Raw genomic sequence first — 288358 nt, 5'->3', positions numbered from 1 at the left:
GAATGAAATCACTGACTTTGCAAGCTCCTGTCCTCACACACTTTAAAACAATGTTTTAACGGCAGAAAGCTCAGTAGCAGCTGAGCTTTCCTGATCAAATTCCTACTGAACCCCGGGTTTAAAAATGTCTGTTAAAAGAGCAGCACCCCATACTGTTATAAAATATCAGCTCTGTATGGGTTTCACATGAAAAAGTTATTCGCTATATTTTTTTTTTTATATATATTATAAACCCAAAGCAGGAATGTAAAGTAAAGCTTTATCTGATCAGGTTAGTTTATCACTATTCTTTGATGTTCTACTGTTGTATTTCAAATTTCTGGATCTCTTGAAGGTTTATTACTTTTGTCCATGACATGCAATTGTACCACAGATTGTGCTGAACAACTGTGTCACTGGAAGTATTTCTCTAAGTGGTTTTACTGATATTTGAATTTGTTTGAAGGGAGCAACCCAAATATGATGATCCGTCATGTAGGCTTTAGTCTAGACCTACAGGGTTCCAGAATGCAAAAGGAAACATGAAGCAACTGCAAAGTAGTCGAGGCTGAATGAGATAATCCCTGCTTTCATGTGTTATTCATTTTACATATGAAACAATGGATATAGGGCATGATGATCTATTTTTTTGATGTTATTGATCACTTTAATTTTGTATTTAGAGCAGTGACAGGAATAAATGCTACTGACATACTTGTTCATAAAGCATTAGCTGGCTATAATGTGTTGTCATGCCCTAATTCTGTGTGAATATGGTCCAGACACTTAAATTGATTGTCTTTACTGTCTGACAAACAACACTTACCAAAAGTAAGCAGTGCAGCCTTGTCGGTTTAATTACATAAAATGTGTAGTATTGGTGTAAATGGAATAGCATTGTTTGTATTGTTCTGTTTGTTCAAGAGGAGGTCTATAGTGAGGTGGAATGTTATTATTATTATTATTATTATTATTATTATTATTATTATTATTATTATTATTATTTAAAGTGACTGAAGGTGAAAAGCAACATGTATCAACTTCAAAGAATGGGTGCAAAATGGTCTGCCCTTTGGTCAAGGCTTTGCATTAATAACATTGCTGCACCAGCTCTTTCTAACTAGAACAGTTATCTTGAGATGACTGTCTGTGGGTCTGCTGCATTATCAGAACAGTAAATGAGTAATTTCCCCTGTGAAGATAAAGGGAGTGCCTGTGCTGGAATGTTTTTTAAATCACCTTGTTTAGATGTTTTTAAAGCTGTAGTTAGTGTAAGGCACAGCTTTCCCCGATGATAACCCTTTAGATCCTATTACCGCATTCCTTGTTCTTCATTATTTTTTAACTACTTTTATTACTGATTACATTTTAAACAGAACTTTTTGAATTAGCTGAAGAACAGTATACTGTACAACCTTCTATACAAAACTTGACAGTGACTGTTGTATCTTGTACCCAAGAATCCCCTGTAAATGAAAGTGAATACTTAAAATATAATGGAATACAAGAATAGCCTCACATTTTATAATCTTTATGGCCTTTTGTTTTCACTCTGCATCACTGGACCAGGGCCAGTGATGAGCGCACCATACTAGCAGACAAACACATGGTACAAGTTAGAACAATTACTCCAGCTTTGGAAACATGTGTTATTCCTACTGTGACAAAAACACAGTTCATATTTTAGTGCACAGTGGAGTAATGAGGGGCTACCTGTAATTAAACCCAGCTGCAGTCTATTTTTTTTTTTTTTTTTGACAAGCCCTAATTGGTGATAATGATTTTGAAGTGCTATAAAATTCACACACTGCAGAGGATTTCAATGAAGGGGGGGGGGGGGGGTTCTCACAGCTTTCCCTATATAGAAAATATTGTTCATCTTTGCTGCTGACTTATCAAATCCTCCAGTCATCTGTTTGCCATTATTTTTATGAGCTGATAAGAGATTTATTAGAGCCATAATGTGCAGGTGGAGGTGTAACGGTTTCACTTGGTGGAATATAAATTCTTGCTAATGCTTTTATGTGGGAAAGTGGGACCAGGGAGTGCTTTAGCAACAGGGGACAGATCCAATAAAGATACATTTGTAATTAAAAGGTAGCTTGTTTTGTAATTAAATAAATCACTGTGCTTTCTGTTCTGCCATAATAAATGACTTTCGTTTAGCTGAGGGTAAATTAAATTATTTGCAGAAAGCAGAATATAATTATAAACAAATAAAAGTGTTAAATACAAGGCCAGAGAGAGGGTGAGTTGGCAAACTGATATAAAGCCTTTGTTTCTCTGCTTCAATTACAGCCTGATATTGGCAATTAAAAGTCTTTTCTATTTGTTGTTTGTAAGAGCAGAGGTTCTCGGCCTTTTATGAATCACAAACCCCCACCCCTGCCCCCTGGCCACAATAGCAAGAATTATAAATTACATATTAGAAATGAACCAATCGCAGTGAAGAATTTGCCAAAATTCCGATACATTCTGTCCTGTGTGCAGATGTCATCCCGTGCATAGAGCACCACGCCTAATTCCTATGTTCAAAAATCTAAAAGAAATGAAAAAGCCCCCATACCTGGTACCTTGTGTAAAATGGATCCTCCTGTTAACTGCACTAATTCTTTAAGTTTTGATGAACTTGATGCTAGTTTTGCCAAAGAAAATATTACTGAAATTGCTAAGAACTTTTAATAACACTGTAATTTTGTTTTTAATAAAGAGCCTGTCATTAGCCAATACATCACCACAGACGACACACTGAGAAAAAGGGTCATCTGCAGCGCCAACAAAGGTAAAAGTAACTTTCTTCATATTTCTGACCTTTTCGTTTTTTAGACGATGATGCATCTGCACAATCGCTGTTTTTTGTTTTTTTTCACACCACACAAACCAATCCATTTTATGTAATGAGCAAGGGTACAATGTGGCAGGATCAGAACTGTCCCTGATTCTTAAACTCAAAATCTCCTGTGATTGGGTCTCTGCTTTATTAAGCATGGTTTTCCAGTCTAAATAAATACAAGTATCATAGGTAAAATAAAAACATGACAAAACCACAAACAAACAAAAAAAAAAACATTTGCATGTTTCTAAAATTCACACCCCTAGAAAGTTTGGCATGTAACCGCTTCTTTCTTTAACCTTTTTTCATACTACAGGCTTTTTCACAGTCATATGTCAACCCATCACAATTCACTAATACATAGCTGTCCATACTGTCTAAGGTTTTGATATACAGTATATAGAGATATGGCCAAAAGTTTTGCATCACCCTTAGAATGAACTAATTGTGCTTCATAAAGTTGAATGAAACCTGCTGAATAATGTCATGTTAACAGATTGAATTACACACCCCTTTATAGTTTTTCATATACTTAACGAAAAACTGACAAAAATTAAGGCATGACTAGACATCTCCAAAGGAACTTTCCGTCAGGAACCTTTGAACTCTCCTACCTGTGGGAACCATTAAGAATACAATTCTGTTATCTTATCTTAGCTGTCTTGTATCACAGAAGTTGGGTATTTACTGCCTCCACTTCAATGGAGCAGTAAACTTTATTTAGTGATTGTTTGTTTATAACACTGTGATTGCAGAGTTACCCAATACTGTATGTGTTACTATTGACTACACTGTCATATCTGGATCATAGTATAATTGATTTCATGTCTTACAAAACTATGCTATATATTCCTTTTTTAACATCAGCTCTTGACAAAAAAATGCAGTTCCTACAATAGCTAATGAATAGCTCCAGATTAGAAGAACCTACACTTTTGCACACTACACATGTGGATGTTCCAAGGCATATTTATTTGAGCAGCAATGACTTCAACTAAGCGTTTCCTGTAACTGTTGGTCAGTCTCTCACATCGGTTTTGAGGAATTTTAGCCCATTCCTCCTTACAGAACTGCTTCAACTTGGTTACATTTGAGGGCTTCCTTGCATGGACAGGTTATAGCAAAGTAATCTGTTCCTTTGTAAATGGTTAGGATACAACCTAAAAGGAGACCCTGTGTATAAACCGTGTTATGCTTTGTTAGTTTGTCTAGTTAACTGTCTATTTGTCTGTTTTCTTAAGACTACTAACACCTATCCAGAGCTGTCGCCGCAGGCCAACATTAAACCCGAACACCAACACTTCCCTTTCACGAAGACAGCCGGCTTTGCTCCACGACCACTAAAATCACTCACTGTAGGAACTGTGTTTGTGTTGTGTTATGTGTCGATGTAAAACGGGACTTTTGGTTACGGGTCAAACCCAGGGATTACAAACAAAGTGATACACACTGCTTTATCACTTTATAACATTTACTATTTACAGTTGTTTGCAATAAGGCTCTGGACATTGTTCAACAATAAACACCCTTGCACCTGTAAATCGTTATTTGTCTGTTCTTTGTATCCTGCCGCATTGCCTTCACCTGCATTACCCACTTACCCACTTGTCCACAGGGCACAAGACAATATGAGCCACAAGCTGTACACTATCATAAACAATAAAATAATTGAACACATAAAAAGCTGGAGACCTGACACAGCAGTTGATTGGTGGTTTTAGCTAAGCATAAGGAAGAAGTCCTTAAAGATCTGATCAGGCCCAGGGAAAGTCATCAACTTTATCCAGCAGCAAAAGCAGGTGTAGGACAAACTCCAATAACCAACACCCTAGCAAAGAATGTGAAAAATATACAGCTACATAATGTCATCCTTGGAGGAGAGGATCATGCTAAAGATCTACCTGCATTGTGGACCTCAGGATTTAAGGCCAAACATACCTTTTAACTATACTTTTTTTTACATATACTCTTTAAATTGCACACTTCTCTGTACTAAGTTGCAGACCTGTCCAAGATTGTCAGCTTTCCCCTATAAACAAGGCAGGTTAAATTGAACTAAGGTATTAAACAATGAGGTAAAATCATTTTTATTATACGAACCAGACTAGATCCTGGAGTTATACTGTACAAGAACAAAAAAAAAAGGGTAAAGCATAAACTATGAAATGAAATACAACAGATGAACCTTTAGAGGAGAAACAAAGAAAAATCACTTTAAAGACATGTAGGAACACAAATCATTATCGTTAGTGTTTCAGAAAAACAAAGGGGTAAACTTTGTACTGGAGCAAAAGCTTAAGAAATGTGTATTGATATTTCGTTTAAAACAAAATGACACTCCAATGAAAGTTAAAACCCCTAACGCATGATAAAAGTGATGGCAGTGCAAGTAGGGGGGCATATGCTAATGAGCAGGTGGCAGGAAAACAAAGGTTAAGCCCATTTATGTGGGTGTCCATGAAATCACCTGCTGTTTGGGCAGATGTTTTCTCTAGGGACCATTTCCAATTGTTGCTGTCCAATATGTAGCGACTAACAAAATGGTGTAGTGGCAATACACAGGTTCTTGTGAATTTGCATCTAAAACAGCGTGACCATTCATTTTATAATAAGAGTTTTGGGACAGGAAGGTTAGGCGTATGCTCTTACAATTAAAATGACGTAAACCACAGCATACTTAGCATAGATTTGAAAGCAAGTAAGTACACAGCTGCAAACACATAGCAGGTGCAGAAAAGATGTGCTTTAATGCACAGTTACTAAGCTGTTGTAGTTTAGGTGTTGACAAATAAACTGCTTGATTAATCACAAAAGCCATAGGTCAAGCTTTTTTTTTCATTGAAGTCTAACTACAGTAAATTTTCCAAACTTGCTAAAATTTAGTTACAAGATGTAAAAATAATCACTAACCAACCACAATCTTAATGTCACTCAATGGAAATCACCTATATCGGAACAACACTTCCTGTATTCCAGTATACTAGGTGCTGCACCTGCAATTAAATAAGAAGAAATCAGTTGAGAAATCTCAACTTGTCTGCCGTCTATTTTGCCCACTCTGTTCCATTCATTAACATTTTTACCGAGTCAGACAGCTTTGGGTTTGTTAGTTTCAGTCCAATACGCAAAAGCCCCAGATGCTTCACCGAGCAACGCGGACCCAGAAAAGTGACCTCGCTTTTCTAACCACATCCAAGCAGTGAGGTCACAAGGGACTTTTGGATTGTTTTTGTTCCACGCCCACGCTACTGCTTACTCTTTCAGAGAAACCGAGCCACCTGCTTTCATTGTGCAAGGCAGCTTTTGCTCTCAGCAGGAGATTGATAAGACAGAGCAGGCAACGTGTATTGGCAAGTTTGTTTGAAAACTAGAAACCAGCCAGAGCAGCATTCAGGGAGGAAGAAACAAAACTGAGCTGACAAACAGATACCCACACAGCACGGCTCAGTTGATTGGCCACTTTGTTTTTTTCATTACAGTAAGAGTTACTGTAATTATAAATTTGCTTTACCACATGGTTGGATGTTTTTGTTTATTAATTGTTAATAACCTACTAACTCTGTGTGTGTGTGTGTGTGTGTGTGTGTGTGTGTGTGTGTGTGTGTGTGTGTGTGTGTGTGTGTGTGTGTGTGTGTGTGTGTGTGTGTGTGTGTGTGTGTGTGTGTGTGTGTGTGTGTGTGTGTGTGTGTGTGTGGGTGTGTGTGTGTGTGTGTGTGTGTGTGTGTGTGTGTGTGTGTGTGTGTGTGTGTGTGTGTGTGTGTGTGTGTGTGTGTGTGTGTGTGTGTGTGTGTGTGTGTGTGTGTGTGTGTGTGTGTGTGTGTGTGTGTGTGTGTGTGTGTGTGTGGTGTGTGTGTGTGTGTGTGTGTGTGTGTGTGTGTGTGTGTGTGTGTGTGTGTGTGTGTGTGTGGGTGTGTGTGTGTGTGTGTGGGGTTAAAGAAACAGGCTTGTAACTAGCAGGTCCCCAGTTCACACCCCAGCTCAGTCACTGACTCATTGTGTGACCCTGAACAAGTCACTTAACCTCCTTGTGCTCTGTCTTTTGGGTGAGAAGTTCTTGTAAGTGACTGCAGCGGATGCATATATCACACATTCTAGTCTCAAAATTGTAAAGCACTTTATGATGGTAGTCCACTATGAAAGGCACTATATAAAGATTATTTTTATTAACTAACAATGTTAGTTAGCTAGTTGTTTTAAAAAAGAAAATAAACCACACACTCAAAAAGCAAACCCTTTAAAATAAAATCATTTTGTTTTACTAACCAACGTTTCGGTACAAAGTACCTTCACCTGTTATTTCAATAAAAAAGTGCGACCTTGGGTTAACTTGTGTCACATAGCCCTGCTGAAAATGTCACCAATTTCTGGGAATTGTGACACATTTTTGGTGTTGGTTTCTTGACTGGTAACCCAGCTGGTCTATAAAACCCAGTACAGGTTTAAAGCAATCGTGTCTATAAATGGACACAAATAAGTTTACCCCTGTATTTTAGCTGTAGATGTGCTATTTTTTTTAATTCAAGTAACCCACTTTTAAACCAGTATTACAGTCTTTTATATGCTTAGCTGAGAAATAGCAAAACAAGCTCTGGTCCGTTTAAAACCTTTGATGACCAGAGCAAATTCCACTTTTTAATTCTAAATAATTTTTTCTACTTGAATAACCCATTCACTACAATCTAGCATCGCCATTTAATGTTTTTTTAAGGTGCCCAATAACTTAAATACATCTGCACAGCCACAGGAAAGTTACACTGATAACAAAAGGACAGGTCCAGCTTATGTGGACTATGCTGTACAGAACAGATACAGTGACTCTCCAAAACAAGGTGCAACAGAGGGGCATACTACTGGTCAGTGCCATTCGCAGTACACTCTCAATGAGAAACAATCTGCACAGCTATTGGCCAAAAATCTTTTCCCACAGGGTCATAGTGACACCCATACATAGATCACACACAACTGTGCAATGAACCACTGACTGTTTAATCAGCTGTAAGGAATCAGAGATCTAAAAATAAAGTTCACATAAATAAAAGCAAGAAACAGCTTAATATTACAAATCAATTTAACACCTTTTAAATATTTAGACTAAAAGGGGAACAAGGAAAAGAGAGCATTGTCATTTTGTGTTCTTCTGCCACTTGTGTTTTGGTGAAGCAGATGAAGCAGAGGGTACTGTCATAGCTAAAAGAGAATGTGTGAGTAAGTTGTTAAGGGGAAAACACCTGGGTGGGAGAGCTGCAAGACCGACCTCAAAAAGACAACACAGCAGCATTCAGCACAGCTATCAAGTAGGACGAAACTCTTCCGGAAGCGTGGTTTCAACAGCTATTTCTGGCTCGGCTAGTTTCCTGGGCTTTCTTTTCTCAGTTTTTATTTTTTGTTGTCCTATTTTGTTGTTTATCAGCTTTAAACTATGAAACCTAATCAGGTAACTTTATTATACAGTGATGTGGACAGGGATAATTAAATGTCATTACTAATGAGTTCAGTGGCGTAGTGTCAATAGTGCACAGAACAACTTTAAAAAATGTGTGCCGTTGAGTACAAATATATTCAAGTTAGGTTTGGGTTTTTCAATATAATAATATATATATGTCTATATATATGCCAGCTTGTCAGATATTTGCTGAGCATTTTATGTCAAAGCTGCCAATAGGCCCCTCCGTGGAGTGACGCCCTCGGTCGCGCCTCCCGAAACTGGTGTTTCAGGGAACTGGGGTTATGTCTGTAACCTATTGTTCCCTTTCAATTCAGAGATGACCACCAAACCATACTTTTGGGAAAGTATACCAGAGCCTGTGCGAGGGAGAATAAGTGGACAATACATGAGGGACATCTTTCTACCACCATCTAGTGTTGGTGGTGTGAGTGTGCAACCTCAATGACCCTGGTCCCTATTGAAGGCATAGAGGTATCTACGACATTAAGTCGGTATGTAAGGATATGGGTATGTAAAGGAGGTAGGCCGGCATTAGTATATGCAGTTGAAACCATGTCCACTAATGGGACATTCGCTGCTTAGAAAATGACAGACGAACAGCTGGTCAGAATGACGCAGCGCTCTCGTTCTATCCACATAACAGCTCAATGCCCGAACTGGACAGAGGGAATTGAATCTCCTATCCAACTCCTCCACAAAGGGAGGGGGATGGCAAGCCTCTAGTTCCACTGACTGATCCAAGTAAAAAGCTGTAATCACCGTGGGGAGGAAAGCAGCATTCATACACAACGACACCCTGTTTCCATTGTCCCAAATACGCATACAGGAACTGTGTACTGACAGTGCCTGTAGCTCACTGAACCATTTAGCAGAGGTGATAGCTAATAGAAAGGCTGTCTTCATACAGAGATACTTCAGCTCTATGGAATATATGGGTTCAAACGAGAGCCTCCAGTACCACGTCTAGACTCCATTCAGGGAGGACATCCTTTATAGCAGGACGTAACCGCCGAGCACCCTTTAGAAAAAGGGTCACCAAAATATTAGCGTCCGGGGATATTGAGTCGATGGGAACATGGCAAGCAAATATGACTGGTAGGTACACTTTCAATGTAGTGGGGATTTACCTGCCTCTAGTAGATCTTGCACAAACTGTAAAATAACTGATATAGGGCAATACACGGGATCATGGCCTCTGGCCATGCACCAATTTATTTTAATGTTTCCACTTGTAGGCGTACAATGCTCTTGTGGAAGAAGCCCTAGCATTCTGCAGTGTACTGACGATTGCGTCTGAGAGCCCTAAGGTGAACAGATGGTCCCGTTCAGGGGCCAGACACAGAGCTGGAGTCCGCCCAGTTCTGGGAACCAGAGGGTGCTTTTCACCTGGCTGAGGAGATCCATGCGGACCGCAGCCCTCCCTGGTGATTCATGTACGCAACTACTGATGTTGTCCTTGCGAACAAGGACATGTTTGTTGCAGAGCACAGGGAGGAAATGTTGCAGCGCGAGGTGAACCGCTTTCAGCTCCAGCGTGTTTATGTGCAGGGATGTCCACTGGCCCGACCAGGATCCGCTGACTCTTCTGCCTGCCTAGACCGCCCCCCAACCGGAGTTGGATGCATCTGTCGTCACCTATTGATGGTTGTAAATCAGTCCCATCCTTACGCCTTCACTCAGGTGAGGGGCCTGTCTCCACCAACGTAGTGCTTTCCAGCATAGGCGAGACACGGTCAGCCGACGGTGTCCGTCGCACTTGGGGTGCAGCCGAAAGGAATTGAGCCACGCTTGAAGCAGACGCATGTGAAGTAACCCCAGTTGGATGGCTGACAAGTTGCGGCTATCAGACGCAGTAATTTTTGGCACAACACCAAACAGGTCCAGACAGTTGCGAACGGCAGCTACTCTGCCATCTCACAGGTTGGCTCCCATTATAAGCGAATCCAGCCGGAGACCCAAGTAGACCATACTTTGCACCGGTATTAATTGGCAGCACAGAAAACTCAAAGCGAAGATATTTCCTGTGTGCTGGACAGATAGGAACGTGGAAATACGTGTCCTTTCGGTCTACTCTGATAAACCATTTGCCCGGCCAGACAGACTGATGAGTATGGCAGATGTCAGCATCTCATTCTCTCCTGTACCAGAGTACAGATGGGAGAAAAATGGCAGACGAGAGAGAGGGAGACTTTTTTTTTTATAATTCTGGGTGTGTGGTTTGTATGTGCGTCGGGTCTGCTCAACAGTAGGACCAGGCCTAATGGTGGTAGCACGTAGTTGTTTTGTTTTTGTTTTGTTTTTTTTTAAACTGCAAGGCAGTAGCATCCACAGACACTCAACAGCAAGTTGGAGTGTAAGAATCTTTTCGTTTTTTTCTTTTTTTTACTGTAAGCAGTAATGAAAAACAATAGCAACAAACAACCGGTAGGGGCACTGGCCGCGCACAGCGAGTGGGTGTGACTAGGTCTCCCAGAGTCCTCGAGTCGACAGCGGCGTGCAGCAAAGTTGGGTCTCGCTGGAGGATCACGTTCTCCCTTCTCTTTATTTTACTTTCAAAACAGCTGCAAAATGAAGAAGAAAAGATAGAAACACATGCAGTAAGCTGCAAGGTTAGTGAAAGCAGACTACAATAGGAAGGCCATTTTTTTAATTTTTTTTTTTTTTTAACGAAACGCAGTTGCATAGCGTTAAGCTCAGTCTTCAGCTGCCGAGTTTCTAATTCTGGGGAAGTGGCAAGCCTACTTCCAGCAATAAATTACAAGTGAACTCCAGAAAACTTGATAGAAAGAGCTCTAAAAGTCAATCACATAACTGGAAGAGGTTAACATCATACTCACCTTACCTACCTGTTTGTGAAAGGCTAAAGAGAGTGAGGTCTCCGTAGTGACAATTTATTACCTCGGAAGGTGGGACCGAGGACGTCACTCCATGGACGGGCCTATCGGCAGCTTTGATATAAAATGCTCAGTAATTACCTGACAAGCAGGCATATCCCAAAAGTATGGTTTGGCGGTCATCTTTGAATTGAAAGGGAACTGAGCTATGCGTAAATATGCAAAGCATAATATTCATACACACACATATATGGTTATAATATATAATATATATATATATATATATATATATATATATATATTAAACTGCAACACTACACTACGCTACACTACAGCACAGTTCTGTCGAATGTGCAATTACAAAGCAGTTTTGCCAAATCTAAGTTTGTTGCACTATCAATATCTGTACAGTTTGTAACATAGAGATACGTTTGTATAGATCCATATCTTATCAGTAAAAGCTGGGAGCCACTACTTTAGCAGTTTAGCAAGGTCTGGGAAAAGCTCACATTTTCAAAGGTTGCAAAGTCATTCCTGTGCAAGTTTATAAACAAAGCTAGTGAACCATAAAACATAAACATGCTGTAAAGAGCCTAATTTTCAAAGAGCAGTATTTGACTCCAACCTTCACGGTTAGTTGCAATTAGGCACACCAGCAACCCAGCACAGGTATGCTCCTGCCAATTCACTAGAACGCACCCTAAGCACTGCATTTAACACTTTATTAAACATTATTCTTACTTATTCAGAAGCTGCCTCCAGGGTTCACTTATTTAATATGTGTTGTTTATGAGTGCATCGTACATATAGATCACTGGTCTGTTTTGAGAGTTCTAAAGCAGGGTGCCTAGAATGTTTAGATGGAATGATTCCTGGTTATAAAAGTCATACAAAAATACCGTATGTATTTGTATTTTTCGAAAAATGTCTTTGTGACTTTATCACATTTTACTGTGATCCCATTCACAATATATGTAGATTTCATTAATCTTTTATCAACCTTTTTTTGTCATTTTACCCTAGATTCTCTGTTGAGCGTCAAAGAGATATTGCTTTCTTGAAGCTCACCAGGAAAAATGCAATACATTCTTTCAAAGAAAAAAGAAATCAAAGTTGGACACGGATAGTCAAAAAAAACCTTGCCAATTGTAAACACTAATTATGTTAATGGAAAATGAGTGATGATGTAGTTTGTAACACATGTAACATATTTCAATATGCAATATTTCATCATTCTGTACCAGTAAAGCTTTATTACCAGAACTCTTCAGAATCTTCTGTGCAATCCCATCTCTAACAGAATAATACAAAATAAAAAATTCCTCCATACTTAATATAGGTCATGTTTTGCTTCAGCTGATCCTCTGGTATTTGTTGGATTAATTAGTTTGCAATAAAATGAAGGGGACTCAGTTTATTAGAAGTCTTCCTGTATAATACAAGGAACCTTTATTTTTTTCTCTCATTAACTGAATTCCGTCAGCACATATCATGAATACTGTGGCATTTATTAAAACAAAACATTATAGCCTTGACTGCTAAAACACCCACACGAGCAGCTGAGGCACGGCAGCAGTAATTAATCATTAATATTGAGAAAGTCAGATCTTCAAAACTCCACCAGAGTAGCATCCTTATTAAAATGCATCACAGTAAATCAGCATGGTAGTGCAGCAGTTTACAATGCTTTCCCATGCGTCACCACACTGCCCTGTAGTTCACCGGGCTTGTGCTTCACTACAGTACAATGGAACTTTTCAAAGAGAAATCCCGTCATGTGTTCTTCTACATATAAGAACATAAGAACATAAGAAAGTTTACAAACGAGAGGAGGCCATTCGGCCCATCTTGCTCGTTTGGTTGTTAGTAGCTTATTGATCCCAAAATCTCATCAAGCAGCTTCTTGAAGGATCCCAGGGTGTCAGCTTCAACAACATTACTGGGGAGTTGATTCCAGACCCTCACAATTCTCTGTGTAAAAAAGTGTCTCCTATTTTCTGTTCTGAATGCCCCTTTTTCTAAACTCCATTTGTGACCCCTGGTCCTTGTTTCTTTTTTCAGGCTGAAAAAGTCCCTTGCGTCCACACTGTCAATACCTTTTAGAATTTTGAATGCTTGAATTAGGTCGCCACGTAGTCTTCTTGTTCAAGACTGAACAGATTCAATTCTTTTAGCCTGTCTGCATATGACATGCCTTAAGCCCGGAATAATTCTGGTCGCTCTTCTTTGCACTCTTTCTAGAGCAGCAATATCTTTTTTATAGCGAGGTGACCAGAACTGCACACAATATTCAAGATGAGGTCTTTACTAAGTGCATTGTACAGTTTTAACATTACTTCCCTTGATTTAAATTCAACACTTTTCACAATGTATCCGAGTATCTTGTTAGCCTTTTTTATAGCTTCCCCACATTGCCTAGATGAAGACATTTCTGAGTCAACAAAAACTCCTAGGTCTTTTTCATAGATTCCTTCTCCAATTTCAATATCTCCCATATGATATTTATAATGTACATTTTTATTTCCTGCGTGCAGTACCTTACACTTTTCTCTATTAAATGTCATTTGCCATGTGTCTGCCCAGTTCTGAATCTTGTCTAGATCATTTTGAATGACCTTTGCTGCTGCAACAGTGTTTGCCACTCCTCCTACTTTTGTGTCGTCTGCAAATTTAACAAGTTTGCTTACTATACCAGAATCTAAATCATTAATGTAGATTAGGAATAGCAGAGGACCTAATACTGATCCCTGTGGTACACCGCTGGTTACCACACTCCATTCTGAGGTTTTTCCTCTAATCAGTACTTTCTGTTTTCTACATGTTAACCACTCCCTAATCCATGTACATGCGTTTCCTTGAATCCCAACTGCGTTCAGTTTGAGAATTAATCTTTTGTGCGGGACTTTGTCAAAAGCTTTCTGGAAATCTAAATAAACCATATCATATGCTTTGCAATTATCCATTATCGATGTTGCATCCTCAAAAAAATCAAGCAAGTTAGTTAGGCACGATCTCCCTTTCCTAAAACCATGTTGACTGTCTCCCAGTACCCTGTTACCATATAGGTAATTTTCCATTTTGGCTCTTATTATAGTTTCCATAAGTTTGCATATAATAGAAGTATAGACTGCTTTGAAATTTTAAAATTAGATGATCCCTCATCGTTGCAGTGTAATCGGATACTTTATACCATTCAAATGTTCAGATTTATTCCCTGTTATATAACATGCACTGTATTACTTCAATTTGGCGCGTACTCGAATTAAAGACGCCCTCGTATTGACGCCGCAGTCATATATCAGTTTTATAATAGAGGCCGCTCTCGAATAAACGCCGCTATGAATAAAGAAACAGTAAGGTATTTTGTCTCCCCCTACTAATAACGCACACACACACACACAGTAAACAAATAAACGCACAAAACTAATGCACACACACACACACACATTTACAGAAATCAAGCTGATATTCTGAGGTAATTTTTGGTGCAGAAAAACATCTATGTCACAACAGCCACACCGGCATTGTCCCGCCCCTTAACAACAAATACACACTCCTGATTGGCTAGTAAAGTACTACCCTGACCTTCCAACTCGCCGACAATTCTAGCAGTCCGGGTGTGGCCGTAAATACAGCCTTCGGGACTCCCGTTGGGTTTATGTGTCATGGACACTTAAGTTGATCTTTTCATATGCACTTTGAACTGGCGAAGTTGAGGTGCCAGACAATGAACCAATAGTTCGTTGGCAACCCTGCTTCATCAAAAGCAGTGTGAAATTGCGTAGCCCGACCCGCAAACCTGGGTATGGTCTGACCCGGGTAGAGCATGCTAGTGTGAAAGGGGCTTAAGTGAAATTTATATTGTGTTGTCATCGTATTATTATAATCATCGAAAAAACAACCCAGCATAAATAAAGCTATTGTCCTATTTCTGGATTAATATTGTTGCCCCTGTTTTATAGTGTTATATTTACACAGAATTATAAGAAAAACTGTTTGAACCAACTGCTAAACCACAATGGAGTCAATTTATTACTCACTGTAATGCATTTCAAATTATACTGTATATATTTATTACTCACTGTAATGCATTTCAAATTCTATTGTATATATTCTTATCAGTTTCCTTTAAAAGGGTATCCTTTACTGATGTTTTTCATTGCCGTTAAAAAAAAGTATTCTCTTTTATTAATAACTTTAAATTGTCCAAAATAAAACAAAGCCTTCATTGGGTAAGTTGTATTCTCCTTAAATGTACAGTCAGCACTCGGATATCCTTTACCCAGATACATGTCAGTCACGTTTAACTGCCCTGGTGTTAAGAATAAAAATCAAACCCATTATATATATAATATATATATATATATATATATATATATATATATATATATATACATTGAACAAAAATATAAACGCAACATGCAACAATTTCAAAGATTTTACTGGGTTACAGTTCATATAAGGAAATCTGTCAATTGAAATAAATTCATTAGGCCCTAATCTATGGATTTCACATGACTGGGAATACAGATATGCATCTGTTGGTCACAGATACCTTAAAAAAATTTAAAAAGGTAGGGGCGTGGATCAGAAAACCAGTCAGTATCTGGTGTGACCACCATTTGCCTCATGCAGCGCGACACATCTCCTTCGCATAGAGTTGATCAGGCTGTTGATTGTGGCCTGTGGAATGCTGTCCCGCTCCTCTTCAATGGCTGTGCGAAGTTGCTGGATATTGGCAGGAACTGGAACACGCTGTCGTACACGTCGATCCAGAGCATCCCAAACATGCTCAATGGGTGACATGTCTGGTGAGTATGCAGGCCATGGAAGAACTGGGACATTTTCAGCTTCCAGGAATTGTGTACAGATCCTTGCGACATGGGGCCGTGCATTATCATGCTGAAACATGAGGTGATGGCGGCGGATGAATGGCACGACAATGGGCCTCAGGATCTCGTCACGGTATCTCTGTGCATTCAAATTGTCATCGATAAAATGCAATTGTGTTTGTTGTCTGTAGCTTATGCCTGCCCATACCATAACCCCACAGCCACCATGGGGCACTCTGTTCACAAAGTTGACATCAGCAAACCATTTGCCCACACGACACCATACATGCTGTCTGCCATCTGCCCGGTACAGTTGAAACCGAGATTCATCCATGAAGATCACACTTCTCCAGCGTGCCAGTGGCCATCGAAGGTGAACATTTGCCCACTGAAGTCAGTTACGACGCCGAACTGCAGGCAGGTCAAGACTCAGGTGAGGACGACGAGCACGCCGATGAGCTTCCCTAAGACAGTTTCTGACAGTTTGTGCAGAAATTCTTCAGTTGTGTAAACTCACAGTTTCATCATCTGTCCAGGTGGCTGGTCTCAGACGATCCCGCAGGTGAAGAAACCAGATGTGGAGGTCCTGGGCAGGTGTGGTTACACTTTTTCTCAAATGCTAAATCAGTCTGTCTTTATCATGCAGCTACAAAGCACTTCCTCCATTGCCATAAATGCAGCACAAACAAAGTAAACAAAACAAACTACGGTAATGTAAAAGTTAATCATTACACAGTTTTAAATACTTTGATGCATACTTTTTGTACATTTTTGTTTGCAAATTAACTGTGACATTAGGGCCTTATCGAGCACTATGGGTCTTATTTACCAAAGGGCGCTAAACTTTATGGTGCACAATATTTGCCATTACTGTGCATGTAAATGATTTTACTATTGTAATTTTAGTCATTATCGAATGAAATAGTGGACTGTGACAGAAATATAATATAACAGAATTCTGGTTGTAAATCTCCCTCCCGACCTGTGAGGGCGCTAAGTAGCGAAAGGGGAAGTCTTTGGACGGGCTGGCCTGACAGTTCTTTTCCTGGGTCGGGAAGTCGGTCAGCCTGGAAGGCGGCGAGACTCCGTTGCAGGAACGTATTGACCCCGAAGGTAAACGAGTTAGCAGCTGCAGACAATAGAGACATTTGCAATCGTTTGCCAAGGGGTCATGCATGATAGCATAAAGGGGCCGGAGAATCGTAAATCTTTTCCTTCGCTTGGTTATGTTATAAACTGGAAGGACTGTGCAAGTCGCAGAAAAAAGCTAAATATTCGTGAGTGTTTTGTTTGTTTGTTCGTGTCTGTTTAAGTAACTGGCTGTGTTTGTTAAATCACCAGACGGCTAAACACGAATCAGGAGCTGTCGCAACGGGCCAGCACAAAACCGGATCAACACTGCACTACAGTCACGGTTAACATTGTTATCACCACTTGTTCACAAAAATAGCACGTATTATATTTTACTTCACCACAAGCACTGAGAGCACTCACTTTGGACTTGTGATTGTGTGTTTAGTACTGTGCTTATTGTTTATGGGACATTGTTGTGTACTACCAGCTCATTATTATTTGTTCGTTTGTCATCAGACCATTGGATTAATAACCATTAAACAAACCATTTCACCCATACTTTGTTGTCTGTTTGTTCTTAGGATTACTGCACCAGCACTGCACCTGCTACTAATTGCCACTTTGCCTCATGGACATATATCATGGTGCACACTGGTTACATTGTGCCATATTATGGTAATCAGAATGATTTCTATGGTAATGGCTAATAATGTATTTAAATGAGGCACCATGCTCTAAATAATGAGATGGGCTTCATTCACACCGTATTTACTAAAGGGAGATAATTGTATTGTGCACATTAAACTTTAACCACGATAGGCGCGTGTGACAAAGTGCACGCCCCTGTGTGTATTTTCTGTTATATGTTGCGTGTTGTGTGTTTAGTGTTGGTGTATAGTAATTGGTACACAGGATATAAATGGGTCTGTGTAACACGAGTGTTTAAAATGTATATTTGTGTTTAGGTACGAGGATTGCACAGCACTTCACGTGCAAGTAAAATGTAATATGTGAGCACGGGGAATTGCACTTTATTAATTCACGTGCAGTTGTACCACGACTCCAATTGAATGATTGACTAGCAGTCGAGTCTCGGCATAGCTGCATGTTTTCACATACTCGGGGTTGTGTGTTCGGTGAGTGGAGAACGGGATTGGAGACAGAGGTAAAGATAATAAGAATAGTTAAAAAGTATTAGTAGTAAAATATCTGCTCACCGTGTTTTGTTTAGTCCGTTTTGTTTGTCTGGTTTTTCTGGCGAATGTGCCGTGTCCTGTTTTTGTATTGTTACAACCATTTATTTTCTGTCTGTTTGTTTATTTATTAAATGCTGAGCAAAAGCATTCACTCAGCTCCACCAAACTCCACCTCTCTGTTGTTTATTTCCTGGCTCTAGTCTGACTCCACCCACTCCGGCCGTCTTTGTGACAGAGCGTTATTTAAACTTATTTTTCTGGCCTGAAAACTAGTGGTGTGCAGTTTGACTCTTTTTATTGACTTGATTCATATCATTCATTCATTGTCATGTATCAGTCCAATCCCAAAGGGCGTGGCAGGTGCAGCTGTTCCTCAGCTCCATGTTGTTGTCGTGTATCAGTCCAATCCGGCAAACAAGTCCCATCCTTTCAGCAAAAGCAAAGCTCAGAGATAAACAAAGTTCCGGTATAAAACAAGCAATGCAAAGACAGATCCAGCGCTTGGATCGGGTCAAGATAAGGCGAATTAGTAAATAGTACCGCTTTTGAAATGTACCTTTCTATGACTTCTGTCAGGACACTTGATAACAATGTTCATTTCATGTTCTAATTCCACAACTTATCCACATAATGCCTGTTGATGCAGAATCCAGTGTAAGAAAATAGTTATTTCTTTCTTGAATTTTTTCCAGCACTCTGCTGCAGTGCTAGCCAATCCACTCTTTGCTCAGTCACGATGCACCCTCTGTTGTAATCCCATGAGTAGTTTCTTCCAAGGTAATTCTGCACTTTCCAAGTCATTTCCTTTTGTTGAGACTCGATAGCTTCTTAACTTTCCAGTAAACTCAAAATATGTTGCTTTGTGCAGCGTAACATGGTGACGTTATATGGTACAATCTTTCATAACTGCAACCATTTTACTGACATTTTCAGACTATTGCCTTGCCTTCAAAATTATTCAGTGAAAAAATAATCTGGCTAGCGATTTTGGAATCTTCTGTGTCCCACTTCCACCTTTCGCTTCCGTGACATCTCCAATTACTTTTTCCCTACTGATTTAAAATTTTACACAAGGTCAAATAAATAGTTTATACAAGCCTTCGCTTCGCTACCCTAATCAAAATTATGTGAGCATGAGAAAATGGATCCTGTCTGCTATTTTATTAGCTATTTTACTACCTGTATGAAGGGAATGTCACTCATGCAATGCAGACCGCACATGTTGAATATACATGTTATATAAAAGAGACGGGTTGTTTTAAAGAAGAATTCCAAAACAATACAATAGTCAGTACATCACTGCAATATTGGCCCATGGGCCGTATGCTTTACACCCCTGCTTTAGAGTATTAACTATTCATTTAAAACTGGTTCATTCAGCTTTAACTGCAACCTATTTAATCAACTGCAATTTACACAAAAACAGCCCTGCTAAAGTGCACATGGAATTATATAAAATTTCCCACACAGAGGACAGTCGGCACTTCATCGGCATTGATCTGCAGTGTCAATGCCGACAAGGAAGAAAATTGAGGATACCTTTCAAAAAACAATATTTCTCAAGTAAGCAAAACGAAAAGAAAAATATGGCATTGTACAGCATTACTTTTATTGCACATGTATTAAAGGAGAAAGAAAAAGGGCTTTTTGTTTAGTTTTATTTTACATCAGATAAGGAATACATGTTAAAATTAAAAGGTAAGCAGTGCAGTTTCACTTTACGTTGCCTCTGCCTGTCCCCTGTTGAGTGCTGTGTCTGCTGATCACTCATTTTCAGTCAATGTAAGCCACCTCCACCTTTACTATAAGTTACTGACCAAAAGATATGCCTGGACTTCGTGGCTTTTGATATCACGGTGGTCAAGGGTAAGTCTCTGACATTATCGTGCACATTAAATTATAGCTCACAATACATGTAGTGTGAATGGTATGGTATGTAAATTAGCCAGATATTGTGCACGTAAATGAAAGTGTTCTCTGTTAGTGAATGAGGCAGTAAATTTAGATTTATCATGCACATTAGGCTCACTACGTGCACGCTAACGTTAAATTTAGTGCCCTATCGTAAACGAGGCCCTATAATCTGCAATTTTGAATAATGACTTTGGATAGTGTTTTGATTCTGGAAATTGGTGTTGTTGTTTTTTAAATCTTTTGCTAAATTGCATTGCCTTTTACATTTTAAGCAGTTCTGTGCATGGGTACCATTTTGATTTAATTGCTGTTGGGTCGTTACTGGGGAATTTTACATACTGCTACAATACATACCAGATTTAAAAGGTGTGTATTACAGTCCACGTGTCCACAGTCGTCTCTTTTGGCAAGTGATATTTTCAGAATCATTGTGAATTAAACATGTGCTGTCCTGACTGTCTATTGTCATCTGACAAACTATTTAATCTATTTTTGCAATGCTATAGCATGAGCTTTCTTTTTGTAAGACACATTGCAAATTCTTAAGTCAACATGTATTATGTCTATGCTCAGGTCAGGTCTAACAGGTACCATACTGTCTCTGCAGATAACTGAGAAAGCTTCACTTTGCACACTTTGCATGAGATGCAGAAAAGATAACTCAGCAGTCTACACAAGGTTCACCTATTCGCACGCTACCAGCCACCTGTTACCAATCATGCAAAACAGAGCTGTTTTAAGAGAACAATAGAGACACACTGCATAGCAGAAAGCAGTCAGCTGACTGCATATTTGTGGGGTGCTTGGCAGGTTTTCTAACTGCCACTTGCTGTATTTATAGATGCTGTCAATGATTCTGTCAGCAGAATTATGATGAGGTAAACTGTCATCATTGCCATGAATATGTAAACAAACGAAATTCCACAATAAAAAATAAAAAAAATGTTGCCGAAATGTAGACATTGAACACCCTTATTATAAACTGGCAGAAATGTAACTTTCGATCATGTCGAGAAGATCTCTACTTCATAATAGCGACTAAAGTTGTACGACGCAAAAGAAAACATGCTTAGTGTGTTCAATGGTGTTGTAGCGGAAGCTATAAGATGTTCATTGCACTGATTAGGCACTAGCCAAACTCTTTTCTTCTTGGCTTTTATTTTTACTTCAGAATTTAAGAGCATGTGTTTAAAGTTATTAAGTAAGACAAGTATAAAAAAATATAGATAACTGGAAACACAGGTGGATAATTGTAGGTACCTAACAGCCTAGGATAATATTAAGTTAAAGATAAGAAAGTATCTAAGATGTGTCTAAGAAAAAAAAGAATATTATATAAATTGTTTGCTTTTTGTTTTCATTGTTGAATTACTCAGTATAATTATTTTGTTCTGTAAATATTTAATGAAGAAAAATCAAAAATTATGAGAAATCAAATCCAAAAAGGCATAGAATGTTATACAATTATGCTTTGTTAATTAATATTATGTAACTACAAGAGACAGTTTGTATGATTCTGGGGACTCTAATGATTCCAAGCACAACATCCATATTTTTGGTAACTAAATGCAAACAGACTGCAAAATCTTTACTTCTCCATACAAAGCCTACAGCGAACAGAGTTGAAGTCGTTTGTCTAAATGTGCTGAGCCAGCGCCTCTAAGAATGGTTATGTTTTCATGTGCATACTGACTCATCATACCGGTGATTGCCTCTAGTCTCAGATCGCTTTCCTTTGAGGAACCCATGCTGGCGGGGAGGCCAGTGGGGAAATCAACTCTGACACAGGAGCTGCAGCAAGCGGGACAGGTGGCACACAAACAAGATACAGAAAACCTGGAACACCTGCTCAGCCCATCCTTCACCTAACACACCTCTCCTGGGGGACTGGAATGCGGTCAAGGTCAAAATTTAAAACCAAAGCGTCGACCAGCCGCCTGCTGTAGCCGTCTAAGACGCAAACACTAACGGTCAGGAGGAGACGATGCAAGTTGACACCTTTCACCAGGTATACTCAAGAAGCCATGTAAGATCAGATTTAGAGGGCAAAGGAGAATGTATAATGAAGGAGAGAAGGATAGGAGAAGGTGGGGCATAGCAGAAGAAATGTCCAGAAAATCTTCTTGTGTATTTACTTGCTCTGTTTATACAAGCACATGATATTTCTTTGCAAATGTTTTTTTTTTTTTTTTTTTTAAAAGCTAACAGATACTAGGATTATACCATTTCATCCATTCTATTATGTCCCCGTTATTACCTAATGACATAAATAACACATTCTAAATGATACATAAAAATGGTCTGCCACAGAGAGCTACAGTGGCTTCTATTTGGGTGGGATGTATTTCAGCACTCCTCATTTTTTTTTTTTTTTTTTTTTTACTAACAAGTAATATGACTCAGAAAGGGAGTCTTGAAAATGTTGAAAATATGACAGCAAATACTTTTTCACTGTACTGTGTATATATATATATATATATATATATATATATATATATATATATATATATATATATATATATATATATTGAATGGAATGGGATGAATGTAGTAATTGTTTTAATTAAATATGCGATTAAAACCAAGATTAACTAAGATTACAATTTTTTTTATCCTTTGACCGCCCTAATATTTATATATAGAGGTAAAGTAGAGGTTGCTTTGCCTCATTCGGGACCTTTCACACTGGACCATAGATAGGTTTAAAAAACAGTACGGTGCCTGTATATTTATTCATTGAACAAAATACAAAAGTCTAGCACCACCAAGGAGCTTTTCCTAGTCATAGCTAAGATCAGATGGCTAAGCCGTTTCCCGGTAAACAAATGTATTTAATATAAGTACCACCATTCTGTTTTCCCTGGCTGTCCCCACAGGCTTCCTCGAGGCCTCACACAGAGGCAAACAGACTACCAACATTTTGAGACCTGGTTTTATACATGCCTGCTTTATCACAGGAACCAGGTGCGCCTCATTATTGTTTCAATCTCGTAGTATTCTGGGGGATGCAGTCCCATTACCCACTTGGACTAAATTTCCTATACATTTTCCTATATATTTTAGCTCACCAATTCTCTCATATTACTGAATCACTGAAATGGTACATTGATATTTTTTTTTTAAAACACTTAAACTCAAAATCAATTATTGTAAGGTTTTATTGACAGATTTGCTCCAGGGTGTTCAGGTTGGTTGGACGACGCTTGTGGACCACAATTTTCAAATAGTGCCACAGATTCTCAGTGGGATTGAGATCAGGACTTTGACTGGGCCACTGTAGGACATTTACCTTTTTGTTCTTGAGCCACTCCAATGTTGCTTTGGTCTTGTGCTTGGGTTTTGTTCTTGAGCCACTCCAATGTTGCTTTGGTCTTGTGTCCTGCTGAAAGGTGAATTTCCTCCCAAGCTTCAGTTTTTTAGTGGACTGAAGCAGATTCTCTTGCAGTATTTTCCTGTATTTTGCTCCATCCATTCTTCCTTCAATTGTAACAAGATGCCCAGTCACTGCTGATGAGAAGCATCCCCACAGCATGATGCTGCCACCACCATACTTCACTGTAGGGATGGTGTGTCTTGAGGCATGGGCAGTGTTAGGATTGCGCCACACATAGAGCTTTTTGGTCAAAACTCAAAGCGCTATCTTGGTCTCATTTGACCACAAAACCTTTACCCACGTCGCAGCTGGGTCACTCTCATGCTTTCTGGCAAACTCCAGGCGTGCTTTCAGATGGTACTTTTTGAGTAACGGCTTCTTTCTTGCCCCACCCTCCCATGCAGGCCAGTGTGATGCAGAGCTCTTGATATGGTTGACTGGTGCACCATTACTCCACTCCCAGCCACTGAACTCTGTAGCTCCTTCAAAGTGATTGTTGGCCTCTCTGTGGCTTCTCTCACAAGTCTCCTTCTTGTTTGAGCGTTGAGTTTTGAGGGACGGCCTTTTCTTGGCAGTGCCTGGGTGGTGTGATGCAGCTTCCACTTCCTGATTATTGATCCAACTGTGCTTACTGGGATATCAAAATACTTGGATATTATTTTGTACCCTTTCCCTAATCTATGCTTTTATATTATTTTACCTCTAACTTCTGTAGAATGCTCTCTGGTCTTCATTTTCCTTCAGATTCACAGCCTTACCACTGATCCTTCAACAGTGGGGTTTTTATCCAGAAAATGTGACAGCAACTTTAATGGTTCACAGGTGGAAGCCAATGGTAAGGTTAATTGTGTCCTCATTAGGGCAATTTCTTTCATCGGTGCAAACAGGGAGCTTCCACTGCACAGGGGTTGAATACTTATCCAAGCAAGATATTTCAGTTTTTTATTTTTCTTAAAAATATTTCTCAACATAAAACCAATGTCACCTTACAATAATTGATTTTGAGTTTAAGTGTTTTAAAAAAAAATATCGAACAGAACGAAATTTCAATGTACCATTTGTAATTCAGTAATATGAGAGAATTGGTCAGGGGTCTGAATACTTTTGCAAGGCACTGTGTGTGTGTGTGTGTGTGTGTGTGTGTGTGTGTGTGTGTGTGTGTGTGTGTGTGTGTGTGTATATATATATATATATATATATATATATATATATATATATATATATATATATTATAGAAAGGAACAGTAGATTGTTACATTATTAGCTATATAGTGAATTACATCACAAAGACATTAGATTTAAGAGAAAAAAATGTTTGGTTACCAAGGCATCAAAAGCCTATAAATACCATCAATGTTTGTCTTTAAACACACTTTTCCTTGACAAAGGTATGTTAAACATACCTAAATGTTGGGACGTTAACCCTTTGTTGAATTCGGAAACAGGTGAATATCTATAATACAAGCCCTCCAGGGAAGACACAGCATTATTCTGACACCGCTGTGACCATCACTCAACAGGGTCACTGTGCAAAAGGGTGTTTGTGCCAGCACTCTTCTAACTGACAGCAATGTTCACAAACTTAAACAAAAGCAAGGTGTTCTTTATTGAATTCCAATGTCTTATGGGTGACGTCATCATAGCCTCTGTGGCTGTTGGTTTTCATCCCAACTGAGCTCTCAAATACTTAACTAGACCCTTAATTGAACTATTCATTAACTTAGTTAGACCTTTTAAACAGCTGGAGAATACAAGTTAACTACACAATTTTATAAGTATCTTGAAATCGATAACTTTTTAAGAGCTGAGAACAATTAAAAATATCTAATCAAGCACATTATTAGTTCAATTAAGGGTTTAATTAAGTAAATAAAAACCAGCAGACACAGGGGGCCCCAGGACCAGGATTGCGAAACCTTGTGCTAGATGATACAGACTTTACCTTTGTCCCTTTCCACCATGAGCCTGGAAGTCATCTGTTTTCTATCTGTCAACTATTACAAAATCTTCACCTTGTCTCCTCTATTTGCATTCCGTTCATTATATGAATTTGTGCCTTTGTTACATTTAACTGCAACTCCCTTTCCACCGGCTTTTCTGAAAAAGTTCTCTGGAAACAGCGTTTGGTACTGATGAATTTACCCCGAATAGTCATTGGCACAATTTAAAAAAACCAAATTGCCTTGTTTCTAGTTTGTTTTACATTTGGTATTGGTGGTAAAAAAAAAAAAAACATTCAATCAGAAAACATTGAGCAAGCACTTTCTTTTCAGTACTTCTACAGATCAGTATAAATGTATACATGGGTTTGGTCTAGCTAGCTTATATATGACCCCTACCAACTCTGACCTTGCATTTGACAGTGAGTGACCTGAGTGGTCTCATTATACAAACAAAATGTCTTATGGTTCTTTTTCTTGCCATACTACCCCTTATAAAAGCTAGCCTTTGCATTTTTGCAGTTTTACCATTGTTATACTATGCATTTACATTGGTTTACATTGGTTTGCCAGGTTTATTAATAAGCTTTCCTATCCTCCCTATCTTTATAATGCTTTCCTATGCTTTACCATGCTTTAACTGTGTTTTATTACATTTTGCTATGCTTTTACTATGGTAAACTTTTATAAAGAACACAGGTACTATGGAGTATATGAAAGCCTAGTTAGACTATTATTTTAAACCTGTTCAAGACAGTGCAAGATACACACAGAAGTTATTGTAGAATTAAAAAGCAATATGTGAATACATTCAGATACTGTACAGTTATGAGATTCTACTTGACACCTGTTTGTATGATAAATGTGAAACCATCATTGATAAAGAAAGATCGTCATGGGAACCACCAGGTACTCCTTTATAGAAATAGGATATGTGGCATTAGATTCTAATCCGAGAGAGACTACTGGGAGCAATGTGTCTCCTGACTCACCTCTGCAGCTAATGAGACAGTGTACTACACAACAGATCACCTCTGCAGCTAATGAGACAGTGTACTACACAACAGATCACCTCTGCAGCTAATGAGACAGTGTACTACACAACAGATCACCTCTGCAGCTAATGAGACAGTGTACTACACAACAGATCACCTCTGCAGCTAATGAGACAGTGTACTACACAACAGATCACCTCTGCAGCTAATGAGACAGTGTACTACACAACAGATCACCTCTGCAGCTAATGAGACAGTGTACTACACAACAGATCACCTCTGCAGCTAATGAGACAGTGTACTACACAACAGATCACCTCTGCAGCTAATGAGACAGTGTACTACACAACAGATCACCTCTGCAGCTAATGAGACAGTGTACTACACAACAGATCACCTCTGCAGCTAATGAGACAGTGTACTACACAACAGATCACCTCTGCAGCTAATGAGACAGTGTACTACACAACAGATCACCTCTGCAGCTAATGAAACAGTGTATTACACAATAGATCCCACCACAAATCTAGGTGTGTATACAATGGGTCACATAGTTACTCTCTTTATAATATAGATATATATATATATATATATATATATATATATATATATATATATATATGTATAGAGACAATACCTACATATTTATTGGTTCTTTTTTTAAATACGTACGTTATAAACAAATACATCTGTTAACGTTTTGGTGATAATCAGGTCATTTTACAAAGCCTAAATTGTGTCGATATTGTCGGTTACAGAATGGGGTACAATTTAGGATGAACTTACATCTAACAAGCACAATCAGTTTGGATTGGTCCCGAGTCTTTCCCAGCATAACTGTGATAGAGGTATAGATGGGGTAGGTTTAGGACTAGATCTAAAATATTAAGGCCTGTTTAATTCCATTAATGAAACCTACCACGTTACGCCATTGATACCTGTTGTACATAACATTTTATTTATTTCACTATGCTATCATATGGCATCACTTTTCTGCTTTTTAATCAACACCCACCAGTTTCAGCTTGTAGTGCTTTTCAAGAGCTCAGTGTCAAAGAAATAGTTTGATGATTCTAGAGCCTCGATGGGAAATTCATTGTTCCTTTGGACAAATTTTGATGGCTCAAGAAGTTGCAAAAACATCAGTTCATCTAGGTCGATGAAACAAACTGACAGTTGCTCCAGTATATTGTCCAGAATGCTGTAGTACGATACTTCAGCGTAGGATCATCCCTTGTGCATCCTCCAAATGACCCCTCTTTCTTCTCACTCTATAGCTCTGTAGGGCACTTTTTTTTCTCTTTCAAAAAATTACTCCTTTTTTCAAACTTTTAAAAATAAAAAAAAACTCCTGCAGTACTTTCTTGGTCTGACTCGTGGAGTCGTTGTTTATCCCACACAGAACATCATATGTGACAGGATGGCTTTTACGTGATGTCAGACCAGGAAGAAGTAGCACACGCAGACAGCACTGGGGTATAAAAAGTGCTTATTTATAAATAAACAAAAGGTTTTAACAAAAAAAAACACAAAATAAATGGCACAGTGGCAAAAACAAATAGACAAACAAAACAGACACGAAATGAAACAAAACAAGTATCGTGCCAGTGTATAACCAGCACGCATAGTAATTGTTATGTTTTAACTTTCAGGTTCTCTTTCACTCACATCTCGTTCCTCCTCTGAACACACTCGCTATTCAATCAAAGCTGCTTGTTTTTATATTGTGGCTGAGGGATTAACTGGATATCAGTTACCTAGTTTATCGCCTACCACATTTGGCACGGGTTTCTCATACGCGTGGTCAAGAGCCAGTTAGTCAATAATGACTCACTGTTGACCACGCATTCTCATGATTTTATCTGGATGGGGCATTTTAACCACCATCCAGACTGTAAACAATAATAACAAAACTTTGTGTTGTTAACACACCAAACCATACAGTGAAACCATAATAACACAACAGAAATACAAAATAGCACAAATACACACAGGTATGGGGTGTACCTCATCACAGATGCTCAGCAGCTTGACTAAATAGCATTTGGAAAGTATTTTCCATTTTCATGTGGGTGATGTCTGTAAGACTGAGGCAATTAAAGAAAGCAATGTTTGGGGATACACCGGTAACATAATTTGCATGACCATTTAATGGCACCCTACAAAACTTCAAACAAAATCTGCATGTATTCAACTTAACTACCCTTGAAAAAAAACTAAGAAAAGCAAAAAGATCATTCCAAAAGTTATATCTTTTTTCAGAAGTATTAAGCATCCCGGCAACGTCAGTCCCTAGTGAGCTGGTGTTCAGTAATGCTGGGCAGATTGTAAGCAAGTACCAGTCATCGTTTAAATTAAAACAAAATGTGGATACTATCATGTTACTTAACACAATTAAAATATAAGCCATGGAGAACACTCTTGTTACAAAACTGCTGTGGACAGTGATCATTTTTTTTTTTATTAGTTTTTTCTCTGGATTGGTTGTTTTTTTTTTTTTTTTTTTGGATTTTGCTTTGACCCCCAACTGGTACAAATCAACACAAATAAGGTCAAAAAATAAATAAGAAAAAAAACAGTATATATATATATATATGATAATTTTAATATACAGAATAGTTTTTAAAGCGTTGCTAGCAATGTTGCATTGTAATCCACAACTCATATAATACAGCACTGTGTTTTTATCCTTTCATATCGTTGATGAATTGATGCATTAGCTTTTTTGGAGAAGGATATATCAATAGTGAAATACTAGGCATTGCCCAGCGTTAGATGTCTGTGTGAAGGTTATCAATTATCCTCCTGCAAAAAACAACATCGCTGGCTTTCTGCTGCAGAATATCGAAAACCAGATAAGTCCGACAGAAAACCTGGTTGTATGAAAGCAGCATAAACATGAAATCAAAACTCTTCAGTGTGTTAATGAAGCAGCTTGATGCAGTGACGGCATCATCGTCAAACTCTGGCGGGTCCATAATGGTTTCAAAGGTTTGTTGAAGTTGTGGATGTTGTGACAGCACACTGCCTACTGCCCTGGAAGAAAAATTCCAATGATGGAAGTCTGCCGGCTCCATAATGCTCAAGCATGCTCGCTCGCTTTGTTGACATCAAAAAAAAGCTTGCAAATCCGGATAATGTTGCAAAGAAAATTCTTGCTTCTTTGATGAACTTTGCTGCTTGATTAATAACCAGGGTAAAGCGATGGGCATAAGAGTGTATAAAAATAGTCATTGGCACTTTTCTTTAAATTTTGCTTGTAAGCCATTTAGTTGAGATGCCATCACTGCAGCACCATAATACATTTGTGCTGCCAGTTTGTTTACATAATCCAGTTTATTCATTGCACAATCGGATAATTGACAACTGCAATCTGCTTTTTCTCTTTTAATTAGCCTCTGTACTATATAGGCAAAAGATGACACCAAATAATTTTGAATTGTTTTAGACAGTCCAGTAAATACAGTAGATTCACGTATATGCAGATCCAGTAACGTGTCATATTTTGCTAATAACCTAGTTCTCGGTAATTCCCTTTATTCAACGATTCAGCACCCCCGAAATGGTAACTCCTGCTTTGCTAAATAGGCAATGACATCTATTAATCACGTAATGTAATCCATAATCTAATGCAATGTCAATTCAGACTTCCCCAAGAAGCTGCAGTTTTACCTCTGCGGATACGTGATCAGGTGCTGTTTTGTGTTTTTTTACAGCCCGTGGAAGATCACTGTAGCCCACATAAATCCACAGGGAAGATGAAGAGATAATTGGAAAAAGTAAAGAAGGCCAGCAGAAGAGCTTTTGCTGTTGTATACTTGCAATCAGCCACTGGGCTTTGGGTGACGTTCGTTTTTTATTCTTATTTTTTTCCTCAATTAAAAGTAGAACTACAGTAAAGCTTGTCAGACACAGGGTAGAATACACACAGAATCCCACCCATTTTGAGGCTACAGAAAACTCAAAATGGGTGGGATTCTGTCATGTTAGCCAATAGCAATACAGTAGACCTTGGAACGCATGATGTAAGGTTCTGTTGGTGGAGGCTAAACGAAACTTGCCTACGATACATGGCTATCACAGATCAGTATGGTTATTGCGATCATTTTTAAAGTACTTTTTTTACTTTTACAAAATTACACATAGGCTTAGCCACCACTAAATTCTATCCATCTACACTTAAACCTTTAATGATGTGTATTGTTTTAGTAACTACTGTATTTCAGGCTCTAAGCTTATACCAAACAGCAGCCTATGGAAGCAGTATCTGCCAGATAGAATACTTAACATCCACATTTTGGTATTGTCACTGCTTGAATGTTCTCCGCCTAGCCATACAGTTTGACCAACCTTCTGGGATGGTACCAAATTGTATTTACTATTGTTATTCTTCAGTATTATTCACTTCTGGTACCGCGCAACATGAACAATGGGGGCTGATTTGATGAACTGATAAGCTCGTCCTTGAGTGTAAACACAAGTGCGTGTCAGTAACAAAGACTGGGAGTTTCAACATCAAACTCATTACCGTGACCTCTCCTCATCCTCCAGGACCAACAGCGACTTTAGAGAGAATTGTGTCTCGCAGCATTATATGCTATAGCTTTCAAAGCCAAGAACACAGGCATTGAATTGCCTGTTCTAACCACAGGGATCAGGATTCTTTCCTATAAGCTGATGTCAGTATTATTAACTCATCAGCCGTAGGAAGAGATCCATTACAGGGGTACAAAGGTTGATCAAATCAACGGCCGAGTTTAGTAAACAACCAACAGGCAGCTTTACTTTTGTGGTCTTTACAGAGTGTGTATGGTTCTTACTTATGTATCTGCAAAGGTCATCTACACACTGATGTCACAACACAAGACTGATGGCACAAGAATTGAACATATAAATATGTTTCAATGTTTTTAAGACCCATAAGTGTAAACAAAAAACACAGTCCACCAATAACAAACCCAAATTAGTCAAACCTCTTGTTATTGTTACAGGATCCATAGGCAATTACAACTTTCTTAAGTTGTGTGAAAGAAAAAGAAAAGTTCTGTTGTCTAACCCACATTATGTTAGCAGCAGGTATTGTAACAAAATATTAAATATAAGAATCTTAATAAGAAGACATGTTATTTGAAAGGCCATTTGAAAAGATGTAGTTTGGTACAAGAATGTTTAAGAAATCTTATTCAGAACTCAGGCACACATTATTTAATTCATGCCCCCTAGAAAGACCAGGTAGTTTAAAACAAAGTAAAAACAAACAAAATTGTGTTTCAAAGGGGTTTTACCATACTAAGAAATAATTACATATAAAATAAACATTAGATATATCATATCTAAATATTTAGTGATGTTGTTATTGTCCTGGTCTGTATATACTAAGCTCTAACTCTATTTTAATTTAGTATAAATGTTACTTTGACTCAAATAAATTGGAGCACAGATTAACAAAATAACATTATGGTCTGTGTCTGTGTTGGGGGGGTACATTCATATCTTGCAGTTTTTTGTCATTCAATCTTCAAAATCTTTATATTTAAAACATTGAATCTTTTTTGTGTCAATATGTTTTCAAAGATTCAGGGAATACTTGTTGGTTTATGGAAAAATGCAGGTATCTTAAAAACTGTGCTACTAAATTCAATAAATTCTGTTATATCATTTTTAAATCTACGACTTTCAAATGATGATATACTTAAAACCGAAACCTTATTTTTTTTAAAAGCTGCCCAGCACTATTGATTCACTGGCTGGTGCCTCCAAGCAATGGCCACTAAGTTATGTATCACTCTGGAAAAAAAAAAAAAAACATGCTTGCTAATATTTTCCTCATGGATTACATAAATTAAAAAAGCCTGTAGTTTCTGGAATTAAAACGAGAGGGGTGCCAAGCCTGATCGCATCTACTGGAGGTTTATAGGTGTTTTTAGCTACCTAATACACAATGGACTAAAATCAGAAAATTCCCTTTTAATTTATGTGGTCACATGCCATGTGTCATCCAATATTCCTATAGGAGGCTTGTGAGAGTTGTACATGTAAAAGCCGAAAGTTCTCTGTGAATTCACAAAGGAGCATGATGCTCATGCAACTGGCTTCTCTCTCTATGCACCAGCTGCTTTACCCAACCTGTCCCTCAAGACTGCCACTCAGATGTTCCTGGAGTGGCACTGAAAATCACAGCTCCAGTTACAAGTGATTCATAACGGATCAAGCCTCGACAAACATGCTACAGTGGCCAAAATCACACAAACCTTCGGCACTGGACAAGACACACCTGTGTGCGCTCTAACAGTGTACCAAGAGGAGCTGTGCATTGTGGGCTTTGGTAGCAGGTCAATCACATTTGTTGGCAAATCGGTGTAGAGTAAAAAGCACCTGACATTAAAAGGGCTTGACAAAAACAGCCATTTAGCTCTGATGGCGGCCCTTGAAACTGTAGGCCATTGAGTCAGGAATGCTGTAAACTAGGCCATTGGCTCCCAATGTCTATCATGCAAACTAAGATCCTTATTAATTTTACCCCATAGCCTCTAAAATTAACACAGTATAAATGTACAAGGTTGTGCATAATGTCAGGTTTTCCCAGGGCAATTTTGAAGCCTTTTACTAGGACATAATAAAGAAACTTCTAAAATAAATGTGAAGGCAGACAGTGACATTTCTTGCTGATTGTATTGCTTGCTTAAAATAATTGTTTCAGCCATATCTATTTGATCTTTTAATCAACAAAAAGGTAACCATGCCTAAAATAATAAGAAATATAAAAAGTATGATTCCTCTAATCAGTTTAGTTTTGCTTGACCTTTTTTTTTTGCCATTGCCTAAGCCAATTTGAATTGATGAATATAAATTAAATACAAAAATATATAAGTGAAAAAATAATGGCTGCTAGCATAGTCTCAAAGGATGCATTAAACCTGTGGTGTGAATCTATTGGCTCCTGAGGTTAATGTTGGTATTCAGCAATATCACATTTAATGAAAAGGGTGGAGCAGTCACCTAGTGTTTGATTAGAGCCAGTTGCACAATGTTGTCACGAATACCGCAAAGTTCTGTATCAGACTGAAAGCTATGTTGTTTGAGTGACCTCAAAACAAACCCTCTTCAATTATCCCTTAAAACAGGTGAGTGAAATCACGGTCCTGAAGGGCCATTCCACTCCAGGTTTTACAGGTAAAATTATATACCTAACTAGTTCAGTGTCTGGACTGAGATTTAATTGGTTCAATTAAACAATTTAGACTAGAAGTGGAAGGACCAGCTTAGGCCAGCCCTGCCTTATAACAACCCAAATCTACCTGAAGCCCTGCTTACACTTAGAATGGTGTGTTCTGAGTGGTGTGCTGATGTGAATCTGGAAGAGGAATGGAAGTGTAAAGTATGTGGTTTTTCTTAATTCTGAGCCATAAAAAAAGTCCAGAAAGAAAACTGATGTGGTCATTTTAAGTTCACATTACTATAGATTATAGTATAGAATATATATATATATATATATGTGTGTGTACACACCATAGTATTTTACCATTCTTTTCCATGGTTTTACTTTGTATTCACTGTACCATAGTTTACCCACATTTGCCATGTTTATTAATATGTTTTACCATACCTCACTATTCTTTATTCTGCATCAGATCCTTCTATATTCTGCAACAATGACTCATTAGTGGAATATTGTACAGTAAAAGGCACAGTCCGTTCTAAGTAAGTTTGCTTAGGCTTTCCGGTAATTAACAATGTGGACATGATAGGAAATAACAAATGTTTTCTGCTAAATGTTTCCCATGGACACACTCATCTCTGTTTAATTTCACATTGCTGGGAGTGGAGGTGTATTAGGCACACATGCATGCACTTGAAGGGCAAAAATATATTTAGAAAACATGACTGTTTACAGGAGTTACCATAATAGACAAATCAAAGAAAGCAAAAATAAACCTAGTTGCTTTTTTGTGATTTCTCTTTCTTGATTGTTGGCTTAAATCCCTGTTGGTTTCTATTTGTGTTTGTTTGGAAAGTTTTATAATGATGCTATTGTACAGTATCATCCAGACTGTGAAAATAATTGAGACAATTATAACAAGTATAATAACAAGAACAAATGATTTATCCCCTATAAAGTAGATTAGCTGCTTCAGTGATAATTCTTATTATTGTATACATTGCTTATCTGCATATTAATATTATGGTTATTTTAAAACTGAAACAGACAACCTTACAATACACGTTGTGGGGACAGCCTTGACTTTTCTCAGCTTCTGTCCAATTGGAATGATTAATAACCAAACACAATCAACAGCAAGTTTCCTCCAGGTGCTCATATATTATAATTGTCTGACCTTTCTATTTCTATTTACTATTAAAAAATAAGGAGAGAGAGAGAGAGAGAGAGAGAGAGAAGGAAAAGAGAATGCCTATGTTAAGAAAGTCTGAATATATCGTCTATAACCAGTAGCAGCTGGCAGGAAATGGGTAGGGAAACTGGCCACAGATAAACTGTAGGATGCTATAAAGCAATAGATGAGAAAGCATGGGACAGGAAGTACAGGCATCAGGCAACCAAGTGATATGGGCCTCACAGTCACATGTGCTTTTGAGATTGCAGCCATTAGATAATGGTCAGGAGGCACAGCTGTCAGGGGATGATGAAGTAACCTACAGGGAAGTGCAGGGCCGAATGTGGCGACACATTGGCTTTGCACTTTTAGGATGTAGTAGCAACTCATTCTGACACAAGATGTTTAAAAAAGGTCTTTACTTGTATAAAAGGCTTGTTTGTGTACTGTGTTCAGTTAAACATAAATCATGAAATGCATGGACCTGTATTTCAGTGAGGCCCATTTCTGTGCATCACCATGGTTTATTTTAAAAGTATTGCACCATCTAATTTTAAATGCCTTAAAACAGTCTAATGTATTTATAAGGGCAAAATTCACATGAGTACAAATTCCAGAAAGAAACCGAACGACCAGATGTTTATACAGGAAGCAGTAATATACCTAATGCAGCAGTACTGTGCAGTTATTTCAATAATTTCATCTTTATTTGGCATTGTTTACCAGCATGTTCAAAAATTCCCCAATGTTCCGCCATGGTTCATTATCCACAACCAGTATACTGGTTTGCAACACTGCCACTAACTATACTTGTATTCAAGCCTATGGCAATTGGTTGCCAACATTTATTTATTCTTTTTTTAATTGGGGAGGCAGAAAAATATATATTATTATTATTATTATTATTATTATTATTATTATTATTATTATTATTATTATTATTATTTATTTGTTTATTTATTTATTTATTTGGCAGATGCCTTTATCCATGGTGATATACATGTGTTACAGAGCAGTACTGTAGAGGGTTACAATGCAAGGTTAATACTTAAATAGAGTATAGTTTACAGTTGTGCAAATAATGCTAAAATAGAATATGAACTAAGATGCAAGTTAGGACTACAACACATTACATCTACAATGACATATTAGTAGTGCAAGGATCCAGCAGCATGGTGCATAGGTCAGGTAGGTCCAGTGTGGAGTAGATCAAGAGATCTACAAGTGCCATCTAAACAGGTTTCACCCCAGTTCGGCTGTCAAACGCATATTCTCCACTAGCCAACACAGAACAAAAAAGAGAAGGCCATCATAGTTTATTATAATATACTTAGCTGTTACACACTGCCAGCATATGTTTATACAACAGGCACTGTATACAACATGAATATAGCATTCAGATTTCAAGAGCACGTCACCAACATACTCTGCATACAATATTTTCTAAACAAAAAATCGACTTATTGCTAAATTTAAATAAATGACTAAAAAAATAATGCTATACCGTACAGGCAAAAAGAGAGTGAATGAGCTTTGTCTGCAAGGGGGAAAATAAACAAATACCGCTGGGGAAGGATAAAATAACATAAATACGACTTCCAACAAACATCAACAGAAGCGCCAGTTGTCACAAATGCATTGGGCATACGGGCGCGCAGAGTCTTCTGGTAATAGTAGTTTATCTGGTACACAATTGGTAAAGTCAATTATGAGATCCGACAGCCTGCTGAAAGGTGTTTCCAATCAACAGAAATGCAGAGGAAAACTACAGCTCCCGTAATCCACGCATGTCAACCTGGATGGATGGATTTTTTTTGTTTGTTTTTTTTGTTTATGGTCAAATCTCCTTGGGGTAAACGGTGCTTCAGCAGGGGGTGGGGCGCTGGGGGTGAGTTGGGGGGTTGAGTTGCTCCTCAAATTAAAACAAGGGATCAGACAATGTCATCTACCATTGCATGTGCTTTACCGTGGTGTGGTTATAGCAGATATGAGTTTGTATGATTCACTTTTAAATTTTGAGGAGGCACTGCCAAAGAGCCACCACTGATTCACACAAACACTTTAAAACCAAACTGCCCTTAATTAACTGCACATTTCAAGTCAATTTAAATATGTGTCAGCTGCCATTCAGAGTCCTATTTTGGCTTTTTAAAGGGCGGGATTTTCTTGTAAGTCTTAAAGAAAGCAATGGCATGTTTCATCACCAGTTATTATAGATCCTTTACAGTAAATGAGGGTTTAGTTGAGAGTTAACTAAAAACTGTTTTTTATTTCATTTCCAGGAAAGCCAAAGTGGCTTTATTTTGAAAGGAGTAAACAACACAAAGAGAAAAGTAATCCCCATATGTTTCTATTTCCCATCAGATTCCTTACAAAATAGGCATTTTTTTCTAAGTCCAGATCTAAAAGTCTCAATTAAACCTTTCTTTATATAGTATACTAGAACAGGCTTTAGTGCTACTTAAGTGCAGAGTTGCTTTGTGGTTATGTAAACATTTGTAACTGAAGTGTTGAATGAGTCCGATTTGAAGCCCCAAAAAAATCCTAACCTAGATGACCTTACTGTAAAATTAGCCATATAGTATCTCTCCTATCTAAAGTGCTGAATATTTCTCTCTGCTTATATATACATAACAACCCTTGAGAACTTATCTTCCTAGGCAGTGTAGTGGTAAAACGAGTCATGTGCCAAGAGGCAGGACAAACAGACTTAAAGAATGTTTAGTTGAGAGTTAATTTCATTTCCAGGAAAGCCAAACTGCTTTATTTTGACAGTGAAAGGTTTTTTTTTTTTGTTTGTTTGTTTATGGTTTTTTATTTTTTTTTATATATATATATATATATATATATATATATATATATATATATATATATATATATATATATATATGAAGCCCCAAAAAAATAATTGCATTACACTATGTAACACAATTTTTGTTCCTGAGTAGTAAGTGTTATTTCCTAATTGCTTATGCTTCAAAAGTATAGAAAATGGCTATTATTCCCCACAGACTTTGTTTTTGTGACCAGGACAGTGATATTTAAAAATATCACTATTTCCAATGGGAAAACGGGCAAATGTAGTCTTTTCGTTCACATAAAATCAGAAAAAAACAACATATGAATCCAAATTAATATGTATTTATACTAAAGTAATACAAAAATGACTACAAAAGATTTAGAAGTGAGTAGTTTTTCGAGATTTACGATTATACTGTAAATATTAACCCCTCATTATCATCCATCGTCAAGGTCATGTCCCCACAACCAGAATGACATATAGAACACCGACCAAGTGCACTGAGTCAATGACAAAATGTTGTGTTACTGCATTAACTGCCTTGTTCCCCAAGTTTAAAAGCAATTGTTGTACACAGAATAACATTTCAATCATCCATCTGGGGAACTGAATAGCAATTTTGCAGTCTGAATGTGGTTTTAAGGTTAAGATTCATTTAAAGGTAAAAATTGAGACAAGGTTAGGGTTAGGTGTGGGTTTATATTCAATAAGAAATCCCTCTGACTGCCCTTCTGCATTAGGACTAACTCTCTAAAACCATTTTACATAAAATTATCTGCACTTTCACTGCAGCAGGTTTTTCAAATCTAGAAAGTAAACATTTCCATAAAGTAGGAACTCCAGCAAATGAGCTAAAAAGGAGCCCTACTGGCTCAACATGCAGGGCCACTACCACGCCACACCTCGCATGATTCACCAGCTTTGATGAAATGTCATCATGTGAGCTCCAATGGAGAAGCACGGGAATCAGCAGACTGTATTTTCCACTTAACTGCGTTGCTCACCTACTGATCCAAGAACACTAATTGACAGTCCAGGGCTCAGGGGAAACATCCTTCCACAAGATCCATGTGCACTCCAGATCTGAATGTGAGAAAGTTGAGGAGACAGTGTGGCACTGAGGAGACAGTGTGGTACTGAGGAGAGAGTGTGGTACTGTACTGAGGAGACAGTGTGGTACTGAGGAGACAGTGTGGTACTGAGGAGAGTGTGGTACGGAGGAGACTGTGGTACTGAGGAGACAGTGCGGTACTGAGGAGACAGTGTGGTACTGAGGAGACAGTGGTACTGTGCACTGAGGAGACAGTGAAGTACTGAGGAGACAGTGTGGTACTGAGGAGACTGTGGTACTGAGGAGACAGTGTGGTACTGAGGAGACTGTGGTACGGAGGAGACTGTGGTACGGAGGAGACAGTGTGGTACTGAGGAGACAGTGTGGTACTGAGGAGACTGTGGTACTGTGCACTGAGGAGACAGTGTGGTACTGAGGAGACAGTGTGGTACTGAGGAGACTGGTACTGTGCACTGAGGAGACAGCGAAGTACTGAGTAGACAGTGTGGTACTGTGCACTGAGGAGACATGTTCATGGTCACATACTGGGGTCTATTCAACTGATCTAAACAGTGTTGCCATTTAGATAATTAAGATAAGGCATTTTGTCTGCCAGGGACAGGTAGACTAGTATCTTTAACAGGGCATGCAAGTCATCAGTGTCCTTTTGTCTTTGAAGTAAGCAATGGTATTATTTTAATTAGGTAAACAATGCTGGTATGTAGATCCTCCTGCATACAGATCTGACTCCACTATGCTGTATTTTATCACCATTAAAATGAAACTATGATACTATGCATGAGTACAACTCAATATTCTAGTGTTTGTTTCTCTTTTTTGAAATGTTTGTCTAGCACACTAATTGCACCAAAAAGTATTCATACTATTAAACTGGAATTTACTCTAGTGGAAACTTAAACACATTTTGATCATTTTCTTGAGTAAAAGTTTTATTCAAGGCTGTTGTTTTAGGCAGCACAGCGCTTGTTTGTTGAATGTTGAGCTGGAGTGTTATTTAGCATATGAATAGTTTGAGAGTGCAGATATGGGTAAACGGGATCTTCAATAGGCAGGCAGTCTCTGATTTATGTTTATATACCGGTATTTAAATTGAATCTATAATTGATTATTCTAGAATCTTTATATAAGGCACTATAACTAATTATCAAAACTACTTGGCTGAGTGTCTCTCTGGATTGACAATTAAACATTGAGTCTTTTAGCACCTGGCTGCTGGATTATTCTAGTCCAGTCTGTTAGCTATTACCAGCTGTTGGCTAAGCAGTGAGTCCTCCAGCACTTAGCTAAGCAGTCTCCACACTGTTTATTTATTCCACACACAAATATAGGCTCTGTTAAAGTGGTCATGCGGTAAGGCGTACATGCATCCTGAGTCATATTTTCTGATATGACCACCGAACTGAGAAATGTTTAGGGAACAGACTGAGCAAACCAAGATGGTTAGTTTACGATTGGTGCTTCCAGGATAATACACTATTATAGAAAGACAGTGTTCTCACTTTCAATTGAGGAAGTAGTCCAGTATGAACTGTATCTCTCACAGTCCTCTTCTAAGAAAGCATGTCAATAGTTCATGCTGGAAACAAGACCGAAAACAACAGGGATATAAAAATATCCTAATCATCGTTGTCAAGTTCTCTATTACAGTTTGCATTTATTTTATTTTTTTACTTATCGAGACATAGAAATTTTCTTTGAAAACATAGTTACAGACACATACAATACAAAGTGAGATAAAAGAGGAAATTAATAACTTAGTTATGTGAAATGCTATGTTACAACCTTCACATATAACTCTGTTAACACTGAAGCATTTTGATAGAAACCAAAAACTGAAATACAGTAATTGAACTGCATTTATACGCAGTGGAAACTCTTTCCTTAAACAGCCCACACCTGCAGAAGTTGTGACACATAGCTTTTGGCTGGGAGGGGGGGGGGGGGGGGGGGGTTGAGTGCAGTGTGCGCTCAGCTGTGCAGCTGACTCACTGTGTTCCTGGAATGAGACGAAGGAGGGGACGAAGCTGTGGGAAGATGCTAACTTTATTATCTGATCCAAGGTCGGCAGCAGATGACACAAAAAAAACACAACTTGCAACACTACAGTTCTGACTATCAGCTGTTGAACACATAAAAGTCAAGATTTGTGGCAGCTTAGAAAATGTTTAGGGAACTAAGACATGGTCATGGAGACAGGAAAACCTGTAAAAGCTTAAAAAGTTTGAGTGAACTGTAAATCTACCTCCTGATTGGGAAGGACACTAAGTAAGGTTGGTGGTACACCTTCACAGGGACGCCGACTCGATGGTAGGGCGGAACCGGAAGTCGGCCATCTTGGTGAAAGAGCGTAGCTAAAAAGGGCTTTGCCCACTGGATGCATCCCATCATATATTTTTAACATGCATAATTGTGATGCGTCAATTAATTTAACACGCATGTACATTCCCTATTGTACCTTGCACACCAAGTCTGTAATCGTCGTTCGACGGCGATGCGTCAAATTTGAAATCAAAACAAGTTCAATTTTATCCTTTTCGTTAAAAAAGACATAATCACTTGTGAAGACACTGTATCTTGCAGTTCCAAAATGGAAAAACAAATTGTGTGTGTCACCAAACAAAATTACTTTATAATAAATCCAACAAAGATTACCAAGACTTTGAAAAAAAAAGAAACCATATGGAAAGACATTGCCGCAGACTTGGGCATGAATGATATGCATTATAAAGCATGAAATTATGAACTGACAGCATATATAAACATGTGGATTTTGTGCAGTATAGGTTATTACAAGCATATACTTTTAATTTCTATTGTAGTCGAGGAAGTAATTAAACAATGGCGTAGCCTGCGAGATATATATATCAGAGAAAGAAGCGTGACAGGGCAACCAAGCGTGGTCAGGGCTTAACAGTCAAAATAGAATTGCAATACATGAAATTGATGGAATTTCTGGCTCCATACACAGAGTGTAGAAGGTAATTATAGTAAAATATTTAAGCTCATTGCTAGCTTCCCAACTTTTAGATATATTTATTACAGGGATGAGTGTTTGAAATAAAATATTGGTCATATAGCTTCTGATGCTATGACAACTGTATGCAATTGTGTAATATCATGTTTTTTTTTTTTATGTATTGCTTAACAGCATTACTGTAGATCTAGTAGAAACTTTATAATCATCAAATGTTTTCTTTTTCCTCTAGTGCACTAAAGAATAAAGTGGCTTATGATCAGTGTTTGCCAATCTGAACTCTCACAGTCATACCAACAGCTTTCCCCATTGTAAGGTTGAGAGCACAGCACCTCTGTGTATATTTAGGTATTTTACCTCGTAACAAATCTCATATCATATCCATACCACTTGTGCGATGGGAAGAAAAACAGTCATACCAAGTGGTGGTGGGACTTTCTAATGAAGTAGAAAAGCAGTATATACTGGAGTCCTGGAAAGCCCAATGTGGGTCCTGAAGCCAGTAAGCCGTGAAGAGAGGTGTGATGCTAGAGTTGCAGTCAGCAATAATACAGTCCAGTATGTAAGAGACAAAATGTGACAGGGTGTACATTGTGTTACATTAACATACAGCTGTAGTTGGGTTGGAGGCACGAAGCAAAGCCTTCATCCAACAAAGCCGTATGTTAATGCAACACAACACAACGCACAAGCCCTGGAGTGTGTTATCCCGCTTATAAAACTGATATAAAATATAAAATATTGCTTCCAGTACAACCTGAAAGAAATTAACTCCACTGCTTTTGGTTTTGAGCCGAAGCAGACCAGAAGCTTTTTAAACTGGAATCTGATCTGTGGCCAGTAATCAACATTATTTCTCTTGCCTCCAAGCTGGCTTCTCTCAGCAGATACACTGCAGTGCTTCTAATGCTGTGGTTCATATCGCAACGAGAGAGCTGATTCCAGTGATAAGCGAGGCATCATGAGGCGAGGTGATTTACTGTCATTGGATTTAGAGTATTTCAGCTAGCTTTATCGTTTAAGTGGCATAAAGGAATTTGGCGAGGGTGAAAGAGAAAAATTCCAGCATCGGGGGTATTTTAGTGATGTATTTTTTAAAACTCAAAACAGGGCACAGGAGATTACCAAGCATGGCATACATACACTCACAGTGGTTTGCGTTCTTTATTTTATTAAAAACTTTCAGGCTGTGTTGCTGGAAAGAGCAGAGGAGTTGCATAACTTCTCCAGGTCAGCGTTAGTCATGCGCGGATGGTAAACTGCAGTGCCTTTGCCTCCTTTTGTGTATCTGTAAATCAAAAATACACTAATGGCGTTTTTAAATGCCTGGTCACTAACAAGGCTAACATTGCAGTTTATGTCAGCACTGTTTACTTTAGTGCTTGAGACCAGCACGGAGGCCAACAAAGCAAGAAACTGAGTACTCTTGACCAGCCGAATTACGCACTGAAGCATAGAATTCTCGTAACAGACTATTTACATTTTCAACAGAAACTGTTTTTAAGTCGATTACCTTTTCTTTTTTTTCATCCAATCTATAAAAACACCAGCTGCCCAAGCACAACAATACAAAGGAGAAATGATGTATATAACACAGTGCTGCTTTGTTTTTTTTTTGTTTTTCGTTTTTTAATCTTGCTTTTAAGATAACTTGGAGAAACACGAAATGAGGGTCTTCCTCAACCTAAACCAAAGATACTCAGAATAGTCATACTAGATGGACATATCAACCACAGTGACAACCGTGTTAGCTATCTAAATCATTACTTCAAAATAAATTTAAAAAAAAAAGCTTTACTGTTGATTATAAAAGGGTGGAGGCAAAATCAGAGGTTCTTTTGGATATTGGTTAAGACCCTTGCCGGTTCGCGTCCAGTCTCCCACCTGTTACATTGGTGTTTTGAACCAGATCTTTTAGAGTGACTGCAGTGAATCGCTGAGGTTAAACAGGGAGAGAGTGTAATGGGCAATGTTTTGTGATGTTCTCTCATTATGGATTCTTTACGATGTCGCTGATTCATGCCCAGCCACTGCCCTGTTACACATCAGACAACCCTACATATCAAGATTTCTGAGGACTCTGCCCTTTATTTAAAACAGCAGAATGAAAAGACGGACAATGGGGAAACAAGCAGTCTTAACAGTTCACTGTTCTGCTGGAACTGTTCTGTTGGAACTATTCTGCGATCAACACACTCTTCAACCAGCCTGGGATAAACCATAAAGTCAAACAAGGGCAAGTCCATAGTTTTGTGACAAAGCGAGTCTTTATGGTCTTTACCCAAAAAGATAATGGAGATTACATTTTGTTTCAGTCTGCAACCAGTTGCAGTACAATGTATGTTAATGTTGTAGCTAGCTTAGCTCATTACCAGGAGTTTATATATTTAAAATGACATACCTTTTCTTCTTTGACAGGCTATTTATTTTTATTGTGCAATGTTACTTTGCATTTAGCTCTTTGCCAACACCCTGTTGGGTTTGTTGTGAAATACATCACTGACTTTTACTTTGAAACAGACACAACTTGAATACGCCTTCCTCTCTCAGCATTGGTAAAATAATATGTGAGGCTAACTAGGGAATGTTTTAGATCATGTAGTTGTTGATTCAGAAAAGTAAAACACCAAAGGAAATGATTTGCTTGCAAAACTGATGTAATTTGTCATTGTTAAAAAATAGTAGGGTGAAATGGATTTTAAAAATGGCAAAAAAGTTGTCAGCTATGTCCCTAAGTAGACATAACCGATAACATTATAATGGTTTACAAGAATGTCATCTCTTTCTGTCAAAAGTTCCTTTTGCCCATGTCTGGATTAAAAAAAATGAAATTTATGTCAATGAAAACCTCACCCCCACTTACATAACAATGATAGCCGAAGGTCCAGTGTTGTTTTTGCATCATCCTGAAAGCTGTAGCACTATGCAGTATATCCATATTTAACCCTTAGAATCCTGCCTCTGTCTATATTGTGTGTGTGTGTGTTTGTTTATTTTTTCACAAGATCATACTCAACTTGCTGATCATATAGGAATTTTTTTGTAAACACAGCTTGTGTGATGTGGGGGTTCTACTTGAGTTGTCTTAGTTACTAGAAACCTACAATCTTCCTCTGACATGTATCACGCACAGTCAACCAGCACATAAACCTTCATTCATCAACATTTGTGGTTTTTTTTTTTACTTTTCTGTTTGTTCCTGGGTGTGAAACAGATGGCAGTAATGTCAGAGTGTCACTGCACTGCCCACAAAGAAAAAAATATGTTTGTCATAGAAAACAGCAGCGTAGCAAGCTTGCCTCGTCTTGCTCAAACTGAAAAACTTGCTAATAGCTGTAGGAAATCTAGGCAGGTGATACATACGTCGCTAGTGTTCCCCCTGCCTCCTGTTTGGTTCCACCTGGTAGTGCAAATATCACTAGTGTTCCCCCTGCCTCCTGTTTGGTTCCACCTGGTAGTGCAAATGTCACTAGTGTTCCCCGGTGGTGCAAATGTCACTAATGTTCCCCTTGGTCCCCTGTGTTTCTGTCCTTTTGAGGAGGCACTGGAAGGTTGATCACCCTCTCCAAGCCGCCCACAACAATCCATATGGAGAAAGATGGACATGAGGGGAGGGGTTGATGTTTTAAGGGAGGTATGGGGCAGTGTGACAGGGTGAAAGCCCTCTTGGTGCACAGGTGTGGGTGTGTGTGGGAAATATTTGGTTGGAAGGAATGGGTTAAATTCTCCCTCTTAAAACACGTGGGAATGTGGCTGGAGCCATCAGCTGTATAAAATGGGTGATCACGGGTATTACTATTAGAATTAATGTTGGTGTAGATTAGTGTTTGTGTTGGGTGTTTTGCAGGGCTCTAACATAGTGAGAATTATCATTGGTGTTCAGGGGAGTTTTATGAAGCTGTGTTTCATTATAAGTGGTGGCTAGGCCTGAAACCACGGTATTTAAAAGTGTTTTGTATTGTTTTGTCTAACTGTTTATTTTGGCCACCGTGCCATTGTTCCTGCATTTTGTTTATGTTAAACGTGTGCATTTGCTCTTTAAACTTGCAGCTTCTGTCTCTGGGTCTCCTTGATTTCCACCAGCCTGGGCTGTGATCCTATCCTTACCACAAAGCCCTAAAAAATCATTAGCTTTGGATGTTTAAAACTTACATTAACAAAGAACTAGCTTTGAGGCATCAGACCCAAAAGAAATGCCTTGCACTTAGGCTGCATGTGAGTATTGCAATACATCCTGCTGGCTTTTGTAAATGAAGTATTTCTAATGTTTATAGTGCCTTTCTTGTACCTAGACATACTGTCAATGTGCCTAGAAAAGCATTGTTGTGTGTAGGCTACAGCACAGGTGTTGAAAAGAGGAAATAGAGAAAAATATCTGATAGTTCTGTAAACCAGCATCAATTATTTGAATAAACATATGTTGCAATATTAACAAGGTCAGCAAGGAGACGAGAACTTGTAGTTGAATTTCTGAAAAAGCTCTGGTTTCAATTCAAACTAGTTGGTGTGGCACATATTGAAATCTTTCTCACCCATCCCCTGTGTGCATGTCCATGGTAACTACAGCAGCAAAGATGTAGTGAAGGAAGCAGCACGCATTGTTTCAACAGAGCATTGGTTGCAGCAAATGTATCAGCTGTTGAGTCATTTCACACCACTAATGCAGGCTACAAATAGCAAAAACCCTACATTTTACAACATAAAAAAACCTATTCATATTCTATGGTCCTACGTTTTTTTTTTGTTGTTGTTGTTTTGTTTGTTTTTTTCCCAAGGTCTTAGGATCATTAAAATCCAACGATAGAATGTGCTGGTGAATCACACTGTACTAAACTTTGCAGTGTTGTTATGGAGATGCACAGAATCTAAGGAAAGTATAAAATGAAGCTGTTAATTGAGGTTAAAGCAAATTTATTTTTCATACTTGTTATATATAAAGAAAAGCTGCAAACCACCTTCTGGGTTATTTGGTTGTCCTCATTGATAAAATAGCTTCAGTAATCGATCAATGTTCATGGTGTATCCATATAGTGACGTAAGAACTACCATTATTCATGTCTCTAGTTGCCAGGGGACTCGCTGACAAGTTCAATTCAATGCATAGAAAATGTGCATAATAAAAGGCTTGCAAATCATTATTGATAAACCAGTATTGCAAACAACAACCATTAGCTGAGGAATGGAAGCCAGGATATCTACAATACACAAAGGAGTCTGCCAAGGAGTCACAATTAGGGTTCTTTATGAACAAAATTCTGGGATTAACTAGAAAATGGGGACAAGACAAGTATCGATATGCCAAAAGGTCTCCTCTCATTTGTGACTTTCCATTTGTTGATTTGTTGTTATTTGACACCACTTTAAATGGAAAGGAAGAAAGAAACAAACTGTTTAACTCAACTGTTTCAACATGCAGAGGCGTCAAAGGCTTGGTTTCCACGCAGCTTACAAAGTCATCACTCTATCCACAGTCATTACTTATGAGAAGTAGCACGCACATACCACATGTTAATGGAAATGCGCGTTTAAAATATTGTATGACTTTAAGGGGTGGGTGAATCACACTAAAAAGCTGTACGACTGACTGTTATTTTGCATGGAAACATGGCTGGAAGCCGTCCCTAATGCTTATGAGACTTCAATAGTGAAGATCCTGTTTGTGACAAAACCTCGCAAAACTTTCTATTCTAGTAAAGGCTGTAAAAACCTTTATTATCTGAGATCTGCTAGAAGTACCCTTGGGAAGCTTCTTTGATCAAATAGGAAAATGTAAGCATACAGAATGAAGGATTTTTTTTTTTATGTGACACCATTTATTCAACATTTCAGATTATTGCCATTTGACTTTAAAAAGGCACTACACTGCGGAATTCAGATCCAAGTTATTATTATTATTATTATTATTATTATTATTATTATTATTATTATTATTATATCGATGGATTCGGGACTGCAGAGATCGGAATTGAACATATTTTATTAACATTGGTATTTACTGTAAAAAATACCATAAATCCCCAAAGGCTTAAATTATTAACTTAGCAAATTCTTGTTCAGACAGCGAAAATTGATGCCTGCCTACTGGTTTACTTCTTGAAACTTCGTGTCTCCATTGTGGATGACGTAAGTCAGTCGTAAAGCTAGTTTCTGTATATCTCCATCCATACCATGCCAAAGAGCATGTTTGGATAAGATTCTTCAATCCAAATCAGTTACCATGGTGCTAAACGCCCCGGGTGCTTCGCACATGACATCATGCAGATTCCTTGCTTTCATTTTCATTTTTTTTTTTCCACTACCCTAAACTAAGTTTGCCTAGGCCTAGGCCTTGGTCTGGGCTTAATCTTTTTGATGAAACATAAAACCAAAGTCTTATTCTAACTGACTGCAGCTGCAGTTATTGATGTATAGTTCACCCCCTAGTCTCTGTGAATTGCTTTGGGTAAAAGCGTCTGCTAAATGACTAATAATAATAATAATAATAATAATAATAATAAGCATTAAAAATGTTTGGTAAATAATATGAGGATAGTATACAGAGCTTTCTATGGAATGCTGTTTTTTTTATTAGTATTTGTACTGCTGTATCTGTTGTGTTTTTTTTTTGTTTGTTTGGTTTTTTTTTTGGAGGGGGGGGGGGGGGGGGGGGGGGGGGGGTTGACTTTTGTTAATAAAATGTTTGGCAGCCCTAATGAGGAGGGCAGCACTTTCAGTGCTTTAGCACACCCTAAAAACTTTGTGGAAAACTAGTTTAAGAAAACTATATGAGAGGCCAAATTGGAAATCAGACAGAAACATTTAAATGCACCCTCCTGTATTTTCAGATGAATAGGGTTATTTGCATTTGGAAAGAGAATTTCTCTGGCTAAAAGAAAACTACCTGGAAACCCACACTACCTGAAAGTACTACCAAAGTAGCATGAGAAAAAGGTGAGACTTATTTTTTGTTTTCCATGGAATCTGCCCCAAAGTCAACTGGCACTCCCTGTAAGAAAGGCCTTATCTGATTATATTAAAAAAACATGCAGCTGTATATTAACTGTGGCATTGTGACAGCTCCTGCACACATGATGTTTTTCTACCGAGCTAAGGAATAAATAAAGTTAGAAAGAGACTGAGGTCAAATTAATGAAAACTCCAAAGAGCAGCTGCTGCACCTGGCATATTTGCATTTTCTAGTTGTAAATTCATTTAAAACAGATTCTATTTCACAAATGTATTTAAGAGTTGGGGCAGGCCTTATTCAGAAGGGTTTTAGTTGTGTGTTTTGTAAAACTCTAAAATTCCTGTTAACTGTCCTCTTATCTACTGAACCCAAAAATATTCCATGTCAATTGATTTACTATGCTATGTTTTTCTTTTCTGTTTTCCTTTCTTTTCAATGAGTATGTCTATGCATAACAGGAGAGACATTATAAGACTCCTGGTCAACATTCACTCAGATTTGCGACTTGTTCTGGAAAATCCCAGCCAAAGTATGAGGGAGGGATTCATTGTTCCTGCACCCTGTTCTGGGGCTCCTTTGCAAAAACGATCGTCTGGTAGAATCCTGTCAGCAGCCCATGTGCTGATTTCACTTTTTTGAGGGCTCTTTCCCTAACAATGTAAGAGGAGCCACAACACTGTTTAGTGCAGACTTGCTGCAAGGTTTCACAGACTAATTTCACAATTATTGGGATAGAGGACTAAATGCAGATGTCTAGGGTGGGGCATTATTTTTTATTTTTTTATTTTTTTATTAACTTTACCATAAGTGGGTTTCTTCAATGTTACAACAGCAAGAGAACATTCAAATATGAGATTAAATGTCTAAGAGATACAAATGGCAAAATCATAGAAGAAGAAAAAAAATAGCAAATATAGTAAATGATTACTTTTCACAATTTTTTACAAAGGAGGATACGGACAACATGCCCCACATGTCAACCAGTTCCTATCCAGTTTTAAATAACTTTAGCATAACAGAGCCAGAAATATTAAAGGGATTAGGAGCTCTTAAAATAAACAAATCCCCTGGGCCGGATGAGATCCTCCCAATAGTACTCAAAGAAATGAAAGAAGTTATTTACAAACCACCAACCAAGATCATGCAACAGTCGCTTGACACAGAGGTTGTACCAACAGACTGGAAAATTGCAAATGTAATAACGATCCACAAAGAGGGAGACACAACCGAACCAGGTAACTACAGACCAATAAGCCTGACTTCTATTATGTGGAAACTTATGGAAACTATAATAAGATCCAAAATGAAAAATTACCTATATGGTAACAGTATCCTGGGAGACAGTCCACATGGTTTTAGGAAAGGGAGATCATGTCTAACTAACCTGCTTGATTTTTTTGATGATGCAACATTGATAATGGATAATTGCAAAGCAAATGACATGGTTTATTTAGATTTCCAGAAAGCTTTTGACAAAGTCTCGATTAAAAGATTAAGGATCTCAAACTGAACGCAGTAGGGATTCAGGGAAATGCATGTATATGGATTAGGGAGTGGTTAACATGTAGAAAACAAAAAGTACTGATTAGAGGAGAAACCTCAAAATGAAGCAAGGTAACCAGCGGTGTACCACAGGGATTAGTATTAGATCTTCTGCTATTCCTAATCTACATTAATGACTTAGATTCTGGTGTAGTAAGGAACTTGATAATTTTGCAAATGACACAAAAATAGGAGGAGTGGCAAACATTGTTGTAGCTCAAAGGTAATTCAAAATGATCTAGACAGTATTCAGAACTGGGCAGACACATGGTAAATGACATTTAATAGAGAAAAGTGTAAGGTACAGCACACAGGCAATAAAAATGTGCATTATAAATATCATATGGGAGATACTGAAATTGGAGAAGGAATCTATGAAAAAAAACCTAGGAGTTTATATTGACTCAGAAATGTCTTCATCTAGACAATGTGGGGAAGCAATAAAAAAGGCCAACAAGATGCTCGGATACATTGTGAAAAGTGTTGAATTTAAATCAAGGGAAATAATGTTAAAACTGTACAATGCATTAGTATTAATATCTTGAATATTGTGTTCATTTCTGGTCAGAGTGAAAAGAAGAGAAACCAGGATTATTTCGGGTTTAAAAGACATGTTCTATGCAGACAGGTTAAAAGATATGAATCTCTTCAGTCTTGAACATAGAAGACTACGCTGCGATCTGATTCAAACATTGAAAATTCAAAAAGGTATTGACAATGTCAACCCAAGGGACTTTTTCGAATTAAAAAAGAAACAAGGACCAGGGGTCACAAATGGAGATTAGACAAAGGGGCATTCAGAATAGAAAATAGGAGGCACTTTTTTACAGAGAGAATTGTGAGGGTCTGGAACCAACTTCCCAGTAATGTTGTTGAAGCTGACACCCTGGGATCCTTCAAGAAGCTGCTTGATGAAATTCTGGGATCAATAAGCTACTAACAACCAAACGAGCAAGATGGGCCGAATGACCTCCTCTCGTTTGTAAACTTCAATGGTGAACATCACATTTTTGCATCAATTTGAATAGGAAAGGGTTACCTTTTGAGCAGTTCCAAAATATTTAGTAAGCAAGGGAGCTATTACTTGTTGGAGAGTGTAAATATTGCACTGAAGTACTCAAATATCATATAAATTCAAGTTATATTTTTACTCAGCAGTTTTTCATCTTTTTTTTGTATTACTTACCGTTTAGCAACTCCTTGCAAACATAAACATTTCTGTGACCTACCTGTAGTGTCCCAAACCAATGCTATTAACATGACTGTATTAATTAGCATGTGCATCTGTAAACCTAAGTGAGATAACTGATTGTAATATTACAGCTTCACAGACCTTGAGTACACACTGTTGAAGAGGATGACAAAAAAACTGAACTTATGTCAATGTGATTCCCAATGAAGGTGTGTCTTATTCAGGAAACGAGACCCTGGTTTTCAGAACTACCTTGCTGAGAAGTCTTGAGAGGTAGGTAAAAGAACCCCTTTTTACCTGCTTTTTTTTTTAAAACAGGTCCCTAACTAGTTCTGTCAAATATTGTATCTCATTAATTTGTTTTCCAAACAGTATAAAATTCCATTTAAATAGGGTTGCACACCCAATTTATTTAGCAGCGTTATACATTTAATGGTAAATGTAACACTAGTACTAAAACTAAATAATACCAAAATGCATTTTCTGTTTATATAGTGTTTGGTCAGCTAAAACAATCACCAATAATTGTTATAAATTGTTAAAAAAAAAAAAAAAAAAAAAAATGGGTTTGCAGCAGAAGGCACTAAAAAACCTGTGGAATTGAAATAGAGGAAGCCACCGATAATATGTCAGCTCAATCTAAGTAGAACAGTTGACATCTGCTTTTAATTTACTGTAGTTTTTCTGGTTCAGAAGATGTGGTTTCTTAATTTATCTCTTTTTAAAATATATATGTGTACTTTTTCCAGTGCTTATTGTTATTTTAGATGCAATTAGTAAGTTTGACAATTGAATATATGTTTTGTATGCAGTTCTATTTTGTAATTCTATTTTGATGCATGTAAGAAAATTACAATCCAGTAATAAAATCAGTGTGCAGAAGGATGAATATTATTTAAAAAGTCCTAAAAATTCATTTTCTAAGTTCTAGTTGCTGTTGTGCTGTAGCAAAATTATGCCTACAAAAATTAAGTAACTCAGAGGTTTTTTTTGTTTTTTTGTTTGAATATGCAAATGTTCTCACAGTGCCAGAAAAAAAATCCACTTTTTGGATGTCTGTGCCAGCTTGGAGCAACACACAATAACACCAAATGATTTTCCCTGCTTTTGCTAGAAAATCATGTCAACTGTCTACATTTTTGGGGATGGACCCCCTCCATGTATCCAATAGTGGTACTGACATCTGTGGAGAAAAAAAAAAAAAAAAAAAAAACAGTACTGCCAGCATAGTTAACAAAAAGGGCAACTTAAAGAAAGCTAGGGTTTTGACGAGAAAGCTGATTTGTTTTGAATCATAAGGTGAGTGTTTTACTGTACAAAGCTATAACGTTAACATTTTTTTTATGGGTCATGAGGAAAGGAAAGGGTTAAACTGTCAGTATCACTCTTTTTGGGGTTTTCTTTTTTTAGCCACAGATTGGCACGGAAATACCAAATTTAGTGACTAAGGCGGAGGGCGTTTTCAGCTTATCAGGTGCCAAATTGCAGGCAGTTAGGCTTACTACTGGTTTTTGCACCTGGTTAGGTTAAAATGAAGATGGTATTTAACCCTCAATGGCTACTGCTGCACATCCTGTACTGTACCCAAGTGCGTTTTTTGTCTAGACTGTACTTGCTCCACGTGAACAAAGTTGATGTCTACAATTATTGCAGTGAAGGACATTAAGAACATAAGAACATAAGAAAGTTTACAAACGACAGGAGGCCATTCGGCCCATCTTGCTCGTTTGGTTGTTAGTAGCTTATTGATCCCAGAATCTCATCAAGCAGCTTCTTGAAGGATCCCAGGGTGTCAGCTTCAACAACATTACTGGGGAGTTGATTCCAGACCCCCACAATTCTCTGTGTAAAAAAGTGCCTCCTATTTTCTGTTCTGAATGCCCCTTTTTCTAAACTCCATTTGTGACCCCTGGTCCTTGTTTCTTTTTTCAGGCTGAAAAAGTCCCTTGGGTCGACACTGTCAATACCTTTTAGAATTTTGAATGCTTGAATTAGGTCGCCACGTAGTCTTCTTTGTTCAAGACTGAACAGATTCAATTATTTTAGCCTGTCTGCATATGACATGCCTTTTAAGCCCGGAATAATTCTGGTCGCTCTTCTTTGCACTCTTTCTAGAGCAGCAATATCTTTTTTATAGCGAGGTGACCAGAACTGCACACAATATTCAAGATGAGGTCTTACTAGTGCATTGTACAGTTTTAACATTACTTCCCTTGATTTAAATTCAACACTTTTCACAATGTATCCGAGCATCTTGTTAGCCTTTTTTATAGCTTCCCCACTTTGTCTAGATGAAGACATTTCTGAGTCAACAAAAACTCCTAGGTCTTTTTCATAGATTCCTTCTCCAATTTCAGTATCTCCCATATGATATTTATGATGCACATTTTTATTTCCTGCGTGCAGTACCTTACACTTTTCTTTATTAAATGTCATTTACCATGTGTCTGCCCAGTTCTGAATCTTGTCTAGATCATTTTGAATGGCCTTTGCTGCTGCAAGAGTGTTTGCCACTCCTCCTACTTTTGTGTCGTCTGCAAATTTAACAAGTTTGCGTACTATACCAGAATCTAAATCATTAATGTAGATTAGGAATAGCAGAGGACCTAATACTGATCCCTGTGGTACACTGCTGGTTACCACACTCCATTCTGAGGATTTTCCTCTAATCAGTACTTTCTGTTTTCTACATGTTAACCACTCCCTAATCCATGTACATGTGTTTCCTTGAATCCCAACTGCGTTCAGTTTGAGAATTAATCTTTTGTGCGGGACTTTGTCAAAAGCTTTCTGGAAATCTAAATAAACCATGTCATATGCTTTGCAATTATCCATTATCGATGTTGCATCCTCAAAAAAATCAAGCAAGTTAGTTAGACCCGATCTCCCTTTCCTAAAATCATGTTGACTGTCTCCCAGGACCCTGTTACCATATAGGTAATTTTCCATTTTGGATCTTATTATAGTTTCCATAAGTTTGCATATAATAGAAGTCAGGCTTACTGGTCTGTAGTTACCTGGTTCAGTTTTGTTTCCCTTTTTGTGGATCGGTATTACGTTTGCAATTTTCCAGTCTGTCGGTACAACCCCTGTGTCAAGAGACTGCTGCATGATCTTGGTTAGCGGTTTGTAAATTACTTCTTTCATTTCTTTGAGTACTACTGGGAGGATCTCATCCGGCCCAGGGGATTTGTTTATTTTAAGAGCTCCTAGTCCCTTTAACACTTCTGCCTCAGTTATGCTAAAGTTATTTAAAACTGGATAGGAACTGGATGACATGTGGGGCATGTTGTCAGTATCTTCCTTTGTAAAAACTTGTGAAAAGTAATCATTTAATATATTTGCTATTTTTTTTTCTTCATCTACGATTTTGCCATTTGTATCTCTTAAACATTTAATCTCCTCTTTGAATGTTCTCTTGCTGTTGTAATATTGGAAAAAACATTTTGGAATTGGTTTTAGCTCTCTTAGCAATGTTCATTTCTATTTCTCTCTTGGCCTTTCTAACTTCCTTTTTGACTTGCGTTTGCAGTTCTGTGTACTCTTTCTGCGTACTTTCTTTTTGGTCCTTTTTTAATGCTCTGTAAAGTGCCTTTTTTTGCTGAATATTTTTTTTTAATTGATCTATTAAACCATTTTGGCAATTTAGTTTTACATTTAGATTTGTCTACTTTAGGGATGTAATTGTTTTGCGCCTCTAGTACTACATTTTTGAAGAACAACCATCCTTCTTCTGTGGGTGTTTTCTCTATTTTACTCCAATCTACTTCTGTTAGTCTCTGTTTCATACCTTCATAGTTTGCTTTTCTAAAATTGTAAACCTTAGCTTTAGTCATTACTTTTGGGGTTTTAAAAAACACTTCAAATGAGACCATGTTGTGGTCTGAGTTTGCCAGTGGTTCTCTGACCTCTGTTTTAGTTATTCTATCTTCGTTATTTGAAAAGACTAAATCAAGGCATGCCTCCCCTCTAGTCGGTGCCTTGACAAATTGTGTTAGGAAGCAGTCATTTGTCGTTTCCACCATTTCTATTTCATCCTTCGTGCTACCCACCGGGTTTTCCCATTTTATTTGGGGGAAGTTGAAATCCCCCATTAGTATGGCTTCTCCTTTGCTACACACATTTCTAATGTCATTGTATAACAGATTATTTTGCTCACCGTCTGAATCTGGCGGTCTATAGCATGCTCCTATTATTATGCCCTTTGAATTTTTGTCCGTTATTCTGACCCATATTGATTCGGTTTTATTTTCTTTGTCCAGGTTTAACACCTGGGCTTCAAGACTGTTTCTTATGTATAACGCTACCCCTCCTCCTCTTCTGTCCTGCCTGTCTTTCATATACAGTGTATACCCACAAATATTATATTCTTCCCCATCACTCTCAGACAACCACGTTTCTGTAACACCTATCACATCATAGTTACCTGTTAGTGCAGTAGCTTCAAGTTCTAGAATTTTGTTTCTGATACTTCTAGCATTTAGATAAATACACTTAATGGTTGTCTTACCTGAGTTGTTGTTCTTGTTTTGATGCGGTCTCCCTTCTGTTTTTTTGTTGATTTCTCCCCCCTTCCTTTCTAGTTTAAATGCTTCTGAACCTGCTCGAGGATCTTTTCTCCGAGTAGACTGGTTCCCTTGTTATTTAAATGCAGTCCATCCCGTCTATATAGATAGTCCTCGTTGTAGAATGTGGTCCAATGATCAAGATAGGTGAAGCCTTCCCGTGTGCATCATGTCTTCAGCCATGCGTTTTGATTAATTATTTCCAGCTGTCCATATGGTCCTTTGCAAGGTGCCGGTAGTATACCAGAAAATACCACAGTTTTGGTTTTCTCTTTTAATTTCCTTCCTAGCTCTCTGAATTTGTTTTGCAGGGATTTTGGTCTGTCTCTTCCAATGTTGTTTGTACCGATGTGGACGACTACTATCGGGTCGTCTCCTGTTCGTTCTAGGAGCCTGTCCACGTTCTCAGTGATGTGCTTGACCGAGGCTCCCGGAAAGCAGCACACTTGTAGTAAGGGGGTCCAAACTGTGAATTGAACTTGCTGTGTTTCTCAATATGGAGATAACTGCGTTATCGCAAGGAAAGACAAACTAGATGTAAACCTGTTGGCAGCTTGCTGTGAACTGAATAGTATGTTTAATCAAATAATAATGTCTGGCAAAACAAATATTCATTAGAGCAGGTTCTGTTGGCTTTCCTTTTATTAATAGCATGAGCTTGGTGTTTCACGCGAGCAGCAGGAAGATAGAGTTAGTGTGTCACTGAAGAGTCGTGTATCTAAGAAGTAAAAGCACTTCCGGGGGCTATGATTTGACCAGTGAACTGACTTAATAAATGATTTGCTTCTCAGGTTTCTGACCCTCTCCTTTATTTGCATTAGGCCTGCAAAGTTTTAAAAGAGCAATCCCTGAGCCGCCCGTTCATATGGAAAAATCCCATTAGAGGTAGAATGTTAATAAAACCAAAATGCAGGGAGAATACACATGATCCACGATAAAGTCTAATTCAGGGCACGCATCCAAAATTATATTATAATTGGTGAATTTAAAAAGGGTGTACACTGACAAACTCTATGGTGGGTTGCGTGGTATCCCTCACAATGCTTCATTCATCTTAAAAGCTGCCTCGATCTTTGTAATTGCAGTATCTATGGTATTTTGGTAGAACTATTTTATAATATATGGGTAGGCTTCTGCTTTTAAGGAAGCCTGACTTCCTCACACTGTGAAATCAGTTTTCAACGAGACAGCAGGTTAGAAGGGCATATACATAACTGGAAATAAAAATAAAAGATTATCAAAAACATACACATGTTATAAGTCTCTGCTTCAATATTTAAATATTAGGTAATTCTAAGGATGTTAGTACATACTATAGTACAGAACATGCACAATACTGCAGTTTGCTTAAGGAGAGTTCAGCAACATTGGAATGACATTCTAATAATTAATTAACTTGTGCAATGAGGAAACTCCCCAGTGGTTCACTGACTAGGAACTATACACATTCATCAACTTTAATAATGCTTAACTGGTACTGGTTAAAATTTTACCAGCAGCTGTGAACCCAATGGTCCAAGGTCTGCGGGTGAGGGTGTTGCAACATTGTATGTGCCTTTTTTCCACTGTGCACGTTTCTCTTGTCAGAAAGTGAGGGGGCCATGCCACCCGACCGCCCCCCTCTCTCCCCCCCACCTCCGGCACTCCTGTATGAATCCTATTAATAACATCCCTTTTTGGTCAGGCTTCTAGCTGTGTTAGAGAATGTAAAACTGTTGCATGGAAATAAGAAGGTTAGTTACTGACAACATGAAAAAGTTTTGCCAGATGATAAACGCTGACAATATGATAATATGGTTCTTATCACCTTATCACTTGAGTAATGTGCATACATGACTGAAAACAATGCACTACTATTTATTACCAATTGTTATTGACTTATAGATGTTAAACATTCGATTTGACACCTGTTCTCAGTCAGTCTGACCTACTTAAATAGAAGATCAGGTATGCCTCAATGTGAAAGAAAAAAAAATCGAGGGATCATCATGATTGTATTTTTTTTATTTTGTTTCCCATTTCTGAATATCTGAAAACAGCTACATTTATGTATTCATATCAGAATTGCATCCAAAAGGTGTACAATAAAAAATGAAGCAAATAACATTAAGTATCATAAACCAATGCTTTATCCCCTCCCTGTCAGCATCAACTCCACCACTGCCTTGCCCTTTCTGCTGTATCTTGTTCTTTTATGTTTTTCACAGTTAACGGTGCCCGAGATCCTGACACTATTCAGTATTCAGAATGTGTTGTTCAAAGCACAGCAGGCATTTTTTTTTTTTGTTTGTTTTGTTTTTTAAGTATTTTTATACATGGGTATTTATAATACATGACAAGCGAAGGGTATACAGACCTGTGATGGGAAAAAAAAAAATCAATTCCTACAATTTTCCTGCCTGCTAAAACTCATTTTAACTTTTTTTCGTTTTCAATAGGGCACATATCAGATAAGGGCAACAGTTCAGTTTTATAATTAGCTCCAGTACGCTAGCTTTATTATGATACTCACAGCCATCCCCTGAGCTAAAGTTTGCAGAAATTGCTTCTTTGTTTCACAGGGGTGTAATTTATTAAATAAATAATCTGTGCCTACAACAAAGCCCTAGCAATGATTAGTCACTTGTTATACTTTCCCCTGTAGCACAGGAGACGCTGATAAAAGCTTCTTATCAAATCGTTTGTCTCGTATTTTAATACTGCTATATATCTTATGGACTGAGTTATAGAACTTCTTATCACATCACAAGATCTACTAAAAAAAAACAGCAATATTCTTCCCATGAAGATCAACCAAGACCCATAAAAAGCTATCAAGTGTCATATTTAAAATTGAGACACATTGCAGTGGGTCTCAATTCTCGCTGCCCGCCCCCATATTTATACAGTACAAAGATATTCTCATGCTGTTAGCAAGGGGTCATGTATGAAAAAATGTGTGACCCTGCAGTAAATTTCAGCAAAGATGCCTCAGTTGTTAAGAGCCATTCTGGAATCGCACAATCTTGGCAGAGTTGTGGTTGTCGTGCTTGCGTAGGTGTGTTTTTATTTCTGTACAGTAATTATCAACCATTTAAGATTGTATGTCAAGCCTTGTTTATTTTACTGTAATTAGAAGAAAAGTGGGTTGTTTTCTTGAATGGCTGTTGCAGTGTCTGATTGAGAAGGAGTGTGAGCAAGCCTGAATTCTTGTTGAGTAAGCAGGACTGTGACAAAGACAACACGCATTTCCTCAAACTACACATTTTAAACAAGGTCTGAATTATTTGTGGAACCCCAACAGGTCAACAACAACTTATTTGGAAAAGAGGGGTTACTGTAGTTTTCAACAAGAGTACAATGTTGTGCATTTTGAAACAGGTGTAATATTAGTTTGCCTGCTGCTGAAGCAGGACTGCTGGATTCCAAGATTCATCCCACTGAAACCCTCATGCTGTACCCTAAATTAAATCTTACTGGTTTGCCTACAGAATTAATTCAATGGAGACAGATCCTTAAACACTTTTTTTTTATTATTATTTAACTTACTGATTTTAAAACACATGTGTTGATTGGGATTCCTCACTGTAAGGGCCATCGTCTGTAATTGTATTCTCGCCCATCATTTCATAAGGACCCAACATAGTATATGTTCAATGTACAATACACACAGAAGAATCAGTTGAGGAAATGTGTATGTATGTGATATCAATCTGCAGTATGTTATCAGTGGACAGTAGTCTGCATGACTATTTGTCATACACGTCTAATAGCAAGTCCTTCTCTATAATCTTTCACAGTAAAGCAGTATGCTAGTCTGATACTCAGCATTTCGAATGTTCCTTTCTGCAGTGGCTGTGCTTTAGATCTTGGGGATTTATATTAACACCATGTGCTTGTGGCGCCTGTAAAAATATAAAACATGTTCATCTGAGAGCCTTGTCAATATTAATAAAAACATCCTCCAGTTACCAAGTCAGTACAGTGCTTGATGCACCATCTCCGAATCCCCTTTGTACTGTATTCAGCATGCGTGTAAATCAAAGCAAAGGACAGAAGTCTTTAATTGATATGTAGAAAGAGAGAAAGAGACACAGACAGAAAGATGAATGATGTGGCTTGTATAATAACTTTGACAGTTTATTCCTGTGGTTTTAAAGGTTAGAGTCTAGCTGTTATGTGGTTTCTAACTGCATTTAAAAATAAAAATTCCAAACAAGGATATTTGTCTTCTCAGAAGGACTGTGTGGAAGCCTGAGGCTGTCTGCACAGCCACGGACTTCTGTGCTTCACCGTGACTGTCAGTAGTCTAATGTGTATTAATCCTATTCAGTTCATGATATGTATTTTTTGTATACAACTGTAAGTCACACTGGGTAAGGGCATCTGCTAAGAAATCAAAATAATAATAATAATAATAGATCCATATTCACGATATAGATACAATATATACATACACACACACAAATATAGTAAATATGGACTGGAGAGGAGGGCTATAATAGAAAATGATTGATCCAAGGGAAGACTATTGTTACCGACAGGGGGCTATAATGCCCGCAGGCATTATATAAATATGACTTTATATATTTTGTTTAAATATAGCTGATACAGCATAAATAAATAAATAAAACATATATAAATAACAGAAAATGTTTTCTAAGTTCACACCTCATAGGTACCAATCACATGATAGGTCGATTGACTGGTAGTGTAAGGATGTTAGGCAACAGTTCAACACAGTGCAGTAAACTTGTTGATTTTCAAATATTCTGAGGATGATGTTAAAATGATGTCAGAATAGAATATTCATTCCAAGAGGCTCCAAAGTTCCAAGTTTAAAGCGAAGCTCACATTCTCTTTGCTCACCGAGCAGAATTTGTACCAAAACACTGACTGATTCCACAGATGGTGATGTCTTCAGCAGTGTGATTAATGCTGTTGAAGTGTCGGGCTACTGGAAATGTCAAGGTGTTGAATCGAATGCTTTGTAAATGTTTCACAAAATAATCTGCTAAACGTCTTTTTTTTTTCCCCAATGTATAATAGGTTGCACTTTGTGCAAATGTTGCAGTACACTGATCCTTTAGAAGAACATGTATGGATTTTTCTAATATCACTAGTATTTATTACAATTAAATATCTACATACAATCGTACTTTGCTACTTTCTTAAACATAAACTAAATGACAGTTAAAATGTGTTTCTAGTTAAATGGTCTTTTCATTTAATGCATTTGATGTATTTACAGTTCACTAATCCCTACCTTACAGTATCTTCATCGTTAGCCTTAAAAATGTAATAGAAATGCATCAGAGACAAGACAGATGTACAAAGATAGATTGAACCAAACTGCTATTGGCCCATTCCAGTCACATCCCAGCTGAATCCTAGCTATCCACCTCCACCTGCTGAACCACATAACAATCTATTCTCCCTTTCTGAGTTGAGGCTCAGATGACTCCTCCAGCTCGGCATCACTCTAAAGCTAATGGTATTCTGTGTGTCAGTGAAACAGGGTCAAAGCTGGGTTTTTTTTTTTATCAATGGATCAAGTAGGTTTGAATCAGTTAACCATGCATCTGCTATAACTGCACATCAGTCAAGATCACTTTTCAGTCTCCAACCATCCTCCGACTGCTTGTTGTATTTATATATATATGTGTGTGTGTGTGTGTGTGTGTGTGTGTGTGTGTGTGTGTGTGTGTGTGTGTTATCCCTTACTAACAGCAATATTATTACTGCCTTTATAAGTATTACCAGAAGTACAGAATACCATGGTAAATTTATATTGTGACTCTTGCATTTTATCATGCATTTATCATACTTGACCACAGTTCCCAGTGATTCACCATGCTTTCTCTTACCACAGTGCAGTAAAGTGCCCTTATAATTTAGCTGGTGATCTTTTTTTTTGTTTTGTTTTGTTTTAACCACCAAAATTACAGTACATTTAAAATTGAAAACACTGCCTTAAATTTAGATCTGTGGCTGTTTTTATAATTAAAATAGACCCATTGTGTAATTTGGATCGGGCTGAATCAAACCAAACTCCTTTTGTTTTTCAATTCACAGCCCCTCTTTTCTTCAAGGGCATCATTTTTAAGTCTTTTGATCGGCTTGGGTTCTTGGTTATACTTTGATAATTGCAAATTGCTATCTCAAACAGCTGTAAGGGATTCTCTATTGCAATACATCTTGTTCACATTCTTGGGTGCAAGATCGACTGGGGTGTAAGATTGTTACTCAGTATTATTACCGGTTAACTATGTTATCTGAAATGTTGTTTGTCTTATTTCTTTGAAGGCATGCCTTCACAGAACAGAGGTGTTATTCATACTTTTTTAATAGACTGAAATTGATTCCACAGTGTGGATTTAACCCATTACTGATAAAGTATTAGCAATAGAGCTTACTTGATAAGCTCATGATGATCTGTCCATGCTAAAAAATAAAAAAGTTAAGATAGAAAGTAAACATTTAGTGTTAGGGTTTAAAGAAATCCTCAATATCAATATAAAATGCACAGTAATTCTGATCAACAAGTGTACTATTACAAGCAACAGCGCTGGTAGAATACAGACAAAGACATTCACAGACATCTCCAAAACCAAGCATTACAAAAAAAAAAAAAAATGCAAATATTATGATTATAAAATTTGATCCCTGGATCATGAGGGGCAGATCGGCGACAGTATGTAAGATGCAATTCAGACATACTGAGCGCACATGTTAAAATGTAAGCTTGATATAGAGAAAGACAGACAGATCACCCCTGATACTGATACTCTCAGTGCTAAAGCATGCCCAGAACTTGAGCCTCATTTCATCCCAATTATGTTATAGGATATGTGGCTATTTTGGTTTCATTTGGTCTATGATTTGCATGAAACTTATAGTTCACAAACATAGCTATTCAAATTGTTTTTACAGAGCCTCTGTTGGTGAAAATAAATACAGCAAACTTAACATTTGGACGTTTTTGTTTTCAAACAAGTGTAGACATGTTAAAGGTTGGCTGCTTTGCATTTTTATTTTAATCTATATAAACATGTCTTAATCTCACTGCGGTGAATTAAAAACATATTTGGCTTTGTTTAGATAGCTCAAATTGGCTACCATTTCAAAGTAAGCTGTGCTTTTTACGTTTATAGACAACATTGTGACATTATTCTGGGAGATGAAGCTTTAAAAAAAAAATAAAGAGGTCAATAATATAAAAATCCACACTAGTATTTTGTCAAAATTAAATTAGAAAAAATTGTGATTTGGCTTACTCTGCCTTTTGAAAATTGCCATTTTGTTCGCGTCACATAGCATTCTGTGAGGTTGTCACCATTCCAATTCAGGTTCAGAATCAGTGGGCTTTAATGCATTTTCCATTTGTGTAGCTTTTGTTTTGTGTTCAGACAAAACCAGTGAAGGTGCATACAGAGGGTCATGATAATCGGGTAATAAGCACATAGTAAATCAAAGATGATATTATAATCAAATGCAACTGGAAACTTAGGAGGCTAGGAGTGTATAATAAAATCAAGGTTTGGTGAAGATTGGATAATCAGTTTTCATGTTCACCATGCCGAGTGCAGCAGACAGACATGAGGCCGACACAGCGTAAAGTGATGATGAATTGCTTTCAGGCTGCTCAGGTAAGAAAGTGAATGCACAGGTTTAAAATAGTCATATAAAACTGACAGTTTATTGGATTATAGCCAAATTTAATCAGAGGCTTCTTTAGGAGGCTACTAGTGTATGATCAATCAAGGCAGTTATACAGACGTATAGATGAACCTACAGACAGACACCTCTATATTTCCTCAGAATCTTATACTCTCAATAACTTATGCTTAATAATGTTAGTAGTAGCAAGTTTAATGAAAACTGTATAAAGAATTCTCCAGATACAGTATATGCAAAAAAGCAAATGTGACATAAAGATGGAAGGATGTACAGATGGACCCTACATGACCTTTCAATAATATGTACGTTATACCTTCCCTTCCATTTTGAAGGCCACTGTTAATACAATGGAATGTTATGAGCCTAAATGTGTGTTTCTTCTCAGTGTTAGTAGGGCTTAAGGACTGTGGCATGGAATACAAAGACCTTTAATATATCAGTATGGTAAAGTATGCAAATGTTTCCATTGTTGTCCCGTTTCACCATTGGCTCCAACTTTAGGCTTAGAACAGAACCATCATCATTGTAGTGCCATTAATTTGCAATTGAAGGCATTTTTTGTGATCAGTGGTTTGGTAGCCTGAGTACTTACACAATAAAAGATTCTGTCAAGTTGACACATTATAAAGTGTGAGCAAAATATTGTAAGGAAATATTGCACTGAGGAAAAAAAAGAGAATTATATTTCAACCAAGGAACTTTCTGTAAATACATGTCTTGAGATATTCCACCAGCCATACAGGTTATTACTGTACAAATGGACTTTCAGCTGCTAGGCCTGCCATTAGAAAACCTTCTTAAGCTACATGTTGTTGGCAGGAGTCACCAGGTTTTGTAACAAATACACTTCACTTGTCTAAATTGTAACATATTAAACCCTGCGCATTCTGGCATATGAAATGACTCACTGCAAAATACCCTGAGCTGAGCGTTTTCGGAAATCATGTACGTAACTATATAAGTTTCTGCATTCAGTATTGGTCTTCACAGGAGGTCCACATTTTTACAGCTTATATGTCTGTGTCCCAGTGCTGTGGCCAGGTTCTTTACACAAAACAGTTCTTATCTCTTTATAATATGTCCTAACCCATTGGCAGGTGTTTGTTATTTAATTCCAGCTACATTCATGGTTATTCAATCACCCATAACAGTTGTACTCTTGGTTTCTGAATACACTATGTCACTTAAATTTTGAATTTTTTTTTTTTTAATTATTATTTTTTTTATCTGGCCTACCACAATCCTACAGCACGACCACTACTGACTGTGACTATTTTTATATTAATAGAATAACTTATTTTATTCTGGTCATTTCGACAGCATCTCTTAAGTTTTAAACAAAAAACACAGACATTCATATAGGTGTAAAGAGAAGGTTGGCATTGGGATCGGAGAACATCAGCTGACCTTCAGTTCTGCTGTTCTGAAAAATTGCTTTAATGAGAGAACATGATGGGAAATTCAAAACTGGGGAGAAAAACAGGGATAACATAATTCGGCACTCTATATTTTAAAAAATAATAATTGCTAAATAATTTATTTGGTGTACAGTTAAAGTCAGATGAGGTATTCACAAGTATTAGCAGTGTAGTATTTCTGTACCCTCAAAGATGTATTGTTCCTTTTAAAGAAAAATACTCCTTGCAGCTGGTTTCTCATGATAATCTCTGAACTCCTGTGTCACATGTTCTTGTAGTGTGAGTTGCTGTTATGAGGATGAAGAATCATGCAGATGTTGTCCAAATGCTTCCATTATTAACCTAATCTTCTTTAGAGAAACCCTTCTGTTGCCAAATGTTCCTCGGGGCCATGTGGGATTTCGATGTCTGCTTTACTTAATGCTGAAGACTGTTCATGTGTAAGAATCCGTGGTACTGCTAAGAGGTTTTTCCATATCTCCCAAGTACTGTGCTATGAAGTGTGTTAGAGTAACTTGTTCCCTTTCTTGTTTCAGAACACTTCAGTATTTGAACTTCTTTGATGTAAACAGCCGCTTCAGCACAAAAGTACATTCATTTAACTTAATTCACCACACCATAGAATTTTAGCCTAGAGGTCATTGTCAATTGTACATAGGGAAATGGACCCAATTATCAGCACAACCTTGTAAGAAACAAGCTCCCTCACTTGAATCCTGTTTAGTTACTGTCTATCAAATTAATTTAAAACAAATAACCCTTGCTTTCTTAGTAGTACAAATGATTTGATCTGTATGAGTCTTCATCCTTGTAAAAACGTTACTGTACCAGGATATGTTTCTGCACAAATAATATTTGTTTTTGTTACCTAGAGCATGTCATTTGGCCCCTGATTCTGCTCCACAGCCCATGCTGTGTAACAATAGGCTTTGGAAGGAAAACATAGCACAAAGCATTTTTATGATTCTGTAAAATAAGACTGCAAGGAGAAAGATGTCTATAGAAATCAGCGGCACTTAAAATTACTTTCATGTTTATCTTATGCACTCTGTGTGTGTGTGTGTGTGTGTGTGTGTGTGTGTGTGTGTGTGTGTGTGTGTGTGTGTGTGTGTGTGTGTGTATAGTTCTTGATTAATCTATTGCAGTTCAAATAATTCATTACTCTTATCGGCAACATTTGAGATTTTATTTTGACAAGTAATTGGGTATCCAATTAAATAAATAGACCTTGTTTGCAAACTGCAGTTTCATCTCTTTAAAGGAACCTATAGTAAAGTATGGAACACTTTGCCCTGGTAAAGCTAATATTAATTAAATCTTTGTAAAGAAAGAAAAAAAAACAGAAAAATGTTTGTAGTTGAAAATAATAATTGTGTGGAGCCCAGCTTTGATGTTGCTCTGAAGGTGATTAACCTGTTTGCATGCTACTGAACACTAATGATACAGTTTAGGAGGACTATAGGGATTAACGGTGAGTCAATGTTTTTGGTAGCAGCAAATGAAGTGGATCTGATGAAATATAAACAACTACATAACGCTGCAGCTGTACTTAAATGACTCACATGGTAAAGAGTGGGACATTTCCCTTATTTTAAGCTGTCCTGGAGGACGTGACACTGTACAATAGGACCACTATGACCTCAACCCTGAGGGATTGTACACACATGGGTAAGTATCTGACTTTTACATACAGTGGTATGTAATGTCCATGGTCTTTCTCTAGTGGTTTTGAAGATAGTATCAGCTAATTAAGAAGCAATACATAGATAGCAAAATTAGCTCAAATCAAAGCCAAAATATGTATTTATATTTGATGAGGTTTCAGTAGTGCAGTGGATGATGTTGAGTGATAGAAAGTGCCAAGATATAATCTGCAAGGGGTACTATAATTCCTGAAAACTGTCCAAAACAAATAAACACTCTCTCCAAAATGACTAATAAAAGTAATTCATAACGGTTAGCTGATCCAGAGAAATTTAACTATTTCAAGATGCCCGTATAAAACCTAATAAGAGATGATGTATTTTTAAGTAAAAATGTAACGTGTCCCAGATTCAGTTAATGGGATTACAATTTGGTTACGACCTGGTGAAATGGGTCACTGTGAATCAATACACACAGATGCTGTGGCTTTATGAGAACAGCCCTGACAAAGGCTGTTTCGGTTATCATCAGTGTGTTGCCATTAACTGGTTGCTATTGTAAAGGGATAAAATATCAAGGTCTTCTGTTTATTTTCCATTGGAAATTACTATTGATAATAACAGTTGATTTATTTGGGTCTCAATTATCAATAAATCAAAGGGGAACTAAATTCAATGAACTGAAATCATTTGGGTCGCACAAGGATATTTTATTAATACAAACTGTGAGTAATGGTGGTAAAAACATTGCAATATGTAGTAAAGCATAGTAAAGGCACTGTAAAAGCATGGTAAAGCACAGGCATGCATGGTGAATCAAATATATTTATGGTGCATAGTATGGTATACAGCATGCATATTAGAAGTCATGTTTACGAAATCAACCAAACAAGTAAGAATTTGTTTTATTTGTGCATACATGTCATTCCAGGTATAATGAATCTCCTCCTAGCGGCTGATGAGTTAATAATACTGACATCAGCATAAGACACGTAGGTATAGTACTCTTCAGCTAAGAGAACACCCCTCGTAAAGCAAGCAAAGTGTTCTCTAAGACAGAGTTGACCACAGACACAATATAAAGTCAATCAATAAATAAATATATTACTTGTCATGATGCATGTGCATCAACAGATGAAATCAATGTGCCTGAAGACACTCTCGCAATGACAAGCCAGTTTTGAAAAGATTGAATAGATTATGTAAATTTAAGACTGATGATGTTGAGTTATCAGGCTACAAAACAGTACTGTATCAGTTATGCATGTATCACCGCTATCAGTGCCAAGAAGGTGTTCTTTTAAGCAAAGTTCCTGTTCCTTTCGGAGCATTTACAATGAGAAAACTCAGTTTCACCACAAGGGTGTTCTCATAGCCAAAGTGTTCTCTTAGGTGTTCCTATACACAGAGAAAACTGTACCTCTCGACTACAGAGTACCTCTTTAGTTGAATGGTAAGACTTTGTCTTTGAATTGTATGGTTTATTGTTCACGTCCAGCCCTTGCCTTTCCATTCAATTCAATATGTTGAGATGTCAATTCATTATATGCGCATACAGTAGATCACACAGCACAATTCCAAAGTTAAAAACCCTTTTATGCTTAGTAGTAGCTCTCAAGTGTAATCTTTGTTTTTGTGATTTATAATAAGTTACTATATTGTGTGTAGGGTCATCCTACTAGGGTGTCTCTTATAGACATGATTTCACACAGTGTGAGTAGCCAGTACCTCTCCAAACTGCCATCTCTTATATAACACAACATGACTTATAGGCTACAACAGGGATTGCCAGCCCTGGTTCTGGAGAGCCCCAATTCTGCACATTTTCTAGGTATCTTTACATCATCAATGGCTAAAGATTTGGAACACCTGTCATTCTTGACTAATCAGGCCAATAGTTGGTGCATTTAAGTAACTGAGAGCTCAGTTAAAATGAAAAACCAAAAGAAAAAGTAGGTCTCCAGGACCAGGGTTAGAGAACCCTGGACTATAGCGTAGGCATGGGATAGGTATGGGGAAAGCATTGCTAACTGCAAAATGGCTGTGCCCGTATACTGTGATAAACCTTCATCAAAGAACTACCATATATCAGCACTGACATCGAGTACAGTGAAGTGTACAGGTTATAAACCAGGTAGAGATTTAAGAAGATTTAATACAGTCATGCACACAATGTATGAACCTGTGTTATCCAATCAAATTTTCAGATGGATCTGTCTTGAACTCACCCCTACATTACACACAAATGCCAGAAACCTCTCAATTAACACACTCGAAAAAGCTAGTCAGATTTATCAATTGCAAGTTTCTCCCTATTGCCAGCATGCATGCTTACGCTCCGTGTGGCATGCAGGATGTGCCCTATAGCCTGGAGGTTGCCAGTTCGAGTACAGGCTATTCCACTGCTAACTGTGGACAAGAGTTCCCAAGGGGCGGCGCACAATTGGCGGAGAGTCACCTGGGTGGGGAGGGCATAGGTAGGCCAGGGTGTCCTTGGCTCACTGCGCACCAGCGACCCCCTGTAGACTGGCTGGAAGCTAGCAGGCTTGCCTGTAAGCTGCCCAGAGCTGCGTTGTCCTCCGACTCTGTAGCTCTGAGGTGGCTGCATGGCGGTCCTGCAGAATAAAAAGAAGCGGTCGGCTGACGGCACACGTTTCTGAGGATAGCGCGTGTTCGTCTTCGCCAATGCTGAGTCAGCGCAAGGGTAGTTACAGTGAGATGTGCCTAAAATAATACAATTGGCTATTTCAAATTGGGAAAAAAATTGTGTAAAAATCAATTGGCAATAAATAAATAAATAAATACTAATAGTGCTATATTATAAATACTGACATTGACAGCGTTGAATAACAATATGCTTAGATAAGTGATACAACACTGAAACCAGAAAGAAAAATGCAACACAAAGCTGTCAGAAGCTCTGTCTTTGATTGAAAGGAATGGAAGAAGCCGACTCCACTACAGCAGGAGAACAGACAAGGGTCACCATGGACTGCTTGACATGTGCTTGACAGGCGCTCATTAAGAACAACTGCTTTCAATATTCATTTAGCTAAAATCATTTGAATCTGTTTCATTTTTTTTTTATGAAGTTATTATTTAAAAAGCCTGTCTGTTTATGCAATCCCTATAATAACCAAAATTAACTCTGTACTTAGTGCCTTTCACAAAAGGCCTAGTACTAGCTTTTCATTACAAAATAATATTGGGAGCGCAGGAATAACAATGCTACACACTGAAATGCTAGTTTTACCTTCAAATGGTATTTTATTACCATTTGAAAAAAATTGCTTGATTAAAAATAAATATTCCACAGATCAAGCTCTATGTTGTACTGTATGAATATTTGGTAAACATGGTTAAAAAAAAAAAAAAACAGTTGATTTTAAAGCATTTTAAGCAAACTGTCTTTGGACCTTCAGTGTTGAAAATATATTGCAAACTAATTTAGCGAACACAGGTATACCTCAGTTCCTTTGGTTGCAGTCTCTCCTGTGCTGTTTATATTTGATTTAAAGCAGGGTTTGTGATATTGGTTCTTGAGATGCTGATGTACAACCAAGCTGATATTTAGGTTACTGTTAAAATTATATTTCACTAGATTCCCTTAAAGCATTGAACACTCAATAGCAAGATAAAGCATATGACTGCTCTGCTGACTGAAGATCTAAATGTTTAATTTGTCAGCTGTTAAAACTGGTAGATAAGGCAGGTGAAGAAGGCTTCTATTTACTCTCAAGATCCTGACTTTGGGGGCATGTATACAGTAGTATAATAACCATGTTTATTAAACAAAGGTTTAACACTACAATGATATCTAATATATATATATAATTAGATATATATATTTATATTATATAGATATATTATATATATATATCAGTCATCATTCCTCATGTTTATCTCCATTCTCTAGTCTATTAAAAGTAAATATTTTCCATAAAAGCTCTCTTGGGACACAAGATTTAAGTGTAAAAAGAGCCTCCCACTCCCACACACCCCCACAAATTGTAAGGTTCACAATAATGCTTGGTGTTGATGAGTCTCCACAGGCCTACACTGCTCGTGGAGTTTTTCTTCACAGCTGTAGGATCCATGGTATCCATGGTGATTTTTTTCTAACATGTAGACTTTATCCACCCTGAGGGCTGAGGGAGCCAGCCTGCCACTGACTTTTCATTTTAGAATTCTCTATAGGCAGAGTCAACCCCAAACGAGGATCAAAGCAACACCCTCCCAGTCCATATGTTAAGCAACAAACCAGTTGGTCGGTATGTGTTAAAGTAGCAGCCCCTGAAAACAAGGAGCTAAGCATATTGACTAATCGCCTCTGAGGGAAGGCTAATTTAATTTGTGAGGGCTTTGCTGAACTTCTATAGGCCAACATGCAGATGAACTCAGAGTTCCACCCTCTGAGTGAAAGGCTGATTTTCTGAACAGCAGCAGGTTTCACATGAGGCTACCTCTTACACAACATGTGATCCTGTTAATCTGCCATCTTCTGAGCAGCACTATGTACACACAGTATCTAAATTCAAGTGGCACTAATGGGTTTATAATAGTAAGTACAGTATGTTATGCATTTTGCTTCATGTGAAAATAAATGTTGGAAGGTTGGTGAAGGTGTATCTTGTGGTGAGTTTGTTTTAGCACATCTCATAATATTCACTATTCCAAATATACAGTGGGCACATTAGACCAATGAAAAGTTGTTCAGTCTGCAGTATTGAATTCAATAAATTGAAAGTATCATTCCTGTGTATAGTAAATTGTGTTAAATCTGATATTACTGTACCAGGTACCTGATTTGTTTTTCTTTAACTACAGTACAAGTTACCAGACTAGACTGTGCACTGAACTGCACTGAATTCACACGCTTAAAACTCAACTTGGATATTCCATCTGTCAGCTGGAGATTGGAGGTGGCCGCAGCATTCAAGAAAAACGGGTCTGAAAAGTGAATAACACAAAAGCACACTTGTGCTGAAATCATAAGCACAGGTTGTATACTAGCAACAGATAAGCCTTTATATGCAGTACGAGGCGCACCTATTTGTTCACTTCCAAAACACCTGCCACCAGTCTCGCAGAATACGGACCGTTGAGGAGAACAATGAGCACAGCCGGTTTGTCAATATATTAAGGTTAACAAACTGTACAGTACTCAAATTTGAACAATACATCAGTACATATTGATACTGGTTTTAATTTCCATGTCATAAAAGTCTAACTGCGCACATCACTAGCTCTCAAATGCTCAACTGGGGACTGAGGATTTTCCTTCGGCTCTGGGAAGCTGCCCTCGTATTTAAAATGCAGGCAGTCATGAGTCCTTGCTGCCCAGATACCTAACAGTTGTTGGATAAGAGCCACTTTCTCACTGGCAAAGGTGTTCTTCCATTCCGAGTCTTTTCCTATTATGTTTTTAAACCTTTAAAAACATACAGTTTGCCATAGCCTTTCATTATTAAAGTAGGACACTGACATCTAATTTGGATGTTATCACTAGAATAGCAAAGTTCCAATCTTTTTTTTTTTTTAAAGAAGATTTTAATTTGCAATACAAATTACTTGTATCTTCTAAATAGTGAATCCTAGTCTTTGAAAAAAAAATTATTGGAATTCAATAAAAAAAAGATGATACAGCTGGTGCGTTATCTCACCTTAGAAGCCTAATCATGCTACAGCATTTATTCACTGCATTTTTTACGCCCAATGTTTCGCTGCTATTTTTGTATTCAGACTTGCGTATATCAAATATCACAAGCAAGATGGGGGAACATCTGATTATAGCAGTGCAGAATACCTTGTTCTTTATGATAAGCAGCATAAGAAATATCTTGATAAACAACACAAACAGCAACAACAATATGGCAGCCAGTGTTCCAGTCGCTCTCTCATGCTCCCTTTTTATTGGCACCTCTTGAATTTCACAACTACGTAAATCAATACAAAATAATTTGTAGGTTATGCTAACACACATACACGTTTGTTCGTTTAAAGATTGAATCCACATTCTTCTCTTTCTTTGTCTTCGGACAAGTTTCAGGCAAGCATATTTTTATAGAGGGCTCATAACAAATTAGAGACCATTATCATTAAGTAATGGTCACACATCAATGTAAACACTTTAAAGAGTAGTTATGTTGAATCTGTGCTGATCTGGCTGCCTATAGTGGCACAATACCCTTTTAATAGTGTCACAACCTGCAGATTTTCCTGTGGCGTACCTGCTTAACTCATTAGTCCCTGTTGAATAACCGGTCTAGCTATTTGTCAGGTCAGTTTCAAGAGTGGCTTTACTAGTATTAGGAGAACTATACTGCAGCAAGAAGACAAGCAGTGGTCACTCTTAAGGCTAATGCTTGAGATAGGGAAATTAAGGGTGAATGTGTAAATCTAAAATGCAAAACTATTGCAAGTTAGGATAACTGGCTAAATCATTTTGTTATGGTATTGTGTTTCAGCACATGCAGTGCTTTTACCACCAGTACTGCACATAACATATTCTGCATGAGCATCTCCTACGCCGTTGCTCACTCTTAGAGGTCCAATCTTAATGTAGAATGTGCAGAAGACCTCTCGTCTGCTTTGCCCTGCATTCCCGTCGTCAAAGAAGGAGAGGCTTTTTTAAACTCTGTGCCCCAAGCCACATCCTCTTACAAATATTCACTTCCTCAAACTAGCAATGGGGCAGGATTTTAGTTTTAATAAATAAATATGCATGTTAAAAAGGGTACCCTCTATAAATACCATGAGAAAAATATATGTGATTAACTGCATAAGATGGATTTTTTTTTTCTTTTAAAAGCAGTATCTAGTTAATTTCCTAAAAGAATATTGATCAAAAAAACACTTTATTTAATATGCGTCTTTCTCTAACAAAACTTTTGAGCACATTCCTGTATCTAACATTCCAGCTGTCTACAGTACTTATTTTTGAAAAGCGATAAAGGATTAGCACCTTCTGTGCTTCTAAACTGGCCCAGTTAAAAATTATACACATTAACGTCTTGAAGATTTTATCTCTCAAGACATCTGTTAGTGCTTCGTGTAGCAGATGTGCAGGAAGATTAAGTTCAAAAGAAGATGCTTTATTCTTCTTAATTTTGATTGGAAGACTGAATTATTATTAAACTATTTAATTATTCAGACTCATTGAAAATTTTTCCCCCCCCCCCCCCCCACCCACCACCCCCCCCCCCCCCCCCCCCCCCCCCCCACCCCCCCCCCCCCCCCCCCCCCCCCCCCACCACCCCCCCCCCCCCCCCCCCCCCCCCCCCCCCCCCCCCCCCCCCCCCCCCCCCCCCCCCCCCCCCAAATTGAAGGGAGAAGTTTTCAAACCAAAGACACACTCCAGAGACAGATGGATTGCAATCCCAGTGATTATGGTGTGACACAAACAGATTATCTTTCACAGAGAGGATGTGTGAATGCTGTCAGGTTGGGTGGGAATATTTTCACATCGTCACACTATGCCTACCTGTCCTTTAGCAGGGCCTGGATATGTGGAGTCTGTGGAGTGTCACTGGTCTGTGGCAGCAGTCTGGGAGCACATCAGGCGCTAAAATGGAATCATCCAGCTATGGGACATACTGTATGTTACACATTGGCATATGGAATAATAAAAATGTGCAACGAAGGTACATTATTTAATATCTACTGTGCACAGAAGACTATATATATATATATATATATAATATATATATATATATATATATATATATTATATACAACAACAGAGCAAGTGAAATCATGTAATGCATGAGGGACACCAGTAGTGGAGCAATAGCAAGCGCAGTAGGTGCAACTGCTCATGCGCCCGCGCACTCAGAGGGGCCCCAGAGGGGTTCAAAAGTTTTGATTTTTTTTGTTTTTGTTTTTAACAATGATACTGTCCTTTGCGGTTTATATTTGCACATTTTACACATTTGTATCGCTGTAGCTGCCGGGGTGCGGTGCCAGTAATTCAGATCGTATCCTCCTTCATTTCAACAGGTATCGCTATTGTCTTAATTGTCCTAACTTTTTTCCCCCGGAGGCTGGTACGAGGCACGTCTTCATGGAAGGTTTTGGAATCCTATTCAGCACAGACATAGGCAGTTATATTCTGAGTGCACGGCGTAACCTGTAGTTTAGACTGAAGCTATTGTGTGCTGCTAGGCACAAAAATAAACTACAGCAAATCAACATGCCAGCATTTCTGAATTAAAAATAATAATAATAATAATAATAATAATAATAATAATAATAATAAAAACGGTTTCCTATGTGAGACAATTTCTGCAAATGCCTGTGCAGAATTGTGAATTCTGTAATCATTTCTATGATCGCAGAATTGGGGGATCCTGTTAGGGTTAGCGGTTAAACCTATATGTTTATGATTAATAATAGCGTAGCGTTGGATGTAAAGATGTACGCAAAATAAAATAAAGTAGCGAGTATAACACGTTCTTATTACATACTGTTTCATACATGCTAACATTCTGACAATTAAATATAGTTCAATATTGAACACTTGATTTGGTCTGTTTAATGTTTATAAATAATAGTTAAATTAACGTTTGGAGAGGGGGGCCCACAATAAGGTCCTGCACCGGGGCCCATCTTCCTCATCCTCTGCCACTAAGGGGCACGCTGCTTTTGAAGCGCACACAGCATCTACAATGTTATTTTCTGTAAATCCTGGCCCTAGAAGTAGTATGTAATTGCTAACTGCATCAGCTTCATCACTGAAATAAACATACATGTGTATATAAACATAAAGACAATAACACACTTGCATACAGTATGTGACAAGGGAAGCCAGCTGTTCCCAACGTTTGTTGTCATGTGATATGTCAATAGGAGACTACTGTACATCACAATCCAAATTTATTACAAAAAGTATGTGAACTAACACTTTCTCAAAAGAGAAAAACGCCCTTGAAGGAACTTAATTCAAGAGCTTATATATTCTTAAGTTGTTTATTACCAGCTGTTAAACAAATTTGTCCGAACAATTCATGCAAGTTTTTTTTTTTTTAAATTAATAAAACAGAACAAATTTGTTGTGCAAGTATCATAAGATATTGCTGTAGGTATGAAACTTAAGAAATGTGTCTCCTGAGACTCCACTTCCTGAACTGAAAAAGATACCTCTCACATGAAAACAAGCCCCGAGTTCACAGAGATAGGCTTCCGAGGAAATTAAGAGCAGTGATATCTGTGATGTCCAAAGATTTGTTTTCTTACAACATCAATGAGAGTAAAATGAAGACGAGGATCTGCAGCACAGAAGATTAGATACATTGTTATCAATGTGCACCTGACTAGGCTGGAAAGCAGAAGGAGGAGGAGGAGGAGGAGCAGGTCTCAGCTGAATATGTGGAAGAGACAAATCCTGGCTGGTATCAAGGAGTTTCATATCTGTTGAGTCAGTCTGTTTTAAAGATATGGTAAAATAAATATAACCAAAGGAAAAACATCTTTTCAAGTCTCATTGTGTGTGGAATGTATATTCTGTTGTTATATATGCATCAGCAATAGCCAGTAGAATTTAGCGGGTTACAATGCATTAACACATGCATTCCCATTAGAGATCCTGTTGAATCTATTGGTGTACATACAATGAATGATAGAAATTTCACAAAGTACTGTAGGCATAAACTGTTGTTAATGGGAAAAAGTATCTTACAGCTGGAAAGGCATTAACTGCTAGACATCACACCATAATGAACTCTTTCTGGTTTCCTGAAATCAATAGCTGGAAACAAAACGACCAAGTAGACTACACTTCACTGCAAATTTAAAAGGCATAAATTGAAATGTTTTTGCTTCCGGTATGTTTAAATGATTGTGTAGTTTTCACAAGCTTCCACTAAAGAGCAACCTTTGTTATCAGACAGTCTTGCATGATCACTAGATGGTATCTATTCTGGTAGTCAGCTATCTTAGAAGTTGTGTTTAGTTCTGCTACCCACTTCTTCATTTTGCTGCAAAAGCTGAAGATTTCATCAGTATTTAAGGAAGAACCCTGGTCATCACGAAGCTGTACGGAGATATTTTCAGGTTTCTTTTTATTTTTGTATATTGTGGTTGGTTATCACCAGTGGTCATAGCAGTGCTGTACAGAAGTGACAAAGACGTTATTGAAACAGATGCATTTGGACACAGAATTTGAGAGCTCTGATTGAGATCTTCCAGGTGCATGTTGGGCAGCATTGATCACATGCACCCGCCTACACCCAAATGACATCCAGTCATAGAACATGTTCTGTGTGTTTACAGACACTTTAGTTTGTTTTAGTACTGCTGGATAACTAAAAGACTATTAGGAGTTAAGGACTGGAGTGAAGAATATTTTGTAAAGGGTGTGTCTTTTGATGTTCTGGGTACATTTCTCAACCATTGCCCTGATCTTTTAAACAATGGTGTCACCACAGTTGATGTAGTACTGTAAATGCATGGGTGCCAAACTTAAAGGGTAAAGGTTTTCTATAGCTCTAAATTGTTTCATTATTTTTTTTTTAATGTTCACTGGCTAATAAGTGGTTTCCAAGAGCTTACATGTTTTAGAAGAGCAGATTTTCTTGCTTAATAACAGGAATCTGTCTGGATCAGAGCTGTTTCCCACCATCACTATGCAAACCCGGCAACACAAACTGTGTGCATTAGCATTTCAAGGAGCTTCCCATTAGCAATGGTAAGAAAAGCTCCTCTCTGTGGGTGAAATCCATTTTGTCCTCTCTCCTGACATCTGTTCGATCCTTTAGAGACAAAAGGGAAACTAGATAATGCCAGAGAGGCTTTTGATTTACTGTAATGGTGACTATTTCTCAGCATACAACAATAAGCAACTTTAATAAATACTTGGTGCTAGTCATACAGCTGATATGTCCTCGTTCTTTTAATGTGCACCTCTAATACGTGAGAAGTCGCTATCCACTATTCTAATTCACTTTTTAACTCTGTTTGCATTTGTATGTGTCTATATTGTGGTGAAGCTATGGGTGCCACCTGGCCCCATAACTCCGGAACACTGCAAGACAGAACAGGATTTTGAAGCTGCCTTTAAACTGAAGGAAGTCAACATGTGAATTGAGCGCTAAACCTTTGCTAAATTCATTCATTATCTTGAGGCAGCATGACAATACAATAACTTTTAACAAATTAACAAATACCACCATCAATATTTATTTATTATATTAATAGTTTTAAATATATATTTTTTCTTTATAGTTTCTAATAGTATATTGCCTTCTCCCACTGAAATCATTAATACTGACCAGCTGTTCACTATTCCAGACACCAGACGGTGTGAACACCTGATCAGTGTTGTTATTTAATTGGGATAGTCAGTGTAAATTATGGCTATATATTACTAATTAACAGGCTATATATAGCAACTTTTAAATATTGAGAATTGAAATACTAATTGTACAAAATAAAAAAGTATCTTGAATAAACCTACAAACAAGGTGTTCTTTTTTATTTTGTAACATTTATATTTGCACAATACTTTGGATAATTAAGAAGCTGTACAAATTAAGCAAGTGTTTAGTGCTCAATTCACGAGTTTAGTGCTTTCAGTTTAAGGGCAATTTAAAATCCCCATGAAGCCCCTCTAGTAAGGATGGTCCGGGGGTCTATCACCTCTTTTGTGAGGGTGTGTCAAGAAAGTCTCAGAGTCCATGTTTATATTTTAGCGCAGGTTGTGCACTTTTATTATTTACAATGAAACAAAAACAACAACCACCAAAATCCCAGCTCCCTTGAAGCACTACTTAACCCAGTTTTTCTTTTAACCTTAAAGCCAGGGAACGCATACTCCTTTTACCCTGCAAACATCAAACAATATATCTTTTAAAGAATACCTTTCTTTGTTTTAAGTTTCTTTTCTTCAAAAAACACACCACACATCCTTTTCCAGGTAATGTCTTCTCTCCTCTCCAAGCACCTTCAGTTTATATACACCTGTGATTACAGCTTAACCAGATGCAACTGTCCAATTGTTTGGAAACTAGTGTCCATCCACTGTAAAACTGAAACTTGGGGGGTACACCCAAGGTTTTACCGTTTGTCACTTGGTGTGTGGTGCCAGTGATTTTGGCTCAATGTCACCTGTCCATTTTAAACCCCATCACAATATATATATATATATATATATATATATATATATATATATATATATATATATATTGCATGTCACACTCAACCAGGTTCAAAGGCACCAATTTGATTAAACCCTGACATAAGTCCAGTTCGAAACTGATTTACATCCAGAATACATAGAGGATTTGGAACTCAATTCCACAAACAGGCAGCTTGAATCCCATTAGATTTTGCATACAAACAAGATAAGTTATAAACATATTGTGATAATGACATCACCAAACCTTTTTACTGATACCAGCGGGTTACTTTAAAAATGAATAAACAAATTGAACAGCATACAACATTGGGCTGTGTATCGTTGACTTGAGACAGCTGTGTATGTCTTCGTCTTTCCCACCAGCAGGAATGTTTGCAATATCCAAGTGTCAAGAGTGCAAGAGTCCTTGAATCCACAATTGAGGAGTTGGAATTTTTAGCTTAATCAAAAAGTCAATTTACCTTACATTTAAGAAATGTTGTAAGTTTCATTATTCATAACTCAGTAAGATTTATGACTACTAACGTTGCTATGTGGAGCAACACGTGGTCTAATGTTGTAGAGAGCTTGCCTTCCCATCCTAGGTTCCTAGTTCTGAATTCAGAATTTTTTCATAAACTGAAATTTTGATATCATTAAAAATTATTAATATTATTTAGTCATTTAGCAGGCGTTTTTATCCAAAGCAACTTACGGAGAGTAGTGGGCATCACAACTGTTGCTGCAGAGTCACTTACAATAGGACCTCGGTTTTACATCTCAGCCAAAGGACGATCCTTCCACACTTGACTATACCGTTCTACAAATGCCTACAGCACAAATTGTCCTGCAATGAAACTTGCTAAGCACATTCTTAAAAGAAAATCTGTGTCAGAATATGAGGACATGTGGACGTGCTGTGTCGGTCTGTATATATAATACACTTTTTTACATGTGCATCATGTGAAAGGTGGTAATGGTGACTCAGATGTACATAATTCTGATAACCCTACTTAGCATGTACAGCCACTGGTTGTATTAAGCAATGATTTAACAAACCCCAGGATTTTCTTGCTCTACTTTGCTTCCCTCCCTTCAGCCTGAAGCATCAACTGACATATACAGTAGTATAACATGTAAAGGCTGAACATTCTCAGGAATGTAAGGGGAAAGAAACAGATCTACACAGTCATTGTATTTTGATTGACAGTTGACATTGTGTCTAGATGAACAGTTGATACTTTACCTATACATTTATACTGAACACCTGTGAAAGGATAAAGAAAAGGTGCTATGAACAGATAACACTTTTGTTTAGCTTATCAAATTGAAATACACCCAGTGCAATCCCCCCCCCCCCCCCCCCCCAAAAAAAAATTCTGACCTGCACCCGAAAAACAGTGTCATATGGCAGTTCACATATGAAATACTAGGTCACATAAGCAACCAGTTACCCATATAGTTTAAAACACATGCCTGTACAAGTCTGGTCTACGTTCACACCATACAAGTTTGCCAAAAAATCATATTGATATTTTAAAAAGAACACATTGTTCTTAAAAATACAACAACAAGGAATAATCTTTCCACAAAATGCACTTCAATATTTCCAACTGTACTGTTTTATCGGTACAGATAACGTTATAAAACACTGAAATATAAAGTAAAATCCCCATGATATAGTTTCAAGTACATCATGTACCATGCTGTGACCAGTGATTGTCTCAATATACCCAGTCAGCACACAAATGTATTTGGAGTACCTATTCAAACAAACTCCGGTCCAATGATCTGAGTAAAGGGCTAAGGTCCAGAGCCCCAGCAGTCCTAATTCAGTAACCCTGTGACCTTGGTCCTTTTGTTCAGTATACCAAACATTTTACATTTGAAATTGCCTGCGCTCCCATCAGCTAGAGAGGCCTCGTGTAAGGATATTCAGAATACTGAACGTTCAGTATTTTGGGATCCCAAATATTGGTCTTATATTTTGTATGTTTTTGTGGTCTCATGTAAAGCAAATAACACGTATAACTGCCAAATTTCATTTTCTATTAACAAACCTGGTCTCCGGAGCGAGGAGGTTATGTGCCTTTGTCTCAGCTAGCTGCAAATCTGACCAATTGCTGCAGAGTACATACCTGACACAAAAATGGTATATTTAATTTATATGGACTCTCCTGGGGGGAAATAAACCCATTTCACATGTCTCAATGATTTGAGCTGAACACAAAATGTCATTTTTTGTCAAACGTCATTTTGTATGGTGATAGAGCATTGATCAAATTCTATGCAACAGTCCTTAGGATGTTTTACCTTGCAGCCATTCAGTTGCAGAGGATCTAGCACATGATAAAACTGTTTGTGTAATAGCCAGCAGTCTTGATCCTCATGCCACAAGTGGCTAGTGCTAAAACTCAGCGAATTTTGGCTGATCATAATAATGTAAAAAATGTGTAGTCACAAAACAGACAGTTTATCAACAAAAGTAAACAATTACCTTATATTTATAGTAGACAAACGCACACAAACACACTGGTCACTACTAGACAGACTGCCCTTTTTGTAGTCTGTCTGGTTTTTACAGTGTTGGCAAGTCATATCTTTCTGTAATGCCAGAAGGTTTTGTGAGACCATTTGCTTTCAAGTATAAGTATAACAGTCTTTGAACACACTTTGATTCATCTGTGGATTTTTTTTTTTTTTATTCACAGTACTAACACATTTCTAGTTTCCAGGATGCATTTCACATAGGTATCTCAGAATGAAGTCAAGTGTTCTGACTACACAAACAAATTATCAGTTAAAAATATTACAAGTGGCAGCAAGTCACTTCTACCTATTTCCACCATCTGTGAAGACTTACCCTCAGGTTCTTTTCATCATCCATCCTGGGAACAAAGCTGGAGGCAGATTCCAGCAGTGGTTCCATTTACTATTCATTCAGTGGCTCATCAGCTCTACATGGATCCAGCAAACTGCAGTGCTAAATCATGGTCCTTTCCCAGAATTGACATGGTGATAAAGTCATGATCCTGCTCAAAGAAAAGGACACTAACACTAACAAACCCAGCCTTTTCACCACATTCAGAACGCCCCCCCCCCCCCCCCCCCCAATTAATTTATAGCTCTGTCACATCTGTTAATAACTAATTTGCCCTTTAGTACTTGGCATGCTTTATCAGCCCCCCCTTTACAATACCAAGTAGTTAACATGGGAGATACAGGCACTCGTACACGGCCCATAGGGTGAAAAGGAAACTGCTTTCCACTGCTTCACAAAATTTACGACTCTGTTCCACATAAACATCTTTGCAGCTGGGAGTCTGGTGTTAGGGAGCAAGTCCAAGATGTGTGTGAAACACAAAAATATACACAGAATATATTTATAACTAGAAGAGCAAAGCCCTCATTGGCTCACATCCTCGGAATCAGACTTTAACCCAAGAAAAACTTGAAGAAAGTGTACTCTGGCCAACTCACGGACAAACAAAACAACATAAATCAGGGATGGGAAATTCCGCTCCTGGAGGGCCGGTGTCCCTCTTGGCTTTTGTTTCAACTCTGCTCTAAATTACTTAATTAGACCAATAACTGGTAATAATTGGTCCAATTAAGTAATTTAGGGCAAAGTTGGAACAAAAGCCAGGAGGGCCACTGGCCCTCCAGGACTGGAATTGTCCACCCCTGACATATTTTGTCATCACATTGCAAGCATTATCCTGTGCATGTAAACTACAAACAAAGCCTCAAATGTATCTCAATTTAATTTACAAGATAAAGTTTTGTTGTTCTGGCCATACCCATTTTTTGGATTCACAATTTTCAAGTGGCCACATAAATAAGATAATGAACAGGCAATTACTTTATTGGAATTCAATAGGAAATAATATTTGAGTTTATAAGATTATTCATATTTGAATCCCTGCTGCTTATTGTGGATGTGACATTGGAATGTGATCTTTTTTGCGGTTTGAGGTTCGCTTTCAGGTGCGGTTCAGAAAATGTCATTTTCGGGTCCGGCTCAGGTCTGAATTTGAATCACCAAAAACGTTTTCAGTCCTTTCAGCATACTCGTCTGTAACCCTTTCCCAAATAACATATTTTAGAGTGTAACTGTACCAGTATTTCCTGCACTAAAGCAGGAGGCGATTAGGGAGCAGTCAGCTGAGCTTTAGAAAAGTGTCAGTTATATGGGAACAAAAACAGAACAGGAACAGAGGCATGAGTTGAGCATAACATACATCTCGGCTGCATCACTCAACTAAATTCAAATTCATAAAATTAAATGTAGGTACTTACATTACTGGCGCATTTGTTGATTCGTCGATTCGTTTTCTTTTTACAAAATGTGTTGGGACACAGCTAATGTGTAAGACACAAATATAGCTCCAGTTTACTGCAAAGTTGGCTAAACGTTCTGTATTATTATATTTCTTAGCAGACACCCTTATCCAGGGCGACTTACCATTGTTACAAGATATCACATTATTTTTAACATGCAATTACCCATTTATATAGTATAAATAACTAAACATCAGCTGCAAAGCTGGTCGCTTGAGTGACTTGCAATAAAAGAAAAGTTCCTGTATGTTTGCGTTTAATTTCGATACTATACTATCGAAGACGCAAGATTTCACATATCTCAGCCGTCCAATCACCAATCTTTTTTTCATATTCACCATGACATCGGTACTGAGGTGGGTGGGACGGATATATTTTTTTGAACCACGGGGATGAGCTACACTCGCCGCAGCGAATTACAATCTAATACGGTTTGGTATGAAATGTTTTTAATTGTCAATCGCTCCATAACTGGGTGGGCCATGAGCAAAATGGGTGGGCCCAGGCCCCTCAGGCCCAAGCGTGGCGCCGCCCCTGGTATGTCAATGTGAGAGCATGAGAGAGTCAATAAGTAGTAAGTGGGTAAAGGACTAACACTTGCGGGTTCGGGTCAGTTGCAGGTCTTATTAAAGTGGGTCGGATCGGGTCGTGGGTAAGAAGACGGTGCTGCAGCAGGTTGTGGGTTCGGGTTGGGTCCTGTAGTAGCCGATCTGGATCGGAAGCGGCTCGTAAAAATCGACCCACGCAGGATTCTGCCATGCATCAATACCAGGGTAACTGTGTTATCATGTCTAAAGGTGTTCAGTGTAATCATCTGTGCTTTGGGATATAAAATGCTATAAAAGTTTTTGTGTTGTATTTTGCTGGCTTAAAAATGGATCACCATTTACATTCATAGAAACATACTTCACATTTCACAGCTATATTAACTACGTAGGGCAGGGATCAGTATTAGGTCCTTTGCTATTCCTAATCTACATTAATGACTTAGATTCTGGTATAGTAAGCAAACTTGTTAAATTTGCAGATGACACAAAAATAGGAGGAGTGGCAAACAGTGCTGCAGCAGCAAAGGTCACTCAAAATGATCTAGACAGCATTCAGAACTGGGCAGACACATGGCAAATGACATTTAATAGAGGAAAGTGTAAGGTACTGCACACAGGCAATGTGTATTATAAATACCTTATGGGAGTGTCACAAAGACGGCTGTAGTGGGTGACGTCAGAACAGGAACCAACACAGAACAGACAGAGACGTGGAGTTTGGTGAAGCTGAGCGCTTGGTTGTGCTCAGCATTTAATAAATGAACAAACAGAAAATAAAAGGTTGAAAGACAAACAAAACACAGGACACAGCACTTTAGCCAAAACAAAGAGACAAACAAAACAGACTACACAGACAAATACGGTGAGCTGAAATTATTATATCTACTACTATTACCTCCGTCTCCAATCCTGTTCTCCACTCACCAAACACACAACCCAGAGTGAGTGAAAACATGCTGCTTTTATGCAGCTGTACCGAGACTCGATTGCTAATCAATCATTCAATTGGAGTCTCAGTACAACTGCACGTGAATTAATAAAGTGCAATTCCCCGTGCTCACATATTATTTCATTTGACCTGCTCATGAAGTGCTGTGCAATCCTCGTGCCTAAATACAAATATACATTTTAACCACTCATGCTCGTAACCCATATTACATCCCATGTACCAATGACTATACACCAACATTAACACACTACACGCAATATACAACACAGAAATACACACAGGGGCTGGGCAACATTGCCACATATCCTCCCCGTTGTGCGTAGCACACATGGCCTCAATGGCCACCTCTCCCCTTAAAATCCCAAACGTCTCGTTCAAAGTCCCGGGCCAAGAACAGGGACTTTAAGGGGTTCATGGGCGGCAATGTTGCCAATAGCCAGTCTGCTACTGGCAATGCTGTCAGCAGACGTGTTGACAGCTCCCAGGCTGACTCCTTCAGCTGGGGCAATTCCAGCAGCGGAAAGGCTGCTGGGGATGGTGGTTTCCAGACCTCCCTCCCCTTCTTCGTAATCGGCAGCACCCTATTGTGGAGCTCCGGCCACAGTACTTCCTGCAGCAAAAATTCTGCAGTGAGAGCAGATCTCCTGACGTCCCCCAAGATCTCCGACAGAGAAACTGTTGCTGGGGTTGGTGGTCTCCTGACCTCTTCCCCCCTCTTGACAACCAGCGGCTCCCTAGCTGACAGCGGAAAGGCTGTCAGCTTACCGACTGGTAGCAGAGCCATTAATGGCTTCCGGGCTGGCTCCTCCAGCCCCAGCACATCCCCAGAGCTGGCAGCAACCCCTGGCAAAGCAGTTCTGGCGACCCCAGGCAAAGCAGTTCCAGCAATCCCAGGCAATGCGAAGCTGCGGGAAACCCCAAGTGATGTGGAGCAGTGGGCAACCCCAGGCAATGAGGAGCAGCGGGCAACCCCAGGCGATGCGGAGCAGCAGCCAACCCCAAGCGATGCGAAGCAGCGGGCAACCCCAGGTGATGAGGAACAGTGGGCAACCCCAGGCGATGCGAAGCAGCGGGCAACCCCAGGTGATGAGGAGCAGCGGGCAACCCCAAGCGATGAGGAGCAGCGGGCAACCCCAGGCGATGAGAAGCAGCGGGCAACCCCAGGCGATGCGGAGCAGCGGGCAACTAAAAAAGATAAACAAAAGATAAACAAAAACAAGTTATGAACACAAAACTGACTAAAGGTCAGGCTGGGCAATCGCCTTCACTGTTCCTATAGGGTTTCTTTTCTCCTCTCACTCTCCCGTACTCCCACCCCGAGTGCAGAGAGCTGCAGGTTATTATGCAGGTGACCATCTCCGTCACATATATTTTTAAACAAATACAAATAAACAATTACATAGCTTTCACCTTCATTTAAATACCTAAAACAATAAATCATAATAATAATAATAATAATAATAATAATAATACAACAAAACAAATACAAAATAATAAACTGCACAGGGGCGGAGGGGAACCCCATTCTGAAATAAACAAATACATGTACAGGGCTCCTCATCCTGTTACAATGCATTGGTAAGAATATTGTGTTCTGGTCAACTCGCTACAAAAAGGATATTGCTACTCTAGAAAGAGTGCAAAGAAAAGCAACCAGAATTATTCTAGGTTTAAAAGGCATGTTATATGCAGACAGCCTAAAATAATTGAATCTATTCAGTCTTGAACAAAGAAGACTATGCTACGATTTGATTCAAGCATTCAAAAGTCTACCTGAAAAAAGAAACAAGGACCAGGAGTCACAAATGGAGATTAGATAAAGAATTGTGGAAGTCTGGCACCAGCCCCCCAGCCCCCCTTGTTGAAGCTGACACCCTGCTTGATGAGATTCTGGGATCAATAAGCTACTGACAACCAAACGAGCAAGATGGGCCGAATGTTCTTAATTAGGACTTCTGTTTTTTGTTTTTCATTAATTTCATTTTTCGATGCTAATTTTTTGCTATTTTCAAAATACCCCGAAATCTTTTTTTTTTTCCAAGCTTTCGCTTTTTATATACAGTATGCAATTGGTGTTTTCGGTTACTTTCCAAAATGCTTTGCCATTTTGTTTTAAATCCTCCCTATCTAACAGTAACACAGCTTTAAATCCCACAAACAAGTCTTCGTTCCTAATTGCAATCTCGTTTTAAATCTCGCAAGCAGACTCTCCTACAGAAATATAGGAATTTGCTGCCACTCAATATTTGGGGTGGGTTTAAAGTATTCTGATCAAATCAATGATTGATGCAAGTCAGGAAGGAGTGACATTGCTCAACTGCACTGGGAAAGGTAGTTTGTTTTTGTTTTTTTTAATGGGAAAGGGGTGAAGACAACGTGAATTGAATAACCAGTGTTTATTGGCTATACACCGATTTCATTTTTTTTTTAAATCAGGGGTGTTTTATCATTTTTATCGGTTAAAACCGAAGATCAGAAGCCCTAATTACAATCATAATATTAATTGCAATTCTAGTAACAATATGTGTCAGTAATGCATATGTATGAACTATAATTCAAAATCAAACCATATACAGTAAATTAAATTTAGTTTTAGTTCCATTTCCCTACCTTAATAATTTTCTGCTAAGCCCTGTGGTTTACTTCAACTTTTATTTCTAATAAATGTTCTTAACTTTAAAACATATACGAAAATACAATACCACTGTAGTCTTCAATGTTAATCTGGTTTCACAAACAAAGAATGGACAGCATGTGTAAAGAGAGTCCTGTCAGGTGCAGATCAATCTAGTAAACAAGGCGACTCTGTAGTGTTCAAAGTTCAGTAATAAAAATAATAAAATGTATTAAAACAAGAAGTGAAATGCTAATGGAGGGAAGGATAATGGATTTTTAAAACATATAAAGATTTTAATCAACATGAATTTATCATGAACTGACATTTATCCATTTATCCAGTGTGATCAGTTCAGAGCTATTGTCCAAAGGCAATAACTTACAGATACACGAGCCCACGTTGATTCATGGTCACTTGGACTGGCTCACAGACATCTCTCATAAAAAGAAAATATCCGATCGCTGCAAAAATTTCAAAATAGGATCCAACAAACAAAAAGACTTTTGCCTCTCAGTCAATGCAGTCATTTTCAAAGAAGATTAAACTTTCCTTTATTCAGAGGCTGCTGTAACAAAAAGCCTGCCTCCCTCAGAAGTAACAGCTGTCTGTTGCTGCAAAACAGCAGCAAACTGCCAGGAGATGTCTTCTGGAGGGCTGCTTTCCAGAGGCAATGGAAGCTCTGAGCGTGGGTTGGTCCTTGTTTTATTCTATATGGGCATGTGTTACAGCTGCTACTCACATTTAAATGGAGCCCATTATGGGTTGCCACCTCCACCTGCACTTGATAAAGGGGGCATGTTACAGTGACTTGCTTTGCTGTAACTAATGAAATGTTCTTAATCTACAGGAGGTGTGGCTCAGAAAAAAATCTAAAAAGGTGGCTTGATTCACCAAGCACTGTTGTATCCATAATATAACTTTGCGTTGCTTTTGGCTTGACACACTGTAGAAATAAAAAGAAATGCAGTAGAACACACCATATTACCTCGTTGACAGGAGCCACTATTAAGCAGATTCTGAGATAGCTTAGGTATTTTTTTCCGCAATGTAAACACATCCATCCTAGGTCCTGACATCCTAAAAGTGGCCTGCTCTACTGTGAACGCATCTTTCCCTCAGTCAGCTCACGTTTGCCACATACTCCAGGGCAACACCCTCATTTTCAGCGGCAGACACAGCAACAGGAAGTTGGGATTGTTACTCAGACAACACAACAAAAATATATATTTGTGCATAATTTATGTGGGATAAATGTGAAAGAAGCCACAAAGCTTTATTGTCAGAAATATTATTTTTCACATATATCTACAAACGTAAACTGTGATCGTATTTTGATAGGTATCAATATGAAGAAATGTTCAGTACCTCTATCTAGAATTAAACAAATCACCACATTTTAGGCCTGAACATAATGAGATATATATATAACGATGTAACGATCTACAATAGCACCTGTCTCTTTGAATGTCCACATACCACTGAAGAAGTGGACATTTAAAGAAGGTGTTATTTACATATCAGAGGAGTTTGACAAGTAGACGGTACCGATATACAAGTTTTCAATGCTTTGCTCTGTTTGTTTTTTTATTTTATTTTTAAAATAAAAAAATTTGAAATATCCAATTGTATTTTTGAAATATCCAATTGTATTTTGGGCTCAGCTCACTGCTACCACCCCTACACTGACATGGGAGCAGCGATGATGAAAACACGTTGTCTGAGAAAGCGTGTGCCGTCAGCTGACTGTTTCTTTTCACTCTGCAGGCCCAACATGCAGCCAACCCAGAGCTACAGTGTTGGAGGGTAATGCAGCTCTGGGCAGCTTACAGGCAAGCCTGCAGGTGCCTGGCTAGTCTACAGGGGTTGCTGTTGTGCGGTGAGCTGAGGACACCTTGGCTGACCTAAAACCCCTTGAAACTCCATGGTCAGCAGTGGAATAGCTTGGACTTGAACTGGCAACCTCCAGGCTATAGGGCTATAGGGCTATAGAGTATCTTTACTGGATGCACCACTCAGGAGCCCCGTTTTGCTCTGTTTCCGATGGAGCAAAATTAAATCTTAATTACTATGGAATGACCACCTGTGACGAAGTGCCAGCCCCTGTGTATATTTTCTGTTATATGTTGTGTGTTTGGTGAGTGGAGAACGGGTGTGGAGAAGAGAGAATTAAGAAACGAGAAAACTTAACAAAGTAATTTATATGACCGTTGTTTTCACTCACCTTGTTTGTCTGTTAGTCCACTGTTTGTGTAAGTGTTAGTCCGCTTTGTTTGTCTGTTTATTTTGGCTTCACGTGCTGTGTGCTGTTTTTGTTACAACCTTTTTATTTTCTGTTCTGTTTATTTATTAAATGCTGAGCGAAACCATTCGCTCAGCTCCACCAAAATCCACCTCTCTCTTTGTTTATTTCCTGGTTCCTGTCTCTGGTCTGACACCATCCACTCCAGCCGTCTTTGTGACATGACCTTAAAATAGAAACAGACAAGTGATGCCAATGACAGGCTTCCTGTTGATTTAAACACTTCTGCCTCTGGAAATGTCTTCACGCAAGGAGTGGCATCAATGGGCACACACTACAGTTCAGGGGCTATGCCTGTGCACACAAGGTCAACGCTAGCTTATATCTGTGCTCAAATGTACACGAGGTGACTCAAATAATAAGAATCTGAAATAATAAGAATCTCAGGCCTGAGTTGCAAGTGTAAACCTACTATTTGTGTCATATAGATCTCTGAATTTAATAAAACATACCAAATAACAAAACAAATTATGATGGAAGCTTTAAATAATGGAACACAGTAATCTTTTGTTGTTGTTGTTGTTGTTATTTGGTACTTTTTAAAAGTTGCTGTAACAATAGCAGTGTCATATTTAAAATGTAACCCTAAGACCAGTTGAAGCTGCAGCAGAACAGCGAGGATGGAGAGTCCAGGTTTACCCAGTGGAGGTGAGTTCCACAACCCCGTTTCTCAGAGACATTGGATTCAGTAGTCAAGAATTGCGATGCATATTGAAGAACTTATCTGAAGAGGCAGAGAGGAGCAGCAACTGGCTCTGACTGAGATGAAAAGATTGAGGACCTCAAGCATCATAGAAAGAAAGCAACATTGATGCAAAGGAAGGTAAGTAAGCTCGGCTTAGCTGAGTAGGGGATGGAGGGAGTTGAGCCCTCGTAAGGTGATGTGGGCTAGTCGACGAAACACCAAGGATGGAAGGTGCCCACTTGAAGACCCCAGAGAAGTAACCCACTCAGCTCAGTCCAGACAGTTGTCATGCTGATGCACTAGGGAGGCCACACTGTGGCTGATCCCTGGAGCCAGCATTGCAGCTGTTGTGTGTGCTTATGCATCAGGAAAGCAAAATAGGCTGACAATCAAACAGCCTGTAACCTAGGAAAGAGTGTAATCTCACCATTGTCATTGTTTAAGGCACATCATTAGTAATGTTGCCTGTGCCTGTGCAGGACAGTTGGCCAGTAGATAGATGACTTTAGTCATTGTATTATCACTGCTTTCAAACACTGTCAGATTCAATAACTGGATGACATCAAGCTACCAGATTAATCTTACAATACACAGTACATTGAATAATTAAAATGATTTAAGATGATACACTTACAGTTAAATCGCCGTGAAACATTAATGTCACTGCTGATTGGCTTTTTTGTCTTTTAATACACTGATATAGAATTTCTGTTTCATTACCATATCTTCTGTGTAGCTGCCTATCCACATTCACTGTGATCAATATGCAATGTACGATTCGGACTTATCTTTTAGTACTCAACAACCAAAACAATTGTTAACTATTACACAAAAATAAAACAATAAAAAAAGAGGAAATTTAATTGGGTTATAAACTGCCAGAGGTAACTTATACTTGAAAAACAGAGGGTAGTGGTCTATTTAATGAAATTTTGATTCTGCAAATAACAATTATGAGTCCTAAATGTGTTTCTAAGTAACACTGCTTACTGATGAACAACATTTTGTATTATATGTATGTATAGAAACGAATCGAATTAAAAACTGCGTTTAAAGTTGATGTTTTTGTTTTAGATCAGAGAAATGCATCTTGCTTCCGATTGAGTTGTTTCTTTTCAATCTGCACGAGGGATGATGCAAGTTGCTACTCTGGGTCCTTCACTTTTTTTTTTCAGGTCTAACAATAGCTAAACACGAAAGCCACGCCCCTGGGGTCGATGTTGCTACAAGAGTCGTGCGCCACTGTTTTAAGTGTGTTACACTGCGGCACGCGACAGGCGCGTGGTAACCTCCGTTTCTCTGCAACAGTGTGTAATTCTGAGCTCTCTTGAAACTCTACCGGAGTTATATTTACACTTCGTTTTAGGAACTTTTTTTCCGGGGGCTGGAGGCTGCAAAACAAAACAGCGTGCAGTTCTTTTTTATACGCATAGACACTGCATTTACCTGCTTTCCTTGTGGTATGGAAATTACCGGTCATCTGATAAAGCACTGCCTATACACACGGACGAGATTTGCAAAACGTGATGGCGCGTTATCAGAGCTGACTTTCCAAAGCAGTGCTTTAAATGCTATAGTAGTAGTGACAGGTTTGGAACAAAATGAATCACTGCCAGCAAGAGGCGAAAAATTGAAGGAAATGACTTGGCAAACGGCTTAAGGATGGGACATAGCAAGCGGATGGCACATTATGGCAAAAGTAAGATGCTGTAATTTTCAAGTTTGTGCTGGACTTTATTTTTTAATGCTGAGAACGTACGAACTTCAATGCACATGAATGTGGGTCGTTCAAGGTCAGCCTCAAACTCAAATTACAGCATTAAATGTTGTTCTCTCTCTCTCTCTCTCTCTCTCTCTCTCTCTCTCTCTCTCTCTCTCTCTCTCTCTCTCTCTCTCTCTCTCTCTCTCTCTCTCATATGGAACGAGACTTGCTTGGCTGAATTTTTGACCTCGGTGGGGATAATTTGCCACAGATGGTAATGGACAAACAGTGACAGAATTGTGAACGGAGTTGAGTTACAGACTCGAGTTAGGGATCAGCATAAGAAAAAAAAAGCACTTTAAAGAGAAGAGTATGCCTACAGCGTTGTTGTTCTACAGGCTGATTGTGGGGAGTGCAGCTGCAAAACGCTGGATCAACAGCAAAAGAAGGCGGCACAGACTTCCTGACGCCAGCCTGCAGATCTCCCGTCAATTTACTGGCAATCGCGTATTGTTTTCCAGGCCTTATCGCTTCAAAATCTTTTTTTTTTTTTTTTTTTTTTTTTTTTTTGTGACCGGAACAAAAGTAACAGGGAAATCCTTTGTGAACTGAAAAAAATGTCGTTCCAGATTTGGTCACTTGTGAGAACTGGCAATTATGAGTGCGCTGGTGGTTAGGGGTTCAAAAACGATTTTTCAAGAAAAGCAAATCCTGAAAAAAAATTCCATTAATAACCAACGTTTTGAATGTGTGTTACGTTGAACAATATAATTAAATAGGTTTAGTTTTAGATAAAAAGTACTTTGTAGTTTAGCGGGGTATATAAATACACTACCTCTTTTCATCGCCTGTGCAGGAATTCCTGCATTATGCCCGAGGGTCAGTTTTAGTTTAATAAATCTAATTTACTAGTCACACTTTTGTATATCCTTTTGTAGCATTGCAATACTCTACATGTACTTACATATGGTTTCGCTTCAATCCTTACAAAATTAAACACGTAAAGAGTTAAAATTAAAGTTTATTTATTAACACATTTGCAGGCAGACGTTAGAGATAACTTTCTGGCAAAGATCTATCAACATTCATTTTCAGTTACTACCAGAACAAAAGCAGTTCCTCTTTTAAAAGACATTCTGCCTTACTAAACCTGCTTAACCTTATCTGTTGCAATATATTGAACTAGGACAGTGAAATAAAAAGGCAGGCAGCTGTTTACTTGAAGCAATTTCCAAACCCATACATGTTACAAATCAAGTTTCATTCCAAGTAATTTGCCTACAAACGAGCATTATGCTTGCCAAGTAACAGGACCTGACAAGTCTGATAAAGACAGTGGTCCCCTCCCTTCTTCCTCAGTTACACAGCAAAGCTACATTTTGGTCCAGCTTCGGACCAGCTGAGTTTCACAATGTGTATCTCCAATTACAAAACTATGCGGAGGAATGACCCTATTCCAAATAAAGTGAAACTTAAGAAATGCAGATCGATGCAGGTGTGCGGGCCCGGAGCGGTGAAGGGCCGAGGTAACGAATTAAACTCCCATTTCTCAGCGCTCAGACCCATTGATCAGCTGGGAGCGCACGCTGACTGACAGCCTCCGTCCGTCACCATAGCAGCCGCCTGAACGGCGCCACAAGGACTGGCTGGAGTGCGGATTTGAATGGGTGACGTCACGAGGCTGGCGCCAGAGTGTCGGCAAGAGCCGGAGCTCGCGGCGCTGTTCAGTGCTGCTGCTTGGTGTCGATTCATCACCTGTCAGGGATCAGTCAGGGTGTCATGCGAAATGTACACAGCTGTGAGAACAAAAGTAAGAGGAAAGAAAAGGGAAGAATCCAGTTGCACCAGATGTGGTCAGGACCTTGAGAATCCCATTGCATCCCATTAACAGTGCAAGACTCAACAGAATGGGAAGTCTCTGCGCTCCGAACCGCGTTTAAACTATTATTAAACAATGCAGTTTTTTTGTGTTTCGGTTTTATTTTTTGGATCAAGGTGTTTAGAGTAAATTCCATTACAATGACAATAATCCTACATTTTATGTAAATGAGTTATATCAACGTTTAGATCACATAATCGATTCGGTTACTTTCGTCATCAAGAAAATTGTGCATCTTGTTAATTTTAACAAAAGCCTTGTAATGGAAATATACATTACTATTAGTCAAAACCAAACCTGCCCAGCTTTTACTTCACTTTACAAAAACGAAGATTCTCGTTGCAAATATGAACATCCATGTTTACACTGGCATATAACCCATAATGGGATCTAACTGATAATTGCATAGATTCCAGACTACCTGAAAGAAAATCCAGACAAACTAAAAACTAAATACTAACTGAAAATTATATTGCGATGAAAAATGACTCGATATATACGCAATACATTATATTCAAAACATGAAATATCAATTCGACATAGTTGCAGGTATGTCTTTACAGCTAGATAATTATAATAAACGCCAGGGTATTCTTATAACCAACATTATAACTCCATGCATGCTATATTATTGGTGACAGAATTAAAGTCCTCTGCAGAGTTTTGTGTTACTGTCTTGCCTCATGGTTGCTATTCTGCACATGTTTGTGTGTGTGTGTGTACCCAATTAAATTTACAAAGCAAATGAGCACAATACATAGAACAGCGATGCCCGACACCCACTGCAGCCCCAGAGAGCCCCGGGGCATGAATTCGCTTCTGCTGCATTGCTTTACCCACGGCGCTCAAAGCCCCTGCACCACCCGAGGAACGCAGCATGTAACTGAAACAAAATTAATTGTTACATGTTCACACTGGTAAAGGATAACTTCTATTTAGTTTATTACATAAATACTTGATTTGAAAATATTTTGCCCTTGAAAGCCCTTTTACACATCCTATTCTATTAAAAACGTATTTGACCAAATGTCATCAAATATGCCAATTCCAAGATACACTGTGCAAACAGCCAGCCGGTGGAGAGAAAGGGTCATGTTTGTGTTTTTGAAAAACACACGTCTTTACTGCACATAGTCTATATAGTTTGCTTTATTTAAATGCAATTGCACTGTCCCTACCAACATCTGTATGTGCAATCCAGCACCCTTAGTACACATTAACATCACCCAGGGTAGAGTAGGCCCTCCCCCTCTCTTAAAGCGACAGCTCGTTCCCGTAGGCAGAATCTAATTTATGTAAAAAAAAAGTGCATAGTACCAGATTACTTCATTAGCATTTTTCCAATTACAGGGCGATGTTTGGAGGTTCTGCTCTTATTAACGTCTTAGGACAATAATCTAATGACCAGATTGTTTCAATGTGAGTTACAGCCATAGCAACCTTCCCGATTCATATGCTCTAAATAATTCAAGCAATATCCAACATTCATATTGATGTACAGCATACTGATAAGGCACAGAAACAATAACTGGGTCGTTGTTTTTATTGTCCAAAGGGTAGCTCACCTAAATCACTCACAGAATTACAAAATGCAAAATAAAATGTCCATTGTAGAATATAAACTATATGAACAATGAGATTTATATAGACGATAGACATGCCCTGTCCATCATTACTCTTTTGACATGAATAAAGCTTTCCAAACTATTTTAGCTTTTTTAAAGTAATTGTTTGCATCTTGATCACCACTGAACACAGGATTGAATGAATGCATACATTTCTAAAACTCCAGGTCCTGTTTGCATTATGTATCGCCCTTCCCTTCCAGTTCCTACTGCGCTTGTTCTCACGGGGCAACGTCTACCAGTGCACCAGTTGTTAGCTCCAGTAATTATATATTTTTAAACTAACTGGGAAAATAAAGAAATACAATTATTGCATTATTTCCATATAATGTTTATTATGTGTCCTTCTATGTTCGTTTCATTAGCACATTATTAACCTGTCCGAACACTCCAAGTGTTCCGTTTTTCTTAATTTAATACCGACTGCAAAACCTTTTACATTAGAATTCCCTCAGAGACATCAGACCAGTACAACCAAGTAAAAACAAAACACACTCGCGCCTGTTTTTATTACTAAAATCTACAAAGTGTTTCACAGACTTGACAATCCCCATCGTGCAAATCATGAATTCACTGATAGCCTTATCAAAAACAGGTAAGGCCTTAATTCTCCAAATTACTAAACCGAGCTAAACATTCAAACAGCACCTCCATCAAATCTATCACTGGTTAAGAACACGGACGATGTGGGTGTGTTTGAACAAGCTTTAGTTTAACCAATAGTGTGGCGCTGGCTTAGAGATCGACGTAACCATACTAGCCAATCAGTTACGACCATGCCGCGATCTGGCAAGCCCCACTCACTGGCTATATAAAATAGCACTGACAGCTCCGAACGCCAGTCAGTGCTTAGAGCAATCACAGGCAGAAGCGTTTAGGTACGAAAAGAATCTACATTTTAACGCGCTTACTACTATCGAATTACAAACATGAAAGCAATAAGCCCCGTGAGGTCCTTCAGGAAAAGCAACGCCAGCTTGTCCGAACACAACTTGGGCATTTCCCGGAGCAAAACCCCCGTGGACGATCCCCTGAGTCTGCTCTACAACATGAACGACTGCTACTCAAAGCTGAAGGAGCTTGTGCCCAGCATCCCGCAGAACAAGAAGGTGAGCAAGATGGAAATATTGCAGCATGTCATCGATTACATCCTGGACCTGCAGATCGCCCTGGATTCCCATTCCAATATCGCCGCCAGCCTCCTTCACCAGCGGGCAGGGCAGACAGCATCCAGGAGTCCCCTGACAACCCTCAACACAGACATCGGCATCTTGTCTTTACAGGTATGATGCAGTTTCAGTACGTTTGGTGTTTCTCTGTGAAGCGGGAACTACTTAAAATAAAGCCGTCCAGTTTAAAACCGAAAACATTACATTTAACTGTGTTAACAATAGGGAAACCTATAAGTGCTGATTCAATAAACATATGCAGAGTACGCGAGTTATCATACTTGACTGGTGTTTCATTGTTCTCTGTCGCTTCGAAATCTATATATATATATATGTCTTGTTTTATATAGGCATCTGAATTCCCTAAAGAACTAGTAATGGTGACGGATGATCGCAAGACGCTCTTTCGTTAAATTCACGGTAGGTGTTCTGTTTTGACGTGTATATTACAGTAATTTGTATGTGATGATGTGCATGTGTCCCAATGAATAACGCCTGTGCTATTTTTAATTTGAATCTTAGAGGCTAGGCAGGTTAAAATAACAGCAAGCTTGCTTTTTTATTTATTTTTTGGTGCGTTGTACTAAAAATTCCATATACTGTGCTTGAAATGTTGTTGGGTTAAGAACATCAAGCAGATTAAGAAAATATTAGTTTGCAATCTGGAAAAAACATATTGCGATATAGTATATTTACTGAAATGATTGTTTAATTGGTGCAAGAAGCAGGCAGGCGCCAATATCACTGCAATTAACTAGCTGCAGTCCCAGATTGCAAGTTGTCAGATGCGCTGGTGTAGGGACTCCAGGACTTGCTCAGTATTTGGTTGAATGTTAATATTGTGGCTTCCTCCCTGGCGCCTGTCTGTCCGGACCTCTGCCTTGTTTGCCTTTTCTTAACACGACTCTCTTTCTCAATCTTTTGCAGGTGTTTGGTTTATGCACAAAAAATCACACAGGACCTGGGAAGTGACCTTTTTTCCCTGCCTGGAGTTGATCGACTTATTTTTTTTTTTTTAATCAAAAAAGAGACTATTTATAAAAAAAGGATGCTCTCTGTGATAAGTCATACACACTCGAACTTTCATTGTTATTTATCAAGAGACTTTTTTGTCCTTTTTTTTTTTTTTTTTTTTTTTTCAAACGGAAGACTTGTTTGTCATAGTCCCAAGCCTGGGATATAAAGAAAGAACGCAATGAATCGTCCACAAGAAGACTTTACCTTTTTTTGCAAAGGTGGAGCGTGAACAGAAGTCAACTTGGTTAGTTGCTTTATAAAGTTTAGTCTTTGTCAGAAGTGTGACGTCTTTGGCACGTCAAGGATTGGAAGTTGTATAATCAATGTATATGACGAGTGAACCATTGTGAACTCAAATGGGAGTTTATCTAAGTTGTAATGCTGTAATTAATTATGCTGAAACTTTTTATAAAAGTAATATTGTAAATTGTACCTTTTTTATACAAAATAAATCAAATGCTTTATTTGACATTGTCTCGGTGTACTGTCTCCCATCTTTTATAAAAACTCCAATGTAATACTTATTTTGTCAAAACGTTTTCAAAATCATTAAACGAACTCTTGCACATTTTGTCCTGCACAATATACCCCTCTTCCTTCTGAACGTGCAATGAAAAGGCTATTCATTATATGTTTCAGACCAACTCGATCTTTGTCAGAACTGTACTGGTAGACTGAAAGTATAGTGAGGTTTCTAAGGGCGGTTATCGACCCAAATCTAAATTCGCCAGTCATCATTCTAGACTCAGGAATTGGAATAAACCTGCTGTTGTGTTTTTGATTATTTTGCTTCGCCCCTTCTTCCCCCTCTCCTGTAAATTAAATACCACGTAAGAATCAAATAAATCGGTGTAATTAACATTTTTACACGGACACTAAATCGCATTTTGAATTGAGGTACTGGCTCAAAATCCAACGTGTCTAGCCGTATAATCATTGCATTTTTGTTTTTTTTTAACAATTGACAAATTAAGAGTAATTTAAATAATGTAGCCTTAATCAACTGAACTAAACGACTGACTGTGTTGTAAGTACTGTACATCGGAATGAGATGGTCATTGCTGGTTTTGTTAGGAGACAGCGCACGCTAGAATACATTACGTTCTCCTTCCTGGATTCCAAAAAGCACAGAGTGTTCTAAATTCGTTTTTCAGTGCAGCGAGGAGGACTCTTACTATGAAGTATCTAGTGAACCGGTCTCACCTGTGTGTATTAACTCTTTAACCTGAACTAAACAGGTGTTTGGGAGGCGCCGCTCAGTTTGGATATGCAGCCCTTCCCCGTCCTTGACACAAAATACATCACATACAGCCCCGGGAATACCTTTAAGCTGAGACCTACCACCATTAATACAAACATCACACTGACAGATCAACACGGGTCTGTTAAGAGTTACTACCTCAGCACATAAAAAACGCTGCACTAGCAAGAAGGCAGATTACTTATATAAAGGGTATTGGTGGGGCTGTAATCATGCATGCATGCATTCGCCCATATATATATATATATATATATATATATATATATATATATATATATGAACAATTATAATATATATACCTATATACGAGTTACATGTGTACCTGCTCACGTTTACATGGCTGGACAAAAAGGTACCGATCAAACAAATGGTCAATAGCGCCGTCTATCTAAAAACATAAGAACTGCAATCCACTTACTTTTCATCTTATTAAATAAAAACTTTGAAGAGATGTAATTAAATCACATATGCTATTTTAATTTAATTAAACAATACATTGATAAATGATTTCTGTTTTACATTTAGCACTCCAGTGGAAACCAGAACAGAAACCATCTTTATGTTTTCGAGAACAATTTAATTGTTGGTTTTTATTAATGTTATGTTGTAGTTTCTATAAAACTGAGCAAAGGTTAACAAAAACTATGACTTACCATAAACTATTTTTAAATTATCAGAGTTGTGAAATTTGCGAAATCAGCTTTCTAATCCGTTTGGTAAACGGTGATTATACTATGCATAGCATGACCTTTATCTTCGTTCCAGGACACTGCAACCTTATAAAACGGAGTACCCGCTGCAGGGTATATGAAGTAAAAACAAACCAAGTCTGCTATTGGTTTGCAAAAACTCGACGCCACCTGGTGGATTCTTTACGGTGCATGCCAGATGATTAATGAGAGATCTCGATGATAAAACGCACCCGTGGGAACTGAGGACAGAATTAGTTTCTTGAAGTTTTTAAGGGCGCGGTGTTGGTTTCCAAATGTCAATGAGTACAAGCACGGGCGATGGCACTGCAGTTTGAAAGAGGACCCAGCATATTCAGAACTTGCAAATCATTTACAATGTAAAATACTGCACATTAGAAAGGATTACTGGCAGGTTGATAAAACCAGAACTACATTATTTTGTTGCCGATATATGGTGTTGCACGTGTATTGCTACAGTAAGTTAAGAGCAATCATTTTAAAAGCTCTAGTGAGCGCTATCTTGATATTTGGCCGGCAGAAATAGACATTTCGTGTTCAATTGTACACTTCAAATTGACTTGTATGCTACTGGTTTATCTAACCCAAATATGTGGCAGTGGATTACTGGATGAGTCCAGTAATAACGCATGCATTGTTTGCCTGATGTCCCATGAGATACTAGAGAAACTAGATTGGAGGCTCCACCGTTTTCCCCGAGACCAAATGTGTTGAAATGAAGTATAAATGTACAGGGGTTCAAAATAAGATGTGGTTTATATGATAATGTACATTAAGAAATATTCTTCTGGTATTTATTTTAATATGGGTAAACTGTAAAATCTGTTTACAAAAAAGAAGAAAATTAATGGGCACTGCAATAAACAAATGAATGTATCTGAAACCAGGAAAGTATTTCCCATGTTTTAACTGTGGACACAAAAATATTTTTGTAAGATGCCAATATGGACGCGTGCAGTGAGACAATGCTAAATATGTTGCAAGCCTACAATCTCATCTGGGTTACCTGAGCACTGCATGTGTAATAAGAAATATTTCTACCCACACATTTTTCTTTTTATGCTTGTAGGGTTTGAAAGATAATAAACAGTTATTACAATACTCTGTACACCAGTCATATATTTACTATATATAATCCACTTGATAAGCATGCAGCTGTGTGTTTATTTAGCGTGCAAAGCTCATAACAAGTCACCACCCCTCTCCCTAAACCCCACTTGTACCTCATGGAATGAATGACTATTAAATGCCTATTAAAATGATCAAATACTCAAATAGTAATTTTTCTCCTGAGAATTCATCCACCTTTTTTGATTCAGACACAATCCTACAATGAGGGTGGCCAGGTAGCAAAAGTATGCAAATGCCTCAGTCAGGAAGCAGGAGTGAAGTCTCTGAGGTTGAGGGTGGGGGTGAACTTTGACTGCTAAGGATGTCTGCTCTTAACACTGATGCCCTGGTGCATTCCTCCTTTGCATGTGTAACTTCACACGTGTTACACTGCTCTTCCATTTTTCAAATCAAATAGATATTAACATTTTCCAATTTTTCTACTTTGATTGTTTTTCCCATTCTATTTTTATTGTCCTAAATGTTACATATACAGTAGCATCATTGTATAAGCATTGCCTATATACTCACAAAAGGAAAATACAGGTGAAATGTATGCCTTTTTTTACAAGCAAGATGAGCTGGTACTACATAACCTTAAGACTATAATAAGTGGAGGTAGGAGAATGTAGGAATTGGGACTGTTCAGCTGCACTGTCAACAAGAACTTATTTGGGTAAAAATACACCATAATACTTCCACTCACCTAAAACGACACACCAGAAAATCTAACTAAAGTGCTTATTAGGGTTGTAAGTGTCCTGTAATTATTACTGGGGTTGTGCACTTATCTTTAAATATGTTCTCTGCAGTTATAGATCACCATCATACCTCTTCCATGACATTTTTCAAATGCAGTAATATTAAGGGAAATATATAAAAGAATGGACCAAGATTGTAAAAAGTACAGCAAAAAAAGTTCTGCAATATTTTCTTATTCTATGATCACTAAAGAGAATGTAAACGTTAAACGCAGAGCATATCAATTTTCCCAAAACATGACTGTGGATTACTCGCACTTACAGAAAAATTAATTACTACAACAATGTATGCAGCCTACATATTTATTTATTTTCTCAAACAATTGTTCAAATACAGCACTTCACTATATACTTTGAGAATACAGAAACATACATCTCTATCAGCCTACAGTATACATAAGTACTGAATGCATGCGACAAATAACAATGTAGTCGTTTTATTCTTCTTTATTTAGAACAACAAGCACATCTAAACATGGTTCAATTACGAGTACCAGTGTCCTTTAACTTGCAATGATCACTTACATTTGAATGCCAACTAATGCCAGTCTGAAGGCCTTTTGTAACTTCTGAAAGTACAGACCCTAAAAATACTTATTTTTTAAAAGAACTCTTAAATTGCAAAGACTCACAGAAACATAATGCTGCGGCATTCTAGTATCAGATGTGTTCACAAATATGGCCATCATTTTTCAATCCTAGTGATTATGCATGGTACTATAACAGATCACAAAATTAATCATATTACATGACAGCTATTTCTAATACAGTGATTCAACTACTGGTATATAATATTTAATGCAATTAATAAACTATTAAATAACTATTTAAAATTACTAGACATGAATAAGCACAACTGATACCTATACACCACTGATAACTTCAAACACTTTTTACTCTCCAATTACACTGCCTGTTTTAAAGAACATAAGTCACTTCCACTACGACTTCACAAACACAACAAAGGATTGAACTGACGTAGGCAAACACTTATCTGAATTACCTCACCGTTTATGGGTTTACTGAAAGGAGGTGTATTGCCAAAGTCATTTATAATAATGTCTAAACCTTCAAGTTGTGTTCACTTAAAAAGCACTTGGACAAATTTGCAATTTGTACATGATCTTTTTGAACTTCTTTCAGTTTAACTGGTTTCAACCATTATTCTTTTCAAATTAAGATTGCAGAATCAATCTTCATAACCAGAAGTTTACATCACATTAATTGTTATGCAAAATTCAGATTGTGTAGGCTTATTTTACATAAATCACCAATGGCACAAAAATACACACACCATATATATTTTTTAAAATCCTCCTCAGCCCTCAGAAAATGACTCATTTAAAGGATGCTTTCCCGCTCCTCTCCGAAGCGGACTGTGTCTGAAGAGGCGACAGTGTGCAGCTCTGGAGAAGCCCCATCCTTGGAGTGACGATTGTATCTTCCAGTCAAGCCGCTCTTGAGATGAACACCCTTCAGGTTTTCATTCTGCACAGCGGTTGGATGAGTGCTGGAACCCGGGTGGATGAGGATTTGAGATACGCTGTTCTCCAAGTGCCTGGAGTCTCGCCTGGTTCCCTCCGACTCATCGAAGGACTGGCCCTGGTTTGGAGTGTTGCTGTTGTTGTTGAGTGTGGTGTTGCTGGCGGTGCGGTTTAGGTTGTAGGCCTTCTGGCTGGGGGGCCAGCTTTCCTCTGGGCTGCTCGCGATCAGGCTGCACTCGGATGGGCTCTTTTTATCTTCGGAGCAAATGGACATGCGAGCAATGGCTGGGTCCTGCAGCCCACTCAGGCTTCGGGGTAATCCCCTCTTTCTCGCCAAGGTGTCCTCGTCCAGCTCAATCAGGTTGGTCTTCTCCAATTGAGAGACATCAGCTTCTTCGTCTTGAAGGGAGTGGTTAGGGGAGCTCTCGTTGGACCTCACCCCAGAATCTGAGGAATCCTTCTTATCCAGCATGGCATCTGACATGTACTCCTTCCCTTTCCCCGAAGGCCTATGATCAGCAGACTCGGAATCGGACCTCTCCTTGCCATCTTTAAGAAGTGGGGTGTTGTCAGATTCCTCATTTCCGGACTCATCCTCATCACTGGTCAGTTTCTGATAACGCAAACCAACCCCCTTGAGTTTCAAATCGGCTCCATGGAATATGTTAATTCTCTCAGATGATGGCTTCTTTCCCAGGAGCTTAGAAGCGCCGTGGTCTGGCTTCTCATCTTCTTCTGTGATGGGATCCAGAGGGGATGTGTCAGCAGTGGAGATGGCTGAAGATGTGTAGTCCACCATGTCAGAGGACTTGCCACTACGCTGGTTGCCATCTCTTTTCATGAACGGCTTCCTGCCATCCTGTTCGCCATCCTTCCCCTTTTCTTCCAGGTTGGAGTGCAGGGAGACCCCTGAGGCACTTTGTATGAATTGGGCAGGGTGGGGCTGAACAGGTTTTTCACCAGTGTTGCCTGTTGCTTCCAGCTGTGCCATCGACGCAATATACTCTTTGTAGGCATCTCTATATTCAGCTTGCTGCTTGTCTGTCAGCTTGCATATCTCATTAGAAGACTCCTGGGAGTTTAGACTTGACATGCTCGGCGTTCTGTGTGTCTGAGAAATGAGAACTTTAGTCTAAATAATATAGAGATAGAGATAGAGATAGATAGACAGAGATACATACACACGATTTACGGCTGTATGAGCATTCACAAAATGCATCCTCATATTACACTCTCTGATGTAATTTATACCGATTGATATTTACCTGTCTATATCATCCCTCACTCTACTGCAACAGGAACCACTATCTCTCCCAAGACTATAAAAATGAATCTTTGTGAACTGTTAATATGTTGATCACTGCCTGACAGCTGCCAATAATGGAAAAAAAAACACTAACAGATACAGTTCCCACATAGTAAACAGTATAAACTATATAAAAAGCTAAACGATGGGAAGGTTTTTTCTATGGTGTTATTTGAACTAACAATCGATACTACATTTTAATTCTGTAATTCCATTGAGTTCAAATTACAGAATAACATATCTCCCATCATTAATTTATTGTTTCATACAGTTTACACTGTAGGTATATGTCTACTGTACATGCATTTGACCTCACACTACCACTACTGTAACAAACCTCTTACTAAAAATGGCTGATAAGTTAGTGCTTAACTCCCTTTTTGCATTGTTAAAATCTTGCAGCATTTCTGTTTATCTAACATCTAAATGGCTAAAGTTTTGTGCTTGATTTTCTTGCAGGCAAAATCAAAAAGTGTTAAATCATTGTAATGTAATGTGGTAGTTTCTGCATCATAAAAAGGCTATATTAGCATTAAATTATCTATACAAACCGGCCAACTTGGGTTGCTGTGACGTACTGGTTCATCCAGGCCAACAGTACTTAGCTCCTCGAAGCTGAAGTTGAGGCTGTACGTCATTGTGCCGTCTGGGTTAACAGCATTTTCAGCTGGAGGCCCTTGCCGACGGACTGGTTCACTGTGTCCAATCACACTGCTTCCCTGCTCACTAACTGCTCTGGAATCCTCATGGATAGCCTGGTTTTCAAGATGGCGCAATTCCATCACCTAGATGAAAATGAAAAGAAGAAGTGTAGACTATTAGTAAAAGGGCTGTATTAAACAACATCCATTGCACTAAAGAGGAAAACACCAGCACTGTTTGTCACAAAGTCGAACGAAACCTGCTGAATGTTATGGTAAAACACTGAATTGCATACCGCTTTGTAGTTTTCCATATACTTAATGCAAAACCAACAAATTAAAACATTTCTAAATCTAACATTAAATACTGTACTGCTATTATAGCTTCCAGTAAACCTTTGCAAAATATTTTTCTAATTTGTTTGATTACATGATGTTGAATAAAATATCTTAATTATGTTTAGATTTTTGTTTTTAAATGAATGTCTCAATTCTAAAATTCTAGGTGATGCAAAGCTTTTGGCCACAGCTGTACATAATGAGAGTAGCATGATCAGAGCAGCTAAGAGTTTATGAACAGACGCTGCCTGTCAATGCCTGTTCCTGATTCAGCAGGGTGTGTGAGAACAACCAGTGTGGGGTACTCCACCCCTTGGGGGTAGCTGCCCTATCCTAGCTAAGATGATGACAGAAAAGTTGAGATATCGTAACCTCTACAGATCAAGTTCTAAAAAAAGGAAATCAAGCTTACCGTGCCTCTGAAAAGCTGCCAGTCTCCAAAGTTCATGCTCATCTCTTTCTTAAGTTCATCTAAATTACACTGAGACAGTACTCGACCATTCACGTTCGCCTGTTTCATTAGAAAATATGAGACATTCAGATTATTGTAATTTCTTTCAGGATTGGAATCAAAATAACTCTGCAAAATGGTCTTAATTTCTACCACTGGACAGTAATCCTTATTCAGAATGAATTAATATGAAATGCTAAATACTGAATGACTAACGCCCCCCCCCCCCCCCCCCCCCCGAGTTTTAATTTTTTAAAACCTTTTTCGGGAATTTATCAGTGCTTTTTTATATTAAAAAAAAAAGTGAAAATATATAAGAGTTTTATCTTTCAAACTGTTTATATAAAATAAAATGATAAAATTGTTCTAGCAAAAAATGACAAAAGAATTATACATCCTTTCTGCATGGGAACAATAATCCTTTACCTTCTTAATTATAGTAGTGTACTGCGGCAGCATACTCTGGTCAATGCCTTCGATCAGTTTTAATCGCTCACAAACAGCATCCACATTCATGGAACTGAGCAGCACCATTGGAGCCCCAGACACAACAGAAGCTGCACCCTGTATGTACATAACACATGAAAACATTTCATGAGTTACCTAATTCTGCCATTTAAAATGCAGTCACCTATAAACCTGCTTCCTCCAGATTTCTCTTCTTCCAATATTGTATCTATTCCAAAACTGAAGTCTGAATCCCAGTTAAGAAGCTTATACCCAAGATGGCAAAACCCAGACCAGTATTTTATAATGCTTCCCTACAGTGTGGTCTAAAAAACCTGTCTGTAATGATCGTAACGACTCACAGATGGGTAAAAAAAAGTGCACTGCACACAGCCTTATTGTCTGTATCAAACAAATATTTGAACTTGGATCTTGGCTTTTCCAAAAAGCGGTTTAATATAAGCATCAAATTCTAGGCCTGTAGAACTGGGAGTTAATTATAAGGGTTACAGACTTCAGATGATGTAATCTGCTCAGTATTTTGTGTTTGCAATGAAATAATGTTTCATATGAAACATTAATCCTTAAGTACAGCAAGCAAGCATCATCGTTTGCATAGTGAAGATCAGCGAATATAAAAATCAAGCATATCACTGAGAATAATTTTACATAAACAGGCATACGAAGAATTCAGGGTAAATAAAACTTATCAGAAATGTTAGCGAGTATTTTCTACTTTAAAAAAAGGTCAAAAGGTGCACAATTTAAATTATTAAATATACCAGTATGTCAGAAGAAAAATATTTTGAATAATAATCCAATAAATCATGTCTATGGTAAAAAATAAAAAAATAAACTAAAAAATAAATCAGAAAATTAATGACTTTTTTCTACGTATAGTAATTTTTTTCTAATGTATAGTAATTTGATTCAAGGTGTACCTGAAATCCATTCTTATGTTTTTGTCAACAAAAGCAAAGCGTCTCCATGGGCATAATTGTACCACAACAACTATCAAACTTGTTATTAAAAAAACCTGAGATGTCTAACAGTGAAACACGGCCAGGGAACGGCTGAGCAACTTCCTGCTAAAGTAGGTGCGGTAGAGGGTGTGGGGGCATTTGATTGACAGTAGAATTTAAATAATATTCTAGTTAGTATTTCATTCCCAGTCATGGTACATTTCTTTTAACGGCAATCAAAACTTCAGCCTTCTAACTCAAGTTTCTAACAAAGCATGCAAAGCAAAGGATTGAAACACATCAGTAGTTTTTGTTGTGCAGCAGAATGAGGTATGTATTAGCTGTTGCATTAATCAAGTCCAAAGGATTCAGTACCTGTTTTGGTTTGAAATACTCAGATTTAAACTGCTTAGAAAACAAGAGAGAGAAAAAGTAACATTTAGTGGCATGCATTAGTATTCAAAATTGTGGAGGAAAAAGAATAACATCCTTCTGGTTCAATGCAGTACAGTATGTTGCACAAATTAAAGATAACTCAGCAATCTTATTTCTCATTTCTTACCAGCTCCGATTACCTCTTTTAGCCATACATTCTTGCCTGGAAAATATCCTGGCAATTTTTTACTTTTGACAACAAAATCAGTAAAATCACTGCCTTAGCTAATCATTGGTATGCAAATCCAACACTGTACTAAAACAGTTAACCAATTGTTAGTAAGCATTTGTTACAAACACCACAAAACATACCTTAATATAAATAATATATAACAAGAGTTCAATTTATGAAAGAAGGACATTTCTAGGTGATGATGTACCAAGGTATGAACAGGTCAAAAGAGGTAGGTAAGAAACAGAAAAAAAATTACTAGGTAGAAGTAATCCTTTTAAAAAGGTCGTCCCAGCCTGGAAACAGAACATTTTATAGAAGGAAAGAAAAGAAAGAAAGTTATTCAATAGCACAGCATAATTGTTTTAACATCTACACATTTAAACTACTTATGTAAATTACAAATAATCCAGTAGGTCCTTTTCTAAGCGTATATATTGTGATGGCGGGTATGTCTCGGACAGGAACTTAACAGCTTTAGGATGAGGGATAATGCACCATCTTTGGAAAGGACAAAGCGAAGCCAGAGGCCTGATTATTAGCGTGAGTTAATATGGAAATTGGTAAATGCAGATCAGCTGTGACTGATCAGGTGGTAAGAATAAAAAGGCCAAAGTTGGTTTGTTTTGTGATGGGTTTGTGAAGAAGCTTTGCTTGTCCCTTACTAGGTAGGAAGTTTGGTGGATCGATTGGTCTAAACAAATGTAGTTTAGGACTCCTTGGTAGAGTTAGCTTTATTTTGCTGGTTTGGTTTTTGGTGTTATTGTAAATAGTAAGAGTGCAAAAGCGCTTCAACTGCAAGTTTCTGTGTCTGGGTCCTGTTTAAAGGGTGCAGACCAGCCTTGGCAGGGACGTTACACCAAAAAAAAAAAAAAAAAAAAAAAAAAAAAAATGATAGATATATATATATATATATATATATATATATATATATATATATATATATATACACACACACACACACACACACACACACACACACATACACACACACACCCCGAGAAACTGGGCTATTCACAGATTGAGCAGACGTTTCACGGATTGTCCTGTCAAAGTCGGACATGAATCACAAAATCTTTCATTTTATGTTTTCAGGGGACAGGGGCAGAGCTACGATTGAAGAGCTTGTTTGACTTGCCTACCTGAGCTGCGTCAGTCACTCACTCAGGAAGTCCTGTTTCGGAAAACAGGCATATATTAAAAAATGTATTTAAATATTTTTATTGACGACACGACTGTATAAAATATTTAATGAGATATAACACTAATTTTAAGCAAATTATTAAAAATCTAGATACAGTATGCATTACATACTTCCACTTCAGTCACTCCGCTGAGTACACTCTCCAACTCTTCTTAGATCGCTTGTCATAAACACTGTCAAAACGCGAATCAGCTAATCATTCATGTCCCAACCAGTAACTGCATCTATCTCTCTGACTGGACAGTTTAATACAACAGTTATTATTACTGATTGTTAGCATGTTATTAATAATACTGTCCTTTTTATACGCAGTGTCAAAGGGGTTTCTCATGTTAATTTTTGTTCCGATGTTCCTTGTTCTGAAGGTCTGCCTGTCACTCAGTAATGAAAGAACAGAGGAAGTGATTCGGACTAGAAGCAGTGGGCAGACCGTGGTTTGCCCTGGAAAAGCCTGAAATATATTATTTTAATTATTATTTCAAGCTTTGCCTGTAACATGTACATATACATATTATATATAGGCACAGTTGTCTTTGTCCATCAAATCAACAGTACGAAGGTCACTCTTGAAATCAGGACTTAAAAGGATGCGTTGCAGTAAGAGTACCTTTGTTAAGAAAGGGGAACAATACTAAAAGGCTAAAATATGCACAAGAGCATAGAAATTGGACTATGGAACAATGGCCAAAGGTGCTTTATGTATTGGACAACGACACCTGTGCCTTCTGCCAGTTCTGTTGTCAATTCAACGCTTGTCTTCTTTCTGTTCCTTAAGGATATTATCTTTAAGTATTGCTTATCCTTGTTAGACAGCTTTTTGGGTCTTCCAGTCCTGGGTTTGTCAATTTCAGATGATGTTTCTTTGTACTTGTTGATTCTGCTTCGGACACCACACCTTGAAAATCAAGTGATGCGAGCTATTTCACCGAATGTTTTCCCTTCTTTATGCAAGTCATGCTTGTGGTAACAGTAGAAAACACTAGTGGAGGCTTTGAGTAAATTGTTGATGCTCATAACACAGAGCAGAAAAATACAACATGTTGAAGACTTTTGCACAGCAGTGTACATATATATATATATATATATATATATATATATATATATATATATATATATATATATATATATATATATATATATATATAGTTTGGCCCATTTCAACACATTCTATAGCATGTAACACACAGTAAAGGCGGGGCCAGATATACCTGTGCACTTCCCAGAATTAAAGTCGTCCTAAGTTGCCAAGAGGTATTGTGGAGCAGACTACATTACAAACTAACTCTTCAAAACACACAATGACAGGGATACATAAACAAGCACAAAACTATTCTTGTGTGCACACCAATTGCAGCTGCAAAAAAGTTTTCATTAAGTGCTTTTAGAAGAAACATTTACAAGTAACAATATCAGGTGAACTGTAGAGAAGTCCTAAAGTACAAATCTAACCTATTATCATAGCTATAAGGGACAGATACAGTAACTGGCCACATAAGGAAAATAATAAACATTAAAAACACAGCATGCAAAACTACAGATAATACCATGCTTCTAGTATTGTTATACTAACTGGTTAAATCTAAAGTAATTATTTGCATCCCACTAGTGCAAAATGTAAAGATTTAATTTTGTGAACCACAGCACATACAGGAGAACAACATTTTGGACTCAATGCAAACATTAGTCTACGTCTACTTTTCACAAATCGACCGTTGACTTGTTAGTTTTGCACTGGTGAACTGGTTAATTCTGGCCAAAGTTTGATATAGAAATGGGATGCTAGAGCTTCACACCGTTACCATTGAGGGGACTGTGGGGGAGGGAAGCCCCTCGTTGGCATCCTCCTTGATAACATCCTGATAAGAACAAAAGGGGCAGGGCTTGGGTACAAAATAAAAGCAAAACAATGGAATACCGGTCTTATCAAAAAGTGCCAAATAGAGACAGACCACAGTACAGTACAAAGAAAATTAAAAAGTGCAAACACATAGTGAACATGGAGCTGAAAATAAAAAAGCACAGTCTCTGGTTGAACCTACATCACCGGCCACGGTATGTCTGGATAATCTTAAAAAAGTGTTAATGAACAGGCTGTAGCAATGCAACAAAACACATTCATTACAATCTGCTGATTTGTGATATTTTATTCACATATAGTTGGTTATAAAATCAGAGCTCAGCAGTGATTTATGTATTGGGTTATGCGTCCCGTCTGACTGTGAAAACGGCATGTGAACGTCACAGCACCTGCTGTTTAAATCAACACTGGGCTTGGATGGGATATAATAAAAAAACCTGTTCAACAACAACTCTGCTCCTTTAGTTAGTCCGCATATTTCACTGCCTGTCTAGTCTGTGTTCGGTATCATAAGTCGTACTCAAATTTTGTTGACAGGATGAAATATTCTTATGCATGCCACCTGTACATTTGCATATCCTAAATTTGAAAATGGAGCGCAAGAGGAAAACACTTAATGAGTATTGTGCACATTCCCCTGGCAGAAGTCTGAAGTCTCAGCGGCAGGACGAAGCGGACCCTTCAGCCCTGCTTCCAGTGTCTCCGAGTTCAGCTGTGCTAAAGCAGGGAGGGCTGCAGCTCAAAATATCTAATGTTTTGTTCTGTGCATATTATTTTTACTCGTAAATTTATGCTATAAACGTCTGTGTAATACACTTGTATATGCTGCGTTTTCTACGGTTTATTTGTTTGAGACCATTTTTTTATTTGTGTAGGACCTTTATCTTTACAAGGTATAGCTCCGCTGTGAATAAACTTTATTTCAATTAGAATGTTGGTAACCACGGTTTTGTTGCACGTTGAATGTGATAAATGGGTTTTGCTAAATGAGATGTTGTTTGCTGGAGTTGTTTTGTATTTTTTTTTTAAAGCATAAAGGTCGATTTCACACATTCTCTGCATGAATTGAAAAATAAAGATAGAAAAAAAAACCCAGTAAATTCTTCCTAAAATAAACGTCGATATTAATCGTCAATTTGGCAAAAAAATTTAAAATGGAATAGTAGCAAGCCTATTTATACGCAATGTTATAAAAAAAATGAAGATACAACAAAATACAAAAATGCAGCCCTTTGCAATACATAAATAAATAATGAAGCCCTTTGCAAAGCACAGAGATTTTTGTTCATCTTTTTACACTTTTGTTATGTTCATGTTTGGTGATCAGACAGCTGATTGCTTTAAGCTTAAGACTTTTCTGTCGCTTAGCTATAAGATGCAATACACTGCACACTAGCCTTTTGTATCTATCATGGGTACCTAACAAAGACAAAAAAAGTCACGTTTGTGTACCCCTGTGTGTTAAATAAGCATAGCTGGGAATCCCTTGTCAGTGGCTTTATATGACTGCAGGCTATTGACACCACCAGGCTTGAGCATCCACCTACTTTGAGTAAAATCTCTTAAAACCTAATTTATTGAGGAATATTGTTTTAAAAGAACGAAAACATGACTGTGGAATTAAGATTCAGGTATTTATTATGATTATTATTATTATTATTATTATTATTATTATTAGTAGTAGTAGTAGTAGTAGTAGCAGTAAAGTGGGCGAACAGAGCCTGAGTGTGATCAGGCTAATCCCCTATGAGAAGCACAGTGTGTGCTTATCATCAATTCTGCAGTTTTGAAATCAATGTAAGATTATAATCAATTGCATGCATATATATATATATATATATATATATATATATATATGTATTTTAATAAAACATTTTGTCTGCTATAAATATATGTGTTTATTTAAGTGTGTTTGTATCTTTATGTTTAGCAGAGCTCTAAAGACGCTTGTGGCAGAGCACAGCTCTGCTCTTTAGAAATTGGCAGGGATGGGGTTAAATTCCCCTACCTGCCTTGGTTCATTGTGTTCAGGTGGCTGGGGTTGATTAGATGATTAGTTTAATTAACGATCAATCAGCGCCCAGCCACCTGACATAAAAGGAGGCCTCTGCTTTTCATTTAGGAGGAGGGAGCTGAGGAAGCAGGTTGGGTTTTTTTTTGGTTGTTTGGAACGTTTGAATCCAGTGAAGGCATTGCCCAGCCTGGAAATTGTTTTTTTTGTAAGTTTTGCTTTTTGTCTTTCTTTTTGTGTTTAAATTGCTTTGTTTTGGCCCTTGTGCCCTTTTTTTGTGTATTTATAATAAAATAATTATTTTTTTGAACTACAGACTGTCTCTGGGCCTCAATCCACTCGCCAGCCTGCCACATGTGGTGTCAGAAGTGTGATAGCGCCACCTAGAGGCTCAGAGCAGTATTTTTGTTTTGTTTTGTGGAATTTTTAAAAAAAAAAACACCAACCTGCTTCCTCAGCTCACTCCTCCTAAATGAAAAGCAGAGGCCTCCTTTTATGTCAGGTGGCTGGGCACTGATTGATCGTTAATTAAACTAATCATCTAATCAACCCCAGCCACCTGAACACAATGAACCAAGGCAGGTAGGGGAATTTAACCCCATCCCTGCCAATTTCTAAAGAGCAGAGCTGTGCTCTGCCACAAGCGCTACAAAATCATAAAAGCCAACAAAACCTGTACAGTATTATTAATACTATTACTACAAGAATGTTATTTAATGGGAAATGTGAACATTTTGATATCATTAACCTAAAGTGCTGCTACTTAGTTCGGTTCGTAGACTACAAGGATCAGAATTGCTGAGGCTACGGTTCTATACATAATGTAGGCTATGTGTAGAACAGGTTTATAATAAACACATAAGCAGTGAAAAAAATGTTTAGTAAATCCAAGGGGAGTACACAGCACTTTCTTATGGAATGTTTTATTATTATTATTATTATTATTATTATTATTATTATTATTGTGTCATGCTTATTACACTTATCTGTTATTATTTTTCGTGCATTTGTGTTTTGTTTTTTTCCTTTGGTGGCCAAATAAGGCAGGCTGCACTGTCAGTGTTTTAAGACAACCTAGAAACTTGGTGGAAACCAAATTTAAGAAAGCTGTATGATATCAGTAAGTCACGCAAGGGCAGACTGGAACTAAACACACACTGAACTATACCCTCCTGTATTTTAATACTAATTAGGTCAACTCAGTTTGGAACGAGAATTTCTCAGGCTAAAAGAAAACTACATGGAAACACACAGTACCTGAAAGTACTACCAAAATAGTGTGAGAAAAAGTTGAGACTTTCCCTGTCAAATGAAAATCACTAGTCAACACTTATTTATGATCAAGGATATGAGAAAAAAAAGGGACAACAATTGTGATTAATTTGAAATGGAATATTTAAAATGCAATATGCAGTAAAGGTAATGAACATGTTCTGTTAAAAACTCTAGAGCCTGTTCCAAACACTTAGTCTATAGTTTTGCAGGTTTTTATAACTAATCACTTGACATGTTAGTAGGATCATGTTTTCACTTTAGAAAATGATCATCCACCAAACAGATGACTTAATTAGAACTATAAATGGACTATAAATTACTTAAAGCACAACAAAAAATAACCTGTCTTGTTTCACATTAACATTGTGCATCTTTAAGATATCACTAATTGGAAAGCTATCAATTTTCTATACTACCATTAATTTCTGATCACTAATAAAACTAGGTCAGCTAACGTGTTATGTTAGTTTTGCTAATTTTATCATTAACAATACTTACTAGTCCATTGCTCTGATCCCTGGGATACACCGTTTTAACTGATGGACGTGACAAAGGATGATGGGAATTGCCAAAGTATTGCCTTGGCAGATAAGAAACATGATGGGGAAAATAAGGCTATGGAAAGGGAACATATGGAAAAAAGCAAACAATTTAAGAAATCAAAATACACAATGAGGTTCCAAACATAAATGTGTAACAGGAATAAATGTCTGACCCAGTCAGAAAAAGAATGTGTTGCGTGCATCATGTAAACTTTTTATCACCACGTGTAAAACATTCCCTTTGTCAGCTTGTATATGAAATGATCTTCCTTGTTTTGCCCCAATTGTTCTGTCTGATAAATATAAATATGTTCTTATTATATTGTTCACAGCCTTTGACTTGTCATTTACAATTTTAGATGACTGTATTATACATGTGTGCTTGTTATTAATACTTTCAAACAGCTGTTAATTGCACATGAATAAGTACTGTGTTACTACGTATACGCATGGATTTTATTAAATAAATCTTAGTTTTTCTTTGTTTTTTTTTGTTTTTTTTAATACATTTTGGAGAATAACCCTGTCTCTAGACTATAACACAAATATGGTGCAATCAGTTTACGCATCAAACAAAGCATGGCTGCTGTTGAATAATTTTGCTAATTTGTGCTCTGCCTACCAGACATTATTATTGTACAACCTGCATCAGGAAATTGACCTTAGTTACCTGCTGTTTTTTTTTAGTTTTTTTATCTATAATTATATAACAAACCCTCAAATGAGGTTATATTAAAAGTATTCGTTAAATGAGGAAGTGTGTCTTTCAAAGAGAGGTGGCACTTACCCTGTTGTAGAAGGGATGCTGTGGCCCGGTCATGCCACTATAGTAACTGCTGTGTGGCTGTGGAGACATGACTCCAGCAGGGTTGAAGTGGCCGTTGAAGGATGTGGTGGGTGAGCAGGCAGAAGATGGCTGGCTGAACACAGAAGCAGCCCGGGGAGGGGCATCCTGCAAGGGCATTGTGGGATAGGCAATTCCTCCAATATTTATCTGCTCCCTCACAGCACGGACATCTAGGAATTGGTGAGAAGCTCCTTAGACATATAAAATGGCTGCTCTGTTGGTAATTCTGCATCGGAAGTCTGAGTCAGACTTTAAATAAAATAAATAATCCAGCACTACAGCAAAAGGTTTTGAAAATATATTATTACAGTGCAGGCCTGGCCCATTTTTGGTTCTTATATTCAACAAGATGGTATGGCTGCATGCATATACCAACTATTGCTCCATCACAATATATTCAGTAGTCCTATAAATAAAGTTTAATATTACTGAACAAGAATTGCTAATTTACAGTCCTAGCTTCATACAAGAAATGCCTGTTACCTCCATATTTATATAAAAAAAAACACACACATGAATTCTTACCACTTTGTTTTCCTTTGTATTTTACTTTATTGAAGCATGTGAATCTGCTCACCTGCAATGATCTCTCGCAGTTTGGGATCCAGGTTGACAGTACATGGTAAAAAGGTTTTTATGTCCCGAACTGTAAGAACCGGCATCCTTGAAGCCAGAAACACTTCGAAGCTGCGGATGTCACCATCAATTTCAAGCAAAGGCTCCACATCTTTAGTGGTTGGAATATTCTTTGATATTCTGAGGGAAAGAATGAACAGTGAGGATACAAGTTCTAAAGAAAATAAATAACTGGGAAACAGAGTATTAATCAACAGCAGGTTAAGGTACAAACAAACTAGAGCACGCTGGTTTTGGAGTCTTTTAAATCATGGAATGTTTAAGGACCGAACGATCATGCCAAAAGGTTGGCTCCAAGGTTTCTTGTTTAAACCTGATTTACCGTTCCTTTCACTTTTTTGGTTTTCAATATCAAGGCTCAATGCCTCTTTAAATGGTTTATGTAGACAAGTGTTGTAAAATCATATTATATGTTGTGTTTGCAGGCCGGCTAGGTAAATAACACAGATCAGTAGAATGTACATGGTTAGACTATAAAAGACATATTTCCAATTTCTAGACGGCACCTGTGTTTCAACTTCAGTGATCATTTTTTCAAGGATTTTATTTTTTTTGTGTTTGTTTTAAACTGCACACTGTATCTAAAATCATGGCAATGTAAATGAAGTGCGCCTTTTGTGTCTGCTGACAATCGAGGTTCCTTTTGTCTCTTTGTGCAAGCAGCTTCTTGCAGGCTTATTACTGTACTCTATATACAGTTCATTAATACACTCATTAGTGAGGAGTTGGGGAGATCTGAATTGATTTGTTAAAGTAGTGCCCTCAATCAAATCCAAATTAACCTGAGACGTTTCCTTCAGAGCACTTAGGAAAGGTTTTGTGAAAAAATATGTCAATTACTTATGTATGCGTGTAGAGAAAAACACACACACTGTTAACCAAATAATTTAATCAACAGATAAATCAACTACAAAATACAAATCCACAGTATTGATCATTGGCCATCATTTTCAAGTGTTTAGTCTAGGCTTTAAGGCATTCTGGTGATGGTTTGTAGTTGATTGTATTTTCTTTCACACAGGTGCATAAAGCGCCCTCGTTTTGTTTTTCAGATTTCCTTTGTTCCTTGGCAACAGCACCTAATCACATGTTGTATTTCCACTTAAGACTGCCACTGTACATTATTCTATTATCACTTGCAATTCTTCCTTTGTTTATCTATTCAGCATCACACTCGCTGCAGGGAATTTAGTGCTTGTATTTCTCAGTGATATTTATAGACGTTTTGTTTCCTTTGTTTAAGTCCTGTGATTTTTCTTTTTTTTTTTAGACTGATATTTCTGGAATCACCAACTTAAAGCAGTAGTACCTTTTTGAGGTCTACTATTTAAATAATTAAAAAAATAAAAAATAGAAAAAAAAAAAAAAAAAAAAACTACAAAAATTATGACCACAAAAACTGGTCCATCTCTCTCTCATGTGACAGACTGTTCCTCTTAATCATTGCAAAACCCAGACCTTAGTTCCACACATTGAAATATACATATCAATCTGTCAGTATAGCACTGGAAACAACCTATACAGACACTAATATATATATATATATATATAGACACACACAGTGCCTTGCAAAAGTACTCAGACCCCTGACCAATTCTTCCATATTACCGAATTACAAATGGTACATTGAAATTTCGTTCTGTTCGATATTTTATTTTAAAACACTTAAATTCAAAATCAATTATTGTAAGGTTGACACTGGTTTTATGTTGGGAAATATTTAAGAAAAATAAAAAACTGTAATATCTTGCTTGCATAAGTATTCAACCCCCACACATTAATATTTGGTAGAGCCACCTTTCGCTGCAATAACAGCTCTTCCCGTTTTTGATGAAACTGGCTGCCAGCGCCCCAGGTTGAAATTTGCAGTTAACTGATCTGCAGTTGCTCGCCTGTTTTGCCTTGCACTTCAAATTAATGCACGGATATCACAATCCTGGAGTATGCGCTTCCGTCCACTGTTGCCCTTTGCTGATGATGTCTTTCCCTCGGAGTTCCATGCCGACATCACCTTAGACACCGTCGCTCATGAAACATCAGCAAGTTGAGCTGTCTTGGTTACTGAAGCTCCTACCAAATGCGCCCCAACAATCACCCCTCTTTCAAAGTCACTGAGGTTTCCTCTTGCAGCCATGCTAACCATAATTATAGGCAACCAGGCCTGTCCAGTATTTTTATACATAACCCTAAGCATGCTGGGATGTTATTTGCTTAATTAACGCATGAGCCACACCTGTGTGGAAGCCCTTGATTCCAATATACTTGGTGTTCCTCATTTACTCAGGTGTTTCTATTTCTTTGTCCACTACCTGTGTAGCCGACAATATGCGTGATCCTGGTATATTCGAAGGTATGCGCCAAGCACAAAACCAGGTTTGTGACGAGCAGAATAAGGAATATAAAAGGACTGTGTTAACACTGCGCACACTACCATTCCAGCACTGACTACAAACAGGCAACAATGGAAAATGTGGGTAGCATGCAGCGCGTCCGTCAATATGTGGATGAGAATGATGCAAGGCACATCCAGCAACAGCAACCCTGACATAGGCGAAGATCTGCTGAAAGGGTGCACTGGTCTTGGCACACATATGAGGAGCTCAGCAATGAGCAAGTCGTGTCCAGGTATCGTCTCATGCAGCATGTGACATAGATGACCGACTTTGTCTGAGCAATTGGTAGTGTCTGTCTGTATGTGTATCCTAGGTACCAGGACCTTCCAGAAGGTAGCAGGTGATACAGCGGGGATCACCCAGTCAGCTGTGTCACACCACCTTGACCGGGTCATAACTGCGTTGCTGCAACGTGCTGACGAACATATTAAATTCCCTAGTACCAGAGCAAACAGGGAGAAGATAATGCAGGGTTTTATGAGGTCACGCACCTGCCGCGAGTGGTAGGTGCAATTGACTGCACTCATATTGCTATCCGGGCATCTGCAGGGTTGGAAGCAGCAGTCTTTATGAACCGCAAGGGCTACTACTCCCTCAATATGCAGGTTGTCTTTGATGCTACAGGTTGCATTATCAATGTCCTGGCACAGTACCTTGGGGGGGGGGGGGGGGGGGGGGGGTTGTGGGGGGTTGCTCACGATGCATACATATGGCATCAGTACAAACTTTGCAGTGCATTTGAGTCTGGACACATCCTGAATGCATTTCTCATTGGTAAGTAGGCTACACTGCTCTATTTTGATCATCAGCCACTGCATTTACATGCAGGTAGGATTGCAGTTGTATCTGGAATAGTGGGAAATTTGAATAGCTATTCCATGCCATGTAAACAGGGTATTTTCCGAATGAATACGCCCGTATACTGAATACCAGTATTCTGAAAACGTGATACCGAATACCAACTTAGTATTAAGATACTATCGGAATACTAGCCCTTCTAGACACCTGGGGCAAAGTGCCCGCCCCTGTGTGTATTTTGTGTTGTATGTTGTGTGTTAATGTTGGTGTATAGTCATTGGTACACGGGATATAAACGGGTCTGTGTAACACTAGTGTTTAGAATATATATTTGTATTTAGGCACGAGGATTGCACAGCACTTCACGTGCAAGTAAAAAGTAATAACATATGAGTACGGGGAAGTGCACTTTATTAATTCACGTGCAGTTGTACCGCGACTCCAACTGAATGATTGATTAGCAATCTAGTCTTGGTACAGCTGCATAAAAGCTGCATGTTGTCACTTACTCGGGGTTGTGTGTTCGATACCGTGGCGACACCAATGACAGCAGCTTGTCGGGGTAATGCCATTACTAATGGTGACTGTCCATTATTCTGCATTCTTGCTTGGCTGTTGTGTGCAGTTGCTATATTGATAGTGAATGCGCAGACGGTTTTGCGAGGCACAAACAGATTTGCGAATTGCTCAAAAAACTTCTATATTCCAATGTCTCACAACTGCTTTGTGCCATTTTAGAATATCTCTCATTTTGTGCCAAAGCACTATTTTTTTGGGAGGCACAAATTTAGTGAGGGGATTGCGTGAAGATCGGGCCGGCCCTATGACTAATTATACGTATGGTTATACTTTACAATGAAACGATCACTATCAATGTCTTGTTTATATCTTTTATGCAACCATCCCAAACGAATAGGCCCCTATATCTTTTTTTATACTTGCCAAATTTCAAAGAAACACCCCAAATATTAGTTATTATTATTATTATTTAGCCAACGCCTTATCCAAGGCAACTCACAAGTGTAAAGGGTAGTATACAAGAAGTAATTTATGCAAAAAGTACAAGTTATCAACAAATCCAACATGAAGTGCAAAGATAGGTATTGCTCCTACCAACTTTTTTCATTAACGTAAGCCAAGGTAGATTTTCAAGTACGGAACCCTTATTAAAATGTTAAAATGTCATGCCTATCGAGCCACAACCCATAACGTATTTTGAAGCTGTGCGCGCATAGGCCTCCACAGCGCCACCACGAGCAAGGTCTCCGAGCCTGCAGTTATACCCATCTCCCACAGGCCACCACAAGCAAGGTCTCCGAGCCTGCACTTATACCCATCTCCCACAGGCCACCACGAGCAAGGTCTCCGAGCCTGCACTTATACCCATCTCCCACAGGCCACCACGAGCAAGGTCTCCGAGCCTGCATTTATACCCATCTCCCACAGGCCACCACGAGCAAGGTCTCCGAGCCTGCATTTATACCCATCTCCCACAGGCCACCACGAGCAAGGTCTCCGAGCCTGCATTTATACCCATCTCCCACAGGCCACCATGAGCAAGGTCTCCGAGCCTGCATTTATACCCATCTCCCACAGGCCACCACGAGCAAGGTCTCCGAGCCTGCATTTATACCCATCTCCCACAGGCCACCATGAGCAAGGTCTCCGAGCCTGCAGTTATACCCATCTCCCACAGGCCACCACGAGCAAGGTCAAGATTCCCTTGATACTATTTATTTTTCTACAGTTACAGCTGTCTTCAGTGCCTGCTTTTCACTATTAATAGAAAAAAATACAGAGAATGTCATTGGTTCCGCGGTCCACCTTTGGGCTACGGACCACAGTTTGGGAACCCCTGGTCTAGAACATATCATTATATAAAATCTACCTTAACAGCACGTGATTAAGATAACTGAAATGGTAGAGTTTAGTGTGTGTGTGTGTGTGTGTGTGTGTCCTTTTACCCTCTCCCTTAGAAAATATAAGCAAGGCCTGCAGAACAGACTTGCCGTAGTTACTGTAGCAGCCACTTACCGTAGTTATTACAATTCTGTTATTGAGATGTCTGCACCAACCGAGTAGTCGGTATCTAACACAGCTGCCCATTAAAATCCTATTCTTTCAGTTTATCTGAATGCTAATCAATTCGAAAGCCTGCTATATTTCACTATCCTTATTCAGCACTCCCAAACAATGCATCTGATTAAAAGAACATCATTCTTCCACTATTTCCCTCATTGCAAACCAATGAATGTAACACTTGACTTTGCAGGACAGCCTTGGTCTGTTGGAAGTCTGTAAAAACCCTTAATACTGCATAGTATTCAATTGCAAATTACCATAAAAACCAAAAAGCAAAATGCCAACACAAGGTTATTTTTGAAGAAAATAAAAAGAACCAACGTTCTTAATAAAGGCAACAATGTCTGGCAGTATCCTGTTAAGCTCAACTAAATCCCCAGAAAGGGTAGTACCGCAGTCGCTCCCAAAGCAGTGGTTCTCAAGCCAAAAGATTTGATTGCTTATACTTGTCTGACCAATAGAAGAGAACACAAAGGGAGCAGCAAGATGACTAAGCCCAAGCAATGACAAAAGCAATGAAATGTGCAGAATGAAAGTAACACAGCAGTGTACATTACCAACATTATAAATGTTACTTAAGGGGCAAAATCGAAAGTACAGTCAGCACTCGCATATCCGACCCTATAAAATGTTCACTTCAGTGATGGTTAAACGAGTGTGACACATCAGATTATTTCATCTGATTTAACCTGTATGTAGGTGAGCATGTTGTAACCTGCCCCCTACCACCCAAAACAACCCCCTGCCCTGCCCTGCCCTGCCCTGTACACACACACACACATTTTGTACGGAAAAAAAAAATATGACTGTACAGGGAGACGTTGATTCTTTCATTGAAATTAGTTAGCGCACTAGTTGGGGGAATAACACAGCAGTAAAAGACATTTACAATGTCACATACACAGCTGAAAGGGCTCTGTTATAAAATAAATAGGCTTCCGTGTTGATGTATTATAGTTGGTTTTGTTGGTACAGTACTACATTTTCAGCAGAAGTAGTATTTTAATTTGGAACAATATGATTCTGAAAATATCATTTGCCAAAAGAGACGACACCTTGACTGTAAATACTTTTAAATCTGGTATGTATTGTAGCAGTATGTAAAACTCCCTGTTAACGACATACAGCAAAATGAAATAAATGTTACCCATGCACAGAACTGCTTAAAACATAAAATGCAATATAGCAAAATATAAAAAAAAACACACACCACCAGTTTCTAGGATTAAAACAGTATCCAAAGCCGGTAATCAAAATTGCTGAATATAGTGTTCGATAATGTCACAGTTCACTTGCAAATGAAAATGCACAAAAGAAACTAAAGGTCACAGATTTAAAATGCATCACAATATTTAAAACTGTTTAATGATTAACTTTTACATTACCATGCATACCATGTCTCATTCACTTTGTTTTTGGAGGAAGCGCTGTGTAACTGCAGTGCACAATAAAGACAGACTTGCATGATTTGATTTGCCATGCCAGGAAAAAAAAAAAAAAAAAAAAAAAAAAACGCAGGCTGTGATGGTTAAACAAGTCAATTGTAACATTGAAGAGATGGGCTTTGTATCAGAAAACTGGTGACCGAGTCGGAAATCGTGTGCGACGGGCAAGTGCATACATTTCTTACATATATATAATTGGGATTGATTTTATTCTCAATAGAAGGACGGTAAAACGCGACTGACATGTATCTGGGTAATGGATATCCGAGTGCTGACTGTATTACAAAAACAGTCTTTGTTACTAACTGCGGTGTCTGGTTAGACATGGTATTATTGTCTTTAACTTTTTGTGAGCACGTAAGAAATATTATAATTACAGTACATAATATGAAGTGCTTGTTTGTTCTGCCCATTGTCTAGATTTAATCATTTATATTCATTTTCACAGGAGCTACATCAAGGATCACTTCAAGCTAAGTGCACCATTCTATCTTAGGACATGACGCACTCCAATTCTAAAAGGTTATGGATGAGGTATGTTGGCGAGCTGTTTGTGCTTCAGGGCAGCGGTCTCCAACCCTGGTCCTGGACAGCCCCTATCCAGGAAGTTTTATAGGTGTCTTTACATCATCAGTGGCTAAAGATTTGGCATACCTGTTAATCTTGACTAATTAAGCCAATAACTGGTTCAATTAAGTAACAGAGATTGGTTGAAACAAAAACCAGCAGCCATAGTAGCTCTTCAGGACCAGGGTTTGAGACCCCTGCTTTAGGGCTACAGAAGGGAAAATGACATTAAAGACATTAAATAAATAAATAAATAAATAAAACCCTCTCTTGTACAACAATGCATTTTGCTTCTGGCTTAGTTGCCACTGATCAGCACAACAGTAATAGGAATCCTTCTCAACTGTCAGGGTAAAGTGGGCTGAACGTGGCTGAATTTATCCCTGCATCTAAAAAAAAAAAAATTATTTGGTAGCAAAACCTGTACATTTACTAGAAACAAAAAATGTCACAGCTTCCTACAGCGGCAAATGCTTTTTTTTCTCTTCCTTATGATTTGTTTCCAGATCACTGTGTGGTTTCTATTCTTGCTTTCAAAAATAGGGCCATTGCTTAGGCTGCAACTTCATTTTTTCCTGTACTGGCCATGGCCTCTTAATAACGTCCAAGGCTTAGCCTGGGCTTAAGATAAAATGCATAACTAGTTCAAGTAAAGATTATGACTGTTCTTTTTGTGTCCATTTCTTGTGAAACAAAAATCATTTCTGAGAAACTACTCCTAGAGAAACTGTTTGCAATCGGACCCCTATGTTTCAGAAAATTGTACCTATACGCTTCAACTTTACACATTAACAAAACATTGCAAGCATCCTCAACAAAAATTCTTATCAGACTCCAATTTGTTAAAATTCTGTGAAGTTGTCAGCCCTCACTTAGTATCCATTACCCTGCTCTTCAGTTTCCTCTGTGGATGTCCCTGCCATGAGAATAAATATGTTAACGTTAAAGAGTATTGATTGATGAGGAGATTCCATGTTGGGTGCCTTCAAAGTCTTTAGAAATGCAATTGAGCGCCACTAAAATACTACAGCAGTTAGAAGATGATATAACTAACTCATTACCATTTCCTGATTGATTTCAAAGTACAGGATGCAAAGAAACCATTTAACTGTAGAACTAGAAAGTTAAAGCATAAAACACATATAATTGTTATACCAGGTTTAAATATAATATTTTGCAGCATTACTAACAAGAATCACATAAATATGATGTACAAAAGCTTTTAGTTTAACGCATAATTGCTTCTAAACTGCTCCTAAATTACAATAATTGTACCAATTAAAGTAAACCTGCATGAACAGTATGTCCTCTTAATGTATCAATGCTTTGCAGAAGAGTCTGCCTAATTAGTTAAAATTGCTTTCCGGTATTAATTTCAAATGTCATTAGTTAAAAATTGAACAATTTGAGAAATAATTTTAAAAACCCACGTTTTAATAAAGCAGTGAGAACCAATCGTTCCCCATGGAAAGAAAGAAAAAACTGTAAAATCAAGTGCTATTCAAGGACGCCCACCCACCCCACCCCCTTTGTTTTTTAGATTTACAGACATGTTATCCAATGAGGATAAGAAACACAGACACATATAGCAATTGACTTGTATTGTAATGCATCGCAAAGCAGACTTTGTGATCCATTGTTCATATTACTCAATCTAGTTTTACATCTACAACAGATCTCCTTGGGTTTAGGGGTTTTCCAAAGAAAAAAAGAAAAAAAAAAAACACACTTAAGTAATTGTAAATAGTTACATTTTCAGTGATTTATTGAATTCTAAATTTTCTGAATAAATGGAAAAACATCATCTACAGGAAGGTTAATTTGCTGTCTTACTTGCATGTAATGTATCAGATTAACAGTTTGGGTATATGGCAATGAACAGAGGCAATAGCCTAATTTATGTAACAGATATTTTAAATCCATTTGGGGCACAATGGGACAGATCTTTGAAAGGTTTGCTCACCGCGAGGAGGGGTATGTGCGGCGCAAATGGCGTTGTGCCGAAATTGTGCCAAGTTGCCATATTCGAAATGTCTTTTTGCACGTCACAATCCATTCTGCGCTGTGCAGAAATAAAATGTATGCATCGCGCAATATCGGGAGAGTGGCCGACAATATGCGTGATCCTGGTATATTCGAAGGTATGCGCCAAGCACAAAACCAGGTTTGTGACGAGCAGAATAAGGATTGAAAAAGGACTGCGTTAACTCCGCGCACACTATCATTCCAGCACTGACTACAAACAGACAACAATAGGAAATGTGGGCAGCATGCAGCGTGTCCGTCGACATGTGGATGTGAATGATGCAAGGCACACCCAGCATCAGCAACCCCGACACAAGCGAAGATATGCTGAAAGAGTGTACCAGCCTCGTCACACATAGGAGGAGCTCAGTAATGAGCAAATCGTGTCCAGGTATCGCCTCTACTCATCTATGCCACATGCTGCACGATGATCTGGCTAGAACAAACCTGAGCAGTCATGCCTTGTCTGAGCAATTGGTAGTGTCTGTCTGTATGTGTATCTCTGCTACCGGGACAGCAGTGTCCCGCCACCTCGACCACTTCATAACCGCATTGCTGCAACGTGGTGAGGAACATATTAAATTCCCCAGTACCAGAGCAAACAGTGAGGAGATAATGTAGGGTTTTTATGAGGTCGTGCACCTGCCGCGTGTGGTAGGTGCAATTGACTACACCCATATTGCTATCCGGGCACCTGTTCCAGTTGTCCTGTTCTATCAGGATTCCAGTTGTATTCGGAATAGTGGGACATTTGAATAGCTATTCTGTGCCATGTAAACATGGTATTCCGAATGAATCCATCTGTATTCTGGATATCAGTATTTCGAAAATGTGATACCGAATACCCCACTTAGTATTAGGATACTATCGGAATACTAGCCTTTCTAGACACCTTCTTCAGCAAAGCAGTTTTTTTTTCTAGACACACGAGTCTATAAATCGATGACTTTTGTGCCCAACAAAGCCTTTGCAAAAACTGTGCACATATATATTAGTACGTGTATGACCCCAAACTGGTTGCCAACTATGCAATATCTTCCTATTTTTTTTTTGTTTTTTTATCTTACTCGTTTTTTTGTTTTTCAATACCAGGAGATGGATAGACAGATATAGATAGAGATTTTATATATATATATATATATATATATATATATATATATATATATATATATATATATATATATATATATATATATATATATATCTATTATCCTTGTAGTCAAATTGAGATTAAAACCTCTTTTATGAGTGAGACATAACCAAGCAGGCAGCAGCAAGTCAATCGGACAACAAGAACAAGTACACAATAAAATACAATTAAGACACAGTCAAATCACATTTAAAACAATAATCAAAATACACGAAAGTAGTCATAACTCAACTACTTAAAACAATTACAGCTCTCAGTCATGAAATCGTGCAGTTTACTCTTAAATTGCAATAAAGATATCAGGGTCTGCAGCTTTAGTTTGGACTGGAACTCATTCCAGGACCATGGGGCATAATAAGCAAAGGATCCTTTACCAGCCTCAGTACGCACATTTGGGATTTTAAAATGCAAAAAAGAATGAGATCTGAGCCTATGGTTACTATGGAAAGCTATAAGGTATTCATTTAAATAAGTATATTCATATAATTTACATTGAATAGCCTTATATACCAGAATATACCAGTGCTTCAACCTGTGTAAAGCCTAGTCCAGCCTATCAAATCGTATAATATACAATGAGTATTAAATCTTGTATTTGTATTGTACCTCAATCCTGCATGATATAGCAAGTCCAGTTTACCTACAGTTGATGGTAATGCAAACCTGTATACTGCATCACCATAGTCAATTTGCAGCAAAAACATACAAGCAATAAGCCTCTTTTTTTGTTTTCATAACATATAACATGTGCATATCATAGTGACGTTTATAGCGTATTCCCCTGCCAAACAGACGAGTGTGGAAACATGCACTCACCTCTGCCAGCACACTGCCTTGCTTCTGTTCCTTTAATATGGTCCTATTAGCATATGGTAATGCATCGGTAATTAGAAACATGAGATGCAAATGTATTCTAGGTGGACATTCAATATGCACATAGAGCAATCAAGTATGAATTGGGCGAAAGCCCTAATTCATCTGAATATACCAGTATCTGCGCGATGATTGCGATGCGCTAGTTCCAATTACTGCTCACTGCTGGTTCAAATAGTCCAAATCCAAATCCACTCTGGAGTTGGGTGCAACAGTACAAACGTACAATAGTACAGAACCCCCCACCCCCCTCCAATCCGCACACACCGGATGGACGGATCAATTGAGTTTTATCACTGATTATTGTATTGATATGATGGACAGCGGTAGTGTGTTTACAAAAAGTTATGTGTTTTTCACTACTCCACAGGCATATCCGCATCCAATGTGTAAAAAGAAATTCTAAAGTATAGAAATGAAGACTGAGAAAAAGATGAAGAGGGGAGGGGGGGGTCCTGCCTGTCTTTGCTGTGTGTTGTCACACATCTGTAAATTAATTGTATAAATACATCACACACCCATCTTGGGGCCGGTTGCTTTATTAATCTATTCCATAGATTGCTGTGTGTTACGGGTGTAGGGGTGAGGCAGCTGCACTTCAGAGAGCCAATCAGTTAGGGCACTCTTGCTGTGAAAGGCATGCTTACGTTTTCCTAAAGCCAGACCGGTGATACGATCAACCAATCAAAGACCTGTATTTTCACTGCAGCAGTCCAATCATAAGTTAGCCAAGGTGGGACAAACAGTTCTGTTAACTGTAATTTCTGGCCGTTTATGCAGCTGTCCAGTCTGCTGAATGTCGATGTTGCTAATTGTACAGAGACTGTTCATTTATTGAGAAATCATAGTAGGCTATAATTATCATTTTAGGGGCGTATTTAGAATTAATTATTATTCTTACAGAAAAAAAAAAAAAAGTCACAGCGAAAAAAATCCATTCCGCGACACTCAAAACCTTACAAGCTGGGCTTAATCATGGTGTACAAATGGGCGAGTAGAATGAATAACAACGCATTTCTATGTATTGTGTATATAAAAAATGCTTGATTGATGTTTACTTTGCAGTTGAATGAACTAGTTACATTTACAAATCAGAGTGTGCACAACCACAGTACACATTGTCATGGCATGACTTGTACAAAAAAATACAAAAACTAGAAGAAAAAAAACGACAGACAGTATCCAAAGTCTTTCATTTTTTAAATTTTACTTCAAATACATACAGCTGTGTCGGATCAGCTGGCCTTTAAAGAAACTTATATAGTATTTCCTCGTGATACAATACTGTCCATACTGAATAAAACAGTGCCGTTATCAGTACATTAATTTGAAAAGTCGGCGCCTAGCTGTGGAGCCAGTTGTGTATTTGAATGGTCCGTATGTATGTGTGCACGATACGTTGTGTGGTCTCGTCTGCTGTCATATCAGTACATGCTGTGGCGACACCAATGATAGCAACTTGTCGTGTAATGCCATTACTAATGGTGACTGTCCATCATTCTGCATTCCCACTTGGCTGTTTTGTGCAATTGCTATATTGGTAGTGAATGCACAGACGGTTTTGCGAGGCAAAAACAGATTTGCGAATTGCTCACAAAACTGCTATATTCCAATGTCTCGCAACTGCTTTGTGCTGTTTTGGAATATCTCTCATTTTGTGCCAAAGCACTGTTTTTTTGCGAGGCACAAATTTAGAGAGGGGATTGCGCGAAGATCTGGCCCAGTATCTTTTATTCCAATTTATAGTTCTAACAGCAACAGAAATTCTCTCTCAATTATTCATTATCATTTTTTTTTTTTAAAAGTACAGCATTAAAAAGAAGTATTCATGTTATTACCAGATTACACACATACCTTATTCAATGAAATGGTCAGACTGCCTCAAATTTTACATAAACTGTGTACCTCTTTGTAATGCTCAGGGAAGGAACCTATTAGTTCTTGGTACTCAAGTAGTAAGAGGGACTAATATGTTCCATTTGCAGTAGATTAGATTGATTTTTTTTTATGATAACTTTAAAACAAATATAAAAAACTTGTGTTTCTGGTTTTGCAGCTTGGCATGTAAACACCACTAATGAAAAATAATCCAATCTGTGGCAATTGAGCTGCAAGGGAGGAAAGAAATCCAAATAATTTAAAATGAACACTACACTTGATATTAATTAATCTGTTCTTGATTGTAAAACATGCTTTCAAATGTGCAGCAGCTGGATTTTCTTTCACCATGACTTAGACAGTAGAGCATGTGATGAGTTATATATTTTTTGTTGCAATGTTATTTGTAATCATATAATACTAAAATTGTTCCTGAAATGGATTTAGTTTAATTTATAATTACATGTATAATAATGTAAACTGTTACGCTATTACATTGATTCCTTCAATATTTAGATGCCCTCTTTTTCACAGGCTACACTGCCCTCTTGTGGCCCTGTATAGATACACCCTGCATACTTTCCCTTTGCTGTAATAAGGATATATTTTTTGCAATATGTTTTTAAACCATAATAAATTGATCATTTCCGTTTTGCTCTGCTTTTTACAATGAATGTTTTCGAACAGTGAAAACAGGCTTTTTTTCACAAGTTTCTCTCAGTGTAACGTATTTACGAAGATGTTCTTATTTCTTTAATAATAAAATAGCCGACCAGGAAGTCAAACGATTCACGCTGTTGCATACTTTTATTAAACAGCAGAAAATAAGTAAATAAACAAAACCCGGAAACCTCTGGGCTCATACCACTGACATCACTCTGTACCGGGCCAAGATCACCGGTTTCAGCAAGGTTAAATTATCAGTTTGCTCGGTTCCATATTATAGTGTGCCTTCTCAGCATCTCCACTCTCTTCTGTTTCACCTCATTCATAAACGTTTTTAATATCACCAAGCAGATGTGATAAAAAGATCTTGCGATGGACCAAACAAGCGAGAACAACACTGCTTAGTCAGCTGAGTCCTCCCTAATCGCCTCCTGTTTTACTGCAGGAAATACCAGTACAATTACCTTCTAATACATTATCTGGTAAAGGGTTACAGACAAGTACACTGAAAGGACAGAAAACATTTTTGGTGATTCAAATTCAGACCAAATTTTTTTTTTTTTTTGACCCGCACCTGAACCACAAACCACAAAAAAGTTCACATTCCGACCCAAACCCTACCCACTTCTGCAGGTCATCCAAGGGCCCAGCGGGTACCCGACCTAATGCAGGACTCTAGCACTTGTGTTCTTGGCGGCAGACATTTTTTGTAGGCCCTATTAACTACAACTCCTGCATTGTCTCTTGGGAGATGCAGTGTTTTGATGCTCAGTCCGGCACTTTCCAGTGCCACAGTCTTATATAACGCACAATGCTATACCCACATATTTACCGTTTGTGACCAGACCATGAAACATTCCAATCCAGTGGTGTGCTGCAGAAATTCAGGATGGAGCTGTGCTTCACTAGTTCAAAACAATGCTGTCAGATTTCTATCATTGTTCTGATCTGGACCCACACTTCCTTGAGTTTAGTCAAGAAACGCCAGTTACCGATCTGCTTCCCATTATTTAAATCACCTGCCCGTCTGTCTTCACAAAAACAGCTGGTACATACTGATTTATAAGTGTCTGACTGGAAAACTACCAAATTTTGTTACACCTTTTTTTCGACATTTTTGAAGTAGCTACACACTTGCATCCAGTAATAAACTGATTTTAAATATCCATATATACAAAAAGGAGTAATGTAGTTTTTTAAAAAATAAATAAATAAATGAACACAACCAGAACAACCCTGTATTTGCAATGCGTGAAACATTTCAGCCAATTGGGTATTTCTACAGTGCAGTAGTCAATACAGAGTAGATTATAATTCTCATCCAAATCAAATCAACAGACCTTTACTTACTGTAGTTTGAGAGATATTGTTGCAATGAGAAAACAAAACAAAAAAAAAATCTACAACCTTGCAAAGGGCAGGGGCACCCAACAAAAACCTGAAGAGTGGTTTTTATAACATTTATATTTAAACAGGGTTCATACAGTTTTTCTGATACAAATTTCAAGTACTTTTCAAGGACTTTCAATGACGATTGACTATTTCACCCCTACAGCCAGCCTGTTCACAAGTGTATACTCTGGTCAAGAAATGTAGAGGGGCAAAATATATACAGGTAGTTTGCCTCCCCTGTACCCTATGGGTTAGGCGCCTATGATCTCAATCAAGTTACAGTTCAACGAGAGAAGAAAAAAAATATATATAAAAAGACCACAAAAATCAAGTGCGTGTGAAAACATTTTTACAGTTTTCCACAAAAAAAGCCCCCCCCCCCCCCCTCTGTTTTTTTTTGGCATTTCTACACAAATCATAGAAATGGACCTGAATGAGGCCATTTTGACTTTCACTAATGCATATTGTACATCCTAGTGTTGCCCTTTGCAAAGGTTAAGCAATATATATGGCTTTGTTGTCGAGTTCATTACTTAGCATCAATAAAGAAAAACTGAAGCAGCCAGAGACATAGAAAACTAAACCATAGTCTTTAACAATATATAGTGCATTTCAAATAATATTAAACATTTTCTCAGCAATTTATCATGACTTTTCCAAGTATTTTGGAATTCATTCTTTTTCCAGGCCTGGAAAATCGCTATTTTCAAATTCCAGGAGTTTCCCTGTTTAAATGTCACGGAACACAGTCAGCACAGGGTATTTAACATCTTTCCATAAAAGACGCCAACAAAAGCTACCCTCATTTTAATACATTATACTGTATCTAGAACTATAACGTGGTGCACGGTATCTAGAACTATAACGCAGTAAACGGTTCTTCTGTACTTACCTTTCATAAATTGTTTTCAGGGTGGCATGCTCTGGAACCCCCTCAGTTTCTTCCAAGTACAGAATGAGCCAAGAGGTTCTATATGGCCACTGTTCCGTGATGTTTATCCAGGATGCCAGTCTGTCCCAGTTAAAGGTGATCTGATTGGCTCTCAGCAGCCTTCCTGTAACGCAAAACCAGCTATATGTCACATAAAAAAGCTTTCACGAGTTTCTGATGGAATGGTTACTGGGTGTGACAGCATGTTATGTTGAAATCCTCTTCTAACTTTAAAGTCTGTTTCAAAGCTCTTTTCAAAATGATCGCTTTAGCGCACTGATAGTGTAAGGATTACTGCCCACTTTGAATTCTACTGTGAACTTCCAGATGACACATTCACCTATACACACGACAGCTAACCGGACTGCAGGTTGTCCAATTCTTTTTTGGGAGTAGTGTATATACAGAAATAATTAACAAATCAAATGCTTTAAAATTCATGTTCCTTTCTAAATACTTTTTATAGTTATTTAGGGACCACTGATCAAGCGGTTTTAGATTTTTTTTTTTCACATTGCTTACCTGTGACAGAAACAATATTGAGTAATCTTCTCATTGTCTGCGGGCTGATGTCACTAAACCAGTCCTCAGTAACAAGCAATTTTGTCAGATCAAAGGACATCTGCCGTGTTACTGTTCTCTGCATCCGCCTTCTTCGATAGGTGTCCTGTGGATTGTACACATGTACAGTTGATTAATAAGGATGCTTATGATATCAATAACACATGATGTGTCAGTAACCTGAAAAAGTAAATAAGCATGACCTAAATCTGCAGTAAAATAAACATTAACAGTATGCACAATTTCTTCAAAATTCAGCCATAAAGGTGGCTTTGTCCACAAAGCCCAATGCAGCGTCTACTTCCAGCAGCTACATTTATTATGTTTGGTTATTTTTGTTAGCCAATTAGGTGTAGGCAATTCCCAGGTTTGGCAGGTTTCACACAATAGTGCACTATACACTGTGGACCAGCTGTCAGTAAATACAGGAACTGCAACAAACATTTTCTGTAAAAAGTCACATTAAAAATCAGAAAATTGTGCAACATCAAGCCAAATATAATCATTTTAATTTACTAGTTTAACTGTGTCTTACATTTTTCTTGTTCACAAATATTTTACAACTGCTACAATAAGTAACTTGGAAATGACTACTAATGAAACTTTAGATTCCAATTCATACTATCTACAGCATAAATAGAAAGTCAAATGCATTCCTGTTAGGAGAGTTAGACTCCATTTTCTTTTTTAAACATTAAACTCTGCTATAGGTAGGTCACACTGAAACAAGAGGTTCTGTTTAAAATCCCTTGCGCCAGGATCCACTGAATACTGAAACAAGCCTGGTTGGAGCAGACCTCATTTTGCTGTTGCTTTTGTGATGTCTTTTGTAAATTGAGCCTTAAACTCTAAACAGTTAAAGTCGTAATCTTTCACAACTGAATGCCTCATTGTAAATTGTTCTCTTTGAAAAACAAAGTATTTTATTGATGAAAACAAACTTTTACCCTTCTGTTTAGAGCAGTTTTGCTACCAATCTTTGTCAGCTCCCCAAGGCTGTGCTGGGAAAGCTTTCTGTCAGTTTCTTCATGCCAACCTAGAGGAGAAATACAAATAAATATATATATATATATATATATATATATATATATATATATATATATATATATATATATATATATATATATATATATATATATATATATATATATACACACACACATACACACGCACATATACATACATACACATATACATACACACACACACACACACACACACACAGTGCCTTGTAAAAGTATTCAGACCTTTCCTTTGGTGTCCCATTTTGTGTGAAATTACAAAATGATGCATAAACATTTTATTAAAAACTTGAATGCTCAAACTGAAGCCTTCTCAACTTCTCACCTTTGGCAGGAATTACAGCCGCAAGTCTTTTTGGGTAAGTTTCTACCAACTTTGCACACTGCCTTGGTGCAATTTGTGCCCATTCTTCTTGGCAGATTTGCTCAAGCTCTCTCAAGTTGCTTGGGGATCGCTTATGGACAGCAGTTTAAGTCTTACCACAGATTATTAATAGGATTCAAGTCAGGACGTTGACCTGGCCACTCAAGGACATTCACTTTCTTATTTTTAAGCCACTCCAGTGTAGCTTTGGCCTTACGCTTTGGATCATTGTCCTGCTGAAAATGAACTATCGCCCCAGTTTTAAGTCTTTAACAGACTGAAACAGATTTTCCTCTAGTATTGCCTGTACTTTGCTCCATCCATTTTTCCTTCAATCCTAACAAGCTTTCCAATCCCCGTTGAGGAGAAGCATCCCCATAGCATGATGCTGCCTCCACCATGCTTGAGAGTAGGGATGGTGTTGACTGGGATATGTGCTGTGTTGGGTCTGTGCCAAACGTAACGCTTGGCATTTAGACCAAAAAGTTCCAATTTAGTCTTGTCTGACCAAAACATCTTTTGCCACATTTTAGCAGGATCACTCAGGTGCTTTGTTGCAAACTCCATGCGGGATTTGAGATGGCTTATTTTTTAGTAATGGCTTCCTTCTTGCCACCCTGCCATACAGGCTACTTTTGTGAAGTGTTCTAGATATAGTTGACTGATGGACATTTTCTCCCATCTCAGCCATTGAACTCTGTAGCTCTTTCAAAGTGGTCGTTGGCCTCACAGTGGCATCTTTCCTCCTTGCCTGGCTGCTCAGTTTGGAGGGACGGCCTGATCTAGGCAGTGTCTGGGTGGTACAATGCACCTTCCATTTCTTGATGATTGAGTAGACTGTGCTCACAGGGATATTCACAGACTTCGATATTTTTTTGTACTCGTCTCCTGATCTGTGCTTTTCAATGACTTTATCCCTGACTTGCTTTGAAAGCTCCTTGGTCTGAATGGTTGAGTCTTTGCTTGAAATTCACTACCTGACCGAGGAACCTCACAGAGACAGGTGTTTTTATTCTGAAATCATGAGAACCACTAATATTGCACAGACAGAGTACATTCAACTAATTGTGTGGCTCGTTAAGTCATTTTGTGCACCTGAATTAATTTAGGTTTGCCACAGCAAAGGGTTTGAATACTTATGCATTCATGACACTTCCATTTTTATTTCATATTAATTATCTATTTACTTCTTTCTTATTGTTTTTGCTTTGAATGTGTGGAGTAGGTTGTGTAACACATATTAATTCCTACTTCAAGAGTCATGACTGCAAGCTTTAAAGCAACAAAATGTGAAAACTGTGAGAGGGTCTGAATACTTTTGCAAGGCACTGTGTAATAAATTATATATATATATATATATATATATATATATATATATATATATATATATATATATAGATATAGATATAGATAGATATAGATATATATATATATATATATAGATATAGATATATAATATATATATATAGATATATACATATATATACACACACACACAGACACACACACCAAGATAATATCATGTGTAAGTAACTTAAACATAATTTCAATCAATCATAAGGCAGACAGGTGTACTAAAAGTAATTCTAACATCTGCATTTGCCAGTATTACAAAGTAGGGATGCAAACAACTTATGATTGGTTCAGTTTTTATCATCAACTCTTAGCTGTTTTTGTCATCCAATCATTTTTTTTTTCTTCAGCAGAACTGCAGCTCATGTGATACATACATATATCTCTACAGACAAGGCCCTTCACTTGAATTTAACCAATATGCCAACAGAATGCAGCAACAAAGTGACTCTAAAACTACCAGCTTCAGCTTTTCACTTCTTAGGATGCCTTTTTTTTTTTTTTTTTTTTTTTTTAAAAAGGTTTAGGTTAGGGTACAGTGTTTGTGTATACCTGCAGTGCAATCAGCACCAACACCTTTTATCAACAAACTGTACAGAGGGGGCTCCTGAGTGGCGCATCCGGTAAAGGCACTCCGTCTGGAGTGCAGGATGCACCCCATAGCCTGGAGATCGGCGGTTCAAATCCAAGCTATGCCACTGCTGACCATGGACGGGAGCTCCCAGGGGGCAGCACACAAACGCTGCCGGGAGGGGTAGGGGTTAGGCTGGCTGGGTAGTCCTTGCTCACCACACACTACCGACCCCTGTGGCTGGCCGGGGGCCTGCAGGCCGGCCCGTACGCAATTCAGAACTGCGATGCTGTATTTTCTGGATATGGCTGGATATGGATAAGTCAGTTTCGGTTTGTGAAAATCATAACCTGCAGTGTGTATTTCTGGGTACAGTAGCTCACTCACCTTCTGAGTTCGTCACATCTCCATTAGTTGGCGCTGCCGCAAGAAGCTTCTTGGCACTGCTCAGCCCACGGCTGTTCAGGAACACTGGCAGGTGGACTATGTTGCGCATGTAGTCGTGGCCATTGATGTTCGAGTCTCTAAGCACACTGTTGAGGTTCTGGTTAATAGCCTTAATGATAATGTGAGGGTCGCTGGCAAAGATGGCTATAAATGGACCTTTGGAGAACAAAATTCTTACCTTGGGAGGAAAAAAAAAAATAGATACTCATTAATGTTTTCCTTCATACCCAACAGTTTCATTGATTGACAGAAACCAATTTAGAAAAAATTTAATATCAATATAACATATGGTTCAAATCAAGAACAGTTTGCCCTCTTAAGAGCTTCAAGACGAACTCTAACGACAATAAAATGAATTTATTTTTTTTCATTTGGAATCACCAATTATTTTTTCTTTGTTTTTCTCCCAAATTTGGAAAACTCAGTTATTTTTTTATTTCAACCTGGCTCACTGCTGCCAACCCCATGCTGAGTCGGGAGAGACGAAGACAGACACTGCGTCCTCCGAAACATGCCATCAGCCGTCCGCTTCTTTTCACTCTGCAGGCCCGCCATGCAATCACCTCAGAGCTACAGCATTGAAAGACATATGCAGCTCTTGGTAGCTACAGGCAGGCCTGCAGGCGCCGAGCGTTTCTACATCGGTCGTTGGTACGCGGTGAGCCGAGGACACCCTGGCCGACCCAAGCCATTTCCCATCCGTCCGGTGTTCGGCCAATTGTGCACCGCCCCCTGGGAACTTCAGTCCACGGTTAGCAGTGGAACAGCCTGGACTCGAACTGGCGACCTTTAGGCTATAGGGCGCATCCTACACCATGTGGAGTGCCTCTAGGCTATAGGGCGATTCCTACTTTATGCAGAGTGCCTCTAGGCTATAGGGCAGATCCTATACCATGCGGAGTGCCTTTACTCGGGAGTCCCACAAAAGCATTTCTGCTACCTCTCCTCATGTTACAAAAACTAAAATTGTTTAAAAATAGAACAGACATGAGACTAACCAAACATTTTTAAACTATTTATACAAGGAAATATATTTAGCTTTTAAGAATCTAATTTTATAATTCTGTTGCATGTGGTTGCAATTTGTTTCAAAAGCGCAACCTATAAAAAAGGAATATCTAAATTAGTGCTTAGAAGGTTACCAATTCAAGAAAATATTTTTTAAATAAAATTCTATTACTCCCTGCTACCGATAGGATCTGAACTCTCTTGTGCATATTTTTGTTATATTTTGACTTATATTTTGAGTAGGTATAAACAAGAGTGGATACTTTTGTTGTGCAGATCTCTTAGGGTCAATGACAATCAAAGATAAAGACCAGGGTTATATTATAGGCAGCTATGTTACTTCAGCGTATCACAGAAGCAAATGCATCATCACACAAATGTACTATAGCGACATGGGAAGTGAAACCTCATGATGTGTTAGCGGTATCCCCTACAACCTATGGGATTCCACTGCAAACATTACCCTTACTGTTTCTTGAAAGTGTACACCCATATCAAAAATACATTTCCTTTTATGTCACAGGATCTACTTTATAATCTGCTTGTAATAATTGTTGTCTACATGCTGTATGAATACTTTTTGGTGCAAGTTTAAAATAGCAACTTCAATCAGCCATCTGGTAATTAGCTGCTAATAGCTTCTTGCCTGTTAGCAACAGTTTGTTTATGGAGGAGAATTCAAATGAAAATGGCAGGAATGGCAGAACTTACAGTGTCAAGCATCTGGAGTACTTTGTCTTGTTCGCAGGAATCCAGTCCATCAATAATAACTGCGAGTCTGGTTTGATTCTGTGTGAAGCCGTCGATTGCCTTTGCCATCCTGGCCATAAGTTCCACTTCACACTTCAAAACCTTTAAATCAATACATAACATCACATCAATCACTGAAACAATTTCTGGCAGTGGTGTAATTAGTGGAAACGCAGGGGGAACATCTGACCAGAACCTTTTAGATCTTGTGTATTACATGTCATCTTGCTTTCGCTTAGGGCTAGATTGTTTGCTTCTTTCTGTCAAAAACATCAGAAATAACTAAACAGCCTAAATACAGAAATCACCATTTTCTTCTTGACAGCACAGAAGTCATATTCTGGAATTACCCGTTTTAAGTAAGGCAGCCAGTTAATTATTGTATATATTCTGAATACTACCCTGTGTTGGCTACATAAACTGTGAAAGAATGTTAACCCTTTTTTGGTTGTAGTTCAAGCCATACATTTATCTGGAATAGCCCAGAATAGTTTTATATCCAGTGTAATCGGTAACATACATCCCCCGCCATGACTTCATGGATTTGCTGGTCAGCTGTTCTAGTTATGCGAGTATATGCATGTTTCAAATGAAACACTCACTTTCATAAAGCCTTCACTCTTAAGTTTCTGCATTTTGTTGGCTGCACTATGAAGCCGCTTCCTCTGGGAGTTCAGGATTGAATCCAGGACCTGCCACCAGGTACGGCAGTTGAGGATCAGTGCCAGGCCAATTGCACAGGCCATAGAGATCAGCACAGTGTTCACCGTCATGTTCTCCTCGTCCACCTTAAATATGGCCAACAAGGTGATGCCAGTGATGAGGCAGCCCAGAATGAAAAGGAAGATGACAAAGGAAGGTACACAACAGGTTTTCTTCCATTTCTTCTTCCCTGAAAAACAGAAAACCGGGTTTTACATTACATTTGCAGGAAACAATCAAGAATATCTGTACCATACACATCCCACGCCATGACTGCTAATATATCCTCAAAAGGTTTCATCACAGGGCTCCCGAGCGGCGCATCCGGTAAAGGCTCTCCACATGAAGTGCAGGATGCACCCTATAGCCTGTAGACTGGGCGGTCGCTTGTGGTCTTGCCTGTAAGCTGCCCAGAGCTGCGTCGTCCTCCAACGCTGCAGCTCTGGGTTGGCTGCATGATGGGCCAGCAGACTGAAAAGAAGCGGTCGGCTGACGGCACACGTTTCGGAGGACAGCGTAGCTGAGCCTAAAATACAATTGGCTATTTCAAATTGGGAGAAAAAACAGGTAAAATCAATCGGCGACTACTAAAAATAAAAAAAAATTACATTGCCAGGACCTCTATCCACAGTATGTTTGTTCAATGTCAACATCCAGATGCCTATATTCCTAGTAGTTTATTCACAAATGGATAAGCGGTATTATAGCTAAATGTAAAAATGTGATATACAAATGCCTATGGTTCCCCTGGGTTACAAACTTTCTTAAACCTTTTTTTCTCGTTTTAATTTTCCTTTTACCTTGGCTTTCTTCAGTTTTGAAGACTCTAAACAGCCTGGTTGCGAGGAACCCAAATTCTCTTTCACAGGCATCAGAAAGAGTAGCTATCATCTCAGCCATGGATGTTTCTCCCCCAACACTGGACAACCGATTGTAATCTGTAAACAAAAACCTACCAACAAAAGAAATGCAAGACTAAAACAAACAGCAGTTTAAATCAGTATAATTATCAGTACATAGCTATGTTCTTCAATAGCATGCAAACTTCATCCAAATAATACAACACTATAAAAATAACCCATTATGTGAAAGTATCTAATAAGCAAGAAGTGTTTTTTCTCTCCACAAAACCAATCACGTTACTTTTAATTTAAGTTTCTGTCTAAATAGTGACATGTACATTGAAGGAACACTTACTTAAGCTAAGATTTTTCTAACTCTTGGGTGATAATCAAAAAACTCATGCATAAAAGACCTTATTCCACATAAAGAAGTAAAGCTGCTGTTCCACAGGACCCACCTGACTGGTAATGCTCGGGTTGTCTGTTCTGGCAGCTCCGGGGGGTTTACAAACATCAGTTTCAGGAGCAGTTCAAGATAACCGATGTGCCGGGCAAGCCGGGTACTGAGCACCCAAGCCCAGTTCCAACTCTCTCCCTCTCTGCGACCTCCAAAATACACCACAACTTGAAAAAAAAAAAAAAAAGAATTATTTTAATTCACGCCTGTAAACCAGGTGTTGTAGAGGTCACAAATGAAACAAGATTGAAAAACTAGTACCTCGCGTGCATAGAATAATACAAAAACACCCAACTATAGAACTTTTTTTATTTCTTTTTTTAAAAATGTACTGTAGCTTTGAACAAAATACAATTAAAACATGAATTACACATTTACACCAGTGGACAGTCAATTTAATGTGGTTTTCCTACTGTGTGTCAAATTTCAGTATAATAAACAAATAAATAAATAAATAAAATGTTAGCGCTTTTTTTAATAGAAAATCTAAAACCTACAAATGACGCTCATTTGTTTTCATACCATGTAACATTTGCTGGAATTATTTTCAGTTGTATTTGCTTCAATTAAACACTATCCCAATTTGTGTGTATCGCCTGAAAAAACTATAACGAACCTTTCTTATTACAAACCCCTTTAATGATCCAAGCAGCAAGAACCGAACCCCTCTTATTACAAACCCCTTTAATGATCCAAGCAGCAAGAACTGATTTTTTTCCATGGAAATCAGCCCTTTTAGAACGATCACTTAAAATCTACCCGGATAAAACGATCTGGGTAGAAGAGCGAATCATGTGACGTACGCAACCATTGCCATCTTCACACAAACTGCAACCATGGCAACAGGCGTGAGGAGGTAACAAGATTGAAACAGCGTGCATTGAGAAAAGTATGAACAATATGAAGCAATCTGTGCTTTTTTTTCAAGAGAAAGGGCATGTAATTACTGTATTCAGCATGTAAGTGTACTTTTTAGTTTTTTTCATTTCTTCACCGTTTTCTTTTAAATATACAGTTTAAATGTTGATCAGTGTGAAGTTGTCTTGAAAGAACTACTGTATAAAGATGTTTAATTCAATTTGGCAGCTTCTTCATTATTCTGATACAGCAAATTGCCAAACCCTATTACAGTAAACAACCTGATATAATGAACATGTCTCCAGGTCCCAGAGGGGTTCGTTATAATGAAGTTAGAACGTATGTCAAGGAGATTTCTCATCTAATCATAGGAAGAATTGTAATACAGCGCCACCTAGTGTTCAATAGATATTATTGTCTTCACTACTGCAGCATTGCATTGCATTATAAGAACATCATTTGTGATGTCTGGCCATAGGAAGATCAAGGTCGAAGACGATGTATTTGTCTCTCATTACAAAATAAATAAAAAATTCATCCATATAATACATTTTATTATAAAAGGAAGAGGCCCTTATTAAAATAATTATAATTTTGGTACATACTTACCAAAAGATATATACATGACTGCAAGCAAGCTCAGTCCAACAGCGATTCCGAGCTTTAGATCCACCACAAAGGCCAGCAGCAGTCCGACAGCTCCACAGAGAAGCAGGGTCAGGAACACCACCAGCCAGGAGAACTGGAACAAAGGCTCAATCTGCTGCCCAGCAAAGGTCTTCATCTCATCTATAGGAAGTATACAGAAAGATGGGTTTTTTTTGGTTATAATTTTATTAACATTTTCTGGAATAAAAAAAAAGTTTATTTAAAAAAAAAAAAAAGTTTGTATAAGTTAGGGATTCAAATCAGCATTTTAAAATTGGAAACATATGTTTTATGCTGCAAACCTTCCAGCTTCTTGAGAAGGAAAGATTTTCCACTCCCCCACTGCGCGTAGAGCCCAACACAGATGGGCGGCTGCATGGTCGGTTCACTGAGAATATCAGCCAGAGCGCTGCTGTACAGATCATAGCCAAGCATGTCCCCATCAGACTCGCTCGGAGAGAGATGCCCTGGTAAAGCACAGTGAACTGTTAGAACAGCTAGAAACGCAATGGGTTACCTGTAACATGCAAGTGGTTTAATCCTCCGCAGATTTAAACTTCAGGATTAGAATACTTCCAATGAACTGAACAAAGCTAGTAACGAAGCATACTAAATCAGAAGATCCAGGCCATTAGTTTAACACTGTACAATTATGCACATGGTGAAGGGAATATCATGCTTGTTAAAGGCTGTTTGGTTTCATACGACCAGCAGGGTTCGACAGCGGTAAAGATCGCAGTTTGCCTGTGTTTCATTCCTGTTAGTGTTTGATTATAAAAGAAATAAACATGCTGAACACCTATGTGGCCTGAAATCCTTACTTGCCAGTATGGTGGGGAGATTTTTTTTAAATTATTATTATTATTATTTTTATTTATTAATTAAGTTTCTGCATGCTGACCCTCACACTAAATCCTGCCACACCTCTCACTGTGTTACAAATAGTGTTTATGCACTGCTGTAGTGCCACCTAATAGCAGTAGTAGGTACCACTGAAGAAAAATAAACAATTTTTTTGTTTGGCTATGCATTGAAAATTTGGCAAGTAGGGGCTAATTCTGTGGGGTTTTTTCCACGGTCATGGAATCACATTTTTCTGGGGCGACTAATAAGAAATAGACCCAAATCACCAAAAAACAAAAAACAACCCATTTGTAAATATATACACTGTAAACTTACTAGCTCCAAATATCTGCGTTAAAATGCTCTTCTGATGACTGCAGTCTATGTTGTAAGGAGTTTCTCCAGCTTTGTTGGGACGGTAAAGCAGACGACCATCCTTTGGATTTCTCAGAAGCAGCTCAGCCAGTTTTCTGCTCCTGCCGCGAATTGCAATGTGTAGTGGGGTATCTCCCTTCTGCAAAAATTTTGATATACATTTATAAGCTTGGTGGTATTAACTTTCCATTACCAACATTAACAATACATGATTTTTAAAAATGAGTGTACCTTGTCTACTGCTGACACTCTGGCTCCTTTATCCAGCAAAAGTTCAACAATATCAATGTTTCTCATCTTCGTCGCCTTAATAAGTGTGGTTTCACCATCCTGAAAATGAATGATTTCATTAATTCAAATATGAATACCTAAGAATAGCTTGATAACCAGCCACATTGGCAAATGTTGCTCTTTTCATTTTGTAATAAATATTTTGAAAATAACTGTAGAGCCATACCTTTGTGCAGATTTCCGTATCTGGATTGCACTGCAAGATATCCCTCACCATAGTAGCATTTCCTTTCTCTACTGCCCAGTACAGAGCCGTCTTGTTATCCTATACAGTTCAATAAGGAAAGTAACAGTTACTATACTGACATATAAGGACACATGTTAAACAAAAACAAACAAAAAAACTGCTGAATCCTATCAAAAAGCAATCATATTACCTGTCCTCGGATGTCTATGTCAGCATACTTTTGAAGCAAGGCTCTGACAATCTCCACATGACCACCTCTGACCGCTCCAATCAGTACTGTGTCTCCACTCTGAAAGAGAGGGGGAGCAGGGTCGTCAGCAATGCTTTCATACTGTGTCTCGCTGGATAAAATACCTGGTCTCCCGTAAAATTTGTTTAAATAAGTTAACTTGTTTAATATAAAGCAGCCAACACAAACAAAATCTACCCAATATTGGTTATTATTGGGATTTACTTGATTTGTATTTTTAACATTTATATCACCTACCTCCTCTTTTAAAGTAGAGGCATACATTTTTTGAATGATTGAAATTAAGCTTAAACTGGCTAATATTTAATTCATACACATATTTACTTTCTTAAAATGCAAACTTATGAAAACATAAAAAGGCCACAATACAAAAACAGCCATTTCCAACTTTCAAATTAGAAGTATTCCACTGAAATGCGGTTGTTATACAACAGGGCCCTAATTATTGCTATTTAAAATGCTAAATATTCCATTTGAAATACGTACCCTGTCGGGGATGTTAACATAGGTCCCAGCATCCAAGAGATCCTGAACAATCTCAGTGTGGCCTTCCTTGGCAGCGATCATCAGGGCCGTGTTTCCATCTTTATCAGTCATGTTGACGTTGGGATTCCTCTTCAGAAGTTCTTTCACCATATCAGTATATCCACTCTTCACTGCCACGATCAAGGCTGTCATAGAGTTCTTACAAATAAAGGAAGCAGCCAATAAATAACTAGTTTTGTAGCTTTTAGACATTACAAATAAGCAAAACATTTATTGAAATAGCTATAAAAGATTTAAGGTTATTTGCTATTTCTGAAACTATTTTTTTTACTGGTAAAGCTCTGAACAAGGATTTTTTTTTAAGGGGAAGATAATTAAGCCCATCAAGAAATATTTCCATTACATGAGAGTAGATGTTAAACTTCATGCTGATTTGAACTTGGCTCTCGCCAAGATAAGCACCAACTAAGACATAGCTTTACAGTAAACTAATGTGATCCATCTGCATCTCCATCCATGCGTTGCTTTCCATCTGATGATGTAGATATCCTTCTGTCTGGTGTTGATTGCTGAAGTGTAATGCTGGCTCCAGGGATCAGTTTATTTTGCCTCCCCAGCACATCAGAACACTGGCTCCGGGTACCAACCCAGTGCGGTCTCCCCAGCGCATTAGCATGACAACTGTCTGGATTGAGCTAAGTAGGGTACATAACTGGGATCTTCAAGTGGGCACCTTCCGTCCTAGGTGTTTTGTCGACTAGCCCACGACACCTCAAGAGGGCTCAACAGTGATTCTGGAGTTCCAGCATCACCTTCCTCCATCCCACACTCAGCTCAGCCCAGCTTACTTACCCATACATCAGCGTTGCTTTCTTTCTATTGTGCTTGAGATCCCCATCCAGAATCTTTCTGTCTCAACCACAGCCAGTTGCTGCTCCTTTCTGCTGCTTCAGATAAGTTCTTCACTGTGCGACGCAACTCTTGGCCACTGAACCCGACATCTGAGAAAACAGGTTGTAGAGTGTGCCACAAATCCTCAACAACCCACCTCCACTGGGTAAACTCGGACTCTCCATCCTCGCTGTTCCGCTTCAGCAGCTAGTTGATCATACCGAAGTTTCTTCCTCTCATACGCCTCATCCGCATCCTCCCATGGCACTGTTAACTCTACAAGATGAACAAGGCGTGCTGATCCAGATCCGTGCTGATCCAGATCACAAGACAATGTCTGGTCAAAGGTTAGTGGTGGCAATCTCAGGTGGAAAAATAAGCCGCTAACCAACATCTGCCAGTATCTTCCAGTCTCAAGCAGCTTCCAGTTGTCCTGGGCGAGGCTTGGTTTTAACACCTTTTCTTGGTGGTTGCTCTCCTGGGTGGAGGAATATTGTCTTTTGTGTGTAATGCTTTGATGGAACTGGTGGCAACTTATTGGTCAGGTTAAGCTTGTCTTCCAATGCTAAGGCCAAACATCGCAGCACCTGGTCATGGCACCAAGTAAACCGTCCTTGACTAAGACCCACCTTACATCCTGTCAAAATGTGCCTTAACGTTGCAGGTGATAAACAGAAAGGACATGAGGGATCCTCACCCACCCAGAGGTTTCGGTTCTGTGGTGATGGAGGAACATCATATGTTGATCTGATGTGGAAACTGATCCTGCTCTGTTCCATTGTCCATAGGTCTTGCCAGCTGATGTTGCATTGTTCCACACTCTCCCATCTCATCCATTCTCCATTAATATATTGTGTAGATTTTGTAGAACTGTTCTTTTAAAAATATGTATTATCTGCTTAAAACAGTAGCCTCTCATTTGGCCCAAATTTCTTTAGGTAAAATGATCATGCATATTTAAATATAATTACCCAAAAAGATATACCGTATTCCTTCGAATTTAAGACGCCCTCTCAATTCCAGTTGTGATTACTCGCAATTGTTTCTCATTTTTGGGGTTGTATTGCTTGGCATGATGAAAAAAGCAGGGGTCTGATCAGCATTTTCGATCCGTCCAAGCTGGTACTGTTTGTTAGAATGGAGCCTAACAACGAAACGCTGAAATTGTAAAAGCATCTCTTCTAATTCTTCTGGAAGCTGATGACGCTTCTTTGAAAATGGCTGCTTGTATGTCATGGATGATTCTAGATCAGACCGGCACTTTTTTGTTCCATCTTTTCTCAGCAGTCAGTCATGTTTCCGTTTGTGTACTCGGGCAGTCATGTCTTTTGCTGGTGATTTTTAATGCATGCATCACTATACTCGAATTTAAGATGCAGACCATTTTTGAGAAGGAAAAAATGGTTGACTTGACCCCTTTCCCTGTGAAAAAAAAAAATACCTACAAAATAAAAAAAACTTTCCCAGTGCAGTTGGGCAGTGTCCTTCCTTCCTGACATATCTCATTGACTCATTCTGAATACTTTAAACTAGGGCACTGATAATCGGTAGTCTATTGTCATGGCACCAATATCAGGAAATAAAAACACAAATCGGCAAATCTGCAGTTTTTGTTATTTTAGCTAATAATGTATACCGATGTGCATGCTTGAATTCCATCCAGTACAGAATGCATGTTTGGTCAGGCAAGCTTAATACACTAATGACGCAAGAACACTGAGACAGTCATTTTCCCAGAGCTCAAATGAGCGGTATTTGGATTTTTTCTTTAAATATCTGAAGAAAATAGGATAGCTGAGTTGTGTGCAGCAGAACAGACTTGATGCGACATTAAATCCAAAGATGAACCGAGTACAATATTATTCTGATGCTTTTTTTAAAAAAAAAGCTCTCTGTTGAATATTTAAGACTGGAGTGTTCGCCTACCCTGAGCTCTCAACACGTTATTATTATTTATTATTATTATTTATTATTATTATTATTATTATTATTATTATTATTATGTATTCCAAAATGGCCTGTACTGGGCGAGACAGTGCTTCTAACACCTGGATGGGATTGTGTTTTATATTATAATATCTTACAGCTCCTTCTTGATCCACATCTGCTCCGTTCTCCAGTAGGTGCATAACGCTGTCATAATGGCCCTTCCTAGCAGCCCAGATTAAGGGGGTTGTGCCGTACTTTGAAAGGAGAGGAAAAAAAAAAAGTAAAGAACCACCCTAGTTTATTTCTTCAAGAACACAAGAAATACAAAAATAAATAATTTTACAGACTTTTTTTTTTTTTTTTTAGATAAACTGCAGGTTACATAGGCAAGATCACTGATCTTATATACTGATATGTCTATATAAAATTTTTCAGTAAGACATTGAAATGACAGTATGTGTTTATGAAGAGAAGCAGCCTAACAGCTCTTTCCCCTCATATTATACATCTGTCAAAGCAAAAGCATTGCCCAATAAGGTGGTCGCAAAGTAAGATAATGTACCCTTTGCGTTCATTACTCACCTTGTCAGAGCAGTTCACTTTGGCACCATGTTCAAGTAAAAGATGCACAATTTCTGCATGCCCTCGTCCAGCTGCCCAGATGATAGGGTAAACGCTGTATTGCTGGGATTCGTGGTAAAAAAAAAAAAACACACATATTAGTGCATCAGCTTAGACAAACAATAAAAAATACTTTTTTTGTTGACGTAAAGAGGTCTCTTACACTAGTGACTAGCATTTCACAAAAAAACAAATACTTTCTAATAGTGGTGCATGAATGGATTCTGTCTGCTTATTCCAGATACATTCATTCTTATTGTCTGCAGCCAAACCTCCTTGGTTTGTCAAAACCTTCAAGTTTTATTTTCTTAACCTCTAACGTTACGCACAGTTAGACCTGGTAAGTACAACTTATACATCTAGTATTCATGTGGTTTTCTACTGCTTACCTGTCCGGTGATGTTTGGGTTTGAACCTTTTTCAAGCAACATCTTTGTCACCTCTGTGCGCCCTTTGTATGCTGCCCACATAAGGGCAGTCCATCCTCCCTGCAGAAGGAAACACATGAATAAGATACAAGCGCACAAAAAAAAAAAGTAGTCATTGGCAGGGGTGGCAATATGACTCCCCTTGCATAGCAGTTTAATAAGACATGTCTGCGCTTGTTACCTACAGTATAAACTGTAGCTAATCAAGTTCATATTAAAACCTGTAATGGGTGAAACTGCTATGCAATAGGAGTCATATTTACATCCCTGCACTGGAGATGTGGATCAGACAAAAAAAAGCAAAATGTGGCTAAAATCACACACCACAGTCAGTGCTATCACATCAACACACACTACTTTGGAATTTTTTTTTTGTTTGTTTGTTTTAGAGCACGTCTTCAATGAAAAGCTGCGGTGGTAAACACATTAATTAAGTTAAAGTATAAAACCTAGTTTCCTTAGAACTGGAGAAGCTGTTCTCTTGATAATACAACATGTAAAAAAAACAAACAAAAAAAAAAATTTGCAACATATTGTACGTGGACACACATACCAAGTAATTCAAATAAAGCAGTCTAAATTAAAACAGATAAACTAAAAATCCTTTTACAAAAAAAGAGAAAGTATTTACATTTAAAAGAGCTTTCTAAACAGTTAACTTTGTTTTATGATGGTTTGTTCTGTTAAAATGGCAGTACATGTTTCATTGATGAAAAGGTAGCTTGTGCAGCACACTGCGCTGCTTTACGAGAAGTGGTTTATACATGTAATTCTCCACATCACGAATAACACAATCACACAGCCCTAGCAATCGTGTTGATACTCGCAACTAAATCATCAAGAGTGTACACAAAACTGTTTTCAGCACGAATACAATTTTCCAGTGCCACAGCCCTGAACTGCATACATATTGTTATCCTACAGAAAATACTATTAAACAAACGTTATGTCTCAATGTTTTTGCGTTTTGTAGAATTATTTTATTAATGCCCAGAGCTGTAGCTTTACATACAGTATTCACAAGCCAAGAATGCCAAGTATAAGACCAAGACAGAAAATACAAAATTGTGTGTCAGGCACACGTGTATATATGAGGGAAACAAAAAAAAAATGCATATAAACTAAAATAGCTGTATATCAATTAATTAGTGTAAAAATACAATCGAAGTGTACTTTGTCCAACTGAAAGAAAACTAAACTTACTCACCGAATCCCTGTGCTCCAAGTTAGCATTGTTTCTGAGCAGTTCTTTCACAACGTCGATGTGTCCTTCCTTTGATGCTGAAATGAGGGCTGTCCAGTTATCCTGTAGAGAAAAAATTCATATACTGAATCATTTCAGCTAAAAGATAAATCACAATAAAAGTAGCTTTAAACAAAAATAAACATTTTACATACCACATGGTCATACCAGGTACTCATTTAAAAGTTAAAAGTTGTGAAAAGCACGGTCCTTCAACAAATGCAAGTGCCCAAGACACACTAATCTCTGCACTGCTCTGCTCAGTGTGTGTATGTGTACGCTTGGCTACTGCGAGCACGCTGTGGTAGCATACACCATCGTTATGTCAGATTCTGACATGTTCAACACTCAGGTGAAATTAAAGGTGCAACACTTTATCGCTCATTATTTTGTTCTCTGTTTTGATTCCTTGCTGCAAGTGGATTGTGGTACAAAACGCAGATTTTTTTTTCCTTTTAGTGTAAGCGTGTTGGAAATTCTGAAACAGTTTTTGATTGCATATTTACACCAACAATGGTTTTATTGTTTATTTCAACAAATCTGGGATACAATGAATTAAATTCACAGTTGAATGGGACTAATTTGCAATAAAGGCTGATGTCTATTTCATGTCATTAATATGGTAAACTTTAACTGACAATGGTGCAAAAGTTACATTTATGGTAACACCTGTATAAATGTTTTGCAGAACTGTCCTTAGATAGTACTTTTTAAATCTTAAAAAAAACAAAAAAAAAAAAACATTTAGTTTAATTTGGTTAAAGTTGGATAAAATAGGTAGATTAATCATTTGTAATGTTAATTTGTTACATTAAATAAGTTAAATATCAAATGAGTCATTTCTAGGGAATTTTAATAGTAGAATTGAACTACTTTGAAAGTACAGTAAAGTTTTCTTTGGCTGTAGATTTGAAAAAGCTGAGACATTTTGCTTTTAGTGTTATCTATAGTTTGGTGTTGCTATAACTCTGTGAAATCTTTTTTTTTAAAGTTATTTATAAGTTATTTTTAAATCTAATAATTGGATACATGTTTGTTTAATAATACGGTTTTATACATCATACATGTCATCCCACCTGTGCTGCAGTTAACTGTGAGAGGAGATACCGTAAGTAAAAACATGTACAATAAAGGGGATCATTTTTTATTAAAATTGATGATTCATTTATTTTGTGGAGATGCAATATTGTATAGCGGGTGGCTATATATGTACATTGACAGGGCACAAATAACCTAATAAAAGTAACCTAATATTAACATAAACACAACCTAATATCACCATGAATTAATATGAAGTGTATGAAGAGTAATACTAACAGTATCTTCAAGGTTGATGTTCGCTCCTTTCTTCAATAGTTCCTGAACAATCTCTAGATTGCCTTGCTCTGCTGCTAACATTAGAGGGGTCTGTCCATTCTGCAAAACAAAACAGTTATAAAAACAAAACTGCAACTAGTAAAAAAAACAAAGTAGCCTAATACCTTAAGGTGGATCTACAGATGTTCTATTTTTCCCCACCAGTCGCGAGTGACTAGAGTGAAACAGACCAATCAGAAGCAAAGTCAGTTCTCAACCCACTCACAAAACCACACCCAGGCACAGCCCCAGGGTCAGTCCCAATCCCTGCCCCAACCCCAGTTCCTGGACAAGCCCCACCTGCAACAGCTTTAATGCAGTATTGTCTGTTGGGACTGTGGGAGAGGCTGGACGAGAAGGGAAAATGACATAAACAGTTGTTTGTGTACTGTGTTGTATTGCTGTGAGCGTGACTCTGTGTGTTTTACCTCTGCCCCCTGTCTGAGTGACCTCTCTCGCTGTTTCTTTGGTGTGTGTTGGCTTTGCTTGCTTGTTCTGCAGTCTATGCGCTGCGTGAGTGGTGTGGTGAATGGTACGCCTCTGTCTTGTGTGGCATTGGGTGGGATAACAGCAAGAGTGATAAGGACAGGGTCACGTGACAGTTTCTGCTAAAATATTTATTTCTGATGTAGCTACAAAATTTGTGTCGCACACATCACTTGCTTCCAATTCACAGCCATAGAACTAGGGCTGTGAATTAGTAATTGAGCTTTTTTATTGAATGTACATTGCAAATCTTTTACGGAAACCAGCATGCCAAATGACATACCTTTTTCATTTTAACATAAACCCTATCAAACCACTGACCAATGTAAACAGGTTCACTGTAATGCTTTACTGTTATGAACCCATCTCTACCTCATTTCTTTCATCCACCTCCTTGGACTTCTCCAGAAAGGCCCTGATCTCAGCCATGTTCTCCTCCTCCACGGAGCTGAGCAGGCTCCGAGTCACCACGCTCACCATCTCCAGGGAGCCCTCGGGATCCAGCGTGCTCAGACCACCTGGCACAACAAAGGCACAGCATTCTATCAGACATTCTCTGTGATCCCAGCAAAAAATGGGTGCCCCTTCCCTATAAATCTAAACACACTGCCGTTAGGTTGCGTCACTAGATTTTTTTTTCAGATTATTAAAAAAACATTGGTTTCAGTATTAAATAAATTGGTATTATTGACTACAATATAGGGCATTGCTCAGATTTTTTTTAATTTTTAACTTTACTTGACCGATACTCAGAGTACAGTAAACAGTGTCTGACTGTTGAGTCACAAGTCTACAGCTGCAGCAGATTATGAATCTCCCTCATAACTGGAAATAATTATTTTTCACAGATAAAGATATGACTATACTGAAATGCCAATATACTGTATCTGAACTTATTTTACTAGTAATTTGGTATCAGCTAGGAATGATTAAAACGGCAAAGCAAGAGATGTAACACTGCACAGCAAGTCCTTTTTGTACATTTTTATAAAACTACAATCTCTATATTCTGTATATCAACAGAAATATGAAAATAAATGAAATGTAAAAAGTGAAAATTAAGCAAGCTTATTTCTGACTGAAATAGAACAGTAACCGAGAGCCAGAATGTATTTGACCATTTTCCTTAGCTGTTGGCTTTGTTAAATAGGAGGTATACTCTGCATTTGAAGTATCCTAACCCATCTATACAGTTTGAGATTATTATGACAATGACATGTTTAAGCACACTGCAAAACGCTACTTACCATACAGTAGTGATATTTTTATACAAATTATTTTGCATGAAAACATTTACCTACTGCAGAGGTTTAATTAATTTTTCATTTTAATGGGCTAGTATGTCAAGACAAATATTCCACTTTTTGTTTGAAATATATTCATAAAAAAAGAAATGCTTGTGACATAGATCTGCCTACAGCCTTTGAAAAAAAACGCAGCTGTTTACACAGTTCTGCCTTCTGACAACTAAGTTTAACTGACAAGCACTGCTACCATATTTACAACTACAATGTAGCTTACATAACTTAATTACCTTTTTCTACTGTAAATCTACTTAGAAACATGTAGTAACCCGCTGTTTTCTTATACAGTACTACTGTAAGCCGGTAACAAAAAAGCTTGATTAATGTTTGTAGATGGAAAATTGTTACAGTAGGTCTTTGGAAATCAGTTAAGGGGATTTAAATTAAAAATGTAATAATACTTTCCATACATGTAATCACTGTAGTATTTTATGACACTACTACTGTGACAATGCTACAGAAGAGTGGCATTGTGTGCTGAATCTCAAAGCCCGGTCCAGGAGATCGGATGAAAGTGGAATGGGAGTTAATCACTCGCTTTGCTCAGGATTTGACATTTTAGCTTTTGCTTGGATGTCAGGAATTGCAATTTGACTGTCCCCATTTATCAAATTAAAATCTGCCATGCTTTACACTTCAAGCAAGCCTGTGCAGCCTTTAACTTCAAGAGTTCAAAAGATATCTCTGAAATGCTGAGGCATGCATGCTCCTGCTATCTGCAGCACCAGATTGCTATAAAGGTGACTTGCAAGTGCTCTGTATGGTATTTTATGGAATCAAAACAATAATATAAAAGAAAAAAAAAACCACCTACATTTGTAAAATGCTTAACGTAGATTAATAAATAAATAAAAACATTATTTTAAAGCAAGAAAGCTAACCCAAAGCTAATATTAATTTTCATGTTGGAAATTATCAAAACATATCCCAAAAAGTCTATTGATAACTACAGTATGCCCTGATGGCAGGCACAACCAAAACCAACTGAAAACCACTTGCTTTATTCCCCATAATGTATTCAACTCCCAAAACTGCTTATCCCTCAACACCCCACCCCCTTCGTGTTTTAAAATCTGGTCTTTTTCCAACCAATACTTCTGAATAACTTACAGCAGGTTGCTGATTACTCATTTGCCAAAAAAAAAAAAAAAAAAAAAAAAAAAAAAAAAAACCAACCCTAAACAAATCGGCATTATTGATGCAAAGACTGCACATTCAACAGATTTTTCTGACCAAGAATAAGAGACACCATCATACTGAACCCATATGCTGATTTATTATAGTTCTTTACTCAAGTAACAAATCCTTAAGGTGCTTTTACTTTGCCCCCCAAAAAACATTAGCAGAGTCTGGCAGTGGGGTATCGCTGGTGTAAACACCATACATTTTTTGTTTTGTTTTTTTTCCCAGAAACATTGGGAACACTCTCCATTCATTTCCTGGACTACTCCAAAGGGACTGCCTCACTCTCCTCAAACAGACCTATTAGATTGGACTGTTGATCTGGTTCCTGGGCCCTCAAGCTACTGTACAGGGACCCTACAGTAACATGACTCAATTCAGGGCACAGCATGTCTGTCGATTAGATTTTTTTTGATTGCTGGTACAGTAATAGTAACTTGGGATGTGGGGCTCTGCAGGCTATAATAACAGGGATTCAAAGGGTGTTTTGCAATCCCGCTCTTAGTCAATCCAAAATTACAGGTAATGTACATGTAGTGTAAAAAGGAGTGGCAGGTTCAACCTGAATCAATAATTTAACTTTTTTTTTTTTAAAAAGACGACAAAACCTTTGCATCTAGTCTTGACAGATGCTTTAGCTCATTCTTAGGGCCACGCCCACTCAAGTAGAGCAAAACACTATTATTGCATGCACTACACTGTAGTAGAGCATCTTTACTGTCTGTTCCACCAGCACTACAACTACGCAATAACAGTGAAAATAGTGAATGCCCATGAAAATTCAGTACATTTTAAACATCTGCTGGTAACTAATCAAGTACAGTTAACATCAAACATAACCATTGAGCACCAGTGACATTTCGGTCCAGAGGGAAAACTTGATGCACAATGATTAAATAAACAATGTTTTATATTTAGCTGCGGTCAGTCAACCGAGAGCATGTCATCCTTCATGCAGTCATTATTTCAACATCTTGGTGTCCTACTGGGGAGGAGAGAGAATTATATCTATGTTAAAGAGAGTAAAAATATATCCATTAGTCTTCTGAACCAAAACCTTCATGCACCCAAAGGATGCCTTTTTTAAAACAAAAGATTAAAAAATTTATTTCTGGGGAAAATTTGTTGAAATTGCTGATTTTAACAGCAAAATCAACTCAAATCGATGTAATTACAATGCAGTATATGAATGCATTTTTAATTGAGCACAAAATAGCAAACCTCTAATTCATGATATCTAAAGCAACATAATGGCAGCTATTAAACGTGTCCTGCAAGCACCCCAAAATCATATGAAGAAGCTACTCCAACATCACCAGCAGTGATTCTGAAAAAAAGATGTGCTTTCAGCCTTGCAATTAAAATAAATAAATTAATACAAAAATAAAATCACCTTTTTGCTATCAGTCTTTGCAGTAAATAACAACCAAGAGCATGCCATAAAAATAAATCAAAACACAAAAAAATGATACTGCACAAAGATTTTTTTTTTTTCAAAATCAAAATAGCTGTTAAATACTTATCTTTGCAATATACTGGCATTTTTAAATACATTTGAATAAAATTATTTCTACAGGAAGGTCCACCGAGAGGCAGCATTCTCTTTTCCCGAGTACGCCCTGTCAGTTGCAAAACAACATGCATTTAACATTCCGTAACGATATGAAGCAGACAAAAAATATATATATTAACTGATTTAAAATTATTATTTAAAAAAAAAAAACTAAACAGGAATTTCAAGCTTACCTTTGTGCGTAAAGACCAAAACAGAATAGCAACAAGCTTGCCTTAGCAGCTTCAGCCAAATAGCCCTTCTCCTATAAATAATGGATGAGATGGCAACGCCTGCACGCCCAGCCTCTCCAGCACAGGAAAAAAACAGGTCACACTGTGAAAGTATGCGCATAAGCACACGCAACAGAGAGTACGCTTGGAACCCACCCAATGTCGGATTTAGACACTTCAATAGCTTTAATAGCCATCTTGCTCCCCATGGACCTTTATTAAACCACTGCAAGGCTGACAGATAATCCAAGCAATTATTCGTTGCCACGCTTCCTTCAGGATAAAACAGCTATGTGACAGGTGCGTTGTAACCAGGGAAATTATTAAGGTTTTGATATACAAGGATTGTTATTGTCATTATTTATGACTTGGTTGTGGTTTAAAGGTGCCATAATCCATTGCCTGTATTCTCGAATACTGCTCACTAAACAAATATTAAACTTGATTCTTTAAAATGTGCACTGCCGGCACACAACTTTAAAAAATTTAATTTACAAAAAAATAAAGCGTATTTTTGAAATATTAGCACATTTCATACTGTATAAATCACCACACAATCCTGAAAATACAAAATAATGCCAGTTTGATAGCTACATTAACTGTGCAAGCATAAGAATTGTAAACCTACATTAGAAAGATGTAAACAAAATTGTCTTTGAAATTCTTACAGAAATATATTGTACGGTATAACAGTGGTGCACAACCAGTGTACAATCAAACTACTATATAATTTATACTACAAACTACTATATAATTGTTAAGACTATAAAGCAAACGTATCTCACAGGTAAAGCTGCAATATAATTATATGGTTATGTTGTCACAATGAACGACTAACATAGCATGAGGATATGTTTATAACATTTATTTCCTTTTTTCAGAATAGATACAGAAGCATCAATAAGGATGTTGTAAGGAGACACAGAACTTGCTTGTTGTTTTCTTGAAATGCAGTTTACCTGATAGCATGTTAACATTGCAAGATGATCAACTTTTCTATTTTGGAGAACTTTTCTTGGCACTACCTGGAATTTGACCAAATAAAATAAAAACAACAATACACATTGCAAATGGATGGGTTTGGGCAAATACTGAACAGCAGAATTAAAGTCAGACCTCCATGACTATTTGAAGGTAGTACTTCCATCTGCCTTGAACTATGAGATCTTTTGGTTTTTCATCTGTTGTCTGCAGTCAGGTGTAACATGGTACAGTAGATTTTCTGCCATGTCACCTGGAAAAACTGGTATAATTCAAAACCAAAAATACTACCCCATCCCTCTTCCTAAATTATAAGAGCCGGCGCCTTTTTGTTTAAAATTAACGTGTCTGGGATAAATATGAAACACATAAAACTAACTTTGGATAAATGGTATGAGCAAGACTGCTCGATGCAAAATAAAGGTTATAAAAAAAAACTAAAAAAAAACTGCTACAGCGGTCCTGCTTTGATACACCCTGGAAAAGTGTTATTGACACCTGAAAACAGAGGCTGACATGTACTGTACACTATGTTATATATATATATATATATATATATTATATATATATATATATATATATAAAAATAGTTTTGTTCATCAGCCTTGAATATTCCGGTTATCAGTAGGTGGGATGTTGTTTCCTTTATTTAAATGAACTGCTGTGGACTTACACTCACAGAGAACATTTTATTTTTTACCTTTAATAACCTTCCACACATAATCTACACAACACCACAGTACATAACTGGTATTGCTTTGGAATTGCTTTTGATGCTTGTAAAGTAATTTTAAAAGAAAATGCCTATTGCAGTGTGTGTTCATGGATATATTTCTAGACTGATCAGTAAATGCCTTGGCATTATGTAAAATTAATAGTGTACAGTAGTTTCTCATTTGTTGTTCTATCTTGTCAGAACCACCTCCACGGAGGAGCAGCAATAAGACCACCAAATCCACCCCGCCGCCCATGATGCAGTATAATTAATTTTACCTGTGCAACAATACTAATTATACGCTAACGGCATTGTTACAGTCCGAGTATTTTGCGTGGGCTTTTTTTTATTTTCTTTATTTTACTTTAACAGAGTAGAAACAAATACACACACACTACATGGTTAACAGTATGTTGTCACACAAAACAATGACATCCTGTCGCACCGAAAAGAGCCCGTGCATTGTTCTTCGAAGGCTAGGCTTCCCTATCCTACCCTAACCTAACCCACTCTCGACAGATATGTTGGCAAAACAGCTGATGCAGTACACAGTCAGAAGGTTTGTAAAGGAAAAACGGCATAACATACCACTTTATAATTGTAGCTTTCTTTATAAACCCTATCATTCAGACTGTTTGGGTGTAAACGTATTTTGGGTCAGAATATATTGCAGCTTCTTGTATGTATCCTCAAACACCAAAATGTATACCTTGTGATTGAAAATTCTAAAGCTTACAGGATAATAAAGATTCCTTACCTTTTTTTTTTAATCAACCGATGTCCGTTCTAGTGAACGGTTTACTTCTTGTTAACTGAGGAGATTTATTGATTGATTGATTTTTATCTCAATGACTGCAACCTTTTATCCAACAACAGCCATTTTGTAATGCTGGTACAAACCACTTGTCACATGACTCTCCTGAGCCGTGACGTAGGCTGATAAGACGTCTCTACTACGGTCTCGTGGTGGATTCACTGTTTTCTTTGTACTTTTGAAACAATACGGTATAAAGGAAACTAATTTAGTAATAAGGAGTACTGCACAGTTGGTAAAACATCCTGTACAAAAGTATACTTCATGTAAGTCAACAGAGGTAGGACCATAAAAAAACGATGTACTGCTATATTTAGTGCACACTTCTGTGAATCTGGGATGGGCCTCTGACAAAAATAACACCGCAGTGACGCTGTGGACTTGCGAGTGTGTATCAGCCCACTGCGCTATAGCCCCTTAAATAAAAGAGATTTTATATACATGAACTTTAAATGTAGAATAGATAACCTTGTCCTGCCAGCATTACACAAGAGAACTTAAAACTAGAGCACATAATCATTAGTTTTCCATGTGGATTATGTATTAATATTCTAGTTTTCAATGATAAAGGTTTATTTTCACATTGTTCACAGATTTATTCTTGGCATCGACTAGAATTCCTTCAGGAGAACCAGCTGTCACAATATGATTAGAGTATGTGCCTTGATTCTTTAATGAACACTTACAAATTAATCATAACTAAAAATAACATTGTATTGTACTGTTGTTATTTAAAAATGTAAATGTGTCCTGTTATAATAGAAATGTACATGGCATTGGGTGTTAAATAAACCATCTTTGACAAAATGGCTTTATTAGATGGATTTGTAAAGGGCTGCAAATTAAAATTAATAGTCCAATCCTTTTGATGAAGATGGGTAAACTGTGTCTTGGGTTGAACGTATGGTTTTTTGGGCACCTAAATGGTCAAAATACATTAACTAAAATAATCTCCTTTGTAATCAAAAAATATGACATCCAAGTGTTTGGACCAATTTGTAAGTGTGTTTTCCAAAATACTTTTCTAAATATGTTTTGAAAAACAGCTCTGCCTGTACATGTGGAAAATTCCATTGAATTAGAGAACTTGTTATAGAGATTTTAATCTTCATGATGTGCTATTAAAATGTTGCAATTGCAGGTAAATTACTGAGATTTTTCCATGCACAGAATAAACACCAGTCCTGACTCATGCCCTATTTGAACGAAGTCCTAACAAAAGCCTAGCATGTTTTAGGATAGGCTTGACAATTATTTCTTGCTTTTAAATGCTAGCTTTTTTTTTTCAAAACTCATTGCTCGTAAAATGCTCAGTAATATACAATGTTTCTTGTTTTCACAGGGCCTTGCTCAGTAACCTGTGAGTACTCACCCTGAGCAGACAGTCTCCATGCAGCAGTTTGTTAGCAGTGCAATCCTGCTGTGGCAAGCACTTAAATCAACATTCTATGGTATGTATTTTAAGGGACTGGTTCCTGACCAGGGCAAGAATGATAACACATAACAATAAAAAGACCAATACAAGGGAAATATAAAACAGAATGTAAAGAGAACATAGCACTCACAAGCAATAATATTATGGTAATATTAGTCAGCATGACCTGCTTTGCAATTAGTTTTAGTGACAGGTCAATTATTAGTAGTATTCGTCTTTGAGTGTCTGTTACTGTATCACATCAGGATGGTTGAAACTATGAGCCATATTCAGAAACAACACTCAAGTGCTGATTATCACCTGAGCTTTCTCAAAATAAAGATTAACTTGGCAGTTAAGTGTGCACTGACACTCCAGTTTAGTTTCTGAATATGGTATGTTACAGTCACTGCACCAACATTATAAGCTTTACTGACCTATAAGTACTGGAATAATGACAGTCGTACTCTGAGCATGATTAGCAAAGACTAACTGATGTATAGTATGTTGCCAAGAGACTGCAGAACTAATGGGCAGCTCAGCTGTGAAGATGCCAAGAGTAATAACGACAAGTATGTGAAAGGAAAGGAAATAAAGGCCAGGTTTACTCATTTTAATCTGCAATGCCAAGAAACACACACACACACACACACACACACTGACAAACAAATGAAACATTTAGACAAAAAGGTACAAATGCCCCCTAAAACAGCCACTATAATATTACAAATAAGCATAATTGCCCTTAAGTACAAAAATAGAGATGAATGCATCACAGTGTTGACAAACTGACAATTTCGGAGCACACAACCAAAAATCAGTTTTGTAAATAAAATTTTAAAATGTTTTTTTTGGGGGGGGGGGGGGGGGGGGGGGGGGTTGGCATAATTTAAAAATATATTTGAAAAAATTAACACATTAAACCTGCAGTATACCAATATCCTTTAATCGTTAATAACAAACCCCTACCCATTAAATAAGATGTATGCATTTATAAGGATTGGATCAAACAATATATTGACATTTTTTTGTTAAACATAAAAGCCCAGCAAAAACAATAACAGCTATCAATCAGATTATTTTCTGATTGCATCAACATACATTCTCACTGTGTAGCTTTCATTGGTGCAATAAAGTGAACCTCTGTGAGAATGAAGGAAGGCTGTATCATGTACTGGTCAATATCACTAGAAGGAAATATCACAATATGAGTGTTTTCAAGATGTCATCGCTTTGGGCAAACAAAGTCAAAACCATGTGAACCAAATGAGAGTACAACGTGTCATGTTACATAACTGCATCTGTTATATTACAGGTCAAAGCAGATTTGTTTTACAAATTCCAAATTAAACCATATTTAACATTTCAAGATATTGGTTAAGATCAATCTATAGGCAAGGGCCACAGTATCCTGGCCTAGTTATGGTGATTAAAGGCATTACAGCAAAGGTTAAAATCAATTTTCTTACAATTACTTGGGCTTATTTGCACTGTCCCCTAAAACCAATCCTTGTTCAGTATCAATTCATTTTCATTTCTAACAAGTTGTAGTAAACTAAAGAAGTGTCTTCTCCTCCGTGTTGGTCTGTAGGCTTTAGACACGCTCAGTACTCCATGTGCTGGACCAGTTCCTTTAAAAAGCACATGTTAAGTGACGTTGTAGCTAGAAGGGCTGTGTAGAAAACGTGTAGAAATGTAATATGAAGAGTTACACAGCACAGTGATAATAAGGACCATTTCAGATGGTAACACAAACGAGAGTATGAGCTAGGAAACCCATCTAAAACCAACTGTACACCTCAAACCTGGGGGGAGGGGGGCGGTACTGGAGAGACCACATTACTGACGTGACCTCTGTCAAGGCTAACCATCGGATCAATAAGGGCTTCAAAAACAGAGTATAAGACAGTTGATAATATATATATATATATATATATATATATATATATATATATATATATATATATATATATATATATATATAATCTAGATTATATATATATGTCAGCCCCCAAATATACATTATTAAAAAAGCATACTGTAAACTGCTGGTTATTGGGACATGTCTTAATAGTTTTTTTGTTTTGTTTTGTTTTTTTAATTTCTAGCAGTTGCAATCAATCCCATACTACCCACAATACCCAAGATTTCCAGCAAAACGCTGCAACCATATTATTCTCTATGACTGTACTGAAGTATTTTTGTAGAACCCAAATGGTGTTATTTATATTAGTTAGGACTTGGCCTTGGAGGTCAATTATAGTGTGACAATGAAAAACCAATGAAATACTGACATTTAGATAAAATAGTGGCAATGTTCAGGGAGAACAAGGGTTGCACGTTGATATGAAGCCCAGCATACATGAGGAAACGTTTCCAGAAACATGGTTCTTCAAAAATCGTCAAGGAAACATTGTAGGGAAGCTTTTTCAAGCAGCACGTGGTCATTCTGCTGCACACTTCAAAATGGATGAAAGCCTTATTGCACTGAGTGGTGCTGCACTTATAATTGAATAAAAACTTTGTACGTGTGGCTGGTTGAAAAGAAAAATATAGGTTTTATTAACCAAACGTAAATAAACAGCACTGGACTCATCAGCCCCTGCCTAACGTTTTCAGAACTGCCGACCCTGGCACCAGTCAGACACGCTACAGTTTTGCGGTGTTTGTAGTCATGTCTTTTATGTTAACATACAATGTGTCTATTCGGTTAGTAGGGGGCATTCATTACACTTTACTTGCACAAACTGTTTTTTTTTTTTTCGGTTTTGGTAGAAAGAAGCAAACACGACAAGCAGTATAATTTGTTACTCACAGTGCTGCCAGTCAGCCATTTACGCATGCCATAACATGCCTGAAACGCCTGTGTGCTTTTCCCGTCTTTCTTTAAAACATCCAACACAGGCTCACAATGCCCTCTTTCGCAATGCCACGTCTCTCCATCACATCTTACTGAAAACCTACGCTACTTAGCTCACTTACAATGTCGTTCTGTACAGAAGCCATTTTTGAAAAGAAGAATCGCAAATCCCAATACAGTAAAACTATGAAAGCCGGTGCTTCCCCAAGCTGCGGTTACTATAGCAATGTCCTCACACAGGACTGGTGAGCGTGTTAAATTGCCATGGTAACGCCACCACTTGGTGAGGCACAGCATGGCTTTGTGCCTCATTTAAAATCAAGTTCTTTTCTGCTCTCTGGTGTTACGCTTCCGGTTTTGGGGAGGCTCCTGTAACTTAAGTATTGTCACTAGCACTTCTTGGGAACTTATGCAATGAATACGCTTAATTGCAGTTAAGTTTGTGTATTGTAAAGTATCAACCGAATAAAAAAATTAAAAAACTAACCTTTGGGAATTCTTAGTGAAGTCGTGCCTAATTTGCCTAATCTGACGAGTCACCTCTGCATAACGTTATGTTAGCTACTGCTAGGTGAAATAGAAATTACTACAATGTAAACATTGGCCTAAAGTAGGCATCTGTAGCCTGCAGAAGTCTGTAGTAGTCGCCATCTTGCAAAGTCACATAACCATAAGTCTCTCCTGATTGGCCAAAGGCAAAATGTTTACTAAAAATGTTTATCAAAGTAGAACCCATCAGATTTTGAAACTGGGAATTAAACATGCAACATACTTTATAACGCAGTGAAGCCTCTAGGGAGGGACTGGGCTGGAAACAGATTGACGGACAGAAAATTCCCTTTAGTAGGCAAAGCCCACATGGCGTGGCTTTGTAACAAACGACACAGAAAAGATACATGAAATGGGCTGGATAGTCAGATTGAGATTATGTAGACATCCCACCAGTAGAGGGATCTCACACATTTAATTTTATTATTTTTTTGCAAAGAAAAAAAACATTTTTTGTTATAATTTGAATCCCCAACAACAAACTCTTATTCTTTTTTGCTGTAAGTAACTATAGGACATGAATGGTTTAAGAGAAAGGGAACATATGCTATCTTTGTTAAAAAAAAAAACAAACAAAAAAAAAAAAACATAAAACATAAACACGGATGCACAACGTAATTATATATATGTATGTATATGTATACATATAAATTTCGCATGCCCTTGCATCACTTGGCTAGTTAATCTATTCACAAAGTGTAATTAGTAGAACATAAGACATTCTAGAACGAGAAAAGGCCATTCGGCCCACCTATGTTCGCTCACTGAATGCAAACGTGGTGGTCCAGAATGTGCAAAAACCAGTCAATTTGTAATTGAAAATCTATTTCATTAGTGTTAAAAAATAGTTTTTCTTCTTTGTTAATATTTTGTAACTATTAGTCCATAAATAAAGTCTCCTTTTCTCTTTGCTTTAAACTGGACACACCCTGACTAGACACTCAGTTTGGCACTTTTTACTGAAGGAATTTGCATTGATAAGCTCTTATTCTCTTGAAGGTGTGGTAATATTGGAGGTGTAACTTGGACATACCACAACAAACTTCATCTGCACATATTACTTTTAATACAAAAGGCCATTATCGCCTAGCAACAGCAGGGAATCTTGGAACCATTCTTGATGTTCTGAAGCACTGCTACTGCCATGTTATACCAAAGGTTTAAAAAAAAAAAAAAAGCTCTCCAAAAACTATTTATTTATTTATTTTTAAATCAATATTTCAGGACCGATAATATAATATATTACAAACTGTGCTGATTTTATTTATATAGATACCTAGATTCTCAAATTGGAAATCAATTACACTCTTCACATTACGAGTGCCTCAGAAACATCTTGCTGGGTCTCAGCAACAGCCGAGACCCGCTTAGTACTCTACTGGGTAGCTGCCAGTCAACCAAGTCAAAAAACCTGATTGGAATAAACTTGTATTTTTTTTTTAATTGTAAGTGGCTTTTATTAGAGAGATAAAGTTTAAATGTTGCTTACTCTGTACATTTTCGTAGTTGTGGTGTTGTATGTTCTGATGTATTTGCACTGTCCTGTTACTGCTGACTGAGTCAATTCAGAACATATAGAACTTTGTGTTACATTAAAAACATATTCCTACTGTATATAAACTTGGATACCAACAAACATTTTGACAAATCATTTGCACTGGTGTCCCAAACTAAGTTCATTACAGTATCACTCTATCTGGGGAGTGTTTGAAGAAAATGATAACTGAAGGTCTCTCATTATATATCTGCATTAACTATAGGTATTAGCACAACCCTGAAAGTGCTAGCTGGCACTGTGCCTCATGCAAAGGACTATTTGCAGCAGGTCTAATTGCAAATCTCCCTTTGTCTGGTTTAGCACAATTTCTCCATTCCTAAACAGATTTTGTCTCATGACTTTCACCATAAAAAAAGCATGCAAGGGTTTTTAAAAATGCAAACAAAACCAGTGTATCCTATGTGTAATATAATACCCCTTTTTTTTGGGGGGGGGGGGGGGGGGGGGGGGGGGGACAAAAACTACAAAACTACAAACAAACACAATGCAATTGTTATGTAACATAAAAACAAACACAAAACAGGATTAAGTAATTGATTGCAGGTTAGTTCAAGAAATGCCATTTACAATTAGTCTTTATTTACTCTTCTAGTAAAGAGTGCACAGGGCCACAGCCTTTTAGAGGGTTATTATTAGGATTTCAAGCCCATGGCTGGGAAGCCTATTGTTGTTAAGATTATTAGGCTTCCTAGACAAGATGGCCGGGGAGCCTATTGCTCTTGTAAAGATTTTTTATTATTTTTGCATTCTTCCCAAATTCTTCCCAAAACTTCAAACTGATCCTACTCAAACAGCGTGTAACCAATCAACACCAAACTTAGCAGCTATCACCCCAGGTTAAATACAATTCAGATGCTAAAAGATTGTGCTCCTATGTCAACCAAGATGGTGGCCTGATGTATTTTCTTGAAAAACCTTTCAAAATCTTCTTCTTGGGAACTGGTGAAGCGAGTGATTTAAAACTTGACATATGTCATCAATAACCAAACCAAAAACTTCAAGTTTGCGAAACAGAAGTTGCTGCGATAACTTTTAATATCAAAATGGCTGCCAGCAACTTGGCCAAAACACACCCTAAGCATCAAATTGCTTTTGTCTGAAAACCATTTAACCAACTAACTCTGAACTTGGTAGGCATCATTCTTCTGGGGACAATGGAATTGAAACAGCAAAACATGGTGTTCTTTGTAAAACAAGATGGTCGCCACACCTACATTTTCTTCGTAAATTTAAAACTGCTTCAGTTAAAAAACTGTTTATTTGATTAACTCCAAAGCTGACAAGCATCATCCCTGTCTCAATACAATTGACATTTTCAAAAATGGTGGTTGTGCATAAACCAATATGGCCACCTGACGCATTTCATTAAAAACCTTTCAAAATCTTCATTCAAATGTAAAACTAGCTTAGAACTGATTACAATGTATAAACATGGTTATGGTTACTATGGTGTTTAAAGTTATAAATCACTGTGAGATAATGAACTAATGTAGTATTTTAAATTGAAAGTGCTCCATAAAACTGATCTGTTGCTGACACTTGCACTGGAAGCTGTAAAACTGCCTGGCAGTTCTAGTTATTATTATTTTTCTTTCCACCAACAAAACTTAAAAGTTGCATAAAATGAAAAACGTTGCACAAAAACTGTTAATTTCACGAGTTGTAGACACCAATGTGAACTAATGTTGATAGCTGAATAAACGCGACTGGTCACATTATTTGGCAGCCATATTGGATTTTACGACACATTTTGGACAATTTACAAACATCTTCTTATCGGAAACCACTTATTGCAGAGTTCTGAAACTTGGTATACATAGTTAGGGATAGTCCAAGATGCACTGTGCTCGAAAATGAAGCTGTTGGATAACCTAATTAATACACAACTCTCTTCTCCAAAACCGCTAATCTGATCAAAACAAAACTTGGCATACGTGATCCAAGTATGGTTTTCTTTAAAGTTTGCCCAAATGTAAGTTGATACAGTAAAAAAAAAAAAAAAAAAGCACAGCGGTCGTGGGCCAATCAAATTTCAGCACTGCTCTAGTTGCATCTATTGCGCATAAAATTAACACAATTGAATAAAAGCTCTTGAAACTTCACATAGTAGTGTCTACAACTGAGTGAATGGCAACCAATAGATGGCAACCAATCAAAATGATTAAATTTCACAGTAACGCCATAAAGTTGCTTGCAACTTCTTGTTACTATTGTTTTTATTATAATTACTGTATGTATTTTAGGGATCACAAAGTATACAAAGTAAATAGTATATTAAATGTGTTTTTTTTTTTTTTTTTTCTGGAGACACTGCTTGCCACATAGCTTCAGAATAGACAGGGTTTATTGTGTAACTGTGTTACCTTTACCCCACTCCTCACTGTGTGACACTGAGCAACTTATCAAACTGCAACCTCATTCCCCTGACATGCAACCTTGAGTCAGCCTGCACCTAATCTCATTGGGACGACACGTTGCCTTTTGATAGGGTCATGATAAACTCCATTCGCTCGGACGCTTGGTCAGCTAAAATTGTTACAACCAATGCTTCCGACCATGAAGAAACCTGCAATGAATTTTAAAACTGCATCTGGAGAATAACTGATTAACATACAGATTAAAAAAATAAAAAGAATAATGAGCCCTTAAAATGTATGAGCGGAAGGGCTGTCATGAAAACTATACAGTATACTCCAGTGTTTCACACCCATGTTTGTAATTAACATACATTTTTGTGGAAATCTAAAGAAAAAAAAAAAGGTGAAAGACAGATACTACCTAGGCTTTAGAAACAAAAACAGATTTAAATCAAAATGGCACATACATTCGCAAAGACTAAAAATATTTTTACAGGAGAGCTTGTACTATATTTTCACACAGACAAAAACCCTCTAAATACTGTTATCTGCCGGAGATGGCTTGCTTTCAGAAAACTGCCGCTTGTGTATGAACCCGAAGAGCTATGCTACTGTCGCCATGCCAACTTAAAAGGAACCTTATGAAACTGTAAATTAATGTCAATCTGTGAACCAGTTAAGTAGATAGAGGGTTTAAGGCAACTTAAAAACATTTTGCATACTTCGGCATACTGGCTCTTTTGATTAGGCCACATTAGTATAATTCTTTTTTTATTTATGGAATTATTTGATTCTATTTTCATCGTTCCACGTTACTCTCTTTTTCAGTTGCAGTGATCTGTGTCAGTTTCACTCTGCTATTTGATTTTTTTTTTTCTTCAAACAATTATGATCCCTCTCCATAGTGCTACTTACTGGAAGGGTTTATTATCATATTTTTTTTCTTAATTTCTTAAAAAAAAAAAAAAAAAAAAAAAAAAACACGATTTTCTGCACTTGTCCCAGTGTTCTCGTTCCCTATCGAAAGGGTCCATATGTTCATGTGGCTTTCCGTTTCTGGTTGCTGTTGTTGTCTGTGGCAGAATGGCTATTATTTGCGACTAGTCCTCCCTGCAGATGCTCCTGGTGCAGGCTGTTCTCCGTCGGTTTGTCTCGTATTTGTCTCGGCTTCAATGACAACATTGTTATCACCAGGAAACAAATGATGTGCAGGCAGAAGTAACATGACCTGGAAAAGAAAATGCACAGTGGGAGGGGTGGGGGGTTATACATTCCTACCACAAAGCATTCATATTTCAAATGATCCACACCAAATAAATGGATTTCAAGTTTTTCAAATAGTCTAGCATATTATATTGGCATACTGAATAAGCTTTAAGTTTGATACACAATACTCTGAAATGCTAATTTCTTATAAAGAAAACAAAAAAAAACAAAAAAAAACAACCGGAGACACCGTACAGGCACTTCCCTATATGCAGAATTCAATTGTAATATTTTGAAGGCAAAGGGCAGCTTTTATTGAGGTTGCACTGCAATTGTAAAGAGCATGAGCATTTCACCAATGTTTTGAGAGCACCTGGTCAGTAGCTAGGTCATTTTTGAAGGTCGTTTATGTTTTATCCCCTCTAGGTGGATCTTTGATGCCTCTCCATGATCCTACTGCTGGTTAGTCTGACCACAACAAGAACTGTTACTCACCCACCTGCTATTCAACGCTGTTTAATAATTCATCCATGACATCAAAACGTTCAAGCATGCATTCTTAGGAAGCAAATTCGCTTCCTGAAATAAAGCAATGTACTTACTTGTAGAACTTCAGAGAGGGTGGCACAGAGAGCAATACGAATGGTACCACTGTGTAGCTTATAGCAATTTGAGTCCCTGCCCCTGTTATGACATCATAGATTAACTTGTGTGTAGAAGAGCCGAGGAAGTACTGCCTCACGTTGTGCCTTATCTGGAACAGCAAGAGAAAAAACAACTTATTGTACATTCATACAGCTATAAAAAAAAGTTCAATGATGTACTGTGTTGTTGACTTTAAATCTAGTAAACTTGCCATACTGGATATCATACTGTCCAAATAATTGTGTAAGATGTTTCTGTGTTCTTCTCATTTGGATTGAGTCCAGGACAGAAGAGACTGAAGGTCTTTTATATCTAGTGGTTGTGGAGGCCAATGTGAAACACTAGTGTGACAAAAATACTGGATGGCATGGAGATTGCACTACCCTATCGGACCCTTAAGCTACATTTTCAGCTTCTCAGCTTTCCAAAAGAAGTTTATGATTTTGACCCTTTATGTCTTTTCCCGCATGGCTGCTAAACCTGCCCCAGGAAGCTATTCTCTTTGAGAACTGAATGAACCTGCTTGCAGAGGGAAGGGAAGGCAATGACTGGAAGAGTGTGCTCATCGAGAGCGCGGTTCAGAACAGGTTTCACGACAGTGAAAACATCAGGAGCAATCCCTCACACTGCCAGGCCAGCGAGGCAAGCTTGGTCCAAACAATTCATGCAGCTCTATTGCTGCCCTTTCTGTGCCTTCTCAGTGGCTGAACTGTACCGCCATTCCCTTGTTGCAGAAAAGCTGGGCTTTACTCCCTTACATCTGGACTGAGGTGGGATATAAAAGCAATAACACAGGATAGGGTGTTCAAATAGTATAAAAAATCCTCATGCTTAGAGGTGTCACGAGGCAAAGCCAAATTCAAACAGCACAGGCCTGCCTTGCTCCCTCTGTTCTTTCTGTAAATATTTTATAATAATATAATTTTGAACACTGCTGGCTTCCAGTTAGTGCTCTGAGCGGCAGTTCAGTATCATCTGTTAAACACAGGGTAATCGCCATATTTACATTTCAACATCATGATTATGCTCGGAAATCTGTTTTGTCCAATTTACCTGCCATGGATGGGCTATGCTCTACATTAGGTGCACAATCATAGAAAGGTTATATCAATCTGTAAAAAGCTGATAAAGTGGCCTTTAACACTACAAGCCCCGCTGCTGTCATTTTGGCAGTTTTTGGTTTTAAAATGTTATTTTCTCCAGTCGTGTAACACATATGGGGCTGCATGTTCGTGTACCTTTCTGACGGTATGTATTAAATAAATATGTTTATTGAAACGCATGAAGTGCAAAAATAAAAGAGATCTATTACATTATACCTAAAAGCCCCACGAGCAGCCAAATTAATGGCCATAGAGAAAACAGTTGTATTTTGATTATACAGAACGGTATTCTACTTTATTATTTGTATTCTCTGCCAGAGTGAATGAATGACAGTCTATTGTTTTTCAATCAGCCTTTTGAAAGCTGGTGCCTGCTTGCCAGCTGCGCTGCTTTGGGCAGTCGATTAGCATCGGGACTAATGAAAATAATTACCAGAGACCGTAGAGTTTTACTACGCAACAAAATACGGAGTTGATGTTTTGGATCAGATGGTACAGAGGTATTCTGTGAAAGCTGGCTCCAGTCGGTGGTCTGTTCAGGTGTTTTCCAATGTATTGGACCTAGCAGCCATCAACTCCTGGGTACTTTATAAAAAATGCACAGAGAAGACTATACCAAGGAGAGAATGTATTTTAGTTAGCAGAGGAACTTCGCGAGAAGCATTTGGAACAGAGGGAGACTGCCAGGCGTGTACCCACAGCTGAAGCTGGCAACCCTGTTGAGAGCCGCAAGAGACACCAATGCCAGGTTGGCAAGTGCAATAAAAATAAAACTTCGGACAGCTGTGCCCTGTGCAGAAAGGCAGCGTGCAGAAGCGCATTAACTGTGTTGACTGTGAACAGCCTTAGACTCGAGGTAAAGGAATACCCTTTTGTTGCTTCTGTAAAATGTTTGTTTTTTTTTTTTATTTACGTTGTTCAGATGCTTTTGCTCATCTGATAATAAACAGATTGCGGCTGAAAAGTAAAAAATGTTTTGCTATCGTTTCAGTTTTATAAATATGTACCGTATGTTGTAAACCGATGTCTGTTCAGATGTTTATTTATTTGCGGGGGCTTCTAGGTATGAGTATCTCCGGTCCTTCTAGTGTTAGCACTTAGTTGGGATGCAGTCAGGAGATTGCAGAATTATTTTAGTAACTATAGTATAACCTCAGTAGAAACAGAAACCAAAACAGCCAATCTTCATTAACCCTTCCCCCTCTTTTCAATATCCCACCAGATATCAACAGTGACCCTCTGTGGCAAAGTGGCTGGTAAGGGGAACAGGTGTAGCAGTGATGCGGTGCAGGAGTGACAGGCAGACAATGGTAATCCAGTGAAAAGTGCTTTATTTCTTTTCCAGGTCTGGTGACTGTAAAATAAATAAATCCCCGGCGACACACAACAATGTGTAACACACAGGGATAACAAAAACAGGGCACAGTCCCGAATAAAACAAACAGACGGTCACCAGTCCTGGGTGAGTGCAGTCGTGATGGTGGTTAGTGCAAACACAGATAGTGCGGTGTGCATCGGTGCTCCGGACAGTGCTGACCCTTGGTGACAGCCATGGAGTAGTGCTTTAACTGTCTGGTGGTGAAAAACACAGACAATTACACTGACAAACACAACAAAACACAACACGTAATTTCTCTTTACAACGAGAGCTCCTCTCTTGATCCTTCTCTCTCCAAACGTTAACCCAAATGAAGGAAAAGACCAGCGTTAACCTGGCCCCTATATGTACTCCCATATGACATCTAGGTAAACGGTTGCAGCTGCCTTATTACTTGCAGCTGCCCATCATTTACCTTTCAGGTCAATACGGTCTTACAACAGAGTCTCGCTTCTTTCCAGGCTGACCCACTTCCCGGTCCCGAAAACGAACCATCAGGCCAGCCCTTCCAGATACTTCGCCTCCTGTTCTTTAGCGCCCTCACAGGTCGGGAGGGAGATTTATCACCAGAACTCATATTTCTGTCACATATCCCACCGCTCAGAGTGGAGCCGAAGGAACACTCGGCTAAATCTACCTTTCCCATTACTCCCCCCTCCCGGGAAAAATAATCCGCATTTTGGTGTTCTTTCCCCGCACGGTGGACCATATGGTACATGAAGGGCTGCAATGCCAGATACCACCGAGTTATCCGGGCATTGCTGTCCTTCATTGTACTTAACCACGTGAGTGGGGCGTGGTCTGTGACCAGATCAAATGAGTGTCCCAGCAGGTAGTATCGTAAAGAGTGAGTACCCATTTAATGGCCAAATATGCTTTGTCGGCTAGGTACAATATGTTTCTGCTTAGGTACAATATCGGGTGTTCTACTCCAGCTACATTTTGTGACAAGACTGCAAGCAAACCTACATCCAATGCGTCGGTGTGCAGGATGAAGTCTACGCTTAATCATATCAAACGCCCCCTGACACTCAGCTGACCATTTAATTAAATTTGGAGCACTCTTTTTGGTGAGGTCCACTAACGGGTTAACCACTGTGGCCAAGCCCAGTAGTGACCTCACCTGAGTCTTGGTTCTGGGGATCGCTGCATCAACCAAAGCCTGGATTTTGGTGACCACAGGTCTCACCCTTCCATTCCCCATTAAGAATCCCAAATATTGCGTCTCTGTTTTGGCAAACGCACATTTCCTCAAGTTAGTTGTCAGCCAGGCTGCCCTTAGAGACTGAAGAACGGCTGTAACCCTAGCCAAATGCTCTCGCCAGGTGGAGCTGTAAATCACCACGTCATCAATATACGCTGCTGCATATTCGTAAAACCTGGTCCATCAGTCTCTGAAAAGCAGCAGGCGCACCATGTAGCCCAAATGGCATGGTTTTAAAGTGGAACAGCCCATCTGGTGTTGAAAATGGGTTTTCTCTCTGGAGCTGCAGGTTAAAGGGATTTACCAGTATCCCTTTGTCAGGTCCAGAGTGGAAATAAGCCTCGCTTTTCCCAGTCTGTCTAAAAGTTTGTCGACCCGAGGCATGGCATATGCATCGAACTTAGCAATAGCGTTTACCTTTCTGAAATCCACCCAGAAGCGGTTGGTGCGGTCTTTCTTGGCCACTATGACAATTGGACTGCACCACTCGTTCCTGGAAGGTTCAATCACCCCAAGCTCGAGTATATCCCATACCTCTTTGCGAACGCCATTTCGTTGACTTTCCGGGATCTGGTACAGTCTCTCTCGCACTGTGACACCTGGTGGAGAGATAATGTCGTATTCAACTAAGTTTGTTCTGCCAGGCACGTCAGAAAAAACATCGCTGAACTCCTCAATAAGCTTACACAGCTCTCTTTGCTGATCCGGAACCAATTGTTCCCCCATAGAAATTTCTCTTGTGCTCGGGGTCTCTGGACAGGGACCTAAATCATCCTCCATATTGCCTGGGGCTATAAATAAGACCTCCCTTGCCTGCCAGGGCTTTAACAAATTAACATGGTAAATTTCACCTTCATTCCTGCGATCGGGCTGTCTAATTTCATAATTTACTTTCCCTATAGCCTGAATCACCTCATAAGGCCCCTGCCATTTAGCAAACAGTTTTGACTCTGATGAGGGAAGTAGCAGCATTACCTTGTCCCCTAGTCGAAAGGTTCAATTCTGTGCATTTTTGTTGTAATGCTGCTGCTGTCGGTGCTGAGCCGATCTGAGGTTGTCTTGGGCCAAACGACCAACCAAATCCAGGCGATCTCTTAGTAGGAGCACATACTTCACTACATTTTTGGACAAGCCTTTGTGCTCCTCCCACCCCTCTCTCAGCAGGTTGAGAATGCCGCAAGGCTGCCGGCCGTACAGAAGCTCAAAGGGGGAGAACCCCGTTGAACTCTGCGGCACTTCTCTCACCGCAAAAAGGAGGTAGGGAAGAAGCAATGCCCAATGCTTCTGCTCCGGTGTTACGAATCACCTCAGCATCGACTTTAAGGTCTGATTAAAGCGTTCCACCAGACCGTCCAATTGTGGATGATGAAAAGAACGTCCTGATGGGATGTATTTTCAATATTTTGTACACCTGCTGTAACGTACTGGACAAAAAATTGGTCCCGTGATCAGTCAAAATCTCCTTGGGGAGCCCTACTCTAGCCATAATCTGTGCTAACTCGGTGGCTATTGCAGTGGCACTAGTGGACCTCAATGGGACTGCCTCCGGGTATCGTGTTGCATAATCCACTACCACTAATATATGCGTATACCCAGAGTCAGAAGGTAGCAAAGGGCCCATTATGTCCATTGCAATGTGCTCGAAAGTAGTGGAAATAATCGGCTGGGACCAAAGGGGCGGGGCGCACTCGACCCAGCGCTACTCGCTGGCAGTCTGGGCATGTGGCTACATATCTCGACACATCAGTATGAATACCGAGCCAATAGAATCGAACCAATATCCGTTCCCTCGTCTTCTCGATTCCTAGGTGCCCAGCAAAAGGGATATCATGCACCAGCCTCATGACCTCGGTCCGACAAGACAGGGGAACCAACAATTGTGTTACAGGCTGTCCTGTGCCCGCAGCTAGGTTTACCTTATACAGTAATTGCCCCTTGATACTGAAATGTGAATATACTAGTGCCCCAGCGCCATCAACATTCTTACCTTCAATGGACCGGACCTGCCCCCAAGCGTGCACCAGTGACGGCTCGTTATGTTGGCCCCACATTAGGTTCGCGCTTGAGTACCACAGGTCCGGTACATTTAGAGGGGCTGGAATAACCTCTGCCCTAGTCGGACCAATAACCTCGCTGTCTCGGTCACACTGCGTTCCCACTCCCTTCGACTGCGGTTTGTTACCATTACAACACTCTCCCACCAGACCCCAGCCTTGTCTCAAAGACGCTCCCTCCCATTTCGCAGTCCGTCTCTCCTTATTTGTTTTTCCAGGACGGAAAAGAGGGGAAAACATTTCAGTATGAAAAGGAAACATCACCAATCTGTTCCTTTTTCTGCCACGTTTACGTGTGTGGCTGAGACTGCCATTATTTGCACCAATTGTTTGAATTTTGGCCAGTCTCGGCCCAGAATAACTGGGTGTGGCAACCTTTCCGCCACCCCGCCTACAAGGTAACGTTTTATCGGTCCTACCGCTAAATATACTTTTAGTGTGGGGTATGCCACCGTGTCTCCATGGATACAGGAGATGGCCACCTGACCTTGTGGCCACCACAACACACCGCCCAAGAGAGCTGTCCTGATCAAGGTTTGCTCACACCCTGTGTCCACTAACGCATGGGTTTTCACATTCCCTAAAACCACGTCAATTAGACAGGGCCCCTCCCAACCGTTTTCCCCATGCTTACCAGTTCCAGGTGCCCAGTTGCACGCAGCCACGTCACACACCATGGCAGCGGGGGATGACCTGGCCATGTGTCCCTGCTGGTTACATGTGAAACAGAGAGGGGGGACAGAGGGGGCATAGGTCAAATATCTGTCCCGCTGTTGGTAGGGCAACGGGGCAGGGGCAACACCTCTACCCCAGCTGGGGGCCAACCTCAGTCTCCATGGAGGGAGGCAAGGGGGCCCACCGGGGTCGGCGGTCTCTGTGGTCTTGGTCCCGGTTATGGGGGTGGGGGTGGTGGTGATGTTGGAGGAGAGGTCGGGAGAGGTCGGCTACTGCGAAGGGCAGGGACTGACAGTATCCCGACCTGGGCTGATGTCAGGGAGTCCTCATAGTCTTCAGCCAGATGGACCGCCTCCTCCAGGGTGTCAGGGTTGTGGCGCCGTATCCTCGCCTGGGTTTCGGCGCCGACCACATGGCAGAATTGTTCCACCACAATGGCTTCCCCTATTTGTTGAGCGGTCTTCTTCTCAGGGGTCAGCCAATGGACCATGTGGTCGCACAGCTCTGCGACCACCCTGGAGCATGTCTCCGGGGCTCTCCGGAACTCGCGGAACCGCGTTCAGTGGGTCTCCACGGTGATGTTGCCTGCTTGACCAGGTCGTAGTCAGTGGCGTGATGGTCACTCATGGTTGGGCCTCTCCAATCAGGCAGGGTCCCACTTGACTTGCCCAGAACTCCCACGGCCATCCCGCCGGTAGCTAGCCGCTCAAATGCCACCAAATACGCCTCCGGGTCATCCTCCGCCGACATCTTCATTGCCTGTGCCTTCGGGGGTGACATCCGTGATGTTGCGGTAGGAGTCGGCACCGCGGCAACGGCCAGCCCTACCCGTTCAATGAGCGCCGTATAGTGCTCTTCCCTCCTTCTCTCCTCTGCATTCCGTCTGCTCTCCAGCGCCTGCAGCAGCTCCGCCAGTGCGTTGTGGTCCATCCCGAATCTGACACCACGTGTGGCAAAGTGGCTGGTAAGGGGAACAGGTGTAGCGGTGATGCGGTGCAGGAGTGACAGGCAGACAATGGTAATCCAGTGAAAATGTGCTTTATTTCTTTTCCAGGTCTGGTGACCGAAAAATAAACAAATCCTCGGCGATACACAACAATGTGTAACACACCGGGATAACAAAAACAGGGCACAGACCCGAACAAAACAAACAGACGGTCACCAGTCCTGGGTGAGTGCAGTCGTGATGGTGGTCGGTGCAAACACAGATAGTGTGGTGTGCATCGGTGCTCCGGACAGTGCTGACCCTTGGTGACAGCCATGGAGTAGTGCTTTAACTGTCTGGTGGTGAAAAACACAGACAATTACACAGACAAACACAACAAAACACAACACGTAATTTTTCTTTACAACGAGAGCTCCTCTCTTGATCCTTCTCTCTCCAAACGTTAACCCAAATGAAGGAAAAGATCAGCGTTACCCTGGCCCCTATATGTACTCCCGTATGACATCTAGGTAAACGGTTGCAGCTGCCTTATTACTTGCAGCTGCCCCTCGTTTACCTTTCAGGTCAATACGGTCTTACAACAGAGTCTCGCTTCTTTCCAGGCTGACCCACTTCCCGGTCCTGGAAACAAACTGTCAGGCCAGCCCGTCCAGATACTTCTCCTCCCGTTCTTTAGCGCCCTCACAGGTCGGGAGGGAGATTTATCACCAGAGCTCATTATATTTCTGTCACACCCTCTAAGAATGCTAATGGACAAGCAGCCCTCACAGACAGTTGCAGACTCGCTGCAGCTCAACATTTCTAAACAGATGCCAATCTGACGGTTTTTGTTGTGCAACTCCTTTTGAGAAAAAGGAGCTTGAACCCTTGACCTTCAGAACATTTACCATATGTAGATGATCACAATTCTGATCAAATTTAATTATAATTTGATACAGGTGGTTGCTTATAAAACACAACCGTCACATATTACTGCAAATGCAAAACTACCCAGTTCCCATTTACAATAGTTATCACTAGCATTTGTTCCAGATGTCGTGGAAGATAAAACTGAAGCAGCAATCTGAAAGTGCTGCTCTTTTTCCTGCAAACAAAGCAAGACCCAGCAGATGTGTCCCAGCAGCTCTACTGTTTACTTACTGCCCGCGCTGTTTTCGTCATTACGATCCCTGTTAAGAACGTCAGGTAATACCCAGGATACACGCCGTGCCAGATCGCAGACAGCAAGAAGGTTGCTGCTGTCGGGTTGTAGGGACATCTCTCGTAACAGACTCTGAGCGGACAAGAAAGCAATGGTTACACTGCAGGACTTGCAGGAATCTCCATCTCATCATTAAACAATGGCAGAGATGGATAATGGCGCTTTGTTTCACTGTAAAGCACTAGTTCAGTTTTGCATGGAATTTACAGATTAAAACACCAAGAAAAAACGCACATTGACATTCTTGTTCCATTTTTATAAGTGGACATTTACTAATAACATCAGTAAGTTAAAATCTACCCAACTAGTGAACTCCCAACTTCTGTACACAATTGCCAAACTTGAGGGTAAAAGCTGATAAATGACTTGAGTTGGAGAGCTAGATCTGGTTGTTACAAGTACAATTAACTGCATGGGAGCATAGACACAATCGAAGGGCAGCTAACCTTTAGATGCATTTGATTGTCATCGGTGTGTAAGTGAAACCCACATTGATGGAACAGATTAACCAGTGGAACCATGTACAGTGCTCCCTCGCTATAAGGCTCTCAGTTATAACAAGCTTCGGGTAGAATGCTCCCCTCAATTCACTACACTAGTGATTAATTCAATATTTCTTCAGTAAATACAGGACCGGTGTTGTTCAAACTGTAAACAACTTCTCAGATCTAACTTCCGTTTCTGTCTCTTCTTTTTGATACAGTATCTGAACTGAAGAAAAGCTGCACTGGCACTTTAACACAAACATCTTATTCAGCATTTATTTTATAACTAGATAAATATTAGACCTATTACGTGGTTATCTTTCCTAATGTATGTACTTTTGCTGCGAGAGGAGCTGCGGCTTTCTCTGGGAGACGACACGCTTCAGCTTTGCTTAAGGCCCGTTCCGGCAGCCTGGGGCAAGCCCACTCCCTCTTTGCTCTCCTTCTCGCACTTGGTTTGCTTGTCTGTCGCTTTGAACTGAACTCCCAACCACCATTTAGCCAGGCTATTTACAGTTCATAAACTACTAATTAAAATGATCCACGAGTGGGAATGTTAACTTTTTTTTTTTTTTAATATAGCGTTGATTACATGGTGCTTTATGCATGTTTAATCCACGGAAAGTTACATTTTTGCTTCACTATATGAGCATTATTTTGTATTTTAGTCAGATGTGTGTTGTGTCCCCTGGTGCCCCCCACCCCCTCTCTCGTTTATAATGCTCATATTGTGTGTCCCCCGAGACCCGCGTTATAGCGAGGGGGCACTTTACAACAGATATTAAAAATAAAAGATTATTGTTCAAAGCTTGTCTTGAACAAACAATGATTGTTCAATAAGCAGTAGGCGGTCCTGACTTGTTCTCTAAACAACAACCCTAACAGAGTATTCAGTCATATTTTATCAGGACAATTAACATAAAAGACATCAGAAATGTTTCAGGGCTAAACGTAATCGTGGTATATAATATTGCTACAGAGGCTATATGAATAAAACTTTTCATTTTTACTGTTATGTTTTTAATGGCATACCTTTTAAGCCAGAGTGCTGTCTGTATATTCCAGTTATCAAGGAACATCTTAAAACTTGTGGCAAACTGTAAATAATAATACAAAAGAAATACAGTTATCTTAATTGACTTGGCTCTGCAAGTCAGAACAGATACAATAGCATGGTAAACACTGTGCACGCCTGTCCAAACCTCAATGTTCATTATTCTGATATTTGAAACCAGGTCCCAGCGAGGCGTCCCGTCCTTGTTGTATCCATTAAAGCCGAATCCTGCTGCATTGTTGATAGCATCCGCTACCAAAAACAAAGAACGACAGACGAAAATGAATCATTGATGGGAATCAGTTAAGCACTGGAGATTAGAAAAATCCTCAGAACATAAGGAGACGGTTACACCAGTAAGACACTACACAATCAAGATATCATCGCTGGGTGCCTAAAAAGGAAGGAAAATAAACGCAGAGTCATATTCTCTATCAGAACAACCAATCATAGTAATAGACCCATCTTGTAATTGCAAAGTTAAAATTTGAATCTGTTGTGGAATGTTTATACCCAAATACACATACTTAATCAAATATTCATTTCCAAGTCATCTTAATTGAAATAAAAGCTGACTGCAAATCCTTTTCTAACCACATGGGAGCACTGTAATGCAGCACTACATTACCTATCCACACCGCTGTTGAACAGGTACGTCATAATTGCATTCAGCTGTACACAACACCACTGCGTTTTTAGAGGGCTTAAAATAGATGCTTAAAACAGATAATAATCAGCTATGGCCAGATGTCTTGCATCACCCTATAGAATTAACTAATTTTGCTTCATAAAGTAGAATGAAACCTGCTGAATAACGTAATGTTAACATGTTCAATTATGTTTTTGTAATACAGCATAATGCATATTATTACTACTCTACCACAAGGCTGTCATAACAAATGTCAAATAAAAATAGTGTATGCCTAACACCACAAATTACACAATGTGCACTCTCAAGTGATTGTGCTCAAACTAGAGCTACTAATAGTGGGTGTGTTTTGGGGATTTTCTGGGGGAGCGGTTTGTTTTAATCAATCCAAGAAAGAAATCAAAAGATATAAGCTACAAGATAACAAAAGAAACAAACAAGAAAACTAGAAAAACAGCTTGAGCACTGAGCATGTAGCTCTTGCACATAATAATGCTTCATTTATATTTAATTCTAGAACTTTTAAAAGGTAAAGCTGATGTGTGCTTCGTTACCTATATCATTACCAAGGACACATGTTATTACTGTATGTAACCAGGATTCAAGCAGTCTACTATAAACACCCTATCCTGCACAGTCCCTGGAAGGGGCTGTTTTAAACTGCTCTCTTCATCATTTTTTCATTAGGGAATTTCAAGTTCAATTTGCACATGTTGAGATTAAAGTGGTACCAAAGTGCTATATGCAAAGGCTTTGACTTCCCTTGTGCTGGAACAGATTCCACTGCTGTGACTGGGTTCCTACTGCTAGGTAAAGTTACATGTAGAGCATTTTTACAGCCCGACTCCACTTTCCATCGGACCCTAAAACCAAAACCAAATGCTGTAACCCTGGAATAGTCACTTACCTAGTGTCCATGCAAAATAGTACTTGGGTCTGGTGGTCAGCATGGACAAGTACAGGTAGATGACCCGGGTGTAAAACGGCGTTGATGCAATGAAGGCGTCGTCAACATTGCGTTCCACTGAAAAGCTTTTCGAGACAGTCAGGTAAACTAGCAGAGATATCGCACAGACTGCTAGCTTGTGAATCACTTCCACCTGAAACATGAACGAGTATGATCAGGACGGCAGAGATATCGCACAGACTGCTAGCTGGTGAATCACTTCAACCTGAAACATGAACGAGTATGATCAGGACGGCAGAGATATCGCACAGACTGCTAGCTGGTGAATCACTTCAACCTGAAATATGAACGAGTATGATCAGGACGGCAGAGATATCACACAGACTGCTAGCTTGTGAATCACTTCCACCTGAAATATGAACAAGTATGATCAGGACGGCAGAGATATCGCACAGACTGCTAGCTTGTGAATCACTTCCACCTGAAATATGAACGAGTATGATCAGGACGGCAGAGATATCACACAGACTGCTAGCTTGTGAATCACTTCCACCTGAAATATGAGTATGATCAGGACGGCAGAGATATCGCACAGACTGCTAGCTTGTGAATCGCTTCCACCTGAAATATGAACGAGTATGATCAGGACGGCAGAGATATCGCACAGACTGCTAGCTTGTGAATCACTTCCACCTGAAATATGAACGAGTATGATCAGGACGGCTACAGGGTTTAGTTTAGACACAGTTTCTAGCATTTCCATTTACGTCATTCTCTATTACAGACTGCTAAGCCAAAACACTGCCTTGAGATTAACAGAATACAAAATGACAATTTTAACTAACAGAGAAAGCTGTTCTACAATACACTGTAAAGCTTCAGTTGGACAACTCTGCTATAAAGTAAACACTTTTGTGGAAAGTAGCTGGCTCTCGTAGAAGGGACTGATCACAGCTATTCAGAAATGATTAAAAGTGGCATCTCCCTGTTGCAAGGCCTTTTCCAGGACAGGCATTGATAAGCAAACAAACACTAAGTTAGCAGATGGGTCTGTATCCAATTACAAGGAATAGTTTCAAGTCAAAAAGGGTGACGCTACTGGACACATTATATTTTATATATATATATATATATATATATATATATATATATATATATATATATATATATATATATATATATAAAAAACAGAACTACAATATATTGCAGAATCCCACCCCCAAACAGGTAATTAGCTATGACTAGACCTGATGTAGCTTTACACACTATTTAGACAGTTATGGCAGATGTTTTTGTCCATCCCCTGCATATTATTCTGAAAGCAATACTAAGAATACTTTAAGTGTATTCCAAAGCTTGGATACAGTCATAATGCAAGCAAACAGGAGAGGGAGGATAGACTAGCTTTGCAGTGCAGGTGCAAGACATTGTAAACATTAAATAAAAGGACAAGGCAATACAAACAGGTAAGCTTAACAGTCTCTGTTTATTCTCACTATGTGTACTAATTTGCTTTGGCTCCCTCAAAGCGAGATTAGAATCTTACTGTGTTTATAAGTCACATGTTCACTGACTCAAGCCTGCAAGGATTTTTTTTTTTTTAATAGGTATGGGCCAGCATATGAATATCTTGTGTTTTTTTTTTCTTCAATCCTCAATTAACCTAGGCTGCTTGGTTCTATACTTAGATTTGTAACTGGGGTTAGGTGGCACAGTGACAAATCACTGGACTTTCATCTCTGGATCTCAAGCCACAAGCAGTGCTCTCAAGTTAGCACGACTCACAAAACCTCAAAATAACTGGCCATCTAGGATGGACTGGAAGGGGTTGTTAAAGTCAGGATTAAGGTGCACTCAAAGAGCTAAGTGGCCCTGTACCTTGCAGCAGACAATGGGAAAGCAGTTTATATGCTATCCTGTACTTGTGGAGTTACCACTAGGCTAAGAAAATCTAACATTACATTTCCTCTGCCAAGGATGCAAGAATAGAACAACATTAAAAGACCATGCAAAGTTTGAATCTGAAAACACAGGAGCTTCTATTCAAACGATCTGAAAGGTGACAGATAAAAAGAACGCCTCTTAGATCACAAATAGCGGTCTAATTATTCTAGGGAGAGTTCTATTTGATTTATTTCAACTGCGTTAGTATGCAGATCCACAGCTGTTCTGGCCAAGTGCACAGACTCCTTAGTCACCTCTGGATCAACCAATAACTACACTACGACACTCTCATGAACTTGTGCCAAATGTCATGACAGCTGGATAAGCAGTTCTCCTGATATAAATATAAGCGTGACATCCATTAAGTGGGTTGATACATAGGGTATCCATACATCCAGGGTCACTACCTGGCTCCATTGTAGATGAAGAGGAATAGGTTAAACAACTAAATGATGACACAAAGAGCTCTGACACATTGAGGCAGAAATGGTTTTGTTTCTTTTTTTTCTATTAAGTTATCATGCCTACATTTCTGCTGACACTTTGTTTGCACAGTCAGAAATAAACCCAGACAGCCTCAGCCTGCGTAGTTACTGTATATACCAACATGAATGATCTGCACAGTTTCACAGGTGCACAGCACCATGGAATGGAGAAGGAGATTCAGTCTGTCCTGCTATCAGAGGAAGAATTCAACTTCATAGATCCATTAAGAAAGCCTACCTACCTTCGGTGAAGGTTCACTCTGCTTATACTTTCCATTCTCTTTGCCGTTGGTCTCCGAGTATTTTGAGTGATATGCTGTGCCTTCAATGAAAGCTATATAGTCCTTGTAGGAGCTTGTAGGCCCAACCAGGATACCCATAAAGTTGCAATTGTAACTAAAATACTCCAGCAGGCTTGGCATCCTCCTGAAATGGAAACCAGAAGATTATATCTCAGCCAACAGAAAGCAGAACAGAAAAAAACAAAATGAGTACTAGTGTTTGACAGGCAACTCTTTTAATATAGCTGGCCTACAGTGCCTATAGAAAGTCTACACCCCTTGAACTTTTTTCACATTTTATTGTGTCAGTGCCTCAGAGTTTCACGCATTTAAATGAGGATTGTTTTCCACTTATCTACACACCATACTCCACACTGTTAAGGGGAAAAAAGTTTTTATTGAGAAAAAAGTGATATGTTAAAAATACAAAACTGAAAGATCATAATTGGATAAGTCTCCACCCCCCTGAGTTAATACTTGGTGGAAGCACCTTTGGCAGCAATTACAGCTGTGAGTCTGTTGGGATAGGTCTCTATCAACTTTGCACACCTAGATTTGGCAATATTTGGCCATTCTTCTTTACAAAACTGTTCAAGCTCTGTCAAGTTCCTTGGGGAGCACTGATGGACAGCAATCTTCAAGTCATTCCACAAATATGATTGGATTTAGGTCGGGGCTCTGACTGGGCCACTCAAGAACATTTACCTTTTTGTTCCTTAGCCAGTCCAGTGTAGCTTTGGCTGTGTGTTTTGGGTCGTTCTCATGCTGAAAGGTGAACTTCCATCCCAGTTTCAGCTTTCTTGCAGAGGGCAGCAGGTTTTCTGTACTTTGCTCCATTCATTTTCCTTTCTAGCCTGACAAGTGCCCCAGTCCCTCCCGATGAGAAACATCCCCATAGCATGATGCTGCCATGACCATGCTTCACAGTAGGGATGGTGTTCTTTGGATGATGTGCTGTGTTGGGTTTGCGCCAAACACAATGCTTTGCATTTAGGCCAAAAAGTTCAATTTTAGTTTCATCAGACCACAAAACTTTTTGCCACATGGCTACACAATCTCCCGAGTGTTTTAATTGCATACTTCCAACAGGATTCAAGGTGGGCTTTCTTGAGTAATGGCTTCCTTCTTGCCACCTTACCATACAGGCCAGATTTGTGGAGTGCTTGAGATATTGTTGTCACATGCACACTTTGACCAGTCTTGGCCAAAAAAAGCCTGTAGCTCTTGCAAAGTTGCCATTGGTCTCTTGGTAGCCTCTCTGATCAGTCTCCTTGCTCGGTCATCCAGTTTGGAGGGAAGGCCTGATCTAGGCAGCGTCTTGGTGGTGCCATACACCTTCCACTTCTTCATAATCGTCTTGACCGTGCTCCAAGGTATATTCAAGGCCTTTGATATTTTTTTATACCCTTCCCCTGATCTGTGCCTTTCAACAACTTTGTCCCCGAGTTAAAAAGTGCCTTGGTGCTCATGGTTGAGTCTTTGCTTTGAAATGCACTACCCAGCAGAGGGAACCTACAGGAACTGCTGAATTTATTCTGAAATCATGTGAATCACTAACACAGGTGGAGGCCACTTAACTTGGTGTATGATTTTAAAGGCGATTGGTTACACATGAGCTAGGATTTCTATTACGGGGTGGTGGTGGTGGTGGGTGGGGAGATATTGGACACTTATCCAACCAAGCTATTTCAGTTTTTATTTTTATTTTGTACAAATTTCTAGAATATTTTCTCTCACTTGGAAGTTATAAGGTAGAATGAAAAAAAATGACACATAGGAATAATATCAAGTTACTGGCACAAAAAGGGGCTAACTAAACACTGAAAAGCTCTACAAAAGGCCAAGGAAAAACAACTGCACTGAACATACTGGTGCAGTTAACCAGTTCAAGGCCCTACATACAAATCTGCATGACACTGAAACAGGCTCTGGTTAGGGTTGTGTTCTTTCAGAATTACTTGATTCTGAGTTTTAATAACTAGTAACTGGTTTGATATGGTTAAAACACCACTTGTGTTGATAAAGAATAGAGAAACTTACCTTCCTTGCTATCATCCAGCATATCATTTAATCTACAACGTGCCTGTTTGAGCTCATTGTCTTGATGTCATCTTCATGCCTGCATGTTTCACTCTTTCTGGCACTACGCTGGTGTCTCACTCCCTCTCATTCACTCTTTTTCTAGCAGATTCCTGTTTGAACCATGGGCACTTACCATGTCCCATGTGTACATCTGGTTTCCTCAGCTGATTTGGACCTGATGATCTGAATTAGTAACTCAGTACATTTAAAATGTCCTTCAATCAGAAACTCCTCTATTTTTTTTTTTTTTTTCTGAAGGCATCACATAGATGGTTTACAATTGCACACAAAAAGGCAAAAGACTGTTGCTTCCTCAGTGTGATGGGAAATGTGTAGTGGTGCAAAATCTCTGACTATTGCCACTACCGCCTTTAGTTTAAGAATTTAGTTCCTATTAAGCCATATAGTGTCAGTTTATATTTACTAAAGCTTTAACTTTACCCCCCAAAAATAAACACACCTTTAAAACATACCTTACAGCTAGTCTCCTCTGACTTGGCGTCAGCAGCTCGTCCTTCAGTGCTAGTCCTTTAAACATAATGTAAAAAATAAAGTGGAAACTTGGCTTTAGAAAGAACAAAGCGTGAATTGTTCTGTCCTTTAGTGTGACTTGTTTTAAAAGACATTAAGAGACAAGACGTTATCCTTACTTAAGTTGATGTATTACATAGAGGAGTCAGAAAATCCTGGGCAGGACTAAGAAAAGATATAACAGTAAGGTAGGCATACTGGCTAGCATGATCAACTTTAACATGCAAATGTGTACAAGTCATCACAATGAACTTTTACGGGAAGGATATATATAGAAATCTGCTAAATCACAGCCAGTGACAACATTCAGTTTGTATCCTTAACCTTAAATAAGCAAAATCAAACAGAACATATTACAAAAAATTATTTTTGCAATAGAAACATCACGTTATGGAAGCACAAACAATATATCTTCCTAGTATGTAAAACACTCATGCCAAAACATACTTATCTGTGTTTGTACAGAGTGACAGACTCTGGAACAATGCACGTTTTTTTTCTGTTACTCTAGTTTTAAAAGGATGACATATAGACTCAAGTAAAAGCCCAGTTTCTCTGTATAAAAAATATAGGCATTTAGGACTTACTTCTCCTGGTTACTGGTAATTGGCGGAGATATAAAACTGAACAATAATAATTAACATATTTACAGTATAATGATGCACTGAGATCCACAGGGCTGCCATGTGTTAGTGAGGGGTTTAAGGGAATAAAACCCATTGTTTTCAGTCAGATTCTATCTACGGTCCTGTCTACGGTGTGTGCGTGTAAAAATCGCCACCACTGTCTTGAAGAAGAGCCGAGATGTCTTGAATTATTCCCTTCCCTGTTTATTTCTCAAACAAGTCTTAAATGTGAATAAGGGCTTGACACTGTAATCAATATGCTGCATATGTGGGTCTATCCAGCTTAATTATATTCAAATAATCATAAACAACACAGCTGTGGGACAATAACAGCTACATATGTTAGTGCCCTGTGCTGAGCCTTGTGCTCTCCTGTCCATTTCCTAGATCTGACTTGATAAGAATGCACTGCTTTCCCCATTTCACTCTCAACCAATCCTCCAACAGACTAGGAGTAGTAAGTCGCAAACTTTTTTTTTTGTGATGATGATGGAAAGGCAGAGCTGAACATTTGCTTGAATCTGTATATCGCCCCCCCCCCCCCCCCCCCCCCCCCCCTTTAACACCAAGTTAAGCCTAAAACATGTAACCTACAGAAATAAGAGATTAGCAAATTAGTTGTATCAGTCTTGTTTCTTAATGCATTACCAGTCTAAGATGGCTTCCAAACAAGGCTGATGCTGTCAGGTTTTATTGATCTTGGGTAGTGTTGACAAAATGTGTAGCCAGTATGCATTTGACCTCTTTAATGTTTCAATATAAAAAAGGTCAGGTTGAAAGCTGTGCCGCCACCGTTCACAGAAAACGTGTTGCCTCTGGGCTTATTGTACTGGTACCAGAACATTAGATTTAATCCTTCCGCTACAGCACTGCTAGAAATTGTTCCAATATGAATGATGATGTAATTGTGACGTTAGACGCCCATTTTAAACCTTTTTAAACAATCATTGGTTGCTTGCCAAATGATTGACATCTCCAAAAGGCTCCAATAACCAATCAGGGATGGTTTTATATACTTTCAAAATCAAAGTTAGATAGACAGAAAGCTAGGCGCTGAGCTTTATTTTTTTATGAGGAGATTTGGCGATCAAAAGTACCAGAAATCATACTAAATCGTCCAAAATGTTTATGAACCCAAAAATAAAATTAACAAAATATTAACTGTAGTAAAATATTCACAGGATAAACTTCAGGGAGGACTCTAAAATCAAAATGCATTTCACTAAAGCCCCAGGCCAATAGAGATGCCTTTTATTATGAGGTGCAGCAGTTCAGTATTTTAGGTTTCAGTTTCGATTACTGTATATTCCATGATTTTAAAGTGCAGCATTACCGGAGAGCACACGAAATTGCTTTACATAACCAAGAATGCCTACCGACCCGAAAGAAAAAATATTTGTGTTGACGAGTTGACAGATCTATCTGGTGGTGATCTTCTTCACACTACGCACCGGGCAAACAATCTGGTGTAAAATGAAAACCAGACACGGTGCTTATCAAATTATTACTGATCCTGCTTCCTGAGAGCTGCAGCTACCTCTCTTACTTTTACAGTTCTTAGGTATGAGACACTAAATTACAGTTACGGAGACATTTCTAAAGAAAAAATGTATTTGAGTACATTTTAAAACCTTTTTTTTTTTACATTCATAGAGTGACACATTATTCTCTCAATAATCTTCAGCCTCTCAGCTGTTTAGAAAGGTATAATACGCTATACTTTCAGTGGATATTTGTTCTGATCCACAAGCCGAAAGTCACGTTGTCAGTCAGACCTCAAACAGGTAAAATGTTCACTGCAGCTGAAGGGTTAATAGGGTGTTGTCACGAAAAATATATGGTAGGCAACAATAAACGTCCCTGTCAAACAGGCCTAGCTACAGAATACAACACATTAAATTGCACAGAACCAATTACTGCCAGCGGCTCTTTTTACGTGCGTCTCCATTTCATATCGAGGGGCTTGTATGTAGTTTTGTGGTATTTTATACATTTTTGCACATCATAAGGGACATTTGTTTAATATATGATCTGTTTTGAACAATTGATTCCAGGCTTTGATGTTTGATTTGTGTTGTGTCTCGAAACACCACCATTGTTCCTATCATAGTCTGACAAAAAACTGTGGGGTGCAGGCTACTTAATAAAACATGGACGCTTAGCAATTGAGAAATGGTGAGTGAAAGCACACATCATTTGAGATTAGTTTTATGACAGATTAGAAATGTACTTTTTGCATATTTGAAACCTTGTGCAAATGTGATAATAATCTTTAAAAGATGAGTAGTCATTTATCACATTCCGGTAAATTGAGCCATGTTAACAAATGACTCAAGATTTTACCATACAGGAACAGATTCCCATGATTTGAAACACTGCAAAGAGAATGGGAATTCTAACCTAGCTATATGAACACTCACATGTATGTTGTATGCGCATGTGAGTGTGTGTTTGTCATTGTTACAGAGGCAGCATGACAGAGAAGGCTTCAAACAAAGTATTTTCCCCAGACAAGCGGCAACAGTGTGTAACCTCAAACACATTCTTAATTATTTATACCTACAAGCAGATGGTCTTTATCCTTGAGATAATCTTTCCCATTGATTCTATTGACACCAATGGTACACCATTTGCCAGAATAACTTACTGCCTTAAAATAAAAACCATGAAAAAACCATGTGACCGGGAGTTCCTAGGGAATCACGAGCAAGCCCGGGTAGGGAGGGCTTAGGTCGGCAGGGTAAGCGACCCCTGTGGCCGATAAGCGACCCCTGTGGCCGATAGGGTGCCTGTGGTTCTGCAGTGGAGCCACCAGATCTGTGTTGTCTCTCCGGCACTATAGGTCTGGTGGCATCGCTGTGTATCCACAGTGCGAAATATGATCACGCAAGAGCACGTTTCGGAGGATGTGTGCTCCAGTTGCCGTTTTCCGAGTCGGCAGGGGGGTTGCGAGCGGTGAGCCGAGGATACAGATAATAATTGGGGAGAAAACCGGAGTAAGAAATTGGTGACTAAAAAAAAAAAAAAAACTAAAACACCACATATCAAGTACAACAGTTCTCTTGAAGTCATATGATGTAGTTTTTCAACATAAAACAACTCTCGAACATTTGTCCCTGATGAATGAACATGTCATTCGCTATATTGCCTAAGACATCTGACACAATAAGCACATAAAGGTCCATTTTCAAATGTCCCTAAAAAGCAACCTACAGTAAAACAGCTCCAGCAACTGGACCCGTTGTGGACTATCATGGCTATAAGATGCAACCACAATTGACAAAGTGATAGAAAATGATGTCAAAGTTGCCATTATGCAACTCCTTGACCCAGCATTGATTCAGTGTATGCAGTAGGCTTTCTCCGACACTAGAAAGCAGCTAAGAAATGTTTACTCCATTGATGAGCTCATAGATCTACATCCATAAAACATGTGGAAGTGCTCTGAACTGGAGATCAATCCTGCTTTAGTTCATTGTATGTGTATGAGAACATAAACGCACTGTAAAACAGCTAAGTGTCTATGCTTCTGTCTATTTAGTATGCAATGTATAACAATATGTTATAATATGTGATGCAGCTTGTAATTTAAGGATTGCATTTGTCTCCTCAGAGATTTCATTCTGCGATTGCCTGCTGTCCTCCCAGATTGTCTCTTAAAAATATGAGGTTTTGACCCAGAAAGTGCTATAAACATGGTTTGGTATTTGTTTAATTTTTTTTTTTTTATATATAAAAAGGTTACCAGTATATGCTAATTAAATTCTCATCTTCATGCATGGAATCCTGTAAATTGATCTATAGACTGTTAATTCTACCCTGTTAATGAAATGTTCATTTCTTGGTGTTTTTGTTTAATCTTGTGGTTTAATGTTTTGGAGATCATAGGGAATTATTCTATTACATTTGAACTCTGGATGCTGCATTATAAATCAATTGCATGCTTCTCAGCTAACAAAAGTGCTAGATTAGCAGATATTCTGCATTTATTGTGTTATTTGCCATGTTACAAGGTCTCATTTACTGTCAAGGATTGTTTTCAAGCCAATAAGAGGTCAAGAGGTCGAGCACAAAGAAGACTATGCAGTGACGTAATTCAAGCATTGAAAATTCTAAAAGGTATTGACAATGTCGACCCAAGGGCCTTTTTCAACTTGAAAAAAGAAACAAGGATCAGGGGTCACAAAAGGAGATTAGACAAAGGGGCAAAATAGGAGGCACTTTCTTACACAGAGAATCGTGAGGGTCTGGAACCAACTCCCCAGTAATGTTGTTGAAGCTGACACCCTGGGTTCCTTCAAGAAGCTGCTTGATGAGATTCTGGGATCAACAAGCTACTAACAACCAAACGAGCAAGATAGGCTGAATGGCCTCCTCTCGTTTGTAAACTTTCTTGTGTTCTTATGTTCTAAGATTTTTGGGTCCATCAAACCAATTCATTGTGTTCTCTTCATCACCTCAAATTCCAGTCTAAAATAGAAATACTATTATTCCCATGTGGCAAAAGCGGAATGACCTTTAACAAGTTAGTCACATTTTCAGCATCCATTCCAGTGCCTGGTTATTAAGTTTTGTATCTGATCAGACTACAATGTGTGTCAGGAAACCAGGGGTCCCCTGTACCATTAGCAGTGTGAAAGCAAGTTCTTCAGAGAGCAAACTGAGGGCACATCTCTACTGGCTTATAATAACACGTTTGTTATTAGTTTTTTATGAAATTGTTTTTTTGTGTTCGTAAAAAAAAAAAAAAAAAGGAAATAGAGGTAACCGATTCCCTTTTTGTGTCAATTCTATCCATAACAATATCCTACCTGAAGACAAGCTGTAATTGGCAGATCTTTTTAAAAGTTAATGTTTGCATTATTTGCCTTGCTATGACAGAAACAGAATCTTTGGATAATAATAATAATAATAATAATAATAATAATAATAATAACAGACTACTTAAGTGGCTGGTGGAATGTGTTATCCCTATCAAATTTACTTTTTTATATTTAATAAAAAGCATTAATGTTTGTATTAAAAGGCAGTATGAAAGAGCCAGTATCACACCCATAACAGTTATACCTGTAAGATATATTGGACCTGGCTGTGCTGATTCTTGTCTTTCTGGATCGCTTGAAATAACTTCCTGTACTTTTTCAGCATTTATGAACGGCATCTGGAAACTTAAATCTATCCCGAAGCTTGGCGGTGCGTTTCCATTTTTGGCTTCTGACCTGGAATTAGTGTTCATGCTATCCGGTCATGCAGCAGTAAGTGTACCGCGATACGTCAGCAGATGCATTGTTATTCTTACTCAAGTTCCTCTGAGCTATCCTTAAGAGACAGTAGCTTTTTAGGTTCCTAGGATACGGTCTGCCTGGCATCACGTGCAGCAGGGCTAACTAGGATGAATGAACTCAATGTAAGGTTTTACATTATTATTAAGATGCCATTAACATGTCATTTTTAAATGTGTGTAAAATGCCTGGCGGTTGTATTCAGTAAATTAAGCACCAAGACCACTATGGCTGTATGCAGAGGTCAGAACCAATGTTCGGTTATCACGCCTGTCCTTTTCCAAATCAGAAGCCTGGTCATTTCAAACTGTCATTCTGGCATTTTGTTTAAGTTATTTACTCACTGAGTAATTTTTTTTTTTGTCATGGTAACGTTACTAATGTCGGGCATGTTACTGAAAAAAGTAACTTATTACTCGTTTTTTCAGAAAAATAACAAATACAATACTCTTATTTATTACTTAATAAAAAGTAGAGCGTTATATATTACTTGTTACATTTATTTCTCTTATCTTGTCCTGCAAAACTGCTGAGAAGGCGAGTCCAACCTGGGGGAGCAGAGAAGCTCTGCGCACTAAAATCCAATAAATGAATGCCGATTTAAAAAAAAAAAAAAAAAAAAAAAAAAAACCCATCCCGCTGCTTAAAAGCTTTACACAGAAACAATGCACAGGCTTGACTATCGATAGTGTTCAAACGATACGATGCATCGCCTCAGCCTCAGTAAACTGTAATAATCACAAGACATGCGACTTTGTGCAAGTCATAAGGAGTGAAAAAATACATTTAAAAATAAAACTTAAGTTACAAGAAGACTTTTTATAAGAGAATAGCGAGCGTTAGCTGGGGAAAAAACTGACTGTGTACACAAAACACTGTTAGATAAATTAATGTAATAGATACACGTGTTTTGTAGATGCATATTTATGCATCAGTTATACTGTAGTATTTTTCATATGCATGCAAATCAAACTATTTAAACCTTTTATTCATAAATCTGAATAGTCCTTGTTGTATTTCATCAAAAGGAGCTCGGGTTACTGAAGAATGAGCTGTTCATGTACCTGGCGGGATCTCTGGTATGTCTATTAAACTCAAGCCAGTTAATCGTGGTTGTGCATTCGCCGTGTTCAGGGTTTTCATGTGTTCATGGAAAACAGCAGTTCCGTCTTTAGGGACTGTCGTAAGCAGAGTTGTTAGTGTTTCTGGTTCGATATCATTTGGTGCTGACTGGAAATACAATAGAGCAGTTCACATTTACAACTGAACTGAAATGTACTTTATTTTAAAAAACAAAAAGAAAAGACCACTAATGTAGGTGTACAACACAGAAAAGATAACGAGACAAGCTTGTTTATTTGTTTGCGGAAATTAATATTATTCAGATAAAAACTGTAAGGCGTTGTATTACCTCGTTATTGACAAAATATTATATACATATTTTTACTTAAGTAACGCGTTAACCCAACTATGAATGTTACTGTTGGAATAATAATACTAAAATAATAATAATAAAACGCATGTTTGAATTATTAAAATATCAACCAATTCTAAAAAAATATCTACTCTTTTTATTATTATTAGAGCTACAACATTATACCTCTTGCTTTGACGAATACATGTGTAGAGCAGACATTATCTTTTAGATTTTATTTTGCAAATATTTATCCATTATTCTTGACTGTGGTCTGGACCATGGGTCTTGAAAATGCACCACAACTAATTTGCAAATGTTTACAACAAACAGGATTAAGAAATTATATGACTGCTAGTCATTTTAGAAAAAAGCTAACTCGAGCGTCATTCTCCTGCACTGATAAGGTAGCAGTACTTGAATGACAGGTTACTTCTTCCGAGGGGAGCATGTAAATCTTGATTCGAGTTATCATTTGAAAACAAGGTTGCTAATATTTAAGAAGCACTTGATAGCTGGAATTTTAGTTCTGGGATTGAAAATGAAAATGCACAATGGATTTACTCTGGTAACCCAACAAGGAGACGGGTCTCTCTGAAAGGGGAAAACGAATAAACACAGCACAGAAAAGTACAACAATATGAAGTTTAAACTATAAAACTGGATCTGTAAGTAGAGTTGAGTGAAGTTTGAACATCCTAGGGAGATGATTCAAGCTCATATTTGAACATTTTACACAAATTAACTTTGTCACACTCTATTTCTTTTGCTATATAAAAACTACAGATACAAAGAAATTTTTTATATATTTATATTTTTGTATAAAAAAATATATAATATTATATATAAAGTTTTAAATTTTATAATCTTACAAAAAAAAAAGTTCTGGTGGGGGTTTGGATTTTTTGTTTTTGTTTTGTACTGCTGGCTCAAATAAGATTTTTAAACCACTTTAAAGACAGTGTGGTAGAAACAGTCACAAAATACTTGGCTGTGGAGTGGCATTATGTCAAAACGTACAAACCAGATTGTGTAAGATATTAAAAGCAGCAACCAATCTTCTTGGTTACAGCACATCACATGTTAACACATGCTCCAATGGGTAAACAACACACTACATTGAGAACACCCACAACACCTCATGTCTTCGTTTCACCTTGTTTGAAGCTTGTTTGCTGATGGAGAGTGTGCCTCTTCACAAAGCAACTTGATAAAGGCTCTCCCTCCCTGTCTTTTTCTTGAGTTCTGCTTGCAGGTGACTGGTGACTGATATGGTGTAGTGTCAGTAATGAAAAAAGTGTTACAGTCTTTTTGACAATTCTCTTATATGGTTTTTATCTCCACTGCTAATCTGTGCACATGTCTACGAAAGACATTTCAACTGCAAGCAGGTCTAGTTATAAGGGAAATATAACTTTAGTCAAAATGACAGATCAGTACACTCATTGAATACACAAATATGCATCAATGCCAATTTTTAATCACAGTTTTGTAGGAGTATGATACCCTGAAACTATTTAATAAGTTATCCTAGGGTAGCATTTCTGTAAAGTTTGGTAAAGATTCCTAAAAAAAAAAGAGATAGATTAAAAAATATTTCCCTATTATGTTTCTGAAAACCATTTGCAAGGGTTCAGCAGATGTGACAGACGAAAACCCCACTTGGTTTCCTCGTTATCAGAGGTTCTTTCAAATGGCACAGCGAGAGAAAGAACGGCTCGGATGTCATACTTGGACCAGAATCCCTGCGGTCTGGTCGCTACACCTGGTATCAGTAGCAGTACAGTAAATAACCCATAACATAGCAGCTGGGAAGATTGTGTTGGAAGCCAGCCTGAAACTGATAATGCAACGATGGGAAGAGACAGCAGAGTATAAGTGGGGAGACCATCTTTCTGCAATCACTGCACATCAACGTTTGAACCCCTACTGATTTTGAATGACCTTTTCTAGACCTATGTAAGTAATAGCACCTACGAATGAAACTGCATTACTTCCTGCTGGCAGCTCCACAAAGCTGATGTTTGCTGTTCTGTATCTGAAAGGAGATGTTTTCGTGTGGTACAGCTGCACAGTGTAAATCTAGCACAAAATATTACAATCTTAAAGATATTTTCAAAGTAAACTTTTATTTAAAGCATTGAACAAGAAAGAAAAAAAAACACACTATCTCTGCTAGGGCAGCTGGTTAGTTCATACTGACTTCGTAAAAGCTAGTTAGACATAGTGAACATGTGCTCCAGATTGTCCTTCGTTCTTAGTGTTTTATTTTTTTCAAATCTGCCTTACCATCGTGAATTTCAAATGCCAGACTTGTGATCTTCTGTGTAATTATCATCATTGGGCTACAAAAAGAAACAGAATATTCTTAATTCTATCTGCACACGAACAATGAAAACTAGTATAATGCAAATCAACGCACTTTTAAGTTTCAGCCATACAAGACAGAGATACCTACCTATACACTCCCCGAACAAGATGAACCATTCCATCTGCAAATTGACTTACTTTAAAAGTGAAACCAACAACAGTAATACATTTTGTAGTACGTATAATGCTGCAAAATCCAATGCATACTAATGGTACTGTGATACTCTCATGTAGAATATATCTATATATATATATATATCATATATTTCACTGGAGTTTTCAATGTAGTGAAGTTCTAGCAATCTCCTTCAGACTTCAGGTGTCTCTTTAACCCCAGTGTTTCAGTGACGTGATGCTATTGTACAATTAGTCAATGGAAAGATAAAATAAAAAAGCACAGATTTAACTGGCCCAGGGACTGTGGATGTGGCATTAAAAACTTACCTGGGTCCGAAAGCTTAATCTAACTGAAGAACAAGCTCTACTTTAGTAAGGTTAAGGTACAGAATGCCAACAGCTTGCACACTTAACTACAGTGTAAGAGCACGCAATAACTCACAAGCAAAGGCGCTGAACCCAGCCCGAATTAACTATGAAAGCTGTTGGCTTTGGACTTGAACAACCCGAATAACAAAAAACATTTAAAAAATTACGATTTATATTTCCGTCTATGCTCTCGGTACTGAGAACTCGACCAGAAATGTGACACGAGGCCAAATATTACATTTTAGTGTGAAGAGTCCTCTCCCCTCCTCCCTACCCCATGTTAACCATATCAGGGCAATGGGTGTCAAGAAAGATAAGTCTGATCCACATCCAGCAGCTGCTTTGGGCTCATGCTGTCATGCAGTAATGTCAAAGCACACCATGAAACGTCACATAGCAAACATACTGCAGCCATGCTCCCTGATCGAACACAGAATCAGCTAAAGACTTACCCGGTGAAGTCAGCTGAATACATTCCATAATCAAAGATGTAGACTCGGGTGACCTGGCAAAGACTGAGGTACCCCAGAGCAACCACAAAACAGTACCTGCGAACAATAAAGAAAAGCATTCTGTAAGTGATGGTAATTGGGTTATCCAGCAGTTACCTTTCCTACCGACCCTACTTAAAATAATGTACTCCCTTTCTGTTCGCTGTAGTGCCAACCCTCTCAGTCCTTGACGTTTTCTGGATAAATGTTCAAATGTTTGAAAAAAAAAAAAAAAAAAAAAAAAAAAATTACTCATTTGTCACAACCCCAAAAAAGCAACGCACATAGGAACAAACAATAATCTGCTCTGAGGCTGAATGGGGTGCTACAAAGCGAATGGTAAAATATATTTACAGCAGATTTTTCAATGTTACTTGAACTCTAAGCACGTTAAGTCTCATTAGGTGATAACCTACAGTTTTAACTAGTGTCCTTAAAGTTTAATTCATAACAATTTAAATTATATTTAATATTGTTACATTACAAATCAAATAATAGATAAATAAATAGGCCAATCCTTTAACACCTGCATTACAAAAAGACTCATTGAACAACAATTCCCAGGCAAACACACAATTACAGTTGGGCCTGTGCTTGGGTATAAGACCACCTAGTTGCTTGCACTTGGAGATGACAGAAAGAGACAGTGTATAGAGATGGACACATTCTTTTACATTTCATGCACTCTGGTGTGTAGTGATTATTAGTTCACGAAACAGAATTCAGCCACTTGGGGACCTGCACGTTCAGAGGGATTCTATGGTATTGCTGAGAAAACATTCATATCTGTAAATGTGACAGATAGGTCATCTTCATATACCAGATCATCATGGATGTCTTTAGCAACTTTCATTATAATTGGGCAAGCAATTCTTATTCAGCATGGGGAAAATAGTTTTATACTGACAGCTGCCTCTGTATATGCAAGTAATACATTTTAAAAAAAGCACAAAAGACACCAGTTAAAACAAACCCGTCTGGAACTTATTCACCGTTGAGTAATTCAATTACCTTGTAAACATCTGTTTTGTATGTATTCCTTGATTTGGTTTAAATTAAAAACATTACCAACTGGTTAAATCATTTTAATTAAAGAGTGGGTGTTTATAAAAGCTTGTGTTGTTTCCATGCAATGTCCATTTATTACTGTGCTCTCCAATCGCTCGCGCTTGTTTGTAGAAAAACTATCGAAGCTACTTCTGAAGTGGGCAGCTTATCATCCCAAACACATTTGATGGGCAGGGTAGCATTCAATGATAAGGGAAGCAGTGAAAACAGCAGAGGTAAGAACATTTTAAAACCTTAGCAACACCTTTAACAAAGAAGAGCGCCACTAAACAATTCTAATTTCAATTTAAAAGCTTTAACTAATACATAGTTTGTTTTAAAACAGTAAACAGTAAAAGTAAAACAAGATGAAATTCATGATTTAAAAAGTACACTGCCTGGTGACTTTTTTAGGGCCTGTACCCAATACCTGGTTGTGCCATTTGCCCACACTGACATGGCAGATGTGTGCAGTAACATCCTGAAAGAAGCTATCGCCATTAGGGTACAAGTGTAGCATTGTTGGGTGGACTTGATACACAACTATGCTGAAGCATGCTACGGCAGTGTGACAGGATAGCGTCACAGCCCAAGATTCAGAGACTCAGAGACAGAAGGTGCAGTTTAAAACTGCACATTTATTAAACAAAAAGACAAAAACACTATTGCCTTGCTTCTGCCTTGCTACAGGCAGCTTTATAGTACTGTAGAGACCCCGTCACATCACTTGATCAACCTATTGTTCATCTGTAATTCAGGGTGATAAGAAATCCAACCTAGAAATGTCTCAGTATAGTGGCCCTGCAGTTCATATGTCAATATGTGTAGATATGATATACATAACAAAATAGATATAACATTAGCCTAGTAAATACACAAGTCATACCTACATAGCAAACGGGAGTGCATCTATGGAATTGTATTATTTTACTTAAAACCCCCTGTAGCAGTACAGTAATAATCACTGCCAGTTGGATGTTCACCTCATATATAAAGATATACAATCACTATGCATATACTCTTCAACATAATCCAGTTACAGGATTATCAGGCTGTCCAATATAAAGGCTATCTTATCTCACATATTAAATTCAGGGCTACCATTAAACAGATATATCATTGATCTACCTTTTTCATTAAAAACTAGCCTAGACCCTTAAATAAACTAGTGTCAATGTGTGCACAGCTGGGTTTGTTGACCAGAAAGTCTCGTTATCAATTCCTTTGTTCAAAAGGCTTCACTTAAGCATCTACAGAAACTAAAATGAATGGCATTGAAACTAACTGCAGTGTTTAACTTTGGGCAGAATAGGCTGCTTATTGTAAAGCCCCTACAGTATAGGCACCAGGCAGTGACAGGGCTCTTCTCTCTCGGGTAGAGAGCGGGTCAGGCTGGTACTAAAGGCCACCACATTAATTCACAATTTACTGTACGGCAGTTAGGCAGGACTTGCAGTACCAAATGTGGGTGTTTTTTTTAAAGTCATTATAAAAGACACGAGTTGTTTCCATCATGCCTCTACTACAATTATTTTTGAAGATTCCTTGAGAAGGAACAAAAGATTAACTTTAAAAAGCAGTAACTCGATTCTCCGAACAAAACAGACTTCACGAACATCTCCCAGTTGAGTACTACCTTACCTGTCACACGGACAGAAATATTCTGGCCAGAAGGGCAGTACTGCGACAGGTTACTAGTAATTGATGTTCCTGCGAAGTTAGACCCTGCTTTTATGTTCTGTTATTGGCCTGAGCATATAATATCAAGCAGCAGGGATAGCTAAATAGTGGCAAAGGAGTGTCCGTTCTTCCAGCTGGCTTTGAGAGTAGAAAGGAGCCGCTACCTTGCCCTATAGACCTGTGTAGATAAAGTAATTAGGACCACTCCGAATCAGTCAAATATATGTTTGTACTTAAACACTGAAAAGGTTTCCTTAAACCTTGGTAAGCGTTTCCATCTGGTCCCCTAAGATAACAGTGCAAAAGCATGTAATTATTAAATTATTTTAACTTGAATTTAAAAATCCAGTCCAACCCAGCTTTATTGACTTCTGGATATGTTGCTTCATTTGCTTGGTGTCTCTCACCCACGGCTGGGAGTATTATTAAAGGTAATTAAAGAACTGTTACACACAGTTTATTAATGCCCTGACTTCAGCTTTTTATAGAACATTTAAATTTCTTTGTCACAACATTACCAATCTCACCTCAGACCACAAAGCTACATTAACAGACTGTATGTCCACCAAAAATGATATTCAAATCCAGTAGCATTATGTAAAATTAAGCAATAGGCTGAGAAATTTGCTGCATCATTCTAGCTGAAGCAAATGTCAAGAACACAAACTTCTCAGCCAGAAAGAGACCCATCCAAGCCTATCTGGCAACAACATGTAGTGCACCCAACCCAACATGAATAATGCAAATACCAGGGCGTAGCGTTAGCCAAAGTGTAAACACCTACTCAAAGCTCAACAAACATCATAAAAAGAGAGAACTGTCAAATCATATCTGGAACAATCCACATTCAGAAACATTAAACAGCATTCAGGTAAAAGAAGCAAACAGGCAGATCAATAACCCCCAGAAAATAAACACCGGCAAACTGAACAATTGAACCATCACACGGGCAACAATAAATATCTCTGTTAACAGTCAGACCACTACTACAGAAGGTCATGCTGAATTAACAGCTTGCTTGCTTTATTTAACGACACAAAATCTAACATTTCTTTTTCCTAAAGATAGCAATGGTTTTTAAATCAACTTCGGTATCATTATCATATTTTTTTGCTTCTGTTTTATTTCTTCAACAATTGCAATCAATTATTCGACCCTTTTGTTGCTACCCAATTTGAAACATACAATTCAGTATTGCCTCCTGATTAGGAGGAAGAAGGTTGGCGGGTGCTGTCAAGCAAATTGTCCACCGAACCCAAGCAAGACTTGTCTGACCCCTGGAGTCAAGGGCCCAGCCTGGCTCATCTCCAGCTGACCTTGTTGGGCGTCAGTACCTTAGGGGTTGCTGAAGTGTGAGGAGGTGAGTTATCCCCACTCGACTCTCCTCCTGAACCCACAATTACTGTATGTTTAACCCAGATGAATACAAAGTGAAAGAAGACTACAACGTTGCTCATACCAAGACAGAACCTCACTGCATTCAAAACAGAAAACTAGGAGTTAATTTAGACGATCAAAACCACTAGTGGTTGCATGGCAACGTCTGACAAAGAAAATGTAAGACTTGTACAGACATCAGGCCGTCTCATGCACTGATGGCGTTAGTTTTTCAACATACAGTATAAGCTTTATCCTATGGTGAATACATTTCACTCTACTGACTCACGCAGCTATATGAAGCAGCATGAAAGAAGCAGTGAAAAAGCCGAGTTAAATGACCTTGCTCTTACTGTATCTAGCCAATGTTTGGGACAACTAAATGTCTTCTCTATTATATATGAGGAATGGCTCCCGTCTTTATTAGAATTATTAAAGAACGGGGGTGGGGGGGGGGGGGGGGGGGGGGGGGGGGGTTTAGGAAAGAGTTCTCAACTAGCGAACGAGTCTGCTGCTGAATTCTATATTAATAATAAAATATAATAACAACAGGCTGTGAATTATACATGCAATCACATTTCTATGGGCACGCTAAGTGAGAAATCTGTCATTTTCTGTGTGCACGGAGATCTGGATGCCTGAAACTCATACCAGACAAAGGGCCTAATTCAAAACAAACAGGAGGCAAAACTACATTTTTAGATTATTTCTTCTACTGATTCTGATTTCTCGGTTCATTGTGTTTTTACTGTTTTTATACTAGACTACTGAAACTGTATTCATTTATATTTTTATAATTTGTATGGCTGCTGACACCAAATTAATCAGAATGTAGGATAACACTGGCTAGGAAAACATATTTTATATAAAATGCACCGTGTATTTTGCAGCAGCTGGAGAGGGCTGTCTTAAGCATTGTACATGAGTGCTGACTTGAACCACACCTGTCAGTGAATGCATGCAGCTCTGTGGGCGAGAGTGTATTCACACTGTATTTCAGTCTGTCGCTATGCATGTGTGAAATTGCTTTTTAACAGCATAGACAAAAACGTCATAACCCCATGTACCGCCTGACCAAGCTAATAAAAAAAAATAATGACAAAACAAAAAAAATAAACTAAGACACTGAAGTATTGGATTGTGGTGTCAGTTACCAGCCACTGAGAACATGGGGCTCAGGAATGCTTTAAAACTAAGCACAGCAAAGCAGCGAAAGCTGGCAGGACCAGAAGCCCCAGGTGAAGCAAGATCCTGGGACTCTGTGACTGTCCAGTGAGGCAGCTCTAAAATCAGGAGTGCTGCTGACATAGGAGATGCTGAGGGATCTGCAACAGTACACCGAATTGCTGCTCATGGTGGCTAGGAAATTACTGACAGGAAAAGATTCTCTCAGTCCATCTGTCTAACTGTGGCACTGTTTTATTGCATCACAGCAGACTCTGACCTACCCCTCACCTTCCCAGCAAGCCAGCACTCTGGGCTTTTAATTGTGACTCATGTATCAGGCTGTCAGGACCCCAGCCCTGAGCAATCAAGCAGCCGGCACCCATTCGACAGGACAGGACAGGACAGGACAGGACAGGACAGGACAGGACTCGCATTCCCAGCATTCTGGAGATATCTGGGGCAAACACATACATGACATCGGAACACGCACGCACGCACACACACACACACACACACACACACACACACACACACACAGACATACTGTATGGAATTACAGAGAAAAGAACCCTTGCTCAATCTGGAATGTGCATATTTACAACATGCTATCCATTTACCTATTTACAAACATTACACTGCTGGTGTATATTCTACACACCTGTTAAATAAAAAGACACTGAATCTAACAATCGTGACTGTTGGCTGCTGCTGCTTCCCTTTAGCAACCCCCTTTATCAATGTGCATTAATCCTGAAATACAAGCAGCCATTTATAGTCCTGGGGCAGTGTTACACAGCAATGGCCCCTTGCCATCAGACTCGGCTGTTGCTGCTTAAGGAAAGCTTACATCAGTGCACATACCCTGCAGTTTAAAATACATATCCCAGAAAATTAACCAGTTACAGCCCAAGTCTAACTTCATTCAGAAAGAGACCAGCATGCACGCTCTATAATTGTGAGGTAAGGGTTTGGTTTATTCTTGTCTTGACTGGATGTGGATGGGAGGACTACGGAGAACTATTTGCTAACTACATGACTAGCCTTGCCTGATATTTTTATATTTTTTGGAGGACTGCACACGTATTTAGGGGCAAGACTACTTTTTAAAAGATAAATAATAAAAAACAAACAAAAAAACCTACTTTGAACAATTGATCTGCTTCATATTTGAATATTTCTTCATGTTAATCTTATACAGTTGCAATTGTTTAATTGAGGGAATGCCAACCAGAGTAGGCGATTGTTACTCTGTAACCCTTGCCTCTGAAGCTTGTATTAATGCTTCGTTGAAAATCATTATAAAAACAGTTTAAGCTTTCATGTCTTTAAATCAGCTACAGTTCGAACCCTTATTCGTTGCTAGCTGTCTGTTTAAAGCAATTCCAATATTCCTGTTTCTGGCAGGGCACGAGTGAGCCCAACAGACAAGCTCCAGCCAATACAACTAATTAGCTCCGCTACACCAACGCCATTTTACAGGAAACATCAATAGAGCTGATATTTTCGCAATGGGTGTGGGCGCAGCAGAACGTAGAAAACAATGTGCCTTTGTACTTGCTTTCCCAGTTTACCTAATTTTAATAAAATATAACAAAAACAAAATTGGCAAGAAAAAAAAAGTGCCATTAGCCATGACCCATGGGCCAATTGTAATCCTGCTGCTGTTAAGTTTCAGGCTAATGTCTAGAAATTAATTACAGTTTAAATTCAATTATGTGAGGTCATCAATAAATCCACAAGACTTGGCAGCCATGCACACAAAGTACAGTTTGCTCCTTTTTCTTAGGACTGTTGGGATAAGGTGCAATCTTTTCTACTGGACAGTACTGCTAATAATTCACTGTGGCTGGGCTCGAAACGAGGCTCCGTGCAGGAATCTTGAACTGGCACATTATCAAGATCAGCCAAGCTTTCGGCTTTATGAAGAACTAGGCAGGACAGAAGCCAATAGGCAGTGAGAAGATGCGGAACTAAGGGAGCAGGACGCAAGCAGGAAAAGAGAAAAGAAAACAGAGATCTGAAAAGTTAAACTGCACTGCACGCACACAGTTTGGTTTAATTTGTGAAAACTATAATGTTTCTAGCTTTAAAGCCTGCTCGAGTAGGACAGCTGGCATAGAAATAGTACATTTACTGATATTTGCAATTTAATATCTGTATGTGTGTGGACCTCCCTCTGACGTCAACATAGCATAACCTACATGAAACCTATATGTTAATATACCATAGCGGACGGACAGTTACGGGTAATTAAAACAAATAAAAATAACCCTTTATTTCATTGTCAGATCAGGGGAGAGATTTAATTTATCCAATCACTGATTTAATCTGTGCAAAATAAAGCAGGAGGAACTACCTGATCAAACCCTGTTTACCCAAGTTTATTTTTAGTAAAACTGTAAGACAAACATTCAGCAGCTGATACCAAGAAACTCAAAAGACTGTGAAGATGTGAAAAACATTCACTTGTGAAATCAGTTTTTAAGAGATTTATTAAGAACCTTCAACACAATGCTTGGTGGATTAAAAAAACAAAAACAAAAACAAAAAAATACTAAGGCGGCCAGATATATTTAGGGATGGAGACCTGGACTTTGTTTAATCTGTCTCTCCTGTCCTGCTATGACCGTCTCTCACATCCTGGTTCTTCTCACCACCGCTGCTGCTCCCCTAATCCCTCTAACCTTACCCCTCTGCCCCCTCCCACTCTCTCCATTCCCGCACTCTCTCTGGTGCCCTCTGGAACTGTCACTCTTCTGCTAAAAAAAAGCTGATTTCATCTCTGCCTTTGCCTCCCAACTCTCTTTTGATTTCCTTGCTCTCACTAAAACTTGGCTCTCTCCTGATAACACTGTAACTCCTGCTGCCCTGTCCTCTCTCCACATCCTGTCCCATACTTCGCGTCTCACTGGACAGGGAGGTGAGACTGGTCTTCTCCTCTCTCCCTCCTTACTCTTTTCTGTCCCCTCTGACCTCTCCTCACTCTCTGTTAACCCCTTTGAATTTCACGCTCTCCAACTAACCTCTCCCTGTCAACTTCTGCTAATTGTACTGTACCGTCTCCCTGGACCTCTCAATCACTTTCTCAATGAACTCAACTATCTCCTCTCCTCCCTGTCTACCTCATCTGTCCTGTTAGGGGATTTCAATATCCATCTCTCCAAATACACCCACCCAGTTTGCTGGATTCCTTCCTCTCCCTTCACTCCTTCAACTTATCTCTCTCCATCCCCTCCTACTCACAAAGCTGGCCATCACCTGGACGTCACCTTCTCCAGGGCCCGCTGCCCCTACACCCTCTTGTGACCCCTCTGGACCTCCGATCACTATTTCATCTCTTTTTTTTCTGTCTCTCCCTACTCCGCCTACCCCCACTGTCACCTTCCGCCATAACCTCCCCTCCTCTGTGCTTGCCCCAACCGCTCTCACCTCCCTCCTATCGACTCCTCCCAACTCTCCGTAGAATCTGCTACCTCCACCCTCTTCTCCTCCCTCAACTCCCTCTGTCCCCTCACCTCCCGACCTGCCCGCCCCTCCTCTCCCCTCCCCAACCCTGGCTCTCCTCTGTGCTCCACTCAGCAAGAACCAAAGTGCGCTCTGCTGAAAAGAAATGGAAGAAAACCAAACTCCCTGCTGCCCTAGACCTCTACCACTCCCTCTTCTCCTACTTCTCCTCTACTCTCTCCTCTGCTAAACACAACAACTCCAAGAAACTATTCTCTATCTTCTCCTCCCTCCTCAACCCTCCCACTTCTCCTCCCTCCTCTATCTCCTCTGATGACATTGCCTTTCTTTTCCTCTAAAATCTCCGATATTTGCAAACTCTTTAACACCTCTCCCTCTCCCACCACCTCCTGCTCCAACCCCAACATCCTGTGTCACCCTCCTTCTCTCCCCTCCCAGACTCTGACCCCACTACCGTCCTGTCTTCCTCTTATCCCTCCTCTCTAAAACCCTTGTGCGGGCAGTACACCGCCAGCTCTCTGCTTTCCTGTCTAACCACTCTCTGCTTGACCCTCTCCAATCTGCTCTTCTGTCTGTCACTAACTCATTAAATTCTGCCTGTACTGCCTCTCTCTCTCCTCTGTCCTAATTCTCCTCGATCTCTCTGCTGCCTTTGACACTGTCAATCACTCTATTCTCCTATCCCCTCTCACTGCCCTGGGAATCTCTAGCACTGCTCTGACCTGGTTCTCCTCCTACCTCTCCAACCGCACCAACCAGGTAACCTGGAGCGGCTCAACCTCTGACCCTACCTTCCCCTCCCGTATCTCTACTGGTCTGTCTGCTATCTCTTCCTGGATGCACTCGCATCACCTCAAACTCAACAACTCGAAATCTGACCTCCTTCTTCCCCTCCTCATCTTTCCCCTCCTTTGATCTCTCTGTCTCCATTCCTCTGGAATCTACCATGCTCTCTCCCTCCTCTTCAGCCAAGAACCTCGGAGTAACCCTGGACCCCTGCCTCTCCTACTCCTAGCACAGCTCCACTCTAGCATGCACCTGCTGATTCTTCCTGAGCAACATACGAAACTCAGCTCTTCCCTTCTGGACAATACAGCACTCTGCCTTTAATGCATTTTACCTTGCTATCTGCTCCCTGTTTTACTGTATTTAATCCTGCACTTACCCCAATCTGTAGTATTTTGTATTTCACTTGCACTCTTATCTAACCCTGACGTATCTATTAACGCTGTTATCTGCTCCTGAACTGCCCCAGTATCAAATTGTACTGTGTTTTGTATTAGCTCTTATTAGGACTGAAGTCATTTTATTTTGTATCTTGCTCTTAATTGTACTGTAATTCTTGATATGTATTTTTTGTATTCAACTGTAAGTCGCCCTGGGTAAGGGTGTCTGCTAAGAAATAAATAATAATAATAATAATAATAATAATAATAATCATACCTAGCATAGTGGCACTACCTGTTAGAGAATGCAGTCCTTTACATTTAATACAGCATGTGGGGATTGAAAATTAACCGAATTTCAGATATACCAATAATGTCCTTATTCTTTAGTGCCCAAAATTAGTATGGCTTATTGCTCAACAGTATATTAGTTTTACTACCTCTAATCAGTTTGTATGACTACAAGTTTGATACTCATGACACATTGCTACTGTTAACGACACCACTGTGTAGTGAATTGACTCATTGTGTTGAATATATCAGCTCATTTGTATCTACTTTTTTAAATGTATAGGTTTTGTATTCATTAATAGAGCTATGGTTCCTTGGTCTCAACTACGTCTGTGGATTGGTGACCACTAGCCTGTCATGCACCCCGAAGTCCTTAGTTGCCAATATACTTTTACAGGACACTGCATTTGGTTCTTTTGCCTCTACAGCCACTGGAACTCAAGTCCCTACCCACAGAAATGTATGAATGCCACTCAACTGCAAGCTCAAAAGTGACTATTTTATCCATTTGGCCCGTGCCTGCTACAACATGCATTGCCTCTGGATATTTGTTCAGTCATATCAATTCAAACTGAACAGAACTGCACTGCACTGATTATTTGCTTTACCTTGAAAGAACTTGTTAAAATAAAAACAGCCTGTTTTCACATGAGAAGTTGCCAAAAGTTTTTGAGTACAAGCTTCAGTACTGGGTAGATAATAGTCTTTCGATTCACCAACTCACTGCACTCTTTTCCACGCATCCGGCATTTCCTTCCTTAGTATTTCCTTACTTGGGATTTATGTTTGCTTTTACCATCATGTTTCATTAATGTTCTGGGGTAGAAATCTATACAGCTATGTTACACAACAATCTATTTGTTGCACAGAATAAAGATAGAATCACTGCCTTGGTCACGAGTCCCACCCAGGCCTGGAAAAAAAAACTCAAATTCCAACTCTCAATAGAGCTTTGAGTATCCTGAATTAATTGCAAGAAGCCACTGCCACAGCAGACACTAGACAGAGATCAAGACAGTAACACCTCCTGCAAAAAACAGTACTTTAACACTATCCAAGCAAGCTGCAAGACCTTGTGCAAGCAAATGTGTGTCACCTTCTGGCACGTTACAACAATCACATAACATTTAAATGAAGGCTTTAAAATGGTTACAGTAACAATCTACAGTCAGCCGCCAGGCTTGTTCAAGAGAAAACAAAACTATTTAAAATACTAACCCTCTTGTTTGTTCATTAGTATACTATAAATATGATTGCATTAGCATTACACTTTAATGCCAAGGAGTCTGCATTAAAGACTTAGATGCGTATTTGCCATGTTTACTAATTATTCTAGCAAAGACTCCTTATTTAAGAGCTCCTCAAGGCTGAGTATGCAGAACGCTTCACTATGCGCTTCAGAGAACAGTGCTGGACCTTATCTCTTAGGTACAGTGTTCTGGATCAAACTTAATATAACCTACAAAATCCTACTGTATTTATTGCATTCTAATAAGTGTAAACATATATTCTTCACGGTTCCCTTTTGTATGTCTCTACTTCCTTCCGGTTATGGGAAGTTAAAGGGCAACGTCTTGGTTTCAGAGTCTAGAAAACACAATCTCTACCTACAAGAGAATTTGGATCCCTTACATAACCTGTACAAGCAAACATGAACGATTTCAAAATGATTCTTACTTGTGCACGTGCTCCGCTCCTGCGAAGATCATGATACTGTATGTAATCCCACTTTGAAAAACAAAATGTAAGGCATACCTATGAAAAACAGAAGAGAAAAAAACAAAACAAAAGTTTAAATGTCATTTGTGGAATACAGAAATGCACTGCAAGCTCATTCACATGTTGCTAACCCATGCCTATAGGGATACAGTGGAGGTGTCTATACATCTGGAGAAATCTATAGGTATAAGGAGACACCTACCCATCAGTCTTAACGCATATGTCACATTTAACATTTTTACAAGAACCGTTTTGTGATGAAACTTGGTGAGGACATTCTTCAGTACGTTGGTGAGTTACTGACGCTGTATGTCATGTTAATGGACACTATAATGAAAGCTAGTTGTGTACAGCTGTAGCAGGGGGAATGTTACAAACACATTTGTTATATTAAGTTAACTCATAGGAAATACAGTTTTCTCTGCCTGTAGGAACAGCTCCCAAGATAACACTTCGGCAACCAGAACAACCTTGGGGTGAAACCGATTTTCCCCCATTGTAAATGCTCCGCCTAAAGGAACAGAAGCATCGCTTCAAATAACACCTTTTTGGCATCGATAGCGATTTGTTCACAATTGATACAGTACTGTTTTTTAGCCTGATAACTCATTATCATTGGACTTAAATTAAAATAATATAGTCAATCTTTTCAAAACTGGCTTGTCATTGCAAACTTATCTTGAGGAACACAGATTAGTTGATTCGACCTTTCAATTTATGATGCACTTGCCTATTGCTTTTCTCTTACTTATTCAGTTCATTTCATATGTAGATGCAGATGCATCATGACAAGTAATACATATTTAAGTATTTATTGATTCATATTGTGAATACTTCGGCTAAGAGAACACTTCACTTGCTTCCTGAGGGGCGTTCTCTTAACCGGAGATGACCAAAATACTATAATTTATTATAGTTTTATCAGCATTTGCTGTACTAATATACAATTAGTGCACCTTTATCAGACATTAAGTAATAATTAGAGGAGACCCTGTGTTGTTTAACATGGAAATAAATCTGAATGCAATATAAGATACACGTGTTTGCAGGTTTCTACACTGTTAGTTTTAAAAGGAGATTATCAGACGAGGTATAGTAACTGGTAAACGCGAGATTGCATTTCGTTGCACTGACGACGACCATCTGACTGCTGGAATAAACACAATCGCACATTGCTGGAGGAACAGATGCGCTCAAGAGAGAACACAGGTTAAGCATAAAGGAACAAAGGGCCACATCAAGATAACACCATCTTAGGCAGTGTGAGCCAGAACCAGTTTTCTTTACAACACGTAAATGAGACTCTCCACAGGGGGTTGCCCGGGCTGACTGAACCCCCAGAGTAGAAAGGAGGGTGGGGCTGAGGTCAGTGGCTACTTAATCAAGGTGCACTGAGCTCAGCTCACTTCTCTCTTTCATTAAGACTAGTTTTAGAGATTTATCGATCGAGAAAGTCCTGGAGGATCAAACCTGCAGTATGGCATTGTATTATTTTGTTCTGTTATGTTTTGTTTTGAACTTAAGTTTTGCACCGTGCAGTCTGTATATGAAAGTATGATCTGTACGGTTTTGTTTTGAGCATTCCTTTTGTTTCCGGAATTAAACCTGTATATATTTAATAAAGCAAACTTATATCTGAAGACAAGGACTGTGCATTTCTTTCATCAAGAAACAACTACTCGCAATTTAAAAAAATAAAATAAAAAAAAAACTACTTCACCCTGTGACTTATCCCTGTTGCCTCTTGAGTATTACAAATTGAGGAATTTTATTGTGATTGTTTTTAATTATTTTGGTATCAATGTCTGACCAAATGACACATAAAACTGAGGTCCTATTGCAAGTGATTCTGCAGCAGCAGTTCTTATGCATTGTTCACTCCCAAGCCTCTAAGACGCTTTGGATAAAAGTGTCTGCTAAATGACTAATTAATAAGAAGAAGAAATCATTGCTGCTTCAGTTAATTATTAGCAACACTGTTTCAATTATTCATACTGTCAAATTGTAATAATTACAACTTTAGGTCAAAAGAGGTTTGCCTTGTTGTACTGTAGGCCTGACCAGGCATAGTGTTTTTTTTTTTTTAATCTCCTTTTCTCCCCTTCCTGTTTCTCCATTCCAGCATGGTCAGGTTTGATTGTGGCATCAGCAAACCTCATTCTTGGATTTATATTCCTTTCCAAATGAAGGTGTGCAGGGTAACCACGTCACCACCTACTAATTATCTCTTTTTGAGTAAGCTCATGGAAACCAGCTTAAGTGAAAGGCTAGTGGTGCAGTGTTAACCCTAAACAGACAGCATGATCCACCTTCACCGGCAGTCTCAAAGACAGGAGTTGAAGAGGATGGAGCCTTTGTTCTGTCTTCAATAAGCCTGACACGAACATTCCCCCACGTGCCAATTTTGCTTCTAATGCCCGATTCGCACAGAGTTAAAACTGATCCTATAAAACCAACGCCTGCGTCACGGACACCCCTGATAAATGGATCATGCCATGTCAGTTTCTCTGAGATGTTTCACACCACTGCCTCTGCTGCTTTTCACAGGATTCCTGATACATTCACAACTCGGTTAATCTGTGATTATTTAATCCAATCCCCTCAGGGAAAGCATATTGAAAAATGAACTTGTGAACACAGAGGAGCTGAGGCTGCCTAAGTGTACTGAACAAGTGCAAGGTACTAATTAAGCAAAGATAATGGCAGTAATGAAGCGGCAGTTTGAAATGGACCAGTGTGCAGAATTAGAAATTAACATGATACTTCTGACACATTGTAGGTATCAGACAGACTACTCCACTGTAAAGAGATTATGAGTACCTAAGGCTGCCAATGGCTGCATGTGAGCCTGTTTAAATCTGCCAACTGAACTTGGGTTAAAAGTGGAGCTAACTGGCAATCTCAGAACTAAAGCCAGAAGCACTGGGCCCTGATTGGGCACTAAAGAATTAAAATGGGCCTGCAAGCCTGCTGTTGTTAGTCCTGTCACTAAGAGTATGAATAAATGGATGCAGTGCAAGGGTTTCTATTCTGAATCTGCTGAAGTGACAAAACCAAAAACAAAACAGAAAAAGGAAAGCAAGAGAGAGAGGAGAAAGAGGGGTGGAGAGGGAGGGAGGAGAGAGAGATGGAGGGAGGGAGGGAGGAAGAGACAGAGAGAGAGAGACAGGGAGGGGAGAGAGAGAGGGGGAGACAGAGAGAGACAGAGAGGGAGAGAGAATATTTCAGTTGGAGACATGCCATAGTTAGTGGCTTAGGAGAATGTCAGGGAAGATACAAATGCCTGAATAAGCCATTTACAGTAACAATTCCCACAGACTGCAAGTCACGTGAAATTATGAGCTTCGTAAGACAGAACCGAATTACTGCTCCAGCAGATATTCATGTATGCACCAGCGTGAGGAACCGCTACAGCGTGACTCTTCCAATCAAAGCCTCTCGTCTCAGCCAGACCTGCTCCCTTGCTTGAAGAGCAAGCTGTAAATACAGTATCACACCATTGAACATAAGTTACAGACAGAGAAGCATAGAAGGTGGAAACAAATCTTCCGATTCAAGTGGCTGCGCTTTGCACTGGGTTGCTGCACCTCAAGAGACTTACATTTGATTTATCAAAGTGAGCTTGGCAGTCTTGCATCACAATCGGATGCACAATTGTAATCATTAGCTTTGAAAAAAGCTTGGAAATTAATAGGTTAGGATCATGGTGCATTGGTCAAGTTTCGTGAGGCTTCAGCCACCAGTTTAAACCATCACACTAACAGACCTAGAGACTTGTTGCACAGCAGTTTAAGCAATTTCAGGCTTTACACTGAACTTAAATTACACCTAAGCCTATTGCCCACAGGATATGTCTAATTAATCCCTCATGTGACCAATTTAGATCATAGTACGCCTGAACATTGCTAGAACTGCTGTGCAATGGGAGTCTTATCTGTTACACTGCACTGGAATCAAATTCACCAAAAATTGTGGTAAAACTGATGGATTGTGGGGCCTCATGTGATGGACAGGGGAAGTTTGTGGAGGCCAATAGAGGTGCTGACACAGCAAAGAGATTCAAGTCAAATATGCACTTTCTGTTTGAGACTGGCAAATATCTAGTCAGTCGGGTGTCTCTTAACATTATATTAAGGGTCAATTTTGGCTCAGTGTTTTTTTTTTTCCCCTGAACATACTGAAATGCTTACAAGCAGTCTTTCCTTGGGTTTCTGGAAACAGTTTTACATTTATCTATTTATTTAGACAGTTTCAACAACAGGTTTCCTGCTAGCAGATGTTTTTGTAATACTACATACTGACAGCTGACAGTCAGGAGCATCCTCACAGATGAATGCACTGCGATTAGAGGGAGCTTGTTGAACAAGAACAGAAGGACACAGAAGTGGTGCCACAGAAAACAGCCACTAGCTTTGAATTGAAACCAGATCATGCAGTATTGGTAGCACAATGCTATAATGTATGAGCACACACATTGCTGTATGAGATAGGGGGTGTATATTGTGTTGATGAGAAACTTCAATATGAAATTGTATTACTGTTGCTATCCCAAATTACAGTGCTGTTGCATAGTCACGTGCTGTGATATTAGACCAATACTTTACATACTTTCAGTTTGTGATATTTACTGTATGTCATGGCTCAGTAGCATTTATGTTGAGGGAGTGATCAAGTCTTGTACAGTATATCTCAGCACATTTGTATTTCTATAAAGCTGCACACTTGCTGGTATAGTACATAAGCTTGCTCTTAAAGTGTTACAGAAGACCCTGCAAAGGCTACAAGAAAAGCATTACATTACCCTTGCTGTGTCCCATGTTGTCAGATTCGCAGCAGTACATTTTTAAATGCTTCGCCACCTCTTTTGAAATGTGTAATCTCACAGCGTGGGTTATTAAAGCAGCCGGGAAATATATTTCTCAACATTCACTCTGGAGCGTTCCAAGAGAAGAGTGTTTGTCGTGTGCACCCAGATAACGCTCCCTCCTGCAACAATGCTTGTTTTCTGCAACATTTCTGCAATGTTTAGAAGAAACGAAATCTCTCTCTCCTGGTAAGCATTCCCAAGTAAAAGACTGAAAAGCAGATCCCTACTGTATGTACCTATGATGTGTGAATACAAAATATCAAAACTATGAGGAATATATGTTAAAAGAAAATAATGTGATATGGACAAAAGAGTAAATAAAGCAAAGGTAGTCACATGTTTCTTGTTAACACTGCAGGGTTCTGTAACCCTTAAACTGGTGCTTTTAAATTCTAAAAGACACAATGCTAAGTGCCACTTAAAATCACTTTATGAATCACTATGCAAGACGATTTTGAAGGAATACTTTAAAATCAACATTTTTAAATATTATAATTCATACACTACCAGTTTAATACCCCATTACAAAACACACAATACAATATTGAACACTTGGAAGTATGAAATATGATGGAAAGGCAGATATTATTACAGAAAATACTATACTTACCACCCAAAGCAAAACAGTGCAAAATAAAAACCCAGAAGAGTTGCCACAAAATGTCTGACAAAGGTGCTGGTTTTGCTTGGATGGAGATAAAGTCGGAACCAAACTGCCGTGAGCAAGGCGAACAGCTGACAAACTACGAAGTTAACCTGTGAAGGAGACAAAAAACACCCTCCATTAGCAACAGGTTCTCATCAAGGTACATTCCCGTTCATTACGAGGAGTAGGCTCAACAAGCCTGCGTTGAGTTTCCTACACACAGTGCAGACAATATGGTGAAAGGCCTACTCATCAGCCATGGAAAGACTTCCCACAACATAGTTCACTGCACTGTAATTTCCTCCTATAAAAAAAGCCTGAAAATATGCAATAACAGGCTTTCAGAATAGATGTAATGGACACAACAATGCTGTAGTTTCATGTCAGTAATCAAAAAGGTAGGGCACAGCACTGATGAAAGCTACGATTCATCCCAACAGGCAGAGTCACTGTAGCAGTGATGATCCGACAGCCTCGCCACGGCCTAACAGAGAAGCTGTGTGAACAGTGCAGATTGGGCTCAATTCTCAATTCCGACAGGCAGGATTCAGGGAACACCGCTTCATTCGAGCAGTTTGTGATGTTCTCCTCTAGTGGCTTGAGAAACAGGAGAAAATACAAGCTACACAATGAGGAGTGACTATTTGTCAAGCTTTATTTTGGAGTAGTAACTGCAAACCATGAGGATAGCGGTGGCTCGCCTCACAATCCCAGCTAAAATAAATTTGGTAGTAAAATACGATTTCCTTGTAAAGTGCAATTAATTGTACAGGGGTCGTAGTTTACCGTTTTCATTCCTTCAAGGATGTGCCTGTGGGGGCAGGCAAAGAAAGCATAGGACTCCAGTTGACTATAAATAACAGCAAATAAGAAAAAAAGAAAGAGGGACCCCACAAAGGCAAGCAAAATAAATGCTTGTCATTTGTCTGTTTGTTTTTTTGTTTGTGGGAATTACATCTTGAGAAACTGATGTGGTTATGAAAAAAAGGAAGAAATGAAACATGCTAACAACAAAATCCAAGTTACAGGAATTAGCAGCTGGCTCTTTGAGTCTCTCTCTCTCTCTCTCTCTCTCTCTCTCTCTCTCTCTCTCTCTCTCTCTCTCTCTCTCTCTCTCTCTCTATATATATATATATCACAGAGATAGAGAGTTGGTTAATTAAATGTAACTATGCATTATAAGCTACAACTCAGACTAAATGGATGTTCAGCTTAGAAAAATGGAAGGGTCTTTAATTTCTCACTTCTATAGAGGGTGGTATAATTCACTTTACTTCAGAGTGGCGTGATGCCAAGGCAGGATGAAACATTTAATGTCTGGCTCTACATTTACTCACAACAGAAGATTAGAAGAGGGAGATAAAAACGTGCCACGATAACTAAATTCAAATTACATCAAACGTGTATCACCGCTAGCAGTTATTGTGACGTGTGTTACAAACTTTAACAGAGTTAGGAATTTTAAACGTTTAAACATTGAATAATATGCCAGATGTATAACTGCTCACATTACTCGTTTTCATCATCAAAACGCATATTTTTTTAATGTATTAATTTTTGTAAGTTATTATATACACAGCAGTCCGTCGCATATAAGACTGCTCCAGTGCCACAATAAGGGCGGATATTACAAAAAGGAAGGGGTTTGGCAATTGTCTCCAAGTAGTTTCTCTAATTGGTGCAACAGAAAGATTGACACTGGGGCGGGTTTTATTCTCGGTCGATCTGGCGCTTCATTGGTGCACTATGAACCGGACAAGAAAACGTGATATGTGCATAATTATGTCAAACAAAATTGCTATACCACAAAAAAACAAAACAAAACAAAAACAAAAAAAACAAAGCTGAATGCTTCCCCATTTGAAATGAAAACATTCTGAAATTGCTGTGGATGGATTACTGATGACAGTAAAAAGCAAAGATTCTGTTTGTGTCACCGATCACTGAACAGTAGAGTTAATATAATAATATACTGGAATCTGTGCATTGGTAGATTCTAACATTAAAATTGTGTTTTATTATTATTAGTTTAGTGTAGTTTAGTCCATTCACTTTGTGCCCACTGGACCAGCACAGGTATATCTCAACAGTGCAGATTCTATTGATTTTTTAGTATTACTATGCAGGACAGCCGCTATAAGATCGTTACCTTTAATAAAACTGTCCAGGGATGAATCTACCAATTAATGTACTGGTTAATCAACTAATACCCATAAATTAACTGATCAAAAAATTACATTTTTTTTTTTTTTTTTTTTTTTTACTTTGTAGTTAAGTCTTTGAGATGTTAAAACGTTATTTGCTTATTTAGGGTTTCTTTGCTTAGAGAATACTAACCATCGCTGTCAGTATCCAGCATAATGTAATAGCAAGAGTGTGTGTGTATGATGGTTTAAACATTTTTAAACGTCCATAAAAATGTACCAAAAGCACATCCCTAGTCTAACTATGGACCCAGAAGTGCTGCAATCTCCAGTGTCATGTTTTAGACTACAAGATTTAGACTACAAATTAAGCTACAGAGAACATTTCACTGAACCATTTACTTCACCACTCATTTTATACAAACACACACATTCTACAATATTAGGGTCTCTGGATATCTGCCACACTTGCACTTCATGCATGTTTTAACCTCAGATGTCCTCTGGATCAATGCACTTTGCTGGCTGAAAGCATGTCCCTAAACAGGGGAAGCAGCTGGCTGGTAAATAAAATGAAAGAAGGCATAGAAGGGGTAAAAACAGACCTACTGGCAACCTTTTTTGCCATTCCAATGGAATCCCAGTGATATAAACCAATAGATACTGCTAACCTACTGCAGACAGTTCAATACCATAAGCACGACACGGGTTCTGAAAACGATAGGGTTTCTTCAGGGTAATACGCTGGTATTATCGTGGTATCTGTATGGTATTTTTCTCAAAAGGAATCACCATAATGAAACCCATGCACAAAGTACTGTACTATTCAAACGCAATAAGAATTGGCTTCAGTGATCAACATCAGCTTCATGTTAGAATATTCTTAGTTTCTGCAAGTTTTATTATTCAATGCAGCAGTATAAGGTAGAACTCAGACTGAATGGAGTCCATAAGCAGAAAAAAAGCATCTTCTATAAGCAATCAAACTGACAAGGCTGGAGACTCGTTTCATAAGAGGGGCCACAGCACTCCTGAGTCTGATGCATTCATTATTCCTCATCCTGTATTTAAACAACTTCATGCTTAAATAAGCCTGTCTTGTCAGTCATGTCACTTGAGCCAAACATCCTAATTATCAAGGCCATTTGTTTCCTGCAAACATTTCTATTTTCACACACAGATTGGGCAGTGTTTGCCCTTGCGCTGTCAAGAATGACAGCAGTTCAACAATTAGAGCAGACTTTGAAGCTCTGAAAGTGACATGCTGCCCTGTCCAAATGTTTTTTTTTCCCCCCATTGGGGATCAAAGCCAGAGTCTGGATTGTAAGCAAGGGCAGAATTACAGATCAAAGCATATTTTAAAAAAGCACCCGCAGCAAAATGCATGTCAACAGATCAGACTCCATCTGTCGCTCGTACATTGTACTGATTGCAGGGTCACTCTGTGCTTTCTCATTCGTCTCGCACATAAACCAATCCACCAGCCTCACACACTCTTTACTCTGTTTTAATGGGAGCAATGCCAGTGTAAAGAATGTACACAGACACAACATTTCTAATGGACTAATAACAAGGGTGTTGGATTTTAATAGAAGGTAATGAGAACCACCGTCACAATGGGGAGAGATCTTTGCAATGCTGTGGAGGGAATTCAAAAGTAATTTATTTTTAAACAGATAAAAACAAATCTTGTAAACTAGTTTAAGCCCATTTTAATCAGATCAGATTTATTTGTTACATCCAAGCATGTGGCCTCAAGGACAACTTACAGGCCCGGTTGCATAAACTACTAATACCACCTGTGAAACAGGATTTAAGGTTTTTTTTTTTTTTTTTCTTTTAGAAAAATCAATGATATTTTAATAACAAATACAGACTTATTTATTACATGCTTACGAAAATGAAATGTATGAGACACAATAGCTATTCAGAAGTCATGCTTGCCAGCTGTCAAAATAATTACTGATGTAGGAGGAAAGAATATTATACTGCGCTGTACATACTAAATTATTTAAAGAACACAACACACACACACCTTAAAAAAATGTATTGCGTTACTATACTGCAGTGCATTATATGCAGGCTTGCTACTTTTTGATATTAAATCAGTAACGCTCGTTAAACGTCGAATCCCCAAAATACGTTATTTTTTTTAGATAATTTTTTTAATTTGTATAGCTCTGCTGTGACCAAACGCAATTTCAATTACAACTTTGCAAACCATGGTTTGGTTGCATGTTAAATACGATAGTGGCTTCGCTAAATGAGACATTTCTCAATGGCAATTTCTTTAAGCATAAAAGGTCGATTTCACTCATTCTCTGCTTCAATTAAAAAATAAATTGAAAACAAAAAACCCAGCAAATTCTTTCTAAAATAAACGTTGATATTAATTGTCAATTTGGCAAAAAAATAAATACTGAACAACAGCAAGCCTAATTATATGGAGGATTTTCAAGGATAGAAAATGTCTTTAAGCACAGCAGAGAGCTCTATCCTGGTATAGCAATCAAAGCATTGCTGTAAAGGTGCCATCTCTGCATCAGCTCTACTGAATTGGGTCCGTTTAAAATTCTAAAAACTTAAATCAAACCTGCTCAATTAACAAACCATGCAAAAAGACTCCAATAGAGCTCAGCAGAGGAAAATATTTGCCAGAATTCCTCTGTGAGCTGTGAGTGACTTGTGCTTCTTAGCACAAAGCTTCACTCTTTGTCTCACACACACTTTTAAGAGGTTACTCTACCAGCACTAAATCCTCATTAAACACAGTTCTGCAAGTTCTCCTGTGTTAAAGCCTCCATCACTGTTCAGCCCTGAAAAGAAAACACATTATTTTCTGCATACTTAGGTGTTAGCTGAAGTTTGGGAGGAAAAACCATCTAATTTGCAACAATAGTGGCAAGCCCTTTATAGCTTCATCACACAGGTCTTAACCCTTTCAACTTCCTGCATGAATTAAGCAGTGAATGTTTTACAGTGCAATGCTTCCTGCAATTGAGAGCTCACAACGTTTGATCTCCATTTGTTGTGAAGAGCACTCCAGTAACAGAACGAGGTGGCAGAGCGAGAAATTCTTCATTCTGAAACATGAGGATCTCTGCAATGCTGAGCGCCAGAACTGGGGTGGTGTTAAAACAACAGTGATTACATAGAAATAATTATTACAGTAAGACATGGAGCCCAGCACTACAGGTGTGTTCTCACACACTTTGAGAAGGCTCCAGCTTTGGCGAAGCAGTAGGCAAAGCCACGTTAATTGATGCAAACATGGTTTCCATCAGAGTCTTCCTGCAGAACCATTCCTGAAGGATGTCACTCCATGTTGCAATGACCGAGCCTTTCTGCACCTGCCCCGTGCTGCTTGCTGTCCCACTTAGACCACAAAAAATGATGTGCGTTCCAATCTGGATGACTGTTATTAACAGATTACAGCTATTTCAGTTTCCTACTAAAGGTTTCACATAGTAAAAGCATAGCAAAGTGTAATAAAGCATAGTAAAGTCAACAAAGGAAAGGTATAGCATATTTAAAAACCTGTGGTAAACGCATAATAAAACTACAGGAAACGCAGGGGAAAAGTGCAGCGTTACCATGGTCAACTTTTATAATGTTTATTTCATCCTGTAGGTCTGTAAAGGCTTTTGAATATTTTTTATGCTGAATAAAATGAAGATGTGTCTAGGAAATGCTGTTTGCAGTCTGCTCTGTGGGGAATACGGCTTCCGAAAACGAGACAGAAAAGGTAAATTAGCTTTGACATGTGCTGTTCTGTGGTTTCATTTGATGCTTATCAGAATCAATATTCATATGAAAAGATGAAATAAGGAAACCAGACACCAAGTGCTGATGCGATGAATTTGGTCCATCCTACTTCTCCTCCTCAGCTTTCAATAGCTCATCTAACCTCTTCTGTATTGCTTTGTTTAAGTTGGAATGGATCTCGGGGTCTGAAAAAAAATGTATTCCCTACTGGCCAACACTTTGATTTTTAAAACAACCATGTGATCTGTAGGCTCCGTCAGCACAACAGTGAGCAAGATCCACCATAAAACTGATTGTATGGGGGGTGGGGGGGTGGGGGATGTCTGTCTTTTATAAGCAAACATTTCCAAAAGGCTTATCTAAAGCTTGTAGGCCTCAACAAATGTGTTTAAGAATGCATAGAACAGTGCCCCAGTGGCAGATGAGGTCTCAGTATGTTTTGACTTGGCCAGGTTATCAGGTGAGACATATACTGCAGTAGTGGAAGTGGGACTTTATTAACTGTTAAGATTTGCCTTGCCACGCGCTTCAGGACTGATGTATCCATTATTAAATAAGGAGGAGTAGCAAAATTTCTTTCTACATGGCTATACTGGAGACTGCAACCAAGAAGTGCAGTGAGCAAATTATTTCCATATAACCCAACCACATACACAACAACAATTAAATAAATACTTGGCCTGACAATTCCTCAGCTGGTAACCGCCTCTCTAAAAAGGGGAACCTCACTCCTCCTCCAGACATGAAACAACCTCTCCTAGGCAGTTGTATCTAACAAATACTCACTACAATTGCAGGCTGACACAGGCACAAAAATATTACCACTATACAATTATTTTTTGTTGTTGTTGTGTTGGAGGAACTCTGAATCTAAATCAGAAACAGCAAAGAACAGTAATGAAAATCAAACCGTTATTTATTTAATTGAGGCTTCCCTCAGTGAACCCCCGACAGACAGACTTTATTGCTTCAGTGCTTGCTTTAACAACCAGCATTCGCGGGGACGGAATCGGTTTTGTCCGTGATCCTTTTTCAATCAACGCCGATGGCGATTTCTCATCCCATGCTAAGCTAGTGCTTCCAGCAAATCGACGAAGCAGCTCTGACAAGAACTAGTAGATTTGCAGGCATTGCCGTTACTTAATTAATTAAAGCAAATCTGGAATCATTCTGGCCCGCCTATATGTGACCAGAGAACTACACGACTCTGAAGAAGTTGGCTCTGTTTGTGCTCTCCATGTTTGTATCTACTTACACATACAAAGCGGCTTATTCCACAATTAATGTAATAAAACAGATGCACGAAACAGGCTGACACAAGAATCTTTGGAGGACTGCCAACATATCGCTGTCACATCTATTAAACTTGTTCTAAAGCTAATCGCAGTATGAAAGTGGCATTTTTCTCATTAAAATTTGTCATAACGCAATGAAGCATTTAAAATAACAAGGTATGCTACTTTTGAATTTTGTTTTATATTATTCTGCATCTCTGTCAATCATATGAAGATTCCAGTACCAGTGAGGCACAGATGTATCATCACAATCAGCAAGTACAGATAAACCCACTTTATATTATGATTGCCATGCAGGCATAATCAGTGATAAGCAGGTCATGATATCAACCAGCTTGCACATTTGCCTATGAGAGCTCATTACGAGTGCGAGGTAAAAAAGAAAGAAAACTAACTGTGAATTAAAAGAGCAGTGTTTTAATACTGTACATTTAGTCATTCTTTACATTTAAACAAATACATACAGTTTACTGCAGGACAAATACGTTTTGAATCATTAACTGGAATGAAACAGTTTGTGTCTGAAAAAAGGCATTAATTGTCAACTCATGAGAGCTATCAGTTTGGCGTTGCACTTGGTGTTTTTTTGTGTGCATTTGTATAAGATTGACTATGTTAAAAGAAGAAACATTTGTTGAGGTTGGTGTTTTGCAATTGGAACTCAACTGTATCCCGTTAAGACCGCCCACGCAGCATTTGACAGGCTGCACAAAATGTCATTTTATCAGCCGAGATGATTATTGTTTGTTAGTTGTGTTGAAAAATAATTATATCCTGTGGTTACTTAGTTAACCTGCCACACACCATTTCACAGGCTGCACAAAACGTGACAAAAGCGGGTTGGTGTTGGTGATATTAAGAGAGGTAATTTTTCTAAAGAACCTATGGTGCATGGTAAGCGGTTTTTGAAAAATCATGATTATAAAACAGGTATTACATTAAGTGATGTGATATAAAACTGGGGCTCTGTATAACTCTGACTTTTGTGTTTTCCTTCATTTTTCTATTGCAAGTAAGAAATGTATCAAAACACTGAACACATATTCAACCAGCCGCTATTGCTGTTAATAAAATGCAGCCGCAATAATAAACAGAAAACCGTCAAAGTTTGAGTATTGTGATCAAATGAAATCTAATTTATAAAGCATCTTTCATGGCAAATCATCCCAAGGCGCTTTTAACAAAAAGAAAAGAACATTCGTACAATACAAACAATAAAAACAGCAAGAGATAACAACATTTTAAAATTAAAGCAAAGAAAAGCAACAGACGAGGAACTCAAACAGAATAAATAGGAATAAAACTACATAAAAAAATATATAAAAGCCTTATTATAAAAGCATGTTTTTAACAACTTTTTAAAAGTTGCCAATGTAGGTGCGTCTCTCACTGTGCATGATAGAGCATTCCAGAGTTCAGGTGCCCTGTGACTGAATGCTCAACCACCTGCCCTTTGCTTTAAAATCCTTGGGGCAGATAGCAACCCTGCATCTTGGGATCGGAGTGGCCGGCCAGGGGCATACAGGACTAAAAACCTGCAGACAAACTGTTCAGGGCTTTACAGGCAATAAGAAGGACCTTAAAATTACCAGAGCATTTATACTTCCAAAAAACGCAGAAACACTGTGCTTCACTGATAGGACAAGTTGAAAACAGCAAAAATCAGCAGCACAAAGTGCTCTCCATAGGCACAATCACTAGATGCCTACATTACTATATATCAGGGTGGAAATCCACGCAATCGAAACCACGCATGCACACAGGTGGAAAATGTGGACGTGATAGATTCTGTGTTTTGTTTTTTCTTTCATTAGTGGTTATTTTTGAACTGCTAAACAAAGACTAAATAAGTATACATTGTGGTTTAGAGAATATAATACTGTTAAACTTTCAAGATCATTATTTTCTCTAACTTTCATTTTTATAGTTGAAACCCCCTGCTCTAAAGTACAGACCTACAGTACAGTGCAGTACAGAATGTGAAAGCTAGGAAACATGATCTACAAGACTGAGACCAGGAGGGTCACTCATTTATACTTCTGTGTTATTATCTGACCTGGGATCAGTCACAAAACAACAGAGCTTCTTTAAAAGAGGCAGAATCATCACACCTGCCCCATTTGTACACAAAAGGATCTTTATTCAATTTTAATTGCTAATAAAAATGCATGCAATAAGTGGAATCACCAAAATAAAACAGAATAAAATGACTACATATTATTTTACAACTACATAAACTTCAATAACAATGCACTGCCACTGGGTCTGTACTAAAAGACAGATCCTACAATGGTATAAGCAGTGGTACAATTTTCAGAATTATACATTCTAATAGTACTATCACTCTGTGAACCAGTACACACTGGTGCCCCATTGCACTAACATGGTCCCATATCATACTGGTGTCTTACAATATCAGGACCAGTGTGCAACATCGTGTTCTAAATCCATTGCTGGTGACGCAGTGCCCTGCACATCAGGAAACAGCTCAAAGAGCATTCTGCTAAGAAATTCAGATGCCAAGCAGAACAGGCATGTCCTTGACAAGCACTTCAATTTGATCTGGCATGATGTTGCTGGATTTCTACGGAACAAAGCTGTGGTCTATTTTGGAAGTTGAGCTGAACAACAATTTAAACTGATGGGGCCAGTCAGGATATATAAAGTCGACATTTCTAAATATAGGGGTTAAACCTTGTGTAGTTTGCGCATACCTCTCCTTGAGGCACAGAGCTCTTCATTACAATTACCTCCATATTTCAACCAACACTCGAACTCATGTATTTTCTCACAGACCTTTATAAAAACAGGTCAGTGCAGAATATAATCCGGGGAAGACGGAGCCAGAAACTACATTCCAAGTTCTGTTTCCATGGTTGCAGATGATGCCTTGGCATGAAACTAATTTAGGTGACGACGATTACTGGCGTTCTCTACCCAATGGCGATCAGCTCAATGCTATGTACATGTACTGGATTAAGCTGTCATGAACAAATATTTATTCATATTTTCCCATTACACCCAGTGACATCTCATGTATTAGTGTGAAGACGCCCGTTTTTTATCAGATTTATTTGCAACACCGATACAAAATTCCGTGTCTAATTCTTTGTTAGTGGGGCTATTAAAAGATTCACATCAACAGCGCTCAGAACAGAAACTGTTGATTCCTAGGAGCATCTGTTCAGTATCTGACACTCTGAGCAATCAATAAATAAAACAGAATCAACACGTTATCCCGTGGCTCTGCCTTTGACTCATCACCAGCATTCATCTTCCATTTAGATAATGTTATTTTCTAGGGAAACGTGTCGTAGGTAGAAAATAAACTGAAGCATGACCAACTGAAAATGTACACTAGCCATTGCCCACAGGGGGGGAAATCAGGTGTAACCCAACCTACCACAGGGTACTATCTTTGTGCCTTCAAGGAGCCTGGGTCTGATTTAATCAGTATTGCATAAAGAAATACTTGCTCCCAAACTTTTATTAAGGTGAGTGTCATTTCACTCCTCATTCAATCATTGCAAAATGTTAGGTTATTATCATAACCCTGGTTCCCTGAAATAGAAATGTAACCATTACCAAATAGGTATTTACCTCCTAAAGACCCAAAACCTGAATCAGATATAACAAAGCTGCCCAGCCGAGCCTGTGACGCAGTCATACCGCCCCCCTAGGGTATAAAGGACTGCGCTCACAGATCTCGGCATCATTTTTCCTTCAAGCCTGTTGCATTCATGGACACAGCAACCTTGAAGGTTAGTTGTTACATTTCTATTTCAGGGAACCAGGGTTATGATAATAACCTAACGTTCCCTTTCAAGTACGAAATGTAACCATTACTGAATGGGTCAGTATACCCATGCCATCGCAAGGGCAGGATTGCCTCACGACCGGAATGCTCCATTGCTAAGCCGAGGCTGCCTTGTGAGTTACCATTCGGAACCCCAGTAACAAGTAGCTAGGGCTACAAAATTAAGGAAGAAACTCCCCTCAATGTCTGATGTAAGGGCTGACTGAGAAGCCGTCCTTAACACTCTATTCCAAAGCCAGGGTTTTGAGGATCCACAACATTAAGTCCATAGAGACTAGTAAACGTATGGGAAGTAGTCCACACCGCTGCATTGCAAATGTTCTTGACAGATGCACCCTGGAATAAAGCCCACGAAGTTGCCGTACCCCTGGTGGAATGGGTAGTGAGATTTTCTGGAGGGAGAAAGTTTGCTTGCTCATAGGCAGTCATGACTTTCTGCTATCCATTTGGACAAGACTTGACTTTGCCCCAAAGCAGATAAATTGTGCACAAATGGAGGCTTCATGAGGGCATCAAGCACAACGTTAAGCCTCCAGCGAGGAACAATAGGAACCCTTCCTCCCACTGAAGGGGGTCTATCATGCGAACAGCCTGTTTTTGCAGCAGAGCTGCTACTTCCTGAGGCACCATTGTGGCATCCTGTGGTCCGTGACTGATGTCACATTCACGCCCCGAAAGGGAGGGGGACCGTGCTTGAACTGCAGTGAGTAGCCAGTCTGAACGGTAGTCCATGGTGCACTCCAGATGGCCGCTGGTTTGTGCAATGGGAGTTGTCGCTTGGGAAGCAAGTGGACCAGCTCCTTCTTAGATTCCCGCAAGCGGTGAGGGCGCTGAAGCATCTCGTCTACCAAGAGCCCAAAAGATATGTCCTGGTGTAATAGGGGCATCCAACAGCAGTGCTTTCTCCCAGTCAGGCACGCGTGCCTGGGAAATCTAAAGCAGCCAGCGTGCGACTACCAGCGCAGCCAGGTTTCTACCTACCACCCTTCTAGATCTGCTAAACTGCAACGTATGTACAGTCTATGTACTCTGCCGGCAGAGTAAAGTCACCCATGCTGTATTGAAAAGATTAGACACAATCGTACAACAGCAGGTCAAGCTGGCATGCTTCACTTTCATAATGTTATCAATAAAAATGCACTTTCTAATAAAACAGCGTCCTTGGCAGATGAAGAGCAGTTTACATGCCAAGGAAACAGTGAGGTAAGCATTTTTAAAAGCGACCAAAGAAAGGAATTAAAGGGCTGACCACCTTTAACAAGTTTTGTGATTAGTTCTGTCCTCCCTGTTTCCAAATGATATTGCTTCACAGTTTGTGAATAAAATATATCAAACACTCCTGCATTTTTTGCTACATGTTCGGTCAACTTTTATCACTTTTATTTGATCACACACACACCTCATCTCACACATACTCACAAGGGGTTTCAGAGTAACAATGCCTTTTGATGATGAGACTCATGTGTAATGTTGACTTGCTCAAAAGGATGGTGGTATGTGTGAAACAAAGTCTAAAACGAGCTAGAGGTGTAAAGCTAAGGAAAGGCTACATTTGCACAAAAGCACAGTGGGGAAACAGGATACTGTGCAATAAGTGACATCATGTCCTGTCATTAATCTCTGTGCTAGCTGAGCTGTGCTGAGTTGCAGCCACAGATAAACCAACACAAATATTGTAGTGTTAAAGTAAACCTTTTGTCCATCAGCAAAGTTTGTTTACTCTGAAGGAAACTGAAGTATGAGAGGGAATGCATAACTGCTTTCCTGCTGAGGGGGACTGAACTGTGATAACACAACAGCAGATCAAGTAGGAACTCGAAAGTGAACCGCAATAAACTCCTTGCTATGCACCAATAAAAAGACCCGAACTTCTGCCTGAAAGGCTGGCCAAACAGTGGCAGAAAAAAACCTCAGCAAAAAAAAGTCACATGACAAAAAAACCAAGCAAACAAATATAAGCATTGTAGTTTCATTGTAGCGCCAGCGAAATAATCATATCCAATTCAAACAACAAAGGAATGCTTTGACCCGTCTTCCTAATTCATTGTTAACTGAATGTTCACACCAATGTCATCATCACTCCCGCTCTCAAAGCAAAACAGAAAATACAACGGGCGAGCCGACCCTACATTTAACACCAGAGCAAAAGAAACAAATCTGCATGTGTGCATCTGAAAATAAGAAAGCAAGACATTGCAAGTGTTTTCTCGCCTAAGTGAGGCACATACTGATAACACTATGTAACACAATTTTTGTTCCTTGGTAGTAAGTGTTATTTCCTAATTGCTTATGCCTCAAAAGTATAGAAAATGGCTATTATTCCCCACAAACTTTGCTTTTGTGACCAGGACAGGTAAATTTCAAAATATCACTATTTCCAATGGGAAAATGGGCAAATGTGTGTCTTTTCGTTCACATAAAGTCAGAAAAAAACAACATATGAATCCAAATTAACATGTATTTATACTAAAGTAATACAAAAATGACTACAAAAGATTTAGAAGTGAGCAGTTTTTTGAGATTTACGATTATACTGTAAATTTACTGTAAATGACTTTTGTAGTCATTTTTGTATTACATTCATGCTGGCTTGCAGGGCAATTGAAATATGAGGCAGCAACCTGCAGCTCTTAATTCCTCACTTCTGCAATGGTTTGCACCTTGTCAGAGGGGGTGCAAAGTTTTTGGAGGGTCAGCAATTGCCCAAGTGCAAGGCTAAATCCTTACATCTCATTATAATTTTTGCGTCCGCTTAGTATTCTAGATCACCGCCCAATTCCATGCTCTTTTCTTCATTTGAAAACATTTTAAAATCATTTAAAAATCGATTAGTGATGGCAGTGCTAATTTGACAGTAGGTGCAGAACACCAGAAGAAAAACATTCTCTACATATGCCACATTTTTAGTGACTGCTGTAGTCCCACTATACACAAGCTAAACACGTTTTTTGGCCACAGTATGGGTGTTTTGCAGCCGCAAATCACTTTGCACGTATCCTTACATCGGCCCCTTAATCTTAATTATACAAACAAGGGCCGCTAGGTGGCGCAATGTGTTTTCATGCTTATAACCTTTGGAGGCTCAAATCAGGCTTGGGGCACATAAGTCAGCATCACAAAACCATCATGCAATACAGGACTGGCTGGCAGTGGCTGATCAGACTGCAGGTGTGCGCTCATTGCTGGGAAGGTAGGCTCTCTTCCCAAAATACACAAAAAAAAAAAAAGAAAATTCCCAAACAGAACAAATACTTCCTTTTCGTCAGCATCCATTTGGGTCATTTTATATATGTTATTTTGGTGATACTGTACTACCACCCTTAATGGTAATAAGACACTCCAGTGCTTACAGCTAATGGAGCAGAATTCCAGCGGCGCTTGCATTGTAAAAAAGCATGTATGCCTAAAAACCTCAATTATTTCTCCCTTATTTTTACAAATGCACATATTATAAATCGTATTACAATATCAAAAAGCTAAGATGACAGACATGAGAGGGGTATATTTTCAAGAAAAGTAGTTCCACTGAATTATTGGCTGAGACAGACTAATTTGGGCTGCCAGACTACTCTAAAAAATGCCCCAGCAATGACCCAGGTAATCTGAGAGAACTGATCTCAGCATTTAAACTGTGTGGTAATGTCAATTAGAGAATGAAAGCAGTTTAACCCTTACAAAAACCAAATTAAAACAAATCTGGCTGATGGTTTTAAATTATTTTTTAAATATGCTGCAAAAACAATTTCACAATATCACCCGTTTTACGAACTGAATTTATAGAGTGCACACTGTATATATTGCCCTAAGCACTATCACTCATCCTATACAATTAAATTTATTACACGCTGTCTAATAACCTCTATTCTTTTTTTATTCTGCTTTCACAGCCCTCTATACTATAATGCTTCTCTTTTTTTATACAGCTTTCACTATGTAAAAAAAAAAAAAAAAAAAGCATTAGACTTTTCCCAGATTTGACTTAAATCTTGTATTTTTTCTCCATATTTATAAATGTTGTGAATATTTATTTATTTATTTTTTTAAAGTGTACATTTCAGACATCATTTATAAATCTTAAAATAGTTTGAAACATTTAAATACCAAATCAATCCTAAGTATTTGTGGGTCCATAACTTAAACATATTGGATTCTTTCACAACAGATTAGCGGTACTAGACTCCACACTTGGTCACAAGCTGATCACAGTCAAGGTTAGAGTTCCATAATGACATAATTATTGAAAGTCATAAGGACATCCTATCAGTGAACCATATTAGCAATATTAACTTTTTTGCTGACAATATAATATCGTAACTTCCTTTACAGAGATTACCAAAGGTTACAAAACTGGTTCAACAGTGTGATCATGAATTTTATGAAAAACATGAAACATGAAATAGGAAAGAACACCTGTAGATTGGACGTCAGTGTTCTGGGTGCTCAGAGTAATCAAAGTCAATTAAACAACACAGCTGGCATATTAAAACTGAATAAGAGACATAGCACAGATAGAATGGCCAAAGGTTTGTATCGCCTAGAATTTTAGGATTGAGACACACTTTTAAAATGTATGTATTTATTTGTTTTTTGTTTTTTTTAAAGTGAACATAATTTAAATATCTTATTTAACATCATGTAAATCAAATAAATTGCAAAATGATATCGTAAAACCTTACCAGAAGCCATAAAAAGTACTAGAGTATTTCAAGCTAGATTATTAGGTAAACTACACAGTGGTATGTAATTCAAATGTTAATGTAAAATTATTCACTTTATGAAGCAAAATTAGATAATTCTATAATGCAACGCAAAACATTTGGCCATATGTGTGTGTGTATATATATATATATATATATATATATATATATATATATATATATATATATATATATATATATATATATATATACACACACACATACATATGCTATTGCACACAGCAGAACCTACCTCGAAACAAACAGTTTGTTTGCTCATCGTAATCCCCAATATTTCACACTTGTACTGTATACCTGCCAATGCACAACACCACTGTTAATTTTGATTGTTGTTGGTTTATAGATTTTTATTTATTTTTTTGTAATTTCCTATATGCCTTTCCTTGCATTTTAATTACTATACCAGCTATACAAGCTACCCCAAAGCTTATGTAATTTCAGTTGCTAGCCATCCAGATAACAAGATGCAGTTCACCCATGAAACTGGAAATAGTTGTATTGGGTAAAAGGTTTTTGGGTACAAATAATTGCACATTATATATCTTTCCATGTGTTGTCGTCTCACATAATACCTCACGGTTTCAGCAGGAATCAAAAAACAGGAACAGCCACTTTACATATTTGTAAATCGCAAAAGATATTTACTTAGTACATGATAGCTTCTAGAGCAGAGCTAGACAAAAGCACTGTACAGAGCAGTGGTGTGCGTGGATGCCAAGCAGCTAATGTTAAACAGGGAGGGCACACAACCAGTTCAGTTAAAAGAAACAAATACTTTTGAACAAAACAAAACTTGTTCTTTCAACAAATAACCATTTACACTAAACCTGGATAATAAATAAATAAATAATAAATATTAGCCAGAAGACATCTCACATACCTAGGCTACTACAGAGGTCAGATACCACTAACTTCCAGCCCACACACTGAGCTCCTCATACTGACCTTGTTACACCTGCTCAGGTAAATCCCTTCCCCAGCAAAACCATTACTAGGCAAATACCTATAATAATAAACACATAAATCCAGGTCCAGATTATTATTATTATTATTTAAGCAAGACTTAAGACAGTCAGCCAATCAGGTAAGAGTAAACTGGAGCCAACAAAATGCTCTGACCTTCAAGACAATGATGAGGCGAAATGACCTCGTAAGTGAAACACAAGTAAACTAACTGATAAAAAAGGTTAACAAAATCGGAGAAGTTTATTTATTTTTTTATGAAGTTGCGTGTTTTCTAGACTGTGCTTCTTTTTACATCGTGAATGGAAGTGCACGACAGGTAAGATTTATGGAATTATTTTGTCAGCTACAACCTCTTTTAGACAATAGATAATTGTTTGATAAATTGGTTGCAACTTACTGATAGGCCAACAACTTTGAGTGTGCAAGCAGGTATGAGTTTAAGCTGTTATTCCAGCTTAAACTCTGTAAAAGTATACAGCTGAGAGTTGCTTTGCTAAGCTTGTTTCTTTGTTTTTGGAACACTGTTTATTTTTGTCTTTTGACAGAATGACAGAATAAAAATATGGTCTACAGACATGTAAAAACAGTTGCTTTGTCCAGGCTGTTTAACAGTCTCCTCTCAGCCATATTGTATATCCTTTTACAGTGACATACATGTGGACTGTCTTGATGCAATAATTCCCTTGAGGAATTTGATCAATGACCTGGTTTTTAAAATCAGTTTTAAAAGAGAGTCTTTAACAGGTTTTAAGTAATAGTAAAATGGTTTCTAATGTACATTAAAAATGTATTAGCACAATTTATAATCCTTGTTTTACATTAGCTGTCACACGCTTACAGCTAAAAATTGCTGTGCTGCTGCAGATCAGTTCAAATCAGTTCCTGGCAGTTTTACATATTTAGACTGATGTGACTGTTTCAGAAGTTCCTGTAACGCGTCTCTGGGTTTCCTGTCCACTAAGCTTATAGGCTATTAAGTATCTTACAGTTCTTCAAAATCACATCTAAAAATGAGCCTTCCATTACTTACAATAAGTACAAATCATAATAGTTACACAGATTGCCTCGCAATTATATACATTTAATTCTTCACCCTGTTATGAACATTTCAAAAGCAAGCTGTTTCAGTCCACCTTCGGAGACAAGGTTCTTTACAACTCCCTTGTTTAAAACATGAAGGAGTCTCCCCTAAACCATTTCTTCTCTGTCCCCAAATGGAGAAACCAAACCCATAACTTTTCTACAAAGATTTCCCTTAGATATCTAACGCTGACTTTGTGGTCTTGTTACTAATTTTACGTTCTTTCCTGGACTAAGCCCTTTCTTGCTGCAGGAGGTTGTGAATTCAAGGTAGGAGTTAATTCCCATCACTTTCATTACCAGGTCCCAGGCTTTAACCCAGCAGCAAGCAAAAGACTGAAAACCTGAGATCAAGCAGCTCAGCAGGTCAAAAGGTCTGCTTACTCCATGGGATCATCTCAGCTCTGCCAGCATAGAGCGGTACAACCACCAGTGCCTGACTGAACCATCAGGCTGAGAGACGAGCTAGCCAAGCTGTCTGAGCGCACGCTGCAGCCAACTAAGCTTTATATCACAAGGGGAACTCTCTATAAGAACATTTTCTGCCATATAAACGGTTACACTACCCGTCTGTTGTTTGTAGTAATTTACACTGTGGAACAAGGAAAATCTCTCCTGTCTCCATAGCCTGCTGAGCAGAATTATTGTTGGGCCATTGAAGTGAATACAGCTTGCCTGCAAAGAAACGCTTTAAGCAGAACTAGTTCACTTACTGCACTTAGTTAGCAGGCAGACAATGCATTCTTCTGATGTTATGATAATTTCTGTCTGGAGTAAGATAGCATTAGGTACGGTACTTCAAAAGGTCTTGAAAGACAGACCCTATTGGCAGCATAGCTACTGTACATAGTATATAATATCTATTGTATTAATTTTACACACACAAACCTGTCACATACTGTTAATTACATTTTTTATTTTATAAGTTTGTGTGAAGTCTATGGAGTGAGAAGTTGCCCTGCCATAAGAACAGACTACCGAGCACAAGACAAGGCCTTTAAAAGCTGGTTTCTTTTTTGTTTTTTTAAGTCGCTCACCTCTGAACCAGCTTTCCCACTTTTTTTACTTAAAACATTTTTTAAAAAAATAAGATGGCTTAGATTGCTTTTCTCAAGTTGTATCAAACCTGACACCCTGGGATCCTTCAAGAAGCTGCTTGATGAGATTTTGGGATCAATAAGCTACTAACAACCAAACAAACAAGATGGGCCGAATGGCCTCCTCTTGTTTGTAAACTTTCTTATGTTCTTATGTTCAAATAAAATGGTACTTAAAAACATCTTACAGAAAATAACCAAGGAACGTAATCTTTTTTCAAAACATTTTGTCAAGTCTTTACTGCAATTGGCTTGTATTTAAAGTGTAAAAATCCCATGGCAATAGACATATAGCTGTCCACAGAATACTGTAAACCTTACCTGCTGTAACATGTATGTACCACTTTGTAAAGATGCACACATTGTAGTAAACATGCATTTTATTGATTTATTTATTTTAAATGCCTCCCCCCTCCAAAGCATGTAGACAGCATCTTGACTGCTCCTTGAAGATATTTCCAAACTCTGCAGATATTTCAATGCTAAACTTTCACTTCTGTTGTTCAAGAATATCCTCAAGATTATACATAAACATGACTCTCAACAAATCTAATAATTCTGAACATAATGTTTCAGAATTAAACAACTTAAGAGTTATAATATTACTTCTTAAATCTTGACAGTAGGGCTTTGGCTACAGTTTTGTAAAATTATCAGATTTTTTCTTCCTTTCAAAAAAATAGGTGGTCATTAAAGCCTGGAGCAAACTCTTTAAAAATATGCTCCACTAGTTTCACACAAGAATTTAACCTATTCAGTCTTGAACAAAGAAGACTACATGGTGAACTGATTCAAGCATTCAAAATTCAAAAAGTATTGACAATGTCGACCCAAAGGACTTTTTCAACCTGAAAAAAGAAACAAGGACCAGGGGTCATAAATGGAGATTAGACAAAGGGGCATTCAGAACAGAAAATAGGAGGCACTTTTTTACAAAGAGAATTGTGAGAGTCTGGTCCCCAGCAATGTTGTTGAAGCCGACACCCTGGGATCCTTCAAGAAGCTGCTCCTGGGATCAATAAGCTACTAACAACCAAACGAGCAAGATGGGCCGAATGGCCTCCTCTCGATTGTAAGTTGTAGTTGGGGTTCATTTTATATACATCTGGCTGGGTACTGATGATGAATAGAATAGAAAAACACCTTGTGTTCAGGCATTAGGTGTTAATGAACTGGAGTAACAACTCACCCTGAGAAATAAAAAAAAAAATAAAGAAATAAACTGTGAATTGTATTCTGAGCTTTGTAGTGAGTTTTCCTTACTGCTAGCCAGAGATGTTCTCCATTAAGGAAACCATCACATACTGTACAAATGTGTTAAAATGCTGACTAAGAGCAGCTTCCTTAAATAGGGTGGCAGACCACAGCTCCTACTAAAATAATCAGTACAGGACATGAAAACAGTGTCATGCTTGCTTGTTATATTTACTGCAACCCTGCTGATACAGAAAGCCTCCAGCTTAAGACTTCACATCACAGATGATAAACAAGCAAGACGTAAAAAAGAATGGCAACTGTTTAAGACACAATAAAATATTATACGTTTTTAGAAAAAAAAAGCATGATGCAGGATTCATTTTGGTCAACTAATATTTGAAAGTTGCCAAGAAGTGCAGTATACCCTTGTTTTATGCAAGAAACTGTAGATAATTAATTCTACCGTCTTACTAATGTGGAGCCAGCGATTCTGCACTACACCAAGTCAGGTGTGAAGTATGTGAAAGGTCACTTTAAAAAGAGCACACCTGATATTAATATTGCCTACTAAAACAGCATTTTTTATTTTTTTTATATAATATTAGAAATAGCAGTGTTTTTCAACATTACAATAAATTGACTGTTTTGGGTCTGGAGAGCCTTCAGAACAAACAAGCGCTGAAGCAGCTAAAATGCCAATCGTAAATCTGAACTGTTCAGAGGTCTTCTTAACATAGGCCAGCTGCGTTACCCATTATTCTTTTCAGCGCAGTGCCCTTGGCAGCTCGTGGCTTAGATCTGAACAGAGGTTCCTAGTTCTACAGTAAATCACAAAGGAATTCTGACGCTCCAGCTTATCAACATGAGTTAATGTGTCTAGCCTTGCTTATGAAGCATGTACTCTTTTCATTTTCACCTGTGAAATGGGGGTGGAAGTTAAGCAGTCATGGGAACAGACACTTTCAATGTTCATATTCCAGTTGAGAAGTAAAAATAGGAAAGCCTGAAGTCTGAAGTCTGAAGAATGGGTGCAAAAGGGAAGCACTTTCAATGTTGCCAGTTCTACCAACATAATGGCCTTATGATGCAGCAGTCCTGGGGTCAACTGTAATTGTGCGATTCCTAATTTAATTGCAATTCCAATGCAATTGTAGCTGAACCTTGGCACACCTGCATGACTAATTGTAATTATACTCTATAATTCATCGATTACAGTTCAATTATACATTTGTCCTACCATTTTTTTCTTCAGAATTTCATAATTTGATGTGATCCACTGCCTCAGGATCATTTTGCTGAATGACAACTACAACTTACAACAACATTAATATTAGAAGCAGCTAATTCTAATTGCGTTCAGCAAACAAAGGAAGAACTACAACTTGATCAGAGACCAAACGGTCCAAATTAATAACACATGGATTCAAAGATGTGAACTGCAAGTTATGATGAGCTCTATATGAGGACACAATGTTCCAAGCTTTATCATTTACAGTTCCAAGTTATGTTTTACACTCAGCGATCATTATTCTCATATTTAGCACCACTAATACACACACACACACACATAATTATTATTATTATAGTTGAATTTCGCACAATATTGCTAACATTATAGAGACCGTTATTGAGAATTATTATATTGAACTTTTTTTTGTATTATATACAACTTTTTTTTTTTTTTTTTTTTTTTTTTAGATTCTTTTAATTTTTTAGTATTACATGCAGGACAGCCGCTATAATTACTTTCTTAAATGTGCACGGATTAATCTACAGATTAATCAAACTAATGTCCCTAAATTAACCGATCAAAAAATGTTAATTGAGCGACAGCCTGAATACTAAAGTATTTAAGGCAGAAGCAATTTCTGAACTATATTTCTAGTTATTTTCATTAACTTTGTGTTCAATATGAGACAGGGTTTTTTTTTTTTTTTTTTTTTTTTTTATGTGCAAATCAGACTGCGAAACAAAAGTGCACTGTACTAGTACAAGAACAGAATTACATTTATAATGCACCATCCCAAGGCAATGCAGCAGCAGGCAATAGTAAGCATGGATTGCATCTATGTTCATCATCATTCATTACAGCTTACTGCAGTACACCATCATACACCTCCATGTGATTTTAGCTTCCCACCAACCCCCCTCCCTTCCAAAAAACACTCATGCTTACTTAAATGCAATGCACTCAGAATTCATTTTATTCACTCGTTACACAACAAAACCCTCAATGTTCCAAAGCAAGCAGCTCATTCATCAAGATCATGCAATTCCCAGCACAGCTCCCCACCATACCCAATTACAAGAAAACGTACTGCATACAGCACCGGGCTTGACGCAGGTATAGGGCAGTAGCTCAGACTGCAATCTCTCCTGTTCCCATAGCCTGCTGTGCAGGGGATTTGTGCATTTGAGAAAGGAGAGGAAGACTCATGAAATTAGTATGAGAATTAAGCTGATGAAAAGAAATTTCCCTCCGCAGTACGAATGAAAACGATGTGCTGCTTTTTATGCAAAGAGAGAAAAAGCACGACAACAAATTAAAAAAAAAAATAGAGAGGATACATTCGTAAGCGAAATGGAATTAATACACTCGACTCTGTCCTTTTGCCCATAGGAAACAAACTACACAAGAGTGCAGTTGCAACAAGGAGATTCTAGCAACTAGTCGAAGTAAATATTTCGCGTGTAGTTTAGTTCTCTGAGGAAACAAGTAGAGCAAAACCAGCCTGAATTTTTTGTCCAGGTCAGTAACAGTAAAATTGTTCAATCGTCCCGGGTTTGCAATTGTAAAACTCCACTGATGTGCTCTGCAAGATAATATCAAGTCATTTATTAGGTTGTCTTTTCACCACTCAAAAATAAAATAAACAATCTTCTGGGTAATTTACTGTCAACACATTTGATGTGTGTAAGTTAGGAGCATCTCTCCTTGGATAAAGATATAATCTCTTGCAGTTTGGCTTCCCTCTCCTCGAATGATGTCTCTTTCATTAATCCTGCACACATCATATGAACTTATTTTAAATCATTAAAACATAAAAAACATTGTTATTTCAAATGGCGCTGCATGTTCTATGCAAGGGGTGACAACCACTTCAACTACAAGTGGTTGGTTGATTTCTCACCTGGGATTTCAAATAGTCCACTGAAAAGAAGGCACTCCACACCACTGATCATAAATATTGCACAAACTACAGTCATATAGCAGTTATGTCTAGAGCAATACAATGTTTAAATGAACACCCCTAGCAAGCCAGCATCCAAGGAAGAAACCTTACCCTCTTATTCAGAGCTTAGCATCCTTCATTCATGTTGTAAAACATGTATTCAGTCACAAGCTTCTATAAAGCTGCCAATAGTTACTGTGGGGTGCATTACTGCATTCAATGTGCTTTTGGGTCTGCTCTTGAGAGCTGCAGAGTCCTGTAATCCTAGCAATTGCTAGGTGTCTGTTTACCTTTAGCCGTTTGTTCACTAATATTACATTTCATAAAATTATCTGCAAGAGATCAAACTGCGTCCCCTCGGTAAACGGTTTGCCAATACCTCCCCCTGCAAGTCAAACAGACAGGGTACAAAGGATGGCAACAGAGATTAAAAAGAGGCTTCTGCCTTTTGATTGATTACACTTACATTTAAAACAAGTACAAAAGGCGATAAAACCATTTCATCTGTTTGAAACTAGCCAACACAATGTAGTAGCAGTTTAATTATAGAAAATTGCCTTTTCCATTGTGCTTAATATTTTCAAAAGGAACTTAAACTTTACTGTACTGTACATACATACAAAACATTTGGGGTATTACAAAACACAGTTACCAGTGTAACCTTAACCATGCACTTGCTGATACTGTTGTATAAATCTTTGTTGCATCAGCTGGTCAGGTACAAATGTTCCAAGTGTCCGATACAGACCACTGACAGAGTTAAACATAAAAAGCACTGTGGGGTAAAGGCTTTTTTTCTTGTTGCAACATGTTTTTACCAGAGCTACTGTACCGCAAACACTGCAAAGGCAACCTTCAGCTTCTGAGTTACCACTCAGTGGAGCAGCACATCAGCAATTAAACATACAATGACAAGCCGACACTGTGACAGAGATCAGTTAAGCACAACTCACTATCTCTCAGCTATACTTTAGTGCAACCTAATTTGCGATGTAAATCATTTTACAGAGGTATTACATTTCATCCAGATAAAATAACCAAAACCTTTTAAACTGTACTATGAAGAGTTGAACGTATGTAACAAAACACTTCTTTATAGCTGTTGCTACAACAAATGGTTAGGTGTTGTGTGAAAAGACCAGTTTACTGCACAGTGAGATTTTACAGAACAGCCACATCGAAGCATAACCATTTTATTTTGATTGCAAATCTTCACACAATAAAAGAAAAGGTCAATGCTGGAGGTGACGAGAAGAAGGAAACTCTTATTTTCAGGGGCATACAGACATGCACAACATGTAAAAGTCACTACTGACAACAGCTGTCTACATTAGTCAGGATTCAGTTACCATCACAACCTGGGCAGGCCTTGCTATGCCCATAATGCAAGCCAGTTTGCTTTAGCAAGAAAGAAACAAGAAAACAAAACAAACCTGTTTCCTGGTTCACTCAAACAGTTTTTGCAGGCATTTATTTACACATCAGAGTTATTTATTTAAGAAATTACTGGTACTGAAGCACTGTGTTCTCTCATTGTCCTCCAACAAGTACCTCAGTGATGTTTAAATTTGAACATATTTGGAATGAAAAGCTTGTTACAAAAATATGTTATACTCTTAGCAACAACACAGCTCCAATAAACACATAAAAAAGTAAATGTGGTGGTATTATTATTATTATTATTTTTTATTATTATTATTATTACTGGTTGGGAATTCACACATTTTGCAACAAACACAGCTCCCATGAGCAAGTCAGATTGCAAAGAAGTGGCACAGAGGCTTCAAGGAGAGGGAGAGCTTGTGTGCCAGCAGCTGCAAATACCTTTCTTAGACATTACCAAACCAGTGCTGTGCATAGAGGGGTAAACTGACAGTGACGAATCCGATTTTAATAAAACTGTAATCAGATGCTGGTTATAGGGGGTTAAGATTTATTATAACTAGTTAGGGAATCCTCCCTAACTGACAAAAGGGCTCAAGGCAAGTATGAAAAATATAATGTCTATTATACTGCAGCTGATAAACCTTTATGCTCCCTACCAATGAAATCAATTGACCACATACTGTACTTGAGCTGATTATTATCCCACGCATGTAATACAAAAACCAACAGTGAAAGTGGTGGCTGGAAACCCCCATGAGTCTCTGGTTTTTATAAATGTGTGTATTCCAAGCACCTTCCAAATGCTGTTACAAGATTTGAATTAAAAGAAAAATCCGCAATTTCGCACTGGTCCCTTGAGCCACACTCTCTTCCCTCTCCCCTTTTTGGTACATCTTTACATTTCAGTACTGTAAATCACAGCTTCGACTGTACTATTTCAAATAAAATAACGCCAGGCAATGAGGTGTTAGGAAGTGAAGCTAAAGAACTGAATGCATGTTTATCATGCATGTGCCACCTTGCAGCTGTGGCCCTACTGAAATGAAAGCCTCAGATTTCAAGTGAAAGTTCCTATTTCAGTACAATAGGCCTATAAACATCTTTGCTTTTCTGCTGAGCATAAGGTAGATGCACTGGATGGAGAAAAAAAAAAAAAAAAAAAAAACAATCTTAAAATTAGTTTGCTTTTTCATTTTTACTGCAGTATGCTTTTGCAACACAGACAGCCAATTTAACCTGTTTAAAGCCCTATTCTTAAATCCATCAGTTGCCCTCACTATCGTTTTTTGTAAGTAACTTTCAATCTTACTTTAGAAATAAACAGACGGTGTGAAAGCACTCCAAACTGTTTGGAAATTAAAACAGAGCTTCTCCCTCGCTCCCCAAGCGGTGGTCTGATGCACTGCAGGCTTCAAGGCATGTTTGCCGGGCAATACTGGGAAGCCCTCGACTCCAGTGCCAACATGCTTCCGAGAATCCCTACTACAGTAAAGAACAATGCAGTAACTACAATTAAATCAGACAGAGGAGCTCTGGTACTCTGCAGAGGCCACCGTTAAGCTACAGGGTTTCCTGCAGTCCTGCCAGGAGTGTAGTTGCAACAAGGAGATTCAAGCAACAGTAAAAAAACCACACAAAGATTTAGTTAAAACAAAAGACGTGTCTGTGATCATGAACTATAGCTATAATTTTTTTTCTTTTTAATACAATGGTAATGTTTACAGCTCTGTAATATATTATGCACTGTAATACATTATTAGTTTTAATATCTCTAAGATAACGATTTTAATATATTATAAGGGTTGGGTGGGTATTTATTAAGGGAATTAATTTTAGTTCTATTTATTAGGCTGACAACAGTATTGGTATTTGGTAACTGATATATTTAACATTATAATACTGTATATGAGATTTTGGTTTACACAAACTATCTATTAATCTTGTTGTATTTACTGTAATGTGCTGTTTGTATGTGCTGGTTGTATATAATTTTTTTTTTGGTTTCTTATGGGACTCCCGATGTAAATAGGGTTAGGAATGTAAAAAATGGTACATTGTCCCTGTTAAATTAAACATTTGTAAACAAAAAAAAAACACACATTTGAAAAAGACAGTTAGACGCTTGTTTGACAAAGAAATGTTTGTCAATCTATATAGTATCATCTTTTCCAATAGCTAAGCAATTATATCTCTTCTTTTGGCTGAAGCTCACAGAGATGTAGATGATTTATAGCATTTTGCCCAGTTCTGTCAAACAGCAACTTTGAATAGAAAAGTCCTTGTGGTGTTCGCACACTGCTGGCTGCCAACACAGAAACTGACCACGAGGCATTTTTGTTGGCTACTTGTACAAAAACAACATGAAAATAATTATTTTTTATAGACAAACTTTGAAGCTGATGCAGTATGTGCTATCAAGCAGGCGCAAGACAGTAAACCTGCTTTTACAATGTAGGCCTTATTTTATACAAAGCCAAAGAAGGAGCCAATTAACACTTTTTTTTTTTTTTAAAGGAACAACGACCTCACAGTCCACATCCTTAACTGTTCAAAATGTGCACTTTTTTTCTGGATTTTTATTTTTTTTAAATTTTAAGAGTTATAAACAAAATTGTGAACCAAGTTTAGTTTAATTAGTATGTTAATGTTCATTTAACGTTTTTTTTTTTCCAGAAGAAATGGTGTAGATAATGGAAGCAACCTTTGAGAATCAGCCATGAATTATCCCCTGTACCCTTCAAATCAGCTACAAAAAAAACAAAACAACCTGCGTTACAAATAATTTGTTTCCAATACTGCATAGCTGTAACCATCTTCAGCCTGTACAAAAATAATACAAAGTGGGCCTGTAATAATCTTAATAAAGCCAACAAGAGACAAGAAAATGGATCTTAGAGCACTGGTTAGCATTATTTTAACTATGCCCGTGATTCAGCTTTAATTAAATTAATTCAGAACAATATGATTCTGAAAATACACCTTGCCAAAACTAAAGAGACAACACGTTAACTGTAATACAGTACATACTTAAATCCAGTATGCATTGTAGCAGTATACACAATTTCCCATTAACGACCTAACCGCATAATTAAATCTAAATGTTATCCACGCACAGAACTGCGTAACACATAAAAGGCAATGCAGTTTAACAAAACCAAAAGATAAAAAACACCACCACAACAGTTTCCAGAATTAAAACAGTATCCAAAGTCAGTATTCAAAATTGCAGGCTATAGTGCTTGATAAGACCATTACGTCACAGTTCACTTGCAAATGAAAGATGCACAAAAACAACTAAAGATCACAGATTAAAAAAAAAAAAAAAAAAAAAAAAAACATCACAGTATCTAGAACTGTATAATGACTAGCTGTTACATTGCCCTGGCTTGTCTCGTTTGCTTTGTTTTGGCTGCAGTTTCGTCAGGTGAAACTGTACAATAGAACACAGACCGATTTGGCTAGAGCGGTGTTTTTTTTGTTTTTATTTTTTTAAACGCAGGCTGAGATGGATATTCTTTTAAATTGTAACACTGAAGAGATGGGCTTTGTATCAGAAAACTGGTGACGGAAATTGTGTGTGATGGGTAAGTGCGTTAATTTGTTACGCACACAAGGGCGGCAAAACATGACTGACGCATAACTGGGTAACGGAGGCTCACCGACTGTATATACTATGTATTAAAAGAGATAAACACGAGCACAGGGAACTCGTGCCTCATTTATCAGATGTTCCGGAATAAGATAGTTGATCTAATATAACTATCTATATATAATAATAAGCTAAATAAAATATAATCGATTTATTTTTATTTAATACATATATGATATATATTATATATATATATATATATATATATATATATATAATAAAAAAAAATTTTAGCTTCTTTATTTTTTGTTTACGTTGCCATGCAGACAACCTGTTGACCGACAGGTTGGAAATCGATTCTTAAACACAGGCCTTTAAACCCGCTTGTGATGACATTTTAAAGCCTTTTAAGAAATTGTACTCCATAAGCAAGCCGCCCTGCAAATAACATTTCATTCCACGCTTCAACACTGACTTTCAAGGATGGGATTGCATGTATTTACAAAACACTAAGTTGTGCTATAAATTATATTTTTTTACAATTTTTTATTTATTTATTTTTATTTTTTTAAAAGGCTCTTTTTATAATTGAAAATGTTAAAGCAAAAAAGTCTAGAAACCAAGCATTATAAAAGCTGTCACGGTCAGTGACGTGTGGCTCTTCTGTGCAGGTAGCCTCTCACAGGTCTGCTTAATAAACCCATGACAGGTTACTCAAAGGAACTGGTAGAGTAGGTGTGGCCTGCAATATGATAAAAGGAGGCCATTTGACCCATCAATGCTTGCTGGTTTCTGATACCAATTGTGAAATGGCAAATCAAGCAAGCAAGTCACTACAGTGGGCACTGTAGCTTCTTAACTGGGCTGAAGTAATGGAAACTTAAGCAGCTTCTGTTCTCCCCTCAAGGTTCTCATGATTTTTCAGAGGAGTGAGATCCTGAAATCTCACATTTTCAAACCAGTGCTCAAATTCTGCAATACCTCTGTGTTTGTGTACAATACGGAATACAGACCAGTCAAAGTGCCTATGTTCACTTTCGCTATCGTGAGTAACTATATTTAGAATATCTAAGGTCTGCTTCTGAGGCCAGCCTTTTTATGTACCCTTTTTTTTTTGGTTGGGTTCTTGAAAAAGAACACGCTGTGTCTGCTTACTGTAATGATAACTTAGATATGTGCTTCTTTCTCTTCACATTCTCTACTTCACAACAGATTACAGGTCATCATTCAGCTGTGCTACTCCTTTCAGAAGCAGCTCTGGGTATTCGACATAGCCAGGCAAGGTGGAAGGTCTATACTTGGGGTATAACAACATTAACCCTTGTACTACGTTATTACTAGCAGGACCACGGCTGTCTGTTTAAATGTCTGTTGTCAAAATCATAAAATTCCACTAATAATATTTTGCCATGTACACTGCAATATACAGACAGGATTAAGAAGAAAAAAAATGACCATGTCATTTTCATCTCTCCTGTTACTTTACCTATTGACATACAAATGGCATGCCTGTTCTAAGACTGTTGCATTTTCTGTGATATGAAATGTGATTTCAAAATGTTTGCTGCTGAATGACACACATGTAAGATCACAGGCCTGAAATTGTCTAGATCTGGCGTCATCCATATTTTACAATGACCTTGGAAGTAATAGAGGTAATAGATATGATTCTATTTTTCATATGTCTGGGTGTTTGCCCAATCTCATCAATGTGTTTTGGCAAGGGATTATGACCAGAGTTTAGTGTACTGTATGGCTTAAATATCTGTTACTCCACAACCATGAAGCCACATAAAGACTGTCAGAATAATCCAACAAGGTGCTCAGAAGTATTAAACCTTCATGTGGGCTGTGCTACAGCATGTGTTGCTTTAAAAACTGCTCATCTAAAATGCATGACAGGGATGTTATGGGGTTATTTCCCCTTAACCCTTTGCAGACTGACAGAATTCTGTGTTTTGGAGGGTCAACTGACATGACTTAACTTTAGAGCATGTATCAGACCAAATATCTGCTAAAGTATGCAATATTACACATTTCTAAGAAGCGCTTCTGCAAATTACTATTTTTTTTTAAATTTTAAAATGTCCTCAAGTGTAAGTTACCGATATCCTACCTAGATATCAGTGGCAGCCACAAACCCCAGGAACTACAACCTGAAATATGTTTCTAAATATCATGTATGGTCTTGATTTTACACAAAATTGTTTGACAGATGCACGTTTTTACCTTGACATGATTGGCAGGGTTTTAGCTTATTATGTGAGTTTGTGTATGTATCCTTTTAAAGCACAGAGCGTTATACCTTTTTGAAAACCTGAGTGTCTGTCGAACCTGAGAATACCAAGGCTTACATTCAGCACTCAAAATAAGGCTTGGGTCTAGGAGTAACTTAACTTCTAATTTTAACGCAGAGAGTAAATTGTATTTTCAGGGGGTAAAATGCAGCATTACCTTGAAGTCAGGAATAATCTCGATAAATACTGTACAATCGTTAATGGTAATGGAGTAGGCATTAAAACAGTCTTCCATTTTACTGCAGCGTTACTTTGAACTCCTGTACAGCCAGGCGTGTGTTCAACATGGTTGTTTATCGGCTCAGCGCATTTTTTCGAGGTATCACAACGACTCTGCAAATTAATTACGTTACTTAGAGTTCTAAATGCAAAGAAATGCAGAGTCCTTTTCTTCAGCTATTAGTTTGGTTTATTCAATTTATGCAGGGAATCGTTTTCCCTGTTCACAGCAAGCTGAACAAAACATCACAGAACAACATAGACAGTGCTCCCTCGCTATAAGGGTCTCGGTTATAACACGCCTCGGATATAACACTCCTACAGCATGTCCCCCAATTCCCTATACTAGTGATTCATGCAATATTTCTACAGTAAATACCAGTGTTCAAACTGTAAACAACTTCTCAGTCTATCTCCCGTTTCTGTCTCTACCTTTTGATACAGTATCTGAACTGAAGAAAAGCTGCGCTGGCACTTTATAACACAGACACCTTATTCAGCATCGTTTTATAACTAAATAAATATTAGGCCTATTACGTGTTTATCTTTCCTAATGCATTTACTTTTTTGCTGCGAGAGGAGCTGCGGCTTTCTCCAGGAGACAAGACGTATCGGCTTCACTTCAGCCCCGCTCCAGCAGCCGAACCTGGGGCGAGCCCATTCCCTCTTCCCCTCTCCTTCTCGAACTTGAGTTGCTTGTCCATCGCTTCGAACTGGACTCCTGACCGCCGTTTAGCCAGGCTATTAATAGTTTAAAAACTGCTAATTAAAATGATCCACGAGTGGGAATGTTACCTTCTTTTTTGTTATTTTTTTTTTTTGTAAAAAATAGAGCAGATTAGCTTAAGCATTTATGCTTTATGCATGGTTACTTCATGGGAAGTTTCATTTTTGCTTCACTATATGTGCATCACAGAGAGGGAGTTAATTTATTTTGCATTTTAGTCAGGTGTCCTGCTATGCTTACTTTTATGCATTACATTAATATTTAATGCAAGGTTCTTATTTTTTAATGTGTAAAAAAAGGCAGGTACCCAGCTTATATGGGCCGCTAGTTACAATCTGACATTAAGTAAATTTACCCAAGTAGAAAGCAAAAACAAAAGTAGAAAAAACACTTTTTTTAATTGATTATAAAATTTTCATAACAAAATATCATAGATACAGTATATTAGAATATGAATAATGTCAGAGCAATAGTTAACATAAAAAAGAATTCAGAGTTCAAAACGTTTCAGAAAACTCCTTAAAAAGTTCACTTTGTCCATACAATATTTAAACAGCAACACGTTTTCAATATAAAGTAAATAAATACTACATTATAATAACTAATTAACAGCTACACAAGTAACAGTCTACACTGGAACAAATGCATAAATGGCAAAATAAAAAAGGAACCAATAACAACACTAACAGCAGCAAAAGTTAACTGACGCACTATTCTAAGTGCAACACACTAGTCTACACTAAACAATTGTATAATTTACTATCCATATACTAAGGGTGTGCAATAATACAGTATATTGAGATATTCATCAGGCAACACAATAACCGGTATTTGAACAAAAATACCCGTATTTTTGGTTTAACTGATTCAGGGGAATGTTTAGCGGAAAATGTTGGCCATTATCTCGTGAGATAATCTCTTCCTGCGAGCAGGGCCGCCGCCGCCAAGAGCAGTCATGTGCCCGGGGAAGAAATGGTATGTAACACCTCCCCAAATCAAGGAAGAGCATTATGACATGTATTGTGATCGCTTGATGATCATATCAAATGGAAGCTTCAGTGATAAAGACAATAGATGGCATGATACAGTTAAAGCATGAAAGATTGCAATAGTTATATATTTTTTTACAATTACATACGTCTTGCAGAACTTGTGTTTATAATGCTGTAGCTTCCTATTACTTTGAAAGAAAATTACGACTGGAGTTTGAATACATTTTAGGTTCTGTTGCAGTCACAGACAGTCAACAATGGTTTTGTTTCCATTGATACAGTATTTTGAAAATGGGTTTTAAGGAAACGGTCAACGATGCTCTGATGAGTCAAAGGGGTTTCGGTCTGCAATTCAGCTTCCCAACAGTAGAAGGCATCAAACCAACCCGGGACTTCCCTTACCAAGGTCTTGTGACCATGACAAAAGTCATCTTTGAGGGGCGGCACCTTGGTGAGGGGCGGAAGTACGAGTATGTAAATTCCAGCCACTGGAGTCAAGTGAAGTTAAGGATACCTGTCAGTCTGGGATTGGTGATCCACTGACTACTGGGGCGGGGTTTGCATACTAAAGGGAACGTGCTACTGTGTTCGGGGTTGGTCCTGAGGAATAGAGGCGGGAAAAAAAAAGGCTGGAGGGAAGTACGTGTGGGGTTGGACTGTGTTATTTACTTTTAATTACGGACGGAGGCCTTACTAACTTTGCTCTTTTCTATTTTTATTCCTTTTTGTTTCATTTTGGATTTGAGCAGATCATGAAGAGGACTAAGAGGCTTCCGTTCCTTTATTTTTGATTACTCCAGCACTCCCTCCCTCACATCCTTCTTTATTGTTTTTTTTTCTTTTCCGTGTAATATTAAATACATTTTTTTTTTTTTTTTTTTTTTTTTTTTTTACACGTAAATCGCTGTCTGGAAAATCCATTTTTACTCACACGCCTCACAGATGCATAGAACTTTCAATATCTCAATTAAAATCTGCAGCAGGATAGTTTACTTTCTCAAAGTAGTTATGTGTAAGTTACAGTATTCAAACTGTTTTTTTAAGTGAATAAATCATTTTTGTACAAACTCCACATGTGTAATTGGAAGCTTAATTAACATCAAATAACATACATTTTAACGGTGTTGAAATATACACTTATTTTATTCCTTGCCAAATACAAACCACTCATCTCTGCTCTTAACTAATAACATGTATTGGTAAATATATTTGTATTTTAAGCAATATAACAGATCATCTTCTAATACTGTTTACCACCAGCTGAAGAAAGTACTTTATTTATTTTACATGATACAATTTTTCTAACAAACTACTGCACATCGTTGTTTGAGCTAATTATCAATCTTAATAGAATAGTTCATACTGTGGTATATATTGTGCAACTTATAGAGAGAGATATGCTTTTTTGGTGTAGTATAATATGAAATGTGAAAGTTCAAATCATTGCATGAAAGGAAGTGGTCTGCCTGCGCCTCCACTGCTACTCTGTACACAATCATTAAGCAACAGAAGCACGTCGGTTTGGTGTGCAGTACTGGAGTTTTTTCTTTTCAAATGTGGTGGTGAAAACGCACAGGGTCAGGTGCAGAACTACTTGTTCTAAAACATTTTATAGATTTAAATAAATAAATAAATAAATAAATGTTCCCCCTTCAGCAGGGCCCCGGGGAAATTCCGCCACCCTCTCAGTGGGCCTGAGCTGTGCCAACACAAAAGGAAACATGGCAGAAGCAGACCGAGATTCTCAGCTGCTTCAATTCTGCAAAGCAAAGTCATATGTCTGGAATAATTTCAAATTAAAAAAAAAAATTAATCCAAAAAGGATGGTTGTATCAATCAATCAATCTATTGTATATAGTGCCTTTCAAAAGTGGACCACCATCACAAAGTGCTTTCCAAGATACAGTAACAGGAAGAAAATCCAATCAAACACTGCAGACTATTGTTTATGCAAGGCTGAAGTGAAATATGTGGCGGTGACATGGCAAATTTCACCCCTATGCCAGGTCTGATTTTGTTTTGCAATTCAATATGTGTGTGTGTGTGTTTTATTGACATTTAATCATAATGACATTTTGCTTGCCCTTGTTCCCTATCATCTCTGCATGCTTTACATTACATTGATCCGCGTGTGATTAAATACATAACCTTTACATTAAAAATAAATGAAACCTAAAATAGCTAATTACTATCCATAGTAATATATGCTGTGTATATTTGGCATGCACAGTATATATTTGGAATTGACAGTGGTACCACCAACCTTACATATCAGTCGCCAGTATCACCCGAGGGTCTTACTTCCAGAAGAAAATTTGAGTCCCAGTGAACAGGTAAAGGCTAGGACGTTGATTTCAGTCCAGCAAACAATCACATCTATGCTTGGGTCAAATTATACAGCTAATTCAGCAAGGGCGAAAATGACAGCGCTGGTCGTAAACACGCAGATATTAAAAGCTGTGAGGAGATTACTAGTTATATTTAGACCAACAAAAGCAACCCCTGTATAGCACATGGATTATTATTAGGGGTAGAAATTGAGTAATTTAGTGCTCAAGTATTGGAGAGTACGAGTACTCGAACCTAATGCCAGACAATACTATTCCACATATGCGCCACAAAAATGACCACGCTAACACTAGAACCGCCGCGGTTATACTCATACCAAAAACCGCCGTCGGCAGTCATTATGACAGCTACATTTTAATCAATATTAAAATGAAAGACAACTCAGATACAACTCCATTCAAGCCCATCATATCAAACATCTGCACAGCCGAAACATTGTCTTTAAAATGAACAACTAAACATAAAAGGGTTTATTTTCTAACTGACCACATATAAAGCACTACTTCAAAAAATGATAAAACTAAAATAAACATTTCAAAATAAAGTAGTGTGTAAACAGGTACATACAAAACTGTAAAAGGGCAAAAGACAAGACACTACCATGTTCATGTCCTTACAAAAAAAGTGATACTCAGTGAAACGTTGAAAGATTTATTGATCTGTTCCATAAAACTACTCACTACGAACTAACTTGTCTTCATATAATTAGTAAAGACAGATTACTCCTTATTTGAATTTTTTCACTCAAAGCAGTCAGTGTCCTATGGTGTGACTGTCCCCAAAGGCGTGTAGTAATAAAAACTCTCAACAAGTTCATCTTTAATGCATCAAAAATGCTAGATAAGGTTCCTAAATTAATTCTACATGGATACCCTGTGCTACTATCAGATACAGTTGAAGGAACCAAATAGGATAACAGGATCAACCAACAGTCATTTGGGTGCGGTTTTACAATGTTTAGTGAGGAATTTGTGAAAGGAGGAGGGAAGGGTGGAATGTTTCAGTACACCATTAGGTTGGGTCAGATGTCCAGAGGCAGTGGGGGGATGGGAGAAGAAGGGCAATGCCTGCTTGCTTGCTAGATCGTAAATTCCAGGCTGAAGTGAACATAACAACCGCAACGGAGGGGGCAATCATGCCCCATAGCTATCCTCTATTGGTTGAGTATATGAATTTAGGGGGTAGGGATGGATGAACTGTCTTCTGCTAGCCAAATCCTGATAGGAGCAGGGGATTTTATGTAGAAACTATATAACCCATGTATGTGCTTTACCCCGGCAGAATACGCTAGTTACTGATAAAGTGACTGTTATTCTCCGGAGCGCTCTGTATTCTGATGACCACTGCAATAAACCTTTGATGCAACAATCAGTGTGATTGATTGTCTCTGATCATTGCTGCACTTCATTTTGCGACCCTACACAGTGTTCGAAAATTCATATTTCCAAAAGTATTTATTTACAAAAATGCTGTCACCAAAATCAATGTCCTTTGGTGTGACACATAGAAAAGGAATTTATATAAATAAACAAATAAATAAAATGGCTTACCTTACATTGAAAATAAATGAATAAGAACAGGTTCAAGGTCATGGTCGTGTCTTTGAGCGTCACATCACAGGACACTAACTTTTCACCTATGGGTTTGTTGGCCTCCTATCAAGTACTAAGCCTTCATATAATCTACAAAGGCAGTAATACATGATTTACCAAGAATTCCTGTAGGATTTTAAGTGATAAATGCATCTTACTTTCAAATATAGCTTATGCTTTGCTGGAAAATGAATAGATCACACAGTACAATACAGCTGTTCTTTTGGGTTCGAAAGTACATTTGCCTTTGCCATAGTCCAAAAAAAAGCAATCTGAAAGTATCAGGTCTAGCTGCAGTGTCAAGGATGAAGTCAATGTGACATCACAAAGCTCAACTTCAGAAGCTAGGAAGGTGGACATTGGTAGGTTTGTTTTAGTCAAATATGACAACCATCCGTACGTTGGTCAAATTAAGAAGAACTCTGAAGATGAAGTGGAAGTGAGCTGCATGAGGCAACCTGGTGTCAACAATGCGTTTGCATGGCCACAGAAACTTGACTGCGCTACTTCTCAGATGTTGTCAGTCACATCTCAGAGCCAGAACCTTCACCTTCACCATGCTTTGTGAAGCTGTCACGTGATGACTGGGAAACATTCAAAAATCAGCTACCATGATCAACTGAGGGATACTTTTCAACCCTTCTACCTGCAACACATCCTAAATAAAACGTGTCTGACTTACACCTACCTTTGTTCTGCTTTTAAAAATGAAATGAAAAAGCTCTATTTTCTTTCTAAATTTTTTCCATGGTCTACCTTTTATTTCCGCATTTGTCATTTCGCAAATCACTGTCATATCATTCAAACTTAAGTGAAGCATCCTACGGTGTGAAAAATGAAAAATATCATGAATAATGCTTTATTATTCGGTAAATTTTTAGGCCATGAAAAAACTAAATCCTGCAAAAACTGTGAAATAAGTTTTATCTAGTGTGGACAAATATATTTTCAGAAAGGTAAGACTCCGAACGATCCAATGGAATGTGAGTTGTGGTGGTTTTTTAAACTTTTTCTTTAACCCTTATTCGTCTTCACCCAAAAACTAAAGTAGTTTTTAATTTAAAACGAAGGTAACGTGATAGCTCTTACGTGTGTCACTCGATGCAGCACTGAATCCAGGCTGGAACTGCTGCTGCTTTGAGGTTTTCTGATTGAAATGTTTCTGCTGAAGCGCTATGGCTAGATTCAAGATGAAATCTCTTCTACTGATATTTTCCCCGGTGCATTCTTTTAACAAAATGAAGGAATTTATGGCTGCCAGGTCATTAGTGATAACAAGAGGATTATATATATATATATATATATATATATATATATATATATATATACACACACACACACACACACACACACACACACACACACACACACACACATAAAAGGCTTATAACTTCCTTATAACTTCCTTATTTTTGTGATCCTGCCATTCAAAACACCGTCAGGGTATTTGTTTAGGAAAAGTTATAAAACGGACAACCACATAACTTTGAGACACGCAGAGTAATTTCAATTTGAAAACCTCAACCCGTCAAAATGACTTCCGTGGCTAGTGTTAAGGTGGTATACGTGAATAAAATCTTGTAACAACCCGTGGTCTTGAGGCTCAAAGCAGGAGGCGGAGACAGGATTCAAGCGCTAACAAAACTACTTTACTAATTAAACAGGGTCCGTGTTTGGGTCAGGACCACACCACAAAAAACAGCCAACCAGAACTGACCGGGTCACTACAGTATATTGAACTTACATTCATGAAGAGATATTATTTAAATTTTTTCGAGTACTCGAGTAAAAAATTAGTGCTCGAGTAATTACAATTATTTTGAGTACTCTAACCCACCCCTAATTATTAATGTATCCGTATTTTGACATGCTCAGTAACCGTCCTCACTTCCTGGCAATGGTAAATCCATTATGACAGATATAATTCATGATTTATTTACTTTCCTGTGGACATCATGCAGCTTTTACTGTCTGTGCTTTGCTCTGACAACATAGTTCATTCATGCATAACTTCACAACCTGAATAATAAACAGACTGAGCTTAAACAACTGAATCTACAAGTAGTTAACCTGCTCCTCCCCCATCAGTAAGTGTGTACAGATGTAATTACATTAATTATATTACAAGAAAGTATTGCACAATACCCTGCGATAAGTTGCAGTTTGGCCTGTACTAGTTATGAAGCACCACAGGCCCAACTAGGCCAGCTACATTTTTTTAAACTGTACTAATATTTATATTTAGCTCAAAGAGCCAGCTGCCCAACGTTTCGATATATTGTACATATCTTTCTGAAGGGAGCCTGTGTTTGAATCAAAACATTGGAGGTATTTATAGGTTTTTGACGGCATGAGAACTACTTGCTATTGTTTATATTCAAATCCATGATTTATTCTTACATGACGTAATGGTGTTCCATATATTCTGACATCATTTTTACTTATACCGTTAAATCTATATTAATTGTAATTAACATTTTATATAAACTTATATTTATATTATCATGCAATGCTGGCTCTGAGGATCAGCCTTGATTTAGCCTCCCCAGCACATCAGCATGCACAACTTTTGAATGAATTTTGTTTATTTAATCATTTTTAACTTTTACATATTTAGTGGAATTAATTAGTTTATTCTTTTCTGTTGAGTCCTGCTGGCATAATTGTGTTCAGCCTACTTACCCATGTACTTTCTTTTATTATTCTAATGTCGCATTGTCTAATTTTAGCTGTTCTAATGCTACAACTGTACATCATTTATGTCATGTCCTTGACTGGTGAAGTGCTGTACTACTGGTTCATTCATTTTTTTTTTTTTTTTTTTTTTTTTTTTTCTAATTAATGAAAGGCAGTTCTGAATTATTTTATATAATGTTGTTCCAGTCTCGCCAACATATTTTATTTCACAGGCTATTCCATAAACAAATTTGCTATTTTTACAGTTGGTATAGTTTTTAGTGGATATGTGGTGTTGTTGTGTTTAATTACATTTGTACTTGTGTCCATGTATTTACACACTTTACATGTACTAGAACCTATTCTGTCAATTATTCTTTCATGTTTATTGTGAACTAAAATATCACCTAAATTACCTTATCTTTTGAATGCTACAACTGGGGCCTTAAGAAATACTTTTTTCAATTTCTCAATTATGTAGAATCCGCAAGTGTTTCCAAACTATCTTAGAAATATTATCAAAAGTTTAGAGTAAGTCATTACTAATGGGACTGTTTTGACCTTTTTAGCTCTATTTTTTTAATGTAGTAGTTCATCTCTTTTTAGTTTATCCATTTTTCTGAACTCCATAGTAGCTCAGTGGTCCAAAGGGCTAGTACTTAAAAATCTAACTGTAGAGCCCTGACAATCTCATGTACCGTGCAGTGACATAGTTCCTATGCTGCCACTTTTGAGGTGTGTTTTGCTGCCGTGGTGGATGTATCTAGCAAACTTATGACAGGCCATTAGCTTCTACTGTCTGGGGGGGGGGGGATTTGATAATTCCCTCTTGCATTCTGGTCCCTTCACCTGCCGCTTGATCATGGCGTTAATCCATTTCAATTCCAGAGCTGGTCTGTGAACAATGTAGGTGCCCACTTCAGCCTTGTCAGTAACCCTTACTACAAGTGCACCGAGCATTTAGAGCCTTCTTGGTTCAGTTTTCTCGGTTAGGCTGGTTGCAGACTCCTCGTTATTCTTGTCTGAATATTCAATATTGCTAAAGCTAAACTGGGGTAGTCGGACATCAACGGTTCATAAAAGTACCCTTCTATTTGACTTTTTTCATCAATAATAAAATAGTTTTGTTAGCTGCCGCTATAGGCTAGCAGTGTTGGAAATAGGGAAATCAACGACCCGACGACCCTGTGTGCCATGCGAGAGACTCAATGCAGAGAAGCTTAACCCTGTTTTAATGCTTTTATATCGTAAATTGGCCCAGCAGGGGCTTTACATTGTGTCAAAGGTTTTCAGCCACATGTTTTCTATTGAAATGATTCCACATGCACTACCACTACAGGTACCCTGTAAGAAACATTTTTACAGTGCATGTGTTTTGAAAACACCAGGTGGAACCCTAGGTCAGTCCTTCAGGGTGTCACTGGTTTCCCTCACAGAGGTAGTATGTTTATGGTTACTAATCTCTTAAACATTGCACTGCTAAGGGATTTTTTAAAATGTTATTGTAATATTTTATACCTAATTTAATATTACAGACAACAGTGAAAATATCATATGCGCGTTAAAATTAAAAAGTGGGTAATTTTAAAAATCATACGGTTGGTTCTAAGACTGTGACTGAATGCAATGTTACATATTTATTTTGTGTGTGTGTTTAGACCATGCTAATAGTGTTTATACATGTATTTACTGTACTGTGTTTCTGAAATAATTTGTTCCATAAAAAAGGAAGAGGGTTAAAAATACATGCCACCGGCTGATCGTAGATCCTGTAATCAGCTGTATTGACCTGTTTTTAAGTGTACTACATTGATACGTGTTTCCAGACAACTCTGAGGCTCTCCCAGTGTTTTCCAGCGGGTTATGATTTACTACTAATCGGTTAAAAAAAGAGCATTGTCAAGGAAATGAGGGTTGGTACGTGCCGTAGGCTGTTTGTGTTTACAATGTGTTTAACTGGCGTTTTGCAGTGGTAACTTACGCTACGCAGCTTTATTACTAAATAAATAAATAAATGGCGTTTTACCGTTTTAAAATATTCAGAGGGCACTTGTTAAACGCACACAGACAAATGAATACATTATACAATTAAAGTTGAACGGAACACAAGTTAATAATAATAATAATAATAATAATAATAATGTAGCATATAAATTGTAAATACATAGTCATATCAAAGTCCATTGTAACTTTGTGCCTATGAAAAGTTTGTCTAATTGAGATTTGGGTATTACTGCCTCAGATCCGAGGAGATGTGCGGTACAAGTTTCAACACGCTCTTGAGTACAGTTTTCCTAGCCAGCCACAACTACAGATGCAATCACCATTCATGTTACAACGTTACAATGGGAATCACATTTTCACAATGACCGACATCGCAGGAGAGAAACACGGATTCGGACTGTGAGGAGAGGCTTGAATTGCAGCCAGCTTCTATCCCAGCGACACAACACTTCAGAAATCCGCAACTTTGAAGCCCCTTTTACGGTAAACACAAAGTGAACTAACAGGGGCGTTTTCACATCAACTTAAGCAGTCGAATTCGTTTTAATATTTGAAATAATGAAAAAAAAAACTATTTATCATACACAGAACCATTTCCACAATAAATGAAATCCCCTGAAAATCCATGGAACTACCATGGAAAAAAATAACACATAAACGTGTACCCCATCCCGCATTATTATTACATTACCAAATCAGTTATCATGCAAATTACAAAAATAAAACAAAAAAAGCATCGGTATGCGTTGATACGGCCCAAACATATTACAGTATGGTTATGGTATTGCAACCCACAATCTCCCGTAACTAGATAACAAAATACATATATAATGCCATTTTAAAAGAAACTAAAGTTTTTTTTTTTTTACCTGGTCTATGGGGAGGTTGATGAGATCGCTAATAGGCTGCAGTAGCGTAGAGCCAGTACATGGATTTATTCTTGCTGTAGCCATGATTCAGATAGCTGTGCCTCTGCGCTCGCTCCGCCCTTTCTATCCCTTTACAGCAGACTCCTCGGCTCCCTTTCTGACTGCGGCCGCTCGCTTCACAGCCAGACTACAGCACAGCCGAGAGCCACACCGCCTTCACTACCACAAACCGGGCGCAGGCGGAGACTGCGGAGACGCACCGCCCAGCCCAGCCAATGCTTGGCTGCGTTTTTCGTACGTCAACAGCAGTTCGCCCCAATAAGACACAAATAACGGGCAATTTATGGTTGTAACGTCAATGCAGTGTATGATTGAGAGCTCCCTCGTCCTGTACTACCTGTGGGTGGGGTGATAATTGAGAGGGAGCACATCCAGATGTATCAAGACACACAACTGGTTTGCACAAACGAATCGTATTTAAAATAAAGTCAAGTAAAAAAAAAAAAAAAAATACAAAAAACGCATGTGAATGTGTTTTAACTACCTCCACATTTCAAGTCAATGTATGCAAATTAATCTGACAAAAGTTGTTACTGAAAGCTATTTTGGGGCCTGCTGGTATATTTTGGGATGACGACAAATACTGCACACAGCAAAGGGTAACTGAAATCAAGGGATCTGCGCGCTGCATCAGTAAACTCCACTCCTCGCCTCGCTTTCCACTCTGAGCTGCGAGAAGGGAAAGGTGTCTGCTGTGGGCTGTCACATTGGCTGCTGGGCTATCACATGCTATATTGCGGTTCCGGTTTCGACCCCCCCAGCCCCGGGATAGCAGCTAACCAGCCATTGCAATCGAAACACTGCCGCCCTGCTGAGAAAAGTGTCCACTATGGTGCAATGCATGGTCCAGGGCTGCCCCAACAAATCCTACCCGAAAGCGGGGTTCGCAAACCGAGCTCACAAGCGTTTTTTCAGCTTCCCCAAAGACGCCAGTCGAGTCAAAGTGTGGCTGGCAGCTTTAAGAGAGACAGATCGTATATCTACTCTTAGTGATCACCATCGGATTTGCGAGGACCATTTTCTGAAGCACCATATAACGCGGTTTGGTGTCAGTAAAGATGCGATCCCCATCATGCCTCCCTACTTAGACGGACCGCTGACTGCCAACGAGGGCATAGATGCAGAGCTCGACGCGGAAGAGCATGTAATATCACCGGTCAAGGAGGCGGGAGAAGAGGTAAGACCGAGATTCATATGTCATTGTGTCCCAACTGTGACAACTAACCTACACCAGCTAAGGGACACATAGTGTAGCACCTTCGTGTTTTAGAGGTGCTCAAAAAAACTGCTGAATAATAAAAGGTGGGTAGGTCTTCGAGACCATCGATGTGGGTTATTTGTGTTTTGGAGTTTACCAGACGGGTAATTAAAGCCAGTGTCTGGATATTCATTCTTTAGACATTTCTGTTCTGACCTAGCGCAGTTTCCTTATTGTAAACTTTACTTACTGCAACTGAATGTTGTCACGCTACACTTGCACTAATCACTTCTAAAAAATAACCACTTACAGTGAACAATGTCTGATCACCGTTTAATAATAAAAATATAAAGCATATGTATTCCCGGTATTTTCTTGACAATATTCAAACGACATCTTGCAAACAAACAATACAAACACCACTGTAATACTATTAAAACAGCGTGCAATTCATTTGAGTTGATCACAAATAGAAATCTTTGTTTTCAGAAAATTACTGCGCAGCAAGCAGTTTAATAGTTTTTGGTCTATTTTCTCTTGCTGTTGTATTATCTGTATATGTCTCTTGATGTCTGGGGCTGTTGACGCGGAATCACTATCTCGCACACTTTTTTAAAATAAAAGGCATTATCGTGATTGTTTAGGTCAGTGGTGCTCAAACAGTTGTTTTTGGTGGCCGCAGGGTGCTAATTGTTTCTAAAAATACTAAGTTTATCATGCAGAAAATATAGACATATGCACTTCTAAAGTTTTTTCATTTACTTTTATAATAAAACCGAACTTTCTCATTTAAAAACATACAGCAGACCCTCTGAATGTCCCAGACCCTTCTATAATAAACTGGAGACACACATCTGGTGTTTTGCAAGAGTTATTTTTATTTGTGTTATTGCTCTGACAACAGGTCAAACTTAATAGGTTAATCAATCAAATAAGTTGATGTAACTTACAATACCTAAGCTGAAGTACACCGCTGACGAAGTTAAATACAAAAACGACTTCACGTTCCTGTTCCAGACACGTGCTGCACAATTCCCAGGTAAATCTAGCCAAGTTAAAGCGGTTTGCAATACGGTTAAATCATAAAGTATGTAAAACGATAATATTCCACAACAACAGGTTGTAAAGGCTTTACTTTGCTCCACTGAATTAACCATAACCAATAACCGAGGATATCAAACTTCATGTTATAAATTTTCTTGTGTGTATTTCAGGCAGAAACAGTACAAAAGTAGACTTTTTTTTTTATCCCTGTCATTGTAGTTTATTTGCAATAAACAAAGTGGCAGTTGGCACATTTTTATAAATAACATTACTAAGATTTACTAGTGTTTTTTTTTTAAATTTATTTATTTATTTTCCTAATATCTATCAACTAATTTATGTCGGGCACAGACACAGGGTGCGATCGGTGGGTGAATCACACGTGATATACAGGGCATCGAAGTTCTGCGCTGGTTTTGATCTTATAACATCAAAATGAATAGAACAAAACATGCATAATAAAAACAGACAAAAAAAATAATCAAACCGCAGAAACATGTACCCGTTAGATGCTTTCAAAAATTGAAAAATAGCCAATCTGGCAGCACTGATCAAGGGGGGTAGCTTAAAAGTCGCAGGCGGGACGCATACAAATGTTTCCTCGAGTTCAACGCACACAATAAACGTGCATTCGTATAATCTGTTTTAGAAAAATCAATATTTTTAATGGGCATTCCGGTACTTTAAGATGTACTACATATGGTTAGTGGAACCGCCAGCTTATTTTACTTCAGCCTTGCACAAACAACATACCGCAATGTTTGATGCTATACAGCCGTCCTTTTGTTTGTTTTAGATTTAGTTTTTATTAGGAAATGATTCTACAGGTGACATTGCTTTGCAGAATTTAAGCAGCTCAAAATCCCCGACTTCAATATTTTCTGTTTGCATTGCTCGCAATACGAATTCTCGCAGGAAGAGATTGTCTCGCGAGATAATAGCCGTCATTTTTCAATAGACATTACTCCGAATCAGTAAAGGATTAGCAAAGTGTGACGATTTATATAATCCTTGGAATCTGTTAAATTGTCTATCCAGCAAATTATATTCATTCCTCAGCTACCAATTGAAGTCTCTTGTCTAAATCTAAATGTTTTCGCATTACCAATGGCTGTTCAAAACAGTCATCGGTGAAGTGGCAATATTTTCTTCTGCGACCTGAGGATAGATAGAAAGTCTAGTAATCTAGCTATAAAGTTGGTCTTACATTCCCTACAGTAAAATGTTATGTTCGAGAATATAACTCAACAGCAACGCCACTGTGATTAGCAGTTCACAATCTGCTAACTACCGTCTAGTGCTGAATAATTCTGAGTCAGCATCACATGCATACTTCATCACTTTTAATTAGAACCGTGAGATCAAAATGCGCTTTTCAGGAAGTCATCCTCCTCGCTCTCCTCGAGGTTTCAGCATCATTTTTTTTTGCAAACATTTGTTAGCTCCCTGCACAGCCATGCTGCTTCTGTGCCACTTCCCTTCCCCCTGCTCACGTCACATAGCAACAGGAGGAGTTCAATAGCAACCACTGAAACAGGCTATCAAACAGCGGAGATTTAAAAACTTAAAATTTAGACTGCTTTCCAGCAACTTTTGAGTAAAACAGAATATTGGAGTTTGTTTTGGGGTATGTGAACTAGTTATTTTTTTATTACTTGTAAGAAAAATAACAGTATTGTTGTTCAAATACCGGTTATTTGTGTTGACTGATGAATATCGCAATGTACTGGTATATGTCGGTATTATCTCTCAACTTGTTACAGCCAGGACACACATGCTCTGTAGATAGCGGCGACCCTTCAGTCTTGCATATCAGTAAATCCAGCTTTTGTAATGAAAGACAACTAACACTCGTCAGGCCAAAATTAAGGCTCTTGCGGACCGGACTGGGCCCGCTGGCCGCCCATTGAAGAACACTGGCCTACACAGTATCAGAAATCGGTCCTCTCGACAGGGCTTTTTAAATGTATTGATGACGTCCAGGTGTTTAATGTTTAAAATTTTACAACTGTCACAAAATAGTTACCCGTCATTAAGTTTATCAAATTAACCATTATATATCCATAATGTATTACAATTGGAAAATTACTTTTTTTGGGAAAAATTTCGTACCTCAAAACGTAAAGTCGACATATAAGATGTCGATCTATTTTTTTTTTTTGTTTTGACAACGTTCGAAAGGTTCTTGTAGGCTTCCGTGTCTTGTGTCTTCCTACCTGAAACCTTCTGGTTCTCACTACTGCCGTACCACACCTTTGTGTTGAATTTAACATACCCTTGTCGACAATGGACTTAAACAGCATTTAGACCATGTCACTATGTATTCACTGTAAGCCAGTTCCTGTGCTACAGCAACCTTTACTTTCAAAAGGTTATTTAAACTAGAAATGTATTTGTTTAACATAAATAAATGTTAAGATTGCAATGTAAGTAGGGATGGGCAAAATTGTAAATGTAATTGTATAAACAGAAAAAAGGTCTGTCTACCCACAGTTTAACGTTTTCTTCAACCCTTTTTCAAAGCATGTTCAGACTTTGCAGCAAAAATATTGCTGTTATTGTTTGCAATGCTTACCCAGCAATAACAGACTTTTTTAATGAAAGCAGCACATTTAATAAGCAGTTATTGCCAGTTTTCACACTTGCAAATATATTTTCTGTTAAAAAAAAAAAAATCTTTTCAAATATAGTTTCTCCAAATTCAATTTGAAATTAAACTAGAAAATATTTATATTTTAAAGTATGTATTTTGTAAATTATAAAATATTTTCCTGCCTATCCCTGAGTGTGTGAAATAGTTGTATAAGCAAAGCTTCATGAGTAAATATAGAGGCTAGGCTATTTTTATAGCAAGGATATATAGTTGTCATTAAGGTTGAATTTTGGACTACATAGTTACACGGATAAGAGTTTTCAAGATTAGTGCTAACCAGGTTCCCAAAACCAGAAAACGCAGTTCTACTGTAACCAAACAGATTAATTTTTTTGCAGTAGTAAGTTACTGTAAACTGTACTATGTAACAACATACTATTAGCGTTTCAAAATTGATATGTTGTTCATACCAAATACATCTAGGTCTTAGTTGTAGCTCATATTGCCCAGGAAATTAATGCCTTATTTATTATAGTAATTTAAAAATTATGAATGAGAGTAGTCAATTACTGTGTACTTTTGTAGTGAAATTCTGAAACTTTCTTTGTATTTGGGGAGCCCTGTTCATTTTTATCACTAAGGGAAAAGCTGTGTAGTTTTAAAACTACATAACTATGAATCAAAAGCATGTATATTTAGCAATATATTAATAATTAGTATCTCAGAATCTTTATATAATCTTATGTACAACTAACCTGTCTGCACAGGTTTGTGCAATGCTGGGGGGTGAGGAAAATTTTTTGTTATATTGTAGGAAAAAACATTCTTATAATGGGGAGGGGGAAACAGTCTTGAACTTAGAAACGTTTTCTAAATAAGGAAATCCTTATTGGTCAAAAAACAGCATAAAGAGTTGATTTAAAAGATAAATAAATAAATAACAACCAACTAGCATCTCCAGCCAGTTCTCTTTGATTTGCTCCAGTGAAAACTGTGCACCACACAAATCTGTTAACCCTTAACAGCACTAATCTGGACTACCTTACTTGAGGTAATATCGTGCCAGAAGGAGAGGTTTCAAAGGTAGAAACTTGGAATGCTATTAGACCCTCTACATGCAACTTTTCTCTAAAGTTTGTAAACATATCGTCTAGGCACATATATATATATATATATATATATATATATATATATATTATATATATATATATATATATATATATATATATATATATAAATATAATGAAAAACTGATCCATTTACTCTGCTTATCTTTTTACAGTGTTCTTACTTTGTATGCAAAATAATATCACAATGTACAAAGTGCAAGTAAAAGATTTTTGTTTTATGAACTGCCATTAGTCTTACAGATTTGTGTAGGCCTAATTGTACCTTTTTGTCATAATGTACAGTAGTCCCTTTGCTAAACTGGACATGTCGAGACAGGTTGTCCAAACTAACGATGTGTCCAGTTTTAAATAAAAAGTAATAATTTTAAATAAACTGTGCTGAAGGCCTATACAGTACACAGTACAGCAGAAAAATCAAATACCTAACGTACTTTCTTTTTACTTTTTAGCCTATAGGCTACCGGTAACACAAAATAAATCCTGCTGCTGCATTCTGCAGTACTGTACAATTAACACAAAATATTGGCACATTATGATACTATACAGTACCCTACATATACTGCACACATTTCACAGAAATAAATCACTTTTAAATGTACATAGAACATTTTACAGTGTAAGCCTGGTAGCAAGTAAACACATAACCTACCTGCTATGTTTATTTTCTGTTGGAATGAGTCAGACTTCCTTTGCAAAAAGCCAGTGACATCAGAATTCACAATTTCAATTGTTGTTGTCGACATCATAAGTTTCGATCAACTGAAGTCCAGAAGTATTTCTGAAAGCTTCTCGCCTTTTTCCAACCGTTCAATCAGTTAGTTTAAACTGTTTAGAGTATGCGTTTATTTGCCCTCTTTTAATCCTGTTAATTGTAGCGATTTAGTAGCTACGTCTAGCTGTTCTGTTTGTTTTCGTCCTCTCTAGTGTCAGTATAACAGACTTTTTTTTCCAGTGTGTCTCCATTTTTTTTTAATCATACAATTCAGTGACCCAGCATCGCACTTAATTAGTCATTACTGGGACACATATGCTGTGTCTGGCATATCCGAATGTATCTCATAACAGTGTCTGTATTAGTGAGGGGCTACAGTAAAGGATTTCTTAAAGAAAATGTTGCATTTTGAGACAAACAAATAAAACATTTATCCTCAATTTGTCACGTTTGAAATTCTAGGATGTAAACCCAGCACTACTGAGAGCAAACCAAAAAATTTGAATTTGAAGATTTGGCAAGGTGAGCGGTATCTAAGTTAGGACGGGATTTTTACTTGTATTTGTATATGTCCAGATCACCAAGGTCAACACTATGGGATGGGTCTATTCTATTGATCTAAATAGCATTCTAATACCACCACCAGTTCAGACTTTCAAGTAAGGGCCTGTACTTTGCTGTGTACATCTCAACTGAATGTACATGGCTTTGTCCTCACAATAGTCGACCTGGATATACTGTAGCATCTCATTCGAAAGTCTACACTTCCTAAAGCATAGCCACCAACACCTGATATGCATCAAGTACTAACCATGTCCTGATATCACAGGATAGGAATACCAACTGGTGTGACACTTTTAAATTTTCAGTCTCAATTAATTATACATTCACAAATTAAATATGCAGGGATGGAAATAAGACTCCCATTACATAGGGGTTTGATCCATTCCCTAAACTTGTTACCTATACACTGTAGCTAATCAAGCTCCTATTAAAACCTGGAATGGGTGAAACTTGTGCAATAGAAGGCTGATATGTATTTTAACAGCACTTCTGAGTGCATGATGTGGACATTTAGAAATTAATATACAGTCAAATGTATTCCTATTCAAAGTGACTCCATTACAACACACTGTTCAGTGGTGAATGTCAGATATGTGCAGAAGAAGGGGCTACATTATGCTACTCTCTGGAATGTGATGTTCCAGCATCTCAAAAGTGGGTAGGTCCATAATTATTAATTTCTTGGAATCCATCCATCTTTTTGTAGGCATCAAAGTTTCACTTCAACTTTACCAGCAACTCATGTCTTTAAGGGGGATTTAAATTGAATAAATAAACACACAACACAAATGCACAGAAGCAAAATAATATGAGAAAGCTGGGGAGAAATGCTGTATTTCTTATATCTGTAGCAGGTAAGGGAAACAAACAAGGCCTCCTGGCTTTTCACGAGATCAGCCCTTCCTTGGAAAGTGCAGCCAAGAGTACAGTTATGCTTTTTGTTTTTTTGTTTTTATTTGTATACATTTTTCATAGATGATTTAGCACTGCAGAGGCTTGGTTGTGTGAGCCTTGGTAGTTACAGGTTCTCAGTATCCACAGCCTACAACACAGCAGCTATAAACAGCCCCCAGAGCCAGACTGGCCTGGATTGTAGATCACAGTATGTGTTTGTTTTTTAATTTAGAGGCTACCAAATGTTTCACTAAAACAAAGTATTCTGTGTTTCACTGAATTGATGTAGTAGTCCATACCAGGTCTTTGTCCCTGTGACAAAGACGGCTGTAGTGGGGATGTCAGACCAGAAGAAACACACAGTACTGCGAGATGAAATAAACAGATGCGCTGCTACATGGTTTTTTTATTATAAAATAAAACAGTACAAAAAACAGGACACGGCACTGGCAGACAAAAAAACGAACTACACAGACAAACACGGTGAGATGAATTTATGATTTACTTTACATTATTATTTTCTCCTCCACACCCGTTCTCCACTCACCGAACACACAACCCCAAGTGAGTGAAAACATGCTACTTTTATGCAGCTGTACCAAGACTCGATTGCTAATCAATCATTCAATTGGAGTCTTGGTACAACTGCACATGAATTAATAAAAGTGCACTTCCCTGTGCTCACATATTATTACATTTTACCTGCATGTGAAGTGCTGTGCAATCCTTGTGCCTAAATACAAATGTACATTTTAAACACTCGTGTTACACTGACCCATTTAAATCCCTTGCACCGATGACTATACCCCAGCATTAACACACTACACGTAACATACAACACAAATAGCCCAGGGGCGGGGCACTTTGCCACAGTCCCACATTCCCTGTTGTAGCTGTTCTGCTGCTAAGGAAACGGTTTAAACTACATTCAGTGAAACTCGCATTTCAAGTATTTATGTAGCTGTTCTGCTGCTAAGGAAATGGTTTAAACTACATTCAATGAAACTTGCATTTCAAGTATTTAATATCCCTCAGTGTATCCTGGGACACATTAAGACATTTTGAATATGGAGTTTTGAGTTGCTTTAAGGGGCTTGTGTTTTCTAATTTCAAATTGTGATCTATACCATTACTCTGTCCCCAGCTAATGGATCCTACTATAGTAGCACCTCACCGCTCTGTGGGGTAGTATTTGAACCAGACTGTTAATATCCTATTCCATCTATAAAAGGTCCTAGCAACAATGCAGTGGTGAAAACACCACAATAGCAGATATCTTGGCTCTGTACACTGAGGTCAGATGAGAATGTGAATTTGTCAGTTCATGCCAACTCAACTTACATCTGTTGTACTACCTTCATGTATTTATTTACATACCTAACTGTATAATAATGAAAAATGTGAGATATTTGCTGTAAGAGTCAAAGTTGAGAGCTCTCATTCATTTCACTTTGAACAAAAGCCAGGTTCAAACTGGCCTCCAGAGGTGCATTAACTGACCAATTGATCTTAATACCACCACACGAAACCTTACTAAACCTGTTTTATCGCAGCTCTCCTTCAATTGTATTGAGAGATGTTGATAAGGAGATCAGTAAATCGCCACTGATGGAAAATTGTATGAGGATGAACAGTTAACAGTTTGTGGTATTAATATGCTGCTGTTAAATCATTAAACTTGATCACTTTGCCTTGCAGAATTCCCGTTTGACCAGTATTCCAGTGCTGTGTTTCCAAATTAAAGTGAACTGAAAACAAGTTGGGTTATGCATTCCGATTTTGTGAAGATTTCAGGACCTGATCTTCAAAACCGTTCCGTGTGATCTCTGTTGTCCTTCGAGTAGAACAAGCCCCTGTTTAATCACACGGGAGAAGTCACTTTCTGCTGCAAGTACTGACCAGATCCTTGCCATTTCTGAGAGCTAGCCAGAACCAGATACTGACAAACTGAAAAAATGCCTTGCCCGATTCTGTCACAGAGAAAGTGGAGAAATGGTCACATTTTATATTTGAGAAAAAGCTCAAAGAACTGCAAACCCCCCCATGATAACAGTAGTCCAGAATCCTATGTGAATCACCCTGGTTGTAAGGATAACTAAATCTATTGACATTTAAAAGTACAGCGTTGACAGTAATCCTGGAGAATACTGGTATTATGTACCATTCCCATTATCTCTCTGTTTTAATCATTTCAGACACCCATGGCATATTAAAAATGTATATATCAGTACAGTATATGATTAGGAGGCGGCAGTGGGAATTGGAATTTCAGAAAACAATGCTGCCCTTTAGAATGCAAGGGCAGTGCAGTGCTCTGCAGTTGGGTGTTTTGTGTTGGAAGCCTGTTATCTTGCTTTTTTTCGAGTTGATTCAGTCACCCTGTTATGGTCAAAAAACATGAAAACTGTATGTGTGTACCATGTGGCAAGATAGCGCTGTGGGCCCAGATGTTATTTGGCAGGTATGAGACTCGGAGACTAGAAAGCTACAGTTCAAGCACTAGCGTGTACATTTATTAAAAAAAACACAACAAATAAGTAAACGGCATGATGGCCAAAATAAAAGGTTTAAACAAAAGCAATACTACATAGGCTGGGCAATCGCCTTCAATACAAGTAATCAAAATAAACATAACAATACAGGTGAAAACACTTGCCAAACTCACTTATATTCAGGTGGTCATTCTCCAATTAGTACTCAATTACTCATCTGGAGAATGGCCACGCCTGTGATTGTTGGTGGGACAGAATTAACCCCATCCCTTCCAACCTGCATTTCTCTCCACACTCGTCACACCGGCAAGGCCTCTGTCCTGCCACAGTATATATGAATTATTTTGTGTTTTATTTACAAAATTAGATGTAAAATGTATGTGATACAGGATGTCCCATTTGTGCAGATTTTCACACATCAAAATAATCTGAATTTGTTATAGCATACCATGTGCTTTTTTGCATTTGTGTAGATTACTGTTCTCTACAGTCTTAGAAAAGCAACAACCATCACAAATCCAAGCAGTTATTTCTTCTGTTCTTCACTTGGAATGGTACAATGACCCTCACCTGATCGCCAGAACTTGATTTCTGTGGAAAGCTTAATCTGAATAATCGAAGAAACTTTTATTTTAAAGTGCCATTCAGGTGGTTAAAAAAAATAAAATAAAAATAATAATAATCATGAGGAAGTGTAGCTTACCAGGCATGGAAATATGTCTTCCCATTGCATAGCAGTGCGATCCACCCCTGGTTTCACTGTGAGTTTGACGACACACCTAAGCTTGTTACCTATTCGCTGTGGCTAATTAAGCTTGTGTTTAAAACCTGGAATTGGTGAAACAGCTATGCAATATAAGTATTATTTCCATCCCTGCATACTATGTGTTTTTTTTTTGTTTTTTTTAATATGCCTCAAATAGACATCACAATATTTTTATGAATTAAAATAAAATAGCATGCAGGCCCTGTCAACCATTTCTGTTTAGGATCATTTATATATTCATGCCGATGTGTGTTTTTATTTTATTTTTGGTCGATAAACACATCAGTGCAGAACCAAACACACACTGTGTTTAATCAATATTGCATCCCGTTCTGACGTGAATGTGAATTTGTATTCACCTATAACAATTTTATTTCCTAGCAATTAATCTGAAATAAGCCCATTTTGTGCTCTGCCAGTTTCTGGATGGTTTGTAAAGGCACATGTATGAAATCTACTACAGTATTACAGTAGGTCCAAAAATTCTAATGTGGCATTCTGCAGCAAATATTCCAATCACCAAAGCTTTATCTCTTTTGTATAAATGGTTTATTTTGCCTTTTCTTAGTCATTTCAAAACTGTGGGCGTCAATGATGAGACACACTGTTATCAAGGCAGGAAAGGGCATAATGTGAAATAAATGCTAAAAAGGAAATAGATCATGTACATTCACAGCATATAGAACAGCATCTTATAACAAATGATCAGGTTAGTTCCATTAAAACCATGCACATGTTTCCCAAGATGCAGAGATCAGCAGCTCAGACAGCCAGGTAATTGTAGTGGTCGCTGGGATCTCCATTCAGAGTATGTGGAAGTAAAGAACGCCCATGCAGTGTCTCATCACATTTGGGCAAGTGGTTCTGAAGATCTTGTTTAATTCATCAAAGGCTGGGACCGGTTGGAAAAAGATATCACTCCAGTGATATAAATGTAAGCTTGCAAAGGATAAACAGAACCATGGCAAGCTGAAGAATGCCTATGGCAACTTTTTTGTGAAAATGGGTTGAGTGTAGCTAAGTAAGTGTAAAGTACATACATATACAATGTGCGGGGGCCGCCGCTGCATTGCCGACAGCAGGGATGCTTTTAACCGGCAGTTCAGCAGTAGTGTACAGCTATAAAGACGATTTAAAACCCTTGGGACCAAAACTGATGTCTATAGATAGATAACTTGAACATGAAGAAAATACATAGTCGTCCGGCCCAGAAACTTCATGCTTTTATTGCATTTGACACTTCAAAGTATAACCATGATGTACCTTTTTTATTAACATTGAGCAAATCCCCAACCCTGCTTTACTGAAATTGATGAGAAAGGGTTAAATCCTCTTAAGCAGAGAGTGCATTTGGGGAATGAAACCACAGAGGCGAGGGTAGCTCTATGCTGTACCTTCAGAGAGCTGGCAAAACGTAGAAACGTAGAATTTTGATTGTTTAAAATTATTTTGTAGAAGATGGATCTTGAAACCATGTTGTTTTTTTTTTTTTTTTTTTTTTTTGTTTTTTTTATTTAATGCTGACACTGCCATTTGTAATGCAGGATAAAATGATGACTAAAGTACCCAGTGGGAGCAGCACGGAGAAAGACAGTACGCCATTGACATTCAGCTGGGAAACCGATCCTGAGATTCCAGACGCCTCTAACCAGGAGCTCACAGAGTAAGTGTCATGTGTCTGTTGCTGTAATTTAACATTGATAGCTCATTACTTGTTGGAACATACAAGATTAGAGGTTAACCTGATCATGCATTAGTACATTATTACTAATAATAATGTAGTTCAAGTTTTATTTTATTAGTTATTCGTGCGGTGATATGGTAAACATAAGGTGGCCAAGGGCGCTGGAACTAGGGGTGCTGGTGGTGCGGGAGCACCCCTTGGCTTTGCATGGCTTCCATCATATACAGGGGTTACAGTTTTACAAAAATTGGCTTTCAGCACCCCCACTTTAAACATTTTTCCAGTGCCACTGAAGGTGGTCGTCATTCTATAGGGAGGGCGTCCATTTAATAATAAAATGTAAGAAGGCATTTTCATTATTTGGTGACATTTGAGGTCTTGATCCAGTAGATGGCGCAGATTAGCAACATCTCCCGCTGTAGGGGTGGGGTGATTGAAAACCGAAGGGGGTTCACCTAGCGGGAAACTTGAGAATGTCAATCCATGAGCTGAATGAAGTAGTGGAGTGCTACAGTGGCCTGTGCTGAAAATAACATTTCAAACATGTGTTTGCTAAGTGGAGTATCACTACTGCCTCGACTCGCAAACCACCAATTATCGGCGTTTTACATGATGTTTGTGTATAACCAGACTGAACTTTTTACGAAACCGAAACGGGTACCATTTGGGTCTGAACTGATTTGAGTTTCCACACACAACTCAGATGACACGACTTCCGCTCTAGACAAGGAAGCTGCACCCTACTGCTCTGGTGCAGGTTTGTTTGGGTGAAGGCCTGTGTAGCCTGCTGGCGTATTGTACAATAAAAACTGTGCTTTGAAATCTAAAACGAGCAACGTCTTGCAATTCACTAAGCAAAAGTATAAGACCCCGTTTGTATCACTGCCTTTGTTCAAATAAAGCACATTCCTTAGGTTTATGGGTGCTACTATTACATTGTATAGCATTGTAAGTGTAACATTGGCAAGGCTGTCTTAATTTACTGCAATGTATATATAATACTTTTTTTTTTTTTTTTTTTTTTTTACCTGTAATGTGCATACCCTTTCATAACTTTTAGACTACGGCCGTGAGTTATTTGCCCTCGCAGGATTCTGTCAATGTTTCACAATAATGTAGACTCGCTGCACACTGACATCAGTGCATATCCGGTTTGTTTTATACGAGCTCTTTTACTTCCTGGTTACGTCTCGTTTAGGTGATGCTTGTTTTGTTATTATTATTATTGTTCCGTTAATGCGCATTTATTTAAACTTTATTTTCACAATGCAATAGTATTTACGTCATTCGTTGCGAATGGTGCAATGAGTTTTACTTCAGGTTCAACTTCAAAATCTCTGAAACTTCAGAAACGAGAAGGAAGCGCCTCGGATCACTGCTGTGTTCCACTGTGTTCTGCTTCGAGAGATCCACAACATCCGCAGAGACTGTTTCACGGCTACCAGATACACAAAAGTTTGCAGCAGACATTTTATTAAAAGTGATCTGATTGAAGCACCATATGGAGGGAGGCGCCGGGTACGAAAGGGTGCGATTCCCTTTCTGTTTCAGTGGAATGAATATAGTCTACTGCAACCAAGACCTGGTACTGTGTGCGAGAGGCGAGAGAAGCCTGAACCTATCGCCGAAGACAACGCAATGGACTCGGCATTACTGTTATTTGCAGGCTCAGATGAGGACGTACGATTTGACACAAGGTAAGTAAACTTCCTTATAATAAATCACGTTTTGTCTGTTTTGGACAATCAATCAAACTATAAGAGAACGTGCATTTTGAAGTTAAATCTCGTTCTGTGTGTGTGTTTTCAACTCTTGGATTCCCACATACTTGCATGTGAAATAAATAATTTAGCACCTTTGTCCAGATAACTAAATTCTGTGATGTGACTATATATATAGTATATATATATATATATATATATATATATATATATATATATATATATATATATATATATATATATATATATATGTATTATAGACACGCACACACATACAAATACAATCTCCAGTAGACCCTCATTTATTCGCGAGTTTTCTCTGAAATACAGTACATTATTGTCAGTGTTAATGCCTGCGTTACACACACGCATTTAGCTTAAAAATGGACAACAGTAACCATGACAGTGGCAGTGAGGAAACCTGTGGAGTCGACGTCAAGACCAGCAGTGCTACAGATGCTCTTGGTATGAACAGCAGAAGGATGTTGATATTGTAAAATTAGTTCTCACTGTAACAAAAGACTGTGATGGACTTTATCAAGGTTCAAAAGAATAACTGGCAGCAGTGAATTGTTTGTTACTTTTTAAAGTTTAAAAAAAAAATATAGAATTATTTTTTGTTTGAAATCCCAGAAAACTAGCAACACTTAGCTTCCATTATTTAATATTAATGCGTGGAATAAATTAATGATAATAACTTGTGGTATTGCATTACTAGTTAAATGTATTTTATTCATGCATTCTAGGCACACGCAATGACACATCATTTATCTGAGGATGTCAGACAAGGCACTTCCAGCTGCACAAGAACAGTGACAGTGGACCAGGATCACTGGGCTTAAAACAAGAATACTAAATATAGGATTACATTTCCTTTTAAAAATAAATACATTTAAACAATCAACACTTTGACAATCATTATAAAAGATAATCATATAAGAAACAATAGTGTTAGTCTGTTTAGTAAAACACAAAACATAAAAAGACAAATCCTTCTACCAATATTAGTAAAAGGTCTTAGTAATGAAATTTATATTTTTTGTATAATATTGGACTCCGCGTGTTGCTCAGACAAAATGAGATCGCAGTGGTGGGTACCAACCAAGACAAAGCTTTGCTGTTATATACAACCCTTCAGCGCTTTTCCTCTGTTGGGTAATGTGGATTTCCTATTGACCCGGTGTTGATGGCTCCAGGTGTCAACTTTACATTTCTTTTCATTGATGTTAACTTCCTCCATCTCCTCTTTTTTGAGGTCCTCAGTCAGCCTCATTCCTCCTTGACCAGAGCCAGTTGCTACTTCTCTTTCTCTCCTTGGATAGAGCCTTCACTGTATGCCGCAACTCCTGTCCACTGAATCCAGTATCTCGGAGAAGTTGGGTCATGCGGTGCGTGACAAATCCCTTACAACCCAGTACTGGATCAACCCGGACTTGCCATCCTTGCTTTTCCATCTCAGCAGCTAACTCGGCATAACAGTGTTTCTTCCACTGATATGCCTCCTCCACGGAATCCTCTCGCTGCCCTGTTAGCTCCACTGGGAGAATCAGGCATACCAAGACTGACCACAGGACAATGTCAGGACGAAGGGTAGTGTAGCCATCTTGAGTGGGATCAAACCAACCCCTTTGTACTGACAGCATGTCAATGTTGAACAGGTGCCAGTGCTTCACCTATGGATGTATTTAGACTGCCAAACTTAAGGTAGCCTTCAGCAGACAAACATTTATTGCAATCCACAATTGCAACTTTGAAAGTCAGCAGTTACTGCAGCAAACTGAACATCTGGTTCAATAAAACAGTGTGGGGCTGATTTTTATCGAGGTGTTTACACCAAAATACAATTTGCACTTTTTTTTTGTGAAAGGAATGTTCCAAACCTGGTAATCGATACTTTGTCATGCATTTGTCTCTCTTAAATTAGTTCTTGTTACTAATTTTGGTTTAAACAAAGTTAATGACTTGTAATGCCATTATATACAGTTTAAAGGTGTGGCCATTACAAAGATAAGTCTAATAAGATACATACCTCTGCTTTTGGAGGTAAATACATTTTAAATAGTTTTATTATTGCCTTCCCAAACTAGCTTGTCTGTCAGAAATAAATAAATAAAAATGAATGCAATTGTTTACTGTTGGTGGATACATCTGTGATTGTATTATGATGCTGATATACACTCTCCAATCTGCCTGCAGTCCATTAAAAATAATTGATATTGAAATATTAGGGGGACATGCATTTTGTCAATTTAATTCTGTTCCCAGTTAGTTATAATGTGTTTTTATTTTTGTTTTTCTTAAAAGCATTGTTTCAGTCATGGATGATGACCCCATGGATGGGACATATCTAGATCACAGTAAGTTTCTTAAAAGTATGTCTCAATATAATATAGTAATAGCCAGTAATCTATGCTTTTGGGGTACATTCTTAACTTTTAATAACCAGATCTACAATGCCAGTCTGCGGTTTATCTGAGCAAAATACATGTATAGCATTTTCTTTAATAATAATAATAATAATATTGTTATTATTATTAAGTGGTCGTCATGTTTTTACTCCTGCATACAAGGAACAGCTGTATAATGACAGCATATAAATCTGTATTATATGACATAAACAGATTAAAGTATTACATTTCTCAAACATAGGAACAGAAAACTACTGCATTAAGAATTTAGACAAGTATGGGAATAAACTTAAACTATTGTTAGACAACATCAGTGATTGTGCAACTGCTCCAGTGTTAACTTGCAGGGAAATTGAACTATGGGCATTGTCGGCTCCCTTTGTTATAGGTTGATGCTGTCCGTGTTCTTTGCTGAAATGTTTGTTTTTCCTAGGTATGGACAAATACCCAAAGGCACGATTTGATGCGTCTCTTGTCCACCTGACCAAGAGGTTTATGGATATGGTGCGGGTTGCTCCAGAAGGCATTTTGGATTTAAATAACGTAGCCCGGACTTTGGGAGTACGGAAGAGAAGAGTCTATGATATCACCAATGTATTGGATGGAATTGAGCTCGTTCAGAAGCGAACAAAAAATCAAATACAATGGGTGTAAGTCAAAGTTTATTCTTTTTTTGTTTGTTTTTAAATTGCACGAAAACCAAACCTTGTTTTATCGTTGTTTTGTTGCAGTGGTTCAAGTCTCAGCAGTGGTCTAAAATGTGAAATGAAGCAGCATGAGCTGAAAAATGAGCTGATGGACTTAACTGCAATGGAAGAAGCTCTAGATGAACTCATCAAAGACTGCGCTCATCAGTTATTTCAATTAACAGATCAAAATGAAAATGCTAAATATCCTTTTTTTTTTTTTTTTTAAAGCATGTGTGAAATCTGCTAAAGCTTCAAATGTTAAATGCAAACATTTTGATGTCTATGAATGGATGCTTCTGATTGGTTGGCTGATAAAGGCTATTGGGGAAGGACTGTGGATGGGATACCTGTGCAGGACAATCTGTGGTGGGCTGCAATGTCTATTGGTGTCCACTGAGTGGCAGTGCATACCCACAAATTATTTATTTTAACTCCTCTATTACAAGATGGCATTTTGCTCCTTCACATTGTTCAGCAGCCTCCAGAAGTCGATTCATTCAGTTTGTAAGTGTCCTGGGAATATGGGGAGTCCTGAGTTCTGCGTTTCTTTTCCTTTACAATTCAATACAGCTGCTTATGTAACATATCAGGATATCCACAGAGTTCAGGCCTTCGAAGAGCAGGTTGTAATTGCAATCAGGTCTCCTGAGGAAACGAAATTGGAGGTCCCCCATCCTAAAGAGGTATATGTTTTTAAAATAATAATAATAACAAATACATGGCTTGTACTAGGTCACTGCACCTCAGCAGTGTCTTCCAGGTCAAAGCATGTGTTTTTTTTTTGTTTTGTTTGTTTGTTTGTTTTTTCTCAGGTGAAATGACTTCTGGTACCAGATAGCATGTTTAAAATGAAAATGCATATTTGTTTTAACATGCGTTTTGTTTTAAAACTAATCATGCCAGCCCTGATCAGAGAATGGTGCCTAGTGAAAAACTAATAAATACAGTTTTCTGAATGTAGTTTCCTGCTGTTCATTTTGATTTTTAGGACAACATTCAGATTCACATAAAGAGTTCCAAGGGTCCCATTGACGTGTTCCTGTGTGAGGTAGACCAGAGAGACGAGTCCCAGCAGAATAACTCTGATGCCGAGGCCTCAGGGACCTTTTTAACACTAGAGAGCAGCACACACACACTGCCCGCTGACAAAGGTAACTTGGGATCTCATTCGTAACCCTTACATAGCAGTGTAATAGGTTTTTGTTGTTTTATTTGTTTTATTTTGGGTCCCCCCCCCCCCACTCACGCACACACACACACACACACACACTTTTAATTATAGTTAATTAAAACTGACTAGTCAAGAATTACTTTTCTGAAGAGCCATATATTACTTTGGAGCGGTAGTTGGTTGGTTGGTTTTTTTTTTGGGGGGGGGGGGGGTGGATTTACTTGAACAGTTGAGTTAGACTGTACGTTCTTCTGCTGAGATTTGGACCGTGACCTTTTGAGAATCCAGGATCTATTTATTTATATTAAGGCTACAGGAGTCTTTCAAATTGCTAAGTTAGACAAAGTCACCAGTACTGTGTGTGATGATGAAAGCAGAAAATGTATATAAAATTCCATATCCGTACCTCCTATAGTTGCTCCTATAGAGATCAGCTAATGTTTTGAATGAAAGTACTGTCATTTTTATTTGAAATTATGTTGTTATCCATTTATTTTTAAATGTGTCTGTGAGCTTTAGGGTCATAAATCTGCTGACCTTACTACTAATTGATGTAGTCTATTAACTTGCTGTTTTGTTCATTGGAACATGAGTAATCTTGAAAGAATATTCAGTGATTCTAGATCTTGTTGGTGCTTTCTTCAGAAAGACAAAGCAAGTCTGGTTTAAAGATAACAAAGTTGAGAATAATGTTATCCTCCCCTTGCTTAAGGATAGCTGTGGTTAGCTAATTATGGAGCTGGATCAAGAGACAGGATTAACCTTACTGTGCATGATCTTGCCAAGAGCTAAGAAATGGGCACTCGGACTGAAACCCAAACCTTGCGCTGTAATAATAAAAATAAATATTAAGCCACAAACAGGGTCCTTTGATTGATCTTTTGGGCTGCTGAGAAACATTTTTGCCGGAACTAGGTTTTAAAAATAAAGGATTTTAATTGAATCAAGCAGATACATTCTAATAGCCAATGAAGACTCAAGTATTCTGGAAAGAAATAATTTTATATTTCCACACTTTCATTTACTGGATTACCAATATTTGGTTTCTTCAATTTGAAAATGCTATAGTGGGTTTACGATATTAATGTCCTCTTGATTTTCAGAATTCCAGAGTATACATTTACATGCAGTCTTTTTATTTTCTCTTTTAGATCTGCCAATAAAATCATTAACTATAAAACGAGTGTGCTTGGAAAATTCGGAGTAAATTGTTTTTCACCTTGCAAATGTTTACACATGGGTCCAAGAAGAACCACAAGAAGACTGTAGAAAGACTCCTGGACCCTGCGAATGTTGGCACTAAAATGAACATTTAATCATCTGAGATGATGACAAAAATCAATGAAATTTTGTGGGTTTTTTTAAATAGTTTTTTTTATGATGGGACGCTCAATCTTAAGAATATAAAACCACAAGGACCTTACCAAAAGGCTGTTTTATTTGTAATATTGCTATAATGTCAAAATAAGCATCCCAACACTTGTGAACCTAAATGTATTTTTCATAACATTGTATATATTCTATTAGGAAGAGTTATTGGTATTATTAGTAATAATAATAATAATAATAATAAAGAAGTCTCCTGAAAGCAATACATCCCGTTCTATCATTCTGAATCTTGGGTGTCAGGCAGACACGGCAAATTCACTATTAGGTCTCCATTAACTTTTTGACCTCAATACTGATGATCTGTTGGGTTACAATTAAAAAAAAATGTTGCAGCCCTCAGTTTGTTTCTGTCTTGTCGAGTACCTTGGTTCAGATTAAAACTGACTTCAACTGATTAAAATGATGCTTTTTGTTGTACGTCTGAATTAATTTGCATCCAATGAACGTGTAAATATGAAACTCAAAACTTTGTTAAATACATATTGCTGTGTATTTAAGTATGGAGGATCCATACCTTGTTTATTATAACAATATAATTACAAATACCAACATTAATCCAGAGTTATGATTACTACTGTATGGCCAGCATGATGTTGGATGGATGGATATGTATGCATGTATGTTCTTTACTTGAATTTGTCCCCCCTGAATTCAAGTCGCACCCCCAAATGTGGACCCTGAATGCAAGTCACATTTAACTCTTAATGAAAAAAACACAATAATTAACGGTTAAATTACTTTTTAATTTCTAGGTGGCAGCAGGGAACACTATTTAAGTACATTAAAGTATCTGTAACGTCACCTATTATATTACAAATGTGTAGTTCATTGTAACTTTGAGTTAGGACTTTGGAGTTTACACAGTAAGTTAAAGAATCAGAGAGCGATCGAGAGTCTTTTAAGACTTAAGTGTTCCTGTTTCTTGTGCTCTTCCAGATAGAGAAGGACAGATATATAAGTAAATGATTGGTCATTTGGAAGCCGGAACGACGTTGATCATTTCAACAAGTACTATACTGGTAATATTATAGTATTACATAGCCTTTCAATTGTCTCCATCTTCTGACACATAGATACAGCAGTTTCTTTTCAGCAAACAAAATTACTTTTCTTTAGAGGCTGCATTAAAAATGTTCATGAAGTTTGCTGTGGAGCCATTTTAATATACTATACTGAGAGTAATATCTGTAGTGGGCAGTATTGTTTACAGTTGGTCTTGTTCAAGTGCACCAGAATAATTGACATGCACAAATGTAAATTGGTACCCTAACTAAAAACCTTGAATCCAAGTCGCTCCCCCCAAATTTGAACTTAATTCATGATATAAACCAGGTTTCACGTACACCTATGACAACATTACGAGTGCGAGAAAAAAAAATTAAGAAAATTAACAGTGAATTATTATTTGTTTATTTAGCAGACTTATCCAAGGCGACTTACAGAGACTAGGGTGTGTGAACTATACATCAGCTGAAGAGTCACTTAAACAACATCCCACTCGAAAGATACACATGGTCACACAATGAGTCAGTGAGCCTTTTCTTTAATCACTGGACCACACAGCCCGTTCCAGAGTTCAATTGAAGAACAGTGTTGTAATACTGTACATTTAGTCATTTTTTACATTTAAACAAATGCATATATACTGACGTACAATGAAAACGAACGCAACAGTAAGTTTTACATCAATAGCTCATTGGGCACTTAGATAATGTTATTTACATTTTAAATAGTGAGCAGATAAGTTTGTTGATTGTTTGAGTAGTATTGCTCCTTGGGATAACAAAATACTGAGCTCAAGTCATGTGATTTCATAAAAACGCCAGGTGTTCAGTGTTTGGTATTTTGAGTTGAATTAAAATTGCCAAAATGAGCTGATTAAGAATCTGTATAACTAGCCATTCGAAAAGTCATGATTTTAATTAACGCAAGAACTGTGCCCAGCTTGAGTAATTAAGATTGCCTGGTTGCAGACTGCCTGCAGAATGTGTGAGATATTCAGCTTCAACAATCAGCAGACTAGTCCAGAGAAACCAGGAAACCAGCTCTGTGAGGGACAGGCCACATCCTGGAAGGCAGAGGGTCACCACACCAGCCCAGGACTGTTATACTGACTGTTGCGTTGTTTGGCACCCTACAAAACTTAAAACAAAATCTGCATTTATTCAACTTAACTACCCTTGAAGAAAAAAGAAGAAAAGCAACCAAGATCATTCCAAAAGTTGTATCTTTGTTCAGAAGTATTAAGCATCCCAGCAACGTAAGTCCCTAGTGAGCTGGTGTTCAGTAATGCCAGTCATTGCTTACATTAAAACAAAATATGGACACTGTCATGTTCCTTAACACAATTAAAATAAAAGCCAGGGAGAACACTCTTGTTACTAAACTGCTGTGGACAGTGATTTTTTTTTTTCTAATTCGTTTTTTCTCTTGATTGGTTGTTACTCTGACTTGTTAAACAACTTTTATTTTTGGATTTTGCTTTGACCCCCAACTGGTACAAATGAACATGAATAAGATAAAAAAAAAAAAATACATATATTTTATATATGTAATTACTATATGCATAAACTGATGTAATCAATTCAATATGCATAATAGTTTTTAAAGCGTTGCTAGCAATGTTACACAGTAACCCAAAGCTCCTGTATTTCAGCACTGTGGGTTTTTTGTTGGTGAATAGAAACAAAATCTGTCTAGAAGTAGTTTCTCTGTTCATTAATGATTCGGGCAATTGCTTGCATCGTCAATAATGAAGTTTCAGGTAACAAAGACGTGGAGTTGGTTTTGCATCAGATGATAAGACTGGTCTGATTGAGTACACTTTTCTGTTTTGCTACAATCTATATTTTGGATATTATTTTGACAGTGCAAGCAAGAGCTTGTAACTCAGGCACCTTTTTTTGTATTGAACATTTTAATGCTGTTGTGCTACTTTGGATGTTAATTTATTATTTTGTGTTGTGTTTTCACACTGGACCCTCCAATTTCTTACTTTGAGATTATATAAAGCCCATTATTTTAGAGGACCGAAAATTTCACGTGTTAATATATTTTTGAATGTAGCGACTTTTATTTTAGCGTTTTTCATGATGGGCTTTTGCACTGGACATTGCATGCAGCTTTAAAGTGTAATGTTTGTTTTGTGAAAATGACAAAGCAGTGGACATACTGCAGCAGTTTTGAATTGTATTTCACCAGTCAATACATATTCTAATTGCACTTCTTGATTCTTTATTGTCACTGTGTGCTGTGGTCTACCTTTGAATTTTAAGCATGCCTAATTGTAAACGTAGTCTATCTACCTGATGGAAAAAATACTCCCAATGCCTATAATTTCACCCCTGCCTGAGTCAAACGCCCCTCCACACTACAAAACAGACAATACAAGAAAGTAAAGAATTTGTATAGTCATTGGAATTTTTTATATTCATTGGGATTCTCCATTGCCACTCAGAATTGTTCCCCTTGTGTGCCAAGCCAGTTTTCTTTGGTGGACGACTGATGAGAAATGCCTGCTGTGCAAAAAAAACAAAACTCTGTGGGAAAAACCCTGCTGGAAGCAGAAGAGCAAATCAGCATTTCTCCGCTGTGATGAGTGAGTCGCAGCCAAAGAGCTGGGGACTTTGGAAATCACTTTGGGCCAACCATGTGCAGTCCATGGAAAATGATAGCAGTGGTGGTGGTGGGGGGATATGTTATATTTACAATGTAATCATGCATGGACAGTTATTTTTTTATTCACAAGTCCATCAATTCTAATAAATGGTTATTTAAGAATACATATCATTGAATAATAAACAGATTTAAAAAAATGTATGTACATTATCCAGATTCAGGGGGTACAAAGCATTTCATTACAGTAATCAATTTTTTGTGTGTAGTGGCTTCTTCTGGTGATCATTTTTACAGACTGTACTATTTCCTGAAGGCTTATAGTAGCTAGTGGAGGGATCAAAATATGATGTCTTCGTTGTCAGTTATGCTACCTTTCCATTAGGTACATTTCATTGGGTTTTTTATACATACTTATTCTATTAACTTACAAAAGGGCCAAGACAATAGGCTGGTATTTAAAACTGTACCTGCCAACAGGGTGATTGTATGAGGCCAATTCAATTCCATACCATTTTAAACAGTGTTGGAACATCTAGACCTGTCTCGGTACATGGAGGTGAAGCTGAGCAGATGTCTGCTTGTGTCGTCACTGTTCCAACTTCTTGCTTGTGGCAGTAGCATGGAGTGGGAGTGTGGCAGCCAGCAAGGAAGGTTCTAAGATGATTAGCCCCTGACTGCCTTCACATCTGCTCCCCAAGGCTAGGATCTGGGCATTGTGTGCCTGGAAGAGTGCTCAGTGTGAATGGTCATGACTAATGGGATGGAGTTATTAATCATTTGTAGCCTTGGGGTTATTGGTTAGTGGGCAGGACAGGTAAAACCTCCTCAGACCTTTAAAGCAGATCGGCTATAATCCCAGCAGCACTTAGAATATCGAAACACTGTAATCATGATGTCTAAAAGGATCACGAACACCAAAACATAACTATCACTGTGTGCTTATTGAAATGTTCTGGGCTAACTGCACTAAAGACTGAAGCCACCAATTTATCTATTGTTTAGATACAAGCTCAGCAGGGCTATGTAATATTACCCATCCACTTTTCTACCCCAAATATATACCCTTTCATATTGAATTGTACAATGGGTATATTTGTTCTGACACCAGGATAGCTGTTCCAAAAGGTGCTTGGGAAGAGCAACTCTTGAGTTTTTATTAAAAAAAAACACACACACACAAAACAGCCTGCATTGTTAGCATTTAATCAAATTGTAACAGTGTTTTTTGTTTTGTTCTGTGGCTACAATTTCACAAAATATAGTGTTGAAACCACCAGAATCACATAGGTAGCAACCAGCAACACTATCAAAACATCCTGTTTTATACAGGTCATTGGTCCACTTGCTCATGTACTCAAAACAACCTCAATAACTGGATATCCCTGGAAATTGTCTTAAATAGATATTGTTACTGAACTTTCTCTCTGGGGCTAGCTTGGAAGCAAATTAACACCAGTCCCAGCATGTAACAATGTAAACTGAACCACCCACCACAACACCTAAAAATGTTAAGTACTCAGTATATTTAAGCAAAAACTGCCAGGTGTATTGAATGTATAAGGAGATGAGGAAGCTGAGATGCAGTCAAGGAGGTCCTCTAGCTATAGCTATTTTAGTCAGTGCTATGTTTTATGTAGCAGTCAGTTTCGTGCCTCTTCAACTGAATCAGTCACTTTCTAGATGGGTTGTTCTCTGCTTTCAGAGGAAACCTCTTTGTTATGCCTAGTCCAGTCTATCACATGATACACAGGTTTGGAATCCTAATAAAAGTCAATTGCAAAGAGATATCACTTGCTAATCCGAAAAACGATTTAAAGAAAGGTCATGTTGAGCGCAGGCTATAGTGCAATGTTGTTTTGTTGTTGCAGCACAATTGCTATTTAACTGCTAAGAAAATGTGGAATTCTACTGGCGTTCTTGTATATATTCACATTGTCAAATGGGATTTATGACTTGGGGCTTTTATTATGACGACTGTAAAGATGGAATGGTAGTGTTTCATAGCAGAGTAAGAAAAGTCACAGCGCTTTGCTAAATTCCTTACCCTGGGATAAGGAAGTGTAACTGATCTATCCTTTTGTAAGTGTATTAAAATTAATGAATGATAAATCACACCCAAAGAAGGGAAAGTAGAACACCAGTCACTAGGGGGTGTTCTTAACTAATGTAGTAGTATTATTAGTATTATTATTATTATAGCTTCACAGATTCTTATAGCTTTGTGTTCAGTTTTCTTGTCTGGATTTTCAGCAGGGGCTTGTATCAAGAGGAATGGATTAAACATTTGACAGCAGGAAATATACAATTAATAAAAACAAAGAGATTCTAATACTAACTGTTTTGTATTGAATACACTAACACAAGACCGACCCACTGTCCCGGGACATTTCCTTTTCAGGCATGTTCTTTGAAGAACTGAAGGGAATGTTTGAATGTTAGCTGGGCCAGGGGTTTTAAAGAGCAAAGAGGCATCAGTCTGAAACATCACATCTGAATTAATGAATGAGACAACTGAAACAGAACATGATGTACCAAGTGACTGTAAACAGCAAGATAAATACATTGTTGGGTAAAGTAACTGATGTTTTAGACCCATCCTAAGTTACTGTTGAATTCAGGCTGCATTGTGAACCTGTATTTGAATTTGACCAGGACGATGTAGGTAACACTCCTGCTCTTGTGCAATGGAATCCTTGGGATGTCCTCAGTTTAACCTCACAAAAATGTATACGTGTCCACCACAGTACAAGGCAATACAATTTTAAATCAAGAAAAGGTTTTAATAAATTATTCAACACGTGGTAGCTGGACACTGGTGCATTCATCTATAATTTTGCTCCTGATAAGCGTCAGATTACCGAACTACCAATTATATATCCACTCTGTAGCAAGGATTGCTGTCTCTATAGCAACCTGCCTCCAGCTGCTTGACTAACTCCATCAATGCAGTTTGATGTTTTTAATCCCACCCTCTGCAACAAAGAAATAAACCACCCTCCAAGAATGACAAAGACCATCCTGCATTACAAAAATTAACATCTCAGCGTTACCACAAGAACCTTTCGTACAATAGCCCAACTTATTATACAAAACGCTATGACATACTCTGTGCAAATGAGCAGGTGTGAGTTAGCTGCAGCAGTACCTTAGCTGGAGAGGGGATTTTGAGCAGCTCCAGCTGCTGTCCTCCATGCAGTTAGGATGACATCATATATGAGAGCATATATGAGTGCTCCCCCAGCAGCTGTCTGTATAGGATTTTATGAAGCACCAACAGGAGCTGGATACACAAGAAAACTGAAAATACACATACTCTCAAATTCTAATAGTTCTGTTTAGAAATCAGGAGTAGAAATGACACCTGCACAAAATGCAATGCAAGGAAGGCTATAATGCACAGTGTTTTGGGTGTTATTGGGTTTGTAGAGTGAATGTTATTTCCAATGACATACAAGATAAAGTGACTGTACAATTTGAACAGGACAGTCCCCACTAATGTGCTGTAATAACCATGCCCTGGAGGTCAGAGGGATCATCCAGACATTGGCATCTCAGATGGCTGCCTGCCTGTTGCCAATCAAGAATGACAAGTTATTTTTGCTGAGTGGAACTGAATTATTTTGTTTTTATACAGCAAGACATGGAACTCCAGCTGTTGGGGATTTTTTCCTTCAATATATAGATTGTGAGTCCACCAAAAAAAGGAAAACCACCATTGTTTAATTTTTGTGTCAAAGATCCAGGCTGGTAACAGTATAAAAAAAAAAGAAAACTGAGGCCTTGTTACAAAAAAAGCCCATGATTATGAAACCCTGTATTTGATATCATGTTTGCTTTTGAAATGTCCTTAGGGTGGAAAGATTTGCAACAGTAGCGTGTCTTTCCAACACAACTGCAATAGACAACTCTTTCCTTTGGTTACATATAGCCAGGTTTTGCATTGTGTCATTTTAGAGAATCATTGATACCTTGTCTCTCAGTTCACGTTTGCTGACTCTGAAGCGGCTCACCTTTCCAACAGCTGTCCCATAAACCCGCAGGAGCACAGGAGAGAACAGACTGTGAGCGGGTGTACGGTGACATAGGGGATGTGGTGACGCATTCCAGGATCGAAAAGAGGGCAGTCAGCAGTGTGTAATCATTACAGCTTTTACAGTCTACTGTGCTTGCATGTGCTCATCAGACAAATGCTTGTAATTTATCTTAATCATTTTAGTGAGCCCCTGAGGGTAGAGGATGTTTCTGAACGCCAGTTACACAGCACACATGAAATCCAATCCTAGCTAAACAACACATTGCTTTGTACTTCTTTTGGGTATAGACACAGTCTGAGCTAAGGTTCTCCTGTTGGTGAGGTTGAACAATATACCACAATAATGGTACTTGCAGACCAAACAGTAGGTGGTGTTTTGGGGAGCTCTGTGAAACTTCGACAGTGCTATATTTTTTTTCATATGGGATGTTGTGCGGGCAGGGAAATAAATAAGCATGTCAGCAGCTTGTGGCACCAAAACTAGCATTCTGCACTTTGTCGATCCTGGTCCTTAGTGCAAGCTTGTCCTTTGAGACACCATTCACCCACTTGGATTGCTGACACACCTTTCATCCAAGGAGTACAACTGCAAAACCAGTTCCCTGTTAGGTTTTAGTAGAGGATGGGACTACATTTTAGAGACATAATATTTTGAGTTTGTCTTTCCATTTGGTACATGATTGCATTACGTGATTCTCACATTGAAGTTCCGTTAACAGTGCTGTCCAGTAAAAACAGATTTGTTTAAAAAATTTTTTTTTTTTTTAGATTAGTAAGTGGTATGATGTTTTGAGAGGTTTCTTGGTAGTTATATTACATTAACGTAAATAAACAGAAGCCTTATTATTTAAAACAACATTATTAGGAAACAGTGTATTGTATTATATCATGATTGGATATGAAATGTGGGTAACGATTTAGATTGCGTGGCATAAATTAATATTAAATTGATATAAAATTTACGTTAAATTATTCCTTGTTACTTTCCATTAACATTTAAGTCATTTTATTTATTTTCAATAAGGACATGTAAACAATGGGAAATTATTACACATTTTCAGGGTAACAAAACGTAATATAAATGGATATGATATGCAATTACATTTTCCATCGACATTTGGTTAACATTTAGCAAGAAACCAGCTATTGCATATTTATTAAATATGAATTTAACATTAATTTAATATACAATTGCATATCATAATATTAATTTATCCACGCAATATAAAGAGCTACTGAAATGTCTTTAGGCTAGAAATAGAGACTTTCTGGGGATCAAGGACTGTGGTTGCAATTGCACCATGGCATGCTATCACAGCAGCAATATGCCAGCCTCTAAATACCCTGGTCCATTTACACCTCCTAACTAATTCACACTGTCGTTATTCTTTATATAAACAAGTGGAGGAGACAGATGACCTTCAACTGATGGTTTTTCATTGTGAACAGAAATGATTGTGACTGATGGGTTAATAGGAGGGTACACCTTTTGTCAGTTTGACTTCCAAATTGTGTTACTGTCAGAACTCCCGCACTCTTCTCCAAACAGCCTGTCGGACTAACGAAGGCAGGGCTTTTTAAGGTTATGGCTGGTTCCTCCCTCTTCCTCTCTGACAGTTTATATATGGATTCATATACATACAACCCGGTAGAGCTGTACTTTGACCACCGCATTACCCCAAAGCAGGAAAGACTGAACATGAGAACATAGGAAAAAATGATTCTGGGAGCTGTAGATATTTTGGCCTTTCAACCAACAGCCCTGAAAAGTCATCCAATTAGCAGGGCAATGAATAATTAAGGAATACCAGCTCCACAGCCATGTAGTATAGTGTGTGGTGCTTCCATTTCTATTGGCTGATCGGCCATAAATGGTGGTGGGTGGCTTTTGCTGAGAGAAGAGTGAACTCAGATGGAGACAGGGTGAAGATGTAGGTGGGAAGGTCATTTTTTTGGCTACTGCAGGCTGGGGATAATTTGATGTAGAGCAGTTCAGGCATAAAAGCAGATTAAACTATTTCATGATCACAATGACATCATTTGCGATGTCCCTTGTGTGAACTTGGTATGTCGCCTTATTTTATAAGCCTGTTCTATGTGTTTACTGAATCTGTACCTTTCTCTCTTCGTTACGTTTGATCTAACAGCAGCTGTTGGCTTGGCCATGTGATCTCAGGGCACAATATAATCATACTGGAACTTCTCATCAGAACACTCAGATCTCTGCACTCTACACAGTGTGACCTTTTGATGTGAAATTCATTCATTTTAGGACGAGGGTTTGCATCCCATGATGACTGTAACTATCTATGTATGGATCCTCTCACTTTTATAAAAGGTATTGACAATGTCGACCCAAGGGACTTTTTCAACCTGAAAAAAGAAACAAGGACCAGGGGTCACAAATGGAGATTAGACAAAGGGACATTCAGAACACAAAATAGGAGGTACTTTTTTACATAGAGAATTGTGAGGGTCTGGAACCAACTCTCCAGTAATGTTGAAGCTGACACCATGGGATCCTTCAAGAAGCTGCTTGATGAGATTCTGGGATGAATAGGCTACTAACAACCAAACGAGCAAAATGGGCCGAATGGCCTCCTCTCATTTGTAAACTTTCTTATGTTCTTACCTCCCACTTGTCCCTCAGATTATAAATCGTATCTCTTGATGAAGTTGAGAAGATCAGTTAATCAGAAAATCAGTCATTACATTTTGACCTCCTCTTTTAGCACTGTCATTGCATTGATCATTAAACAATGTAATTCATGGCTAAATAAAGATTGACGACGACGTTGTCAGAAGTCACTGCTTAATATTATTAAGCCGCTAAGAAGGGTGGTGGGGAACCTTTGAAAGAATGTGCAGCTAATATTACAATGTCATTCTCTATGGCTCTCCTTCAGTCTGTTTTGCTCTTTTAACCTGTGATGGCATTCATTTTTTTCACTAAAATCTTGCATGATTCAGAGTGTCTGTTGCGGGTCACCCTGAATCACACTGATGATGCGGCTGACAACTGGGAACGCAATAAGATAAAGCATGCCAAAAGGAAGCTTTCAAAAGTAAAATATATCTCCATTATGTTGATTCCAAATATGATGTTGGTAACTTACAGAACACATTTCACAAGTGGTTTCTTTTCATACATAGTGCCCGTACCTTTGAGTTCTGTCAGTCGCTAAGTGTAACAGGCTTTACAACTGTCAATTAGATTAGTCAATTGCATTACCAACTACTGAATGAAATGATTGATTAGGTCATTTTCAACAGCCATCATTTACCAAATACATCCTCTGCTTTCAGACTAAAACCTCACTTACTGTACCACTTTAAAGATTGCTAGTTATGTATGCCTTGCTGTAATACTTTCCTGGCAGTCTGCAAGGCATTAGGTTTCAGTAAATTACATCACTTTTGGAAAAACACATTTGAATCCTAAATAATCTTGTCAAGAAGCTTGTCTGCCTTACATTACATCCCTCAGCATACCTTGGAAAATGTACTCTTGAACAAGCCACATTCCACATTTAAAACCATTACATTAATTGGTAAACCAGCAGTGAAGATGCGAATGGCAGTTCCACAAACACTCAGTTCAGCTTCCTAATGGATTGTTCTTAAGCAGACTTAGTGACTGATGCTAGTCTCAGAACACGGCATACTGTATGTGTGCATTATGAAATCCTATGTCTTTTGTAGGGCATGAAATTAGCCTTATTGTGACACTCACAATAGCAGCATGCACACATCCTGAAAAAAAAATTAATACATGAAATACAGTACAGCTGTGGTCCTGTGCTATTCCAATACAGGGTTAATAGGAATAATTCAATTATTATGTGTTTTAGAAATTATGAGCACCACTCCTGTAAAATTACACAGCACTTTCATGGTCCATTTGCTAAGCTTTACCAAGGCTAACAACCATGGTTTTTATCTTTACTTTAACGTATTAGTCAGTGATTCATCACGCTTACATTATGCTTTTTTTGTTTTCTCTATACTCTGCTACAATGGGTATTCTCTATTATAAGTGTTTTCATGTTGTAAGGGGAAACGGACCAAAGAAATAAAAGAAAACATATTTTCTGGATAATCTTTTATCTTGGTATTTGGTCACCATTTTAAAAGCTGGTTTCAGCTTTTCAGTCTATTTCATACAAGGAAGTTGTTTCCTTATTTTCCTAAGTTTTTTCATGCAGTGGCTATTTTTAAAATGTCTTTGTCCAGCTGTTCTGTTTCCCTTCAAGCAACCCTGAACACCAAACAAAATATACTCTTAGCTCAATGCAGTTTGAGCTACAGTAATATCAATTCAGTATTTTAGGAGGAAGACAAAAAACAATGTAAAACACAAAGAGTAACCTCCTTGCACCACATATCAGTTTTAATTCAATTAAATTGAATCCATATTCTTTTTTAAATCTGTATGCATTCATGTCATTCATACAAAATATATACTGTACATCCTGTCCAGAACAGCTATTAGTATACATAGTACAGATATCTATTGAATATAAAGCAGCAAGTAAAATACAGTAGAAATATATCAACATAAATAAAACATTATAAACTAAATGTTAAAATGTAATTAATCACTGCGTTGGTGAAAATACACAACACAAAAGTTTATATTATATTCCTTAAATATTTTTTGTAATAATTAACTA

At 38.2% G+C, this 288358-nt stretch overlaps 4 protein-coding genes and 1 long non-coding RNA gene across 25 annotated transcripts; 3 read left to right on the top strand and 2 right to left on the bottom strand.

Moving 5' to 3' along the window:
- Positions 1 to 96151: 96151 nt before the first annotated feature.
- Positions 96152 to 97972, top strand: LOC121317546 (DNA-binding protein inhibitor ID-2-like). Its single transcript, XM_041253607.1, has 3 exons — positions 96152 to 96600; positions 96837 to 96906; positions 97414 to 97972. Exons 1-2 carry the CDS (start codon positions 96247 to 96249, stop codon positions 96897 to 96899), a joined length of 417 nt encoding a protein of 138 aa, XP_041109541.1. The 5' UTR covers positions 96152 to 96246; the 3' UTR covers positions 96900 to 96906; positions 97414 to 97972.
- Positions 97973 to 101632: 3660 nt separating this feature from the next.
- Positions 101633 to 157993, bottom strand: LOC121317545 (kinase D-interacting substrate of 220 kDa B-like). Of its 18 annotated transcripts, none has more exons than XM_041253587.1 (31): positions 157849 to 157993; positions 151497 to 151642; positions 150600 to 150698; positions 149247 to 149345; positions 148001 to 148099; positions 147573 to 147674; positions 147146 to 147244; positions 144171 to 144368; positions 143625 to 143723; positions 143414 to 143512; positions 143188 to 143286; positions 142918 to 143095; positions 142041 to 142205; positions 141700 to 141879; positions 140234 to 140399; positions 139734 to 139885; positions 138834 to 139123; positions 138193 to 138333; positions 136414 to 136651; positions 133664 to 133752; positions 132678 to 132822; positions 132117 to 132279; positions 115897 to 116075; positions 115260 to 115489; positions 114429 to 114545; positions 110586 to 110666; positions 107351 to 107383; positions 105993 to 106130; positions 105528 to 105626; positions 104687 to 104920; positions 101633 to 103961 (listed from the first exon to the last, which is right to left on the bottom strand). In XM_041253587.1, the coding sequence occupies exons 2-31, from the start codon at positions 151602 to 151604 to the stop codon at positions 102687 to 102689; spliced, it is 5394 nt and encodes a 1797-aa protein (XP_041109521.1). In that variant the 5' UTR covers positions 151605 to 151642; positions 157849 to 157993; the 3' UTR covers positions 101633 to 102686. The 18 variants fall into 18 exon arrangements, with proteins under 18 accessions (XP_041109521.1, XP_041109523.1, XP_041109526.1 ...); XM_041253589.1 differs by having other exon boundaries at positions 107351 to 107380; XM_041253592.1 differs by having other exon boundaries at positions 110586 to 110642.
- A 440-nt stretch (positions 157994 to 158433) lies between these two features.
- Positions 158434 to 168442, top strand: LOC121317544. The gene is made up of 3 exons (XR_005950508.1): positions 158434 to 158559; positions 159248 to 159356; positions 168276 to 168442. It is a non-coding gene; the product is annotated as an uncharacterized LOC121317544 (long non-coding RNA).
- On the bottom strand, positions 165845 to 255725 carry mboat2b (membrane bound O-acyltransferase domain containing 2b). 3 transcript variants are annotated; one of them, XM_041253584.1, is made up of 13 exons: positions 255520 to 255724; positions 213532 to 213677; positions 208013 to 208090; positions 196104 to 196199; positions 195085 to 195140; positions 185416 to 185470; positions 182822 to 183005; positions 180151 to 180343; positions 178743 to 178846; positions 178573 to 178637; positions 176995 to 177127; positions 168452 to 168603; positions 165845 to 167871 (listed from the first exon to the last, which is right to left on the bottom strand). In XM_041253584.1, the coding sequence occupies exons 1-13, from the start codon at positions 255601 to 255603 to the stop codon at positions 167682 to 167684; spliced, it is 1536 nt and encodes a 511-aa protein (XP_041109518.1). In that variant the 5' UTR covers positions 255604 to 255724; the 3' UTR covers positions 165845 to 167681. The 3 variants fall into 3 exon arrangements, with proteins under 3 accessions (XP_041109518.1, XP_041109520.1, XP_041109519.1); XM_041253586.1 differs by lacking the exon at positions 213532 to 213677 and having other exon boundaries at positions 255520 to 255564; XM_041253585.1 differs by lacking the exons at positions 165845 to 167871; positions 168452 to 168603 and adding an exon at positions 176027 to 176189 and having other exon boundaries at positions 255520 to 255725.
- A 595-nt stretch (positions 255726 to 256320) lies between these two features.
- On the top strand, positions 256321 to 276583 carry e2f6 (E2F transcription factor 6). Of its 2 annotated transcripts, XM_041253582.1 has the most exons (9): positions 256321 to 256756; positions 268517 to 268635; positions 270006 to 270353; positions 272682 to 272734; positions 273219 to 273435; positions 273517 to 273675; positions 274043 to 274157; positions 274463 to 274625; positions 275797 to 276583. In XM_041253582.1, exons 1-9 carry the CDS (start codon positions 256409 to 256411, stop codon positions 275850 to 275852), a joined length of 1578 nt encoding a protein of 525 aa, XP_041109516.1. In that variant the 5' UTR covers positions 256321 to 256408; the 3' UTR covers positions 275853 to 276583. The 2 variants fall into 2 exon arrangements, with proteins under 2 accessions (XP_041109516.1, XP_041109517.1); XM_041253583.1 differs by lacking the exon at positions 270006 to 270353 and having other exon boundaries at positions 256323 to 256756; positions 275797 to 276459.
- Positions 276584 to 288358: the final 11775 nt, after the last annotated feature.

Source organism: Polyodon spathula, chromosome 6 (genome assembly GCF_017654505.1).
Source record: "Polyodon spathula isolate WHYD16114869_AA chromosome 6, ASM1765450v1, whole genome shotgun sequence".
NCBI classification, from domain to species: Eukaryota; Metazoa; Chordata; class Actinopteri; order Acipenseriformes; family Polyodontidae; genus Polyodon; species Polyodon spathula.
Note: the sequence above shows the minus strand (reverse complement) of the source record. Positions and strands in the feature narration are given on the sequence as shown.

Bases quoted from the DNA above. Each gene is read 5' to 3' on its own strand.
- e2f6 (XM_041253582.1), top strand. From the start codon at position 256,409: ATGGTGCAATGCATGGTCCAGGGCTGCCCCAACAAATCCTACCCGAAA. The intron at 268,636-270,005 runs GTAAGTGTCATG...CTGAAACTTCAG, and splicing joins TCTAACCAGGAGCTCACAGA to AAACGAGAAGGAAGCGCCTC. The intron at 272,735-273,218 runs GTAAGTTTCTTA...TGTTTTTCCTAG, and splicing joins TGGGACATATCTAGATCACA to GTATGGACAAATACCCAAAG.
- mboat2b (XM_041253584.1), bottom strand. From the start codon at position 255,603: ATGGCTACAGCAAGAATAAATCCATGTACTGGCTCTACGCTACTGCAG. The intron at 185,471-195,084 runs GTAAGGCAGATT...TTATGTTTAAAG, and splicing joins GGCATTTGAAATTCACGATG to GACTAGCACTGAAGGACGAG. The intron at 177,128-178,572 runs GTATGCCATTAA...TTGTCCGCTCAG, and splicing joins ACAGCACTCTGGCTTAAAAG to AGTCTGTTACGAGAGATGTC.
- LOC121317546 (XM_041253607.1), top strand. From the start codon at position 96,247: ATGAAAGCAATAAGCCCCGTGAGGTCCTTCAGGAAAAGCAACGCCAGC. The intron at 96,601-96,836 runs GTATGATGCAGT...TGTTTTATATAG, and splicing joins TCGGCATCTTGTCTTTACAG to GCATCTGAATTCCCTAAAGA.
- LOC121317545 (XM_041253587.1), bottom strand. From the start codon at position 151,604: ATGGTGAGCGTGGTGACTCGGAGCCTGCTCAGCTCCGTGGAGGAGGAG. The intron at 150,699-151,496 runs GTAGAGATGGGT...TTTGTTTTGCAG, and splicing joins AGGTGGATGAAAGAAATGAG to AATGGACAGACCCCTCTAAT. The intron at 143,287-143,413 runs GTATGGCTCTAC...ATTCATTTTCAG, and splicing joins ATACGGAAATCTGCACAAAG to GATGGTGAAACCACACTTAT.